This window comes from Perognathus longimembris, chromosome 3, assembly GCF_023159225.1.
Source record: "Perognathus longimembris pacificus isolate PPM17 chromosome 3, ASM2315922v1, whole genome shotgun sequence".
Classification (NCBI taxonomy): domain Eukaryota; kingdom Metazoa; phylum Chordata; class Mammalia; order Rodentia; family Heteromyidae; genus Perognathus; species Perognathus longimembris.
In genome coordinates, this window is record NC_063163.1 from 116,599,066 (window position 1) to 116,851,545 (window position 252,480).

Below are 252,480 nucleotides of genomic sequence, written 5' to 3' on the forward strand. Positions count from 1 at the left end.
GTTCTCCACCTCCGTCCACGCCCCCCCATCCCGTCCCGTCCATGTCTAACCAGCGCCCATTCCCCAAAGCCTCTGGGAATGCAGATAAAGACCACTCCCCTGCCCCTAAAATCTTCCCTGGGCAAAGTTAGGTTGTTACTTTATTTTTCTACTCCAGTGATGCAAGCAGTTATAGAATCTTGGATTTGTAAAAACAAAATTACTAGGACCAACCGAGCTGAGCATGCGTCGTGGATTTACATATGAAAGTCAATTTTACTAAAGACTGCTTGGGGGGCTGATGAGGCCTTGGCCTGGTCTGGGGCCGGCCCAGGCGCACACATGAAGGCGGGGGGGGGGGGGGGCCCGTGGGGCGGGAATACTAGTTTCATGGGAGGCTCTCGTTCTGGGCCTGACTTCCCTGGTCCGAGTCTGAGTGCACTTCCAGGGGAAGCAGCGAGGTTGCTCCGTCACGTCTGCCGTGGGGAGGCCCGGCCAGGTGCGGCTGGGTGCTGGGGCTCGAGGTTGAAGACGGTGTCCTCACGTGGAGCGCCGCGGGGTGGGGGCCCTGCCCATCCGGCCCACCACACAGACCGCGGACCCAGCGGGGGACACGACCCTGCAGAGGCAGCCAGGCCTGCCGGACACGCGGCCTCGAGGAAGACGGGCCCACCCTTCAGGTGCCAGGGGGGCGGAGCTGCCCCGGACAGGCAGGACCTGGCGTGCTGCGGATCTGCCCTCCAGGGCGGGGGCGGGGTGGGTATGGCATGGCGTCCGGCCAGTCTCCATCCCCGCAGCTATGCCACGCTTTCCGCTCCCAGTGCGTCGGGGGGGCAGCTAGGAACGACGTTCCCAGGTCCTGCGGGGCTGCCGTGGGGAGCAGGGGGTTTGGGGCTCTTGGAGGAGCTGCAGTAGCAGCCTTGGGGCCCAGGCTTGGTGAAGGGAGACGTGGCCAGCAGAGCTGTCAAAGGTGCGCCGCCTCAGCCGGCCTCCCAGCCTGCGTCCTGAGGTAGCGACACCTGAGACTGTCACTTGCAAACGAGAAATGCTTCGTCGCTCGTGACCGGGGGAGCCCAGATGCGCGCAGCGCCAGGCTCCGCCGGGCATCGGGCGTGGGTCTTCTCGAGTCTCCTGACGTGGAGTCGGCAGGCGGGCCAGCTCAGGTCTCCTCTCCAAGGCCACGGCTGCCGTCGGGGCTGCTCGCCTCAGGGCCGCTCATTGCATCCAAAGGCCCGCTTCCAAATACTGCTCAACGGCGTCTAGGGCCAACGTGGCAGTGGGGGGCACATTGGAACCCCAGGAGGAGGTGAAAGCCAGACAACGCCGCGGATGACAGAGGCATCCAGGATCGGGCTGGAAGCTGCCGGGGTGAGCTGGTCTCCGCCTGAGCTGGTCGTTTAGAGCTGTGGAAACCCAGCAGGCCGCAGGACGAGGCTCTTCCTCAGCTTCTCCTGGGCTGGAATGCCGCATGGAGGGGGGAAGGCTGGACCTGGCTCCCAAGGGAGGGTTTCCCTGGACAGCCGAGGTCCATTCATCTGCGGGAGCTAAGTCGGGGTGCTAGCCGACGTCCACATAACCCCCCCCCCCACTGCAGTGGCTTCCTGCATTCACAGTTCATTCTTGTTCCCCGCGCAGCCCCGTTAGCCTTGGTGAGGGTCCCACCGCCCAACAGGTGTGCGGGAGCCCAGGCTGAAGGAAGCGCCGCCGCTTTAGGTACCTTCCGCACCCAGCGGGGCCGGGCCCAGGGCGGCCAGGGAGGTCCTCACGCACTGGCCCGCAGCCCCTGGGCCGCAGCCCGCACCCGCAGCCTAGGCGGCCCATCCGGAAGTCAGGGGCCTGGAGCCGCTTGCCAGCCATGCTTTGTCCACGCCCACCCTGGCTTCCGCCCACCCCAGGGAGGGCGAGGAGAGAGCCACCGCCTTGGCATCTCCAATGCCGAGCTCAGTGCCTTGCAAGGACGCTGGGGTATTTGGCAAAGGGACAAATGCTTGGCTATCGTCACACGCGTTAGAAGTACAGATGATTGGAGGAAATGGTTTGGCAGCTCCTCAAAAGGTTAAACGGGCTGGGAAGATGGCCTAGTGGCAAGAGCGCTTGCCTCGTATACATGAAGCCCAATACCACATATATAGAAAAGGCCAGAAGTGGCCACTGTGGCTCAAGTGGCAGAGCGCTAGCCTTGAGCAAAAAAGAAGCCAGGGACAGTGCTCAGGCCCTGAGTCCAAGCCCCAAGACTGGCAAAAAAAAAAAAAAAAACCCCACAAAAAAATGGTTAAACAGATATGCCATAATGTAGCAACTCAACAACCAAAAGCAGGAACTCAAACATACTTAAACCACTCTGCTCAGAGCTGTCAGAAGGTAGAAACATATGTATATATACACACATATATACATATATACGTATATAATAAGACATTACATATATAACAATATATTACATATGAAATATATATTACGTATTTATATTTAAAATATATAAGGATATTTATTCTTAAATAGGAAATTCTGGCAATCAGCTGCAACACGGATGAAGCTTGAAGACATTCTGCTAGGTGAAATAAGCTAGAGGCAGAAGGACTGTACTGTACACTCTCTCTTCATGGGGTCCCTACAGCAGGAAACACTAGAGGGACAGAAAGGAGTGATTGCCAGGAGCTGGGGGAGAGACAGGAGTTGTTGGTGGCACAAGTTGCAGGATGGTGGCATCATGGGGCACAGAATTTCTGTTTGGGATGATGCAGGTGTTCTGGAAATGGGTAATGATCATGGTTTTTCTGTAAGGGGAGTGTACTTACTGCTTCCAAATTATGCATTTTAAAATGGTTGTAATGTTAACTCTAATGGTATCTTCTCACCGTCATAAAAATACTAATACATATGGCCTGGGCTACATGCCAACAAATTCGGATTCAGTTAGGATTGGTGACATCTAGGCTTTTGTAGTTTTAAACAAGCTGTCCCTGGGAGTGTGGTGGGCAGCTAGGTTTGAGGTCCATTAATCTAGTGGAGGGTTTTGATAGGGGAGTAGGAGGGGTCATCTCTCTGATGGTGTTCAAGCCGGGGATGCCCAGGCCTTAGCATTCGTGTGCGTTCCTTGGGGATGCTGATAAAATGCAGCTTCTGAGTCAGTGGTCTGGGAGGACCTGAGACTTTTACATTTTCACAACACCTTGTGATGCAGACACTCAGTTTGTAGATCACGTGTTGAGGATCAAGACTCTCAAGGCGGCCTTGTCTGTGACAGACAAGGGAGAGATCTGGAATGGAGATGTCCAACATTTGGTCATGTTGCACCTCTGAGAATGGATGCCAAGAGCAGGGTTTCATTGCTTTGGTAACTAGCTTCCGGGTATAGTTCAAGCAGGCAGGCTTCTGGGCTAGCTAAGAGAACATAGCAAGATTAGATTATTTACAAGTAAGACCACCTGGACTTTGAACAACGTGATCTCGATTTCCAGACGTCGAGTTTTATATAAGGGGCCCAGTTGAATGGAAGTTCCAACCGGCTCATAGTTTGCTTTTCTGATGCCTCTTTCAAAATACTTCTTGACCCCCACAACCTTCTGCAGGCCCCAGGCGTTCTCAGAACTCCCTGGGGTTCGTCTTCCTTTCTATGGCTGCCAGGGAAAAGTACATCAGTTCTCCCTGTCCCTCTCCGCCTTTGAAGTCGGGGGTTCGCCTCCCTGAACTGTTTGCTAACAGCGCTAGATCAAATGCTTACCTGCCTGCGAGCCTGGCTTGCTCGCCTGGGCCTGGCGGACCCTCAGCTGGTAGCATCTTTGGGCAGAACTGAAACGCAAGCGTTGAGCAGCCAAGTTTGGCGATCTGGCTCACTTTCAGAGAACGCGACTCACAGGAGTTCAAGGCCGGATTCCATCTTTTCCTGCTCCTCTAATGTGGACCAGCTGCCCAACCCCCTTAAATCCCCAGCTTTCTCACCCGGCCATGGAAATTGTGACGCCTTTTACCCCAATCTGCACCTCGACTGTAAGACCGTGTGAGCACCTGGTACAAGTACAGGGCTGCACGATGGAGTTTTCATGACATTGTCCCGGTTGCAGCCCCTTAGTGGGCGGCGCCATCTTGCATCCACTTTGGCCTCTGGTGAGTTGCTCATCCCCTGTGCTGGCTGGCGTTGAGTCTGATTCCTGTTTGTGTCTCAGAGTGTGGGGGAGACGGTCAGAGCTGGGGCCCCTTTCACTCAAGTTCTAGGCAGAGCTCCGACGATCGGGCACTCTGCCTGCAGTTCCGAGAGTGACCTGCAGATGGCGCGCGTAGCCCTGGGAGGAGCCCCATTCGTTCTCCCGGAGGCTGGAGTGGCGCTCGCACCCGTGTCTGGAATGCGGGGCCTTGGGTATGCGGGTGCGGTTAGCTGGGTCTCAGGGACGGCCCTAGGTCTGTGAGTCCGGGTGGAAGTGGGGCATTTCATGGTGGAGCCCCCCGCCCCGTCTCTGCTCCTCCCGCCCTTACCTGCCCATGTGGGGGCTCAGGGAACGTCGTGGGTTGCCCCGTGAGGGAGGAGGTGCCTCTGCTACAGGTCCTGCATTCCGGCTAGGGTCTCTGGTCCAGGCTGGTGAGCACGATGGCCTGCTTGCCACCCCCCACCCCGCCCACGGGCCCCTTTCCCAGTTGCTTTCATAGCAAACCCCAGACTCACCTTCCTCCCAGATTCCAGACCTAGAACCCAGCCTGGACTTGGGGTGCTCCGTTTGCATTTTTCCGCGCGCTTCCTTTTTAGTTAGGATCCTGGTCCCGTGCAGGGCAGGCAGCTGGGCGGGGGACTTGGTGCCCTGGGCCTTTGCTGGCCCCTTTGCCCCGCTTCTGTCTCTCCAGGCCTTCACGAGCGTGGAGGCCCGGCCCCAGCGCTGCCTTCCTGTGATGCCCTGGGGCTTCTGTCTCCAGAAATGGCGCTGCTGCGTCCCAGCCCTACCCGGTCCTTCCGGAACACCTCTCCGTCTCGCAACCTAGTTGCTGTCTCCTCCCAAACACGGTGCGGTGCCTGGTGCCCTTCGAGGCTGACTCTTGGGGCTGAGCTCCATTTCCCCTCCTCTTGAGCCCCTTGTACCTGCTGACCTCCAATGACCTTTTTTTTTTCTTGCCCAGTCCTGGGGCTTGAACTCAGGGCCTGAACACTGTCCCTGAGCCTTTGTGCTCAAGGCCAGTGCTCTACCACGTGAGCCACAGCGCCACTTGGGACCTTTTAGTGATGAAGAATCTCGGGGACTCTCCTGCCCAGGCTGGCTTCGAACTGTGATCCTCAGATCTCAGCCTCCTGAGGAGCTAGGATGATAGGCACGACCACAACTGTGGGCCCTGGTTGATTGTCACGATTGGTCGCCCCCTCTCTCGGGCCACTGCTTGCTAGTGGTTTTGCTCTGTGCCTTCTGGACGAGAGAAGGCAGGAGCGCCTCCCCCCGCCCCCCCAGGCTCCTCCTCGCTCTCATGGGGAACCACGCGGGTCTCCAGTCGACAGATAAGGAAACTTGGACTAGGAAGGGTTTAGGCACGTGTTCAAAGCCACAGAGCGAGTCCCCGCTGAGAACCCAGCACCAGATCTGAGGAGAAAAGGCAGACGTCCTCCACGACGTAACGCCAGCTCACTGCCAAGCTTTAGCGAAGCTTCGGGGGCCGAGCCCCTCAGCCCGCCGCCCTCCCTCCTGGCCCTCGCCAGATGGGAAAAAAGCCACCACGTAGAAACATAACCTTTATTGCCCACGGCGCTGGGTCTTTTTTCATAGAAAAAGGTATTAACACATAAGCATCTGCAAATTGAAGCAACTCCTGGTTTTCTTGGAACAGTAAAATCGCATGCAGTGTCTCTGAGTTGGGATTTTGGTCTTTGTCAAAACCACCTCGTCGGAAGTGGGGGTGAGGACGGGGGGGGGGGGGAGAATTGCTGTCGTTGTGCCTCTGTCTCAAAAGAAGGTGAGAGAAATAAATAGATATATAGTTTGTTGCTGCGTCCCCACTTCTCTATATATGTATCTATCTCTCCACGCGGATTGTGAGGGGCGGGGGGGGGGGTTGATTTGTGCCCTGGCTTCATGGAGAAGAAGAAAATAGTTTGATTTGTACAAAGAGTTCTATGTACAGGCGTTCATGACTTGGGGAGTTTCTTCTTGCCGTTGGTGGTCGTTTTGTCTGTTAAATCGAAAGAAAGCAGGAAACAGCCCGGCTGGTGGAGGAGGCCGGAGGTGAGGAGGTCCAATCTTGGGGGGGGGGGGCCGGGGGGCCCGCGGGAGGCTGCTCGGCGCGCTGCACCCCTACACCAGAGTGTAGGATTTGGAGTAGGCCCCGGCCCCCTGCTTCTGAGCCCCGCCCGACCCCCGATGTGCTCATCTCGAGGAGTGAGTCCCTGGAGCCCCCCATTTTGGTGTGTGGGCCCCCAGCCCGCGGAGGCTCGGTGCTGGGGGCCGGAGGGGCGGGCGCTGGGGGCCGTGGGGGGCTCCGCGGGGGCGGGCCGGGCGCGGGGGGCGCCGTGCCCGCCGGGGGGCCGGCATGACCATGGTCCTCTGAGGTAAGGTGGCCGTGGCGGCGGCGGCGGCGGCGGCGGGGGGCGCGCCGGGGTGGGGGGCGCCCAGGGGCTTGCCGGCGGGGTCCAGAGTCAGGTGGCGAGCCTGGGGGTGGTAGGTCCGAGCCAGGTTCCTGATGGACGCCTCTCGGGGGGGCACCACGGGGCAGGGCTCCCTGCCGTCCGCCTTTCTGAAGAAGGCCTCCGACTTGGCGTACAGGGGCAGGTTACAGTAATCACCTGCGGGCGCGGAGGGGCGCGGGTCAGAGGCGGAGGAGGCCTGGGGACCCCCCCCACCCCGACCCCCGCCAGGCCCTAGGCCGCCCTGAGCCTCGGTGGGGTGAGACCGCGTTCCTCCGCGGCTGCCTCTCGAGGGAAGGGCTCGCTCCCTGGGGTGTCACCCCCCCCACACCCATGGGTCCTCATTCCTCCCCTTGCTCCCACCTCCGCCTCCCTGGTAGCCGGGATTACAGGCGTGCGCTACTGCACCCAAGGGTGCTGGCCTTGCTCCGCTGGGGTAAGTTCAAACGGAGCTGAGGCCAGGGGGCGGTGTTCCCCGCCCGTCCCGTCCCCCCCCGGCCTCTTTCCGTCCCTCACAGCTCGGGACTAGGGCTCTGCCCCCGCTCCGTGACTCTTCCTACGCGTGTCACGACAGCCACTCGTGTTGCTAGTGCAGAGAGGGCAGCGCCATCTCAACGTTGCGAGGGACGCAGTGAACACCAGAGAGGCTCCGCTGGCTCGCCCAAGGCCACGCAGGTTGAGTGAGGATGTGGGGTCTGGGGGGGCGGGATCGGGGCACTCACTCTTGTTGGCCCGGTGAGGGATGGGCACGGCCACGTTCTTGCCGCGGTCGGCGTCCTGGGGCTTGGGCGGCGAGGCGGTGAAGCGGCAGATGCCGGGCTCGGAGGGCGTGCTCATGGAGGTCATGCTGTCGGCGTTCTCGTTGGTGCCCGTGGTCATCTGGTCGGAGGAGCTGTCGGAGATGAAGCACTCGGTGATCTCGAACTTGGCGTGCTGCAGCTGCTCCTCCATCTTGGCGTGCTCGTAGGCCCGGGCCAGCTCCTCGTAGGTGGAGGAGGCGCTCTCCGTGGACACCATGCTGTTCCGCCCCTTGTCTGGGGGGGACACGGAGGGCTGGGGTGAGCCGGGAGCCCCGGGGGGGGGGTGGGGGGCCGCGTCCCGGGGATCTGGAGGGGGCGGCGCCGTGCACCTGTGTCCTGGGACAGGCTGGCACTGTAGCTGTCGCTCTCGGTGACCGTCACGCCGTGCTGGGAGCCCACGGTGCGCCAGTCGGAGGTGAGGGTGCGGGCGGGCGTGGACGCCTGGCACTTGGTGAGGGTCCACTGGCTGGAGTACCGGTTCCGCGTGCTGTGGGCCGACTTCACGTTCTTCCTGGACACGGGGTCTGTGCCGAGGGAAGCCAGAGAGGCGCTTGGGACCTCATGCGAAGGCAGGGGCACAAGCAGCCCCCGCGGGCCCCGGAGGACAGGCCTGGGTGACGGGGAGGGCCTGTGCTGGGCCACGCGCTGTCCGCCCCGCCTGCCCTGTCTTTCCCCGTCCTCCCGACCGTCCCTTCCCCGCTGTCCTTGCCGGACGCCAGCTCTGGGTGCTGAAGTCAGCCAGAGAGCAAGCAGACCCCACCCGCGCTCAGAATTCCGGGGTGAGCCACAGGCCCAGAGCCACAGCTAGTGAGCTGCCGGCAGGGCCTTCGGGGTCTCATTCCAGTGGGGTCTCCCCCCCAAGCAAGGCCTTCGGGGTCTCATTCCAGTGGGTTTCCCCCCTGCCGGCAAGGCTTCGGGGGTCCTCATTCCAGTGGGGTTCCCCCCAAGCAAGGCCTTCGGGGTCTCATTCCAGTGGAGTTCCCCCTCCCCGCCGGCAAGGCCATTGGGGGGGGGTCTCGTTCTAGTGGGGTTTCCCTCCTGCCGGCAAGGCCATTGGGGGGGGGTCTCGTTCTAGTGGGGTTTCCCTCCTGCCGGCAAGGCCTTGTGGGGGGGGGGGTCTCGTTCCAGTGGGGTTGGTTTCCCTCCTGCCGGCAAGGCCATTGGGGGGGTCTTGTTCTAGTGGGGTTTCCCTCCTGCTGGCAAGGCCATTGCGGGGGGGTCTCGTTCCAGTGGGGTTGGTTTCCCTCCTGCCGGCAAGGCCATTGGGGGATCTCGTTCTAGTGGGGTTTCCCTCCTGCCGGCAAGGCCTGTGGGGGGGTCTCGTCAGTGGGGTTTCTCGCTTCTTCTCTCTTCCAATGCAGTCCACTGCGATTCCTCATTGGATCTTTCGTCACCCCGGCCCACGCTGTCCGGGGGTGGGGGTGGGGGGCGGGGGGGTGCGTACTGGTGCCCGGCCGGATGTCGGACATGTCGATGAGCGGCCCCGTGCTCTGGATGAGCGCCGGGTGGTGCAGCGCCACGCCGGTGCAGAAGCTCTGCGGGTTCACCGCCTGGCTGAACTCCGCATCCGTCACGGGGATGGTGGCTTTGTCATCGCCTGGAGGGGGCAGGAGCGTCACGGGGGGGGGCTCCCCACACTTCTCCACCCCCACCCCCCAAATTCCCACCAGGGGACGGGAACAAAGACAAACAGCCCGGGAGAGACGCTGGGCGCCGGCCCCCCCCCCACAGGGTGGGGGCGGGGGAGCCCGCCTGGGGGGGGCGCAGAACCCGTGGCCCCCGCCACTCACCCAGCTGCTTGATGCCCTCCTTGTCCTCGATGAGCAGCTGCACCCTGGGGATGTCGATGTGCAGCCGGGGCCCCTGGGGGGGCCCTTCACCGGGGTGTCGAAGCTTCTGTTGTTCTTGCTGTGGAGGGGAGGGAAGCGGGGGCGGGGCGGGCTCAGCAGGAGGAGAGTGGGCGGGTGGGGGGCGGGGGGGGGGAGAGGCTCAGCTGTAGGGGCTCCCGGGCACTGCAGGGGCCACGGGCAGGGTGAAAGAGGAAGGAAGCAGCCAGGTCTCCTCACCTTATCAACATCTCTGCCAAGCTCTTCGCATCTGCAAGACAGTGGGGGGGGCAGGGGGGCTGGGTGAGAACGGCGGCGTTGGAGCGGAGGAGGATGAGAACAGGTGTGGTGGGGGCCCCCAGAAACGGGAGGAGAAAGCCCAGGGCCTACCCAGCGGCCTAAAGTGGGGTGAGGTTTTTGTGGCTCCCATCGGGGTTCGGCTCAGGCCGGTGTGCCTTTCCCTCAGGTGTTTATCCACTCGATCGTTCTCAAGAGAGAAGGGGCCCGGAAAGGCCCCACCCGCTTCCCGAGGGGCAGGTTGGACCCGAGCGTGGGGGGGGGGGTTGGCCTCAGTTATCTTTTGGGAAGAGGAGGGTGGAGGGGGAGGGCCAGGTGGACGGTGGGACGCCCTTGGTGGCTAAATCCATCAAGAGGCTTCACCCCCTCCTCTGGGATAGGGGCCCCGAGTATCCATGGAGAGATCTGAGAATCCCTGGCTCACCCCAAGGGGTCTTGAGTGTGGTCAGGACTCCAGGGTTGGGGGAGAGGAGGCTGGAAGGGCTCCATGAATCTGTTAGACCTCCGGGTCTTATCAACATGGTTCTGAGACCTGCCCTCACGCACCTGACCATCCGACGATCCAACCATCTATTTATCCAACCCTACACGCCGACCCCCCCTCCAGGCATCCATCCAACCAGCCTTCCACGTAACCAACCATATAAATATCCATATTGTCACACCTAGCCTTCAAATTGTCCATCCATCCATCCATCCATCCATCCATCCATCCATCCATCCAATGGGTTCCATTAAACCAACCCATTCAGCCATTCAAGCATCCAACCAACCACCCTAACCGCTCATCCATCCGTCCATCGAATCGTCCAGTCATTTCCCCCACTCGGTTCTAGAACGCCCCACGGAATTTTGGCTATTGCCTCTTCTGTGCTGCTATTGGCCCTTGACTTCTTAAATTAGGCTGCGAACTTGATGCGGACATGTCCTTTTCTGTTCCTGTATTTCTAAAGTCTGGCCACATCTTCGCAGCAGACTCAAGGTTCTCTAGCGAGCAAATGTTTATGAAGCAACTGGCAACTAGCAGGAGGCAGATACTGTTTTAGGACCTGGCAAATGGAGTCCCACGAAGCCCATTTATACCACACTTGTAGGTTTAGGTGTGGTTTTCCAAGGGGGATGAGTTTTCAAACTATTTTAACGTGGGACACGACACGGAAACTTCCCGGTCGGAACTGAACAGGGGCCTAACGCGAAGCATCGGCAACACAAGACGCTTTCCCTGTGTTCACAACCAACGTGGCGCACGCAGACACTGCGCAGCCAACAGCCGCGGATGCTTCGGAAGGTTCCGGGTGGGAGCCCGGGCACTGGCTCCTTCCCAGGGGGGTACCGTGGCCCCCCCCGGAGGGTGGCCAGCGTGGCCGGGAGTCAACCCCCTCCCCCGGACACGTGCGCGCTCACCTCGGAGCCGCTTCAGCCGCTTCTCCTTCCTCTTCTTGCGCACGATGAAGAGCAGGGCCACCCCCAGGGTGGCGAGGATCACCGGGCAGCCGATGGTGAACAGCTTCTTCACGTCGTCCCCTTCTCCTTGAGCAGACTTGATGGGTGGGATGGTGCCTGGGGGGGGGGGGTGAGGCAGAGGATGAAGGGGTCCTCCGGAGCCGGGGGGAGGCCCAGAGCTCTGCCCGGTCCCCGCCCCGAGAAGACGCCTGCCTCCCGTGACTCAGGCGTCCTGTCCTGGAGTCTCTCAGGGTTGGTTCCTGCTGCCGGGGTCCCGGGGTTTTAAATCTCAGAGGACGGATAAATGGGCTTAGATCCTGCTGGGGATTTAGGGAGCAGAGGGGAAGAACCGTAGGAAGGCACTGGGGTTCTGGGACTAAAACCCTGGCGTCGGCTCCCGGCTGCTCCTCCATGGACAATAACCTTTGACACTGGCTGCTCGCAGGAAGGAGACCCCGAGACACGATTTTCCCGACACAACCTTCGGCAAGACCTGGTCCTTGTCTGTTTCCCAGGTTCTTTCTTAAAGCCTTCCTTCTTGTGTCTTAGGTTACTTCAATTTTATGTTTATTTTTTTGCCAGTCCTGGGCTTGGACTCAGGGCCTCAGCACTGTCCCTGGCTTCTTTTTGCTCAAGGCTAGCACTCTGCCACTTGAGCCACAGCGTCACGTCTGGCCGTTTTCTATATATGTGGTGCTGGGAATCGAACCCAGGGCTTCATGTATACGAGGCAAGCACTCTTGCCCCTAGGCCATGTTCCCAGCCCGATACTTCAACTTTATTTCCTTATCACATAGGTAGACTTCATGTAGCTTCTGACAGCGGGCTTCTGAGAATTCAGCCTCCTAGCTGCCTTCGGGGTGTGTCTGTGCACGCGCGCGTGCGCACACGTGGAGGCGGTGGGCGTCAGCTCGAGGCTCACGGAGGCGTGTTCTGCATTCCCAGGCCTCCTTGCGGCTGGATGGGAGCCGGGCTTGGGCCACCGTGAGAAGAAGCTGGGAGCATGACCCCCCTGGCCAAGGCAGTTAAGAACTCGTGGGTCCCCCTCTTTCTCTAGGGAGTGGGGGGGGGGCTTGGAGGCTCCATGTGGAAGACAGCAGAGCTAAAAAGTGGCTGCCGCCAACTGTTCCTCAGAGTTTATGAGAACAAGATGAAAATCTCCCCTAGGTTAAGACCCCCCCCGCCTCCCACAGGCATTTGTTCGTCATGGCGGCATGGACTGTCTTACCCTGGCTAACACAGGTCTCTACCTCCCCCTCCCTCTCTCTCATGCAGCCAGGGAGAGAAAGAATTACTTGTGTGTGTGTGTGTGTGTGTGTGTGTGTGTGTGTGTGAGTTGTGGGGTTCGCACTTCCAACCTGGGCGCTGTCCCTGAGCACGTTTGCTCAAGGCTCGCCCTCCACCACTTGAGCCACAGCGCCATTTCCGATGTTCTTGCAGCTCATCGGAGATGGGAGTCTCATGGACTTCCCTGCTCAGGCTGGCTTTGAACCACCATCCTTCGATCTCCGCCTCTCTAAAGGCCTCTCCATCCTTAGTGCTCCGGCCGTGGTCAGCCTACCTGCACCGTCACCGGCGCGCCTGTCTGCCGCCCTGCCTGCCTGCGGCCCTGCTGCCTCCGTGCCTCCGTTTCTCCTTGTATCTCGGTCGTCCCCGCCCCGCCTATGCCCCGCCATGCCCCGCCCTTCCCCACGCACTGCCGTCGTAGTCCAGCGTGGCGAACTGGGCGGTCTCGTTGCTGCAGCCGGCGCTGTTGCAGGCCCTCATGCGGAGCTCGTACCACGTGGCCTCCCGCAGCTCCGTGAGAAACACCTCCGCGGAGCTGTGGGCCTGGAGGCCCTGCCAGGCCCAGGCGCCCTTGGGCCGGTACTCCAGCAGCAGGGCGGTGATGGGGCAGCCGCCGTTGTGCCAGCCCTGCAGGTTGAGCCGAGCGTGTGTGGAGTTGATGTGGGTGAACAGGTGTTGGTCTTTGCTGAAGGAGGGCTCTGGGGGGGGGGGCAGAGTGGGGGAGAGGGGGGTTAGAGGGCTCATGGGCAGCAGGGGTGGCCCAGGTGGGGAGGGGGAGGGGGAGGGGGAGGAGGGGGCTCAGCTGTGTCCTCTGGCGGGGGAGCAAGCGCAGTTTGCCTTGGTCATCTGGGATGGGAAGGAGGCTGAGCCCCTCCCCCTCCCCCAGCCCCCCCACGCCTGGGCTGCCACCCTCTACCCGGTCCCCACGGGGACACGAGCGGTGGCTTCCGGGAGCCGGGCTCACCCCGCCCGTGGGTCTTGGCCTCGATGATCTCGCTGATGCGTCCGGAGCCCACGCTGTTCTTGGCGGCCAGCTTCACCTTGTACCACGTGCCGCACTTGAGGCTGTCCAGCTTGAAGGCGCGCTCGCCCGAGCTGATGAGCACGTCCTTCCACTCCTCGCTGTTGTCCTCCGAGTACTGCAGCACGAAGCCTGCGGGGGGCTCGGCTCAGGGGGGCGGGCGGGGCCGGACGCCCCGGCTACCTACCGAGGGCGGGGCACGGGCCGGGGGCCAGCCCTTTGGTCTTTGGGGGGTGGAGGAGATGCAGGTGGACGTCAGATGCACCCGGGTCAGTGGCATTTCCTGGGGGTTCCGGGGGGGGAGAGACCCTGTCACGCGGGACCCAGGACTTCCCTCCTCACCTCGGATGGAGCTGCCCCCGTTGTCCCCTGGGATCCAGGTCAGGGTGATGGACGAGGCTGAGGTTTTGGAGACAGTGAGGCGGGGCTGATCCGGGGGAACTGCGGTGGGAGAGCCCATCCCCCCAGCACAAAGGGTTAGGTTAAGTCACCCTGGCAGCGGGGGACCCCTCATCCCCCCCTCCTCCATTCCCACCACGCTCCTCCGTCTCACTACCGACCCCGCGGGCCTCACCTTGCACCAGGAGGTTGACGATGATGGTGTCGAAGCCGCCGGTGTTGGTGGCCGTGCAGGTGTAGTAGCCCGAGTCCTCGGCCTTCACGGCGCGCAGCAGCAAGGTGCCGTGGAGTGGAGGAGCCGGTGGCCGTCCAGGGACATGGGGATGGCCGAGTCCTCACTGCCAGGCCGGGGGTGGGCGGGGCGTGTTATGCTCAGCACCTCTAGTCCTGGCTCCCTCCCTCCGTGTGGGAGCAAATAGAGTTTGGGGGGTGGGGAAGAAGGTGGCTTGTGGGCTACCCCAAGATACCACCCCTGGGGCCCCGGGAAGAGCGACCCTTGGCTCCTGAAGGGTGGGGGGCAGGCGTAGCCGGGTCCCCCCCCATCTCCCCGACCCGCACACACCTGTCCTTTGTCCACTTCACAGCAGGGGCCGGGTCTCCCACGGAGTTGCAGGGGAGCCGGACGTCTCTCATCCAGGGTGTGGTCACGGTGCCTCCGAAGGAGATGATCTTTGCTGGGGCTGCAGGGAGAGGGGATGGGGGCCGCCCCACAGGCACCCTTTAACACCCTGGCTTCCTTCCCCTGGGGTCACCCAAAAGCAGGACGGAGGAGGCCAGGAATCCCCCCGGGCTGAAGAGGGCGGGCGCTGCGGGTAAAGCAGTGGCCACAGTGACGCCCGACTGGGAGGCGCTGAACCTCAGGGCCGTGTGCGTCCCGCCTGCCCACCCCCCCGCCCCACCGCCTGCCCCCCCCCCGCCCCCGGCCTGCCTCCCCCCGGCCCCCCCCCCCCCCGCCTGCCCCCCTGGGGTGCAAGGCAAGTGTGGGGGCTGGTGTCCGGTGGGGGCGGGGACCAGGACGGGGGCGGGGCCAGGGCTGGGGGCGGGGCCGGGGCGGGGCCAGGGCTGGGGGCGGAGCCGGGCCAGGACCGGGGCGGGGCCAGGTCATGGGGGCGGGGCCAGGGCTGGGGGCGGGGCCAGGGCTGGGGGCGGGGCCAGGCCGGGGCGGGGCCAGGTCCGGGGGCGGGGCCCGGCCCGGGGGCGGGGCCAGGGCCCAGGGCCCTTGTTCAGGGCAGGGAAGGCCCGAGGCGGGGTTCCAGGCACTTGGGGCTGCCCGATGGCCTGAGGGGGGGGTGGGGCAGAGGGGCCCCGAGGGAAGATGGCTTGGGAGGAAGGGCCGGGTGCAGCCTGGGTGTGTCTTAGCCTCAGTGCGTGTGATGTGTGTGCAGAAGTGTGTGTGTGTCTGTGGGGTGCTTGCACAGTTGCTGCCAGTGTGAGAATGTGCGTGTGTGCACACGCGCGCGTGCAGGACAGCCTCGCACACGCGTTTCCCGGGGGGACGGTGCCCTGCAGGAATGTGTTGGAGTTAGTGCCCGCGGGGCTCCCCTGGGGTGCCCGCCCGCGGGCCAGGTGGCCGCCATCGGGAGAGGACTGTGGGCTCTGCGCCCCCTTCTTCCCGGAGAGGGTGGACGAAGGCACCGAGGCTGGTGGGGGGAGGCCCTGGCGGGGAGGCAGGCGAGCTGGCCCATGGCTGCTTGGGGGCCCGGACAAGTGGGGTGCACCTGCAGGCTGCCCCGGAGGAGCGCAGGTCAGGGAGCGAGGGGGGCTGCCTCCAGAGGCCGCGTTCACCCCAGCCAGCCCAGGGGAGACGAGCAGCGCCCGGAACGCTTCCCGGGGGGGGGGGGACACCCCCCTCTGTAGCCGATGGGAGCGGGGTGCGGGAGCCGCCTGGGCTGGCTGCGAGCGTTCCCGAGTCAGAGGGCAGGAGAGGCCCCGTGCTGACAGCCAGGGCACAGGCGCTTCGAGGGGGCACAGAACCCCGACTCTGGAAGCGCGGCCCCCCTCGGGCTCCTCACCTTTGCCGGCCGGCTCGATGGTGACCCTCTCGCTGCCGTTGCCCCTGCCGGCGGAGTGACGGCGGCCACCCACAGCAGTACTGCTGCCCGCGGTTCAGGTGGGCGATCCGGTAGAAGAGCTGCTCCGGACTTGTCTCGTACTCGCTGGGAGCCTGCAGGACGGCACACAGCCGGGCTGAGAGGACCGGCCAGGCCCCGGGGGGGCGGGGGGGGGGGGACAGGCCGGGAGGAGGGGATGGCCGGGGCGGGGGGGGGGGACAGGCCGGGAGGAGGGGATGGCCGGGGCAGGGGGGGGGGACAGGCCGGGAGGAGGGGATGGCCGGGGCCGGGGCAAGTTTTTTTTTTTTTTTTTTTTTTTGGCCAGTCCTGGGCCTTGGACTCAGGGCCTGAGCACTGTCCCTGGCTTCCTTTTTGCTCAAGGCTAGCACTCTGCCACTTGAGCCACAGCGCCGCTTCTGGCCGTTTTCTGTATATGTGGTGCTGGGGAATCGAACCTAGGGCCTCGTGTATCCGAGGCAGGCACTCTTGCCACTAGGCTATATCCCCGCCCCCGGGGCAAGTTTTGAAGCATAGTGGACAGAGTTTGTGCTGGGCTTGGCCTCTGGGAGTGGACAGAACTGTCCGGCCTGTGGCGTGTGTGGCAGGGCTTAGCCTCAGTTACCTCTCGGAGGGACCCAGACTCTGGCAGCTGTGGCTTCAAGCCAGGGAGTGTGGTGTCTTGAGGGATCAATGAGGGGACCCAGAATGGAGAATGGGGGACAAAGGGTCCCACCAAAAACCCAGAGAAAAGCCGAGGAGCTCCATTATTGCCTTTGCCTTATGAGGGTTGTAGACGGTTCCCCTGGCCGGTCCCCTTTCTCAGTCACCTCTCAGTCCTGCGGTCTAATTACAGTCTGTCCCTCCCTCCCGCCCTCCCTCCTCCTTCCTTCCTTCCCTCCCTCCCTCCCTCCCTCCCTCCCTCCCTCCCTCCCTCCCCTCCCTCCCTCCCTTTTTCTTTCCCTCCCTCCCTCCTCCTTCCTCCCTCCCTTCCTCTTTCTCTCCCTTCCTCCCTCCTTCTTCCCTCCCTTCCTCTTTCTCTCCCTTCCTCCCTCCCTCCCTCCCTCCCTCCCTCCCTCCCTCCCTCCTCCCTCCCTCCCTCTCTTTCCCTCCTTCCCTCCCTCCCCTCTTTCCCTCCCTCCCTCTTTCCCTCCTTCCCTCCCTCCCTCTTTCCCTTCCTCCCTCCCTTCCTCTTCTCTCCTCCCTCCCTCTTTCCCTCCCTCCTCCTTTCCCTCCCTCCCTCTTTCCCTCCTTCCCTCCCTCCCTCCCTTCCTCTTCCCCTCCCCTCCCTCCCTCCCCTCCCTCTTTCTTTCCTTCTCTCCCTCTTTCCCTCCTTCCCTTTCCTCCCTCCCACCCTCTTTCCTCCCTCTTTCTTTCCCCTCTCTCCCTCTTTCCCCTCCTTCCCTCTCTCCCTCCCTCCCTCCCTCCCTCCTTCCCTCCCTCCCTCCCTCCTTCCTTCCCTCCCTCCCCCCCTCCTCCCTCCTCTTCTTCCTGTGGAAGCAGGGGCAGGCAAGGGAACCGCATAAGCTTTGCTGGGCAGCACTTTATTAATGATTATTAGCGGTATAGATCGCCATCTATATTTGTGGGTTTCATAAATCTATAAATTTTTTTTAACCAAATGACAGTTTTGATAAGTTGCCAACAAAACAATATCAGATCCCAGTGGGTTTTTTTTTTTTTTTACCAGTTGCTTTGATGAAAAGATTATGTTGCCTTGGAAACCAGAGGCTCAGATATTGAAATGAATTTGAGAAGGAGCTTTTGATAAGCGCTCGTTTGTAGCCTTCCTGTCAGCCTCTTCCCCGGCACGGCTGGATGGGGCCGACTCTCATTTTATTTTATTTTATTTTTTTGGCAAGCTGTGGGGAGGGAGGGGAGGAGAGCTCCGGGGTCTCTTTGAAATCAGGGCAGCCAAGTCCAAGGAGAGGGGGAGACAGCCCCTAGAACAGATGGGGGGCCCGAGGCCAGAGGGAGCTAGTAATTAGTTCCCTCCGTAGCAACAGGATCCCGCACGCCCGTCCGCGTGCGGCGGACCCGGGCGCGTGCGCGTGCGGAGGGGCAGGCCCCGGGGCAGACACGGGGCGGGAGAGGGGCGTTCTTGGCGCCCTGCGTGCGGGTGCGGGGTGGGGGTGGGGGGGATGGAGAAGTCTGCTCATTTGGAACCAGAGGGGGAAACAACAACAACAAAAAAGCATGGCTTTTGGCCCTGGGCCATCTGCGGGGAAATATTAGGGGGCAGGCACCGCCCCCCTCCCCTGCCTGCAGCCGGACCCCCTCGGGCCGACTCTGCCTCCTGCCTCGCCCCGGGGGGGGGAGGGGGGAAGGGGGGTGGGTAGGCGCACAGCCCTGCGGAGTCCTGCGAGTCGGATAGAGGTGTGTGTGTGTGTGTGGTGGTGCGCGCGCGCGTGCACACGCAGGCAGCAGGTTCCTGCACCTGTGAGAAAGCTTGTGTGCCCGTGTGTACCGGAGCGAGTGAACCCTGGCACCGACACACACACACACACACACACACACTTGCGATCCCCGTGACAACGTCGGCATCTGACCCGCATCCCCGGGCCTCCCTTTCATCTAGACTTCCTAGACATCTCTTGAAATCACTTCCAACTAATTAAGTCCCAGCAGATCAAAGGCATAAAAGGAAAAGGCAAATTATGAAAGGAGACGCGGTAGGTAAATATTTCTATGCCTTTCTAATCATAAAAATAAAGGCGAGAAATCGGGAGTGGAAATGATCAGTTCGGATCCTTTGAGGAGAAATACTGTGTAGTGTTGGGAGCAGAAAGGCAAGAAACGAGCTGGCAAATGCTTTCGGCTCGCATGTTAGAAAAAGGCTATTCTTCATATGTAAAAAGCACTTACAAACCACTAAGAAAAAGCATAAGCAATCAAAATAACAACAAAAAAAATTGGACTACGGTCATGATCTCACAATTCTCCAAAGGAGATAAATATAGTGAATCAGTATATGAAACAACCGACTTAATAATTAGAGAAAGGAAACTTAGAATCAGACCCTTAAAAAAAAAAAAAGCCAAATGGCAAAAAGAAACCCAAACAAAAGCACACTTAGGATTAGCACAGATGGAAAGGACAATGGGGGTGCCCCACGTCAGACCACAGGGATCCACGCTGTGAACACAGACATTCTTGTGGAACCTAAGTCGCAGTAAGCCTGCGGAAACCCGTGAATGAGTCTACGCAGAACCTTTCAAACATTTCCTGTGGGATCCGGGCATTCCTAGAAAACACCTGTGGAAACGCTACCGTCATTCATGCTCGCTTTGGTGAAGACTGTTCGGTGAAGCAGCATTGGTGGGGGCGAAAATATACCTAAGTATAGACTATTACGGTATTTGCTAAATAGACGGCGTAGCGATGACTGTTTGAGACCCTGTCCCAGCTGCGGTGCAGAGGCTCACGCCTGTAAGATCGCAGTTTAGGAGCAGCCTAGGGAAGCCGGCGAGACTCCGGCTCGACAGGTCATCTGGGCATGGTGGTATGTACCCATAATCTCAGCTACGTGGAAGACATGCATCGAAGGATCCCCGGTCCCCCCGCCGGCCTGGGCAAAAGCCCCAAGACATCATCTTAAAAACCAAAGGAGAGGGGACAGAGGTGCGGCCCAGGTGGAAGAGTGCCCGCGAAGCAAGCACGGGTCCCGAGTTCATAGCCCTGTACTGCCCACAGAAAGTGGGCTTTAGCAGAACCCTGGCTGACCCGCCTGCCTGAATCATGTGAAGAAGGCAGATTATATCAAACCTTACGTTTTATACAATATCAACCACGACCCCCTCCTAAAACCACCCCAAGCCTGTGAATATGTTGATCAAGCACTAGAAGACTACCATGGACTGGACAAGCCCTTTTTATTTTCTTCCCCATTGTGTGTGTGTGTGTGTGTGTGTGTGATAGAATTTGTCCCTGAGCTGCTTCTCCTTTTTTTTTCCCCCTCAAGCTAGTGCTCTGCCGCAGTTCCACTCCAGCTTTTTGGTGGTTAACTGGAGATAAGAATCTTCTAGGCTTTCTGGCTATGAACCGAGAGCCTCCGATCTCAGCCTCCCGAGTGGTTAGGATTACAGGCGTGAGCCACCAGCCCTGTCCCCGCTCTGCTCTTTGAGACGAGGTCTTTACGTCGCCCAGGCTGGCCCTCTCTCCTCTGGTCTCCCAGCCTCCACCATGAGGAGGGAGAGCATCTCGCTTCCGCCCGGAGGTGCTCGAAGCCAAGTCATCATGGACTGCGAGTGTGAGCCAAAATAAACCCATCCTCGTTTGTGCCAGTGCTGGGCTTGAACTCAGGACTTGAGGCTCTTGTTTGGCCTTATTCACCCATCAAACTTGTATCAGTGACCACGATGTTCCCGGCACTTGGCTCCCTGGCTGGGATCCGAAGATGAAAGGGTGAGGGGTGAAAGGCACGGTGGGCACCTGGGTGCTGTCGTGAGAATCCGGACCCTGCGTGCACGCGCGGCCGAGGACACGGACCGGAAGGTCCGGGGGCCTGCGGATGTGCGACAGCGGGACCCTCATCCCCGGTGGCGGGCATCCAGCCGTGGCGAGGGGCTTCCCAACGGACGCCCGAGGGCTCTGTGACCCCGCAAGTCCTCCCCTGGGGGGGCACTGCGGGAAAGACGCACGGGAGGACCGACAGGAGCGCTAGGAAGGTTCCGGGGAGGCCCGGGCAGCTCCCCAGACAGGAAGCCAGCACGCGGAACCCCTAGCTTCCCGACAGGGTCTTTTTTCCTGTCCCCCCCCCCCCCCCCCGCTTGGCCCTGAGTCCCACTCACCGGCTGGCCAGACCCCGGGCTGGAGCAGAAGATGGTGTACTTGCGGATCACGCCGTTGGGCTTGGCGGGAGGAAGCCAAGACACCACCACGCTGCTGGCTGAGGAAGGGACGGCCTTGATGCCGGCCGGGGGGCCTGGAACTGAGCAGGGGGAAAGCGGGTCAGCGCGGGGAAGGGAGGAAGGAAGCGAAACGAGCCCGATCTGGAGGGGGCGCCCTCGCGCCGCGGGTCCCATGCTGGAGGGCCCGCTCGGCAGGCTGGGGGGACAGGTGGTGGTTTGGGGCCTGAAAGGAAGCGTGACTGGAGGTCCTTGGGGTCTCCCGGCCAGAGGCCAAGGACCCCGGGCGGGCGGGCTAGAGAGAAACCACACGAGAACCCCTGCATGCCAATGCCCCCGCTCACCACAGGCCTGAGTTTGGGGGACCCCTCCCCGCCCCCCACCTCACTGGGCAACCCGCCACTTGGCTCTCTGTGGCCTGCGAAGTCCCCACCCCGTCCAGGGCCGTGTCCTCGGGGTGCTGGTAGGCCCTTTCTGCGGTCTGTTCTAGAGCCTCCTGGGGCTCCTGGGCTCCTCTGTGCGCAGCAACCGTACCCCCATTCCGGGCGTTTGCCTCTCCCAGCCTCAGCGACCCCATCCACACGGGGACGTCGCGGCCACGCTAACGGGTTCTGGCGAGAATCCGTGGCGATTAAAAGGAAGCACCCGGCCTATCGCCGGGCACCCAGAGGACGCTGGAGAGCGGGGGCAGGTGACCCCCTCTGCCTTTCCTCTGCCGCCTCTCAGCGGCGGCCCTGCCTCGGTAGAATAACTAAGCCCGGCCTCGCCATCTACCAGGGCCTGAGCCCCAAGCCGGAGGCCGTTGCCCCCTCCCTCCCTCCCCCCTCCCTCCCTCCCTCCCTCCCTCCCTCCCTCCCTCCCTCCCTCCCTCCCGGCTGCGGCTTCCCCAGCATTCGTGTCTGTCTTTGCACACTTCCTCCCACCGGTTACTGAGAGGGGCATCCATTCTTCTTATAATCCATCCTGTTTATTTATGAATAAATATTAGACATGTTTTATATATATATATTATATGTTTGCCTTTGAGAAAGGGTCTAGTTATCACAGGCTAGTCTTGAACTCACAATCCTCTTGCCTTAGTATCCCTAGAGCTGGGCTTACAGGTGTGCACCCCTATGCCTGGCTGATTTTTACCTAGTTTGAAGCTGTGCATACATACGGATGTAGAATTATTTGCTCAGCAAGCAGAGGATTATGATTTCTTTGCACGCGCGCGCCGCGCGCACAGAACTGGGATTTTGAACTCAGGGCTTTGTACTTGCTAGGCAGGGACGTTACCACCGAGCTATGCCTGCAGCCTTATATTGGATAGTAACATTCCACTTTTAGACAGTTTGCATGGTATGCTTATTTTTCTACCCTCTCTCAATCTTGTCAGGCATAATTATCCTAAAGGTGCTCTCTCTCTCTCTCTCTCTCTAGCATAATGCACCTATGGTGGACTCACCGCCTAGAGGATTAGAATTTCTTACACTTGGGGCTTGATATCGTTGATGGGCTTTTCACTTTTTCAGGAACTTGATCCCGTGCCCTGTTCTCTTTCTGCTCTTTGGGACGCCCCCTCCCGGTGCCCTCCGCGTCTCCACGCTGGGATTTGTTGATTTGATCACTTGCGAGCATCACTTGCGAGCATGACAGAAATGCAGCCCACGCAACCGCAGTCTGAATTTTAACACCACTCTCAAGTGATTTGCGAACACATTAAAGCTTAATGATCTCTTCTCTATGTCTCTTACCTGCTCCTTTTTATTTTCTGTTCATCGTTTTGTGCTTCATTTGGATATTTTCTCCTGACTTATCTTCCACATCACAATTACCTCCTCAGTTACATCTAATGTCTAATTTTTTTTTAATTTTTTTTTTTTTTGGCCAGTCCTGGGCCTTGGACTCAGGGCCTGAGCACTGTCCCTGGCTTCTCTTTGCTCAAGGCTAGCACTCTGCCACGTGAGCCGCAGCGCCACTTCTGGCTGTTTCTATGTATGTGGTGCTGGGGAATCGAACTCAGTCAGGGCTTCATGTATGTGAGGCGAGCACTCTTGCCACTAGGCCATATCCCAGCCCGTCAAGCTGTTCTTGAACTCATGATCCTCTTGTCTCAGCTTCCCGAGTGCTGGGATTATAAATGTGTAGCACTGTGCGTGGCCCATCCACTGAATTCTTAATTTAGACTATTAGTTTTTATTTTTTTTTATATTTTCCCATGCGATGGCTTCTCTGAACTTTTCAATCTTGTCAAGCATAATTATTGTAAAGGGCATGCTTTATCTTTTTAAATGGGGAACTCTTGTGGGCCCGTTCTCTTGCATTTTCCTTTTTCCCCTGGATGGCTTTTGCTCCTGTCTCCATTTTTCGTGTGCTAGACACAGCGTTTGCCAAATTGCTTATAGAATAATCCGAGGCTTCGGATGACATCATCTTCCTAAAGATGAAATTCCTCTGTGCGCGTGACGGGCCGCGGCCGCCCGGGCGGTGGGCAGCGCGCTCCGGGCCTGCGGTGAGCCGGGGCTGGGCCGTGGACTCGGCTCCACTCTTCTTCTCTCTTGTAGGGAAAGGGCTGCAACGTCGCTTGTGGCCCCTGCCCCGAGGGCGCTTTCCGCCGGTCACGCCGCCCACCCCCGGCGGGGCCCTGACCTCCACTTGGCAACTCGGGACCACGGAGCCTCTCAGCCACCCTGGGGAGCCTCCCGCCCTGGGGAGAGGCCGCCCCTCAGCTCGGCTGGCCTCCGGGGCCTCGACTCCTCCTCGACCCGCCTCCAGTGACTCACGCCCCTAGTGGGGCTTCCATCGAATGCCTTCCTCCTCAACCGCCTCCTGCCTGAACACGATCTTAAGTAAGTCTTCCTAAATGTAAGTCCAATCAGATGAGTCTAGGCAAGCCTACTTATCAATTAATTCCCTTTTTTGTTTAAGGTAGTATACCACGTAGCCCAGTCTGGCCTGGGATTGTAGCTATGCGTCACCACACCTGACGGGAGACCTCCCAAGGGGTCTCCATTGCAGCTCCGCTTTCTACCGGGAGGCCACGTTGTTGTTCCGTTGGGTTTCACAGGGGATGTGAGAAGTGGGCAAAAGGTTTTTTTTTTTTTTTGCCAGTCCTGGGGCTTGAACTCAGGCCTGAGCACTGTCCCTGGCTTCTTCTTGCTCAAGGCTAGCACTCTACCACTTGAGCCACTGCGCCACTTCTGGCTTTTTCTGTTTATGTGGTGCTGGGGAATGGAACCCAGGGCTTCATGTATACGAGGCGAGCCCTTTACCACTAGGCCATATTCCCCAGCCCGGGCAAAAGGTTTTGTAGCTCAAGAACGGAGTCCAACCAAACCAGCTAAGTATGGGCTAAGACATCTTCCCTCAGTAAATGAACGTGAACTTCCATGTTGGCACTTTATCTTTTTTTGTTTGTTTGTTTCAAAGTTTCCCGAGGTCCCTCACTCTGGAGAGATGCACAACTGTGACCGTGGGAATCAGGGGAGTGGGGTGGAGAGGGACCACAGGCCTGCGCGCTTCCCGTACCGCTGGATGCTGACCGCCATGACTCCAGCCACCAGCGGCAGAGCCCGAGCCCCAACAGAGCCAACTGTCCACCTGCTGCCATTCCTCCCGTTTTGCAAATGGAACCTCTCTTTTTGCTCTGGTTCCGGAGCTCTTCCCCAGCCCCCTACTCCCACCCCACCTTCAGACCCAAGGTGAGATTCCCCTGTCTCTGTCCACCTGCACTGGAGGACGGGTGTAAGTTGGTCACAGGTCCGTTTTGACCATCATCATTGTGTCCTCCTGAGTCCGTGTCCTTGTGATGCTTGGCTAGCACAAGGGAGCCAGGAGAAGGACGTGTGAACCTGTCCATGACGGGGAAGGCTTCCTTCCACTCCCCAGAAAGGCATGCTGACAGGAAGAGACCGCCGGCCCCGTCCCTTCTCTCTGAACTCTGCCTTAGCCTGTGGGAGGCTGGGAGTGGCCGCCATCTTGAAACTGCCGCCATGTTGAGGAAGGCAGAAAGATGGAGCCGCTGGCTGAGCCCATCCCGGAGCTGCCTGTCTTAGGGCTTCGTGTTCCCTGGGACACGAAATGCTTCCATCTTCTTTGCAGTTAGGCTTTCTGTGACATCTTAGAAAGAACTTTCCAGGCAGGTGGCTTCTTCCGGTTTCACGAGGCAGCGCTGTCTCCATTTTATCCTGGGAAAACTGGGGTGTGGGGGTGGAGTGACTGGCCGGGCAACGACGGGGCTGCACAAGTTCTTCTGTGGAATGAGCCGGAGCTCCCTGTACACCGGGGCTCCTGGCTCCGGGTGGAGGGGCGAGAGCTGCTTGGTAGGGTGGGATGAAATCCATAGACCCCCGGGCCTCCCTCTGGGCTTCCCGGTCAGTTAAACCAGTGGCCTTGGCCCAAGTCGGAGGCAAGAAGCCCGAGGACCGCGGGAGTTCATTCCTAGAGGCCAGGGAGGTGCCTGTGTTGTGCGGCCCCCAGACTCGGGGGGGACCATCTCGGCTTAGCGTCTCAGGCAGAGCAGGTGGCTCTGCCTGGGGTTGCCCTAGAAAGCCTGGATGGGGGATTAATGACAGGAAAAGTAGGGCAGGCAGGTTGGTAAACACTGGAGAGCTCAGGGTTTAAGGGGTGGGGGTAAACGGGGGGGCAGATTAGCGCAGGCTGGGAGGCGGTCTAGTCACCGAACGCGGGGTGCACGTGCGTTTTTATCCCCATCAGCAACTCCCAGACCAGTTGCTCTTTTTCAATGCCCCCGATCCTTCCAGCACTTTCTGCCGACTTGTGTGGGTAGAGCACAGACTGGAAGTTTCCATAGTCCTTGAAGAAACTGAGGCTCAGAGAGAAGCCATAATGCTCACGATGGCCACCCTTTCAACACGCACCTAGATCCTTCTTCCAATTCTGCTCCCCTCCCCCCCCCCACCACTGAGGAAGGGCTTGGGTGCACAGCTTCAGGGGGAGCAAATCCCCTTCCCCTTCTTGCTGGTTGAAGGTGTGGCCGCCCTCGTGGGCAAGGGCCGGGGGAGGGGCCTGGTCGGCGGATGACTGTCTCGTCTGTGTATTTCTTTTATTTTTGGTTGGTCATGGGGCTTGAACCCTGGGCCCGGGCACTGCCCCCGAGCTCTGCAGCTCGAGGCTAGCGCTTTACCACTCGAGCCACAGCGCCCCTTCCCCCGGGTGAGTGTTTTAAGGATGGACGGCGGTGGATGTTGGTGGTTTATGCATTGTCCCAGAGCACCGGGCCACGTCTCGTGGCCAGCCATGACCTCTGAAGGGGGACCCCAGTCCCCGGGAGCCATCCTAGGGGGGCTCCCAGGGACGGGGGGGGAGGGGAGGGCACTCACCGTCCTCCTTGGTCTGGATGTAGAGCACGCTGCTGCGCACGCCGTCGCCGGCCTGCGTGTAGGCCAGCACCTGGACGCTGTAGTTGGTGAACTTCTCCATGCCCCGCAGCTCCACCCGCTCCCGCGTGGTGGTGATGTTCTGCATCTCACCCCACTCTGCAGGGAGGAGAGGCCGCTGTGGGGGGCGGGGGGGGCGGCTCGGCCGGGCCACGGTCCCCCCCGCCCCCCCCGCCCCGCCCCTCCGCCAGCCTGAGCTCCGTGACTGGACGCCACCTCCGGACCGCCTCTGACCCCCCCAAAGGCTGGCGATGGAACTGGGCCCTCTCGACCGGCCGCTCCCCCTTCTTCTTCTGCCTGGCCCTTTGCAGGGTCTGGGCTGTCCAGCCGCCCAGGCTACGCCTTGCTGCCTGCGGTTCTCCAGTGGGGTGTCGGGGGGTGGGGGGGGGGGCTGGCTTCCTGTCTCCCTTCTTGCAGGCAGTGCTGGCTTCCTACAGGTGCCGGTCCCGCTGCCCGCCCTGCGTGCCGGCCCTGGCGACTCTCTCTCTGTGGCTTTATTTGGCCGTGCCAGCCGCTCCCGGCTCTGGGGGCTTCGCCTGAGAGTCTCCCCACGCGCGCGTGCTAAATGAGAACAGTACCCGTGCCCCAAACGACTCCCGTGCGGAGTGACCTTCACTCTCCGTGTGGTCTCCACCCCCCCCCCCCGCCCCGCGTGGCCTCCACGGGTGTGAACCGGGAGCCGCTCAGTTCTAACCAGGCCCCCGGGACACTCACCCCCATCCACGTAGAGCGACCAGAAGATGACCCGATAGCCTTTGAGGACGCCGTTGAGGGTGCTCCGGGGAGGCTCCGACCAGGAGATGACGGCCACGTCGGAGGTGATGGACAGGGCCCGGACGTTCTCAGGGGGCTGGCTGGGCACTGCATGGTGGGGGGGGGAGGGGGAGAGCCAAGCATCCTCTGGTTAGCGGGGGACGGGAGCACAGCCAGGCAGACACGTCGAAGGACCTCGTGACTCAGCGGCCCACGCCACGTCTCCAGGCAGCAGGTTTCCGGCTCTTTTCTGGAAGGAGGTAAACTCTGGCACAGGCCTGGGGCTATCTCGTCGCTGCCCCGGCCCAGGCCTGGAAGACCAAGCCGGCCCCATTGTCCACTGACCCCGGCTCTCCGCCCCAAGTCTGACCCCAGGGACGCCTGGATCCTCGTGCTAAGCACACGGAGATGATCTCGATGAACCCTGACGCGGAGGGGGAAGGTCCCCGAGCCCGCTGGCATTTCTAGGACTCCTAGAACTTCATTGTCCCGTCTCTGCACACGGCTGTCACTAATGCCGGGCGGGAGAGCTGCTCCGTGAGGGCCCGCCTGCCCTCCACCCTCTCTCTTCCAGAGAGTTCTGTTCAACTTAAGGCCCTGTCCCCGGCTGGCCAGGGGGCAGATGGCCTTCCCGGTCACAGGAGCACCCGGCCCCCGGGACCTCCGTTGAGAAGGAGGCCTGGGGCGGGGCCCTTCTTGCTGGCTTCCACGAAGCCAGGGACAGAAGGACAGGAGGCGTCTGCTTCGCCGCGGTTGGGAGAAAAGAGGCAGAGGCTTGGAGGGAAGGTAATTAGATCCGGTTGCCCCACAAGAGGCAAGTCTAATTTTTATGAGCATTTAAATGATAATACATCATCCTAACGATCCTCTTTGAGAAGGATTATTGTTTCATATTACTTAGGTGTAAAAATATAAGCACCATGTAATTAGGGACCCAGTGTAATAAACTAATACAGATCGCCCGTTCGAACAAAATGAAGGTAATATAATTATGGAAAAGACACTCTTGCTAAGGCAGGGGCCCTTGAATACCCCAGGAGGAGCGCTAATATTGCCAGGAAACGATCAGGACCTGACAGGCTAACGAGGGCCTTAATTAAGTATGAAAAACTGCTGAGCAAATGCTGTTGGGGAACTTTCTTCCCCCTTTTCTCCTTTGTTTGCAAAAGGCCTGCACGGTGCCCGCGGCATGGCATCCCCCCCCGCCCCCCCCCCCCCCCCCGTCAGAAATCCTGGGGCCACACTGGCTCCAGGCAGAGGCCGAGCCCCAGCCGCCCGCCGGGGCTTAGGGTGAGGCTGGTGGGGGGGGGGCCGGGCTGGGCGGGAGCAGCGCCATCTTGCTCCCACGCACAGCGGATGGAGCAGAAAGCGCCTGGCAGCCATCCCAGGGCAGGCCCAGGTTTCGATCAGGGCTCTGTGATTCACTAGGCAAGTGACTCCGGGCCCGTCTTTTCACCTCCGAGAGCCTTGGCTACCCCTCGTGGACACCCTCACGGCCGCGATTCTCCCAGCTTGCTTGTTTGTTCGTTTATTTACGGCGTCACTCTCGGGGCTTGAACTCAAGGCCTGCGCACCGTCTCTTAGCTTTTCTGCTCAAGGCGAGTACTCTGTCGCTTACGCCACAGCTCCACTCGTGGCTTTCTTTCTTTCTTTCTTTCTATTTTTGCTGGTTCATTGAAGATAGGAATCTCATGGACTTTTTCTAGCCGGGGGCTGGCTTGGAACTGCGATCTTTAGATCTCAGCCTCCTGAGCAGCTGGGGTGGCAGGCGGGAGGCCACCCCGGCCTGGCCAGAGTCTGTGGTTCTCAAAGGTGCAGCGGCTTCCTGGGAACGCACGCGGGGAGGAACGGACATGCCTGGCCCGATGGGCACGGCACGGGCTGGGCCCATCCATCCGGGCCTAGCGGAGAGGTGGAACACGGGGACCGCTGTTGGGACTACAGTCAGCACTTCCGGTGGAGGGGTGCCGGCTACCGTGTGGGCCCCCCACTTCCCCGGGGCGCGCGGCACCTCTCTGCTGTGTGCGTGCCTTTCCTCTCGCCTCTCCCCCTTGGCCGCAGCTGGCCAGCGTTCTGGGAGCACTGAGCCCGCCCAGCCCCGAGGCCCTGCTTAATCCGCGAGGCAGGATGGAGTTGGGACACGGGGACTTCCGGAGACTTTCTGGATGACTGCAAGCGGCAGCCCGAGTTCGAGAGTGGGGTGCGGGCTTGACTAAGGGGCGGCGTCTCTAGAGAGGAGGAGGAAGGCCAAGGCTGCGGCTCAAGCCCGGGAACGGCCTCTGCCGCGCTGGGCATGACTGAGCACGCTCCCACCGCGGCCGGAGCCGCTCACTCTCAGACGCTGGTTTCCAGCTGGGGCATCGGGAACAAAGCTCTGAAGGATGTTTTGCTTCTTTATTCTGCTCTTTCGGGGTGTGTGTGTGGGGGGGGGGAGCTGTGGCCAGTGTGGCCTCATCTCTGGGGGCACGAAGGCCATGTCTCCTGTCCTGATCTCGTGTAGTAGGCTTGGGGAGCAGCTGGGTTTTCTTCTGGGGGTGTGTGTGTGGGGGGGGGGCAGCAGGTGCGTTCCTGCTTCCTCCCAGCCCGCCCCCTCCCCAGAGAAGCCCGGGCCCCTTCGTTCACTCAGCCCGGCTGTGAAATCCTCTTTTGTCATCCCAGAACTAAGTGTTAAAATTAGGGCTCTTGATCCCCTGCCCCACGGGTGTTGGGGCTTAATTCTATAGTCTCAGGTCTCTAAAACAGATTGGGGTGTGTATGTGGGGGGGGGTAGAGCGGACTTAGAGATAGGAGGATAGCTTGGCTCCCACTCATTCCCCAAGAAGCTATGCAGGGAGAGAAACGGGGCACAGGAGGCAGAGGGAAGAGCTTGGTCAGAGAGATGGCGCAGGCTCTGAGGGCAAGGATGGGGTACAGGGATGCAGAGGCAGAACCCCAGAAACTGAGGACAGGCTGGGGGTGCTGAATGGACCAAGCCTGCCCTGAGGGTCAGGGGAGGGTGCTGTCCACAGGCCCAGGGCACGCGCCAGGCCGGGAGGAGCCCGGGAGTGAGTGGGAAGCCCATCCCCCCCCATGGCCCGCCCCAGCTCTGCCTGGCCTGGCCCCCCCCTGCCCATCTCCCCCCCCCCCCCCGCTGGCTCTCACCGTCCTCCAGGGTGGTGGCATTGATCTCGCTGGATGAGGGCCCTGTGCCAGCCCGGTTGAAGGCCTGGACCACCACCCCGTACTGGGCGAACTTCTTGAGGTTGTCCAGCGTGTAGACCTCGCTGTCGCCCGTGGCCTTCATCTCCACGATGCTGTACTGCCCGTTGCTGCCGGGGCTGTTCTCCCGGTAGCCGATCTGGTAACCCCGGATGACTCCGTTCTGCAGCTCCTTCTTGGGGGCCTGCGGGTGGCGGGGGGGGTGGGGGACACAGGGATGTTCTGAGATGACGTCCAGGAAACCGAGGTCGGCCACACCCCACCTCCGTGCCCGGTGCTCCAATGACTCTGGTCTCACGTGGCAGGGGCTCCGTGGCCATCACGACCCACCACCTCCTTTCTCCCTGGTACCCCAAGCTGCAGCCCCCCCCCCCAGCCTCTTTTCTGTATCTCCCAGGCTCGCTCCCACTCTGACGTTCCTTCCTGTCATAGCTGAAGGGGGAGCTTAGCTCCGGGGACCAAGAACAGATCAAAGCAATGGGGCATGTCCATGCTGAGGAATATTAGTCACTCAGGAAAGGGATGAAACGGTGAACTGGCTCGTGGGGACGGTTGCGCGTCACTGCGACTGCTCTGCTTACTTCCGTTTAACACTACCGGTGTTTGCGCTCAGGGACTCATGCTTGGTAGAAAATAACTCTACCACTTGAGCCATGCCCCCATTCCTGCTTGCTTTTGAGCTCCCTGTTCAGATGGGGTCTCCTACCTTCCCTTTGCCAGGCTGGTCTGGGACCTTCATTCTCCCAACCCATCCCTCATAGGCAGCTGACAGCGCGGAGCCAACACAGCCGGCTTGCTTATCTAGAAGACGGTGCTAACTCTTCGCTTGTTTGTTTTTGCCCAGGGCTGGGCTTGAACTTCCGCCCCCCTATTTCCTATCCTGCACAGCTGGGATTATAAATCACCATGCCTGGGCCCTCCAGTGCCTCTGGAGATGGGAAGGGATTGGTGGGAAGGAAGGGCGACACCAGCGGGCTGGATACACAGAGGACAGTGCACCCGTCTCAACGTGACGTGGGGAAATGCAAGTGCACCGCAGGCTTGAGTTGTCGCACGAATCCAGCCCCCCACCATCCACACACACACACACACACACATGTCCTGAGAGAAAACGGCAGCGCGATTGCTCACGGAGGCGTGACCGCCACCACGACGTAGCTTCCCATGTCTAGACAAACATGTTCAGACACGTGAACACTTCCTACCCGCCCTACAAATAGAGAATGGCTCCTTTAACCACTGGACCTGTGCGTCTGGAAATTGAGACAGAACAGCCACCCCGCCTCCCCCTGGCTACAAAACCAGCTAGAATGGGATTGTAAAGACAATGAAGTTAATTTAAAAGCCCACTTTCTATTGTACTAAAAAAAAAAAAAAGTGAGCTCAAAAACAATTAAGTTAGTAAAACGGCCCCACTGTTTTTTTTCCCCCCTTTAATTCAATGAACGTTTTAAATGAGCTGCAGTTTGAAGCTCGCTGTTAACTCAATAAAATGAAGTTTTTAATTTAACATAATAGTTTTGAACCCACTAAATAGGTGTGTGTGCAGTGTGTTTAATTGCGTTGGCTCTTGGTTATTGCTTGACTAATGTGCCTCTCTGCACGTGGGCAGTCCAGCGCGCTGGCTGGAAGTGAGGGACTTCTTCTGCATTGGGCCTTTTGTCTTCTCACGCCTGCCTCCACGCTCCGGCACACTCAAGTATCTATTAGGGACACAAACACACCTTCCAAACGCAGTGCCAGCAGCCACGCCTATAACCCTAGCTGCCCAGGAGGCCGAGAGCTGAGGATCACAGTTCGAAGCCAGTTTGTGAGACTCTTCTCTCCTAGTGACCACCGGAAAGCCAGAAGTGGAGGTGTGGCTCAAGGGGTAGAGCACCAGCAGGAAAGCCAAGCAAAAGCACGAGGCCTCAAGTTCAAGCCTCAGTATTAGCGCATGCATCCACGTGCACGCGCATACACATAGACACCCCATTTTTTCAGAGCCTGATCTCCTGTAATACATGCTGCATGTCCACATAGCCACGCAGATAGGCATTTGTTTATAATGTCTCAAACACCATTTTATGGTATCAGCACACACCAACCCAGGCCTAGGAGAGGATCCCCGCCCCCCCCTCCCCCCCCCCGCCCGGCCCCACTCACTGTTATACACACACACACACACACATACACATATACATATATGTATGTATGTACATGGTCATATATATACATGTTCACATATTTAAATCGTGACAGGTCTTCCCTCCCTCTTCTCTCTCTCTCCATCCCTCTCTCTTTCTTTCATCTTCTTCTCTTTCTCCTCCCCAATCTTTCCCCCCCCAACACATACATTCAGTCTTTTAAATCAATCTTAACAATATTTCTCTGAAGCATTAAGAAATCAATACGACGGATTGCAAATTTATGTCATAAAGCAGGCGGTATCCATCTTGCGGAGTCTTAAAACGAAGTGACTTATCTTTCAAGTGAATCTTTATTTTTCATTAATCTGTTTCTCAGTGTTAAAAAAAAAAATTCCCTGGAGAAGTCAGTCCCAAAATTTATTGACCAGCTGGTTCATTCTGAAGTTCTAACTTTCTAATCAATTTTCTTTTTCATTATAAGACTTTGGAGAAATAAATTTGACTCTAAATTTGTATCGACCTCTGGGTCAGAGCTTTGTGGCAAATGTCTCTGTTTGATGCGGTTACTGGCTCCCTGTTCCCCCAACCCTGCCCACCTCTCCACCACCAAACCCTCTCAGCCTAAGGCCTAGGAAATGGGAATGTTATAGAGGGCTAAAAAGACCCAGCTGTCCAGGCCTTCACTCCACCTGGTCATTTCTCTAGGGATGGAAGGAAGCAGGCTCTGACTCTGACTCTGTGTGTGTGTGTGTGTGTGTGTGTGTGTGTGTGTGTGTGTGTGTGTGCCTGAGCACATAGCCATAGTCAACTTCACCTTGAAGAGTCTAGAAGGAAGGCTAATGCCCTTTGGCTTTTCCACTGAGGAGTTTGTCTTGACAATGACCCTGGATGGTTTGCTCCTTGTGAAGACAAGGCCCACAGTGGAGATAACCTTGCTCCAGGGAGAACAAGCCATGAGCCCTAAGAGCTGGATGCCCGTGACTCACACCTGGAGTCCTAGCTGCTCAGGAGGCTGAGATCTGAGGATCAGAAGCCAGCCCAAGCAGAAAAGTCTGTGAGACACTCATCTCCAACAAACGACTCAAAAAAGTCAGAAGTGGTGCTGTGGCTCAAGTGGTAGAGTGCCTACCCTTGAGCAGAGAAAGCTCAGGGACAGCACCCAGGCCCCGAGTTCGGTCTGGGAAGTGGGTTGTGGTGGAGACAGAACTGGGACTCTGGGCTGTGTAGGTTTAAATCCCACGCCTGTCTCGACCTTAACAACAGTAGACAAGTCACCTTGTGTCCGCACCCACGGCCTTCTCTGGCTACCCCCGAGGAGCAGAAGAGCAGACAAGTCCACTGGAAGCCAGAGGAGGGCATGGCTGTACCCATTCATCTCCATTTGAGGGGGGAGCACACATAACAGGGTCAGGACAGCCTAGGAAGGCAGCTCTAGGTGCTCCTCTTCTCTTTGTCCCTGTAGAAGCCTCTGCCTACAGGGATTACTTGAGTGACAGATACATCAGCCAATCCTGAGATCACACAGCTCTCAGCCCTTGGGAATGAGAGCGGCGGCACGCACAGACTACTCTCTCTTTTCTCTGTAGCTCCCACCATCCCCGAGTGGATGGGTATTGAATACGTCTACGTATTAGAAAAAGAAAGTCCTGATTCCATCTGGATCATCGTAGAGTCGAATCCAAGCCCCACCCCGTACAGCACCTGGTTTAAGGATGGGCCAGGGTGGCGGGAAGGTCCCTGCCCCTCTCAGCACGGCCAGCTCCTCCCACCCCAGGCTCAGCCCTCCGCCAGGCAGCAGGTGCGGGGGTGGGGGGAGAGCGAGCTGGGGGGGGGATCTGCCCTTTGGCCTCCTTTTCCTTCCACACCTCACACCTCACTGTGTTTCGTGGCACGCAGGCCTGCGTGCTATAGGAAGCTATAGACCTCTGAGCCCGTCAGGACTTCAACCCCGGAGGGCTGACGGACGGGGCAAGATGGCATCTCGCTTACCTTCCAGGTCACCTGGATGCTCTGGGAGGTGACTGGCTGCAGGGTGACATCCATGGGGGGCCCGTCGGGAGCTGGGGGGACGAAAGAAGCAGGGGTGAGTCAGGTACGGGCAGAGGACGGCGTGCCCATCCCCACGAGCGGCTGGGCCCGCAGAGGAGCTCGCGGAGGACAGGGGAGAGCCAGGGTGGGTTCGAGGCCCCAGCCGGCTCCGCAGCCATCCGCACGGGGGGGGGGGGGGGGCTCTAGTTCTTAACGTGCTGCTTGTTCAAAAATATCGCAATATGTGTTGCTACCAATTCTGGCACGGCTTTGTTTCACGATGCCAAATAAGAGAAAAGCAAGAGGAAAAACCTGTCTTTGAATTTTTAAAATTCAAAACCTGGGATCGTTGGGCACCGTGGGGCTGACGCCCGTCATCCTAGCTGCTCAGGAGGCTGAGATCTGAGGATCCCGGTTCAAAGCCAGCCCCGGGCGTGAAAAGTCCATGAGACTCTTACCTCCAATGAACCAGCAAGAAGCTGGGAAAGTAGAACCGTGGCTCACATGGCAGAGTGCCAGCCTTGAGTGAAAAACCTGAGGGAGGGTGCCTGGGCCCTAAGTTCAAACCCCAGGTGTGGCACCAACAAAGCCAAACAAAACGAAAGCATCTGTGATAGAGGCCAGAGAGAGAGCGAGAGAGCGAGAGAGAGCAAGAGAGCGAGAGAGAGCGCGCGCGCGAGAGAGCTCTACCTGGAAAAGCATTGAAAAAGAATAAAGTAACCAAAAAACCAATCCTCTGCCCCACCCCACCCCAAACCCAAGCAGCTTCCAACCGGCCAGACTGACAAACAATCTGTGAGATTGCTCAGAAATCCTCTCTTCTCGTCACCCCAAGTCCACTGCGGATGCACAGGGCTGGGGGGGGGGCAGGGGGCCGCTGGGTCCGGGGGGGGGCTCCCCCAGGGCCAGGCACTCACCGGCTTCTTCCGTGCTGATGGTGAGCTCCTTGCTGGACTCGCTGCGGCCGATCTTGTTGAAGGAGTACATGCGGATGCTGTACACAGAGGCCGGGTGCAGGTCCACGATATTGGCCTGGTTGATGGTGGGGGAGATGTTGCGTGTGGACTGCTTGAAGTCCCAGGAATCTGGAGAGAAGATCCCCCGCCCCCGTTTCATTGGCCCGAGAGCGGAACTTGAACTCGGCATCCGATGCTTTCGCGTATGGGCCGGTGCTCTACTCCCCGAGCCACGGCTCCAACGCCACATTCCCCATTTCAGAACACCAGCCAACGCGTTCCAGGATCTCTCTCTCCCCGGCCTCTAGCGCGAACAGATCCCAATTTCCACGTGGATGCCCGAGGTGGCAGGGTCCGCCTCACCCAGCCCGCAAAGACCCAGCCCTGGGCGCGAGCAGTCGCTCAGGACTGGCCGGGCTTAGCCACGGGGTTGGCCGGGGCCTCTCCCTGCCCCTCTGGGCACCGCGCTCCACTGTGAGAAACGCCATCCCGGTGGGGACAGAGCCAGCCTCTCTCCGCATCTCTCTCCTGCATGGCCCGGGCAGGGGCGGACACGGGGCCCCGGGTGCCCAGCCTCAGCCCCCCCCCCTTTCCCCACACACCAGCAGGAAAAGGAACACGTCTTGGAGACTTTCAGATCAGGAACCCAGGAAAGAATGAACGTGTTCGGCGTGCCTCCGAGGGGACGGGCAGTCCATTCCGGGGCTCGTGTTCAACCAAATGTAGAACATGGAAAAATGCTAGATAAATGCCACTCGGGGATCCTGGGATTACAAACACTCGCAGCATCTCCGGGGAGCCAGGCATTCTTTCAATACAATGAACCTCGGGCGCCCAGGGGCGGGGCTCGGGAGCGCGTGGGAAGCGGGGGGGGCGGGGGGGAGGGGGGCGGGGGGGGGGGAGGGACAGTGCCGCATGAGCCAGGACCTCCTAGCGCAGAACCATGAGGCAGGTGGCTCTTTTCCTTTTTCTTTTAACACTTCAAGTTGCTAGCGGTGCTTATAAACCTTCCCTGGGTATGGATGGGCGTCACTAGTCAATCTCATTTTTTATGCCTTTTATCCAATAAAAGAGTGTCCTGAAGAATATCCTCTAGTTTAATTCCTCAGGCAGGGAAGAAAGCCGAGCAACTCAAGGCCAGTCTGGAAGAAGATGTGTCTTCTTAAAGCTAATGCCTGATAAGATTTAAAAAAAAAAAAATCCCATTTCCCCAAGTTCGGGTGATCTCTCTGTGTGTGTGTGTGTGTGTGTGTGTGTGTGTGTGTGTGTGTGTGTGTGTGTGCCAGTCCTGGGGCTTCAATTCAGGAACTAAGCGCTGTCCCTTAGCTTGTTTGCTCAAGGCTAGTGCTCTACCACTTGAGCCACAAGATGCACTTCTGGCTGCTTGGCGACCCATTGGAGATCAGAGTCGCAGGCTGGCTTCGAACTGTGATCCTCGGGTCTCAGCCTCTTGACTTACTAGGACTGGAGGCACGGGCCACCGGCTCCTCGCTTCTCTGAGGCTTCGGTGCTTTTGAAAGCTCCCCTCTCCCCTGAGCGTCTGTGAAGAACGCCTGCCCAGCTCCCGCTCCCGGCAGGAGTTCCGCGTTCAAATCCCTAGCGTGGGAGCCAAAGGGACAAGATGGCGGGCCGCTGGGGCCCAGAAACGCACGATTTTCTTCTTGTCTATCCACACTCCCTCAGCCACCCAGAGAGGCGCTCTGCGATTGCCAGGGAAAACCCGAAATGGTCAGTACACAGGCGGTGGGCATCCCTCGGCTGTGGACATGCCTTTGGTGTGGGGTGGGACGGGCTAGCAATGCGGAGCAGGTGCTCGCTGCCCTCCGTGGCATCCCGGAAGCCGGTGCCAGCTCACAAATCACATCTGATTGGCCTGCGTGTATGGGAGAGGGGGAGAGAGACAGGGGGCGGAGCACGTTCATTTTTGATGAGCACAGGCAGAGGGAGGAGCCTCCTGGGATGTCTGAAATCAAAGGGGCCAAGGAGTGGAGGCGCTGACATTTACCAGGCACCGGTGAGGCCAGGTATCCTGATGGATGATTTAAATATTCACCATTTACCGCTCACGCTTCCTTACGACCCATTTCACAGGGGGTTCAATGCCTGCCCTTCTCCTGGTCTCTTAAAATACTTTTTTTTCCCTCTTGGCTCCTTAAGGCAATGCTCTGAGCTGGGTGCCGGTGGCTCATGCCTGTTGTCCTAGCTATTCCGGAGGCTGAGACTTGAGGATGGAGATCGGAAGCCAGGCCAGGCAGGAAAGAGACTCTCACCTTCGATTAACCACCAGAAAGCGACACGTGGAGCTGTACGGCTCCCACGACAGAGCTCCAGCCTCGAGGGGAAAAAGCTAAGGGACAGCACCCAGTCCCTGAGTTCAAGCCCCAGTATCAGCACATCCGTGTGTGCGTATGCATGCGTGAGCCCGTGTGTGTGCACGCGTGCGCGTGTGCGCACATACACACACACACACACAGAGCACATTCCTCTACATGTGGTCATCAAGAAATCCCCTTTGCCTGCCCTCCCTTGCCTTGCTCAGCTGCCGATCACAGAACAGAGCGGGAAGGGCATCCCGGGCCGCAGCTCCTTCCTTTCTGCTTCTGCCGGAAGTTCGCAAGTGGGTTTGGGTTCCTAACCATTTTGTTCCTGTTCACTGCCCCCTCCCTCCCCCTGCCTTGGAGGCCCGCATCCCCCCCCCCCCCTCCAGGCAAGTAGCTGGCCCACCGGACACCCGTCTGGGCTTTGAGGGCTGTCCTCAGGGAAGCCATCCCCGCGCCGTGCTTGGAGAACAGGAATGATGTTGGTATAAAACAGCTCTCCCCCGCCCCCCAACCCTCTGACACTAATGCACCAGAGACAAATCTGGAGGGCTTTTGCCGGTTCCCCAAACTTGATCATTGCCATCTCCTGACCCAGAACAGCTACACTCGGGAGCGCCGTGTCCTTCCCTTCCCTTCCCAGCTCCCAGCGCGCCGAGCCGGCTTTGGTGAATATTGTCTCTTTTAATATTCCCTTTCATAGGAGCCTGGCTTGCTCAGATTAACATATTTCATTAAGGGCTCTCTCTCCCTTTCTTCATCAAAGGGCTTATGATGCAGAATATTCTTCTTAAAACACTAAGGAAGCGGCTGGGGAGATGTCCGCTCCCCGCCCCCCCCCCCGCCCCCCGCGAGCTGCGGCTGCTTGCTGAGATGGCCCGCCGGCCGGGGAGGGTGCGTTTTTTTTAAGGAGCTGCGTTCACAGTAGCAGTGCGGGCCCCCGAGGAAAGCCACATCTGGAACACGAGCTCCGGTGCTCGGGAAACAGACCCGTGGTGCGGCTCTGATTTCCTCTGAGACCCCCGTGGTGCAGGGAAGAGGGTCTCCAGGTCACAACAACAGCCCACGGCACCCACATCCCAGCTGACACAGAACGGCAGGCCCCACTGCACCCCCCACCCCTCCCCCAGGCAAGGAGCTGGCCCGCCGGACACCCGTCTGGGCTTTGAGGGCTGTCCTCAGGGAGGCCGTCCCCGCGCCGCGCTTGGAGAACAGAGGCACAACGCGGCGTGTGCATTTTTTAAGAAAATGTGCGCAGCGTCATCTGATAGATTTGTGTGGACGGCGCCATTTATCATTCAGCATTCGTGTATTATTACTCCGCAGCCTGGGGCCGGGAGGGAGAAGACGGCGTGAGGGGGAGGGCTTAGAAAGGGCAGACTTGCTCATTTCCCCTCGGAAGATTCCAGAGAGGCTGGCAGAGGCCCAGGCGGGGTGGAGGACGGGGTGGGGGGGGTGATGGTTGGGGACCCCGAGCGCGGGCGTGGCCAGGGGCAGGAGGCCCAGGGGAGGGGATTGCGGGCACAGGACAGGCACCCGTGGAACGTTCCGGGGTGTGAGGCTCAGAGGCAGGCATTACTGCGTACACCCCCCCCCCCCATCCACGAGAATGAAGTGTCTCGGTGTCCATTTTATACATGAAGAGACGCCAGCGGTGTAAAGGACCGGCTGAAGGCCTCAGAGTTCTGGCACCTGCGTGGCTCCAATGTCTGGCGTGGGGAACGAGCCTCAGCCGCCGTTGCGTGGGTTCCGGATGGACTTAGACGCGGCCCCAGGCCTGCCCGCACCCCTTCTCCCTTTGGGTCACCCCTCTGTTCCCTCGGATGCCCTCCCCCCTTCTCACTTCACACAGGAGGGGCGCGTTACACTCCACGGCGCGGTGTCAGGGTTCTGGGCGTGGGAGCGTGTGCGTGCGTGCACGTGCGTGTGCCCCGCGCGTTCTTTTCAACGGCACTGCGCACGCCCGGGGCAGCGTCCTGTCTTCTGCCCGTGTCCTTTCCTTTCCCGGCCGCGTGGCTGCCGCAATGCTGCGGAAATCACGCGGCGTGGTGGGCGGGGGGGGCTGACGGACAGGCCCACTCGCGCCAGCCTGCCGGGCTCCGGGGCTCTGGATGGCCGCGGGAGGCGTCGTGTGGCTTGTTCCTCTTTTATTTGGGGGGGGGGGGGTGGGAGAGGGACTGGAGCCTGCACTTGCGCAGTTGGCTTGTTCAGCTGATCCTCGACCGCTTGGCCCACACCTTCACACCTGCTTTTTGCTGGTTATATATTTGGGATGTTCTCTTTTCTGCCGGGGTGGTTTGGGATGTGAGCCGCGGGTACCCAGTGGGGCCTAACGTTTCTTGGCGGGGGCTCCGCCTTTCCGAATCCTCCCAGCCCCGCGAGGCCCGCACCCCGTCCTCGCTTGGCACCCGGGGAGGCCGTGCCAGGCTCGGAGCCCCCGGCCGGTCTGCGGCTCTCGGGGACACGTACTCGGGAGTGCCAGTGACGTCAGGGGCCTGTCGGGGTGGGTGGCTCTGGAGCAGTCCCGCCACCCCCCCCCCCGCCCCTTCAGCGCCCTCAGTACCACTGACCGGGCACCCCACGCGGCTGGCCCGGTGCAGGATGCCGGACTTCCACCAGGGAAGAGGATACGGCCATTCAAGGGGTGGGTGGGGGGACAGCCAGCCACGGGCTACGTGCTGTCCTGAGCGGGAGAGGAAGGATCTACAAAGAGTCAGGAGGAAACACAAGGCGAGCGCTCTACCACCGGAGCCACAGCTCCACTCCTGGCTTTCTGGCGGTTGGTTGGAGGTAAGAGTCTCACAGACTCTCCTGACCAGGCTGGCTTGGAACCGCGATCCTCAGGCCTCGGCCTCCTGACTAACTGGGACGCTAGGCCCGAGTCATCCACACCCAGCTCCTATGCTTCATTTTCAAGGTATTCTCCAGAAGCCAACGCAGGCGCCCACACGCTGTGCAATTCCAAAGGTACACAAGGATCCCGGTTCTCTGCTCACGCGTGCCTCCAGGCCCTGCGCGGCCGTCCTGTTCCTCTGCCCACCCCTTTCATCCTACGCTCTCCTGCCCCACGTGGTGGGACTCAGCGTGCTCCACAGCGCCCCACAGTGGCGGGGCAGCGGCATCGTCTAACAGCAGGGCTTTGGGGGGGATGGGGTGTGTGTCTAAGCCCGAGCTTTCTCAGGACTCCCATGCCCAGAGACTGGTTCTTGGGAAAGCCAGCTCACTGACCACCGACCTGTCATCTCCCCAGTCAAGGAGCGTGACAGAGGACCCCGAAAACCCCCAACGTCCCCATAGAGACGCCCCCCCCACCCCCCGCCTGCCCGGGACTCCTTTTCTTCTCACGAGACACCTTGAGAGCCTAGGAAATCCTGGACCGAAGGGCTGACAGCCTTCTCCCCCAGCGGAACCTCCTGAGCTCAGCCCGCTGTCTTTCTAGCCTGGCTGCAGCCTCTCTTTGGAAGCCACAGGTCCTTGTGCCCTGCAGGACATTCTCGTGCCTGCCTTCGGCGGGCGTGGCTTAGGGCTGCCCCACCAGAGTGGCACGGGCCGGGTTCAGGGCACCGGGGGCCGCCGCAGGCCAAGCCCGCCCCACCCCAACTCTGCACCTACCTGATTTGTTCTTGTACTCGATGTCGAAGCCTGTGATGATGCTGTTCCCGTCGAATCTCTGGGTCCAGCGCAGGTTCATGCTCCGGGCCTTCACCTCCCGGATCTCCAGCTCCGGAGGGTCAGGGGGCTCTGCAGCACGCCGGGGGAGGGACAGAGGCGAGGTTAGCGGCGGGGCCGTGGCCTCTCCCTTGCCCCTGGGAGTTGACGCGGCCTGTAGTCAGGAGCCGGAGCCGGGTGGGTCTGGTGGCCTGCTTCCCCTTGGGCGGCTTCCCTGGTGACCTTTCCTTTCCCTTCTACACCTCCAGGGGCAGGGGAGGGGGCAGGACCCCGAGCCCACCCACTCCCGGACGTGCGGGGTCTGCAGCTCTTCCTGACGCCTGCTCGTCTGAAGCCTGGCTGCAAGGGTCTTTAGCTCCGATTTGGAGCAGGAGATGGTGGGAGGAGGCTCTCCTGTCATTTCCCACTGGGGTGAGCTGCTCTTAGGGGGGACCCGGATGTGGGCAGCGGTCAGGTGGGGGCGGGGCAGCCTCACCTTGCACAGTGAGCTGGATCAAGCCCCGGTCTTCCCCGTACGAGTTGATGGCGTGGCAGCTGAAGAACACAGAGTCCCCGCGGTCAGCTGGCTTGAGCTGGGCGGTGGCCAGCGGGGCAGGAGAGGGAGGAAATGGGGAGAGTCTTTTAGAGCTGGTCAGCCGAAGGGGGGGGCATTTCCGGGGGGATCAAGCAAAGCCATCTCTTCCTGGAGGGGACCCATACGGGGCTTCGTCAAGGGCTTCTCCTAGAGGGACCCGAGGGTGGGAGGGGGGAGCTGTCCCTGTAGAGAGGGAGGGGTTGAGGGGTGCAGGAGGGCAGGAGGGAGGTGACTGGGGTCTCGGGAGGGCTCCAGAAAGGAAGGAGAGGTCGGGGAGTCCGTCGATGGACCACGGTGGCCGTCAGAAAGGAGCTAAGGTGACATTCACTCTCCTGCTGGAGAGAGATGGATGGGAAAGGGGCGGGACTTTTGGGGGTGGGGAAGGGGCTCCCGGTCTTCCCACGTTTGACCTGCCCCGGAATGCCAGTGTAAGGTGGCTGGCTCCCCCGTCCCCGACAGTTCAGGGTCCCCGGGGGCCGGGCCCTCACCTTCAGCGTGGAGACCACCTCGTCGCCATTGTCCTTGGTGGCGATGGCGTACCGCATGACCCTGTCGGGGTCGATGACCGTGTCACCCTTCTCCCAGCGGATGATGATGGGCCGCTCCCCCCGGGCGGTGCAGTTCAGCTCCTTGGCGTGGCCCTTGATGGCGATGGTGGTGTTGGGGTGGGAGGTGATCATGGCTGGTACTGGAGAGGGGGGAGGAGGGGCCCGTGAGGGTCTCAGGAGAGGGGGGAGGGGGGGAGGGGCCGTGAGGGTCTCAGGAGGGGGGGAGGGGTCCGTGAGGGTCTCAGGAGAGGGGGGAGGGGTCCGTGAGGGTCTCAGGAGGGGGGGAGGGGTCTGTGAGGGTCTCAGGAGAGGGGGGAGGGGTACGGATACAGAACCCCCACACACAGAGCACATCAAACCTCGGAGAGGGTCTGATAAGGGTGGGTGAGAGCCAGGAACGGGGGACCTGTCTGTCTGTCCTGCTCCACTTCTGCATCCAGTCTCTCCGCTCCCCACCCCATCATCAGTCTTTGTTTGGGCCCTTTGTATCACGAGGCATCGGATTTCCTTCCTTCCTTCCTTCCTCCCTCCCTCCCTCCCTCCCTTCCTTCCTCTTTTCTCTATTTCTTTCTGTAACAGTACTGGGACTTGAACTCAAGGCCTGAGTGCTCCCTCTTAGCTTTTGTTCACTCAAAGCTGGCACTCTACTACTGGAGCCACAGCTCTACTTCTGGCTTTTGGGAGGTTAATTGGGGGTAAGAGACGCACAGACGTTCCTGTCCAGGCCTGGCTTTGAACTGTAATCCTTAGACCTCATCCTCTGAAGGACCTAGGATTACAAGTGTAAACCACTAACACCCAGTCAGATTATTTATTTTTAAACACTGACAATATATATAAAGTTACAAAGGAAACGGATACTGTTAAGACATGTTTATGCCAAGCATTAAGCACATAAAAAAAGCAAACTGGATAGGGATATATATATATTTTTTATCACATATCAATACGTGTTCCATTACTCGTTATGAAATAAGATCTAGCAGAGCCTTGTAATTACTGTCTTCCGTTACCAGGCTTTTGTGCCAGTGATGCTCTACCTAGGATATTTTGAGCTATCTGCAGCCGGTGTGCTATGACACGAACTATCTGGGGCTTTTCTATTGGTGACAGTCACTCACACAGACTCTTCCTGCTGTGGTGTGTGGCTTCCATTCACAGGGGGGTGGGGTGGGGAGGGAACACTGCGTTTCAGTTAGAGCTTAGTGAGACGTGATTCGTGCAAGTTCAAGGGCCCTGCTGAATAGGATCTGCAGAATTCTGGGGTGGCCTCTGGACCCGGGTTCAGAGTCTGCCCAGAAGCTAGAACCTCAGCTTGCTGGGAAGCCTGGTTTATCTGTGTCCTAGTCTTACCGAAAAAATAACCACAGGCAGCCCTACTGGGTGTCATGGCGACCCAGGGTCCCCTTTACTCTGACCACGACCCCAGGAAATCACCAAGAGACAGCCAAGGAGACCCCCTCCCACTATCCATCGCTCTCCTCCGGACCCGGCCACCCCCATCATCAGGAAAGGCAAGGGGCCTAAGCCAGGTGGAGGACTGGCCTTGACGGGGTCACACGGGTGTCCAGTGACCTTGTCCCTGGAGGGACCGCCCAAGGGGCCAGTGATGCAGGGCTTTGATTGGCTGCAAGGACCACGCCCCTCCTAGGGGCGGAGCCCTCTTCATCCTGGGTCTGTAGAGCCCAGCAGCTCTTCAAGGCCCTAACCCCGGCTCCCTGGAGCCACAGAGCCAGAGGGGTTCTGCCTTCTCTCTCCTCCACACAGGGTCCCCGCCCCTCCCCCCGCACCCAAGCCCACCCCCTCCAGAGGCGCAGGAAACCCTTTCTCCTCCTCCCTTCCAGTGACTTTGGGCTCCCCTCTCCTCTCGCCTTAAAGGTCTTGCGCAGACTGCGCGCTGGCCGCTCGGAAATGGTTAGACGAGAGCGTCATGGGCTCTCCTCCCTGGCTGTCTTCAGACTGTGGCCCTCAGATCTCAGCCTCCCGAGTCGTTAGGACTACAGGTGCGAGCCAACGCTCGGCAGGGTCATCTGGCTTTTTTTGGGGGTGGGGGTGGGGGGTGGGAGGAAGGAAGCTGAGCTGTGGATGTGCAGTGGGGGTGAGGGGAGACGCCAGCCAGTGCGTGAGTGGCACACGTGTGTGTGTGTGTGTGTGTGTGTGAAGGCAGCTCGTACCAGGGGTTTGGTGCTGGGCTGGCCCTGGCCCCAGGGCCTTGCACAACTCCTCAGCACCCGGCTCATCAAATAATGAAGCAGATAAATTTTATAATGCACGGCATTACACCGGGATATACAATAAAACGCGAAAAACAAATAACGAGGTGCAAGCCGTAATGAAGAAAAAGCCCGCAGTCAGAGACATCGGCGTATGAATTATTGACTAAGGTTTTACACTCTCAAGGATGTGTGCAGGGATATTTTTTTTTTCCCCCCATCAAAGATTTGCATAATTCACTCGTGGAGACCTGGCTGGAATATAGAGTAGGATTTCCACATCAACCAGTCGAGTCTTGCATGGCGGCCGCCTTTGGGCTGGGCGGGGCTGCTCTTGGTACAAGGAGTGACCAGGCCACTGTCTCAGGGCCCTGGGTGGGCAGGAGGGATTCTGACCGTGTGTGTGTGTGTGTGTGTGTGTGTGTGTGTGTGTGTCTGAGGGTTGGCCTCATGGATCAGAGCCCGAGGAATGGAGGTAAAGCACACGAGGCTTTCTCTGGTGCTTTCCAATCACAGTTGTTCAGGGACAGCAGCGTCCTCAGAGCCCCTGGGGCTGGCTCCCGGGGCCCCCCCGCCGGGGTTGTGCAACCAGTGCTGACAGAGCCACAGCTGGGGCTGGCTCCCGGGGCCACCTGGGGGCGGGGGGAGCAGGGGGCCTGAAGGCTGGCGGGGGTGGGGGGGTGGGGTGAGGACTGGGGGGGGTTCTGCTACCAGGTATTTGGCCTTTATCAGATTGACTTCCTGCCCCCCACCCCACCCCCCTGCCATGACACAGCTGCGGAGAGAATAAAATGAACACCTGTATTAAAACAACAACAACAACAACACGTAAAAAGAGTGTGAGGTACCTCGTTCGCATTTTTACACCGATCGCCCGCCGGCGTGTCAGACCTACTGAGTTGACTGTGTGACTTCGTCCTACAAGGAGCCTTCCTTTTACAAATGGAGAAACCGAGGCTTCGAAGGGAAGTGAGCGCCTTGCCCGTGGCGCCCCGCAGGTGAGCAGTAGTCGTCTACCCCGGGAGACGGCGGGCCGGGCGCGGGGGCGCGCGCCTGCGGTCCCAGCTACTTGGGAAGCTGGGAGGGGAGCATCCGTAGAGGCCGGCCTGGGGGACGTCGTTTGAGACGAAATCTCAAACCGACACAAGAAAGAGAAGATGCGGGGGGCTACTCTGCCGCTGGGGGGTGGTGGTGGTGGTGGTGGTGGGGTGTCGGGACCGCAGGGGGAGGCCTGCCCCCCCCCCCCAGTTCTGCCTGACTGAACGTTGGGCTTTGGCCAGCGAGGGGAGCAGACATCACTGACACCACTGCAGGCCAGGGCCGGGAAGGCAAGAGCCGTGGGGGGCAGGGCCGGAGGGGCGCAAAGGACCAAGGGCAGAACTCCCATCCGGCTAAGGAGGAACTTTCTAGCACCTTCCCTGGGTGCGGCGGCCTGTCTGTGTCCACCATGCTTGGGATGGAAGTAACCGGAGCTTACCTGTGCGACCCCATTCATCTTCCAGGCCTCTGGCCGCCACCCGACCACGAGCAGCCTTCGCATCCCCGTTTTGGTTTTCTCCTTTTCCTCCTTCCCTTCCTCCTGTCTCCCCCGCCCCCCCCCCTTCCTTTCTGCAGGTCTGAGGTGTGAACTCAGCTCTCCCGTGCTAGGTAGGCTTGCCACTGCCCCAGCCCCCCCTCCAGCTCTTTCCGGCTTCCGTTAGACCTTTGCCCAAGCCGGGCTGTACTGTTCTTTCTCCCCCTGGTTACACTTCCCTCAGACCTGAGGGGGAGGGGGAGGGGGGCAGGAAGGAGCCCCTGGCCGTCCAGGTAGCATGGGGTGCTGGTCTGAGCAGGGGCAGCTCTGGCCCAGCACCTCAAGGAACAGCCTCAAGGGCACTGAGGAAGGATGGCGAATCCCGAGGCCTGCCCCAGGCCCGGGCCCGGGGGGGGGGGCGGGGGTGCCTCGAGGGGCGGACGCAGGGCTGGCCACAGGCTCTCCCATCAGGCTTCTGGCTCCTGCTCCCCTGGGGCCATCTTGGCAGGCCTGGCGAGCGGCACCCACCCCATGCTCCGGGGGCCGGAGGGGGGCACAGGCCAAGGGGAGAGGAAATCAATTTCAGAAACAAGACAGTTGTTCCTGTCGGGGAAATTACTGGCCGGCCGTCTCCTGTCACCCCTCGGCCCTGCCCGGACCGGCTGCTATTTACATTTTAATTTGATGTGAGAGGCTGATAGATTCTTGAAACACCAGGAGACATGAGACAGCTCTGTGCCCCCCCCCCCCCCGCCCCGCACACACACTCAGTGACCTGGGAGGCGGGGAGCTCGCGGGTCCCCAGACACTGCCCAGCACCTGCTTGGCCTCTCCCGTGTTCCTCAGTTTCCCTCTTCCTCTGGGGCCGCCTTCCTTTGCAAAGCGCCGACGATGAATCCTTTGCAGGGAAGCCTGGTTCTTGCTAAGGAGGCGGCCTTGGGCCTCTGCGCCCCGCCATCACCCAGGAGGAAACGGGGGAGCGCCGAGAGGTTAAGTGGTTTGTCTGACCTCACACAGTGGATGAGCGGCGGCGCGCGGCCTTCCCGCCCCCCCCAACCCCCCCCCCCGGCCCCTGACAGTTCACAGCGCCCTCTCCTCCTTCAGTGTTGGCCTAGCCTGCTCCTGCCGCCGTCCGGTCCGGGTGACTTTCCCTCTCCGCTCCGTGCAGGGTCTAGGAGGAGGCGGGAAAGTGGAGTAGGGCTGGGTGGGTGGGGCTGAGATGCCAGCCTGGCCTGGGAGCAGAAGAGGAGGCAAAGAGCCAGGTCTCCTCCCCTCCCCCTCCCCCTCCCCCTCCCCCTTGGTGATCAGCTCTCCTCCCCCCTCCCCCTCCCCCTTGGTGATCAGCTCCCCTCCCTCCCACTCCCTCCCCCTTGGTGATCAGCTCCCCCTTCCCCTCCCCCTTGGTGATCAGCGCCCCTCCCCCACCCCTCCCCCTTGGGGATCAGCTCCCCCTCCCTCCCCCCCCCCCTTGGTGATCAGCTCCCCTCCCCACCTCCCCTTGGTGATGGGAGCTCAGCTGGTGTTTGTGACAGTCCCCAATCCACCCGGGACGGGGGGGGGGAGGGGGGCGTCAGCCCTGCGATACCCAGAGGAGAGGGCGTAGGAGGGGGAAGTAATTGGAGGAGCGCTGTCATGAAAGAGCAAGGCGGGAGAGAGGGGGCCGACGTGACCCGCGCACAGTAGGCCTCACTGAGGGCTGATGTGCTGATCTCTCCCCAGCCGCAGCTCATGGAATCCTCTCGGCTGGGCAAGTCCTTCAGGAAACCCATCAGAGGCTCGCGTTTCGTGGGCTCAAGGCTGGTCTAGGCATCTGCAGTCCTTCGGAGCCACCCCCAACACGGCGGTCCCCTCTCCAGGTTCAGGGCTGACCCTTCTCCCATCCTCCTGGGTACTGGCCGGTCTTTCCGCCGCCTTCAGCCACCAGGATTGCTGAGTACTAAAGTCGCTGAGTGCTTTCTATGAGGGCCTGTGCTTTTCCAGGAAGTCCTTCTGATAGTCTCACTGAAATCTCCCTAGGAGTCTCACGGAGCTCTCTCGGTAAAAGGGGAAACGGGCCCCCCTTCCTTGTCCTCGGGAAGAGAGGGGACAGGTGTTCTGGGTCCCAGAGCTGGCCAAGCCCACCTTGTCAGGAGAAGGCAGCTTTCTCTCAGGGGCTCCTTTTGTTTCTGTCTCTGCTCCTTGTTAACAAGCGTCTGACAAGAGCCCAGGCCCTGTTTGGCAGCGTGAGATAAGCCGCCACAAAGGGGCATTGTTGGCCCGCGGGTGGGGCGCCGGGCCCGAGGGAGTGGGTACCAGCAGCTTTGCTCGGCTCGGCTGGGTGGCAGCCGCTGCAGGCTGCCCCTGGGGAAAGGCTTGGGGAGCGGGGTGTCTTCTGGCGCCTGCTCTGCTCCCCTTCTTGAAGAGCCAGGCCTCTGGGCTGGACACTGGATTCCCACCCACTTGGGCTTGCTGTCCGTTAATCAACGGTGGTGTCATTCTTCACGTTGCATGGCAGCGCCGGCCTGCATGCGGTGCTTCTGAGGAGGTGCCGGGGAGCCGGGTCCCCTAGGATCCTAGCAGCCCTCTGCCCCACGACAGAATCCACGGGAAGACGGCGTGTGGAAGTTGGATCCAGGGTCATGGAGAAGGGCAGGGCCTTGGAGACTTGAACTGCAGGCCTTCGTCCTGCAGGGTGGACTTGCCTGACCTTAACGTGTCCGGCTGTAAAATGGGGCCCATCATCCCCCTCCCCCCCCCCCCCCCCGCCCAGGTGAGGAGCGCCAGGGTGGGGGGGGACGTGTTCTCAAAGGAAGCAGGCACCACGCTTCCGCCTGCCTCTGGCCTGCCGCTTGCCTGTGAACGCTGGAAAAACGACAGTAATAATACAGGCTAACGCTCACTGAATGCGTCTTACGCGCCTGCGCCGTGGTTAACGTTCATGAAGCCGCCCTCCCTCACGGCCCTGGGGCGTGGGGTAGGAGGCCGAGCTGGGAGGAAGGGCTGGCCCTGGGCAAAAGTGTGAGGCCCTAGCTGAAAACAAACAAACAAACAAACAACCCCACACAAACAGAAAACCAAACCGACTGAAAGCCAAAGAAATCGTGGTTGCCTATGCAACACAAAGCTCTGAGTTCGAATCCAAGTAACTTCAACTGACCAAGGAGTTTAGAGATGAGACTTTGGGGGAGGAAGGGGGCCCTAGATAAGATGCCCCTTGATTCAGTACTGAAGCCTTGGGAGAGGAGACGAGACGCACGTACCTCTTCATGCCCCCCTCCACCCCTGTAACATCTTGTCTTGGAACCATGAGCTGAAATAAGCCCCCTTTCCTTGAGATGCCCCCGGCCTGCAGTATTCTGTTACGATCCATAGGAAATGGACCGGAACAGGGACCTGGACGCATAGCGGACACACGGGCCACCCCCGAAGAACATACGTGCTGCTGGGCTGGTGCAACCAGTTATTCCGCCCTCATTTTAGCTGGGGGAGCAGCTCCGGGCTTCCCTGACTTGGGGCATGGCTTGGGGGCGGGGGGCGCCACTCAGCTCTCTGCCCACCTGTAACTCCTTACCTACTGCTTGGAGCCCCTCAGCGTAACCCTGGCTCTCTGCGGTGGGTGGGAGTCCTGGCAGCTGCCTTTACCTTGTGACCACGTCAAGGCTCTGAGGAGAGAAGGGGCTGACGAGGCCCCTGGGGCCCACACTGGAACTGGGAATGGAAACAGCACCATGCATCCCGTGCACGGTGGGCTTGAGTTGCTATGGTGACGAGAGGACGTGGGGCTGGCTTGTGGGCACTGGTCCACAGGGAGACCTCTGGAGTCTGCACGGGCCCGAGGATCTCTCCAGCGATCAGAGACCCTTCTCCCAACCCACAGAAACAACAGGAAGACAGCGTTTGAGGGCATCCAGCCCTCGGGTCTGCGTTGGTTCTACAGAATGGGGCCCGCTGCTGAGCTCGGCCTAGATGTGCGGGTGAGGGAAAGTGACCCAAGTAAACCGAGTCCCAGGGAACGGGTGTGCAGGCTCCGTTCCTCTAGAGGGGGCGCTGGGGAACCCTTGTCTGAGAGCTGTCACTCCCCGCCCTGGGGTCGGGCCCTGCCAGCCGGCCTCCTAAGCGAACGGCTTGTTTTGCCCTCCCCCACCCCCAAGGGTGCCTGGGGCGCGGGGGAAATTTGCTAGCTCTTTGCTCCTCTGAGGAGGCTGCCTGCGGAGCCGGGCCGCCGGGTAAGAGGCTGTGTCCGCCCCTCTCCTTGCCTCTGTTTGATGAAGCAGGGGACAAGTGTTGCTCCTTACTCTATGAAGTCGAGAAATCAATAAGGCCAGTGGAGCCAGCTGGACGATGATCGCCGTGGAAATCATTACGGCGGCTCTCCCTCGTCCCTCCCACCCTCCTCCCTGAGCTGCAGAAAAGAACCCCTGGCCCGCCCTGTGCGACCCACTCCCCCCCGCCCCCCGCCCCCTCCCTCCCCCACCCCGCTGGAGTGGGGGCCTTGTAGGCACCTTCGGGGCAACAGGTGAGCTGGAAAGTGGTTATAACCTCAGGGGAGAAAGCAGACCCCATCCCTGACCCTCATCATTTATAGATCCGGGGAGGGGGGGGGGCGGAAATCCATGCCCTACCTTGATCGCATTAGGGGATCCCAGGGCCAAGGGAAGAGTGGAGGGTGGTTTGTGATGGCTGTTGTGGTTAGAGCAGACCTGCAGGCTGGGGTGTGTGGTGGGGGTGGGGAGGGGGACAGCTGGTCACTCCCAGGACCCCATTGCCAAGCGGGGGAAGGCCTGGGCCGAGCTGGGTGCCAGGGGCAAGAACGGCCACTCTGGGAGAGGCCGATGGGCCCAGCCCCCGGGGAGGAGACAGGGCCCAGCGCTACCACACAGGGAAACCTTGGGCCTGTTGCTTGACCTTCCTGTGCCTCAGTTGGCGTGCTCCTGGGGGCCGGCATGGGGGATTCGGGCAGGGGATTCCCTGGGTATCGAGAGGGTAGTTAGGAAAGGGGTTTGTGGGTCCTGGGTGGCCATTTCCCTGGGGAGGGGCAGGAGGGGTCCCCCTCCACCTCTCACAGGGCTAAGCTCACTCCACCTTATCCCCACCCGCCCCCCTACAAATTCTGTCCCCTCTCCCCCTCTTCCTGGAGCTGAAGGAGGATGCCCGCTGGCTGAGGACTCAGAATCTCCATTTAATCAGTCTGACATTTTGCTAAACAAACAGATCAAAACTCACACCAAACAAAGGGCCCTCGTGGGTTTAACTGGCCAGGGGGCTTTTATCTGTGGCTCAATCATTGGGCCTTTGGGGTGGTAGAGGAGAGACTAGAGGTGGTAGGTAATGAACTTGTCTAATGAGACAATGAGCAGGACAAGGGGCCAGCTCAGTCCTAGGAGACACTGCGGCCGGCGGGGCTCTCAAAACCCAGCCAGCCTCCGAGTGAGGTGCCTGGCCTTGCCCTTGACTCTTGCCGAAGACTTCTCTTTGAAGATGCTTTGCTTTCTCCTCATGTTACATGTGTCAGTTGGAGGAGGAATTGTCCCCTCCCCCCTTTGGTCTTCATCATCACCCTCATCTCTCTCTTTTAACTTTAGAAGGTAGATAAAAGGTGGTTTTGTGGACAGGCCTTTTTTCCTTCCGCGAGTTGCATTTATTTCCCACTAAGTTACGCCTCTGGTGGGAAGCCTGGCTTCTTTTTAGAGCTGGAAGGGACCTTGGGTAAGTGCACGAGTGGATTCTCGTTCAGATGAAGTCTTACGGTACAGATGAGGAAACTGAGACCCAGAGAAGGGAAGGGGTACCCAGCCAGTGGCTCCCAGGGCGGGACTGGCCCCCATTCTATAGATTCCCCTTCTGGACGCTTTTCCTCGCAGGCAGCAGGTGGGCAGAGCCGCACCAATGGTCAAGTTTGCCTGAGGAGGAGGCAGCGCTAGGTCTGCTTGGGTGCTTAGGAGCTCAGCCACATGGTGACTCTGGGGTCAGTGGGGCCTGAGGGACTGAGGGGCCGTCATCAAGGATAGCCAAGGACTTGGCCAATCACTCGCCAGCTCTAGTAAACCCGTAACTCCCTGGGCTTGGGATGGTTGAGCATCCACAGGCCTAGATAAGGCCTGTGGGGTAGGAAAAATCAGCCTATCGGTGGGGGTACCTTATTCCGTCGTCTGGGGACCCAGACAGGAAAGGAGGCAGCGCCAAGTGATTCCTTCCCTCTCGGGGAATGACACACGCGTCTCCTGCCCTTGGACACGGAGCGCCAGACTCCCTGGACTCCACCACGCACGCCAGCGGCGCCCCGGCTTCGGAAGACACACTAGTTATGTGGTTCTCTGGCAGAGAAGACTTGTGATATGATTCCCAGCCTTCGTAGTAACGTGAGCCAAGGTGCCTAGTAAATCATCTGCCATCTCTATCCATTCATCTATCCACCCAACTCTGTCTGTCTGTCTGTCTTCATCTATCTATCAATCTATCATCTATCTGTCTATCTATCATCTATCTACCTACCTACCTATCATCTCCTATCAATTCTACCTACTTATACATCTCCTATTGGTTCCACTCCTCTTGAGCACTCTAATCCAGGTCCCGAGTCGAGTTCTGCACCTCGGTCCCCCGCCAGTGCCCGGGGTTCCTGATCTGGAGCCTGGTGTCCAGAATCAGTTCCACCCGGGGCCCACACATGTCGCTCCCCAAGCCCGCGCCATCTCGTGTTCGGCCTCCCTGCCCGCCCCGCCCCCACTCCTTCCCCCACCACACCGGCCTTCGCCTGGGACCTCGCGCGCGCTCCTTCTGCATCCCGGGGTTGGCCGGATGGCACCCCCGCTATCTCGGGGTCCCCCGTCCCTCTCATCTGTCAAGCTCTACTTAGAGGCCCTGGCTTTGGTGGGGCTTTTCTTGATCGCCTTTGCTCACTCTCGGAGAAAGACCGATGACTTCATCCCCGACCCTTGGCTTGCAGCTCGTCAGGCATGCATCATTTCACGCCCGAGAGCTGGGTGTGTGTGTCTATTTCTTCTTCGTGATCTTCCAATTCCCTGAGAACAACAACTCTTGTCTTGCTCATCACCGGATTCTAGCCCCTTAAATGAACGATTACTAACACGTATCGGACGGCTGTGTCATGCCAACCGGCGGGTTGAAGGCTGTAGGTGTGCAGTCTCCTTTGCACCTTACCACGCCGCTCCTAGGCGTGCAGTGTGGGGAAGAGCACGATGAGCCTGTCCTGAGCCGGAAGCACCTTGCGTGTTGAACGCGCCGAGAGGCCAGCGTGGCCCGTGGCGTGGGAGGGGCGGACGGAAGGTGACACTGTGGCCGTGTCTAGGAAGGAACTCCCGATGACCGTGTTGGAGCTAAGCCACCCAGAACCCTTCCACGTGGGTTGTCCACGTTCGTTACCCTGTGACATGCTGGGGGCTGAGCTATTGGCCCGAGAAAGGATCGACCTTTGAAGTGAGAAGGGTCGTCTCCATGAATGGGCGTTGCTTGGCTGCGCCACTGTAAAGTTGAAAAGCCTGCGAGTTGGAGGCTGTATTAGAATCCCAAACTTGCGGAGGGGCATGGAGGGACTCCCAGCGCCTGTGGCCTCACGTTTTGAAGCCGTCTCAAGTGGCACGACTGGGGTTTGAACGCGGACCTGTGACCTGCCCCCAGTTATCTCTGGACGCCATTAGGTTCAGAGGAATAGACCCTCCTTGGCTGGACTCGGGAAGGTTCTCTGTAACGTCTGGCTGCCTCGGGCGTGGCTCCTTTCTTTCTTCTGCTTGGGGACAGTGGCAGGAAGGTTCGTGTGGCACGTGACCAGGTGGAGCTGTATCGGAGCCCCGTATTTCCTTGTGTGCGGGAGGTGCGTCGGGGCTGGGCATGGGTGACAGGCTGATGGGCCTGCCAGGCGAGCGGGGAAACGTGAGCCAAAGGTGCTTGGGAGAGAGCAGGTGTCACAGGGCCGTGCATGGTGGGGGGCCTTGTTGGGGAGAGAAGCAAAGGGAAATGAGAGACGCAGCTGAAATTAGGACAGGAGGGGAAGGAAGGAAGGGGAAGAGGGAGGGACTAGAGGAGAAGGGGGGAAAGGAGAAGAGAGCGGGAGGAGGAAGGAGCAGGAAAGGAGGGAGGGAGGGAGAGGAGAGAATGGGGCGGGGAGGGAGTCTGCTCTGACCCAGAAGGGCTGTAAGGGGACTCCCGGCATTCTGCAGGGCGGGGGTGTGTGTGTGCCGGGGTCCACACCCGTGTGTGTCCACGCGTGTGAGATCTCTGTACGCTCAAGCCCCGGGTTTATGACATGCCGTCTGTGGTCACACCCAGTACCTCCTCCGAGCTGCCTGGGTTTGAAGGAAAGAAAGCCACAGCACCCGGAACGGAGGTGACCTGTCTGGGCCCCGGGCCGTCATGGAGCAACTTGAGGACAGCCGGGCGCCTCCCGCAATCCCACTCCCAAATCGTGCTGTCCTCCGCCCCCCCTCCTCATCTCCATGGCGAAGGCCACGGGCACGAGGCGGGAGCCACGGTCGCGTGGCACACCTGTAACTTAAAAGTGGCAGAAGGAAGGAATCCCCGAGGGGACGGACGGGGCCACGGCTGGCAGGGGCCGCCCCTCCCTGCCTCTCGCCGGCAGGGCCCGCGGAGGGGTGTGCATCGATTGCCTGGTCTTGTTAAGGCCACGGCGCTGTGTGCTCCCTGGGGTGGGGATTCCGGCCGGGAGCTCCCCGAGCTTTTGGCTGGTTAGCTACACGGAGACTGCAGGGAGGCAAAGCGACTCATCCACATCGGCACCGATCTGGACTCGGAATCCAGTTTTCCTGCCCACCCCCCCCCCACCCCCGCCCCAGGTTTGATCTCCTATGTCGCGTACGGAATCTTCCTGTCTAAGCCACCGGCAGATTATACACAAGCAAGAGTAAATCACTTCAGGCACAGAAACAAGTCGATAGGAGCGTTCAGATCGAACCGCCAGCCCCACGGATCGAAGCGCGACGGATGCCACGTGACGTTTCTCAGCCCAGCAACCTGTGAGCATTGCAGCCCCAGCGGGGCGGGGGGCTGGAAGTCCTCTCCCAGGGGGACCACGGCCACCTCTGAGCAGCCGTCCTGCCCCCTTCCCTTCCTGGGTGGAAGAGCGGCATCCAGGAGGGCGGGCGGGGCGGCCGGGAGGTGTGTGGTGGTATGGGGGGGGTGGGACTCACTCTTGACGGTGAGGAACATGGCCTTGCTGATGTCGGTGCCCACGCCGTTGCTGGCCTGGCAGAGGTAGTAGCCGATGTCCTCTTCTAGGACGTGGCGGATCAGCAGGGAGCTGTTGGGCAGGATCTGGATGCGGCCGGTGAGGGGCACCGGGTGGTACTGCTGGGGGTTCCCGCTCCCTGGAAGGAGGCAGCGGTGAGAGGGGCCGGGGGGGGGAGGGGAGGACTGAGCACCGTGGGGGGTGGCCTCGCGCTGATCCCCCGCGTGTAGGGGGCTGGGCCCGGGAGCGAGGGGCAAGTGCCCTTGGTGGGGGGGGGCTGCTACGCCCCTTCCCCTCTCCGTCCCAAGTGTCGGGCCTGTAGTTCTAGGACGCGGGGCCTGGAGGATGTTGAGTAGTGCACCCCTGGGGATGAGGCGAGGCTCTGAGCCGCACCAGGACCCCGGAGGAGATGAGTATTGAGGGGCCTGGGTCCCCCGGGGCGGGCTGGGAACCGTGGCTGGATGCTCAGCTTTCGGGTGGAAGGGGGAGACCAGGTCTGTGAGGAAGGAGCCACGGGGAAACTTCTGAGTCAGGATGCTGAGGGTGACTCCGGGTGACTTACAGCCAGGGGTCCTCGAAGGTCAGAAGCCAGGGTTCCCCCAGGGCCTGGCATCGCACACAGAGAGCCCCCCTCCTCCCGCGCCCTCCCCCTCCCCCCGCTTCTCAGAGCCACCCCTTGGCCTGGGCTCACCCTTGGCGTGCTTCCACATGACCTTGGGAGGGGGGTAGCCATCCACCGAGCAGTTGAGCACCCCGGCTTTGCCGTAGATGCCGTCCTGGTTGTTGGGTTGCACCACGAATCGAGGAGGCACTGTCGAGAGAGGGGAGGGAGGGAGACACGGTGTCATCTGTGTCCCCCGGGCCTCCCTGGGTCGGGGGTCAGCTTCTGTCTAATGTCCTTCCACGGGGACCATCGCCACACCGGGAGCAGGCGGCTCTGACACCCAGAGGCCAGGAGTCCCGAGTCCCAACCCTGGCCGCACCCATCACTGACTGAGCAACCGACTCCTCCATTCTGGGACTCAGTTTCCCGCCTGGAAGACAAGAGGCTTAGACGGCTCCTTGTCATCGCCGTCGTCGTCTCTTTGCTCTTTTGGTGGCACTGGGGTTTGAACTCAAGGCCTCATACGTGCGAGGCTGACGTTTTAGCACTGAGCCCTACCTCCAGGTCTATGTCTTTGCTGGTTACTTGGGAGACACGGTCTTGCTTCCCGCCTGGTCTACACACGCCTGAGCTAGGATCCACTTACGTGGAGGCTGCTTGTCGTTGCTGAGAGCTCAGGCATGCGCCGCCATGCCCCGCTCTCCTCCGTGGAGATGGAGCGCCCTGGACTTGTCCGCCCGGGCTGGCCGGGAACCCTGCTCCTCCCAAGCTCAGCCTCCCGCGGAGCCTGGCGCGCCCGGTCCACGCTGCTGTGCCCACCTACGGGCTGTGAACCTCCTGACCTAGAGCTACAGGCACAAGCCGTCCGCATCCAACTGGACCTCCCCACCCTTAGGCGCCCACCTCCTGGGAGCCTGAGGTTCAAAGTGGAACTCCAGGTCCCGTTGGGGCGGTGTCCCCCCATTCCCCCCCACCCCCCCCCCCCCCGCCTCACCTCGCACGATGAGCTGGCGCTCCCTGCTCACGGTGGCTGCCGCGTTGCTGGCGATGCACGTGTAGTTGCCGTTGTGCTTGAGGGAGACGCTGGAGATCTGCAGGGAGCTCATGAACTCCTTACTCTCGATGGTCACGCCCGAGCCGGAGATGATCACCTGCCCGTCCTTCCTCCACGTGATGCGGATGGGCATGTCCCCCGAGGACACCACGCAGGGGATGTAGAGCAGCTGGCCGATGGAGGCGGGCGGGAACTCGAAGGGCTGGATCAGAGGGGGCACTGGGACGGCACAGGGAGGAGGACGCCGTCAGGCCCGGTCAGCTAGCCGCCTTACCCGGGGGGGGGCTCTGGGGCGGGCGTGGATGGAGCCCTCCCCCCCCCCCCCCCCCCCGTCGCCGGGCGCTGGGGCTTCGTGCTCCCAGCCACGCAGAATCTCTCGGGAGTGCCTGGCCGTCCTGTCTGGACCCCTTCTTCTTCTCTCTCGTTCATGGTCTTGACCTTCCAATGTGTCCTCGAACGCGGCCCCCTTGTCTCCCGACCCTCTGCTCAGCGGATGCCTACACGCCCCTCGTGAGGGTCTCCCAGCCTTCCGTGGCCCAGGACGGCTAGAGATGAGGTGTCCCGGTGGCAGCTGCCGGGCTTCCTCCCACTGGGCTCCCCTCCCCCGGGGTCCCCTCCCCCCCACCCCCGTCCCCTCCCTGGCTGTGTGGCCCGAGGGCAGGCTAGCAGCTCCACGCGCTGACGCGGGCCCCTGGCTCACAGGTGAGAAGCTGGGGGCTGGGCGCTGACCCTGTGCACAAGAGGGACCTGAAACCGTGCCTGTCGCCTCTCCAAGTGCAAGCTGCACGGAAAGCCCCCGCTGCCCGGATCACCCACCCCTGCTGTCTCCTAAGGGGGACCCCGTCCTCTTCGAGACAGCCGCTGGGTGGGTTAGCCCTCCCGGGCGGGCGGGCGTATGCGGCCTCGGCCCCCACGGCCCGCCTCTCCGTCCCTGCAGGGCCTGTCCGGAGCCAAGTGGCTGGGAGAGGAAACCTCCTTTCTCGGCGCTGGCTAGAGCATCAGCCATTATCTTTATGATAACTCAATTAGGCTGCAGCGACTCCCCCCAGCAAGTGGGGGGAGAAGAGAGTGAAGGAGACAGACAATTAGCTTAGCAAGGATGAGCACCCGGTAGATGAGATCTCCTTTCTACAGCCAAATAATTAAATTACAAGGCTGACCACAGTCCTCTGGCCTCTCCGGGCTTGCAGCCCACGCTTCCTTGGGAGCCTGGATTCTCTCCTCTAGGACTTCCACCCCCCCCCCCCCGCTCCCCATCAGGGCCTGTGGGGAGGGGGTGCTCCCTGCACCCACAGACTTCCAGAGCCCAGCGTGGGGGGTGCTGCCCCTGGGAGAGAGGCCAGGTGTAGACATAGAAAGCCCCTCCGGAGGGCGTGGCTTCAGTGGGAGAGCACCCGCCTAACCCGTGCCAGGCCTCGAGTTCTAACCAGTATTTCCCCAAACAGAAGGCGCCTGCTGGGTGTGGGCAGGAGCGAGGACCCGGAGAGCTGGACCCGGGGTGAGGCGGGGCGTGGACGGTGGGCCCGGGGGACGTGGGTGGGCGTGGACGGTGAGCCCGGGGGACGTGGGTGGGTGGGCGTGGACGGTGGGCCCGGGGGACGTGGGTGGGTGGGCGTGGATGGTGACCCCGGGGGACGTGGGTGGGCGGTGGACGGTGATCCCGGGGGACGTGGGTGGGTGGGTGTGCACGGTGACCCCGGGGGACGTGGGTGGGCGTGGACGGTGACCCCGGGGGACGTGGGTGGGTGGGCATGGACCGTGATCCCGGGGGACGTGGGTGGGTGGGTGTGCACGGTGACCCCGGGGGACGTGGGTGGGTGGGTGTGCACGGTGACCCCGGGGGACGTGGGTGGGGTGGGCGTGGACGGTGACCCCGGGGGACGTGGGTGGATGGGCGTGGACGGTGATCCCGGGGGACGTGGGTGGGTGGGCGTGGACGGTGACCCCGGGGGGACGTGGGTGGGCGTGGACAGTGACCCCGGGGGACGTGGGTGGGGTGGGCGTGGACGGTGACCCCGGGGGACGTGGGTGGGTGGGCGTGGACGGTGACCCCGGGGGGACGTGGGTGGGGTGGGTGTGGACGGTGACCCCGGGGGACGTGGGTGGGGTGGGCGTGGACGGTGACCCCGGGGCGGTGGGGGTGGAGGGAAGAACACCAGGCAGGGCGGGCGAGGCAGTTCCGGCAGGGGCAGACTCGCTTGCCGTGAGATGGGATTTGGTAACGGAACAAGTGACGAAAGCAGGTTAATTCGACCATTTATGAGGCGCGGGCTCTGCGAAGGCATGGCGCTCCACGTGGGTCGTGGGCCGGGAAAGCAGAAGCCTGCTGGGGTGACGGACGGAGCGGGGGGTGAGGGGGGGGAGGGGGGAGAGGGGGGACGGGGAGGGGGGGAGGAGGGGATCCCGGCCGGGGGGGTGTGAGGTGCTGCGGCGTGACCGGCCTGGAGGGCTGCTCCTCGGGTCTCAGGGACCACGGGGACTTGAACATGAACGCTCGAGGGAGGAGGCCGAGGCCGCGGCAGGGAGCCCGGCCACCCAGCGCTCTCCTTCCCTGCAGCGATGAGCAGAGGGCAGCACCCACCCCAGGCGTGAGACGCTCGGCGGGGGGAGGGGGACTGGCCTGGGGTCCCTAGGGTGCGGTGGTGGCGGGGGGGGGGGGGGGGGGGCGCGAGGGCACGGACGCTCTCCCTGCCCCCACAGCTGAGGCGGGGCTCTCAATGAAGAGCTGGGGTTGCAGAGGGGTGGGAAGGGGGAGGGAGGGGGAGAGTCGCAGGGAGCGGGAGCCTGTGCAGCCCGAGGCGGCGATGGAGGAGAAGACGCGGCACCCGCCACCGTAACGCTTTTATAGTCACTTGCTCGGGAGTGTCACGCAGTGCTGACCACCAAGCCCGGCCCGTAAACGCTTTATGGGGTTTCTCATCGCCTGTCTTTGAGGCCGAGCCGTTTTATTTACTGCCCCGGTGAGCAGGGCGTGCACGGTCGGGAGTCAGGACCTCACTGCGGCCTGCTTTCCTACTGGGGGGGGGGCGCCCGGGGCAAAGGGCCTTCTCCCTACCACCCCGCCTCTGCGGCCGGGCCTCCGTCTTCTCCTCTGCCGCGCGGAGAGGTGAGACTAGCCCCTCTCTGCGTGGGCTCTCCAACTCCCAGAACGCTCCTCTTCCAGGAACGCTCACAACTGCAGACTTTTTTTTTTTTTACCAGCATCCTCTCTTCTGGGGAAGAAGGCCTTTCCGACCACCATATTGAAATCTCCCTCGGAGGGCAGGGGGGCCCAGCTGTATCGGCAGAACCTACGTCGTGCCCGGGATGGAGTGGGGGTACAGGGTCACCGAACGGCTGAGCGGAGGCTCCCGGACGCCTTCACACCACCACCACCACCGTCAGCCACCGGGGCCCGTCTGTCTGTCTGTCCTCCCGCGTTTCTAAAGCAGGGACGGTGGCTGGCGTCAGCAGCTGGTGCCAGCCTTCCGTGGACAGCGCCCCCTGCCTCTGGATGCCAGTACCGCACCTTCCAAACGAGCAGGTATTTGGTTAGGCAGCTGGCTCTGGTTTAGGTTGATGGTCACCGGGAGCCCCGATCCACCGATTGGAGGTAGGACCCCCAGGCTCCTAGGACTATGGCAGGATCGAATAGGGCCCTCACTGAAGTTGTGTGTTGAATAAGTAGGGAGAAGTGTGTGTGTGTGTGTGTGTGTGTGTGTGTGTGTGTGTGTGTGTGTGTGTATGGGGGAGATGGGTGGGAGGGGTTAAGGATGTCTCTGTAGGGTGAGGTGTCCTCTCCTGCCTGCTCTCCATGGGGACCTGCCACTACCTCCCAAGTCAGCCCTCGCTGAGCACAGGCAGGAGGTGCCCCATGCCTTCATTTTGTCCGTCTCTTCACGGAACCAATGCCAATGGCCCCCGCCCCGGCCCCAGCCTCCCCTCCCTGGTGAAAACATTTAGCCCAGGTGCCCCGTTGTTTCCAGGCCACGTGGTTTTCATCTGCAGAGGCCCCTAAGTCTAGGTTGGGTCTGGATGCCCTCCTCTTAGCATCCTGCCAAGGATCTTTCTGGAAGTCTGGAGACAAGCTCTGCCGCCCGTCTAGTCTGGCTGAGCTGGGGAACCAGCGACGCCATGCCAAGCCCGGGCGGTGCTCGGAGCGTCCTTCGCCCGCTTTCCCCGCTGTTCCTTCCAGCCACAGCTGGCCTTTTGTGACTCGGGAATGTTACCTTGCAAGAGGGGGGAGTCACAGACGAAGCGGTTGTGCACGCGTGAGTGCTCACACACGTGTGTGAGTGTGTGTGTGCTTGAGGGTGAAGGGACTTGTGTGTTCCTCTGAGCACGAATTTGTGCGCCGTGTGTAGGTGCCCTGTGCCTGTGCGTGCACACGGGTCTGCACACGTGCGTGCACACACGGGCAGGTGTGTTCTGATCTTCCTCATGGTTTGGGAGATCCCCTGGAAGGAATGGAGCCCGCGGTCGCTTTCCAGATCACAGAGCCGCATAGATTTCCCCCTCCCCGCCCCCGCCGGGCCCACCCACCAGCCCTCGGCCTTCCCGACGACGTCCTGTCCCACCCCGGCCTCTACACGGGGGCAGCTCGTGCACAATGCCCAGCCCCTTCCTTCCTCCCTGGAGTCAGGGCCCCTTGCCATGCCCAGAGGGCGTCTCCTCCCCCCACCCCCGCCCCGCGCCCCGCGCAGTTCTTGGAAGAGCGCTGCCGCTAATCAAGCTGCGTGATCATAATCAGCTTTGATGGGTTCTTCTGCAAAAGTGCATTCTAATGAGGTGAGGGAGCGGGAGTCGACAGGAAGGCGGAAGGCGGGGACCAGGGGCCCTGACTTTTGAAGGGGTGGGGGCGGGGGGACGCCGGGCCTCTGGCCTTCCCGTGAAGGCGGGGGGCACAAGAGGAGGCAGGTGGCCTCTTCCCTTCTGGGGCTGGATTTCTAGGAGTTCGCAGGCAGGTCCTGATGGAGAAGGCAGGGCGGGGGAGGGGGGCGTGCATCTCTCTCTGTCTCTCACTCACTCTCCCCCCCCCCGCCCCCACCTCTGCCGGGAGACTTGTCCCCGCTCAGCGCTACCACGACAGGGCCCAGCGCGTCGTCCTCACGGAGACGATTCAATTCTTGAGGACGGGCTCGGCCCCTGAATGGGGCTGAATAATTGATGAGCAGAGCGGCTCTCGGGATGTTCCGAGTACTTTAAGGCCCGCTGGAGCCCCGCTATTATTTATTTATATTTCGACCGCCGGAGCGGCCAAATGCTCGCTGGAGCGTGGGGCGTAGGGAGTGGAGCAAAGGTTAGATGTTTTAATATGTGCTGTTTACACGGTTAGCTCGCGGTCCAGCTGCTTGTAACAGAAATGGATACAGGCGGCCGAGATGGATGCTGCGGGGGAGGGGCGGGGGGGTGGGACGTGGCGGTGAGGGCGGGGGGGGGGGGGAGGGAGGGAGAGGCTGCTCTGTATTCCTCCACCACCAAGTGGATTGGCCCGGCATATGGACTAGGGGTTGTGGGGTTCTCTCTGGGCTGGGCAGAGAGTTAGGCCATGGCGGGGGGTGAGTGGGGGAGGCTTGGTACCCCTCAGCCTGCCTGCAGTGTCACTTGGAGAAGCAGAGAGTGCGCCATGTCAGGGTGTCCTGTTTCTTCCCTAGGCCTAAGGGGTCCTGGAGCCCCTCAGCGCTCGGGGGGCTTTGTGGCGAGGATTCTTGTGACTCACCCCACCCCAGTTCAATGGCTCAGATTTAGTTCAACAAGCACACCCTGTCTGGCACCGTGGCAGGTGGGAATCACAGGGAGAGGCATGTGACATGGCCCAGAGCACACACACACACACACACACACACACACACACACACACAGAGAGGGGGGGGGGGCGCCGGGTGACAAGGAGCCATTTTTGTTTGGCTTTGTGTTTTCTTGGTGGTAGTGGAGTTCTGAGCTGCCGGCCTTGCTTGCTTAGCTGGGGTCCTGCTATTTGAGCCATGCCTCCAGCCTGGCTTTCTTGGCTGGTTATTTGGGAGACGGAGTCTCCTAGGTGTCTCTGCCTGGCTGGGCTGGCTCGGAGCCGCCATCTTGCAGATCTCAGCCTCCCCAGTAGCTGGGATTACAGGCAGGAGCCACCGACGCCCGGCCCACCAGGAGCTGTTCGCGTCTGCCGTCAGTTTCCCGGCCGTCCCCGGCCCTTACCCCTCCCTGGGTGACCCATCCTCATCACCGGCTTCAAGGGCCCACGTCGAACACAGCCTCTGTACCCCCAACCATTTCCAACTTTCCTCTTCCAGCTACCATGTCTCCATCCCATCTCGCTTACTGTCTCAGAGAGAAGGCGGCACCAGGTCTGAGACCTGTGGGGTTTGGACCCCAAAGGACCCCTATCTTGTCTTCCTTCCCACGGGCGGCGTGCGGGCTCCTGCTCGCGCTCCTGTCCTGGGTAGCAGACCTTCCCTCTCCCCTCCCGGGGATGTGTGAGCTGAGGCCCCCGGCCCTGCCCATCTGGGCCTCAGAGTACCTGGGAGCCCTCCTCGAACGCACTGCCCAGATCAGCCCCCGTCCCATCTCGGTTTCAAAGAATGCATTTGGGGCTCACACGCACGCATAACCCCAGAATCGAGGGTGCCAGTCACGAGCTCACGCATCTCCTCCTTTGCTTATTTATATTCACGCGTTCCGTCCACAGGAAGGGTTGGGGGGCAGGGAGGAACGGCTTTCTGGATCTCGGGTGGCACTAGCAGATGGAAGGTCCTTCCTTACCCTGCCCTCAAGCCAGGGGTGGCTGCTCTGTGCCCAGGAGAGAGAGACAGGTAGCCCGCACGTACCCCTTCTACTCCGGCCCCCCAGTTGCTGCTCTCAGAGGGGGCCGGGCCGAGTCCCTTGTGGCTCCATCCTGACCCAGGGGCTGAACACACAGCATGCCGTCCCTAACCCAAGCCCCGGCGTCCCTGGGGCTTTCAGCCGCCTTGTCCTGAAGCCCGTGAGGGAAACTGAGGCAGAGCCGCTCCCGGCTTTCTCGTAGCCGCTCACAGTTTTCCATCCTGTCCCCTTTCTTCCGATCGTCGGGCTCTTTCCCTCTGCCTTCCACCCACTCGTGACGGCTGCCTGGCGAGTGTCCGGCTGGGGCAGGGGGCACCCGGGCGGGGGGCTCCGGCCGGGGCGGGACCCTACCTTTGACGGCCACGTGGACGGTCTGGCTGATGGAGAGCTGGGGCTGGATGAGGACGCTGCACAGGTACTCGCCCTCGTCCATGCCCTTCTGCACGTCCGTCAGCTTCAGGGTGCCGTTCTCGAACACCACCTGCCGGTGGTTGTCGGGCAGCAGCAGCGCGTCCTTGTACCACTTGATGGAGTAGTAGGGGTAGCCGATGACCCTGCAGTTGATGAGGGTGCCTCGTCCCGCCACGGCCGTGATGTTCTTCATCGCCCGGATGCTGGGGGGCCCTGAGGAGTCGGGAGGGAGGAGGCAGACAGGAGGGGGGCAAGCGGCGGCGTCAGCCAGGCCCGGACGGGTGCCACCGTGGCACCGTGCTCTTCTCAGTCGCTTGGCCTCGGAGGCTTCCGGGGGGGGGGATGGGGAGGGGGAAGGGGTGGTGCAGTGGGCATTGGGTGGGGGTCACTCTGGTCTCCCCAGAACTTGATGTGGATAGACTCTAAAAGACCCGGATCATGCACGCCTACAGCAATAGTCCCTGTGCTACCAGGGAGGGCGCGTGGCCAGTTCTACGCCCGGGAGGGGGGGTGGTGGTGGGGGGGGGGCGGGAGGAAGTGGCCGGGATCGGGGAGGGGGAGTCTTTGCTTAGGGGCAGGTCAGGAGTGGGGATTAAGATGGAAACGTGGACCTCGTGTGTTTCTTCTCCCTGCTCGCACTTGCGCTTACACCACCCCTAAAGGGCCTTACACTGGTGATGCAGGGGGGCTGTGGTCACACTGTCTGGGGGAGGCGGTGCAATGTGTGTGTGTGCGTGTGTGTGTGTGTGTGTGTGTGTGTGTGTGTGTGTGTGTGTGTGTGTGTAGCTCAGAGGCCCTGGCCCGGGGCTCCCCCATGCAGGGAGGACCTCCAGAAACTCTCCAAGCTCCAGTGCCCAGGATGAGGAAGATGAGGGGCAGGGCTAGGACATCTCCAGGGACCCTGTGGCTCTGTCCCCTCTCCAATTCCGAGGTGGGCGGGCAGGGCACAGGCAGAGGAGGCCGGGCACCGGGCACAGGGGAACGGAACACCAATCTCCTCCCCGGCTCGAGGGCAGGGTAGGGAAAGGCCCTTCTCGGCCCCTGGACCAGAGCCCCTTCCCTCCGACTCCCCGGTCCCCTCTCTGCCAGGGGTCACTGGCAGGGTCACACGAAGACCCGTGAGAGCCACAGGGTCTGCGGCGCCTCCGAGGAGATAGACAACGGAGGTGGCCGGCCACCGTCCTGAAGAGCCTCCGGCTTCAGCCTCCTGCTCTTCGTGGCTGGGGCTGTGTGTGTGGGGGTGGGGGGACATGACACCCTGACTCCTAGCTGCCTTCACTTCCGGGGGCACTTGGGGGCTCAGTGCGGTCACAGCTGCCTCTGAGGCTCAACTTGCCCCGGGCCCCTGCCCTGCATCTGTCCTAGCAAGGTCTTGGCGGGGCTGGCAGATGCTAGCAGGTGCGTAGCATAGTGGGGGTGGGGGTGGGGATGGAGGTGGGCAGGTCAGGCTGCAGGGGGGAGGTGGGAGTAAGAATGGGATGCATTCTACCAGACACACACTCACACATAAGAATGGATGACGGGGCTGTGGAGGGGAGGGGGGGAGAGAGAGAGAGAGAGGGAGGGAGGGAGGGAGGGGGAAGGGGGGAAGGGGGAGACTGCTAAAATCAAAATGATGCTTAATTAAAAAAAAAAACCCACAAAAAAACGAAGTACTAATCACCACAAGAATAATGGTCGTCACAGAGATGGAAAGGAACTCAAAAGCCTATTCTGATATTTAAATGTAGACAGGCACCTCTTACGTTTATTCGTGCCTGATATTCAGCACTGCCCACCGAGTTCCGCGCGGTGCATCGGTAGACGCCCCCGTCTCGGATCTGGGGGCCCGTGACGTTCATGTGGCTGACGGTGGTGCCGTCGGACATGGTGTACTGGTTGGTGCGGTGGCTCCCGTCCCGCACGATGGACTCGTCGTCCAGGGCCCAGGTGACCGTGGGGGGCGGGGCGCCCTTGGCCGCGCACATCAGGGAGAACTGCTCCCCCGGGTTGACCACCTTCTCGCTGAAGGACGAGATGATGCGCGGCGTGCCGTCTGCGGGGAGCGAGGAGCCCCCTTCAGGGTCAGGGGGCCGCGGAGACCCCGTGCCCTCCCTCCCCCTCCGCCCCGGGCTGCCCCCCACCCACCCAGTGTGGGAAGGAGGAGGCCAAGCAGTACAAGGAGCTCACGTGTCACCTGAGATAGAACAGCCCTGAGCGAGGCAACTGCTACTGCGCGTGGCATGTGGATCAAGACTCCTGGGCCTTTGCTTCTTGGCCTTCTGTGTGTGTGTGTGTGTGTGTGTGTGTGTGTGTGTGTGTGTGTGTGTGTGTGCGCGCGCACGCGCCAGCACTGAGGCTTGAAGTCAGGGCATGGGTACTATCCCTTAGCTTTTAGTTGTTGTTGTGATTGTCGGGCTTGAACTCAAGGCCTGCGCTCTTTTGCTCAAGGCTAGCGCTTTACCCCCTTTGAGCCACAGCGCCACTTCAGATTTTCTGGTGCTTCGTTGGAGATAAGAGTCTCATAGACTTTCTTGCCCGGGCTGGCTTTGAACCTCAATCCTCAAGTCTCAGCCTCCTGAGCAGCTAGGATGACAGATGTGAGCCTCCAGCTGCCCGGAGTCTTCTCCACCCTCAGTCAGAGGCTAGCATTGTTTTGGGAGGGATGGTTTTACCTCTCAGAGCCTCCTGCCTCTTAGTGGTGGCCGTTGCTGGTGACAATGACTACCCTACCTTCTTGGGACATGGCGGGGATTAAATGAACGCGTGCTTCTGGTGGGTAAACGCTCTGATCACGAGTATTCTGAAGCTCGCAAGGCAGCTGCGTGGACGGTGCTGTGGATTCTACCCTAGGTCTCCGTGAACTTGACCGTGCCAGTGGGTGTAGCAACCCTATTAACACAAGGCCTTACGCTGGAAGATTAAAATCCAAGGCACCCAGAGGCAGTGCAGGGGAGAGTCTGGCCTGGTCTTCAGCCTTGGCTTCACGGAGTAACCTTGGACGAGACAATTAACCTTCCATACCCTATCCACGGTCCAGCGGACTGGGGTGGGGCAGGGGATGTAATTAATTATTAACCCAGGTCGTCCCTTCACATCCGATTATTGCAAATGATTAAAGAGGCATTAAGCGCAAGTATGTACCACGATGAGGTGTCAATTAAAAATAAAAAAAAGAATACAAGCCGGGCATAGTGGTGCCTACCTATAATCCTAGCACCTAGGAGGCTGAGGCAGGAGGACTGAGAGCTGGAGACCAGCCGGGCTACGTAGCGAGACCCCGGTCTCAAAATAAGTAAATCAATGAACACACGGCTAAAGAATTGAACGACGCAATAAAACAGGTGTTAGGTACTTTCAAAGTAAAAAAAAAAAAAAATTACAAAAAGAAAGAAAGGCGAGAGCCACACCACGGCATCCTTTGCGTCCGTCCGGTCAGGGGTGCAGACCCGGACGGCCGTGGGAATGTGTGCTCCGGCCGGCAGCCCTGCCCCTGCTTCTGAGGGTGCGGGGGGGGGGGGGGAGGGGTTGCCATGTGGCCTCTGGCCCCTTCTCTCCTCGCTTTCCACTTGCCCACCTTCCTGCGCTGCCCTCCCCACCGGCCCATGTCACATGTACCCCCCCCCCCCCGTCCCCTAGAGTCCCAGTGATTTCACCCCTAGCTGGGAGGGGGGGAATGGGGAATGGGGAACGGGTAGAGGGAAAGCGAGCGAGCTGGGGTGATGCGCTCCCCAGCGAGAGGGGGGGTTCTGATGAGGTTCCTCAGGAATGGAAGGCCTGTGCTGAGCTGCTGCTCTGGCTTGTTGGGAAGAAGACCCTGGAGAGGGGCTGGGGGAGGGGCAGGGGTGAGGATGAAGGGCGGAGACCCTGGAGGGTGGGGCGGGGGGTGGGGGAGGATTGGGGGGATGGGGGCAGGCAGGAATGAAGGGAGAGAGCGGGACGGGGGCCAGAGGGGATGAGGAGAAGAGGCAGAGACCCGGGATGGGGCTGGGGGGAGGAGGATGAAGGGCAGAGTTGGGGTTCACTGGATGCCCCGGCGGCGGGGGCTGTAGCCATGGCCTTGCTTGCATTTGGCACCTTTGGGCGCCTTTTTGGCAGCAGTGAAGAGCCCTTGGAAGGCCCCGGTCCGTGGGGTGGTTTGTGTATTTTCAAGCAGACAGGTAAACTTGTGGGTAAGTGGCCGCTTGGTGCCAGTGGGCAGGAGGTGCCGTCCCTGCGGGCACAGTGTCCTGGGGCCGGGACCCTCCGCGGCCTGGTGGATGGAGTGACGGCGGGATTTGAATTCCCACCCGCCTCCTCGGCTAGGCATCGTGTGCGGTAAACAGCACACGGAGCTGCCAGCCAGAAGCCCTGGGCGGTGGCAGCTTTAAAGGGAGAAGAGACAAGGTGGGAACCAAGACCCCCCGTTAAGAGCCAGGGGAAGGAGCTCCAGCCTGGAAGATGGAAACCCTTCGAGACCCCTAGGAAGAGGCCCCGGGGCGCAGAGCTCTAGTCATTTCGGAGGGCACAGCCAATTCAGTCTGATAGCTAAGAGGCCCGACTTCAAATCCCAGCCTGTCCCTTGGGCCACTGGCTAAACCCTCAGTTTCCCGAATTGCCAAAGAGGCGATAGTAAGAAGGACCCGTGGTCAGGATCCTGGGGGCGGGGGGGGGGGGCTGAGAGGAGACGGGCTGCTGGCTTAGGTTAGGGTGCGGGGGAGGGGGCACCGGGTGCTGGCTTACCCTCCAGCACAATGATGGCGAAGTCCTGGGCCGTCTGGCTCTTGCGGGTGGCGAAGCACTGGTAGGCCCCGGAGTGGCTCTTCTGGGCCGAGGTGATGAGCAGGGTCTCGTTGCTGAGGCCGCGGATGGAGATGGCCTCGTCGGGCAGCACCAGCTCGGTGTTGCGGTACCAGCGGATGCTGAACTCGGGGGAGCCCGTGAGCGCGCAGGACAGGATGACCGTGCTGCCGATGCCCGTCTTCAGCTTCTTTGGTGTCAGGCTCACGTGAAGGGGGTCTGAGCGGGGCCAGGCGGGGGGGGGGGGGAGTGACATCAGGGAGACGGGGGTGGGGGGAGAAGAGGAGGAAAGACAAAGGGTTTCGTATGGGGGGAGGGAGGTTGCGGCTGGACCTCTGGGTGGCTGGGGACAGGGGAACTCTCTGCTCTAGGCCTCAGTTTACACATCTGCCCGGTGGCAGTCCGGCCAGGAGGTCCTTCCCTGGTCGCCTGTGCTTCTCTGGTTTGTGTCTCCGTGCTAGGGTGGGGATGTCAAAGCTCACCTTGGGGGGTGGGGACCTGGCTTGCTCACCGTGTTCCCTGACACCCCAAATCAGGGAGGCCCTCACGGCCCCACGTGCCGACCCCTAGACCCAGCCAGGCAACCCGACACGGCTTTTCGCTGGTCTGATCGACCTGTCATTCTCCCTCCTCCAGCCTTGTCTCTGCTTGGAAAGTTGCATGGTTCTCTGGCTCAGGGGGATAGAGCGTCGGCCTAGCCATCATGAGGTCCCTGGTTCAACCCCCACCACCCCAGTACAATCAGTCAATGAAAGGTTTAATTAAAGAAGAACTCCCATGGCTCGCAACAGCTCAGCCCGGCCTTCGAGGCCCTCGTGACCCTCAGGAACTTTGCCCTTCTGCTGGGCGAAGGGGCTCACTCTCGAGAGCATTCCGCGGGATCCTCCTCCCCTGGCTAGCTCCTGGCCACACAGCCTACACCCAGAGAACTCTGCTAATTCCCAGGCAGCCTTGACACTGACCTCTGGGCCCCTCTTCCTTTCTGGCTGGGCTCAGCATCCTTTTCCTGGGTCCCTGGGCACAACTAACCACCGAACACCCAGTGTTTCCTTTGTTCTTTTTCTCACTCTTTGGATTGTGAGCCACTCGGGAAGCTTTATGTCCCCCAGAGACCTTGGGATAGTGACAAAAGCCATGGTGAAAGACGGGTGGCACCCGGGGATGGGCAGCTCGCAGAAAGGCTGGCTTGGTGCTTCTACCCAGAGTTTGGTCTGGTGATCAAGGCCCCTATCAATTACCTGGATGTCTCCATAGTTTGGGGACATGTACGCTGCCTGGGGGACCCATATCAACTGTGCTTTCCAGAGACGCAGGACGGCAGGGGTCACAATCTCTTGTGAGGGAGGCCACGGAGCTCGCCGTCACAGTTGTGCAACCCACCCAAAGCCATGGCTACTTTGGTTTGTTTTTGGTCAGTCGTGGGGCTTGAACTCAGATCCTGGGCGCTGTCCCTTAGCTTTTCCACTCAGGGATAGCACTCTACCACGCTGAGCCACAGCGCCACTTCCGGTTTTCTGGTGGTTCGTTGGAGATAAGATTCTCATGGGCTTTCCTGCCCAGGCTGGCTTTGAACTGTGACCCTCAGACCTCAGCCTCCTGAGCAGCTGGGATGACAGGCGTGAGCCACCAGTGCCAGGATGGGAAGCTGTAGTTTTAGAGAGACTGTATCCTCCCCTCCTTCCAGGATCATTCCCCAGGGCAGCTGCGAGGGGGAGGGTTGGGGGAGTCTTCCCCTCTCACTGAGCGCACCCCCCCACCTACCGATGACCGTGAGGGTGCCCGTGGCCTCTGCCGACCCGAAGGTGTTGGTGACTTCACAGATGTAGCTGCCACTGTCCTCCGTCCGCAGGTCGCTGATGGTCAGCCCTGTAATGCGCTTGGTCCAGCGGCTGTCTGCGGGGAGGGGCCGTCCGTCCTTGAGCCAGCGGACAGCAGGGATGGGGTAGCCGGAGGCCGTGCAGGGCAGCTCCACCGTGCGGCCGGTCCACACCTCCTGGGAGTGGAAGCCATCCAGGATGGTGGGGATGGACTCGGCAGGGTCTGGAGGGAGAGAGGGCCAGCAGGGGGGGTCAGCTGTGCGTGGGAAAGGGGGGCTGGGGAGGAAGGTGGACACCTGGGGACAGAGCCCACTGTCCGCTGTTCTCATTGTGAGCGGGGCCCAGCCAGCTCTGGAGAGCATTTTGGGGAAGGCACCCGGGTCGTCGTGGGATCTCACACGGAGCCACCAGAGCCGCGGCTGGGAGCCGGGCTTGAGGCACAGAGAGCACACGGTGAAGTTCTGGCCAGAACAACAGAGGGGCAGATGCAGGGGGCGCAGAGCCGTGAGCTGCGTTCTGCCCAGGGCCTGGCGGGCGGTGACCTTGGGACCCGAGACTCAGTTCCCCAGTTCTCCGTCTCCAGGTGAACTCGGGGTGCCTCTCATGGACGGAGAACAGCCTCCCTGCCCCGCCCTGCTGTCTCCGGCCTGCACTCCATAGACTCAGAGATAACCACATGCCTACCCAGACCCAGAAAGAGCTAGAAGGGAAGCCACGGCAGGACTCCTCTTCTCCCACCAGGGCTGCCCCGTGTTGCGTCTTCAAACCGAGAAGCAGCTGCTCATGTGAGACGTGCGGCCCCAGACGGCGGTGGGAGAGCCAGGGGCCTGGGGCCTGTGCCCGGTGGCTGCCGGGCATCACTGGGGGGGGGGAGGGGGCCAGCCGCCTGGCTCTCCCTGGGTCCCCCCTTTGCATCCCTCTTCCTCTCCTGAGTGCCGCGGGCTCTGGGGATGGAGTCTGGGAATCCACCAGCCAACTTCAACGCCCTCACCTTCGTGCCTACGACAGACACGCTACCCTCACCGGACTCTACCAGAACGGTCTCCTTTCTTTTATTGGCAAATTCCCCCCTCCTTTTTTTAAAAGAAAAAAAAAGGCATAAAAAGATAATATATGCATACAGCCAGACTTCAGGAAGCATGGTAGAAGGGGCAGCAGCAGCGTCTCCTGCGCCTCCGGACTCAGCCTGCCGTCCGCTCCCCCCCCCCACCATGCCCACCCTTCCTAGCTGCAGCAGTTACAGGCCACGTGGCCGGCTTCCTGGAGGACCCCGGGCTCCTTGAGGCCAAGGCGTTCAGTGAGGTCTCTCCCGTGCCTGGCACGGAGCGGAGCCCCGGGTGGTTGAACTATCAGGTCCGCCACCGAGGCACTGGGTGTGCCCGCGATCTGCAGGTTCCAGTCTAGAGACAGGAAGCATAACGGAGCTGCCTGGAGTCCACGGAGGGCACACGAGACAAGGTCGCTGAGACCGGAGAGGCACAAGGGTCGGCCCTGGATCACACAGCAGCATGGACCTCTGAAGTCAGGTCCCTGGTCCTTGCGGGGTAGCGGGTGCCTGGTGGACTCATGGGGCTCGCTGGCTCTTGTTCGAGGGGGGATGGTGAGCTGCCGACTCTCCCAGCCCCCAGCCCCTGAGGAGAGCTGTGCAGTGCCCTCCAGTGTGGATGCTCCCTGGGGACGGGTGGGGCGTTGCTGGGTCCTGGGAGGCTGCGCCGGGGCGAGAAGGCCCCCGAAGGTGGGCTCCACCTGGACCCTGATGTGCCCCATGCCTGGGGTCTTAGGGCCTCAGAGTCGAGGGTCCCACTCCGCCTCTCAGACAACCAAAGGCACGACACGCGCCCAGATGTCTCCCAGGTGACACTGAGGGCAGAGCCACAGTGGGGGGGGGCATTGGGGGTGAGCCCCACCATTCCTCCCTGCCAGGCTCAGTGGCCGCTTCTCCACCCCTACCCTACCCCTGTGGGGACATTTGGACTAAACAAACCCAGTGCCGGGGTGTGGGGGGGAATTACTCAACGTGACACTTAATTGATGCAAAATACACAAATTCCGCAGCACATGGCAGAATTTACAAGCGGAGGGGCCGCCCGGGCGGGGGGGGGGGGAGGGGGAGGGAATTAATCACCGAGGCTCAGGCGTGAAATTAAATTCCGAGGGAAAGAAACCTCTTTCATTACTCTGGAGCAGAAGTAAAACGCTGTGGCGTGTACACACGACAGCCTGGGGGGACTGGGTGCAGCCAATGGGGGGGGTAGCGGTTGGGGGGACAGATGGCTCTGCCTGAGAGATCGCGGGGGTCCGGGGCAGCCCTGGAGAGCCGCTGTGACCTCGGGCAGCCTTGGTGCCAGGGCCTGTCCTGTGGGGATCTGGAGTCTCCCTGTCTCTTCCTCTCTAGGTGGGGTTGTGAAGTTTGGCCACTGAGTTGTTGCAGTGGGGGGTGGGACTCAGTGAGCACCCTGTAGTGGGGGGCGGGTGGGACTCAGTGAGCACCCTGTAGTGGGGGGGGGACTCAGTGAGCACCCTGTAGTGGGGGGGGGGACTCAGTGAGCACCCTGTAGTGGGGGGGGGACTCAGTGAGCACCCTGTAGTGGGGGGATGGGACTCAGTGAGCACCCTGTAGTGGGGGGGAGGGATCAGTGAACCCCTGCTGGGCGCTGAGGGTGGCAGGTGGGTATGACAATAGACTCTCCTGGCAGCTGTCCTCTAACCCGGAAGGTGGGGCGAGGATGGGCATGGGGCGGGATGAGACGGGACGGGTCCTGGCTCCTGTCTGGGGAATCTGGCAGGACCTGTCACCCCCCTCCTCCCCAGGGACCACGTGGCCCGGCGAAGCCACCGGGCCTGTCTTTCTCAGAGCAGTCCGGCCGGGATGAGGGAGCGGAGGCTGGAGGCGGGAGGCACCGGACGCCAGCGCCTGCCCTCAGCTCCCCGTGGCAGGCAGCAGCCAGGCCCCATGCGCAGCCTCCCCTTGAGCAGCAACAAAGACAACCCGCCTCTGGACCCCCCTTCCCTTCCTCCTCCTTTCCCTACTTGGTGGGCAGGGAGGAGCGGCACAGCCATGGTCCACGTGTGGCCGTCTCCAGCCCACGTCCCTTGGTGCCCAGGAACACTGGAAACTGGATCGCACCCACCACACCCTTGTCCAACCTCCACGGAATAGAACCCCAACCGGAAGAGGTCAGGGCCAGCTCCCCGCACCGTCGCCCCTGCGTTGCCCATTCACAGAGGTGTCAGTTTTGCAGCTTCTAGACAAGTTGTACTGTCCGGTGCCATCCAGTCCCCTCCAGTCCCATTCAGTCCCATCCATCCCTGTCCCATCCCATACTGCCCAGCCCTGTCCTGTCCTATCCCATCAGGCCCCTTGTCACTGCGCAGCCCCCCCCCCTCCGGCCCCTCCATGCCCCTCCCTTCTGTGCACCATCCTTCCTTCCCCCTCCGCCACCTTCCTTTGTCTTTGCCCTCTCTCCGTTCTGCTTCCCGGCCCTGTGTTATTCCCTCATTGCCTGGGCCTCTCTCCCTTGGCCTTGGGGAATCCTTCCTATCTCTACTTCTCTTCTTCAGGCTAGGGTTTTTTTCTGTGGGTCCTGGGTAGTGTGGCCCCTTCTTCTCTCTCCTGCTGTCTGTGCTCCCCACCACCGATGTGTGTGGGGGCGTGGGGGGAGGGAGAATAAGGAGAAGAAAACGAGTTGGCATGTCCTCCACACGACTGGGGGGCCCCTTCCTCCCGCCCCCCCAAGCCCAGGCTCATCCAGCAGACTAGAGGATGAAGGGCTTGGCTGTTACAGAAGAGAACAGAGCCGGCCTGCAGAAAGGGGCTTCTGTGTGTTCCCACACGGTATGAGAAGCATGCAAATGAGATGCAAAGCACTGCACAAACAAGTCCCTATAATTTGGAGGCAAACCACTCTGACACAACGCTTTTGGGAATCGGGCTGCAGATTCAAAAGGGGAACCACAAAATCCACAGTGTAACGCGCCCCTTCTCTTCTCCGCCCCCCCCCCCCCCACCGCGCCAACCACAGCGGCACATTTCTGTTCCTGTTGGTTAACGCCATAAATATTTACTTGGCACCTACTATGTGCGGGCCCAGAGCCAGGCACCGCAGACACAGGACCAATCGGCGGGCCTGGCTAGCTATGATGTTCCCGGCTCCTGCCTCTCTGAGTCTTGCCCCCTCCGAGGTGGAGGGTAAATGTGAGGTTTGGGGAGCCCTGTGCGGAAGGGGCAGATCTCCCCAGCTGCAGAATGCAGAGGCAGGCAAAGCCAAATGCTCACCTAGTGTCTAGCCTGGCAGGATGTGTGACTTACTGGGTCTAATCTCCACAACCACCCCCCCCCCCCAAAAAAAACCCCCGGTATTCAGACCGTCAGTTTATTCTCTTTCCAAAAGCCACACCCATCTCACCTCCTCAGGGATGTTCAAATTGTAGGTCACACACCCGGAGGAGGTTGCAAATTCATCTGGTGAGTTGCAACCAGCACTTAGGGAAATCAAAGGAGGACAGAAGAGACCCGAGTCCATTGCAATGAGGGTGTGTGTGTGTGGGGGGTGTGCCGGCAGGTACTGCATCAGGCGATGTCAGCACACGCCCCTTTGCATCGCTGCCCAAACCCTTGGATCCTCTGCTCCAGAGAGCCAGCTTCCAAGATGCCACAGGCCTCCCTTCCTCTCTGCTGGAGGCTGGGGTGGGCACTTAGTGGCCTCCTTTCTGGGGGACATGCAACTGGAGCCTGGGCCATGGAATCAGAGTTTGACTCCCCTCCCTCCCTCCCTCCCTCCCTCCCTCCCTCCCTCCCTCCCTCCCTCCCTCCCTCCCTCCCTTCCTCCCTCCCTCCCTCCCTGTCTCTGTCTCTCTCTGGTGTTGAACTCAGGGCTTCACATTTGCTAGGCAGATACTCTACCACTCGAGCCACACCCCCAGCCCCTTTGGCTTTACTTATGTTTCAGGTTGGGTCTCCCTCCCTCTCTCTTTAACTCAGGGAGAGCCAGGTGTCCGATTCCAACTCCTGGAAAGAACTCCTCCCAGCATGCCACGGGACCCCAGCCCACAAGGGGTGGGGGGCCTTGCCCAGCTCATCCCGCCGAGGCTCCCAGGACGCGGAGGACCCCGGGTCTGTGGTTGGAGGCACGCGGGACGGCCTGTCACCTCTGACTCACCCGTCACGGAGAGGCGGGCCCCGTTGCTCTGCCTGGTCTCTCCGCTGTACTTGTGCTTGGTGATGCAGCGGTAGGTGGACAGGGCGTCCTCCTTCTGCACGTCGGCGATGTACAGCCCTCCGTGGGAAGTGATAAAAAACCTGTTTTCTGGAGACACAACCAGGACAGCGCCTGTTACTCCCAACCTGGGCAGCTCTGGCTGACAGGCGTTGCCTAGGCTGGAGTGGTCACCTGGGGGGAGAGGCCCTGGGGGTGAAGCAATGCACCCTAAAAGGTGGAGGGGCACCGGTGACAGACGAGGCCCTTCCCCACAACACAATGACAAACAGACACGATAGTAGTTGTTCTCTCTCTCTCTTTCTCTCTCTGCCAATACTAGGGCTTGAACTCAGGGTCTGGGCACCACCATCCCTGAGCTTTTTTGGTTCAAGGTTGGTGCTATACCACTTGAGCCACAGCTCCACTTCTGGCTTTTTGGTAGCTTATTAGAGGGAAGAGTCCCACAGAGTTTCCTGCCTGGGCTGGCTTTGAACTCTGGTCCTCAGAGCTCAGCCTCTTGAGTAGCTGGGATTATGGATGTGAGCGGCTGATGCCCAGCAATAATTGTTCTCTTAAGCGTAGCTGCTTCAGGCTTCGGTGGCAGGAAAGTGGGATTTAGATTCAAAGGACTGAGTCTGTCTGGTCTACCTATTAGCTGTGTGAACCTGGGAAAGTTGCTTCCTCTCTCCGAGACGTACCTGTACAGTGAGGTGCAAATAATACAAATATAGAAAAAGAATAAAATGTCCAGCACAGCCGGGCACTGGTGGCTCATGCCTGTAATCCTAGCTATTCAGGAAACTGAGATCGGAGAGCCAAAATTCAAAGCTGGCGGGGATGTCTGTAAGACTCTTATCTCCGATAAGCTACCAAAAAGCCAGACATGGAGCTGTGGTTCAAGTAGTAGAGCACTAGCTTTGAGCAAAAAAAAAAAAAATAAGAAATGCTCAGGGACAGCGCCTAGACTCTGAGTTCAAGTCCCGTGATGGTGCATGTCTGGACGTGTGTGCACGCGTGCACGCACACACACACACACATACAATTGAGCACAGACAAAGTGCCATTCAGTGAATACTAGCCCTATCTTTTCTTCTTGTCTTTTTTTTGCAGAAGCCTGTGTCATTCTTTCGCATCCAGTGCTTACTGGCTCCTGAGACGAGTTGAGGTCTCGTCTCCCTCTACAGAGGAGGAAATGGGAAGTCCGGGCGCAGCGACAGGCCCGCCCAGATCCTCATGCCAGCCAGTGGACTAGAACTGGGCTCTTCTGATCCCAGGCTCTGCCTCTGCATGAAACCCAGCACACTCTCCCGCCTGCGTGGAGACAGACGGGCTCCATTCAGAACACAGACGCGTCCCCGGGCCTTTCAATTCAGGCTGACCCTCGACTCAGTGGAGGGACCATGGAGAGGCAGACTCGCGATGTGATCCGACACGCGGGCCCCGCCCCCTCACTGTGCCAGGCCGGGAAGGGGGTAGGCTCTGCGTGCCACGACCAGGCCACGCCGGTGCCTGGCTGTCAGGACTCAGCGGGGAAGCGGGAAAGCCGGAAAGCCGGGCGGCGGGGGGGGGGGGGGGGGGGGACACCCATTTGCTGACAGCACTCAGGTGTGGTGGCTTTCCCTCTCCAAGGTCCTGAGGCAAAGTCTGGCCTGGAACTAATGAAGGCTGACTTCAAGGAGAGGCTGTGACCTTGGGCTGGGGCGGGAAGTCTGGGTTCCTCTGGGATGAGCAGATCCTCAGGCCCATTTCCACCAGGCTTCCAGAGGGAAACTTGGGTGGGGTGCTCTGTGTCCCCCCAAGCCACCTCCCCCCCCCCCACCCCGGCAAATCCCATCATGTGCAGATCTGCTTCCTCCCGCTGGGGGCAGGGAAGTCCCTCAGCCAGGGGAACACGCGGAGGCAGGACGCTGCTCTGTGCTCAGGTTCCCAGCATCCTTCACGCCTGGCCTCACTGCGTCTCAGCAGCCCGCTCCGAAGCAGTGGCCTTCCCCGATCCCCCCAGTCTCCCGGCTTCCCGCATGGCCTAGCTTCTACTCCCTCGATTCCCCTCACCCTCCGCCCCTGCGCCCCTGAACCTAAACTAGCCCCACCGAGCACTCTCAACCGTCCTTCACAAACTGCAAGGCAGCCGTCCTGTCCTGGACTCTTTTTTTTTTTCTGGTCCTGGGGCTTGAACTCCGCGTCTGAGTGCTGCCCCTCAGCAAGTTGTGCTCAGCCTAGTCCTTTACCAACTGAGCCACACGCGGCTCCCTTTCCAGCCTTTTCTGTGATGGACTGGATGAGAGGAAAGTCTCATGGACTTTTCTGCCTGGGCTGGCTTGGAGTCTCAGCCTTTGGATCTCAGCCTCCTGAGGAGCTAGGATTACAGGTGCCTGGCTCTTGACTCTTCAGAGGAAACAACCTGAAGGTTTCATTCTTCAGAGTTATTTTATTTTGTATGGTGTTCAGTAACTTCATCCATTGAAATGGACTTTGGTTCATCCGCAGTGTCCCTCCTTTCCTCCCTCCCTCCTTCCCTGCCACATCTCAGTGAACAACTGCACACTTGGCCAAGTGTGAGGATACAACCATCACCCTATTGGTATTCTTCAGTTGGGAAGGTGTGCGAATGTGTGTATGTGGGGGTGGGGGTGGGGAGCCCCATTTGATGACTCTCCTTGCAGTCTGCTAAGGCTGGTGTCTCAGGCCCCCCCACCCCCTTTCCTCAGACAAGTGGTCCTGTGGGCCCAGGTTTGGGATACCACTGGGCCTTGTCCAGCTGCCTCTTACTAGGTTCCTTTGGAACCTGGACTTTGTGGGGACCCCCCCTCCCGAGCGATCCTTCTGGCACCAAGACCATTCCTATGCAGACCCCTATTTGGTGCTGTGGGAAGGGGGTGGAAAGGAAGGGGGGCAAGGGAGCGATCTGCTGCTCTTGGCCAGCCAGCCAGCACCGGGGCGGGTGGAGGGCCCAGCCCGACCCCTCACTGGACTCTGGCGCACCTTTATTATTTGCCTCTGTGTTGTGACATACCAAAGTTAAACACGGAAGTGTCTCCATAATTGATTATGTAACTGGGACTGGAATGCAGAATTACTGCTGGTGGGGGGGGTGTGTTGCTGCCAATCAGAAGTAGTTGAGGGAAGGTATGTGTGTGTGTGTGGGGGGAACCAGAAAAGACACAAAATCCGTGCTAGGAACCCACAGGTACCCCGGCTCCTGGGGCAGCTAGAACCCTAGGAACTTGTACTTCCTAGGACCCCAGGACAAACAGAGCCTTCAGCCCCAGTGGGATTTCTAAGCCTGGAGTGGGGGCTGGGGTGGGGGGCGATGGTGCGGAGATGGGGTTTCTATAGCAACAAGCAGCTGCTGCATCTGACGTCTCACATCCCTCATTGTCCTCATTTCCCCCGCCCTCCCCCTTCCTGTGCATACTTAATTGCAGTAACGTTTTCAGACACAGTGTTTTGCCTCTCCTGAAACAAAGGCAGGCCGCAGCCAGGGGGATGCGCAGCCAGCTCGGAGGGGAAGGAGAAATCAGGGGTATTATGTTAATCCCCTCTGGGGGGAATGGAGCAACATGGGCTCTGCATGTTTGATGAGAATCAAGTGATGGGCCCTGCTGGGGCAGGGAGGAAGCCCAGAGAGGCTCAGCCAAGCTGGCCAGGGCTGGCGGGGGTGGGGGGGTGGGGGTGCGGATTGGCCCCGCAAGGCTGGCTCTGGTGGGTGTCCAGGCAATGTGGTGGCCCAAGAGCCCCCTCTCCTCCTCCAGGCAGAGGCTGGAGAGTGGCACCCAGTGGGCCTTGGCTAGTCCACAAGGGGGTGGGTGGGCAGGAGCAGGGCCGCTTTTGGCGATACCATTATTGGGGGGAGGGTGTTCATGTTTAAATGACACTGCTTGTCCGACGGTGTCACCTGGCACCATGCCCATCGCCAACCAAGGAAGGGCCTTGCCTGGCTGGCGAATCCATTCCTGATTTCCGTGAACGCTCTGGGCTTGGCCACCACTTTCCTGGTGACCTAGAGCAAGCTTCTACATTATTTTTCTTTTCCTTTTGGGTGGTCTTGGGGTTTGAACTCAGGGCTGTTCATACTTGCTAGGCAGTCTATCACTTGAACCCCACCTCTAGCCCTTTTCGTGTTTTAGTTACTTTTCAGATAAGATCTCCCTTCTGCCTAGGGCTGGCCACAAACGACCATTCTCTTGCTTGTGCCTCCTGTCTGGCTGGGTTTGTAGACATGTGCCATCATGCCCGGCATAGACGTACTTAGTGAACATTTATTACACGTGAGGCCACGGGTTGGGACGTGAATGGGGGTGTTCCTTGGGAAGTCTTGCTTTCTCTGTGGCCTTTGGTGTCCCATCCATCCGAAGACAGAGATATGTTAGTAAATGGTTTTTTACTGTGTTTATACAACAGAGTCATCTGAGGAGCTTTCTAGAATTTCTGAAGTATGCTGAGCTGGAAATTGATATATATATATATATTTTTTGGAGTCTTCAGGAGATTAGGTACAGAGCAGAGAGGCCCCAGCTACCCGGGGGGTTAAGTATGGAGTGGGCTGCCCTGAAGAGACTTTCCCTCCCAGCTGAGCGCCATTGCTGCAGGCCCCGGGCGCACAGGGGCTCCTTTCTATCCTGCCTTTGTGTTACGATTCCTTTGGGGCCTGAGAGACTCCCCTTGGAGCCACCATTTCAACGTTTGGGTCTCTGTCCACACCAACTCCTTGGAGAAGGCCTGTCCCACCAGCTCACCAGAGCCAGCCTGGGTCCGTGGCCTGCCCCACGCCTTGCCCTGCGCCATTGTCTTCAGAGCGGATGACGGTTGTCTTTGAGAGCAAAGGGTCCATTTAGTTCTCTCTGTACACCTGCCGGGGGACACGCCTGGCACCCAGTAGAAGCTTGGGGAGCAGGTGTTAAGGGGGGGGGGGGTATCCCGCACGTGGGTGAGACGGCGGGAATTCTAGCCTAGACTTGTCCCTAAGCAGGTCTGTTCTCGGCGACGCCTAGTACCACCGGTGCCACAGGGCATTGGTTTGGACTCCTGTTTAGGTCATTTTTGGTCTTTCCAAGTGACTCCAGATTGGGACAGTAAAGCTAGATCGGTGGTTTAGAGTCAACTAAAGAAAGAAAGAAATGCTGAAGACAAGTCAGGTCCGGACAGGGCATCCCTGGGCAGCGAGCGACCGGAGGCCCTGCTAACTGTGCTGAGGCGAACCCAGAGAATCCAGCTCGCTTACGTCTTTCTCTGCTGCTGCCATAGCATGCCAGGCTAGACGACTTATAACCCACAGAAACTCGTTTGACTCGTGGTTCTGGAAGCTCAGCCGTCCAAGGCCCTTGCATCTGGCCGGGGCCTCTTGCTGCATCACGCCATGGCGGAAGGCAGAGGCGCAAGGGAACACGAGAGCCAGGAGCAAAAAGGGCACAGACTTGCCCTTCCCGCAAAACCCACTCTCGAGAGAACTAACCTGCCCCTGAAGTCATCACGTTAACCCACCCGGGAGAGCGGAGCTCTCTGCGCTGACCATTTATCTCCCCGTGGGTCCCTCTTCCCAGCACGGTTGCACTGGGATCGAGTTCCCAACACGGGAACTTAGAGAGCTGCATTGAAGCCGGAGCTGCAGGCCCAGCCGAAGGGTCAGAAGCCATTCCACGCGCGCGCGCGCGGGGTGGGAGGACGGTCCCCTAGGAGGCTGGGGCAGAGGGATGTCTCCATGGACGTCTCCGCTGTCATGTTTTTGGAGGACTCAGTGTGGAGGCCAAGAGAACAAAGGAGCCTGAGGTGACCCTGAGGTGACCAGGGCCCTGGGTCCCCAGGAAGGTGATGACCGACAGTGGCCATTGAGCGGCCGTCTCCCTAGCACCTTCCACCTCCCTGGGCCGGTGTCCTCTCCCCTCCCCTCTGGCGTTCTGGGCTCACGGGCCCCCGCCGTGGTGTCCGTGACGATGTTCAGGAAAGGACATCGGTGATGCGCTGGTACTGGGTAAGGGAGGCCGCGTCTCCAAAGCACGCACGCGGCACGGGGCTGGGCAGGAACATTTCTCCTTTTGGAGGTAGATGCTTCCTGAAGCAGAAACCCCAAGCTGAGGGAGGGAGGGAGGGAGGGAAGGAGGGAGGGAGGACTCTACCCACCTCCTCACCCCTGAGAAGGTCCCAGGAAGCAATGGGGCAAGGGGAGGAGGAGGAGGAGGAGAGGAACGAGCTAGAGCTTTCTACGGAGGCCAAGTCCGCTTCCTGGGGTGACCTCTCCGTTGGTCCCTGGGGCAGCCCAATTCCCAAAGAGAAATCGCAGTCAATACAGGTTAGCAGCTGGTGCTCTGCCCAGTATAGATTTATGAAGACAACGGGGTCAGCCTGAAGCTGGAGCCCGTGGTGGTGGGGGGCACTGCTTCCTGCCTGGCGGGGGTGGGCCTTCGTTAGGGGTCCCCCACCAGGGCATCCGTGGGGAGCTACTTCGGGAACGCTCAGCGGTACCTTCCTTCCTTCCCATGCTGCTACTCTTGAGGATGCTGGGCTGGGCCCTGGGATTTTCATCTCTAGGACTGTGAGAACAAAGTTTGTCATCTCCCCCCTGGGGTTCCCCCCCCCGTCCCCCCCAGGTCTGAAGTATTAGCTCGCCGCAGCCCAAGCATCCCGGTCCTCACCCGGACATGCTGTTTCCCAGGACCCGGGGGGGGGGGTTCATCTCCATCCCCAAACACGCCCCTCTCACTGAGCGCCTTGGCTCCTGTCTGAAATCCCAGCTGTTCAGGAGGCCGAGATTGGGGGGGGGGCGCATGGATAGCGTGACACACACAGTTGGGGCTCCTCTCCGCCAGAAAGCTGGGAGGTGCAGAGTACCCAGTACTGACACAATGCCCTCGGGCCAGAGTCATCTTCCACACGTAGGTATCAGCCTCCCTACGGGGCTACATGGCATCCCCGCCCCCCCCAACACCCCAGACTTCTTTCTGCCCTGTTAGGCAAGCTGCTACCTCCTCATGGCTGCCTTTGGGCCATACAGCCGAGGCCCTGGTAGAGCCAAGAGAGGCCTCTGTGGAGTCCACCTGGCATTGGAGGCACCGACAGCCATCCCGTCCCATCCTCGCGGGTCGCCGACAGCCATCCCCATCCTGTCCCACCCTGGCGGGTGGCAGAGGGGTCTTTTAAGTATGTATGGCTTCTGGGAAGAGACTCGGGGGTCCTGGCTCACAGTTGATTTCCCAGAGGCCCCCGGGGCCTGGTCTCCCGAGCAGCCGGCGGGGAGCCGGAGGTAGAGAAGAGTGGGGAGCCCTCTAGGGCCTCAGGGTGGGGAATCAGGAAGGGGAATGGGGCGACTATCCCCATCCCGCCTCCCCGCCCCCCAAATCCTCGTCTCCCACTCCACAGCTCCATCTTCCTCCACCCCAGAATTAGCACACATCTCTCATTCCCCTATTGCAACAAGATTTTATTTCTAATTATGCTGTAATAAAACTGGAGCGCTCCCAGGCTTCCTTTCAAATGACTTGTACACACGCGGCGGATTGGACCCTCCTCGGCCCCATTGTAATAGCGTCTCCCTGACATTCATTAGGCATGCATGAGAGGGGCCGCTTTAAGAATAGAATTGCATTTAAATGGATTTGCTGAGAGAGGAAGATGAAAAAAAGAGAGAGAGAGAAAGAGGGGGGGAGAAGGAGAGGGAGAGAGGTTTGTTGAACAAACTATGAAAACAAGATGCTATAATAACAGGGTACTGAAATAAGCCTTTTATTCCCGGTCCTCGTCCGCTGCACATGGCAGAGCCCAGCCGGGGGGGTGACAGCTTCCGCCCCTCCGCAGCCCCTTCCCCCCCCCCGCCCCCCGACTTCAGTGCTCCTCACTCCGTGTGGCCCAATGGATCAGGAATCGTTGTGGCTGCAATTTGGGGATCATTAGCAGCGGGAGCCACCCAGCCGCCGCGGCGGGGGAGGGGGGTGGGGTGGCGGGGGGGGGTGGCGGGCAGGGACGGGAGTCTGCGCCCCTAGGCTCGGTGGTGGAGGAGGAAGGCGGGGGCTCGCCCGGTGCTCACCTCTCTACGGCCTGGCTGGCCCTTGGCCTCCCTCTCAGGAGGACCGGCTGCCTTCTGCGTCCTGCCTCCCGTCAGCCATAGAGGAGGGGGACGCTCCTGCTACCCAGGGAGGGAGGAAATCGTCCTGACCCAGGGCCTCGCACGGCTCTTGTCAGATCCTCTTAAAATGGACAGCTGGCTATGCTTAAAAAAAAAAACCAACAAAACAAAGCAAAACAAACAAACCCACCCTGAGCTTCCTGTGTTTCTGGAGAGCAAGACCTGAACCCTCCACTGAGCAGCCGCAGCCGGGCCTGCCTCCAGGTCCCCTCGGTGGCTCGTCCCGGCCCTGTGGACAGGCTCAGGACAAACCCCAGGGCTGCCAGTCCCGGCCCCAGGGCTCTCCCCGCCGTCCTTGGGTCCTTACTGCCGTTTACATCAGGAAGCTGAGAAGAAGAGAGTCAAAGCGACTTGCCCCCAACCTCAAAACCAGGGCCATCCAAACCACACACCGCCCTTGGGCCAAGTACTGGCGCGGGGGGGGGGGGGGGGGGTTCCCTACGTGGCCCTGGGAGTTCCCGCATGTGTGTCTTCCTGTAGGGGGCGCTCTCTCCCCTGTACCACGGCAACACCCCTAGATCTGCTTCCAGACAATCCCAGATACAAGGCAGGCTTCTCCAAGAGCCTCCACATCTCTCCCCCTGATCCCCTCCACACTGGGGCCTGGGCTGGGAATTCCTCCATCATTCCTTTACTACCTAAGCTCAGTTCTCAGCCTGCCTCCTTGGCCCCCGAGTTAGAGCTCGCCATTGTCCCCAGAGCCCCAAGAGATCCAGGAGAGGCAGACAGCTGCGACGGACGGCCTGGTGTCTTTCACCCACAGAGCCCAGTGGCCCAGTGGCTGTGGGGGACACCCTCGCCTATCCGCTGTCACGTGATCAAAGAGCAGGGAGGAATTAATATCCCCCGAGGTGGTCGGGATACCGGCAGAAAATTATAGGACGCGAGACGAGGGTATTACCGAGTAAATGGGAGGGGACAGGAGATTTCTGTGGCTAATCCTGTTAGTGAGACAATTTCTTATCAAACTCATTACGCTTTGGAAAGGAGGGAGAGGGGATGAGGGACTGGGGGTGGGGTAGGAGAGAGGTGGTGGGGGGGGGGGGCGCCGCAGCGGTGACACTAAGGTGAACCGGCAGCTGGCCGGTGTCTGTCTGCGTAGACCCGTCTGTCTGAGGCCTGTCGCCTCAGAGGGAAGCCAACAAGAAAACCTGCCTCCCTGCTGCTGGGGTCACCAGCCAGTGTGGGGTAGCCCTCTCTGTCTTGGTCTCTGTTTGAACCCAGAGTACAGTGCGAACATTGATCCCCACTTTTGGTCTTGACCCATCTCCTCTGCATCGAAGAAGATGCTGAGAAACCAAACACACCCATCTGCTTTGCAAAGCACTCTCCTCTCTGGCCTATTGAACACACACGGCATTCTCTCCCCTCATGAGCTGAGGAGGCCCGAGGACTGCAGACCTAGGAAGTCAAGCCTTTCCTGCTGCTTACTAGGTAGGTCACTGACCTTCTCTGGGAAAATGTGTCCTTGTCTTGAAAATGAAACCCTGAGCTATCTACTCACAGGCTCCTTGCTTCCTCTTTTATTTTGGGACCAGTCTTGGGGCTTGAACTCAGGGCCTGGGCACTGTCCCCAAGCTTTTTTTTTTTTTTTTGCTCAAGGCTAGTGCTCTATCACTTGAGCCACAGCTCCACCTCTGGCTTTCTGGTGGTTCATTGGAGATGAGTCTCATGGACTTTGCTGCCCGGGCTGGCTTTGAATCTCGATCCACAGATCTCAGCCTCCTGAGTAGCTGGGATTACAGGCGTGAGCCAAGGTGCCTGGTTCCTTTCTTCCTTTAAGGATGGGAAAGCTAAGTGTACACGAGGGTCTTATCATCTGTACAGCTTTTACAGAAAGGGAAGGGGTTGCCCTCAGCCTTTTGAAGTTAAGGCAACAGGTTAAGTGTGGTGAGCCTCTCAGGTCGAACCCAGGGCTGGTGGAAGAAAGTGAGCTGGTTGAGGGTGGGCCTTTGAAAGGGTACTGGGACTCCATTCCTTTTCTGCTTCTTCCTTGTTTCTTTTGGGTCCGTGTGAGGTGAGCACTTTGCTTTGTCGCGTGCCTCCACAGCGACACGCTACCGCAAAGGCCTTGGGGGTGCTGGGTACGGTACTGGGGAGGCAGAGGCTAGGAGGCTGGGGTTTGAAAGACTCCATCTCAAGTACCAGCTCGGTGCCGTGGTGCATGCCTGTTATTCCAGCGATGGGGAAAGCACCATGCCTGGGTTCAGGGGAGGGCACCTGTCACCCCCAGAAGCACACTGAAGCAGCAGCAGGAGGGCCGCAATCCAAGCCGGCAGGATGCTCTGCTCAAGCAGAGCGTGACACCCCGAGTCCCATCCCCGGTCTTCCCCCAGACACACCGACGGCTTTCAGTGCATTCAGTGGCCAGGGGACTCATGCCGGGGACAGGCACAGCAGACCTGAGCGTTGGAAGGGTTATTCTCCCTCAGGCTGCTGGGCCCGGCAGCATACCCACTGCCCCTTCCGCGCTCCTGCCCGGCGCCTGTCCCCTTTGAAGTTCTCTCATTCACCGGCAAGCTTGCTTTCTGTCTTTCCACATCAGAATGTAAGTTCCTAGGTTCTCTTGCTGCGCTTTGCGCATGCTCGGTCTCTGTGACGCCTCAGCTGAAGTCTAGGGTCCACTGGGGAGGGAGACGGGGTGGGTCCTGGGGGCTAGTGGTTAGGGCTCAGCCCTCAGGAGGGGGCTGCTCCCCCATCCATGCAACTAGTGAAGTCGCTGGGCATGGGGTGTGCTCTGAAATCCAGCATGCCACCCAGGGACTCTGCCGGCAAGAAAGCCATCACCAGATGAGGCCCCTTAACCTTAGACCAGAACGCTGGGTCAAAACAAACAGCTTTGCTTTTTTTTTTTTTTTTTTGCCAGTCCTGGGCTTGGACTCAGGGCCTGAGCCCTGTCCCTGGCTTCTTTTTGCTTAAGGCTGGTACTCTGCCACTTGAGCCATAGCTCCACTTCTGGCTGTTTTCTATATATGTGGTGCTGGGGAATCGAACCCAGGGCTTCATGTATACAAGTCAAGCACTCTACCACTAGGCCGTATTCCCATCCGTTTTCTTTTCTTTTCTTTGGCACAGGCTGGACTTAAACGTGAGATCCTCCTGCTTCTGTCTCCCAAGTGCTGGGATTACAGGTGTGAACTAGGATGCCTAGCCAGTAAACTCCCTTTCTTTATCATGTACCCAGCCTCTGGTGCTGTGTTATTGCAAATGACGCTATTCGAAAGTGAACTAAGACATTGTCTTGCTGACCTAGACGTGTTCCTAGTGCCTAGTACTTGCTAGGTACGCAATATAGTTTTTAGTGACTGAGCAGCTAAAGGCCCCCAGGGGTTGCAATAAAGAGAGTAGCCTCTGTGTGTGAGTGTGTGTGTGTGTGTGTGTGTGTGTGTGTGTGTGTGACTGCCCCAAGCTGTAGAAGTGGCCCTGGTGGCCAATGGCAGATGTGGGAGTCCTTTGCTGACTGTGCTGGATGACTCCAGGGTCACGCAGAGCCGTGACCTTCCTGAGGGCTGACTGGGCCCATCCTGTGTGACCCCAGGAGGCCCCTGGCCACAGAAGCCCCCGCTTCTGGCTGCTGTTGAGGCCGAAGCCCTTTTTTTCTCGCAGGCACTCGAGGAGCGAGGGCTCTGCTTCCCGCCAGCCTGGCTCCACGCCATGTGCGAGGCTGGCTAGCCACACATGGCAGCTGAGGGCTGACGCTAAGCTTTGGGGATTAATACCAGCCTCTTGCAGGACCCAGCTTCTGTGTCCAGTGATCTTTAGCTGGGCACCGGGCCAGACAAATGAGGTCCTAAAAGCCGAGCCTCACTGAAAGGGAAGGGGTGCAGTGGGGTACCATGAGCAGAGTCCTGGTAAGGAAGGTGTCAGGAGACCAGAATTCTTGGGAGTCTACAGCCTGCTCTGGCTCTCTGTGCCATTACACTCATGTCTTATAGGCAGGGATGCCAAAGCCACAAGAAAGAGAGGAATCTTTCCCAAGATGGTGAGCTCAATAGAAGCCAGCCTTAGGACTTTTCCTCTACTCTTTGGCCTCCTGCAGTGCCCGCCTCCATCATGGCGGAGGCTGAGATTGGGAGGACTATGGTTTGAGGCCCATGGAGGTAGAAAAGTTCACCACCATTCCTTCTCCACTCACACACACCACCCCCGGCACTCGCCATTTCCACCTGCTCCCTATTGAAGCCCTCGACCCTCCGGGGCTTCCACAAACGCCACCCCGTCTCACCCCTCCTTCTCCCTCACCCCCAGAGCTGCTCGTTCTCCTGCCAGCTGCCTCTCTTCTGTGCTGAGTCTGAATATGGGCGTGCTCCAAGGGCTTGCACTGGCCTGCTCGATCTGGGCTCTTTTTTGGGGGGTTTGCATTCACTGCCATGGCTTTAGTTCCCATCCACACAGTCCCAGGTTGGATCCTGGAGCCTTCATTTCTCCAGCACTGCCGCCTGTCCACCTCAACCTGATTTCTCATAGTCACTCCAAGGGAACGTGTCCCAAATGGAACCTCAGGGCCCATCTGAGCCCTCCAATCTGCCTTCCCCAAGCCTTCTCATTTTCCATAAGACAAACAAACCACCTGAGCCGCTCCGGTCCTTCATCTAGTGATCTCTAAACCTTGTTGGTTCCATCACTAGCTGTAGCTGAGCACTTCCTACTTTTCTTCAAGAATGTGACCAGGGCCTGACCACTCTCCTCTCCTACCAGACTCTGCAGCTCCCTGTTCTCTCTGCGTCCACGCTTCCCCTCTGCAAGCCATTCCCTACTTGACAGCCCACGTGCCCCTGATCCACTCACACAAACTCCTTCTCATGCCCCCACTTGCCTCTGGGGTCCCTCCCATCCTCGTTCATGCCACGCCGGCCCAACCCAGAGCCGCCCGTTGCCCGGGTTCAGTAGCCTGTGAGCCTTGGCAGGGGCCGTCCTTCCTGTGTGAGAACTCACGGTCACAAGTTCAGCGGCTTCGTTTGTTTTATCATTGTCCTCTTAGTGCCCAAGACATGGTTGGCCACACTCAAGCAGTATTTATTAAATGCATAGATAAAATCCAAGTTCCCATCCAGCATTAGAGGTATAGAAGACATTTATAATTTTAAATAACCGATCGTGCATATTCCATGGGAACGTGATGAGGCCCAGGGATGAGGTGTGGAATGCAGAGAGCACTTGACAGCTGTGGATGGCCGCTTCGTTGTCGGACGGTTTCCCGCGTCGGAGCTTTGCTTCCTAGAGACAGCAAATGATAACGGGGTGGGGGGGGGGAGGCAGAGTCGGTACCCCCCCCCATCCGCAGTATCCCCAGAGCTCAAAGTCAGCTGAGGTCTATAAATGTTAAGAGAAGGAATAACTTATGAGCCAAAGAAGGAAATGGGGGCGGAGAGAACGGGAGCGTGGCCCGAGGGCTTGTGACATCTCTGGGACTTGGTTGTGTGGCTTACAGCCTCTCCACCTCCAGTCCCCCGGTCCTCTTTCTCCCTTCCCAGCCCATGGGGAGGACCACGCATCATCACCAGATGCCTTCTCACCGCGGAGCTTGAGAACAACATGGAACCTTGCGTGCGACGGGAGACGAGAGGTTCTCCCTGCCCTGCGTGGCGGTGGGCAGGTTCTTAACCTCTCGTGGCCTCCCTTTCTTTATGGGTAAAGAAGCAGAGGTCCCAGCACCCATCAACCCCCTCCCCCAGCCCCTGCCGCAGGAATCCCATGACCGTGAAACGAGAAAATGCATGAGAAGCTCCATGTGTGGTGTTTGCACAAAACATGGGGCTCCATACATGTTGGTCATCTTAATGCTCATTAGCTGTTTTGATCTTGAACTGGGAAATGGGTACCAGAGTCCTCTGCCTAGGATTTGTTCTCTCTCTCTCTCTCTCTCTCTCTCATAGCCACAGGCGAGTCACCTGGAGCCTCCCTTCTTTCCTGATTTTCTGCAACCAAGATAATGATAGCTCCCCTTCCTTCTAGCACTGCTGTGTGGATTAATTAGTGTTAATTAATGGGCTTTGAAAACGAAAAGCACCTAGGTAAGTGCTGATCATGATTATTAATGGGATCCATGAGCTCGGAGAAGGTGCTGAACAGGGTCCTAAAATTATCCAGATTGAAGAACAATGAGGCGAGGTGAGAACGTGGCTATTACAGGGTGAGCCGAGCCAGCTCTGCCAGCCTGCCAAGTGCTCCAGCCTGAACAAAAACTTCGCAGTCACGCTCACCCAAAAGCAGCTCGGTGAGCCAAACCGGTGAGACACCGTCACCAAATGTCACTGACAGGCAGGGGTCACTGCCGGTCACTGAGCCAGAGCCGCCCTCTTTCCAGATTTTCCATGGGTTTTTGACTCTTTTCTTGGAGGGCTCAGATTTATGATGTATAATTTGCACAGATGAACGCTCTCCCATCTTCCCGTCCAGTTCTGGAAGGTTCTGACAGCCGCATAGAATCGAGTAACCACCACTATCATCAGGGGACAGGACGGTGTCATCACCTGACTGGTCCCGTCTCATATTTTCTTTCTCATTGGCCGCTCTGTCCGTCCCCAGCTCCTGCCAACCAGTCATCTATTTCCAATCGGTGTAATCTCGCCTTTCCGCCACCACCGTGGAATTACATAGCCTTTGAAGACCAGCTTTGTTCACCTAATGCAACACATGGAGATGAAAGCAGGCTAAAATCCATACATTAAAAACGTGATGGGTAGGCAGGAGCCAGTGGCTCACGCCTGCAATCCTAGCTACTCAGGAGGTTGAGATCTGGGGATGGCAGTTCAAAGCCAGCCCAGGCTAGGAAATCTGGGAGACTCTCATCTCCAATTAAAGCCAGAAGTCACACGCACACACACACACACACACACACACACACACACACACACGTTATGGGCATACACGATTATCTCTTCATCCTTGAGACAGGTCTGACGTAGGTTACTGCTGTTCTCTTCATTTGATAAACGAGCCAAAAGATGACTTAAAGGGCTAGTCAGGTGGCTTCGCTAGTTCCCTTCCCATAACCAGTGAGTCCTGGAGCCAGGATTTAAATGGAGAATTCTGAACCCCAAGGCTATTGGAGTCAGCCACCAGGGTTCCGCATCAGCACCCCCACTGTGGCTCCTCTGGAACACAGAGCCCAGAAACTTAGTGCACACTCCGCATAGGTTCTACCCTGGTTTCCCAGAAGCCTTTGGGCCTCCCAGCACATACTTGGTCCCCGATTAAACGCCCTCCAAGGGGCAAGCCACAGCCCTTCCACCACAGCAGCGGGCCAGAGGTTAGAAGGAAGGAGAAGGAAGTGATGGGGAGGAGGTACGGATGAGTTCCGGAGAGGAGGCCAGCAGGACAGAAACACTCCCCTTCCATTCCACTTCGTGTGAGAATCCCCGCCTTGGCTTCTCTCAGATTCAGTGTTTTAATTTCGTTTTGGCTGCTGTTTTGTAGATTTGAAGCTCCATATCCATTTACAGGTCTAGTGGGACCTTGGGGTTGGTGGGGAGTCGGGGGGGGGGGCGGTGTCGGTGTGCGATGTGGTTCCAAACCACAAAGCCATTCTCTACGCCTTGGGGGAAGTGCTGAGCCGGGACTGTGGGAGGCAGCGTCGGATGTGGACTCAGCAGTCAGTACTCCAACAAAGGCATTTTCCCTCCCACCGGGCCCCCTCATGGAGCTCCCGCTGGGGAGGAGGAAGAGCAGAGTTCCACGGACCCACTCCCCGCTCCCCCCCCCCGCCGCGCGCCTCTTCTCCTCCCACCCTATCAATAATGATCAAGACGTGCATGAAGGTACATTGACCTACTTGGAGGTTTCATAAATATAAATAGATTAAAGAGTCCCGCCGCCGAACGATGCCTGGGAAAATGTGCGGGGAGGAAGCCAGGGAGCTGCTCATGCTCCGGTGGGCAGTGAGGGGGGACCCTCAGGCCTGTGGGGGTGACGACAGAAAGAATCTGACTGTAAGGAGCAGTGCCTCCCCCTTCTCCCAGGACCCGGGCATGAAGCCAGGACACCCCGGTGCGGGCGGGGCTGGCCCTTCCTCCTGTGGCGTTGTCCTAGAGCCAGGCTGTGCCCTCGGCTGGTTGGGGAGCTGGGAGACGCTCGGGGTCGCCCTGCTGGACACGGAGGCCCAGGGAGGGCAAGAGCTACGCCAGGCGCCCCGTAGATCGCCGGGTTTTCTAGCTCCACAAGCCCCGGCTGCGCTCTGCCCACCACAAAGCTCTCCCAAGCCTGGCAGCCTGGGGGGGGGGGGGGGGCCCACACACTTCCTCTTTCCTCTCCACCCGCTTCCAGCGCTTCTCTGCGGGCCAGATCGCAACACCGGAGCCTCGCCGCCCCGCTCCTTCACCCGCCGCCAGTGCCTCTCAGAGCCCTCCCTCCAGGCGGGCGTGACACACGGCTTTACCCTCCCATCCCTGGGTTCCAGGTCCCTTTTCCTGTTCCCCATTTCCCGCAAGACACCATCCAATGTCCAAGCTCAAGTGGGGTCAGCACCCCGAGAACCCCTGCCCATCCAAATGCAACGGCCGCCAGCCTTCAAGGAGGGGGACAGCCAGCTTCTCTCCACTGCCACGCATGACGGCTCTCAAGTCAGCACGCTCGACCTTGCACTGCTAGCCACCTGACCGCGGGCGCGTCCGTGTCCAGTCACCCCTGCTCCCCACCCCCCCCCCCGCCCCCGTCGGTCCAGAGCCCTTAGGAGAGGATGGCGGAATCCCTGCTCTGGATCTGTGTCTTCCTTCCTTCCTTCCCCCACGTTCCCATTCCCTAGCACAAAACAACAGCGGAAACCAAACTCACTGCTGCAGTTCAACACGGCTCCTCTCCAGGAGTTTTGCATTTTAATAAGCACAACGGGTTTTTTGTTTGTTTTTTTTTTTTTTTTTTTTGCCCAAGGAAAGAAGCTTTGACATTTTGGAGGGGTGCTTCCTGGAACCCCTACTGTACCCCACGGGGGGGCCGTCTCCTCTTGACCACGGGCCACATCTGCCTGGTGGAGATCTCCCTGCCCCTGGCTCTTTCCACCCCCACCTCCCTGTGTGACACGAAGAGATCCTCAGGGAACTAAGAAAATAGAAACACATTTAGATTCTCTTCCGCTTCTGTCCCCTTCCATTCAGATGACGGACTCGCGCGCGCCTCCCCTCCCGACCGTGGGCACCAGGCCTGAGGGGCAGGGACCGCGCTCTGAAACCCCGAAGCTGGGGCTCCTGGTCTGATTCTCGGGCCTCGTAGCGGAGTTGGAGTCGAACCCTCTCTCCAGAAGCCGGATTCTCCCTACGATGGGGATGCTGGGCGGGACCTCCAGCCCCGAGCTGCAGCACGAGCCGTCTGTCTGCATGCACCCTGGCGCGGGACCAGCTCCCCCGCACTCCAGAGGACCTGGACGGACGGACAGTCGAGCTCAAGGCCACACGAGGTGGCCACGGCCGTGGCCCGCGGGCGCCCGTGGAGCAGCGTCCTCGGGGTCCGGGTAGCTCTGGGAGCCCTGCTCTCTGTTCTGTGTTCTGATCCGGAAAAGCGTCTTCTCAAGCTGGGTAAACGTAGCACGGTGGCCGAGCCTGAGGTCCGGGCGAGCCGCTCGGCCTCCTCGCCTGAACAATGGGGGAGCAGAGGCACGCACCGCCCCGAGGCGCGGAGGGGAGCGAGGACAGGACGCCCCCAACCCGTGACCACGAACTCGCCTCCTTCCACACCACTTGGACCTACCGACAGCCCCCCACCGCTCGTCAGCCACGGGCAGCCCGAGTACTTGCTGCAGTCTCGTGCTGCTGATCCCTGCCCGCGTTGCCCTGCGTGCGTGCTGACTTCTTCGCAGCCTTCCTTCCTGGCAGCTCTCCCTGCTGCGCCGTCTCTTCCCCTCTGATCTGGGGTGCTGTGGCCGTGTCTGGCTGATGCACAGAGACCCACGCACAGTCCCCTGCCTGCACCTTCTCGGGTACCCCGAATGCCAGGCTAACGGGAGCCTCGGCCACCAGGCAAGGTCTCCTAAGAGGCTCTGTGGGCCTTGGGATCCCGCCAAAACTCCCCAGAGAGGCTCTTGCTCCCCCACAAGCTTCCTCCTCCCTCCGTCGAGCTCATCGCGTGCCTCCCAGGTCCCCCCTTTACAAGGCTATGCGGAACCACTTACACTGATGGGTGGACTGACTGAGGTTGGATATAGTATACTGGCGCGAACACGGCCGTCTGGCCGAATGGAGCTCGCGTCCCAGCTCTGCTCTTTCTTGCTGTGCGACCTTGGCTAGGAGCTTGAATGTCTCTGGGCATCGGACATGTAAGACGGCCTGCGGTGGCGATGGGTTTCTATGAGCTGGGAGGGTTTTCAGGTTCCAGGCCTTCCCCAGTGAGTTTGGCCTTGGTGTGTGTGTGGGAGGGGGGATGAGGAAAGCTATGCCCCCAGCCTTCCCGAACGAATCCCAGCCCCCTTCCACTTCAGACCAGGGAGGGTTCCTGTCTGACGTCCTGGGATTTGGGGTACCATCCCTCTGAGCCTCAGAGCAACCCACTACCCATGGGAAAAAGAGGAGGTGGCACTTCTCGAACAAAGACTGGCATGGCAATTCCATGTCCCAGGCCTCACTCTAAGCACACTGCTGGAGTCAGTTCCTTTTGTCCTCATTTCAGGGCGGGGGGAACTAAAGTAACAGCTATGAGGTAGAAAAGCCAGGAAAGGCCCCAGCGGCCCTGTAGGAGCCAGGTTCTTTTCTGCTTGTTGTGGGTGTTGGTTTCTTTGTGAGGTCTTGGGCTTGAACTTGGGACCTGGGCTCTGTCCCTGAGAGCTCCTCAGCTCAAGGCTAGCACTCTACCACTCGAGCCACAGCGCCACTTTCCGGCGTCTTGGTGGTTAGTTGGAGACAGGAGTGTCATGGACTTTCCTGCCCACGTTGGCTTTGAACCGCGATCTTCAGATCTCGGCCACCTGAGTCGCTAGGGTTACAGACGTGAGCTCGTGACACCCAGTCGGGGTCCATGTTCTCTGTCAGCCCCTGGGGGGCTGGGAGGCTGCGCTGTCAGCCCCTCGGAGCGGGTCCTCTGCCAGGGTCACAGCCTTTTGGGACAGAGGGGTCTGCCTGCTCCCCGAGCGCCCAATCTGGTCACTTCCGGTTTCCCATCCGGTCCTGTGCAAACCCCAGGGGCAAATTAATCCGGGATGACACGGGCCAGGGCTCCCACACAAAGGCTCCCTCCCTGGCAGCGCTTCGTGGGTCATTACGCAGACACGCGCGGGCCCTGGGAGGCACGGCTGGAGCGTTCTGGGCCCACAGCCCCCCAGGTGGCCGGGGAACGCTTTCCCTCCCCGCTCCCCCACGCAGGGATAGGATGCACTCAGCACGCGGGGTGCAAGAACCATTCCACGGGCCCGGTGGGGGCGGGCCGGGCTCCAGACATGGAGACAACGGCCAGGGCGGGAGGCCGAGACGTGGCCCGAGCTTGAGGAAGAGGATGCGGAGTTGCACGTGCCGCGTGCCGGCTTGGCCCGTCCTCCCCCGGCTCATCCTCCCTCCCTCCCTCCCTCCCTCCCTCCTCGGCTCCCGCGTCCCCTTCCTCCTACTGACAAGCGGGAGCATCGGGCTGCTGTTTGAAGTGCCTGAGATCAGGAGGCCCTGCTGCCATCTGCAGAGAGGAAAACGAGCCTCGTCGACCCAAATAAATAAACTAAGCAGGCGCAGAGGGAGAGCATCTGCTACAAAGGAAAACAAGGCACGGCTTGGTTTGGGAGGTTGTCGCGGGCCTAGGTGGGGCCAGAGGCCTTTGGGGGGCCAACCCCGGCTCATCCAAGCCTTGGATGAGACCAGAGGAGGCTCTCCTGTTCCTGCCCTCCATCCTGATCAAAGAGAAGCCAGAGAGACAGGGAGAGCGAGCGAGCCTGCAAATAGAGAGAAGAGCCGCGGATGACAGACATCATTGAATATTAAAACGCCAGCCACCAGGGTGAGCTCCTGCCGTCCCAGCCCGCCTTGGAGATGGCTGCTAGACCAAGTTGGATCAGAGGCATGGGGGGGGGGGGTGGAAGGGGGAGGGCGGGGGTGCGGGGGTAGCCATCCTCCCACCACCACGCTATTTGTTTATGCAAAACAAACACGCGCTCCAAGTCTTTTTTTATTCCAGGTGAACAAAGCAAACACATTCTGCAGGCGGAACAACCCCCACCCTCTCCCCCAGTCCAATGTGTTTTCATTAATATAAATTGTTTGCAGTAGGCAAATTAATTCTAGAAATGGTTCTTAGACACGGCAAATGGTTCTTGTAAAGCAAGGAATGCACGGGAGCCCGCTGAATTTTAGCCGTGCTCTGGGGAGCTTGGGTAAATATAGTCATGTTGATCATGATAATCGACGCTTATCACAGTGGCCAGGCTTAATGACCGGTGGCGGGGAGGTGATGGGAGCGTTGGGACTGCACGTTGTGAGCCGCAACCCTCTGGGAATGAAAAATGACAGGAGGTACAAAGAGCTTTGAAGCTGGGGTGTTCTTAGCTTAGTGTATATTAAAACTTGTCTCTGTGGAGGGTTTCCCAGATTAAAGATATCCCCTTGGCTCTGAGATTGACACCAATGGAGTGTACAGTCAGGGTGGGCAGGCCTGGTCCCATCGCGGGCACAAACAAGTGGGACAAGTCCCTCCCCCCACCCCCCAAATCCAGGAGGTTCAACAAATAGGTCAAGGTTACCTCAGAAGGTCATGAGTACAGTTTAAACTGAAATTCAACGGTCCCATTCCTATTCTTAAACTTTAGTGGATTCTCAACACATGGTTTTCTGCCTTTGCTAAACACCCTCTGCATTATGATTTATTTAATGAAAAAATTATAAGGTCCCCAAATTGACCTCATGTTATCAAACTTCTTGGGTTGGCCTCCTCCACAGGTGCATTATCCTTGAGGTCAAGGGCTTGTGATATGTTGGTTCTATCTTTTAAAAACAACACAGGGATAAGCTTAGCACTGCTGGCTCACACCGGGAATCCTAGTTACTCAGAAGGCTGAGATCTGAGGATGGAGGTTCAAAACCAGCCCGGGAAAGAGAGTCCATGAGACTCTCATCTCTAATTAACCACCAGAATGTCAGAAGTGGAGCTGCGGCTCAAGTGGTGGCAAGCCAGCCTTGAGAGAGAGAGAAAAAAAAGCTAAAGGGCAGTATCTAGGCCCTGAGTTCAAGCCCTACTACTGGCATAAAAATATACATACTACACACACACACACACACACACACACACTCATACACTCACACTTCTGTCCACGGGCCATGTAGAATTGCTTGGAATATCGTACCTCCTTTGGGGAAGCACCAGCTACCATGGAAAAGAGGCACCAGACCTGCCTGAGTTCTTCTTGCCATTCCTGACTGCCCCGGCCTCCATGCCCACCAGCCTGGCCCTTGCTGCCCACACTGGCCAGTCAGTGGCCTGCGGTACTGTCCTCAGAGCTAGGTCTCTGCCATCCACTAGAGAACCAGGCTGAAGCCGGATTAAGGCTAGAACTCTGGCTGGAGTGTAGGAACTGAGATTGTAAGCTGCAGCAGAAGGAACTGCTGGTCAGATTCCACTGACCCTGTGAAACAGAGTGACCAGGACAGAGGCTAGGAGAGACCACAAAGCACAAAGAATCTCAGATGATGACAAGGGACTATGGTTCATTTCTTAAATGCTAATAATGGTCATGCGGTTGCATGGGAAAATAGATGTTGCACTTCCATTCACACTGAAGTATGTAGGTATGGCATCACTAGAGATACACTTTATTTATTTTTATTTTTATTTTTGCCAGTCCTGGGGCTTGGCCTCAGGGCCTGAGCACTGTCCCTGGCTTCTTTTTACTCAAGGGTAGCACTCTACCTCTTGAGCCACAGCACCATTTCCAGGTTTTTCTGTTTATGTGGTGATGAGGAATCAGACCCAGGGCTTCATGCATGCTAGACAAGCACTCTACCGCTAAGCTATACTCCCAGCTCTAGAGATACACTTTAAAACACATCATCCACCAAGCGCTGGTGGCTCACACCTGTAATCCTCGCCACGGAGGCTACAATCTAAGGATCGTTGTTCAAAGCCAGCCCGGGCAGTGTTAAAGCCGGAAGTGTTGGGGCTGGGAATGTGGCTTAGTGGTAGAGAGCTTGCCTAGCATGCACGAGGCCCTGGGTTTGATTCTTCAATACCACATAAGAGAAATCCAGAAGTGGAGCTGTGGCCCAAGTGATAGAGGAGCACAAACTCAGGGATAGTACCTAGGCCCTGAGTTCAGGCCCCAGGACCTGCAAAAACAAACAAGCGAATAAAATAAAATAAATAAAAAGAAACTAGAACTTTATCCCAAAGCAGGCTGGGGAGATGAAGCCAGAGCGTGCAAAGTATGACAGCTGTGAAATCAGAATGACGGGTGTGCGAGACACATACAGCGCAGGCTCCTTTATAATGATGATTTTAAAGCTAGTGTAGGAGAGGGCGTGCGCAAATCTACGGGGAGGGAGCCGAGTACGGGGTTGGCGCCGGCGTCTCCAGCCCCCGGTGGGTACCTGGCTCCCTGCAAGCGAGCACCTAGGTCTCGGGCTGGCCGGATTTCTCACTGAGCCGTGACATGCCCCCATGAGCACCGGCCTCCGTCATGAGGACGGATGCATAATTGATGGAAGCACAATATGATACAGTCGCGGGGACCCCGTCTGCTGGAAGACATCTGCTCAGCACACGGAATCCACTCAGCCCCTGTCGCAATGCATTTACTCCGTCGTAGCAGAGCCCGCGCTCGCTCGGCGATCTGTAATCGCCCGCGTCTTGGGACCTGGTGAGGGAGGAGCTGGCGCCTCTGCTGCGGATGTGTTCGCATCCGGCCCGCGTTCCCTGGGCCTTCCGCTCCCTGCCTGCATTCATTCCTCCACAGCCCTCCTCATAACCGATCCCTGGGCTTTCATGGGCTTTCAGGGGATTCGGGTGCCAGCATCCAGCTCCGGTCACAGACAGCTTGCGAGCCCCGTGTCCTGGAAAGAGGGGAGGAACGACTGTAAGAGAGGCAGCTCCCCGGTATTCCTGCTCTCTCCGGAAAACTCAGGGCCCTCCCTGGATGCAACTACGTACTGGGAGTTGGTCTCTTACATGTTCTCCGTCGGAGAGGGGTGCGAGGGGGAAGGAGGCATCTCGAAGGACCAGAAGGCAAAGGCTTCCACTAGCGATCCGGCCACAGCACCCGAACTGAGTCGGTCACCTCCATGGTGGGGGCAGGTGGAGAATCTTGGGGGGCTAGGGTGGGAAGCCTCCTTGGGAGGAGGAGCCCCGGGACACCACGGCTGGATCCCACCATCTTGTCTGTCCGGGTCCGAAGCCGTTTCCCCGGAAGCCCTCTGTGTGTGGTTCTCGTGGGATCTGGAACGGGCTCACAAAGCCCCTTCACTCGCTGATGTCCGTCCGGTGCGCGTCTTCTTGTCGCCGAGGCCCGGGTGGTGTCAGGCTGGCTGGTGGCTGCCCTGCTCGTGTTGTACGCGTGGCACATGCTGAGCCGTAGGGTACGTGCCTGGTACCACTTCAGTAAGAGATATGCCGTCCGTCCCTTAGCCTCGTGAGCCCACGGGGGGGGGGGGGCGGGCTGGGACCAGCCCCGCTCTTCAGATGAGAGACGCCGAGGACACAGTCGCTGTTTTCAAGCCTCAGGGAGTAAGGAGTAGGAGCAGGAGCTGGCTTTGAACCCGGGAAGTCTGCTTCCAGAATCACTTCCACCGGACTTATTATTTTTCTCCAGGAAGGGGGCTGATAAAACCCACCTCACAGGGCACCCCAAACGTCTAGCACGGTACCCTGGCACTTATGAGAAATTCACAGGAAGGACAGGGCCAGTGGGCAGTGCAGGTCCGGCATCTCCACCCGCCATGTTTCCTCCTCCACACAAGGAGGGGCGGTTGCTAGGCAATGGAGGCCTCCTTCCAAGGGGAAAATGAGACGCCTTCTGTCCCAAGGAAGAGTTTCCTCGTTCCTACCTCCTCCCACCTGCCCCAGTCTCTTGCACTGACACCCTAACATGTCACCAGGGCTGCCTCTGCCTGGGCTCTGCCCGGGACCATGACGCTATTCAGATTACCCCCCCCCCCCCCCCCGCCCCAGGGACTGGCCACCCCAGGGCTGCCGTATGGCCTCCCTGCTTGCATCTGACAAGTGAGATGCGGGAGCAAACACCGCTCCCAGGCCACCCGCAAAGAGCCCACGGCAGGCTGCCTGCCTGTCACCCTCGGCAGGTCCCCGAGGCGGGGAAGGCCGTGGGCCTTCTTGTTGGTGGGTGTCGATCATGGGAAAGGGGTTTCCCTTTCTTAAAACCACTGTATTCAGCCTGCTGCAAGTGCTGGAGTTCAGTAGCTTTTTAATTTAATATTAGATTCTTATTGTTTTTGGTCTGTGACTGGCATTTGAACTCAGGGACTCACTCTTGCCAGGCCAATATCCTGCCACTTGAGCAATGCCGCAGGCCGCCCCCAACCCCCACCTTTTTGCCTTAGTTATTTTTCAGATAGTGCTTTTATCCAAGGCCAGCCTTGGACCCTAATCCTCCTATCCACATTTCCCCTGTCGCTGGGGCCATAGTCATAGGCCACCACATCTCACTTATTTGTTGGGGTGAAGTCTTGAGAACTTTATTGCCCAGCATAGTCTTATATTCCAGTCCTCTTGATCTGTGACTCCCGAGTAGCTGAGATTACAGGGAGGAGTCGCCGTGCATGGCCGCACTGGGGGGCCATTTGCAAAGAAAGCCAGTTTCACCCAAACTGGCCGTTTGCAATCTTGCCGAAGGCTAGAAAGAGGGGAAAGAGGTGCGCACGCCCAGTGACCCTCAGTGGATTGAGACGGAAGCATAGATACGGGGCCCTGTTTGTGGCTCTACCTCTAGGAATCTGACCTAGAGTAAATCTCCGTCTGTTTCTTAAGGGAGGGTCAAGTGGCCATTTGGATCAGTCATGAGTCTTTTTTGGGGGGGTCTATCCAGGAAAAAAAAATGTAGACTATCCCCAAATTTTATCCACTAAGGACCAGTAGCTCTCTCAGTGATTTGTGACAGTGGAAGACATGCCCCTGTCTCAGGCAAGGGGACTGGCAGGCCTCTGGGAAGTCTCCAGACACTGCCATGCCTTCCCCTCTGCGTGCAGGATCCTCCTGCAGCCCCGGGAGCGGTGCCCCGGCAGATTCTGGGGTCCATGTTCCCCAGGGGTGGTGTTGGATCGCCTCTATCCAACTTTCCCTCCACCACCAGCAACGCCTGCGCCTCCTCTGCCCCCAACGCGCCCATCCTCTCTCCCTCACTGGATTTCCCAGGCCTCCCCTGGTTCATGGCACCCGCCGGGCCACTCCCTTCCTCCTTGCTGCCTGGCTTCCCGGCGGCAGCGGTGGTCCTCAGAGAAGAGGGAGGCGGGAAGAAGGGGCGAGGGGCGTGGTCAGAAGGGGTGAGGGGCGTGGTCTGGCCCTCCCCATGATTCCGCTCTCCTGTCACCTCCTGCCCTTTGACAGCTCTTCTGATGAGATTTTAATTCCTTATTGTTACTTTTGTGGGGGGGGGACCCCTCCATAGTCCCCCTTTGCTTTTCAACTCTTCTGTTTTGCATTTCTATGGTGGGTTTCCTCTTTTCTGATAGAATGATTAACTCTGTCTCTCACATAATCACGCACACAAACGTGCCCTTTGATATTTCCTTAAGACATTTCTTTGAAGCGATGTGGGTTGGGGGGCTGTGGGGTGTTTTAATGAGGATGGCACTCCTTCCAGGGGAGGGCGGGAGGGGGAGCCATTAGGGTAGTGATGGAGAGACTCAGGGGAAGCATTGTCTTGGGAGAGTTTTTTTTTAAAGCATCTTTTTTTTCTGATTAAAATATAATGCATATTCATTGTGAGAAATGGGGAAAGTTTAGAGAAGAAATAAATTTGAGGTGACCTGAAATCTTACAAAACAAGAGAGAAAATCAATATTCTGGTGCTTTTTGGTACATTTCTTTTATATTCTACTGTATTCAATCATTGCCCAAAACATGTGGCTTTTTTCTTTCCTTTCCTCTTCTCTTTTCCTTCCTTCCTTCCTTCCTTCCTTCCTTCCTTCCTTCCTTCCTTCCTTCTTTCCTTCCTTCCTTCCTTCCTTCCTTCCTTTCCTTTCCTTTCCTTTCTTCCTTCCTTCCTTCCTTCCTTTCTTTCTTTCTTTCTTTTTTTGTGCCAGTCCTGGGGCTTGAACTCAGGTCTGGGCACTGTTCCTGAGCTTTTTTTCCCTCCACTCTACCACTTAAGCCAAAGCTCTATGCTGGCTTTTGGCTAGTTAATTGGAGATAAGACTCTCACAGACTTTCTTGCCTGGGCTAGCTTTGAACTCTGATCCTCAGATCTCAGCCTTCTGAGTAGCTAGGATGACAGACACGAGCCACTAGCTCAAAAGCATAGTTTTAAAGGCCACATAACATTCCTTTCCATAAGCAGGCTGACGTAGATATCACGGGTGTCTCAAACTTAATGATGCCAGCTCTGGCTCTGCTTGGTATCGCCAACAGTGTCTCACAAGACAGAGGCGCCTATCCTTGGAAATACCTATGGCGCCTCACTGCGTGGTCAGGCAGTGCTCTTGCGTGTTGGCCCCCGCCCGATGTGGTATGCCCACCCCGAGATGGATTTTCTTTGGTTCAATGGACGGATACATAAGCAACCTTTCAGGCTCCAAATTCTTTACAGCCAACCAAAGACCACCTCCCTTCAAGAAACCTCCCATGTCGGACAGATGGAAGGAGGCCGTTACAGACATACACATGCAGCAGTGGCTCAGCCAGGAAACGCCAGGGCCTCGGCATCCAGATGGAACCATGTGGGAGTAGGAAACCGTAAGACATTCTTTGCTGCTGCTGTTCTGTATCATTCATGATGGACGACCACACTCGGCATCAATAACTGCAAACATCCCTGGCTAAGAGAGACACGACACAAACCAGCCCTCCCGCTGGAAGTCAGTGGGTTCGATTCAGTTTTGCATGTGAAGGCGGATTCCACAGGCCTAGACAACATTATCTTTGAGGGCCACCACCAGCACGCCTGTAATCAAAGTACAAGCATTGGGGCTAAACTGGGAGGATGTTTCCCCAGGGTTACAAGATGGTAGAGGATGGCTGCACTTAAGTCCAAGTCTTTTGAAACGACAAGGCCCCGATCTTAATGGTGCTGTTATTAAGAATCATGAGCTCCCTAGAAGTTCAGGGTATCTTCCAATCAATGAGGATGCGCCATTCTTTGTAGGGAAAATAAAATCCCAGTATGTTATGACAAAGATATAGAGGTCTGAATCAGGTGACGATGAGAGAAGGCATTGGAAAGCCCACGCTTAATGTGATTGGGTGGGATTCAACAGGTGAGGAACGTTTGGAAAGACACACAAGGTGAATGGCTAGCCAACATGTCTATCAATTTCAGCCCATAGAGCCTGACTACTATGCTTTCAGGAAGCAGTAGAACCACATATTCTAGAAAAATAATGATGAGGGATGGGAAGTAGAGACAGGGACACAGGCAAAGCAGTGAAAGGAGCGAATGCATAGTTTGTTCAAAGAGCAAATCCCTGTGAGCCAGTATCAGCCAAGACAAATGCATGTGAATTTAGTGCATCACCAGGAAACTCCAAGAAAAGAGCTCATTGATTTGAACACAGAGACAAATATGGACGCCCAGTAGGTTACTATAAAATGTTCATAAGAAAAGAAAGCATAAACCCAAGAGCTAGCATAGGGATCAACTAGTCTGGCATTTACAAGGATTCCATGTTTGTGAGTCTCACTGCTGTGGGCTCTCTTTTTCCCTTGGCATGGTTCCTCTGATGAGTAGTCACATAAAGCACAATATAAATTTTTATTGTTATTGGACGGTGCTACGGCTGGATCAGCGCTGTTCTGCACAGAGGTTTTCAGACATATTATAATTACATTCTGTAGGTTTGCAAATAATGACATAACCCAGTCACCTTACTGTGGGTATGATTTATTACAAATAACAAAATGTTATTATATGGAAATTACTTTCCACACAACAGTGAACGAGAGGGGAGCTCTCTAGAGCGGCTTTAATCTCTAAGATGAGAACCTGAGCTGTTTCAGGACCCGGGACAGCGCCAGGTCTGGGAGAAGGCAAGTGGAGGGGGGTGAGCGGGGGCAGGGCGATAAGCGTTAAGACAACCGCAGCATAAGGCCAAGGCCCACGGATTAATTTCATTTTTCATTTGAGTGTGGTCTTCTCCTGACCTCCCCCTTTTCTGCAGTTTAATTCTCCCGCTCTTGTTTAGGAAAAAAAAAAATTAGTCACATCCAGAATCATCCATGAAGTTTTCTCTTTTGGATCTTTGAGAATATTATCCTTATTTAAAAAGAAACAGACAAAAATATAGAAAGCCATATTGAGCCCGTGTACCATAAGCATATGGGTAGTTTGTACCCAGCCTCCATCCATAAACTCACGTCAGGCCTGATACAAAAAACACAGATGGTAAAGAAGTAAAACATTTATTGATCATTTAGTTGTGTAGCTTCCCTGCCCCCAACATGTAGGAGGTCATTATTTATAAAAGAAATCAGAATGTGGAACTTTCCAGTCTCCCTTTTCAGCTTATGTGATCCCAAAGGCCAGCCTAACAGATTTCCCTGTCCTAGTTACTTCCTGAGATCTTTCCATTATACCTTTTGGTATAAAGGCATTTTTACAAGATGATAATGAAAAATTATGCTAATTTTCACAGAACTTTGATGGTCCCTGATGTTGGATGGAGTAGAATTTATTACTCCACGTACAGGAGATTGGGAATTAGTTTAGTAACTTGTTGAATTACAAAGAAAGGATTAAATAGAAAGCAAGGGTTTCTTAATTCTTCATCCAAGGTACATCCATCCTGCAATTTCCTATTTCCTGGGCACCCAGGTGGCTAAGGAGATGGAACCCACCCAGCGGGAACCCTAAGAACTGGACAGGAACAGATGCGGGCCCCACTAGGCTTCTTTTCCTCATCTGGGGAGTTCTTGCTTATTTGGAGAAATCCTGTCCTTTCCATCTTCACCTCTATTCAGAGACTGATACAAATTGATCCCATCTTGTGTCCTCCAAATATCATGTCTAAACACTTCCTTGCCTTCATTGATATCATCCCAAGGCATGGAATCACTGCGGGGGTGGGGGTGGGGGGTGGGGTGGGGTGGGGGCGGGGAGCAGCACTGGAGAGGGAGGGCAGGGAGGCGTTCTGGGTGACGAGGCGGGGCCATGGATACCAGCTGCCATCAAAGCGTCCCAGGGATGCAGCGAGGCAGATCCCAAAGTCAGTGTGTCATCATCTCAAAAAGAGCCAGGTTGAATTGCTTTCCCTTAAACTGATTAAGAGCTCTGAGAGTCTTTGTGCAAACCTTCCCAACATCCCATTTTGGAGCAGGGTATTCAGTGATGTCTCTTTGACGTTGCTGCCCAAAGTTTTGAAAGGATAAGTGCATTAAGATTTAAACACTGGGAAAGCAATCACTCAGTGACATTTAATAACATTAATGCAGTGGAATTACAGAATTATCACAGTAATACGGATCTTAACCCCACTTTCCTTTCAGTGATTAGCGAATTCCTGACCAATTAATATGAAGTATTCTGCTGTGACTTGGAGTATTTTGGGGGGAGGAAGTTCTTAGGACACCAGAAACCTTTCCTTAATACTCACAGGCCTTTCCTTAGTACTCTGACTGCTCTGTTTCCCAAGAAGACTCGGAGCAAGTGGCACTCGAGCCAGCTGTGCAGAGTGGTTGCTACTAGGAATTTACGTCTGTCTATCTCCTCTTCACAAGCCAGCAATTGGAACTGGATGGCCATGGCCAGTTCTAGTCCATTCTATGCTCCTTTCTCTCTTTCTTTTATTTATGCTGGTACTGAGCCTTAAATTTAGGACCTGGGTGCTGTTCCTTAGCTTTGTTGCTCAAGGCCAGCATTCAACCACTTGAACCACAGCTCCACGTCTGTCTTTTTGGTGGTTAATTAGAGATAAGAGTCTAACCAGGATGGCTTTGAACTGTGATCCTCAGGTCTCAACCCCCTGAACAGCTAGGAGTACGGGTGTGAACCACTGGCACCCAGCGATTGTTCTGGTCTATACTCTTCCTTATTCCTTGGGACCCGTGACTGGAGGTTTCCCAAATGGCTTCTTCTCATCAAGTCCTCAAGTCACCTTGGCTTCTAGAAGTGTCTCTTCAATGGATCTGTAGGGATCTTTCAGTGTTAGATACTTTTTGGGTGATTTTTCTTTAAATAAAACCTCACAGAAAACCCCAAAATGTAAAAGAGGAAAATTTCTAATGTTTTAGATGAGCCCAGGGACTTTCTCTGCTCATTGGCATACTAGGTAAACATAGTCACTGAACTCTTTGCTTTCATCTCCTCAACAGAAGACAGCTCCCACCATCTTGTGGGAGTGTGTGTGTGTGTGTGTGTGTGTGTGTGTGTGTGCGCGCGCGTGCACGTGCATGCCAGTACTGGGGCTTGAACTCAGGGTCTGGGCACTGTCCCTTAGCTTTTGATTGGAGATAGGAGTTTCACAGACTTCCCTGTCCAGGCTGGCTTCAAACTTGAAACCCCAATCCTCAGGTCTCAGATCCTCAGATCTCTGAGTAGCCGCCTTTAGAGGACTGAGCCTGCGTTCAGGGTGCTCACCTCGGTGTTTCCTTTATCAAAACAGATCCAGCTCCAAGATCCAACCTAGTAAGGACCTTGGTTTTGGCTGGGCCCGTGGGTTTGCAGGCATGAAACAGACAGATGGACAAACCTCAGATCCACAGCGATGGAGCCTCACTCCCCGCCCCCACGTCCAGCCTAGCATCTGGGTGTCCAGCAGAGCAGTGGACGTCCAGTCAGTACCTGGAGGTGGGGAGAGGTCCAAGGGCACGGGCCGGGGCCAGGCTCTGCGTTTGACCCAGCGGCGCTTCCTTTCTGTGCACTTGAGCTCTGCCGAAGCGACACCATTTCTCCACGCCTCGTTTTCCTTAATGCCAACATGGAGAAGGCGAGAGAGGTACGGTAAGGAGTGGACGTGTCTTTACGTGTGTCATGGAAACGCGTCTATGGAAATGCCTGCCTGACACGCAGGAAGCCTCCCACCAGGGTGGATGATCTCCATGTTCGCCTGCCCCCCCCCCCCCGCCGCCCGCCCCCCTATCATCCTTCCCCAGGTCTCTGCTGGGGACCCGGCTGGAGTTCCGCGGCCCCCGAGGGACAGGACGGCGTGCGTTACACAGACGGGGGGGGGGGTGCTTTCTGTCTCTTGCCAGGCTCTGTTGGCCAAGCGGGAACATGCTGCGGGCACGTGACAGCCTCTTCCGGCTGAGCCGCGACGCACGGGGGGATTTATCGTCGTCGAGCTGCATCTTAATCTGGATCGCGTCCCGGAGCGAATCTCCACTCTGGGCGCTCGGCTGTGCACGGGCAGCCTGGCACTGCAGAGGGAGCGCGCCAGCTTCCTTCTCTCCAGGGCTCTGGCTCCGGGGCCATGCGGAGCCCACCCCTCCTCATACCACAGGACCCCCCTTGCCTCCTTGCTCCATTTTCTACTCCCCCCCCCCCACCACCACCAGAGGAGGGTGGAGGAGGTGGTCTGAGCCACCACACCAGGCGGTGACAATTAAGCCCATTCAGAGCCGAGTCATTTGCATGCAAGTCCTCACTAAGCAGAGAACACTCAACCTGTCATTATCTCTTGGCATAGCTGGTAACCGTGCCACGTGGCTGCGGGGATGGCAGCTTCCTTTCCCTGGGCGCTGCCAGGCGGGACAGACAAGGGCTGGAACCTTTCCTCCTGGCTACCTGGCCTGTCTACTGGAGGCCAAGAGGCCAGGTCTGGAGGGGGAGGAGGAGGAGGAGGAGGAGGAGGGAGGAAGGGAGGGAGGGGCAGGGACCCAACTTCATGGAGCCAGCTGTGCTTTGGCCTGGGAGAAGATCTCCGGAGGACTCGGGGCGGGGGGTGGGGGGAGAGCAGGAGGGAGGGCAGAAACCATCAGAGGCTAGTTCCCACCTCCCCGGCTGGAATTTATTGAACAAGATTATCTCTTGAAAAGTACTGAAAGCCCCCATTTTGCTGCACACCCACAGAGCAGGCTCCGTAGCAGCTGTTCCCTCAAAGGCACTCCAGCTGTTCCCTGCCTCCCGCCCGCCCGCCCCCCCTATTCCCCCAGCCATCACCCACTCCTTCTCCTCCCCCAGCCCCACTCGGAATAAATCACACTGAGATCCAAATGCTGTGAGTCCTTGCTGGGTGAGTCCAGTCTTTCTGCTCTCAGAGACAGAGACAAAGGAAAGGATCCGGAGATTCAAATCCCACTCATGGTTCTTCCACCGTGAGTCCTAAGCTCTTTGCAGAGCTTCGGGGAACCCGGGTTCGAGGCTGAGAGGCCCGGTGTGGGGAGGGGAGGGGAGCCTCCCGCAGGAAGACCTACTTCACCCTTCTGAGAGCGCTCATAGCGCCCAGCCCAGAAGCTTTCTCCCTCGGGGCTGGGTCACGAGGCGTTAGAAGAGGTGGCACTCCCACGGGAGCCCAAGAAGGGCTACGCACCCCCAAATGCTGTCAGCCTCCACCCAGCATCTGGAATTCGACACCCAGGTTTGGTCCCTTTCACATAAACCTTTGACCTGGGCTTAAACACACATCTCCCCGAGAGAGGCAAACAGCTGTAAAATGGGTCCAGTCATTTTCTCCTGAACAGGAATGCATTCCTGGGGCCCTTTTCTGAGAATGAGCATTGTTTTTAAAGGAATAGAAAGAGAGAGATGAGAACATGGCGCTCTCGAACAAGTGAGGAGAGCCAGTTCATCTCGCGGGAGGAAAGATGCAGAGTAAAAAAATCTGAGATGTGGATTGGTTGCTTCAGAGACGCAATGACCTGGGCACGCTATGGTCTGGGCCAACCGGACAAGTTTCACCCATCCTGGGCTTAGGTCTTAGTTCTCTTGGTCAGCAAAGCCTTTGTCCAGTCCCTGAGGGAAAGCTGGAGGAGTTACCTTAAGCCTTACCAACTCACTCGCTACCGTGATAGGTCACCCACACCAGAGCTGGAGCTGGCTCCTCTTTGAAATGCTCAGTCTGGCCAGGTTTGGTAGCTGACACCTGCAATCCTAGATACTTGGGAGGCTGAGACCTGGAGGCTAACCCGGGCAAAAGAAGTTTGTAAGCCCCTATCCCAGCCAACAAAAAGCTAGGCATGGTACAGAGCAGCTGTCATCCCAGCTGTTTGGGAAGCATAAATAGGGGGAACATTTTCCAGTCCTATTTGAGACATAAAACAGTCAGACCTTATTTGAAACAAAAGCGAAAGGCCTGAAGCGTGGCTCAAATGGTAGAGCACCCGCTACCAAGTACAAAGCCCTGCGTCCAAACCCCAGTACTATGTGTATGATAAAGCATAGCTTTATCAAAAGGACAATTGACAATTGTACTTCCTGCCCCTTTCCACTTCAGAATCAGCAACTCCGGTTGAGCCTGGCCCAGTGGTGCTGGTGTTACCTTTCTGTGATTTCTAAAAACAGAAGTCGGGTTTCCCAGGGAGATATGAACTCCAAGTATGCATTTCCAGATATGAAAGCTGTTAGCGGGTGCCAGCTACGGGGTCTGCACTGTATCAGGCCCTGGAAACAGATGGCCTGGTGGCCCGGAGGGGCCCCATTGTCTCAACATTTGCATATGTCCTCAAGCCACCTGACTTGGAGGCAGGGAGTCCCTCTGTCTCTCTGTCTCGCTCTGTCTCCATTTCTCTCATTTACTCTTTCTCTCTCAGCTCTGCAGTACCCAGTGCAAGTCTAGGGATACAGCCGGTACTCAATGAGCAGCTGTCAAGGGATGTTTACTCCCAGCCCTGGGATCACTGACAAGCTAGCCAGGGAGCTGTGACGCCCAGGTACCCCACAGATACCTCCGCTAGGTCCCCTATGAGCGGGAGCTGGCAGAGGACCCCTGGCCTGGTGTGGTGGAGAAGTCTCAGAACTTCCCAGCTCTTGGTCTGGACATTCTCAATGGCTGCCTCTTCAGGCTAAACTCAGACACATCTAGGCCTAGTTTTGCCCATCGATGGCCCTGTTCTCCTGCACCAAATGGCACTAAACAAAGCTACCAGGCAGAAGGAGGCCCAGGTGCAAACCTCATGAGAGTTAAGAGCTTTGGTCAGGAATATTTGAACCTTCTCTCTGTCATTTACTCATGGGATACGGGCAAGTCAACTTGCCTAGGTCTCAGTTTCCCCATCCGTCAGATGGAGGTAGTGAGCTACCCAGGGCAAAGTCTGCTGTGAAGATGAATTGAGACTGCAGATCTAAGGCTATTTCATATGATTATTTCCTGTAGCAGAAGGCTAATGCAGCAGGATTTAGTCTGAAGTTCAAAGAGAGGAGGTCAACTCCTGTCTCCCAGGGTATACGATAGAAGAATCATTCAGGGTGAGAAAGCTACTCTAAGAAATGCCAGCCCTTTGGATTAAAAACAGGAAAACAACAGGTAATTTTCGGAATGATTTTCAAGATTAAGATGTTTATATGAAGGGGAAAACACTGTCGAAATGACCGAGTTTCTGCCATGGGTCAAATACCTTACTTGTAGTGCTTAAAATGAACTTTGAGGAAGGCATGAGGTATCTTAGCCAGTTCCACGGGGGTGCTAGAGGAGCCCGCATGAGCTGGTCAGCCAGCTGACCTAACGCCCCAGGTCCTCGTAGCCACCCCGCCTCCGGCACCCCGAGCCCCGAGCCAGGGTGGGGAACCTTTATCTGCCAAGGGCCACTCGGATACTTAGAATATGAGCCCCCGCCCCGCCCCCCACCTAAATTGATCAATACGGGCAAGACAGGCCGCGGACCGCCATTGAGAAGCCCACGTATCGGTTCCATCACGAGTCACATGATTTCCAGGGATTTCCATGGCCTTTGGGTTGGGTGCTTCCCAACCCCAAGCATCTCACTCATCTTCACGAGCCCCGGTACACCTGCCCGGGGCCTCGCGTGTTCCGCACATGCTCGCTGGAGCGAACGTTTCACGGCACACGGTGCGGGTGGAAGTGGCCCCGGGAAGCGGCCTCGCACGGCTGCGGAGCCCCGGCCTCGGTCACCAGAAGAGGAGGACACACCGTGCCAGAGCCATTTTCTCCGAGGACGGCTGTGAACCTGACCTCTTACAGCGCGCATTCTCCAGCAGCCCCCGCCCCCTGCGTTCCCTTTGCTGCCGGCTCCTCCCCACAGGCCCGGGGCAGACCACCTGGGAGGGCAAGTGACTCCATTGTCCCAGGAGTCAGCGCCTGGAAACGGAGAAGGAGCTCTCCGCGCTGGTCCGACTGCCCAGGCCTCCCTGGCAACGGGGCCTGTCTGGGATCCTGGGCTCTGGGGGACAGGGCTGCCTGCTCTGTGGCACGGGCTGTGCGTGGTGTGGGGTTGGGGAAGGGGCCTGGGTCGGAGCAGCTTTCCTGCAGCTATGCCAAGGGTTTAGGTTCACCCAGGCCCTCCTCCTTTCTCCTGCCGCACGACAGAGTTGGCTGGAAAGATGGGGCTGGCTATGGGCTTGTTCTGCGGAGGAGTGGGTCTCTCCAAGCCCCCATCCTCCATGACCATGCGTAGGAAGGAGTTTCCACCCCGCAGCACGCGCTGAGCCTTTGAACCGCGCACAGAGCCGCACGCAAACCCAGCCCGGCCCCGACGGCAGTGACAAGGCAGGATGGAGCGCTTATGTTGAGGCCCTCAGCCAACTTGCATTTGCTCCGCCACCTGGCTTCTTTTAGTCCCGGGCTCACGGAGTCTGTCCTCGTTGGACAAGATTCATCCCTGGAGTCCAGGAGTGTGGGAGGAGACGGTAACTGGGGCAGACGCCGGGGAGGCCAGAGGGGGGGGGGGCGGGGGAGAGATTCGAGGGTCACAGACGGGGCTCTAACTGGGCCAGTGACCTGGGGGAAGGTGGTGGCCCATTGTAGTGAGAGCCCTGGCGTCAGGGGACGACCTCTGAACCCCGGCTTGGCTCTTGCCGTGTTGTCAGTAGGCAGCCACCGAGTCCCTGCGAGCCTCCACGTCCTCGTCCAACACAAACTCAACCTCCTTGGGGGCTGCTGCTAAGGAACAGAGGCCGTAGGCTCACCATTGCCGGCCCAGGCCCTGCCCGTGCTTGGCACTCAGCAACGATTATTATTATCTTTCTCCTCTCAGTTTTTCCTCTGTGACATGAGAGCTGAGCGTGCGGGTTAGGCCTGCTGGGAAATTATCCTTGCAGTGGTCACAGCAGAATCTGGGTAGCTGTGGGCTGGGGACTCTCCCTTTCCCCCTGAGGAAACGGACCCAGGGCTCAAGGGCATCCCTCACCCCCACGGTGTAACTCCTTGGAACGGCGTAGACTCCAGCAGAATGAATACCAGGAAACAGAACCGTGTCTTGTCGGGGAGGGGGGGGTCCCATGGAAGGCCGACCGAGGGGCAGAGGAAGGGCGGTCACCGTGACCAACGCGCACGCAGGAGAGAATGGAATCGGGCCCCCCGGGATGAGGGTGACACGGATGACACGCACCGCCCCCGCGAGCCGACGTGTGGACCCGGAGCCCCTCGGTGCAATCCCTTAACGACTGATGTTGAAAAACCGCGTTTGTTTAAGGAAAAAGGAGCTGTGCGGTCTGCGTTCCGCACAGTGTCTCTCCGAGGACGGGAGATGGCTAGGCAGCTCCAGAGTGTCCCCTCTCCCTTGGATCCGCACTCTTGAAGAGTCAACGCGCATCCGGACGTGGAGCCACAAGCCAGAGTCCTCCTTTCTTGGCCGGGCCACGGAGAGCTAAGAATTCCCGCGATGGCCGTTACATTTCGTCTTGCAAAAGCGACGCCCCACAGTGGCTGCCCGGGGAGGGAACTCAGGATTGGATCTGTGTTTCTGACGATGTTCTTGGCATCAGTTCGCACAGATGAAGTTTATTGTGACGACCGGAAGTCCCATTTTAAGGCCGATACGCACCGCCCTGACATCTAGCACTGCAACACGGTACCAGTTTCTCCACGCCAACCGTCTCCCCTTTGCCCAGACTGAAAATACGTGCCCAAACTGGTAGCTTCCAGCCAGGCTCTGGTGGCTCATGGCTGTCATCTGAGCTACGCAGGAGGCTGAGATCTGAGGATCATGGTTTCAAGGTAGAAACTAGGGTAGAGAAATCCATGAGACTCTTATCTCCAATAAATTACCAAGCAAGCTGCAAGTGGGGCTATTGCTCAGGTTGTAGAGTTTAGAAGAACATTGTATTTTCAGGATTGATTTTTTTTTTTTAACCATTGCCTCATTTGTTGCAAGTGACTTTGTCTTCGTTGGTGGTTTGCCTTTTACGCTTTAGACACAGCATTTGTTGGATGGGGTGGGGTGGTGGGTCCGCATGGAGCAGCCTGGAAGGTGGGGGACAGGCTCTACCCTGCACCCTGCTTTGTGGTCATGGGGGTGCAGCTGACCAGTACCCCCGAGCTCCTGAGAACCTACGCTGAAGTTTGGCAAGGATGGACCGGGATCTCCCGACAACCCCCTTCTGAGAACTTTCCCTCCCTTCCTCTTGTACATCCTCAAGGCGGGAGAGCACAGGAAACGGCTCTACCTTCACCTGCTGAACTCAGGGCCACACTTCCACCGCTTTGTGCTCTGAATAGGTCAGGCATGCACAAACCCCGGATAGATGAATCAAATAAAGCATAAGCATAAAGAGCACCCTTGGCTTGCTGTGTCTGGGAGACGATGTGGGCTCAGTCCCATGGGGCAGGGGAGGCCCAAAGGGACCCTCGCCCCTTCTATCTACCTCTCTGGCTTGCAGACTTTCAGATGCATCAAACCTGATACTCTCATCCTAGAGCTTAGGCACTCTCGGCAGGCAAATCCGCTATTTCCCTGCCGTCTGCAAGGTTCTACTTTCGTTTTCCACACCAGCGTCATGCCATCCATCTCCTTTCCAGCCTGCTCTGTCTCCTGCCTCTCTTCCCTACCTCTCCCGGCTCCTCTATCTCCGGCCGTCGATCAAGTCTGTTCAGGAGAGGCAAAGGTGGCCTGAGCTTGACAAAGAAGCCGCCTTTCCAGCCTTGCCAGGAGGGGGTACAGAGATCGTGGCTGGTGTGTGTGTGTGTGTGTGTGTGTGTGTGTGTGTGTGTGTGTTCATATTTTTCTTCCCAGGGCCAATCTTACACACCCCTCCTCCTGTGTTTGGCCTCTTACGTAGCAGGGATCGTGCACACACGCTACAACTTTCAGCTTGTTGATTGAGATGAAATCTTGCTGACTTCTTGCCTGGTCTGGCTTTAAACCTCTATTCTCCCAATCCCCGCTTCCCAAGCAGCTGGGGTGACAGGCATGAGCCAAGACACAAAGCCCGACGTTGGCTTTTTAAAGGAGTCTTTGACCCGCACACGGTTCACCTCAACCATCTAGAGAGACGGGGGCTACCGATGCTCAGTCAGAAAGGGCGCTCTGGGCCTCCAACGATCTAGGGGAAGACGCTTACTTCCCCCCCCCCCCCCGACTTATTCTGCAGGCCCCAGCCGTGACTGCTGATGTTGCTGGGACCCATGACCGGTCCCCTAGGGAAAAAAGATGTGGAAGTAAAGGGCGAGTCCGCAGGCAGGCGGGTCGATCTGGGAGGACTTCCTAGAAGAGGCCACGTTCAACCCGAAGATCCTATTCCCGGTCAGGCAGAAGCTTAAAGGGGAGAGGAGAAGGGGCACTGGGGGAGAGCGAGGGAGACTGGCCTCCCCTCCGCGCGGACCTGGAACCGGAGGAGGAGGAGGCACTAGGAGGAGCGATTCCCAATTAGCGGCGGCAGCTCCCAGTCCTCCACCAAGAACAAGAAATCAAAAAGTCAACACCAGCTCATTAAACACTCGGGGCTGGCTAGCTATTAAAAGAATTTCCATTTCTGAACAGGATGCCTACCAGGGAATGCCAGACCTAAATATAAGCCACCCCCACCCCCCGCCCCCCCTCCCTGCCAGGAGCCTTTCCCGGGCGGGCGAGGCGGGCAGGAGGAAGGACTTGTACAGATGTGTCATTACTTTTAACATCCAAATATAACCCACCCCAGGGGGTCAGAGACTAAGGCTGCTCTTCCCAGCCGCCTCCTGCCAGAGCCAGGGAACAGCGTGGGGAGACGGGGAACAGACCCCCCCCAGGGAGGGCCGGAGGGGGGGGGCCTTTAGGCAGCCCCCACCCCGACCCCAGCGATCCCTTCCCTTCAATGCTGGGGTCTCACGGGGACCCCTGAGCCAGAGCGGCGGCATTTCGGATCTGGTTATCGGGGCGGGACGTGGGGAGGTCTCCGGGAGGAGTTGATGTGGGATATTGAGGCGACTTCCATTCCAGGGTGCGTGCTTCCTGAAGTGTGCGGGGGGCGGGAGGGGGAGGAGCGGGGGGGGGGGGGGGCCGTCCCGCGGCGGGTGGACGCACGCGCGTCTGTGTGGAGCTAGAGTTGGGCATCACGGACCGACGTTGCAATCCGGAAGCGGCTGCGTGGGAGGCCGCGGGTCCCCGGGGGTGCGGCCATCCCCGCTTGTGAAGGGCACACTCCAGGCTGCTCACCTGGCACAATCGCCTCCCCACACGTGGATCCCGACGCGCTTCCTCCCTCCCTCTCCTCCCTCCCTCTAAAGCTCCTTCCTTGCCAGTGCGCTCTGGGTCCCGTCCCCCCCACCCCCCTCCACTCCAGAGGCTCCTTGAGAACACGAGCTTGCGCCCACCCGTGTTTCTACCCGCGTGTGGGGGGGTCTGCCCACCGTCCTCAGGCCCTGAGGGAGCCACGGAAGGTGTCATTCTTCACGCTGCCGCTGCTCCTCCGCCCGTGGCCCAGGGGAACCCCCAGGGCCTGGGTTTGGGTTTCATTGGTCCCCCCGAGTGCCTGGTGGCCATGCTGGTGCTTATAAAATCCCTCCCCCTACCCCATGCTTCTAACGTACAGAGCGGATTCTCATTTCTCCTCCTCCCTCTCCTTAAGTCCCCCCCCACCCCGCCACCCTGCTTGATTCTGAGGGAGGCAGGAGGGGCCATTATCCCCGAGGGGCTTGGATGCAGGGGCTGGGCATGCGCAAGGTCACGCTGCTAGTGAACAAAGGAGCAGAGACACGGGGCTGGGCCCTTACTACACGCGTCCAGTAGAACCTCCCTGTCTTCCAACAGGACCCCGACCCCCGAGGAGGGGCTTGACATTCAGAGGGGCCAACCTGGGTCAGAACACGGTTCACCTCTTACAGTGGAGGGTGGAGAAGCCAAGGTCACCAGAGAGGACCCGGAGCCTGCCTCCCGGTGGTGAAGCCAATGACACTGCTGGGACCCAGAGCCTGCCTCCCTGGGGTGTAGCCAATGACACGGCTTCTTTAGAGAACCTGGCGGGGGCTGAGTGAGGCTGGAGGTAAGCCCAGAAGGGCGGGCTCCGGGACTCCCAGACAGAGACAACAGCAGGCACTGGTAGCTGCCCTCGGTGACTATGCACCCAGAAGGGCAAGTGAAGTATGCCCAGGGTGTCAGTGCCCTCCTCCCAGACCTGCTAGATTGGGGGGTCACTGGTGTGGCAGGTGGCTTGCTTGCACCGTTTGGGGAATAGGAACAAGACATTTGACTCTGACTGCTCTGACAGTGCAGCAAGGGAACAGGTGACAATGAAGTGGGCGTGTAGACAAGGAATCTGTGTGTGTGTGTGTGTGTGTGTGTGTGAGTCACACACTCAGAGACAGAGAGACACAGAGGGAGACAGGAATGCAGAAGAAGAGATGGAGACACATGGAGAGCCAGACAAAGAGAGCCAGAGAGGTGCGGGTAACTTCTAGGGCAGTGTTAAGGAGAGGCTCTAACATGGCTCTGCTGTTAGAGCAACAGCCTGTGGCCTATTGAGTCAGAGCAGTTGGGTTCTTCCTGGGGACGAAGTGCTCACAAGCCCAGTTCCAGGCACCTGCCCGGGCCAGGCTGGCACAAAGCTGTTGCCTGACGCGTCCTCGCCAGTGGCTCTTGGATTAAAGTGCTTGGTGCGGGTCACCCCGCAGGCTGGTGATGGATGGGAGTTGGGGGGTGGGTGAGGGGGAAGCTCTGGCTCACGGGGCAGAGCCAGAACCGGCAGCCGGCTCCTAGTCCCCCTCTTCATCTCGTGCAGGTTGCCAACGTGGTTGACAAGCGTTCATCGTAGGTCCCCACGCGGAGGTGATGAGCGCGTGGACTGAGGGGAATCACCCTTCACCCCATCCCATCACTGCCCGTTGTAGGCGGGGACCGAAACGTCGTGCTGGCTCCCCTAAACAGGTGAAATGCCGACGTGCCCTAAACCAAACCTGCAAGCGCCGGCCACCTGGGGTTCACGTCCTGGCACAGATGGGCCACGCCGCTGCTTCCTTCTGGGCTTTCCATTCCGTCACCCAGGCCGTGGCATCGGCTCCGCGGCTGAGGGAAGGGGTCTCGCGTGGGGGAACCTCACAGGACAAGCCAGACTCCACAGGAACCCGCTTTGCCTCAGTGGGGTGGGGGCAGGGGTGGGGCGGAAGTGACCGGAAGGGGAATGGGGCGGGGGGGGGGGGGGACAAGTCAGGGCTCTGGGGCATCGCAGTGACGCTCCTTTTCTTGAGCTAAGCAACAAGTACAGCGATGTCGACTTCCCGGCGGGTCATGAAGCTGCACACCTGTACTCTGCGTCCTTGGGTGCCTACGTCACGGAAACACTTACTTGGAAACCACGATGGCCCGGCCGTGATGGACTTTGAAATAATCGTAAGATGATAATGACGATAATGCTTCCGGACCTCACAATTCCCTGTGGATGCCCGAAAGCTGAGAGGACACCTCGCGGGCAGGCCCGACGCATTCGGAAGTCTAGCTGTTCATAACGGCATCAGATCGTCCAAAACTGGCTACCAGATGGGTGTCAACGATTCCCTGCGTATTAATTTATCGAATCCTCCCAGCCCTACAGGTCAGCATTCTGGCTTCGCAGGAGACCCAGGGAGGTTAGGTAGGCAGTGAAAGGTGACACGGCTCGGTGGGAGTGGAACACGGTTTCTACACTGCAGAACTGGGGCCATCTTCTGAGCTCCCGGGTTACCTGCACGAAAGGCCCCACCTGATCAGAGCGGGGGGGGGGGGGGGGCGCTGCGCTGGGTCAGACAGGGAACATTCCAGGCTTGTCCATGGTCTAAAGCGGGTTTCTGGCCAACTGAGAGGATCCTCCGCCCCCCCCCCCCCCGCGTGAATGTTATGATATTTTGAAAAAAGAAGTAAATAAGTCTCACCATTTGCATGGTATTTCACGCTGACTCTGCCTCTCCAACAGTTACTCCGTCTACCCACCGTGTCACTGTGGGATGCCTGCGATATTTTATAAAGTTAATAACTTTCTCGTAATTGGATGAGTTTATAGAATAGTCTGTGCAATTAACAATAATTACGCCAAAGACACTTGGATTCCAAGGATGCTCCACAAACACGGGCGTATTAAGCCGTTTAGGAAAAATCATCATCAACAACAACAACAACAGTACCACCACTGCTCTGCTAGGCTGCACAGGCGCACAGGCCTCATGCTTATAGAATAACCCTCCAACCCTATGGCCGGCTTGGAACCAGGTCCCTGTTTCCAGACCACAGGCGGGGGTGGGGGGTGGGGGCGGGGGGTTGTTGGGACCTCTGGGATCCCTTTTTCCCCCTATCTCCCGGGGAAAATGCCTGAACCCAGAACTATGAAAAAGCACTCGGCTTTGACTCCCGCCAGCAGAAGGCAAAGCATGCTCTTGTGGATTGCGTTTAGCCAAGAAGAGACTTGCCGGAAACCTCCCCCCCACCCCCGCCCCCTCTCACGTGTCAGAGACCGGCGCAGAAAGAAAGACTCCAGGGAGACAGGCTGAGGTTTGAACTGAACTCCTCGCCCAGGGGGTGGGCAGAAGGATTTATTACGGTGAGGAAGGCGGGAAGGGGAAGGACTTGGGGTGATTGGCTAATTGGCTGAGCCGGGCTGTTTCAGCGAGAGTGGTACCCTGGGACTCCCCCCACAGGCTGACGTCATGCCCCAATAGAACCGCCCCTGGGCTCCGGTGGCGCCATCTTGAAGGCATCCACATGGTCCCGAGATCGGGGGTGAGCCAGAACTACTCCTTCCGGTTCCGGACCCGGGAGGCGTAGGAGTGGCTTCCGGCCATATGGCCCCAGGGTGGGAGGAGGGGAGGGTCGATTGGGGACCGCCCCTCTACGTATACAGCCAGCATCCCTACTGGGGGGTTCTCCAAAGTGCTAGGAAAGCCAGGGCCCTTTGGTGTCACTGTGGTGCACCTCTCCCCAGGGAGAAGGGGTTGCTGGCACAGGCAAGTCGAGCGGCCACTTGTTGAAGGACACGGTCTGTCAATGCCCAGGTGACCACTCAGAACAACAATGTCCCTGCCGTTGGCAAAGACATCATACACTCGGTTGTGACCGTTTCTCTCTCGCTCTACCCGCTTCGCTTTCCTAACACCCCCTCTCTATTTCCCTCTCTGTCTGCCTCTCTCTGTCTCTCTCTGCCTCTTTCTCATCTCTCTCATCCGTCTCTTTGCTTTTTTCTTTCTGCTTCTCTCTTTTCCTGTCTCTTTCTCTATGGGGTTGTGTCTCGCTCTGCGTCTGTCCCTCTATTTCTGTCTCTCTCACTTCTCTCTCTCTGCCAGTCTTTTTGCCTCTCTCTGTTTCTCCCTCCCTTCCTCTCTCCCTCCCCTCCCCCCTTCTCCACTGCTACCTTTGATCCCAACAATACCCTATTCACCATGACTTCTCATTCAGAGCTGACAATTGCCTGGGGACCTGGATTCAGTTACCTGAATCCGAGTTTTTGAGCTACTCAATGCAGCTCCTTTCATAATGTCAAAGACAGGCAGGGTTGGGAAGGCCTTGATTTCATTCAGTGGTTGGAGGGCTTCTCCAACCTTCTACCAGGTGGATGTTCTGTTTCTCCTGGTCAGGGAGCTCTCGCTCCATCTGGTGTTTAGGTAGCTTTAATGGTAAGCAATGTCCTCTCCATAGCAGAGCTCCCCTTGCTCTCCCCGGAACTTCCACCTGCTGGACCTGCTCTTCGGAGAACAAGCGGCATGTCTCCCCACGTTTCCTGTGCCGTTGACTGCCCGCACCCACTTCCGAGAAACTTTCTACTCTTCCACACCAGCCTTCACACCCGTCCATCTAAACAACACCGCGGGCAAATTGCAGCCTTACAACAAAAGCTAGCGTGTGCATGTGACCCCCACCAGCTCTGGGTGGGGCCTTTGGATTTGGTTGGGGGCAGATGTTGGCATTGTAGCGGAGGGAGAAGCCAGGCTCGTGGATGCACAGGCTGAGCTCCCGCTCAGGAGGCTGCGGGAAGCAGCCGCGGTCAGCACTTGTGGGCTCATCCCTTAGCACCGTCCCCCCGCCCCCCAAGGAAGCCTCCTTGCTCACCGCAGGGAGGGGGGGGTCGGGAGAGAGACTTCGCAGCCAGGCTGGAATCATGCCGCGTGCACTCCTGTGTCTGCCTCAATCCTCTATCGAGTGAATCCCAAACTTCTCATTGAGCCTAGCCTAGCTCCATCTCTGAGCCCATTCCTGACCTGTCTCTCCCTTCCCTCTCCGGCTCTGCTCTTGCCTTAATGGTTCCTGCTTGGGGCGCCTGTGCCTGGCCCATCTGTTCAGGCCCATATGTTTCCTGCAAGGACTGCCAAGTCAGGGCCTGGTGCTCACTGACTGTCCCTCAGTCCCAGGCTGCTGGTCTCAGGGTTTCTCTGTCCAATCTGGTCGCTAGGAAACAGCCCCACTGAGCCAGTGGCTGTGGTCTTGGTGTGGCAGGGATGGGCTGCTCGGAGCTGGCTTTCCTTAGAGCTCATCTTGGGAAGATGTCTGTGGTCCTAGGAGACCTGCCTTCAGGGCCCGCATCTCTTGGAAGGTATGGATGAACAAGACCTGCCCAGGATGCAAAGACACACAGCACACGCAGAGTACCGGCAGGGAATCCCAATGGTGCGACCCCTCTGAACAACTAACTTATACTCCAACACAGGTCAATACCAGGAGGCGGGAACTTGGGGTGTTGGTGGGGGAGAAGCCAAGGGCAGGGGTTGATAAATGAAGACAATATTCAATGTACAGATGCGAAGATGAAACTGGGGAAACCGAGCGGGTGAGTGGAGTTGGGAGAGATGGGGGAGAATGATGCAAGGCGTGGGTGACATTGATCGAGATGCGTTGTGCGTGTCATAACCAGACACGTTGAATTGAAACCCCATTTGTGCAACGACTTAAAGATTAAAAAGCATCATAAGAAAGACGCTCAGGCTGGAGAGTTGACTCACACCAAATCTGCAAATCTACCCTGAGGTAGAGAAATATATCTGAAAAAATAAACACTTGGAGGAAAAGGCAAACTATGGTCTGTCTCTCTTTTCGTGCCTAACCTGTGTATAAGTCCATGGTTCCTTTTAAACTAAAGACTTTAAAAACTGGATTCTGGGCAACACATGTTGATTTGGAAAATGTTCCTGGTGGTAGAGTGAAAGGGGCATAAATGAAGAATGGCTGTGTTTGGGGACAGGATGCTTCTCTGCTTTTGCTGATCTTTTTCTGCTGATAGAATAGTAGATTCTAGACCCATCTATGGGCTCTCGGTCCACAGCAGGTGTGGGCATGCTTCCTCAGCAATTCCTTAGGCAGGTCAGCAAGAGCCTGAGGCAGGGGGGTAAAGAGGACGCAGGTAAACATCTGAGCTTCAGGTCTGACTTGGTGATTTCCTAGCTTTGTAGCCACACATAACTATATAGAGTCTTAGCTCTCTTCTTTTCTTTCTCTTCTCTTCTTTTCTCTCATTCTTCTCCCCCCCTCTTTCATTTTTACTTCCTTGTTTTTCCTTCCCTTCCCTTTCCCTCCCTTCTTTCTTTCTCTTTTGTGCTAGTACTAAGGCTTGAACTCAGGGCCTTGTACTCTCACTTGGCTTTTTTTGTTCAAGGTCCTCTACCATTTGAGCCACACCTCCAACTCCAGCTTTTTGCTGCTAAATTCATAAGACTCTTGAGGACTTTTCTGCCCCATTCATTGGCTTTGAACCATGGTCCTAAGACCTCTACCTCCTGAGTAGCTAGGATTACCAGTGTGGGCCACCAGTGCCTTCAAGAATACTTGAAGATGAGTTTGGTGGAGCACTTTGTACAGGGTCCTGTCACACGGGAGACAATGAACCATTGCTGAGGAAAGATGGGTCTGGTAACGCACAGCCTTGTGCGCGGCCTGTGCAGTGGCCCAGCTTCCTCAGAGCGACAGACAAAGCACCTGGGAGAGCTCTTAAAGGAAGGCAGAGGCTGGGAGTGTGGCTTAGCGGTAGAGTGCTTGCCTAGCATGCACGAAGCCCTGGGTTCGATTCCTTAGCACCACATACACAGAAAAAGCTGCAAGTGGCGCTGTGGCTCAAGTGGCAGAGTGCTAGCCTTGAGCAAAAAGAAGCCAGGGACAGTGCTCAGGCACTGAGTCCAAGGCCCAGGACTGGCAAAAAAAAAAAAAAAAAAAAAAAAGGAAGGCAGAAGCAGCTGGGAGCAGCAGCCACCGTACCTGCTCCAGCTTCTCTGTACCAGGCAGAACTAGGTCTGAATTTCATCAGCCACCAACGGCGCAGAGCTAAGAAATTGCTCTCTTTACCCTACCAGCACCTGTAAACGCTGCCAGCCCCCACCTTTCCCCCTCCCCCGGATTAGATTGGATTCCAGTTTTATAAGGACATTCTGACACCTACAGCCAACCAACTGCTCCACTTAATAGGAAAGTCGCTGTGGCTGACATTAACGCCGGAGGGAGGTTTCCAAGCCATTGCTCAGGCAGGCTCCTCCGCTCTCGCTACCCGCCGGGGCTCAGCCCCCACCACACCTTCCCTTCCCCTTAGACTTCCTTTTTGTCTCACACCTAGACAGAAGCACCCTTGCTCCTATATCCTTGCTCCCATGTTAGGCCTGGAGAGGCTAGTGCCCATCATTCAGGGATCAATGGAGACCGAACGCACAGCATGGAGAGTTTGTGTGGGAAGCGAGAGAGAGAGGACCTGGTGTCAGATGAGTTGCAATTTCATTCCCCCTAGTTACTAGCTGTGTCACTGTAGGCATGTCTCTAAACCGCTCTGGGTTTCAGTTTCCTCAACTGTAAAATGAGTACAACAGAGTCAGGTACCAATGGCTCAGGCCTGTAATCCCAGCTATTCAGGAGGCTGAGATTTGAGGATCACAGGTCAAAACCAGCCTGGGCAGGAGAGTCCATGAGACGCTTATCTCCAATTAGCCAGGAGAAAACCAGAAGTGGGGCTATGGCTCAAAGTAGTAGAGCACCAGCATTGAATGAAAAAGCTAAGGGACAGGCCCCGAATTTAAGTCCTAGTACCAGAATGAACACACACACACACACACACACACACACACACACACACACACACACACGTGGGTACAATAATAACTTCTGGGTAGAATGAAGGAAGATAAGGCAATTCATTGTGCTTTCTGAAGTACATAGCAGGTGTTGAACTCCGAATTTCAGCTTTCAGGTAGAGAGAGAGAGATTCCCTCAGATGCTGAAAATCCCAGCATTTAAGGCAAATAGTTAAAAATGTTTGCAGCCATGGCACCTGGGATATTTAAGCTGAAAGCGGGAAAGACTTGTGTTCCACTCAAAGCCTGGCTCAAAAATCTCCCTCCATGAGGAAGCCTTCTTTGATTAAACTACTTAAACTTTATTACTCTTTTTATTGGCTGCCCTTTAGCTCTTATGAGCACATTTGAGACCACAGAGAAAACTCAATTATGAGTAAACATGGCAGGTGGATCCTTAACTTACACACTCTTAAGAACAAATTCACTGGAGAGCCTGCGAAACCATAGCAAAGGCGTTGTCAGGTGGCTCAGTGCTGACACCTATCTGTGGGGCCCGGCATAGCAGACCAGCTCTATTAGGACTCAGAAATGCCTTTGCCAAAAGCCCCAGAGAAAATATAGGTGTACTTCCCGAGTCGAGTCAGGAGATTCTGTGTCTCGGGAAAAGAATCTTTCTGTATGTGAGCAGTCCACTGCATCTTGTTCAGCTCAACTCCACCATTCTAAGAATTCTGCCATATCCCTTTCTTTATGGAAAAGAACTCAACTATGGCATCAGAACATGGGCTCTATCACTTGTTAGCCATGTGAGGTGGAGCAAGATATACAACATCACTAAACCTCATTTCCCGATCAGTGCAAGGGAGATGAAATTTGCCCCACTGGTCCATTTCTTTATGTACTTCTTCTTGTGGTGCTCAGGATCAAATCCCAGTCTTTGTGGAGGCCAGGAGGATACTCTGATACACTGAGCCGTACTGTGGTCCTGTCCCACAGAATTAGTTTAAAAGACATGTGTTAGCTAGGTATCCACAGGCAAGAGAGGGTGTCTTCCTGAACCTCACTTTTCTAGTTGAAAAGTAGAGTCATTGCAAGGTGGCCATGAAGTTTGAATGAAAAGATACAATTTGTAAAAAATGTCCTATAAATGGAGGTGTTATCATTTAGGTATTTAGTTATTCCCATAGCAAGCATATGACTGCAAAGCCTAAAGCTCAGATGCCTTCGCTCAGTGGCCACTTTCTGACAGTGAGAGGCTGCCCAGTGAAGGCTTAGAACACCCTCCTTTAGAGGATGAAGAGGAAAAAAAATTAAAAAGTAAAGGCTAGGAATGTGGCTTAGCGGTAGAGTGCTTGCCTAGCATGCATGAAGCCCTGGGTTTGATTTCTCAGCACCGCATAAACAGAAAAAGCCAGAAAGGGTGCTGTGGCTCAAATGGTAGAGTGCTAGCCTTGAGCAAAAAGAAGCCAGGGACAGTGCTCAGGCCCCGAGTCGAAACCCTAGGACTGGCAAGAAAGAAAAAAGGGCCTGTTGAGATTATTACTAGACAGGTCTTGTTCTACCACAACCATGTTTAGCTTTGCCATCTTTTTTTTTTTTTAAAAAATGTGGTTTTATTTATTGTTTTCCATTTACGTGGTATACTGAGGAATTGAACCCACGGCCTCATGTGTGCCAGGCAAGCACTCTACCACGGAGTCACCTTCCCAGGCCCTCCTCTGCCATCCTGAGCCACCATGGCTCCTGTTTTGTGTCTTGTTTTTAACCTCGTTCAGGATGATGAGAGCCCTCGTCCATCTGGGGATGAGGCCACCAAGACCCAGCCCTTTTAGCAGAACTCTGAAGCAAGTCAGGTGCGTCTCAACTTCCTGCATGGTGGTGCTCCTTGTCCTCGCACCCGAGGTGTCCAGCCTGCAGGGAGCTTCTACAGCATCCCACGGTGATGGTAAGGAACACACACCGCATAGACTTGACATCCCCGGAGTCCATATCACATCCTTACCGCTTCCAGAGGTTCTGTGTCCACTACCTACTGGGCAGACTTGCCTCGTCACTGTCGATGCTGGGCCTCCCATGAGGCCCAGTGAAGCTGGGTGGACTCAGGTGTGCCAATGAATACCTTGGAGCCCTCTTCCTGTCATTCCTTGCGCCCACAGACCATGGTATTTCATCCACGATCCTCAACTGTATCCCCTACACCGTCTTCAATGCCGAAGGCCTCTTAGTGTGGGGTCTGGGCCCCGCCTGAGCCTGCCGTAAGGATAACAGTAACACGCATCTCACTCTATTGCTGCAAGGTTGAGTTAGACAGCGCCTCTAACACACGTCTAGCGAGTTATCATGAACACCCGAAAGATAATGGAGAAGAGGTTCTACAAGCTACCATGAGAGATCTGAACCCGGGCCTTCCACCATGGCGGCCTGGGAGCCATTTCCATCGTGGGATGCTGGCCAATTTGAATAAAGTATGCTAAGACACCACCGGGGGAGGATGGCTTGCTGCCTTCCCTGCCTGGAAGTATAGTGACAACTCCCACAGGAGCTGTCAAGATCCGGTCTACAGCAAACGAGGCTGGACAATCGGGCCCCTCAAAAGACAGGTGGGAGAGAGCTGTGTGCGCAGGACGCCCCGCGGAGAAACAGAACCGTTTGGCTTCGTCCAATGATTCACTTTCTCTTCCACCATTTGTTGGTTTCGAATTAAAATAAGTCTAGCCACCTCACTGAGCCGCCCACCAGCTTCCACGCGATTGAAACCAGCCGAATCCGAGTGATAGCGCTGAGACGTGTTCCCGGAGGAGGGTGAAGGGGGTGGGGGTGGGGGGCTGCCTCAGCCAGGCCTGTCCCCAAAGGACCATCAGAGCTGTTCTTGACCTTGCAGCTCTTCAAAGAGTCGTGAATGGCAGGGTCATGTTCACACAGAAGGGGGTTCTGGCCATTTAAAGACATCTAGTAAGTGCATTTGGGAGGGAGGGAGGGAGAGTAAGAAGGCGGGAGGGAGGGAGGGAGGGAGGCAGGAAGAGAAAGTCAAGTCCATCACCAAGGTAAAAGAAAGCCTCTGGTGCACTTGGGTTTGCCCCTGCTCATGATATCTATTTTGGCGGTTCCCTTTATGGCTTTCACCTAGGGGAGACAGTCTTTTACGCTTTCCGGTACCCCAGCTCTGAGCCCCAAAGTCATCACGGGACCCCATTACTTGCGGCCTCCTAAGCTTGGACCCTGCAGCCATGCTCCTTCCACCCCCCCCCACCATGGAGTTGCTCCCTGGGTTTGAAGGCAACTCCAGACTGAATCACAGCCTGGAGGGGCAGCCAGCCATGGGTGGGGGTCAGGAGGTTCGGGGTCCACCCAGCTCCAGCCTTGGGTCAGGAGGTTCGGGGTCCACCCAGCTCCAGCCTTCCTTGTTTTGAGATCTCAGGAAAGGCTCTAGGAGTCAGTTTCCCCCACCTGACCCCCCCAAACAAGGAAGCTAAATAAACCACTCTCATGCGTTGTCGACAGGTTAGACAGCAAGCACCTCTCACGCACTAGCCAAGCAGGACTGGATTTGGGGTCTCCGTCCACGGAGCCCAAACTTGTCTACACATTGGAGTCATCTGAGGAGTCTCAAAAAACCAAGTCATGGGAGGGGGGGCGGTTCCTGTGGTAGACAGCTTGCCTAGAAAGGACGAAGCCCCGAGTTCAAACCCCAGGATCACCCAACTAGGAAGAGTCTGCCCTGCCCGCCTCACCCCTCCACGGTGCAAGGTCATTGTCTGGCCTGGGCTTTGGTAACTTAGGAAGACGGCTTGGTGATCCCCGTGCGTGGTCAAGGCTGGCGATCGCCGGCCCTGGCTCGCGGGGGAGAGGAGCCCTGCTACAAAAGCGGGTGCAAGCCTGGTCTCCACGTCTGTCTGCCCCCCTCCACGTGTCCTCTGGGGCTCACCGGGTGCTGAGGCGGGGGTCCCTCTGGCACAAAGGGGTTTTAGGTCCCTGGGGAGGTCCCCTCTGTGTTTCCAAAATGCCTCTCCCACCTCCCTAACCGGGACAAAGCTCTGTATTTCATGGTGAGAGAGAAGGCTTAAAACAGCCATGCCCTTGGGAGAGAAAGGAGAGCGACTCAGATTCCTGCTAAGCTATAAATGACGGATGAGGAGGGAGAGAGGAGGCTGAGCTCCCCTGACAGCCTGCTGTAGGGAGGTCAGCGGGGGGGGGGGAGGGTGGAGAGCGTGAAATAGGAAAGCTAGAGAGGACCCTCATTTTAGAAAGAAGGAAAGCCGGTCCCGGAGGGGTAACCCAACCTGCTCAGGACCATCTGCGGGGCAGGGCAGCGTGCACGAGTCCCAGGGGCAGAGGAAGAACTGCCCCCCTTGACTCCGTGTGGCCCAGGGCTGCCCTTGACTGGCGGTTGGCTGCAGCGTCCTGTAGCGATGGGGCCCTGAGTCCAGACAGTTTACAGCCCCCCAAGTGACAGCCGCGGGGCAAGCAGCCGGGCACCGTGGCTCACGCCTGTAATCCTAGCTACTCAGGAGGCCGAGATCTGGGGACTGCAGGTTGAAGCCAGCCCGGGCAGAAAAGTCTTATCCTCAAGTAACCGGGAGAAAGCCAAGAATAGAGGTGTGGTAGAGGTGTGGTCGTAAGTGACAAGGGGAAAAGAGAGAGTGCCCAGGCCTCGAGTTCAAGGTCCTGTTGACCTACCGTGTCCTGTCACGTGGGGGACGATCCTGCCCCCAAAGCCCCACCCACAGGGGGAGGAGACGGAGAAAGGACGAGGGAAGGAGAGGGAGGGAGGGGAAAGGAAGGAGAGGGACAGAGAGAGCGAGAGGAAAAATCCACCGAGGAATCCAGTCAGGCCTCTCGATTGACATTTACGGTGGCAAGCTTTATCTCAGTGGTAAATAACCCCTAATAGTGTAGGTCATTACACTAATTACAGCAGATAATTAATTTTCTCATTCTTTCTGTAGGTGGCTACCTAGCACTAGAGAAGCTTAATTTATTCCTTCGCTTCCCGGGACGGGATGCCGGCCGCCTCCTGCTCTGCCGGCACCCCGGGGACTGCGCGCCCGGCTCCGTCCCCAACCAAGCTGCCATCAGGGCTGACAGACAATGCCCACCCAGAGCCTTCCTGGCTACCCTGGGGGAGGGTGGTGTTTAGATCTCGCTCTCTCTCTCTCTCTCTTTCCCTCTCTCTCTCTGGCGTGGACACGTGGGCTGGCTGCCTCCGCCGTGGTTTGACTCCGTGTGAAAGGCACGGTGGCCCACGTGGCCTTATGGGTGCAGTGGACCTTTGGGACGCAGGGCCTTCCTGGGTTGTGAGGAGCACGGTTTGCTCCCCCGTGCACCCCGGGTGCTCTGTGCTACCCTCGCCGGAGGCCCCACGCCGGCGGCGGGGCCCTCGACGGCCATCTGAGAAACGACGAGCCCCCCGTCGACGTTCTCTTTAAAAATGAGCGCCCTCGGGTATTTCGCGACGGCTCCTGTGACCCGGAGCTTCACGTCGGTGACTTAACGTCCGTGGCCCCTCGCCCACCTCAGTTCACCTCTACCGCCCGCAGGAGAGAGGACGGGGGAGCGGCCACGTCGAGCACTCCGTGTCTCTCACCTCACTTAACTTGGGAAGGCGATTTCACCGCCCTTTTATGTTGGAGTTGAAGAAAGCGAGGCCCAAAGATGTCAGGTGCCTTTTCCTGGGTGAGCCCTTCCGGGATCACCGCCAGGCCGGGCTGGGCATCTACTTGGAGCCAGATGCCTCTTGGTAGGGTTGAAAGTACCACGTGGTGGTACTTGCAAGATCCTTTACTGAACCCCCCAAATCGGTAACCTCAAAAGTGTCTCCCCGCTCAGTGCTCTCCGACTTCCTGTCCCTCCAACAGAACTCCTCTTCCTCCCATCTCCACACAGCTCCTCTTGCTCTCTGAGGGTGTGGGGGTGGGGAAGCTCTGTGGGAGGGTTCTCTCACACTCCCTTCTAGAACCATCTATCCAGAGCTAGGATGTGTTTCTCTTGGAAACCAACTGGCTCGACCTGCCCATTTTACAGGAGGAGGGAGTAAAGCCCAGAGACTGTGCTTCTGGTTTCTGTGACCTTCAGGTCACTTGCTGATAGTCTAAGGCCAGTTCTACTCCAGCCCTGCTGCCGGAGCCCCCTGTGGGAAGCCAGGGACGCCCCGGAAGGGGGCACGGCTAACCCGAGTAGAACACAAGGTTTCCAAACGGGGATATAAATTAGCAATAGCAGATTGATCAATGCTCATAAGGATTACAAAAAAAGAAAGGAAGAAAACCCTAGAAACAAACCCAGGGATTAAAATAAAAGACGGCAATGAAGAATTAGTTTCACTTTAAGCAAAATGCAAAACAAAACAAAACAAACACACACACACAACAAAACTGCTCAACCAAGAGCAGATTGGGTTATTAGTGTCACTCTGTGGAGCACAAGGGTGTGTGTGTGTGTGTGTGTGTGTGTGTGTGTGTGTGTAAGGCTATAGGGAGTGAAGTTTGCTTTCTGGGGCTCAGCTGCAGGGCGGCTTCCTTGGTCCCGAGCCCCGAGTGTCCCAGGGCCCCACGAGCCCCCTCTGAGCCCCGAGCATCCCAGGGCCCCCGGGCCTCTCTGGGAGCCATGCACTGCCGCTGGCTCACTGGGAGGACAGGCCAGCCGCTGCCGCTCCCAGGCCAGGAGGGCTCGGACGCTGACGTCTGCCTGTGCCGAGCTCTGTACGCAGGCGCCAGGAGAAACTATGGTGGAAACGGTCAGGCCAGAAGCCACGCGTGATAGAAAATGGGAGAGAGACAGCAAGATGCAGAGAAGCCTTGAACATGGGTAAGGGAAGGGAGGGAGTGACCCTGACCAAGGAGAGGAGCCTGACAACCCGGGACCAAGGGGTGGAGAGCACTTGGCCCTGGGGTCCCTCCCCCCCCCCCCCCAGTGCTGTCACCCAGTCCCATTAAGAGAAGGAGGTGGCAGGAGGGGAGGAGAAAGTAACGTGGGTCAAGCCTGGCCCAGCCACAAACATGCAAACCCCTGCCGCCAAGTCTGCGATGCCAGGGCAAGGCTCCCAGAATGCCCAGGGCTTGGTCTGGGGGTCTCTGGGGCAGAGGGAGAGGCGGGGGTGGGGGTGGGGACAGCTGGCCCTGGTGAGTACGGCCCGCAGTGCGGACCGGGAGGTCCCGGTGGCAGGTCAGGTCTGGGGAACTCCGGGGCCCCGCTGCCTCCCTGCATGGAGGCTCACCGTCACTGTTTGAGCAGTCCCCACCTTACAGAGGCGGAAACCGAGGCGCAGAGGAGCCCCCCCCACCCCCGCACTCCCCCAAGGCACGGAGCGGCAAGAGACAGGGCTGAAGTCCGACTTCCGAAGGTAGGGGGAAGCCGGAGGCTTGTCTAAACGGTGTTCTTCTGGGACCGTTTTGGCCTGCGACGAGGCGCATGGCTACCGGGTGAGGAGCCCCGTCCAGACTCCGGTTCTGACTCGCCGTGGCCTCCGGCGCCGAGGCTCTCGAGCCGCCTTGCCCACCCCGGGGCCCGAGAAGCTCAGCGCCGCTTCAGAGCAGACACAGGCCCGGCTGGCCGCCCTCACCCCACCCCCCCCGCACCCCCCCGACGCCTCCAGGTATCCCAAGACCCGGACGTGGCCTTCTCGGGTCTGCAGCCCTCACATCCGGCCTCTTCATCCCAGACGGAGCAGCCTCCCGAACGATGGCTTCTGGGAGCTGAACCCTCCTGCGCGTGTGGGGAGCTCAAGGGGAGCCCAGCACGTCCTCTGTGGCAAACATCGGGGTTTGTGTCCTGCATGCTCCCTGGAAGAGCGCGGATCTTCCCCACACCCAGCGGCTGGCACTGACTCATTCGCGGTCGCAGTCACCACCGCGAGCGAAGCACCGACCACCTGCCGGGCAGCCCTGGCGCCATCTCAGGTCCTTTCTAAATGGAACCGGGGGGTGGACACTACGAAAGGCAAGGAAGAAGGCCGGCGGGAGTTAACCTAGGCCCGAACGGGCACAGAGCGATCACTTCGAAGCCGGGGGGCCGTGAACCGTGGGGCACCAGGCGGCATCTCCGTCATTCCAACCCCAGGACTCCCCTGCCTGAACTTCAGCCCTATGGTCAGGAACAACACGAAACACGGATCCAGTCACCTGGAATTGCGGGGGGCCGGGGGGGGGGGGAGAGGAGAAGGTAGAGGCTGACTGCTCAGCTGTGACAACGGTGTGGGGATCCCACAGTCCCTCCCTGGGGAGGTCCTGCCCCCACCCCCCTCCTCCCCCCTCCCCCCCTCCCCCCGGCCGCTCTTCCGTGGGAGTGTCCTTCCCTCCAGATTGAGCGAGCCGGAGGGGCAGGGAGGCGACAGATAGGACTAAATCCCGTCCTTGTCCCCTGTCAAGGCAGAAAGGAGGCCTCTGCATGCTCTAAAAACTGGGTTAAAAATGGCTCGGCTGTACCTATCTTATCTGCTCCGCGCTGAAAGCCGCCGGCGCGTGGCAGGTTTTCACGCAGAATCCTCCCGGCTAATCCCCCTTTGTTAGCTTGATGCCAACATCGCAATCCCAGCCTCGTCCGGCCGATTTGAGAGGGATTACAGGCCCTCAATCCTTCAGCATGCGGGAGAAGAATGTTTCCTCAAATCACATTTTTCACAAATCTGTTTTCAAAAATAATCAAAGTGCAAATCCCCCCCCTGGGATGGTGGGGGGCCGGGCGGGGGTGTGTGTGTGTGTGTGTGGGGACAGACACTGGGTTCTTCCTTCCACGGCAGGGGGAACACGGACTCTGAGGAGGGGCGGGAAAGGCAGACAGACGCCTGGCCAATTAGGCGCCGACCTCCCTGCCCTTGGGGCTCTTTGTGGGCTCAGTGGGGCTCCGCCAGGGGCTGGCGCCATGGGGCGGATGCCCTGGCACAGGTTGGTGTTGATTCTGAGTGGTCCTATGCGTGCGCGGACGAGGCTGAGTGACGAGGGGGCCCGGTTCAAGTTCAGTGCCAACAAAGGGGTCGTAATACAGCTAGCGTGGGCCATGGCCGGGGCTGCGTGGCGGGGGGGGGGGGGGCTGGCAAGGAAGCCCAGCTGGGACGGAGGGCACTCAGCCGTCGTGGGCAGCTTCCTGGGCACGAAGAGGACAGGGGACACGGATGGGCCTGTGCTTCCTGTGGGCTAGAAGCTTCCGCGTGTGGCCTGTACCGAGCAGACGGAAGGCTAACGGGAACCAAGGAGGCCCGCGTTCTGGGCTGGTCATCCCTGGCCGAGTCTCGCCCACACGCATCCCCAGCTCCGTGTCCCACAGCCACGGCCCTCCTGCCGCCTGGCCTGGCCTTCCTCAGGGCCCTTCCAGGGTAAGGTCTCCAAAGTCCCACCAGGTCACTCAAGGTGCACGACGGCACGGCCTGTGGATTTCATTCAGGCGGCCTGTGCCGTCTGTCTGGGCTTTGCATTTGTAAGTTCTCCTTCGTGTGTGGGCAGCGGGGGTGGGGGGTGGGGTGGGGTGGCTGCCCAGGATGGCCACATCCATCTCGGCTACCCACCTGTGAAGCTGTCATCCAGCATCAGGGCAGCCCCCGCCCCCCCTCCCCCCTCCCCCTCAAGGCTTCCGTCCTGGTGGCGGCTGAGCTTGGAGCCGAGCAATCCTGATCCCCGTTGGGTCTCAGGACCCGGGCTTTTCTTTTGCTGGTCCGGCTGAAGTCTGGTGCCCTCCAAGAACCCAGGCCCGTGACGGCGAACGGGTCACGGCGCCCGATCTTGTCTCGGGCCGATCCTGCTGGTCTGTGTGGCTCGTCACGGGGAACGCGTGAGTCCGCGGCATCGACGCTCCCAGCTCGCACCACGATGTGGCTGCCCGCCGGGCCCACGGGGTGGGGGTGGGGGGGGACGGGACGCTCATGAGAGCAAATCACCCTCTGGGGGTTGATTAAAGATGGATGCCGCCCGGGGGGGGGGGTTACTTCGAGCCCAGCTTGCTCTCAAAGGCGCAACCCCAACACTGTCTTCCTAAGCAATTCTGTGCTTTGATGTTCAGCGCCCCGCTCACAATCACGCTCACAATCACATTCGGTCTGATGCACAGAACGGGGAGGAGGTGCTGAGGCAGGGTGGCGGGGGGTGGGGGGTGGGAGGGGGAGGGGGAGGGGGCCGAAGGGGGAGCGAGAAGTCCCGGCACTGCCCGCCCCTGCTTTCTAGGCGGATTCCCATTTCCCATGTCGTCATTTCCTGGATGGTCGGGAGCTGAGCAAGCTGCGGTTGTCCACTTGCAGCGCCAGAGTCCTGGAGGGCCAGGGAGGCGGCGCCCGTGGCTGGGTTCCATGACTTTACAGGAAGAACTTTATAGTGTGCGCGCGTGTGCGTGTGTGCGTGTGCGCGCACGTGTGTGTGTTTTAAAATTCTGTGACTTGCTGGTGAATTCTACTTTTGCTAGCGTGCTCAGGACACAGGAGGAAGGGGAGGAGGAGGAGGGGGAGGGGGGGAGGGGGAGGGGGAGGGGGAGGGCAGATGGGCCTCAGAACGATTCTTGTTGGGGAAGAGGAGAGGGAAGGGAAGGAAAGGGGAGACAAGAGAGGACAAAGAGATGAGAGGAAAGAGGGAGAGCAAAGCCCGATAGGATGACCAGCAAGCGGTCCAAAAGTCAAGAACACCACAGGGAGGAAATGGGCGGGCAGAAGAGCCGCGGACCCTTCGTGACGCGGGAAAGACGGGCGAGCATGCGCAGGGCTCGCTGGGAGACGCTGCTTTAGCGAAACCTGGGCTACCGTCTTGGGACTCTGTGGCTAGGACACCCGAGAAGCCACCAAGCCCCAGGACTTCTTCACTGGGTGGATCTCATTTCTCCGACTCTGGTCTTCCATTCCTCTGTCCCTACCCCTTCCAAAGAGACCCAGCAGAGCCACCATCAGACCCAAAGCTTTTAGAAATCTCTCCTCTCCTCACAGTTCCGCAACCTGAAGTCAAGACATTCCCCCACCCCCACCTCCACCCCCACCCCATCGCCACTACACCCCCTGACCCCCAGGAAGGGGCCTGAAGTGGGGACAGTTTAATGTGATAAATATATTCAAACGAGGACCCGATAAAATTTCATCCAGGTTTCCCCTGGCCAGGACATTTGGGGAATGGGTGAGAAAATTCAAATATTCCTTTCTAAGAGTGAGGCTAAGTTTCATTATCATATTTTAATTAAAAGGAAAAAAATCCTATTAAACAGTTTCCAACGCATTGGGATTAGCAAAAACCCAGCACCTGGGACCCAGGAACTCAGCATGTACGAGCACATGAGCGAGACTTATCTTCTTTAGGAATGATCCTTGCACCTGCCTCCTCGCGCAGGGACACAGCAATAGCTGTCCCCGGCAGGTCCCCGTGGGAGGCCCGGGCAGAAGGAGGGGAGGGAAGGAAAGAACCTGCTTGCCCCCTCCCTGTTGGAACTTGCAGCCCCCATCCCCTGCCAACAGCATTGCCAGCAAGAAACCTGGCTTTAGGATCAGGTTATCTGGGCTTAAAAACCCAGCCTCACTACTTGCTAGCTGGGTGGGCTGGGAATGTGGCCCAGTGGTAAAGTGCTCGTATATATGAAGCCCTGGGTTCGATTCCCCAGCACTACATATACAGAAAAAAAGCCGGAAGTGGAGCTGTGGCACAAGAGGTAGAGTACTAGCCTTGAGCAAGAAGAAGCCAGGGATGGTGCTCAGGCCCTGAGTTCAAGCCCCAGGACTGGCAAAACAAACTAACTAACAAACAAAACTACTTGCTAACTGGTAATGGTTAGCCTTGTTTTGATTCCTCTGAGCTTCCATTTTCCAACGTGCGAACCGTGAATTGTACGTCACACCTCATCTGTGAAAAGAACCGAGCACAGAGCCCAGGTAAACGATCGTCTCCCCCAATAGGGCTCTTATTTGCAGAGAGGGTGGAGACACCCCTGGTCCGCGGTGTTACCGCTGAGGGCGTTATGCTTCTCTCTCATCTCCTGGCCTTTGCACATGCCCTGCCCGGACGCCTTTCCCACTGTAGGTATGGGGGGGGGGGAACCAGAGGATGTGAGTTCAGCACGGGGGGGGGGGGCGGTGTTGGGCCTCACCCACCATTCTTGCCTAGCCGGTCCACATCGGGCAAGGGGGTGCAGCCTGAATGTGTTCCCATGGGTCAACATGCTAGAGAGGGAGATTTAGGTTCCACGTGGCGTGAGCAGCTATCCCAGTTTTCCCAGGACTGCCTGTGTTCCGGGCACTGAAGGACTCAGGTCCTGGGCAGCTGGCCTAGTGTCATGCAAGACCGCTAGTGTACGTGCATGTGTGTGTGCGCGCGCGCGTGTTTGACGGCTCCGCTGAGGTGCAGTTCGAGTGCCAGGCCACTCACCACTGGACACCTTGCAGGATGGGGGTGTGGGGATATTCTCAGGGTTGTGTGTTGCCACCACGATGGGGAATTTTTAGGATATATTTTTTTTCATCACGCCCCATCAAAAACGACATTCCTTTCAGCAACCACTTCAACCCCACGCTTCCCCCAACACAAAGCTGCTGTCTGTCTCTATGGATTTGTCTATCCGGGACAGTTTAGGAAAGGTGAAATCATACAATAATGCAGTTATCTTTTTTTTTTTTGGACTGGTCTCTTTCACTTAGCACACTATCTTTATCATTCATTCATGCTGTAATATGAATCAATAGTTGTTCTTTTTTTGCAGCCAAATAATATTACATCGTATAGATCGACAGTGCCATATTACGATTACTTATCTGTTCACTTGGTTTGCGAATAGATATTTGGTTATTTTCCATGTTGGGTTGTTACAAATAATGTTGTTGTGGACATTCATGCATGGCCATCCATAGGTATCTAGTGTGTGTGGGGGGTGGGGCATTTCCAGAAATCCCTGGACATATCCAATTCTGTCTATGCACGAGTCCTCGATGTAAGATATAGTAGTTGTCTCCAATGCGCACATTTCCTCCCATACACTTGAAATGGTGCTCAGTTCACTTATAATACCCATACAATAAATACACGCCACGTGAATAGCAGTACTCTATTATTTAAGGAATAATGTCAAGAAAAAGAAGTTTGGTACATAAAAAAAAAAAAAATTTCCCTTTGCTCTTGCCGCCCCTGACAGGTGAAATGTGTGTGTCTCTGTGTTTGCGCGGCTCCGCGCCTCCCTTTCTCCTGGGTAGGAAGAGCCCAGCGAGGCACTGCCGGGGCGCGAGGCAGCTCGCTCCGCGGTGAACCTTTCAGACCAGCCGTCCGAGTGTGGCGCCCGCACCGTTTTCTGGGCCCACCAGCGGTGTTCCGGGGTGCTCTCTCTCCGCGTCCTCAACGGCACTTGTCAGGATCTGTCTTTTTGATTGCGCTCTTCCCCGTGAGCGTGACGCGGTGTTTCAGCAATCAGAGCCTCGGGGGAGACGAGAAGGGGCTGCCTGCGAAGTGGCGAGGCCCTGGCCGTCTCCGACCCTCGCTCCTCGGCTTATCCCCAGGGAGCCCCGAGGCTGGGTGAGGACGGATCGTTCTTGTCCCCCTCCCCCTGCCCACTCCCCTGGGGCTTGAGTGGGAATGGATGGAGAGGAGGAAAAGGGGGTACAGGGAGCCAGGCTGGCTTCCCCCCGACAACCATGGCTGGAGGGGACAGCAGAAACGGCTCGGGCACCGTCGGCCACAGAGGCGGGTCGCCCCCAAACCATAGCCTCCGCTCTCTGTGTCCTCTGTCCCTCACTCTCTGATCTCCGGGGGGGAGGGGGGGCTGGGCTGCTCGCCCCTCTGCCCCCCCTCTGACCCGTGACCTTTCCCCTCTGTCTTGTCAGCCAAGCACCAGATGGCCAGGAAGGTGTCTCCATGTGCGTGAGCGGGGCGTGGAACGGTCCTTGAAGGCCTGGGGGCTGCCCAGGAGGCCACGGAGGCCGCGGTGGCAGCTGAATGAGCGGCACAGCAAATCCACAGCTCAGTCCTGCGCCGGGGCTGCCTGGCGGCCCGCCCCCTCCCCGCCCCCCCACTCTTCCGGTTCTCCTTGCCCTCACACGCACAACTCAGGATGGACGGGGGGGGGGGGGCTTCGACCCCGCCACCCAGCCCAGCCAATTGTCCTCAGAGCACGAGGGATCTGCGTAGCCCTAGGGAACGAAATCTGTGGAAGATGGCGGGAGGAGGGGGTGGGGGATATGAGTTGGTGGGGGAGGTGCTAGGATGGGGCGCTAGTGGACCCAAGAGTCGTGGGCAGGGATGGCTTGAGACACAGATAGCCACGGCCACCCCCCCCCCCCGCCCCAATCCTCACCAGGAACAGTACAGCGGACCCCTCAGGAGGCTGCAAGGCTGTTTGGGGGTGTCCAGCCCGGGTCTCATCTCTACCTCTCCGGTCTGATCTCAGCACCCTCTGTGATCGCATCGACGGGAGGAAAACCCTGATGCGGAGTGGTCCGCATCCAAGACCGGGATGCGATGACTTCGCTAGCGCCCTGTGCGCATGTGCACAGCCAGCCCCACCCCAGCAGACACCTGCTCCGCTTCCACGGAGCTGCAGCGGCTGTCCCCCGCCCCGCAGGGCTGCAGAGCGCCGTTCCCCCCCCCTCCCGTCCCCCCCTCCCGTCCCTCCCTCCTCCTCGCGGGGCCCCCAAGCTCTGCCTCTGCTCTGCCGAGCGGAGCTGAGCTCCCCGAGTTCCCTTCATACCCCTTATTTCCAGCTTCCTCTCTCTGAAGCTTTTACGGGGCTAGTTTAAGATCCAAGGCAAGACGCACAACTTCAGCCAGGCGCTTGTAAACGTGCAGCCCGGCGAACCCCGAGAGCTGCAGATAAAGACGGCTTCTGAAGGGGTTTAGCGCCCTCAGGACCACAGTGGGTAATGGAGGAGCACCAAAGTGAAAGTTTGTGTGTGTGTGTGTGTGTGTGTGTTGCACACAATCCCCCTCAGTAGATGCTACGAAGAAAAACTCAACTCTTCCCCATGCAGCTGAGCCCTGGCGGAATCTGCATTTGCACTGCCGGGAAGGTGGGCCTCTCCCCCAGCATGCCTTTCGTTCACCCCCCCCCAGTTCATCCAAGACATCCTACCCAAGTTAGACCCAGGAGGTCCAGCCAAGCCTTGGGCACCAGCCCAGACCCCTCCCTGTCTGCTGTGGCGCTGAACATGGCAGAGATGGGGAGCTTCCTATGGGCCTCCCAGGGTGGGGCACGGAGAAGCCCCCCCCCACCCCGGTTACAAGCCAAGGTCAAGACTGCTGGACACCTGCTTGGTCCCCCAATTCCTACCCCAAGCGTTCCCTCCTGGGTGGGGTGCAGCCCCCTCACAGGAAGCCTCTAGAGCTGTCCCTGGAAGGGACCACAGGGAGGTCTCGGGCTGTCTGTACCCCTCTGCCATCTTGAAAGAAACACACGTCATGGCAACCCCTAAGTTCCGCCAGGTTCCGGCGTGAAGGCCCCAAGGGTCCTCTGAGCAGTCCTGTTTCAGAGTCCTAGCGTCCAGAGGCCGGCCCGCGCTGCCCCGCATGGGCCGGGCCAGGCCGGCTTTCCCAGGCCCTGCCCACTGTGCCTGAGAACCCAGACAGGGCCCAGGCCTGCCCTGCTCCTGGGCCTTGACAGCCCAGAACCAGGCCCAGGAAGCCGCCCGGGAGGCCGGGCGCACGGGCGCGTGACTGCGGGCGTGAGGCGCCCTTCCAGAGCTTTCTTTCCTCCAGCAGGCCCACTTAGGAAGTTTCCTTTCCTCTCTCCCACTGAAGACATCCATCACTTTGCCTGGCAGAGGCGAGGCAGCCGCAACTCCTTCCTGGGGTTTATTAAATACGTTCAAGAGCCTATTTGTAGCTGTCAGGGAGACGCGAGGGTGAGCCTGGGAGTTCTCTCAGCCACGCGCCTCCCCCCCCCCCCCAACCTCCCGAGAAGGGCTTCCCTCCTCCCTCCTACAAGTGCTTCTCCTCCAGCCCTAGTGAGACACCCACCGAAACCACCACTGGGGGAGGGGGGGGGAGGGAGGGAACCAGGGGATGTGGCCAGTGGCAGCTGGACTGCCAAGAACAGAGCCTTCCCGTATCCCTCGTGCCGCCGGACCCCATCTCAGAGGGGAGCCAGGAAGACTAAGCACCCCGTCCCAGATGCCCTGGGTTACCTCAAAGCTCACCGATGGGGCCTGGGGCATCTCTAGCCTGGGCAGGGGGCGGGGCGGGGGGGGGGGAGGCGACCTCAGAGGCCCTGGAAATGGTCTCTCTGTGGGGTGGACAAGAGCAGTAAGTCCCAAAGTATGTGTGTGTCGTGGCGGGGGGGGGGGGGTTACTTGAGGTCCTCGAGGTTCTCCCCACCCCCACGCCCGCTCCTCTTCCCAGAACGAGCCCGTTCACCCGAGTGATTCCAATGTTCACACTGGGTGTCAGCTGCCATGTGGTTAGCTACGTGTGCGTGGCTTTTTCTTTTTGCGAGTGTCAGATACTCGTATTCTTTTCGATAAAGGCAGTTCATTCAATGTCTAACCAGGACTGAATTTTTAGGCCGTGAGAAGCGTCGTTTAAATACAAAGTGAAAAAACAAAACCCTTTGGTGGACCATGGGTTCAAAGATATCCGTTGTCACCAAAGTATAGTTCCTGTGGCTACGGCTCAGCCGGACCGAGTGGGGCCCACAGAGGCCTGAGATTTCCAGGGGAAATTATTTTTTCTGTGGCGTCTTCAAGATGGGCGTCACCCAAATTTCCCCTCAGAAGGGGAAAGAAGAACCAGGCTGAAGGGAGATGGTGGTGGGAAGGCTGACCTTGAATGACCTCTCCCGCTCTGCGGGCTCTTGATCTCCTGCTGCTCCTCATGTCAGCAATTTCTTACCTACTGGCTTTTTATTTAGCATCTACTATGTGCTGACAATTCACACATCTCCCTTGGCTGGCACTGCGTGTGCGTGTGTGTGTGTGTGCGTGCGTGCGCGCAGTATGGACATAATTGATACTGCAGCCATGCTCCACCATGCCTGGTCCCTCCACGGGCCCTTTCCACATTATCCGTTGCCGATTCCCGAGGCCGCTCGCTGGCAGCTGATGGTGGACAGGGGTTGCTTGAGGCCAAAGCCAAGTGGCTTCCGTCAAAGGGCCGAGTTGGGAAGAAATGGCTTTGAAATTTCCTGTCTCTTTTGCCCTTACGCTGCTTTCCCAGAAATATACCCGGCGTGTCGTTTCATAGGGGCTCAGCAAACACTTGACTCGAGTCAGACTGAGGAGCCAAGGGGGCAGGGGCAGGACGACCTTGCTCCTGGTGGACGAGGGGCGGTGACTCACTGGGCCAGCAGGTCCCTTGGCAACCAGAGCTCAGGGGGCGGGGCAACAGGGACGGGGGCAACAGGGACAGGGTACAGGGGCAGGCCACTCGAGGCTCCCCTGGCCCTCCTAGGAGTAAGATTCTTCCAGGAGGGTCAGAAAATGGCCAACGTCTCCAGAGGTTTGGAAGAAGCAGGATGCCCTTCAATGGATGGAGGAAACGTGACCTCTCTGTATCTACATCGACATCTAAATCTACATCGACATCCAAACCCATCTCTATCTAATGGAATGTTACTCATCCATCAGGAAGAGTGATATTCCATCACTTGCAGGGAAATAGATGGACCCGGAAACAAAAATTAGGTTAAGTGAAGCAAGTCAGGTCCCGAGAGACAAAGGACACGTTTGTTGTTGTTTTTTTTCCCTCTCCCAATTGGACGTTACATGTAATGTATCAATACGTATGTAAGCAATACAGGTGATGTGCCCATACACACAAATGCAATACCTAAAGTCTGGTCCACGCAGGGAAGTTTTGCATGGCGTGATTCCTTTGCACAACTCACTTACAGTCTAACAAAATGAATACCGGGAAGCAGGAACTTGAGGTGTTGGGGCTTGGGACAGGGGGAGAGGGAAGGGAGGGGGGGGGGGGTAGATGAATGAAGAGGAGGCAGGTGGGAGGAGGCAGTCATAATATTCAATATACATATGGCAAATTGGGACCACAAAAATCGAGGGGGATGGGTGGGGTCGGAAGAGATGGGGGGAGCAAAGAAAGGGGAGACATTAGTCATGGGCGTTGCATTCGCAGCTTCACACGTGGAGTTGTACAGCTACTTAAAGTAATAACAGAATAAACAATAACGAAAAACGAAACAAGCCCCCAGGACCCACGTCCCCAGAGAGCTAAGTGCGGGTCCCAGGCTGAGGGCCCGAAGAAGCCACCCAAGGCTTTTGAAAAAGGTCCTGGGGCACGGCGCAGAGAAATGAGATCAAGGATACTTAGGTAGGACGTAGGGGGACGAAGAGGGGAGATTGGGGGGAGCAGGGGAGAAGAAGGACGAACGGGGGCCGGGGAGACGGGAAGGAGAGGCTCTGTCTGATGAGCAGGAAGCAAACCTGGGGGCAGGACAGGCAGAGAACAGACCGAAGAGAATGGGAAATGGCTGGCGGCCGGGGTCTTTGGGAAGACTGAGGGTGAGTCCCGAGAGAGAAAGGGGGAGGACAAGACAGACTTGTTCCGCAGGAGCCTCCTCCTCCCGGCAGCCCCTTCCCTGCAGCAGCCCAGGTGGCCCCAGGACCCGTGCTCGGCACCTGTCACCTTCTGCTTACGCGCACGCCGGAACTTTGGGTCCAAAATCCCACGTGTCCCACCACAGGCTCTGGGAGCCGGAGGCGGGGGCGGGGGGACTGGCGGAGCCACCTGGTGCTGTCACGTGCGCACGTGGCCCCCCTCGCTCCCCCGGCACCCCCTGGGGTCCCCCTGCATGGAGGCACGCACCCATCCCCCCTGTCACGGGGCTGCAGTGACCTGGAAAGTAGACCTGGCTTTTCTGCCCAGCTGTGTGTCCCTGGGGTGAATTACTTCCACTCTGGAAACGCAGGGGAAGGGGTGGGCACAGCCCCCCTGGGGGTGCTCCTAGGTGTCTGGGGGGGTGGGGGGGAGGGGGCAGGCTCCAGCTGGGGTTGGCAACCCCATCCTAGTCCCAAAGCCCTTGCCACGGGGACAGGGCGCAAAGCTGGACGGGTTTGGTGCAATCCACCGCCATCTGCCTCCCGTCACTCAGGCTCTGCCCGTCACTCGGGTCCCTGCCCGTCAGAAAGAGGGAAAGTACCGGCTAGGGCAAGAGGAGAGGCAGCCGGGCTCAGGCAGCGCGGGGTGCGGGGTTGGCTCGGTGTGATGCCTTTCCCCTTGCTTGTGTGGTACGAGGAGGAAGCAAGTCCTCTTCGCTTTGACTCCCTTCCTCTCCTGCGCCGACCACCAGACTTCTGGCCACCAAGGGCGCTCAGATCTGCCCAGATGTAGGGAAAGCTCCAGAACCCACGGGAGATGGGCTCGTCACAGAGCCAGATACTGAGTGGCTTTGGGTGGACGAGTGTCTGGCCTTGGAGAAACAGACCCAGCATCCAGGCACTGACTAACGGCTCCCTTCCAGCCCCCCCCCCCCAGTCACCCCACTGTACAAGGACACGTGTGGAGCTCCTCTTGACTGGCTGGCCTCCCCCATCTTCTGGCTCTGGGCTGCCCCTTTGAGCTAACTGCTCTCTTCACTTTGAGAGCAATTGTCTCAAAATACCACTGGCTTGGAAAAAAAAAAAAAAAGCCTTCCCTAGTGTCCACTGAATAATGGATGAAATCCTTGGTCTTAGATTTGTTCTCAGCCTGCCTTTCTGGACTGATCTCCAATTTCTAACAAGCCCAGGAAACGCTCACTCGAGACCTGTGCTCCACTTCCTCCCACCCCCCTGTCTGTGAAGTCTTCCCCTGTGCTGGCGGGGGGGTGGTGTCTGAAACAGACCCCTCCCCAGGAACTGCCTCTGAGAAGCCTTACCGGATGACTCCTGGTCAGAAAACACTAGCTTGCCTCTACCGGTGACCTCTTTGGTTGGCAGGGTGATCTAGAAATAGTGCTGGGCAGGGGCAGGGGTTCACTCGACTCATTTGTGGAATCAGGGAACAAATCAGAACTGTGGTCCTCAGATAAGGAGTCTTCCTTCCTTCCTTCCTTCCTTCCTTCCTTCCTTCCTTCCTTCCTTCCTTCCTTCCTTCCTTCCTTCCTTCCTTCCTTCCTCCTTCCCTCCTCCTTCCTTCCTTCCTCTCTTTCTCCCTCCCTCCCTCCTTCCTTCCTCCTTCCCTCCTCCTTCCTTCCTTCCTCTCTTTCTCCCTCCCTCCCTCCCTTCCCTCTCTCCCTCCCTCTCCCCCCTCCCTCCCTCCCTCCCTTCCCTCTCTCCCTCCCTCTCCCCCCTCCCCTCCCTCCCTCCCTCCCTCCCTCCCTCCCTCCCTCCCTTCCTTCCTTCCTCTCTTCCCTTTCTTTTTGTTCCTTCTCTCTTCGGCAGTTCTGACATTCCCAGTGTCTCCCGTTCTCTACCATTTGAGCCATTCCTTCTCCTTTTTCAGACAGGACCTCACACTTTTTGCCCAGGGCTGCCTAGGGCGACGACCTTTCCACCTCCACCCTCTGCTTAGCTGGCTCCGTCGCGATGTGCCACCATGTCTAGCGTGTTTGTTGAGATGGAATCTTGCTAATTTTTTTTTTTTTTAGTGTGGAATTGGTCTTAAACTGTGAACTTTCAAATCCTTACTTCCCAAGCAGCTGGGATTGTCGGCATGAGCCATCCAGGTACTTTGAAAGAGAAGATTCTAGGACGACCCTGGGCCTTTGGAGTCTGGATGTCCAGGCTGGGGTGTATCCCATTGGTATAGATGTCCCAAATAGGCAGCCATGGTTTATTCTGTAAGGTTGTGAGAATGTTCTGACTCGGGCGGTGGTTACACGGCTCTGTGAATTCACTAAAAACTACCCAAATGGGCATAGGATACAGTGTATCTCAATAAAGCTGTTTGAAGACAACTAAAAAAAGAGGGGGAACGCCCAGCTGGACTCGGGAGGTGTGGGGTCACACGGCTTGCCCCGTGGCCCTGGGAATGTCACTTTCTTCCATCAGGCCACGACGGGGGCCGGGGGGCGATCACTTCCCGGCTCTGAGGAGTGTTGGGGGCAGGGGAGAGGGAAGGTGCGGTAGCCAGTGTGCTGGGAGCAGAGGCATTACGTAAAAGGACAAGACTGACCGTGGAGACAGTGCCATTCTAGTCGCCGTGGCTTCCCCTGAGCCATGGGCTCAGCGTCCCTCCGAATGTGAAGCTGGAAGGGACTTTGGAGATCAGCAGAGAACACAGCTAGGGCGGCCCCGTCCCCCGCAGGTGCAGGGCCGTCCCCTGGCCCCGTCATGCAGCATGGAAGGCCCCACGCACACGGAGGAAACAGCGGGGACAAACCACGACGCGTGGCCTTAGGTGCCCTTCTGGGAACCCCCCCCCGGATGCTCTTTCTTCTCGTCTCTCCCCGGGATGTAAAATATAGACTCAGATACAACACTCTTCCCCGCCCATGCTCGCCTCCCAGCCCCGGTGCCAGGGGTCCGGCTGGTTCAGCTGCTGCCGGCGCTTCCCTCTTCCTAAGCTCTAAGTGCACACAGCCCAAGGCGGGGCCATGACTTGGAGCTTTGCAGCCACGGCTGGGCGTGGCCACCGCTGACGGGACTGTGGCCCTCGCTCGCTGCCCTCTGGCAGCCCAACATCCTGGGGTCCAGCGGCAAGGAGGCATGGGGGTCTAGACATGCTCGCGTTTAGATTGGAGGGGGGCGGGCAGTGTTCAGTGTGCAGCCAGAAGAGGGCTGGTTGTTGGGGGACTTTAAATTCTGAGGCGGTAACGATCTCATCATTCACAAACAGCGCCTCCTTTCACATTGACTAGGCGTGGACTTGACAGGTTTTGTTCTCAGCCGGTCAACGCTTACGTGAACTCTGTGGGCGCGTGTGTACCACATCCCCATTTTATTGATGAAGAAACGGAGGCTCAGGGAAGTCTCTGAACTTCTTTATTCTTTTTTTGGGGGGGGGGGCAAGCTTATACTCTACCCTGGAGCCACAGCTCCACTTCTAGCCTGCTCTCTCTCTCCTCTCTCTCTCTCTCTCTCTCTCTCTCTCTCTCTCTCTCTCTCTCTCTCTCTCTCTCTCTCTCTCTGTGTGTGTGTGTGTGTGACATTAATTTCACAGACTTTCCTGTCCAGGCTTGCTCTGAACCACAATCCTCAGATCTCAGCCTCCTGAGTAGTTCGAATTACGACTGCGCAGCCACCAGCACCCAGCTCCTTTTTTGATTCTTAAAAGCCCTTGGATTTTCCAAAAAGACCCGGCTCCCTAGAATGTCCACATGCCCCCCCCACCCCCACTCCCACCCCAGACTCAATAAGCTCCTGAAAAAAAGTAAGAGCAAAATGACTGGCCAGAGAAAGCTTTGAGAGATCTATGGAACCGAAGAAATCAGGATATGGACGAGGAAACAGAAATCAACTGTCACTTCCAGGGTCACCTTTCCTGGCTGGTGAATGACTGTGGTTTGCTTTAAAAGTCAGTACCAGGGAAAAGCGGGTCTCTCCTGCCATGAGCCCTTTTGTCAGACACCCATATAACAATCATATTTCCATTTTTGCCTTTGCTGCCAAAACGCTCAGCGTTGAAGTTAATGCTCTGTGTCAGAGACCAACGAATCCTAGGTCGCTAGCCAAACAATCTCGTCCTCTTCCACGTAAGGGGAACCTACTTCTCAGACTTTATTTGCAACTGTCAGCGTCCCCGCTCTCCGTTTCAAAAGCTGGCAGGACCCATCGAGACAGACACCGGATCACGGAGGGAGAGAGAGAGCAGCACCGCGAGCCCCGGGGACCTGTGATCTCTCAAGAGCTGGTTTCAACTGTGGGAGCGAGAACAGTCAACAGCGGCTGGGCTATTGTTCTGCAGAAAAGCATCCTCTCCATTGCCTGCGGAGAGGGCTGTGAGTCAGGAATGTCAAGGAGCGATGGACCGTGTGTGCTGGCATGGGACGAGCAGTGCGGACGGTCACGTCTGTTTGCTAGTGTCACCTTACAGCAGCGCTGGTGCTAAGCTTGGTCCTCGGATGCCAGCTGGCACCGAGGCACCACGAGCTGACGGCCTTTCTGCCATGCCACTGTCTGCTGCCTGACAACAAAGCCGTGCCCGGCCTGCGGAGTCACGAGGCTGGCTCTACAACAGGCAAGCGCAGGCTGGAGCAGAGGCCTCTTTGCGCGCGCACACACACACACACACACACACACACACACACACACGTGCCGTCATGCTCTTCTCCAGTCTTTGGAGCAGCTGATGTCATGTGTTCATCAGAGCACAGCATCGGGGAGTCTTGACTTCTATGAGCCATCCGTACCATGCTTGGGTTCCAGGGTGCCCCCATTTCTCTTGCCCTGACCCTTCCGTTGGTCCAGGGGAGCTGTTCATGCGAGCCCCTAGATGGAACCTGCCGGAAAAGGGTGACATGAGCTGGGGTGTCAGGGACAATGAGGAAGAGCCCATCCACAGCTCAGGATTCACCTAGACACGTTTCCAAGTGGCCAAGACTCTCTCCTTAAGTACACCGGGGTGCTTCAAAAGTGGTAGCAAAACACACCGCACCTCCATTCCCACCACCCCACATCCAGGCACTTCTTACTCGGGCTCCTGAAGCAAAGACTGGTTTCGTGGATGCCCCCAGGTGGCTGAGCGAAGACCCCGCCTTCGCTTCTGTTCCATCCACCTCCATCCATCCCTCCCTTCGGCCTTTCTGACTTGGAGACTGCACCAGCCTGCAGTCAGAGGGACGAAGAGAGCCGCTGCCCGCCCTCTCCTGACCAGGACACTTCCTGCCTCTCACACGGCCTGGCCACCGGCTCTGGAAAGCATGGCCGCCATCCCAGAGCTCCTGGATGGAAGGAGGGCCAAGTTCAATGTCGTTCTGCAGTCACGTGGGCTAGTTTCTGGAGGACTGTGCTTCTCGTGTGTCTAGTCCCTGCCCCCTTGCATCCTGAACTAAATGGGATAGGAGAGGCGCTCTGGCTGTGATCACCACCACCCAAGTTTGGCGATTACCACGGGGCTTTTTGTTCGGTGGGATGCTTTCACGTGGATCGAATACACATCTGACCACAGACACGCAGCCACCCACCATGCTCTCGATGAACTCTTGTCGGAAGCTGAGTTCAGAAGAGGTTAGGTTCCTCCAACAAGACCACGGAGTTAAATGGCGAGGTCCGGCCCAGTCGTCTGATTTCCTGTCTCTCTAGGGAACAGAGGCCATCTTCCAGAACCGCTGGCCGCAGCTGGACCCTTGCTGAGACGTTGCTATTGATGAAGTGGTTGGAAGGGGCCCTGGGCACCACTCTGTAGCTTCTCCGAGCTCCCCTGGGGGCGGCAGAGGCAGTGTGTGGGCTTGGGTGATGGGGGCCCACAGCTCGGGGCTGCTGCGACTCGGCATCGGAGCTCCCCAGCCGGACTGACCCACGTCTTCTGCTCCCCACTCCTGTCCCAAACCCACTTAGAACCGCGCCGGCTTCCTTTCCTGCTTCTCCCTCCCCGCAGACACAGGCTGGAGGAAGTGGTCCTAGGCCATGAGTGCGGCCTCCTACTTCAGAGCACCGGTCACCCAGGGCCCAGAATGCCAAGCTCCGGCAGGCAAGGTGGAAGCCCCCCGTGGCCTGCCCTCCCCAGAAGGCAAGGTGGAAGCCCCCCCCCCCCCCCCCCCGCGGCCTGCCCTCCCCAGGTCCTGTGGAGGAGGCGTTAAAGGTGCCACTGAAGAGACAGACATGGGCCCAAAGCCCAGTTACGCCTTGGTCTCGGGCAGGGAAGCTTCCCTTCCCCATCCAGGCTTTCGTTTCTTATCTGAAGGAGCTTTACTGTCATGAGGGAGGCTGTAAGGGGCGGGGGGGGGGTGTTACTAATAGATTCTCTCAAGCTCTGGAGGGTCCACGAGGGATTTTAATTAAAATGTAAATGTAAACATTCAAACTTGCTGCACTCTGGGAGTCAGGGCCCAGCGGCCACGATGGCCAGGGCACCAATCTCCATCATTAGCGTTAGCAGGTGCCCTGTGCACCCCGTCAGTACAGAATCCGATGGGGGGCTCTCACTCCCATGGAACACCCAGGCTCAAGCTTAGTGGACAGGTGAGTCTCCTGACTGCAAGGTAGACCGCTTGTCCCTGACTAGCTTCCCATCCCGTCACACATACTGCTGAGGCCCCGAACCTCATCCTCAGGGCTCCTTTGTGGGAGTGACAGCGCTCCTTTGATTAGGAAAACAGGGCCGGAGAGGTAATATGTTTAATTATCCGTTACTTCCTAGCTATGCAACTTGGGTGCTTTCTTAGAAATGGTGATCAAAAGCTAGGCGTAGTGGCTCATGCCTGTAATCCTAGCTACTCAGGAGGCAAAGACTAGCAGGACTGTGGTTCAAGGCCAGCCCGGGTAAAAAGTTCCTGAAGCCCCTTATCTCAACCGAGAAAAGCTAGGCGAGGGGGTATACCTGTCATTCTAGCTGTGTGGCCAGCACAGAAAGGAGGATTATAGTTTGGCCATCCTGGGCATACATGAAAGACCCTATTCAAGAAAAAAAACCAATGCAGCAATGACCAGGGGTGTGGATCAGGTGCAAGGTGGAGTTTAGAACTCCACCTCCACCAAAACAAAAGAAACGGGGCGGGGGAGGGGGATAAGCCTAGGCTACCGTCCAAGAGACAAAATGTGTTGTCGTGGCCTGGTCCTGGAACCTTTACTTCTTGGCACCCCAAGTTGTGATCAGTCCTCTGGGGCCTGGGAACCACGGAGAGGCATCTCAAAGGCTGGGCCCTGGACCAATGACCGCCCAGCCACGGAGGAGGCGGCCGTGGCAACAGAAGGCCTTCCGTGCTGCTTCCGAGGGGACGACGCGTGCGCCCTAAGTGTCTACACGGGGCTACGGTGGCTGGTTGGCTTTCGCATTTGCTCTACTCATTGCAACTTTTGGTGATTGTCTAATTACGGCTCATTACAAACACCGAGTTACAGTTGCAAGGTCGTAACTACAGGGGAAGGATACAATTATTATAATGAAGCCGCACCGGCCCCAGACATTCTCCCTTGCAATCAATCCCAAATGCCACCGCGAGAGTCATCTTCCTTGCCTGCCACCTGGGCCCCTAGGTCTCCGCCACTCACCCCGAGGAAGGCAGCAAAGGACGCCGTTCCTCCGTGGTCTTTCCTGGCTAGCACTCAGCTCTGCCTGGGGCTGCCTTGAGAGAGGGCAGAGCCGGGGACGTCAGAGTGAAGTGCGCGTGTGGAGACTCGGCCCGCGGAGAAGAGTGCCCGGATGTGACACTGAGCGCCCGCACCTCCTGGTGTGGTCTAGGGCTGAGCCGCCGCCGGGCTCAAGCCTGGCAGAGTGCCCTTCAAAAGCCAGGTACGAGGAGCCTCAGCAACTACCTGCAGTGGCCTCATCGCAACTTGCTTTCTGCCTCTATTGGAAAGTGCTTCCTCCTCTTCCTCCTCCTCTTCCTCCTTCCTCTTCCTCTTCTTTCTCCTTCTCCTTCTTCTTTGTGCCTGTCTTGCTCTTTGGACTCAGGGCCTGGGTGCCATCCCTGAGCTCCTTTTGCTCAAGGCTAGTGCTCTACCACTTGAGCTACAACTCTTCTGGCCTTTTTGGGGAGTAGTTTACTAGAATAAGAGTCTCATGGACTTTCCATTCCTGGGCTGGCTTTGAACCCTGATCCTCAGGTCTCAATCCCTTGAGTAGCTAGGATTCCCGACGTGAGCCACCAGCACCGGGCAGACATTGCTTCTTTTCTCAGAGGGGTATCCCTCTGTCTTTACCGACCACTGTACAGGATAAAGACTGACTATCTCCAGGAAAGGGTTTGTCTTGCCCCTTCACTTTTTTCCTGGCACGCTGCTCTAGGGGCAAAGCACCGTTTAAGGAGGAGGGTCACCAGCAGGTAAGAAGCAAGAAGCCTAGCAAACTCTTTCCTGGAGCTGTAGTTTTCCGTCGGGAAGTGCGACTTCAGCAAACATGACAGGCGGCTTTGGAAAGGTGAGGGGTTGTTTGAAAGCAGGAACGGACACGGCCTGGGTGCCTAGAGACAAAAGGGGGACCCGTGAGCCCCCCAGCCCTGGGTGCGGCTGCCTCCGGAAGGCGGCGTGCACATGGCAGCCGCCACTCATCCCGGACGCCATGGACACGGTTCTCTCCCTGGGGGGGCGGGCGGGGGGGCACACACTCTTTGGTATCCTAGGCTGACCCCCCCACCTCCGGGAGGCCATTCCCATCCATAGTCACTGAAGAGCACCCCAATCTTCTCTTCCCAGACAGCGCTCCCCCAGCCCAGGCTGCCTCCCACTCCTCCCCCACCCCCCCCCCACACCAGACAGGATGCGAAGATAAAGGACAGGGGGTGAAGGGGGTGAGGGACCAAGGCTCCAGAGACCAGCGGTGGTTCTAGAAGCAGACAATTAAGGGGTTCAGAGGAACAGGGACCAGGGCCGGCCAGGGGCTGTGGAAGTCACCAGACCTATGGCAATGACATTTGAAGAACGACTGCCTGGTGGTAGGCTCTCTGAGCGGGTATATTAATGTATTCTCTTCAATTTGCATAAAAGGTACCCGGATGGACTGCTGTTGGAGAGGATGCCGGCTCCCGCAGAGCTGCCCATACGACAATGTCACTCTGAAGATTCTAGCGCCCAAGGTCTGGGAGCAGGTACGTTGCCCACTCTGAGAACAATACAACAATGTAAATGCCACCGGCACCTGCCACGCGCGAAGGGGGGTTGCACCCACAATCTCATCTTACGGTCACCCTGGGGCAGGGATAGGATTATGACTCTCTCCGTCTTTTCTGCTTGTGTTTTTCGCTTAAAAACCACTTGCCCGTGACTGCCGCATGCCAGGTAAGGCTGTAGGGGGGCAGTCAGGGGAGGAAACTGAGGCTCAGAGGGTTGGGGTTCGGGCCGCCCTCCCTGCGGCCCGCAGCTGGGTCTCTCAGGAGCCTGGTGCCAGCTGCGAGCCGCCCCGCTGGCTTAGGCCTGAGGCTATGGAAAGGCGCCTTGGACCACAGGTTGGTCTCTCTTTCTCTCTCTCTCTTCTGCCTCATTATACCGTAGCTCAGTGGGTACCTGGGAGGGCTGGCCAGGGCCTCTCCTAATTGTAGTGCACCAGCAGGAGAGCCAGAGAGGCCCCGGGCAGAGCTGAGCCCCGGGCACGCAGCATTTGCACTCAGCACCTCCGCTTTAAGTCCCTCGAAACCTGGGCTCGCTGCGTGCACTTCTGTGGCTCAGCGCCCCTCTCCCCTGGCTGTCCCCGTTCCTGCCACTTCAACGTGGAGAGGAGAGAGAGGCGAGTCTCCAGCAATGACCAGCTTCCTAAGACCCCAGGGCTGGAGTTAACATAAAGAAACAAACCCATTCAAGCTAGCACCAAAATTACAGTCTCCATTTCACTGGAGTGAAAGGAGGCCGGTCCCCTGCCTGGCAGGAGCTTGGGTGAGCCTGGCACAGGACCTCTCTCTCCTCTCTCTCTCTCTCTCTCCTCTCCTCTCCTCTCCTCTCCTCTCCTCTCCTCTCCTCTCCTCTCCTCTCCTCTCCTCTCCTCTCCTCTCCTCTCCTCTCCTCTCCTTCAGACCCCCTCCTCTGGAAGTATTTGTGTGTTTTTTTCCTATTGATTTCCAAAGGCTTTGGGGCTCCTGGGGCCTCTTGCTGCAGGTGTACTAAATGCAAATTCGACAATTACAGTCAATCCCAAAGCAAAACCTCTCCACAAAAGAGGCAAGCCAAAGGGTTCCCTCCCGCTCCCCTGCCCCCCCCCCGCCCCCCGGGAAGGCAGCCTTCAAAGACAAGTCCTCCATTGAAGGGCGGCTTCAATGGGTCTGGCGGCCCTGGCACAGCCAAGCGGCAGGACGGGCAGATGGTCTGGGGAGAGGCCCTCCGGCGGCGGGCTCAGAGAACGGAGGTCTGCCACGCTGCTGGCGGTGGCATCTTGCTCTGGGGGGACCTCCAAGGTCCCCATCTGTCCGGATTTGGGAGGGCCGCGCCACTTCCTCCAGCCCACGCTCCCCACGGGGCGTCATTTCTTCATGCAACAGTTCCGTGGTGCCAAGCGTCATTCTAAACCGTCAGGGTAGAGAACCATTCAGACCTGGTCCTAGGGCTCCGGAGCCCAGAGCCGAGCCATGGATCTGATTAGAAACAGCCACCATGAGACTGGAAACTGGGAAGAGAGCGAGAGGGCCCGGGATGGATAAGGCCTCCCTTCCGTGCAGGTTGGGAAAGAGATACTTAGTGAACAAAAAATGGACATTTGCCCTGGGCCCTAAAGGGCAAGATGGAGCGGCCCGGGAGGCGGGAGGAGGGGGCTTTCCGGGATGAGTGAGCGCAGCGGAGGCCCCGAGGCAGTGCCGGGGCCTGAATGAAAGGCGCAGGCTTGTTTGGGATCTGGGCAGTGATGGCCCCACGGCCCCACAGGGACCGTGACAAGAGGTGGCCTTTGAACGCGTCCCGGCTGCACCTGTGATGCTAAGCCTTCCTGAAAGGAATCGTCCTCGCTGGGTCCCAGGTCTTCAAGGACGTTTGCCTCGCAGGAACAAAAGGAAACAAATCAACAGAGCAGTTTAGACATCTGCTGCTCCCTCAGCTTCTCTTTTCTTTTTTTTGTGTATGCTAGTATTGGGACTTGAACTCAGGGCCCCGGTGCTATCCTTTTGCTCAGTGCGATTGCTCCTACCACTTGAGCCACAGCTCCTCTTCTGGCTTTTTGGTGGTTAATTGAATAAGAGCCTTACAGAATTTCCTGCTCTGGCTGGCTCCCACTCGCAATCCTCAGATCCCAGCTAGGATTACAAGCGTGAGCCACCAGTGCCTGGCTTCTTCCTCATCATTGTAAGTAAGCTGGAGGTACCTCAGTTTCCCTCTGTCATCCAGCACCAACCCTACTCACTCACTGACTTGCTCCTCCCAGTCAGTGCTGACTGTGCCACAGAGAGACAGGTGGGAGGTGGGGGTGGCTGGAGCCGGAGGGGCCTGCCGTGACAGGGGAGTTGGATTTGCTTCTGGAGAAAGCAAATGGGGAAGCCTGGGAAGGTTTTGAAACAAGAGAGTGGCAGACGTACACTCGAGGTTCTGGTGGCTGAGCGGGGAGGACAGGAAAGGTCCGTGGAGCCTGCAGCCAGGGCCTGCTGTGGTTGTCCAGAGAGAAAGATGCGACACTAGGTGGGGGGGGGTGGGGGGTGGGGGGGTACCGGCCATTACCCTGGACCCAGGGCAAGATCTGGGGCTCCGCTTGGTAAATCCTACATCTGCGTATCCTAATTACACACGTGCCCACCCCTGATGCTCCAGGCGGACGGCTGGCCTGCTGGGCTTCGTCTTCCCATCTCAGGAAGGGTTGGTTGGGGCAGAGACACGAGGAAGCTCCAGTGGCCCAGGCCTACAGCGTGATTTTTTGCCAGTATTGACGGCGAGATGAATTCTTCCCCGGCTCGTGGAACTGACAGAAGGAGGGTGTGCGCGGACGCACGCACGCACGCACGCACACGCGCACACGCCTGAGTGGTGGAGGAAATGGGTCAGAACTCCTTTCTCTGGTTTCCTGTCTAAAGTGATACCTAACGGCTGGCTGCCCCAGGAAAGGGGCGCACACTTGGAAAGTGGGGGGCCAGTTCCCTCTGGCCTGTGCCTGACATAAGGAAGGCACTTAATGTGAACACTTCAAAGCACCAACCAAGGCCTGCAGCTTCCCAAGAGCCACACAGCCCCGGCAACCTGTGTGGGAAGCCGTGTTTGATATGCAAATGCCCGGTCTCTTTAAGCAAGGCTGTTTGTGGGAAAGAGAATTAAAATCAGAGCTAAGGAATTTGAGCCCTTCGAGATCACCAAGCCCTAAACCTTCGTTTAACAGAGCAGCTACGTAGCACACTGGGGTGGAATGACTTCTGCACGCCCAATAAAGGCCTGAATCTGTGCTGTGTGTGTGTGTGTGTGTGTGTGTGTGTGTGTGTGTGTGTGTGTACCGGGGCTTGAACTCGGGACCTAGGCAGCACTGCTCTTGGCTTTTTCACTCAAGGATGGCGCTTTCCCCCTTGGACTACAGCTCCACCTCCAGCTTTTTGGTGGTTACTTGGAGATAAGGGTCCTGCCCAGGCTGGCTGTGAACTGTAATCATCAGATCTCAGCTTCCTTGAGGAGCTAGGATTACAGGTGTGAGCCACCAGTGCCTGCCGCTTGGTTTGGTGCTTGCATTGGGTTCCAATGGCCCCCAAAGACCCCGCAGCCACCTCTTGGGGCTTTTCTGCTAAACTCAGCACATACATAAAACAAAGCCAGCTACCATGACCCAGATGCCATTTAACAGAGGCTGTTTGCCCACAGGATAAGCCAATTACCAAAGGATTAGGTCCCAAACACAGTCTAAGTGTCTCAGAGCCACGTCAAGGGGGAATCAATGAGTAGTTCATCAATGGATTGACTGATTGTTTATGCTCGCAATTACATTTTGAGAAAGTGCAAATTCTATTACATCTACAGTGAGCCATAAGCCATGCTCAGGTTCTGGAACATGGAAGGAAATAAAAATAGAAAGTCTGTGGCCTCAGCATTAGGGAGGGAAAGACAGAGAACGGGAGAGAAGAGGAGGAGGAAGAAGAAGGAGAAGGGAGGAAGGGGGGGGGGAAGAGGGAAGACTTCATTTCACTATCACAGGTGTGTGTGTGTGTGTGTGTGTGTGTGTGTGTGTGTGTGTGTGTGTGTGTACTGGAGGTTAAACTCAGGGCCGAGACACTGTTTCTTAGCTTTTTCACTCAAGGCTGGAGCTCTACCACTTGAGCCACAGCTCTACTTCCGTTTCGCAGTGGTTAATTGTGGATAGAGTCTCACGGACTTTCCTACCCTGGCTAGCATCAAACCTCGACCCTCCGATTTCAGCCTCCTGAGAAGCTAGGGTTACAACTGTGAGCCATCGGACACTGGTTACACCCGGGTACTCGTTTCGTTTTGCTTTTGACATTTGGCCATATTTGCTCCACCCATGTGGGGACTGCTTTTTCTGCTCCGGCTCAAATTCTTATTTTCTCTCTTATTATCCTCGCATCGCCTTCTCCCCCAACCCTCGGCCTGCAGGTTTGTCGGGGTGAGACGTGGGGATGTCTCCGTCCTGGCGGGCGCGCGCGACCCGCGTGGCAATGTGACCGCTATCCTACTCTGGAAGCAACGGACATAGACCACGGGTCAGCTTCTGAGAGCGAACTAACTTTATTGAGAGAGGGGCAAGGGTAGATGATCAGGGGAAGGGGGTTGGCCAGGATTCCCATAGGCCACGAGCTGTCACGTGACCTCCAAGGGGCTGGTCACTTGACCTCCAAGGGGCTACGTCACTCTGAGCGCGCCAAACCAGGGCGGGGCTGGTAGGCGCCAGGCTGGCTGCCAGCTAAGTCGGGGGTCTCTTATCGGACCGGTTTCTCCAGATTCCAATGTAGAGAGGATGGAAGGGCTGCATTCCCCAGCTGGGGGAGGTGCCTCAGGCCCCTTCCATCTAGGGGGGAAGATGGACCCCAACACACCCACCCCTTAGTTCTCATCCAGGCTGACCCCCCCCCACACACACACTTTGGAAATGAAGAAACCAGGGCTCAGAGAGGCTAGACTCGCCGAAGGGAGACAGCCAGGCCTTGTGCCCTGGAACCCAGCACCCCTCGGGAGGAGAGACAGGCGAGCCCTGACCTATGGAACTTCGGAACAAACCCACAGCGTCCAGGCGGTCTGCGTGACAAAGGCCCCCGGCTGGCTCTCACACTACACTTTGTCTCTCTCGTTCCCAAGTTCTGTCTGGTTCCCGGGACCTTAAACAAGGTGTGAAGTTACCCTGGGCCTGACATGCTCCAGACTTCCCAAGCGTCCAGGCAGGAAGCCGGGCAAGGGGACAAACGATGCCCGGTGAGTCACCTCCATCTGCAGGTAGGAAGGGGAGGGGGATGCCTTTTTTGGGGGGGGAGGGGCAAACTTGTGTCCTTGCTGTGGATGTCAAATCAAATGGCTCTCCTTGTTCCTCCCTGCCTGGATTGAGACTTTCTAGAATGGCCGTGCCTCCCCACGCTTGCCTGTCTCCCCGGGGCAGTCAGTTTTCATGGCCCTCTGAGGACACATTGTAAACATCGAGTATCTTCCTCCAGCCAGCCTGCAGGCATTGTCCCCCCTCCCCTTCCTACAGCCCCCCACCCCCCTGCCCCTTGTTGCCAGTCTACATGTGATCAAACAAAGCTAGCGTGTTTTTATCACTTACTTAAGCCAAGCGGCATTAGGCAGGTGCAACTTCTGGGAGCGAAATCAATACATTCGGAGGCCAGATCACAATGATTTGCGAGTCATCCTCCACCTTCCCTAAGATCCAGGCTGCTTTCGCCGTTTCCCATAAGCTCTCTCCTGGGCCAGCTTGTGGGTGGACTTCCCCAGCCAGAAGAAGGTCCACAGGCAGGAATTCCGCCTCCTGCCCTTCCTTCCGCTCCTATTGGAGGGAGTGCTCCCTACCTCGATGGGTCTCAGGTGCTCAGGGCCTGGGGCTCCGGTCCCTCCTCCCCGGGTCTGTCCTCTACCTCCTGCTGCTGCTGCTCCCCCAAACACGGAAAGATTCGGGATTCCTAGACGTGTCCCGGGCAGCCCCCCTGTAGCATCATCCGAGTCTCTCTCGCCCCCCCCCCCTTGAATCAGATCCGCTGCCCGCCCGGAAGTCTGATTTAATCAGCGTGTAATCACCTCTGGGGGAAGGGGCCTGTGAGAGCGGGGGACCCCCCCCCCCCACAGGCTTGCTCAGTTTGCTGGCCTCAGCTGTGCTCGCGTGCACACAGCCTTTATTAACTATTACACTTCATCCAGGACAGCTGCCTGGGGAGAAGCACATCGATTCTCTCCTCAACCTTTCCAGGCGGCCCCGGGACTCGGTGTTTCCATTTGTTTAACTCCGTTCACACGTGCGAGTGAGAGCAAGAAGACGGTGCCCAGATGGGGACTCCGTTAGAAACACGCATTTGCTTGCCTTCCTCCCCTCGGGTCTCTCCACGCAGGGGGTTTCCCTCCCTCCGTCCTCCCCAGCCCCCCCCTCCCGGGTCTCTCTGTCCACCCCTGACTCAGACCCAGGGGTGGGGTGGGCAGGAGCCACGACGGGGCAGCCAGCTCAGTCCCCACACTGGGGTGGCGAGGTTCCTCTTCTTCCTCCACGGCAAGGAGGAGGAAGGGCTGAGGGACCACGTGGGACCTCCGTGGTGACTTCCTGGGAAGATGGGGGCCCCTCAAATGGCACACGTGTCTCCTCCGGATGAACCCCAGGTACCCTGCAAGCCCGTCGATGCCCTGGCTCTCCACAAGGCATCCGGCCAGGCACCGAGACAAGTGATGATATCACGGAGGACTGAGCCGTGAGAAAGAGCACCCACAGGAAATCTCCGAAGGAACAGCACTTCCAATCTCCCCCGCCTGAGTGTCCGAGGCAGTGTGCCGCTCCCCGCTGCGTGACTTTGGACAAGGGAGGTGGCGTCTCTGAGCCTGCATTTCTGTGTGTACAATGGGGCGGGTCTGCCCTGGCTGTTTATCCCTTGGAGGTACCACGGGGCCCGGGGCCCGTGATGGGGCGATGGACTTGCGGATGGAGAGCATCTCGCCAGACCGACGGCGGCGGTGGAAGGAGCAGGTGCCAGAGGCAGCCAGCCGCCTGGGCTCCAGTCCTGACCGTGTGGCCCATCACCCACTCTGGGTCCTGTCGGTGAAGTGAACACAGTGGCGGCCGCTCTCGCGCCCCGCTATCAGGGAGATGGGATGAGCGGGTACACACGAAGGACGTCTGAGTGTCTGTACCACCTGGGCGGTGCAAGGAAGAGCTGGGGGAGCCTGGGCAGCACTTCCGGTTTTGTCTGAAGGCCAGCCGGTGACGTCTGCTCCTATCTGTCACCAGCAGCAGCCCGAGGTGCCCCGGACGCCCAGGCGGCCCCTTCAGCCTGGGCCTTATCAATACTTCCTGCTAGTAAAATGCAAACTACATCGACCGGTTCCCACCCTGGCCTGTGGTTCCCTCTCCAAACCGAGCGAGGCTGCTCTGGGGACGGCCGGTTGGTTATGAGCTGAGGGTGGGGTGGGGGAGGCGGGAAGGAAGGAGGGAAATAGAGCTTCGGGGCTGTCCTTCCGCTAGTGGGGTCCAAACCCACCAGATTCCCTCATCACAAGTTCATTGTGAGGGAAGGGATCAAATAGAACAAAGGGGCCATTAAAGGTCTGGCAATATTATCACACTGCTGGAAAGAACCATCTCAGTTGAGAGAGAAAGAGGGCGCACAATCACAGGAGAGAGGCAAACACAAGCAACAGCACAGGAGAGCAGAGTTCTCACACATGGAAGGCAGAAAGGGAGGCGGAAGGTTACAGATGTTAGCTATGGTTCCCAAGAGTTCAGAGTGATTCTTATTCTCTACAAAAGGGGCCAGGAAAGGTCTCAGACCAAGCTCAGGAAAATTCTTCCGCCATTCATCATCTCTAGTCACCTGCTGGTCTTCCAGTGCGGTGTGGGAGGTCCTACGTCGCTCCTTCCTGTCCTTCCGGCGCCTGTCACCAGAGCAGGCTTCGAGAGCTTTCCATAGCCTGTGATCTCCTTTCCCCTCAAGGCTCCGAGGCGTTCCCTGTCCACAGTGACACCTGCGGGCAGCGCTCCTCGTGCCAGCCCCTCCTTCCGACCCTGGGAGAGCGGCTGGGCTTCCATCCCAGCAGTCAGCCTTGGTCCCAGACGGCCCAAGCACTGCCTGAAGATGTCTCCCCCGCCCCCCACCCCCACCCAGGAGCATGGCATGGAGAAGGCACAATGGCCACAGGTCCTTTTTGCATCTCCTGGGGGGCCAGACTCTGCTTTAAGAGAACCTTACTCATGTCCTCTCCTTTAAATACCACGTCTCTAATTTACAGAGGAGATAACTGAGCACAAAGAGGTGAAGGGCCTCACCCTAGGTCGCTGATCTCCACAGCATCCTTGCTCCAGAACCTGTTCTTGTCCTTGTCCTTCATGGCCACTTGGACAAAGCTGCTGCAAAGGAAAGGAAGGCCAGGAAAGGATCTGGAGGGCGTGTCCTGGATATGGAGGGTGTGTCCTGGATATGAAGGGCGTGTCCTGGATATGGAGGGCGTGTCCTGGATATGGAGGGCGTGTCCTGGATATGGAGGGCGTGTCCTGGATCTGGGGGTGTGTCCTGGATCTGGGGGCGTGTCCTGGATATGGAGGGCATGTCCTGGACCTGGAGGGCGTGTCCTGGATATGGGGGGCGTGTCCTGAATATGGAGGGCGTGTCCTGGATATGGAGGGTGTGTCCTGGATCTGGGGGCGTGTCCTGGATCTGGGGGCGTGTCCTGGGTCTGGAGGGCGTGTCCTGGATCTGGGGGGGGGGGTGTCCTGGATCAGGGGCATGTCCTGGATCTGGAGGGCGTGTCCTGGATCTGGAGGGCGTGTCCTGGATCTGGGGTGGTGTCCTGGATCAGGGGTGTGTCCTGGATCTGGGGGCATGTCCTGGATCTGGGGGCGTGTCCTGGATCTGGGGGCATGTCCTGGATCTGGAGGGCGTGTCCTGGATCTGGAGGGCGTGTCCTAGATGGGGGGGGATCAGGGGCGTGTCCTGGATCTGGAGGGCGTGTCCTGGATCTGGAGGGCGTGTCCTGGATCTGGGCTACTAGCCAACATGGAGGGGGATTAGGGTTGCTCTAGAAGCTCCAGGCTTGAACTCAGGGTCTGCGCTGGGTACTGCCCTGTAGCATTTTTGCTCAGGGCTGATGCTCTGCCATTTGAGCCACAGCTCTGCTTCTGGCTTTTCATTGATTCAGCGGGGATTAGAGTCTCCCAGACTTTCCTATCCAGGCTGGCGTTGAGCCATGATCCTTGGATCTCAGTCTTCTAGTAGCTGGGATTACAGGGGTGAGCCAATAGAACTCGTCTTCCTCTGTCCTCCTAACCCCAGTTTCTTACCTTGTACTTTCCAGACTGAATACTGTCCGGGGTCCCAGTGACAAATGCCTGTGTACACAGACCCCCCTGGGCTCCGTGCCAGCCCTGCACCAGCCCTGCATTGGGGGGGGGGGCTGGAAGAATGTAGCCAGGCCTCCCCAGGCCGCTTCACCCTTCGGGTGTGGCTGCACCTTTGGATCTCTGCAGACTTAGGGGTTCCGACTGCGTTTTAACAAACACCCTGGGTGTTTCCTGTTTGCACGAAGGCTCGGAAAGCATTGCTTTGGAGACAGAGGCTGCCGGTTCCTTGAAGTCTTCCTCGCTTGACCCCAGGGAAGCAAAGTCCTACACAACCCAGGAAAGCAAGCCATTTTTCCTTTAAAAAAATATAAATATATATTTTTTTCTGTAATTCTAAGACAGGCCTCTGTGGACACACCTCAGATATCAAGTTGGAAAGAACGTCTCTTGACATGTCAGGCCTTTATTGAGTTCCCGTTTTTAATTTGCAGAGTCGTGATGGCTGTTTGGAGACCGCCTTTCTCCTCCATCGTCGTGCACCCCCCCCCCGTGCCCCCTTTCATAGTCCCAGCATCCTGCCCCTCTGTTCACTAAAAAAGAAACCGGAAAAGCCCATGCCAGGGTGCTGTTGGCGGGTACTGCCCCTTCAATTAACTTAGTAAGTGAATCTTGGACTTCCTCTTTTGCTACGTCCTTGGAAGTTCCTTCAGAAATACCCGTGCAAGAGCCTCCAGACCCAGCGGCCTCGGCCCCTAATATCACCACAAATGAATGCCGTTACTATGATCATTATGATGATTGTAGTGCTGGTCCTGGGGCTTGAGCTCAGGGTCTGGGCGCTGTCCCTGAGCTTCTTTTTGACCAAGGCTTGCGATTTACCACTTTGAGCCACAGCTCAGTTCATGGGAGATAAGAGTCTCATGGATTTTCCTTCCCCCCGGCCGGCTGCGAATCGTGATCCTCGGATCTCAGCCTCCAGAGTGGCGAGGGTTACGGGCGTGAGCCACGGGCGCCCCGCCACACATGCCATTACTTAAGTCCTGCCCCGCTGCCCGTCCATCCCCGCTCAGCACCAGTGCAAACTCCCCGAGGTGTGCTTGCGCTTCTCACTCGTGCTTTGTCCTCTGACCAAGTGGCTCTCCATGAGAGCGGGCCCTCCTCCCCTTTAAGTAGCACTGGGGAAGAGGAGGGGAGGGAGGGGCGGATGAGCGTAAGGTTGAGGCGCCTGGGTCTCAGGGATCCTCAGTAGTCGGTCCTGCACGGGACAGCCCGGCAGCACAAAGGCTGGTCCTCCTCCAAACGCTCGCAGTGTCCCGTCGTGTAATGGCAGGACACGGGCGACCCCCCCTTGGCCTGGCGCGTGAGGCTGCCTGCTCTCCCTGACTTCCCTCCTCGGGTCTCCCCCACACCCCCGATCTCCCCCTCCCACCTCCGCCGCCTCCCCTCTTTCCCACTTGCTTCGGCCGTGAGCCTGAACCCCACAGTTTCCTGAAGGGAGCCCCTCGCTCCTGGGTCGCTTCAGAACAGCCCGTGCGTGCACGGCCTCTGCCGCCTGCCAGCCACGATGGATTCCTGCTCTTCCTTTCGCAAGATGGAGTGCAGGGCTGCCCCGTCCATGGTGGGGAATCCAGGACATTTCCACGTGGCTTTGAATGTCAAGTGGAGCCCATCTCTCAAGAGCAATGCGTGGGAAGAACTCTCTCACGGTCTGTTGAGAAGCACTGGGTCCTTTCCTGCAGGACCGTGTCAGAGGTCAGCAACGCCATCCCTGTGAGTCAGGTCTCATCCCTGAGGCTAACAGCTGGCAGGGGTCCTTAGTGCCTGCTTCCTCGTGAAGATCAACAGGCTGAACACAAGTCTCACCCTGAGCCAGCATCGGGGACCGCAAGCCACCCTGGAGCTTAGACAGAGCATGACCCATGTCCCCAACGCCCAGCCGGGTTAAGATGGGTGCATGACACTTAGGGACAGGCCGGCAGGAGCAGCCATGGAGGGAGAAGGAAGGAGGAGAGAGCTGCCCTCCATGCCACGATCCAACTTCCCATTTGACTCATAGGGAAACTGAGGCCAGAAGAGAGTCATGGCGGCTACTGCATGATTGTGACATGGCGATGACACAGCGGACACAGAAACCAGGCCCAGGCCTTTTCCGCAAGCACAGGGTCATTGTGTGACTGACACAGGAATGAGGTCCAGCGCTACCTCGCTTCCCGCCGCACCAGGAGGTCCCTGTCCTGGTCACCTGCTTTGTTTACACTGGGCCCTCCGTCCCCTCGGTCCCGGAAGTACTGGACACACACCGGGTTTATATTGTTTGGCTAGTTTGCATGCAATCTGCAGAGCCGAACTTCCCGGGTTCATAACCCAGGCTCCACCGCTTCAGAGCTGTGTGACTGTGGGGTCAAGTTGCTCGATGCCTCAGGTTTTGGTTTGCTGGGAGTGAACAGGGAGACGAAACACACATCTTTAGTACTTACAACTCCTGCCTCGTAGAAGGTTTCAAATAAATGTTCACCTGTCATTATTTTATCACAGCCCTGGCTGTCCTCATTCATCCCAGCCAAGGTCTTGGCTCGGCTTTAAAGAACACGGCAGGGCCGGCGTCAGCGGCTCAGGCCCGCCACCTCAGCTACTCAGGAGCTGGGATCGGAGGGTGGCGGTTCAAAGCAGGAAGGTCCGCGAGACTCTTCTCTCCAGCGAACCACCAGAAAAAGTGGAAGCGGCGCTGTGGCTCAATGTGGTAGACCGTTCGCTTTGAGGAGGAGAGCTTAGGGGGGACAGGTTGTTGCCCAGGCCCAGAGGTTCAAGCCCCACAACCAGCCAGAAAGCAAAAACAAAAACGCAGCAGGGTGCGGGGCGAGGCCCACACTCGTGTATATGCGCTATCCTCAGGCTGGACAACAGCCATTTTCTCCTCCACGCCACGCCACGCCACGCCGCGCCTCGTCTCCCTCCCTGGGGATGGGTAACGAGAAGACATTCTGCGGCGGATTTTACCTCCACGAAGGCCATCGCAAGTGTCCACTCCCTTCTCCCGACCTACGCTTGTGCCAGAGTCGCTTCCAAAAGGGCAGGGGCCTCCCCAAGTCCCCGTGCCCGTGCTGTGATCAAAGACCCTCCCTCCGTGGGGCTAGCCGGCTCTCGGGGAGCATGAAAGAGCGGCAGATCACAGGGGGGTCGTGTCAGCCTCCTCCTGTCTCCCACATCGCTCCCCTCTCCCCCTCCCCCCAAGCACAGGGCTCCCCTCTCCCTCTCCCTCAGAAAGCCATGGGACCTGTCGGCCTTGGTCCTTTTTTTAGCTGGGAACACACTGTGCACACATTTCTTAATGGCGAAAAAGAAAGGAAGGAAGGAACGAAGGAAGGAAGCAGGGTGAGGGTACGAGGTCTATCAGAACCGTTGAACTCCCGCTACGTACAGGGACGCGGAGGTAACCAGGAGAGCGAGGGCAGTGCGGGATTTCATTAAGAAAACAGTGCGGGTCGGAGCGAGGGCGGCTCCTCTTGCTCTGTGCTGGTTTTTTCTAGGGATGATAAGCCGCGTCTGTATCCCACACCATGTTTCTGCTGAATGTTCGATGCTTTTAAGTCAATAATGTAATCATGAAGGGTTGCTGCACGCAGCTAGAGAACAAATAGGAAATGAAGAAGGAAGTGGAGTCGTACCCGCCTCTCCCCCCATCACTGGGAGGCCACGCGCTCGGAACTTGAGTGGAAGGACAGCGCTAGAGTCGGCCGCTAGGCTGCTCAAGGAGAAGGAGGCCCCGCTGAGAGGCCGGGCCTGAGGTTGGCGCTTGGGGGACCCACGGGCGGGGGGGTTGGGGGGGGAACCAGGCAGTAGAGGCGGATACCTGTGGAGGCCCCTGGCCCAGCAGGCTTGAAGCACCCAGGAAGAGGGGCTGAAGCGTGTCCAGGCCCTGGCATGGGGGGATGGCACCTAGCAAGGGAGGTGAGGTTTCAGGCTCCAGCTTCCTGACGTCCCCACCTTCCACCCCTGGAGCTGCTCCCTGCTCCCGGGAGACTCAGGCGCGCGCTCCGGCTGGCTCCCGGTGACAGCTCCATCTATCTGAGCCTTTCCGTACTGCCCGGTCTCCTCCCAGGGGCCCGGCTCGGTAAGTACAGGTGAAAAGCCTCTGGAAAAGTTGTACCAGCGCGCTGCTTGTAAGGGAGACGGTGATTTATGGCCGAGGTCTGCTCACTGGCCCCGCAGGCAGGAAGAGAGCGAGCCTCTACGTATCTCACTCGTTGTGAGCTTGATTGGGGAAGCGGAGGAAGCGGAGCGGGGGGAGAGCCTGGGCCCGTGAAGATGTGTTCGAGGCCGGAGCCAGGTTTCCGCGTGCACGTGAGCCGGGAGGGGCCAGCTTGCTGGGACAGTGTTCCAGAAGCAGCTGACACCCAGAGCCAAGGCCAAGCTCCTTGCCCCCAGCAGGCTGCCAACGCCCGGCCAGAGCTCTCCCAGGGCCGGTGGTTCTGAGCCTCACCAGAACCGGGGTCTGGAGAAGGCCCTGGGTAAGTCTGGGGGCCTAGGTGCCCCTTCCCCTTAGCTTAGATCAGCGACTAGAGGAAGGAACCTGGGAGACTGAACCCAGGACCTCATACCACCAGGGAAACGTTCTAGTACTGGGCTATAACTCAGCTCAATCACTTACTGAGCATCTATTATATGCCCAGGGGCATATCATACATTGAACACTCCTGAACACCTTGGGAGGTTAACCTAAGTGAGGAGGAGGCGGGAGAGGAGAGGAGGAGGAAGAGCTGGTCAGAAACACAGCCTCCAGCCCTTCCCCAGACTCCCCCCAAATCGTGCATTTGGGCATAGGATGCGTGCAGGTGCTCTGGAATTGGAAAAGCACGGGTCTAAAAGAGAACAGTCCATAACAAGAGGCACTGGGTTCTCTATAGAGGCAACCTTCCAGCTGCAGCTCACGAAGGGTGAGATGGAGACTTCCCCTGGTGGAAGGGAAACCAGGGCCGAGGTCTCCGCTTGGGGGGTGTGCGGGGGCGTACCCACGAGACAAGAGGGATCAAGGAGTGATTGCTCAAGGCTCCTCTTCCGTTTTGGAGTTGAGCAGCCTGCTGAAGGAGGGACATGCGGAGAGGCGGGGGCAGATACCTCCCTCCCCCCGTCCCCCCCCCCCCCCGCCTTTTCCTGGAGGTTTCCCCAGTTCCCAACGACCTGGCTGCTGCCAATGGCCAGGCTCGAAGCAGCAGGTGTATTCTCAGTCTCCTGGAGGACAGGTATTTGCATCAGAAATTACCCGGGAACTTAATTCTGCATAATGTTTTCTCAGACAAACGACACCCCTGAAACTCTTTGCCAAGGCCAATAATAACATAACTGGGAGAGACATGATGAATAGGAGCAGAGGGAGAGGGGGAATGGAGGAGGCCGGGGGAGGGGGAGGGCCGAGGCGGGGGCCTGCCGCCAGCGCGGTTCTCATTGCTCTATAAAGGGCCTACTGTGGGGCTGGCACCTAGTAGGCGCTGCTAAATAGCTTTTCCGGGGGGGGGGGGGGGAGGGGGGAATAAAGCCAAAGAGAGCTGCTTCCGTTCACTGACTACCAAAACGATGGAGTAATTTAGTCACTCGACGGCTCATTTGTTCCACAGATCCTCCCAAACGCCATCCACGAGTGGGTATCGTGCCTGGTGCTGTGGTCCGGGCCCTCGTGGCTAGTTCCAGTCCTGAGCTCCGAGTCCACACCTGTAGACCGTGCCGGGGGGTGGGTCCTGGGCCTCGGAAGTTCAAAGCCAAGGCCGGAACCCAGGCCAGACTGGCATAAGGCAGCGCCTGGAATCGGGAGGGGGACCCTCTAATAGCTCTTGCCCGGTTACTCTTCGGGGGACTCTGGGAGAGGAGAAAGTCATAGAGAAGAGGGCGCGGCGCACCCCGGCTTCCGGTAGGGCAGTTCTTTTGTTCATCGGGCTTCCGCACTATAATCGAAGCAACCCCCCTCTCCTGGGGGCTCCAGGGCAGGTGTGTGGTGCGCTTAGGCTGTGTACCACGGGGCGGGAAGATGGGCTGTGCACCTGCCAGATGTACACACTGTACTTCAAGAGGGAGGGGCTCCCCCCTCCCCCCAAGTGGGCCTGAGCGTCCCCCTGAGAGCAGCATTTAGGCCACGAATGGTCTCCGAAGCTCAAGTGACAGAGCACGGGGGACTATCTATGGGGTAGGGATGCACACAGACCCGGTCACAGGGTCCCTGGGGGGCTGGGGCCCCCAGATGCCTTGGGAGGGGGGCAGGATGTGAGTGAGGGTGGTAGGAGTTTTCCCAGAACTGCAGACTTTTGGCCTCTGAGGACGCACTTGGGCCCTCGAGGGCCACCCCAGCCGCTGCCCCCCTCCCCGCCCCGGCTCCCCCCAATTATGCGCGTTTCCGCGACGCTGACGTAGAATCCTGCCATTCGCATTCAGTTGCGGGCTTCTCTGCGTGTTCATAAATATTAACATCGGAGGGGCGCTTGTTGCAGAAATGTTTGTAATTTCTCTTCCCCATTATGGGCTTATTAATGATAATAATGCCGTTCCCCTGCTTAGGAGCCGGGGCTACCGAAACGCAATCACTCACCAGAGCTGAAATATGACAGTGGGAAGTCTGCTCCGTTCCCCGCTCGGCATTTAATCTTAATAACATTTTATCTTGGACGACAAGTGTGCGCAATGTTGTTTAAAAGCCATGACTGCATCGGACACCCCCCCCCCGATGCGGGGAAAGGCAGGGAGGAAGCGTGGGGGACGTGGGCAGGGCCGTGTGTCCCCCCCCCCTTCTCCGCCGCCATCTCCAGCGACCACCTTCGGCCTCACCTCCGTTCGGATGCTCTACTCTGAAAGGACTTTTGTGTTTTTTTTAAAACCTGTAAGAATGAAAAGAACTGGAGAGTACCTCCAGCCTTTGAAAGCACGACTACCTCCAGCGGGTTCCATGGGAAATAAATAAGTCCATTTCGGCTAGAAAGCCGGGCCTGGGGGAGTGGGAAGGCTTTTCCCTCGGGGTGTAGGGAGCCCTGCGCAGCCTGTGCCCCCCACCCCCGCTGGGCTCCGGCCCCTGTGCACCTGCTGCCTTTGCCACGCCGGTCTCGTTGGTCTGGGGCTCCCTTACACTGACTGCGCACACCCTAGCGTGGTGCCTGGTGCCCACCGCGGCGGGTGGGTGTTGTCTGAGATCCGGGAGGGGAGCAGCCCACCTCTGTGCTAAGGCCGGTGCCCCGGGACGACCCTCGAGCTGGCGTTTGCAATTCCCACTCGGCTTGAATAGCGTCTCAGGGCTGAGAAAGAGGAGCAGGGTCAGGTGTTTTTGGTGTTGTTTTTTTTTTTAATCCACATGCAGGCCCATCAGAGCCACGGGTGCTGGGATTTTATCATCAGAGAGCATCTACACCTAGCCAGGCACCAGCGGCTCACGCCTGGCATCCCAGCTGCTCGGGAGGCTGCTGTCTGAGGATCATCGCAGTTTGAGGCAGGAAGGTCTGTGAGACTCCCGTCTCCGAGGGAACCCCAAAAAGCTAGAAGTGGAGCTAGTGGAGCTCAAGTGGTAAAGCATTAATTAGCCTTGAGTGACAAGTGCTCAGGAACAGAGTCCAAGTCCTGAGTTTAAGCCCCAGGACTGGACCAAGAAAGAGACAGAGAGAGTGAGGGGGGGGAGGGAGGGAAGAAGGGAGGAAGGGGAGAGAGAGAGGGGAGGAAGGGGAGGGAGGGAGAGGGAGAGAAAGAGGGAGAGGGAGGGGGAGATGGAGAGGAAGAGGGAGGGGAGATGGAGATGGAGAGGGAGAGGGAGAGGGAGAGACACAACCAGAAGCTGATAAGAGGGAACCTTGAAGATGGCCTTGATCCCCCTCCCTTCCCAGGGAAGACTTCTGCTGGCCTATAGCATCCCTGGAATGGTAGGGTGCTCACAACTTGTACAGACAGACAGACAGACTGCTGGATGGAAAGAACCCACGGACATGTCTCCCTTGCACAGAACGCAGGTCTGCTGTCCTGCGGCCCCCAGGTTCTGCCCCAGAGCCCACGGAACCCATTCATCGGTGCGCCACATCTTCTACAGACTAAGAGCTGCCATCTTCCCAAGCGCTCCTCATTGAAGAGAATCCCCGGGCCCCTCTCCATCCGGGGTGCCCGCCTCCAGAGCCCTCGGTGTGTCCCTCCAGATCCGTGGCTCAGGCCCAGAGCTGCGCCCCAACACTGCCTGGCAGAACCAGGAAGCTCTGGATCCTCTGTTTTGGAATCATCCCTCCCTCCCTCCCTCCCTCCCTCCCTCCCTCCCCTCCCTCCCTCCCTCCCTCCCTCCCTCTCTGGAGTGATTGTTCATGCCTTACTGGACTCATGTGAGCAGCCTGAAACATCCTGAGACCCTCTTCATCCTCACCTCAGACCTTTCCTGTCTGAGCCTACGTCTAGCCGGCTTTCCTATACGTAGGGAACTGAGTTTCCTGAATGTTCCTTGTCTTCACTTGCATTACGCCTCATCTCCTTCCTTTCAGTCCCTTGCACCAGATAGGTATTGAAGCTCTCCGTTCTGAATTCCACCCTCCGGGGTTGGGGGCCCCGCCTCTTCTGCACTGGGGCCCTGGGCCTCTTTGAACGGTGTGCCTTCTGGCTCCACGAATGGCGGAAGGGGACAGGATCAAGGCCCACAGCGCAGCTGCCCACCTCGCCCTCCACGGCCCGCCAGCCTGTCCGACATGCTTGGGGCGTGTCTGCTTAGCAAGCTACAGACCAACAGACCCTGGGACCGGACAAACGGATCCCCAGTCCTGCTGTGCGTGGAATAAGCTGCCTTTCTTGGGGAAGATGCAGCTTTGGGGCCTCCGTCCCCACACCTGTCGTCGAGATTAAATGACCCCCAGCCTCCCTTCCCCCAGAACGCTGCCACGGGCCCAGCAAGGACACAGTGGGACCCTCCGTGAAAACATCCCGGCCACCGCGCTCTTCTCCTTCAACCCAGCCTCCTCATGCAGACAAGAGATGCATTTTCTTTTTTTTTTGACACGAGTTCTTTTTTGAATTCTTGTCTAAATGCCATGTGCCACGTGGCTCCTCCCTCGCCATTTTTAGGCTCTTTAAAAAAAAAAATTAGGAAACATGTCCATCTCCAGCCTCCTGACACCTGTTGTGTTTGTGTGTCTGAGTGAGGGAAACCCGCGAGCAGGGGCACCGTCCAGTCCTCTCACGTGACTGCCCGATCTGGAGATGGACAGCTGAGGACAGCAAGGCGAAGAGGCAAACGCTCGACCATCCAGCGGTGGTCTGCGGCGTGCCTGCGGTGGCCGGGACCATGTCTGATGGGGGAGCAGAGGGGAGAGGCACGCATTCATCCATTCTGGTTTGGGGTTTGAGGAAAGCAGCATGGGGCAGATCCATCTTGAGCCGCCCGCTCGCTGAGGCTGCGGTGACAGGGGACTGACTTTCAGGGGCTCTGGAATCGCTTACAGCTAATGGAGCTGAGGGGTCGCAGGGGGAAGTGTGGAATCAAAGATGAGGCCCGAGGTAGGAGGGGCCAGCTTGGGATGACCTTGGACGCCTGCCAAGGGACGTGGGCATCGGCCTCTCGATGGCTGAAGACAGGGAAGAGTCAGGAGACAGTGACGGAGTAGGAACCTGGCAGTCGTGTGATGTATGGATTAGAGAGGAGACACACGCAGCAAGACAATCAAACTAACGGGGAAATATTACAAGGTCATAAACAAGAGCAGCCACGGCAGGGACAAATGGCGATTGGAAGGCAGACTCGTTCATCAGCTCAGCCTGCCCAATGGGAATGAGAGAAAGGTACCACAGAAATGACCAGGCAGTGTAAATCTACCTGTAAACCCAATGGATAATGAAAGACAAAAAAAAAATCACACTTGGACATGAACTCAACAGCAGTCTACACGTTCTCAGGTGAGACCAAAGGAGGTTATTCTCATGAGAGCATCACAGGGCTCGATAGCTCTATGTACATGGTCATAGAAAATGATGCTTATAGAAATGAACTCCAAGAAATGGAACAAGAGGGTTTTTTTTTTTATTGTACTGATTGCAGTCCCGTCCTCCCCCCCCCCCCCCCCCCCGCTTTGGCTTATTCCCTTTTATTCCCGCTGATTTTGATTTCTGTACCCTTTGTCTTATATATAAGTTTGTTTGTTTTTTTGCCAGTCCTGGGGCTTGAACTCAGGGTCTGAGCACTGTCCCTGGCTTCTTTTTGCTCAAGGCTAGCCCTCTGCCACTTGAGCCACAGCGCCACTTCTGGCTGTTTTCTATATATGTGGTGCTGGGGAATCGAACCTAGGGCTTCATGTATGCAAGTCAAGCACTCTTGCCACTAGGCCATATTCCCAGCCCTGTCTTGTATATAAGTTTACTTGATTTGAGGAGGGGAAGGGGAAGCACAGAAACTGTGGGACAAAGGATAAACCAAGTCCGCAGTGGAACCCACTAGACACTATGTTGGAAATGAACTATACAACTGGGGCAGGGGGAGGGAAGTCAGGAGGGGAAAACTTGGATGGGCGAGGGGGTGAGATTTTTCAAAAGGAAATGTACTCGTTACCCTGGCTCGTGTGACTGTAACCCCTCTGTACATCACCTCTACAATAAAATTTAAAAATAGATAAATTTTTTTTTTTTAAAAGACTGGGCAGAAGGTAGGTTTGCTGGTCTGTGTAAGGAAGATTTGCAATGAGGGAGGTTGTGAGCTCGTCTGGAGACATGGCGGGCAGTCTCAGGACTGTACGTGTTTGTCCTGGGATTGGCTGGGAACTGCTTGCTTCTACCTCCCGGCCATCTAACACCAACGCTCTCGAAGCTTTCCTTCCTTACCTTCTTCCTCTTTTCTTTCACTGTCTCCCATGTTTAAACTCTCCTTATAATTAAAACACCTTCCCCAAGTTTTTTTTTAAATTTTTTTTTTTGCAATGACATCTCGCACTAAACAGCCAAGCTTTGGGGATTTGCTAATATTTCTCAGGCATCTATTGTTATGTTCTGAGTGCTTTGCTTGTAATGTCGTGCGATTCCCACAGCGACCGTGGGACAGGGTCTGCTTGTAATCCTCACATGATGCTTGAAGAACTGAGTTGCCACACACTAAGTACCGCCCCGGCTAGGATTACAACCACCCAGTCCTCCCCCCCAGTGGAGAAGCCTCTGGGTTGTCCCGACAGCTCTTCCAGCGCCCCCTGGCTCAGCCCCCATCCCCCGATCGCTCCATGCAGAGAGCACTGGACATTGCCCTGCTTTGACTGCTTTGATTTTTCAAACACCCTCCAAGTCTGCTCAGGAGGGGGCAGACGGGAAAGTGGGGATACTCCACCCTCTCCTCTCCTTCAAGGCCTGCTGTCAGGGGCAGCCTTCTGCGGAGCACCCCCCGCCCCCCCATCCCAAGCTGGCTTGGGGTGTATCGAGAAGAAAAGTCTGTTGGGAATTCAGGAGGGCATGGCAGATCCGGAGCTCAGGATGGAATGCACGCACGCACGCACGCACGCACACACACACCCATACACACTCAGACACGCATGCACGCACACCTCCTGCGTTCTTGGGAATTATTTTATCAAAGAAGCAGCAGTCTTGCCTGCTTTAGTTGCCGTGGACAACAGATCCGCTTTAGGACACCCCCACCCCCCCCACCCCACCCCCCACCCCGGGGGAGTTCACGCTGTCTTTCTGCAACCAGGGCAGGGCAGGAGCCCGTGGACCCTGCTCGGATGGCCTAGCCCGTCTCTGCCGGCCCGTGCTTCCCCGCCCTTCCCGGTCTGGAGTGGAGGTGCTGAGCTCCTGTTCCGTTCCTCACCCCGGGTCCAAGTGATCTGCGTTCTCCGCGAGGCGTGCTTCTCTGCCACCCCGCACACCCAGAGCTGGACGCTTGCAGCTCGGCGCGCTTCCTGCGTGTTCAATCCCTGCCCGGCGCCTCGGAGAAGGACCTGGCACGCGCTGGCCCATTAATAGCACGGCTGCCCTTGTCATGGGAGGTGGCCGCTGGCATTTACACAGCCTGCACACCCCCCATAGCGCCCACACTCTCTCCAGGGAGCAGCAGGGGAGCTAGCCCTTAGCCAGGAGCTCTGGCATCCTGGGAGCTACCTGAAGCCCAGGGCCTGGAGTTCCCCGTCCGCTCCAGCGTGGTTCGTATCATTGCTTCACCGTATCAAGAAGGAAACAACGGCTCAGGGAGGTCAGATCTCTCGCCAAAGCCACACAGCACGGACGCAGGAGCATCGACGTCAAACACAAACGTGGCCGCCTTCTGCTCCTAAACTCAGCTCCCTTCGGGGCCCCAGCTGCCGCCTATGACCCCTGCCCTGCCAGTCCCGCCCCCAGCACCCCGCCCCGGCCCCCCCCTCCCCTCACACCTTCCCCCCACCCTCCACCCCCAGTCCTTCCTGGTTCCCAGCTATGGTTGGGATTTCGGTCTCACCAGTGCGTGCCCTGATTGGGAGATGGTACAAACCGAATACTCAAGGCAGTCAGGTCAATTTGTTTCTCTTTCTTATGGTAAACCATGACTTTTATTTTATTTTTTTCAAAAATAATTTGAGGTGATCTAAGGATGGTGGTTCAAAACCAGACTGGGCAGGAGAGTCCAAGGACTCTTATCTCCCATGAACTGCCAGAAAACAGGAAGTGGCGCTGCGGCTCAAGTGGCAGAGCGCTAGCCTTGAGCTGAAGAGCTCAGGACAGTGCCCAGGCCGCGAGTTCAAGCCCCACCACCGACAAACATAAGAACTGATTGTGTTAAACACAACATATTTACCCTCGTAAGTCTACAGCTCAGTGCTGTGAAGTTGACGCGCCAACGAGAACCCGAGCCCTCTGGACAGCCGTGCTTGGCTCAAGCTGCCCAGAACGTTTCAGACCACGAGGGCATCCTCTCCGGGGCCAGTCCCCCCCCGCCCCCCCCCCCCGCCACCGGCTCAGAGACGCAGTGGCTCCAAGCACGCCACGGAGGTCAGGCCAGAAATAGGACACGGGAGGCCACCGAGCTATCGACTGGCTGACCTCCTTTGCTCCGTGGAGAACCCACGCCTCACCCGTGGCCAGCCAGGCTCCTAGGCTGACGGGCCAGAGCACTCCTGTGGGGTGTGGGTGAGCCGAGGGGGGGGGGCGGGGGGGGGGGTTGTGCCAGCCCAGAGCACCACACTGGGGTTACAGCTTCCAGTCCTGCTTCCACAACACAAGGCTGTGCCTGCTTCTCTCTTAGTTTTAAACGAGGCAAACCTGAAAAGGCGGGGTGGGGGGTGGGGGGAGGGGCGGCAACGGGAGGGAGGCCTGCTGAGCCTGGACACCATTTGGGGTGGGATCTCCCCCAGAGACTAAACAATTGCTAGAGACAAACAAGCTTTGATAACCCGTTTATGGTCCATTCAAGAAAAAAAAAATCCCAATTAACACTTCTGAGAAATAGTTCAGTGTTTGTCAGGGAGCATAGGAGGAGCCGCCGCTGGAAACAGGTGGGGTGGGGGGGCGGGGAGGGGGTAGGATGGTGTGCCAGGCGCCAGCCTCAGTGGATGAGGGGACCCCCCCGCCCCCCGCCCCACCCCACCCCACCCCCGTGCCGATTCCTGCATCTGCAAGCCAGGGAGCCCGGCCTGCCCCAGCCACGTGGGGCACGGTACCCCCCTCTCCTCCGACCCTCCTGTCACCCTCAGCCCTGGGCCCCCAAAGTCCTGGGGTGCCGCCAAGCAGATCCCCATCATGTCGGGCACGCCAGGGCCCAGGCGGCCATCCGCGACCTCTCCTCCCCCCCCCCCCCCCCCCGGGCCTCCTTGTGAGGACCGGGGTCCTGAGCACCGGGCAGGCCAGGCTCCTCCGCCCCTGCACAACACAGTCCGAGGGTCCACGCGGCTGACAGGCCGTGTCCACACCCTCCGTGACCCCGGCTGAACGCCGGCCCCCTTCACCCGATCTTGCCACACGCCCGCACCTCCCCCGCATCCTCCCACTAGAAACCCATGGCGCCTTCCTGTGGGATGCCCCCTCCGCTAGGATGGCTCTCTCCCCCATTCCTAGGCTAACAAAGACTTTCCTGACAACAAATGCTTCCTCCTCCAGGAAGCCTTCCCTCGATGCCCCTCCTCCGGCGAGATTTAGACCCTCCTCGGGGAGTCCAGCCTGCTTGCTGCTTCCATTCCCCACTGTGTTCCTTCATCCTTCTGGAAAGCTCCTTGTCTTAGATCGCATCTCAGGACACATAGTAGGCTTTGTTGCGGGTACACATAAAAAAATATTTAATACAGCTCTTAAAAGAACTGTGTGATTAGCTGGGTGTTGCGGCTCGTGGCTAAACAGAAGGCAGAGCTCAAGAGAAGCACCGTTCAAGGCCAGCCTCAGCAAAAATGCAAGACGTTACATAGCTAATGCAAAACAAAAGGGGGGGGGAGGCTGGAGGAATGGCTCGAGTGGTAGAGTCCCTTCCTAGCAAGTGCTAGGCCCTGAGTTCAACCCCCAGGGCTGCCAAAAACAAAAGGAGGAAAATGTGTTATCAAGTCTACTTATCAAGCCGTTGGTGAGTCAAGTGGTATTTCTCACCCGGATTCCTAATTCTCCGTGCCTGTCCCCCCAAAGCCTCTGCTGGGCTTAAATCCGCCTCAGAATGATCTAGAAGGATGGTTAAAGGATTCGTGTGGCTTAGCCCTCTCGGAACACGGAAGACTTTCTAGAACGCAAGCCACACCCTCCTCGTCTGTCTACGAGGTGACTTTGAATCTGGAGGTTTCTTCAGTGAGCCGCAGCGCACGCTTGCAGTTCCTCTGAAAACGGGGCTGCGGTTGTGGTTCCAAGTGCACAGAAAGCTACCGGGGACCTGGCTTCCCCCAAGGGCCCTGTGACCTGGGGCCTGAGGCCCTGTGACCTGGGGCCTGGAGCCCAGCCTTTCTCCCTGCCACAGCCCCCCCCCCCCCCCCGAAGCTGGGCCTGCTGGGAACCCCGGGTGTTTGAAGGCCTGGTGCTCAGAGCTCAGCCACCCCAGAGAGATCTCATCCCGGGCTCATCCCATGAGAGCCTTCTTCCCTGCAGAATTCCCGTGTCCGCGGCTCAGAGAGCCACCCTGCCCTCGCTGTCTGGTTCTGGCCTGGGTGGTGTTGTTTATTCGCCAGGTGGCACACACTGACGCCACCGCTAACCGGGCTTCCGCCGTCGCTAGTTTTCGGGTCCCAGGAAGCCTCCAGTTCCCAAGTGACACACGGGTTTTAGGCCCATCAACCCATCTCACCCTCAAAATTCAAAACCCGGACTCTCTGCCCGCTCCTGACCTTTCCCAACACCTGGGAAGCAGGGGCTCCCGCCCCGTCCGTCGGATGTCCTGAGAGGAGCCGAGCCGCAGGGGAAGGCAGACCTGTGCCGCTAGGACTGCCGCGCTGGAATGTGCTCTGGCCTGGATGAACGCCGGCAGGAAGGCGGGAACCAGATGACGACGATCAGAGGAACAGCTGGGGCCGGCTCTGCCCTGTCCCACCCAGCCCCACACCGGCCTCGTCCACTTCCGCCCTGTGCCAGGCCCAGCCCGGACCCCCTCACCACACCAGCCTCGCCCACTTCCGCCCTCGCAAGGAATAGCTCCCCATCTTGACGATGTGGAGACTGAGGATTAGAAGATTAAGGAAGTTGACGAAGGTGACAGGAGAGACTCCAGAGTTCATGCTTCTAAATAATACGAAGAAGGGATGGGTGGGTGGGGGAGGGGCTGGGAATATGGCCTAGTGGTAGAGAGCTTGCCTCGTATACATAAAGCCCTGGGTTCAATTCCCCAGCACCACATATATAGAAAATGGCCAGACGTGGCACTGTGGCTCAAGTGGCAGGGTGCTAGCTTTGAGCAAAAAGAAGCCAGGGACAGTGCTCGGGTCCTGAGTTCAAGCCCCAGGACTGGCAAACAAACAAAGAAAAAAACAAAGAAGAGAGGGGTGAAAAAGAAGAAGGAAGAAATATAAGAGGAGGGAGGGAGGGAGGGAGGGAGGGAGGGAGGGAGGGAGGAAAGGACGAAAAGAGAGAAGGGAGGGAGGGATAAAGGGGGAGGGAAGGAGGTCACAACGGCCTGAAACAAACCAGTCAAGATACTGATGATGAAATACACAGAGGAAAAGAGACTTCAACTTCATTATCATTCCTCAGACTTCTCCCCCTTAACACTCCTTGTACCCTCACATCTGTTCCTCTTGCTTTCTACAACCCAACCCAGTGGTGCAGAGAATCTGCTGGTCCCAGTGCCTCCCGCCCTCCTCTCCCCCCTCCCCTCCCCTTCCCCTTCTCTCCCCCCCCCCCCCCCGCCCCTTTACCCTCGCCTTAGCACAAGCTCACTTGAAACAACAACAATGCTGTCGGAGTCGCGATGGCAACATGGGAGTTTTGTGCTCACAACTGGAACCTCCAGCTCCGCAGCCCAGACCCACGCGACCCAGCCAGGAAGACCAGCCCCAGCGGGCCACGAGAACATATGTTCTCCTGTTTCCACTCCAGCCAAAAGGGAAAAGGTGGATGTCACGCACCCCCACGCACCCCCAGAACAATCCAAGTCTTCATAACGGCTTTCATTGTATGCAAGCCGCAGCCCATTTCCCCCCACGATGCCTCGCCTCCAAAGCCGTTTCTTTGGGGACTACCCGCAGGGGCCCAGCCCAGCTTGCGGGTGACTCAGAGAGGGGTCGCCATGCGGAGGAACTGGCGGGCGGCGGCGGTGCGGGGCTCCATTTCCTCCGAGCGGCCCGCGGTGGGTGGAGGAGGCACTGAGCTAAACGGAGCGCCGTCAGGACGCGGCGCAGGCGGGATGTGTGCGAGGTGCTTTGACTCAGTACCCACGCCTGAGCCAGGGAAGTCTGAGGGCTGCGGCGGGCGGGGGGTGGGGGGGTGGGGTGGGGGGGGCGCGGGAGGGGGGAGAGGGAACGGTGGGACGCAGATCACCCCCTGCAAGGCAGAATCTAAAAATAGGGCTCGTTTGCCTTAGACTTGCAATCTATGATTTTCTCCCCAGCAGACTCACCTTTTCTAATTTTATTTTGCTTAGGCTGTTATTAAAGGGAGTTTTGCATACGCAGAGGCTGCTCGGATGGCTAGGAAAGACAGAGGAGGTTAGGGGGGGCGGGGAGGGGGGAGGGGGGGCAGGAGTCAGGAAGCCCAGCCCTGGCCAAGCCTAATCGAAGCCCCGTTCACGCTATATGAATGCTATTTCAATGATGGCATTGCAGGGTTCGCTCCTTTTATTAGACGTAAGACGCCTTCTGCTCCCCGGCCGAACAGAGGAGATTCCGTTCTGCGCGAGTTCCTCTTCCGCTCTCCACCGTGGACCTCGACTGCCACAGGTTCTGGACGAGATCACCGCCGTTCTGGCGGCTTGAATGGCGGCTCGGAGCCTGCGCAGGCGGGGCTTTGGGTGATCACTAGGGGTGGGTGGAGAGACTGAGGCTCAGGAAGGCACCCCGAATGGCTGCCCTAAATCTCCTCGCCTCCGTGACTGGCCCTTTCTCCTCTCCTGGAGGCGGAACGGGCTCTACATCATCTCCAACAAAGGAACGTCTGCCCACAGCCCCTCCCCGGCTCCCAGGGCCTCCCCCGTCACAGGGTTTGAGGTGCTAGATCGGCGCGTGTTCAGTCGCGGGGCCGGCAGGCAGCCCGGTGGATGGGAACTGTGACAATGGCCACCACTTAACCTCCCCGAGCTTCCATGGACGCGTGTGACAAGCAGATAACGCCACACCTTACGGGGTGAAGCGACTCCTACCTCATCCTGCCAACAACGATTGTGCTTCAAAGTGCCACTTGTCCCTGATGGCTGCCAATGAGCTGGCGAGGCCAAGCGGCTTTTCCCACCTGTGTGTTTACCCCGAGTTAGGTGGGGCCCGACGGGCTGGCTCTATTTGGGGGACGGCACAGGGGGTAACTCACCGCTGGTCAGCTCGTCTCCCATCGACCCATACGTCTGCCTGATATCCAGGCCTCCCCTTTGTGGAGACCCCTTTCCTGGGTCGCCCTCCCGTCCATTTGACCCCCCCCCCCCACAGCCGTGGGCCCGTGTCCCTGGTTGGCTTTGTCTTACGTTTCCTTATCTTCTTGTTAGTGGGTTCCATTATGTCCAATCGGCCTCCCTGGCTGTACCTGAGGGGCCACCGAAGCCCCCTCCCTCCGTGTGCAGACGGAGGCTCTGTTGTAGATGATTCCTCACCTTCTCTGGGCTGGCCTATTCCCAGGGAAGAAGGCGATCAGATGCAGTGTTTAGTTTAGATAATCCGGCAGGATTAAGGGCTGAGAGGGAAGAGGTGTAAATGGAAAAGCCCTCTGTACCGTGAATCCCTTTACCACACGCGTCCTGGGCCACACTGGCTTTCCCTGGTAGACTGGAGGCCAGGCACGCGGAAGGCAGGCAGCCTCGGGGGGGGGGGGGGGGCAGACCCATCTGTGCGCATCTCTGTGTGGCTAAGTGTGTGCCGTACCCAGGTACGACCTGTCTAGCGCTACTCTGTCCATCCACCGCTTGGGCCAGCTTCCTTGATTTGTATTTCCTTGGATGCATCCAAATGATGAAGACCGCGTAGGGTCTTTATTTTAAAGTACAGATGCTGAGAGGCCTTTAAAGAATGACTGGTCTGGCTGGGCACCCGTGGCTCACACACCTGAAACCCTCGCTACTCAGGAGGTTGAGATCTGAGGAATCCAGTCCAGGAGATGCCTACCTCCAATTAGCTATCAAAAGTTAGTGGTAAAGTGCTACCCTCGAGCAAAAACGCGAAGTGATCACACCCAGGCCCTGAGTTCAAGTCCAAGTACCGGCAAAACAAACTAAGTAACAGTACGGTGTATTATACTGATCTGGATAGTCCAATTGGATGTAATCTCAGAGAAATCAAAATGAAGCAGGGAAACCAAATATCATCTAAGTCCCTATCACCTGGCCAGAGTTGTCGTAGGACGATCGCCGTCAGTCTCAGGAGAAAGATGGGACTCTAGGGAGCTGGTGCAGCCCCAGCTCCTTGAGGAAACCTCTGGAGGTCATTCTGGCAGGGGACAGAGTCAGACAGAAGGAACAGCCTCTGCCCAAGATGGGCCTCCTGGGTACCACGGAGAGAATAAATCCCCAGGCTTGCCTCCGCCTTAGCACAACCCTGCCCTCGGTGCAAGAACGGCTGCCCTTCCGAGAGATACGGTCCGGGCCCGCCCAGCCCTACCAAGATGGATTACTGTGCGGACGGCCTGGAATTTTTATTCTGCCCTGCTCCCTCCAACCCCGCCTTGTTTACGGCACGGATATTTCATCTCCCAGATTCATCTCTGGATCACCGTTCCGCGTTTCTTCCCTGCTCACTGAGCTGTCACTGCTCATCATAAAAACTATGTTGTAATTTCAGATTAATTAAAGCTGTAAATTGGGAACGCTAATGCCTATAACTCATATTCTGTATTTCTCTGAGCTTCTCGAAAAAATCTTATTATTTTACGATACTGTCTTCTCCAGAATTTTATCCCTGCACCCCCCTGCCCCCCCCCACCGCTCCCCCACCCCAAACCTTCCTTTGGACAACATGCAGCTTTCCCTAGGCTTCTGGTCCTTTCCTTGGCATCCTGGTGCTGTTACACATGGCCTGGGGCAGACCCTGCGCCCTTGAACAAGCCACCTGGGTATCGGCACGATCATCTGGGACTCGAACCCAGAGGCAGACACCTGGGTTCAAGCCCAGTTCTGCCGCTTGCAACCTACTTGTGCTTGCTGGAAACCTCTCTGTGACTCGGTTTCTCCACTTGCCGTACTGGGATGATGACAAGGTTGACAGGATAGATTTTTTTTTGTTCTTTAATATACGTGTGAGACAAAACGAACTGCGTAGAGTACTTGGAAAAGGGAGTGCCTGCCCACGGCCAGAGCTAGGTAAATGAATGGTGCACGGGAGGCGTTGTCTGTGGAGCCTGGTACCTGGACAGGCCCCAGTGGACAACATCAGAGATGCAGACACACCCCTGCCCTCTGCCAGCTGACCCTCTGAGGGGGGTGGGTGGGGGGAGGGAGCCTGCTCAGAGAGGAAGACTGTGCCGAGCCCCAAGCCATACATAGGGTAGCTGTCATCAATGCGGCTGGAGTTGTCCCGCCGCAGCGCCCCACAACTGGACCGGAGGAGGCTGGTTCCCTTCTCCGCCCATCCCTGCTCCCAGGGTAAGGGTTTCCTCTAGGTCAAGCTTCGTTGCTCCTGTCTTTGCCAGAGATGACCAAGACAACTGAAGAAACTCATGAGTGACCCCCAAAAGTCTTGGAGGTTAGCATTCTGAAACCAGCCATTTCCTCTGGATTTTAGAAATCAAGGTTCTGGCTCCTGCGTTGGTAGGGTGGGCTGAGCTCAGCCAAGGGCAATCAGAAAATTGGATTGACAGAATTTGTGACTGCTCACCTGTGTGTCCACCTTCTCCTTCCTCCTTCCTCCTCCTCCTTCCTCTTCCCTCCTCCTCTCCTTTTTGTTGGCTGTGGGGCTTGAACTCAGGGCCTAGGCACTGACCCTGAGCTCTTTTGCTCAAAGCTAGCACTCTACCACTTTGAGCCCCAGCTCCAATTCTGGTTTTGCAGTAGTTAAGGAGATAAGAGACTTTCTTGCCCTGGCTGGCTTTGAACCTTAATCCTTAGATCTCAGCCTCTGAGTAACTAGGATTATAGGCATAAACCACAGTCACCTGGCCCATTTTTTTATTCTTTTATGGAGTTGAAACATGACCTCTCCACCTCTAAAGTGTTTAAAAAAAAAAAAAAAAGGTATGTCAGGCACCAGTGGCTCGTGCCTGTAATCCTAGCTGTCTTCTGTAATCGCAGAAGGCTGAGAACTGAGGATGGAGGTTCAAAGCCAGCTTGAATGGGGAAGTCTGTGAGATTCTTATCTCCAAGTAACAACCAGAAAGCAGGGAGTGGAGCTGTGGCTCAAGTGGTAGAAGGATAGCCTTGAGCCAAAAGAAAAAAGCTAAGGGACAGTACCCAGGGCCCTGAGCTCAAGCCCCAATACTAGCAAGACTATAACAATAATCTTAAGCAGAAAGGGTTGTCTGTGTGGATCAAGCGGGAGAGCGCCTGTTTAGCCAGCACAAGTTCAAAACTCCAGTCACTCAAACAAACCATAAACAGAAACTGCTCATCCATGCTTGTATCTTAAAGAAGAGCAAGCGAAGAGGAAGCGTAGCTGGCTGAAGTCCCTGCAAGGAGCTGGTTTGTGGGGCTTGGTGTGATAACTCGGGGTCCCCTAGAGGAGCCTGGCTTCTTTCTGCCCAGGAAGGCTCAGAGCTCGTCCTTCCCATACCACACCATTCACCGTCTCCCAGCTGCTCCTAGAATCCAATCTGGCGTCTGTGCCCACTTTACCTGCCAATCTCTGGCATCGCTACGTAATTGCAGTGACAATGCCACGGCCCATGGAAGGTTCTCAGCTCAAACACCTGTAATCCCAGGCTCAAGGTGGAAGATTTAATTCAGCAGCTCCCCCTTCCTCCCCTGCTTTTCCCTTCGATTTGGTCCCTATCACCTTAATAATTGCCCCCTTGCATTGTATAATTCTGCAATCAAGCCACTGGGACTCACAACTGGCCTGGCACCAGCTAGGATTAAGATTCATTTCAAATAAGACGGATTCACCCCCCCACCCCTCCCTCTTTTTCTTCCCAAACTGAATTTGCATTACAAAAAAAATTAAACAAAAGCAGCCTTTTGAATCTCCACTCATTACACCCATGACATTTGTTAACTTCATTATCCTCGGTTGGAGATGGCAACTATTAGCAAATGTTTCTGTGCTTTTGTGGACCTCTTGCTATATTAGTTTAGAAAATTGCTTTAATGCATATGCTTTTAGAGGTTTAAAATCTACTATGGCATTAGGCGCTATATAATGCTGTACATTTTTTTTAATCTAATGGTGCATTTATTTTATTTTTTTTAAAACCACATTGCACTGAAATAAAAATGCATGCCCCTGGTAAGGAAGAATACAAATGCAATTGGAAAAATACAGAGCTCGGTTCCTGACTGGCAGATCCTCTCTGCTTCTTTCTTCCCCGCCGGAAAGAGAAGGAAAAAATGACTCTTCCTCAAACCCAGAGGCTTTAAATGGGCCTAGCAGGTCTTGACATCACAAAGGTGGACAGGGGGAGGGGGGAGGGGGAAGAGATGGAGACGAGATTCGTACCACAGGGGGCAGGGTGGGGTGGGGTAAACAAAGGCACCTCTAGTTATTAACACAGAACGAGTGGAGTTTCGGGAGCAATTAGCAAATTTCTATATTCATAGAAACCTGTTTCCCTGGAGAGAAAGGCTGAGGTTGGAAATGGATGAAGTGCTGGTTTCTTATGGAAATATGAATTCTGGGTTAATTACACAGGAGCTGCTCTTTATCTGCTTCAGCATTTTAATGATGGGAACTGGTATTTTGTGACTTTCTTTTATTATTATCAGGAGTAGTGGTGGTAGTGGTGGTGGTGGTGGTGGTAGTCGTGGTAGTACGTAGTAGTAGTAAAGCAGGCAGCAGCTTCCCAGTTGTAGCCACTGAGGAAGAGACCTTGGACCATCATCACCCTCAAACACCCCGTTCACCAAACCAGGACAGGCAGAACCAGGGAAAAAACAAACAAACACAGAAAACCAGCCACCTCGCCTGACTCCTCTCCTCTCCCCCTCCCTCTTCCTTCCACAACCGCTCCCTCTGGGAACACCTACGCGAATGCCTTCATTTGCAGGAAGTCATTTTTAGGGTGAAGAGGGTAAGGTATGGGTGAATCTGTCGTTTTCTCATTCCTCACTCCCCAGACATGAATAATCGCCGCTCAGAGTGGGACTTATAGATAAAGCTCTCTGCCTCAGTTTCCCCCAGGGTGCTCCCCCCTCCCCCCCCCCCACCTACTCCTTTCTCAATGCCTGCCTGCCTTCCTTCCTTCTTTCTTGTTGCCAGTCCTTTGAACTCAGGGCCTGGGTACTGTCCCTGAGTCTTTTCTTCTCTCTCTTTTTTTTGGGGGGGGGGCGGGGTGCCCAAGTCTAGCAGTCTACCACTTGAGCCACCGTTCCCCTTGTAGCTTTTCTGTGATTAATTGGAGAGGAGAGTCCCACAGACTTTCCTGTCCCAACTGGCTTAGAATCGGCGTCCTCAGATCTCTGCCTCCTGAGTAGCTAGGGTTATAGGCGTGAATCATGGGTAGGGCCCGGCTGTTGGTAGCTTTTGATCCCTAATCTATCTCCGGGGACTCGGGCTCTGACACCCACGTCCCGTCTCCAAGGCGTGACCTCGCAGGAGTCCGGCAGGATACTAGCCGTCTCCCTCCCACAGCTATTTGAGCTGATTTATAATGGCTGCAACAGAGGTCAGAGCTTGATTGAGCTTAATAGATCTATTAATTATAACAAACAAAACAAGCATAATGGACCTAAAGATTTACGACCTTCCATCACAGGTTCGGATGTGACCCCCTTGTTGGGCTTTCCGGGTTCTGCGGAGCCCATCCATCTTGACATTCTGGCGGAGGGATGGCCTGGCTGCCTTGAAGGAAGCAGTGGGGGTCGCGTGACCCCAGCTCCCAGGCGTTGCAGCGGAGGGGTACCTGGACGGCCTGCCCGCGGGCAAGTCCTCTTCCCGGAGCCCCCGTTCTGCCTCTGGGACCCCGAGATGGCAGTTTTCTTGAGGGGAAGCTTCTAGGGTGCTTGGACTGCCCCCCGCCCCCACCCCGGGCAACTGCGAATGCCACGGTGGCTGTGTTTACGTGGCCCCGTTGTGACCAGAGTTTGCGGGAAGCCTGGAGACACCGCCCTTCTGCGATGCACGCGGGGGGTGGGGGGGCGCTCGCCCAGGCTCAGCATCTCAGCGTCCAGACTGCCGGCCGTTCAGCCTGTCCAGACACGACCGAGAGCACGGGCACCACGGAGCGCCCCTCTGGAGGGCTCCCACGCGCCCAGAGGGAGCCCAACGGAAGGAATGGGGGGGCCACCTCAGGAATGAGAAGAGTCAGTGAGGTTGAAAGCATGGAGGCCGCGGGGCCTCTCGGCTCGCTGCCTTGCGTGACTCCGCTCCTATCTCATGACTCAGCTGGGTGGCTCTCCTCAGTCCTCCTGAGGTGTCCCAGAGAATCCAGCGCCTTTGCGTGCCTGCTTCTTCAGGCCCCGACCCTAGCTTTGTATAGACATGGATGCTCTTCATGGTGACTCTGTTGTCTGGACCTTGTCTTCTTCAAGTACAACAAAAATGCATTGAGCCCTTCCTTCTAGGCGCTAGGCACCTTGCTAGACCTTGGGGCTGTGTGTGGCCCCGCTGGGGGAGGGGAGGCTAGACCAGGAGCTGCCATCTGTGGCATTAATTTTGTCCTGTGCATTTCTACACATGCCATGCTCCAGCACAGCGCCCCAGAGAAAGCATTGCTTCACAAGGCTGACTGAGCAGGTGGCTGGAAGTCAGGGAGAGGGGCCGGAGCCGCATGGGGGGTGGGGTGGGCTGGTACGGAAGGAAGGAGGCCATCGAGGGAGCGTTTCCTGGAGCAGGGAAGGAGCTGGGGTTCTACCCAGAGCCTGGGGGAATCGGGGTGGGGGGGCACCACACACAGTGGTCGTGTAGCATCTCCATAGGTCACCCTCCCTAATCCATTATTCCATCCTCAGATCACAATTCCTGCTCGGTCACTCGGCCCACAAGACCCTGAAAATAGATTTAAATTATTGCTTTATTTCCCATCCAGCTCAGGGCGTTGATTTATGCTGCCCAAACAATCAAGCCTTTATCTCAGTCACCCAGCAGCATCAGCGGCAATTTATCACGTTTTACTTCTCCCGCCGCCACGCTGGTGCCCAGGCCCTGGTGGATCTATCTGTCCTTCTCAGAAAGCGGAAGCCGCCAGTGGGCATCAATAGTATTGGTGGCAAAGGCCAGGCGCTTCCTGGAGGTCTGGAACCAAGAAGAGGCGCTTAACCCAGAAAGGCTTCCATCCTTTGGTGGCTAGAGGAAGGGATCTGTCACTGGGCTGGCGAGTTCTGGTTCTGGTTGGTTCTGGTTTGGCAGCGCTGGGAAACCCACTGGCCCTCGCTGAGAGCCAGTGTCTTAGGTCTGCGAGGGTGGCAAAGGCAGCTTGCCCACGCGTCCTCCCCGTAAGGGTTGGGTCTCCAACTGCGTAAGGCTGAGCGTTCGGGAAGGAGGGAGAAGGAAGATCACAGCCGGAGGCCGGCGTGGCTACAGAGTTATGAGACACTCATCTCAACGAGTAAGCTGAGCATGGCAGTCCGGGCCTACGATCTCAGTGTGCAAGAAAGGACTGTGTGGGAGAGGCTATCTGAGAAATAACGTAGAACAGAAAGGACTGGAGGTGTGACTCGAGTGCTAAGAGTGCCTGGCTAGGAAGCAAAAGGCTCTGAGTTCAAACCCCAATACTGCCAAGGAAGTCACTAAATAGAATAAAGGCTTGGCCTAACCACTTCTGCCCCCTCTACTCTGGAGGAGACAAGCTCTGGCCAGAGCCATGAGTTCAGGGCAGCCCTTGGCCAGGCACGTCTGAATCGTGGTGGCCCATCCGGTTAGGAGTCAAGCTCTGACCCATTGCTGGTTTGGTTCCACCTGCAAGCTAGAACTCGCATTGACATGGCTGAGGTGGCTGGAGTCAGAACAAAATATAAGTGAAAGAAGAAGCTGGCATGGAGGCTAATGCCTGGTACCCCAGCTACTCAGGAGCCTGAGAACTAAGGTTCGCGGTTCAAAGCCCGTCCGGGAGTGTTTGCGAGACTCTTACCTCCAACTAACCATCCAAAAGCTGGAAGTGAAACTGGCTCACGTGCTAGAGCGCTAAACATAAAAGTTCAGGGACAGCACTCAGATTCTAAATTCATGCCCAGGACCAACGCGCACGCTTGCGCACGTACACACACACACACACACACACACACACACACACGCACATAGAATCTTTGTGGCACATTAAAATGATGCCCAAATTCAGATTTTAGGGTTCACACACAAAGGTGTTTGTTTTTCCTTTCACACAGATGCCGCCATTCATTCCCACATTACCGACAGCTGTCGGGGCAGCAGTGACCAGAGTCTGTGACAGAGAAATTACAAACCATCATCGGATGCCAGGTGTCCCCACCTTAGCCCAGGGTGTCATGGCTTTCCATTTGTTCTAGAGACTTCCAAAGGGGAGAAAAGATCTCCTCAGGTTCAGATCAAGAAAGCACTGTGGGTGGCAGAGGCCTGAGACCTGGATCAGCCTTGAACCATCACACCCAAGATTTCCCCCTGGCTCCTGGCACCTGCCTGGTGTCGGTCACCTAGCTTTCCCCTGCCCCCTGCCCCCGCTCCTATGCCCCCTCCTGCCCCATTCTGCACCCGCCCCCCATCCCACTGAGCAACATCTCCTCCAGGAAGCTTTGTCTCCTGCATCTGGAAGGGCTTGCCAATGCCCCCCCCCAACACACACGGGGCCCCCCTTGCCCTTCACCAACACTCCCCTCATATCACCCATCCTCTCCTGGCAGGGACCACAAATTGGCTTCCTCTTGGGCTGGTTCCAATTGACTGGCAGTGCCTTCCTGTGTGGATAAGGATCGTGAAGCCATGGCAGGGGGGCAGGGGGGCAGGAGGGCAGGGGGGGGCGGAGTCCGGGAGCCACCCATGGAAATCAACCAGGAATGGCTACTGTGTTCCAGGCACGGGGGCCCAGTCCTAAGTCCCTCCCCCCCCCACGCCCCCCAACACTATGAGCCTGACACACAGCGGGCCTCCAGCCTTCGGTGAGGGACACCCCGCGATCGGGCTCTCTCTTAAATGCCCGTCCTGGCAACTGGTACCCAGACGCAACCCTGTGGCGCAGGCAGGCCTGGGGATAAGGACCCCGCTGGCCTCCCCCATGGAATCCTCCGGAGCCCAGAAGGAGAGAAGAGCCGGGCTGTCCCCGCTCGGGGAGGACGGCTTGGCATTTACACAGCAAACAACACCCAGGTGAGGCCGCGTGTCAACAAGGCCAGAACGGCTCCCACGTCTCCGCAGACTTCAAATGTTTGCCGCACGGCAGACATTAATATTTTAACGGCTGCACATCCCTGGCAGGCAGAGAGGCATCGGGGAGCACTGGGTAGAAACTGAGCTCTAATAGCCCGGCTCTAGGCAAGGTCAGCAGGGTACAGCCACCCCTTCCCCACCCAGGCTGCGGGGGGCTCCCCGCTGGAAGTCAGCAGGGCTCGCTTGGTCTGGACGCCCCCGTGGCTCCCAGGGTCTCTCTGAGCCCCAAGGTGTGGGAGAGGACAGTCTGTACACTCAAGGGGCGGCGGATCGGCCCCCGCAGCGCTGAGTGCTGTTGGAACGCCAGCCCGGGCAGTCCCGGGACCGGTGAGAGGCATGCTGGGATCCCGGGGAGGAAGTTTCCTCATCGTGGAATCGCGTGGACCCAGAGAGGAGCCGCGTCCAGAGTCCCGAGGTCCCTGGGACGGGAAGGACGCGTGGGGAGGGCGTATGACTGTATTAAGTATCAGTCCTCCTTTGCCTTTCACCTGAATTTCTCCAGTTTTTCACAAAGAAGATCAAGGTTGATCAACCTTCATGTATATCATTTAAGACCCTGTGTGTGTGTGTGTGTGTGTATGCACACACATGTATAGGTGTGTGCCAGTACCAGAGCTTGGAACCATAAGCTCCAGGCCTTGTGCCTTTGCTTGGCTTCTTTGCTCATGGCTAGTGATTTACTACTTGAGCCATGCCTCCAGTCTTGGCATTTCGCCGACTAACGCAGATGGATTCTCACAGGCTTTCCTGCCTGAGCTGGCTTCACACTGTGATCCTTCAAGTCTCAGCCTCCTGAGCAGCTAGGATTATAGGCGTGAGTCACCAGCACCTTGCTATCATTTAAGACCTTCGAAAATTCTCTGGTTAGTTGGGCTGGGAATATGGCCTAGTGGCAAGAGAGCTTGCCTTGCATACATGAAGTCCTGGGTTCGATTCCCCAGTGCCACATATACAGAAATGGTGCTGTCGCTCAAGTGGTAGAGTGCTAGCCTTGAGCAAAAAGAAGCCAGAAACAGTGCTCAGACCCTGAGTCCCAGGACTGGCAAAAAAAAAAAAAAAAGAATATTGAAAATTCTCTGGTTAGGAAGTCTGAGAAAGGTGTTTGTTCTTCTAAACTTGGCCTCAGACTCATCACTGAAGGAGCATGGGGCCTGAATTACAATTACTTGTTAATAACAACTAGTGTTTAATGAGCACTTACTATGTTCTAAGGCTGGGGTTGGCGTGCTTTTTCGGTTGAGAAGCAGATAGACGTGAGTTGCTGTGTTTCAGTGAAACTATGGATCAAAACAGGTTGCAGCGGGCGTGGTGGCCAAGGCCTATAATCCTAGCTACTTGGGAGGCAGAGATCAGAGGATCACAGTTCCAGGCCAGCCACCTGGGTAAAAATAAGTTCAACCAGTGACTGGATAGTGGCACATGCCGGTCATATGAAAGTAACCAATGCACGCCTGTAGTCTTAGTTACTCAGGAGCCTGAGATCTAAGGACCATGGTTCAAAGCCAGCCTGGGCAGGAAAGTCGAGGAAACTCTTATCTCCCATTAATATCACCAGGGCCCGGAGTTCAAGTCGCAGGATTGGTAAATAAATAATAAAAGGGGCTGGAGATACGGCTGAAGCAGTAGAGTGCCTGCCTAGCAAGCGTAAGGCCCCGAGTTGAATCCCCAGTACAACCAAAACAACACAAACCTGAAAAAACACAAACAAAAAACCAGGTTGCTATAGTAGAGCGTCGACTAGGTGTCAGGAACTATTCTGGAGGGTTTACTACGGGCAGTGTTAAGCTCATTTTGAAGATGGCAAAACCAAGTCCAAAGAGATGAAATTAACTTGTCCAAGGGGCAGAGGGCAGAGGCCGGGCAGTCTTGCTCTGCAGTCTTGTGTCTTATCTGTGAAATGCCCAAGTCCTTGGAGGTAGGTCTGTGGGCTCAGGCTTTGCTACGTCAACCTCTACGTCAGTACAAGATCCTCACCTGAGCAAAAGAGCCCATTGCACGGTGCGGCCTTCGGCTTCTCAGTATGTGCAAGTTCCAAGGCCGAGCGGCCTTGAAATGTGGTCTGAAAGTCCCAGCAGAAGGCATTCCCATAGTCACAGCTGACTACCCAGATCTAGGCTTAGTCAACCCGCCCCCCCATGGCTCCCTGCCTGCCCTTGCCCGGTGAGCACAGCCCGCCACCAGCCTGCGTCCTGTCTGTCACTGCTTGGTCCCAGGTACGGAGCAGATAGCAATTTTCCTTTTTACTTATTGGTGCAAGGCAAGTCAGAGAGCCTGACAGGGCCCCAAACAAGCTGTCAGGAACTTCTAATTAGGGCTGAACGGCTTAGAGAGCGCACACGCCCTCCCGGCCTCGGAATTAGCAGGACAACATACCCAGATGGAGTCAGACAGGCTGAAAGAGAAAAGCCAGCCCCGAGACCGCAAGGGGAGGAGCTGGGGGCTCGGAAGGGAGCCCTGTCCCCCACCCCCGTCCCCCAGGCCTTAGAAGCAGGCCCTGTGCGGCCTGTGGAAGGAGGAAGATGGAATTACATCTCTCCTCCCCCCAGGACATCCCTAGAGGGAGCAGGAAGGAGCTGACATCTTGGGCTTGGGGAACGACAGGTAGAGCATCGGCGGCACCTCCTAGGAATGGGTACAGGGTGAGTCCAGAGCCCGACACACACCAGGGGCCTTGGGGGGTAAGTGCTGGCCGTTATCAGTGAGCTACGCGGAGCCCTGCATTAGGACCTTCCAGAGGACACGCCTGTGCGGCACACATGGACAGGCTGGTGAAATCCGCGTCTGGGACACCTGTCCAAAGTAAGCATTGCCCCTCGAATTACATCCCGCCACTGCATCCGCATTGCACAGATGAGGACACCGAGACTTGGGGAGAGGTGGTCCGACCCGCTCAGAATCAGATTGAACAAGCGGTGGGTTCTGGATTCAAATGCCAGAGAGGAAATAATCCCGAGCGCATTGACAGCTACAGTGCTTTGCACAAGTAGAAGGCAGCATCAGGCTTTGTGTAAAGCAAGCCATGTGACATCCTCTCCCACAATGCTCTAGTCCCTGCTTTGCATAAAGCAAGCCATGTGACAGCCCCTCCCATAATGCCCCTGGCCCAATTTTCAGCAGCCTAACGAGCTAGCTCCCTAGCTCCTTGGTACTGGGACAAAGGGTCTTCCCTTTGGGGACCCACAGCCCCGTTCTTAGCCCACTAGGTCACCCGTAGCCTGTCCCAGTGGGTTCAGTTGCCCTGTTATTTGGTTAGTTAGTTGCTTAGTTGTTTCAGTGAGGAATTCCTGACCCTTTTCTGGTACCTGGTCCATTTCATCTGTTCCATTTTGCCAACGTCTGTCAACCTGGCCTCCACCGCTACAGACTGGCCTGTCACTCACTGTCTAGAGCTCTTTGGAAACCTTGTCAAAGTGTTGATTCAGGCACATCCTGTCTCAACACCCTCTGACTCTAGAAATAGCAGCTCCCAGTAGACTCCCGTTCTACTGTACCTCATAGGCTGCTGTAATTCTAGGCCTTCAAATTTGCTTTGCTTTGTGTTTCTTCCATGATAAGGGATTAAGAACCTAGGATCTGGGGCCAGATGGCTTGCTTCTGTACCTGGTTACTTTAACCTCTTAGTCCTCAGTTTCCTCATCTGTCAAGTGGGGAATGCTCCAAAGATAACATGCGGACACACGAGATAGATTACATGCATTGCCCGGCATGCAGTAAGTACTGGAGACTGTGAGCGATTAGCTGTTATGTTTCTAATTGTTATTGTACATGGCATTTATTGCCCTTTGTAGCTTTAGGTCATTCGCAGATTTCATTAGTATGCCTCCTGCATCTGTGCCAAAGACATGGATAACATCTCAGAAAAATGAGGACTCTATCCTGAGAAATTTTCCTCCAATGTAACCACATTTAGGCCTTTTCTCCCCTGGGCCTGCTCTAAAGACGCCTGGTTACAAGTCTTCCGCTTGTCCGCCAGGATCGCCGTGAAATATATGACAAATGTCACACAGAAAGCCTCATCGCGCGCCCAGGAAGATTTTTTTCTGACCTACTGTAATCGCGCGTTTATGCCGGTGCTTAGGCTTGAGCTCAGGCCCTTGTGGTCTCAGCTGGCTCTTTAGCTCAGGGCTGGTGCTCTACCACTTGAGCCATAGGTCCATTCCCAGCTGTTTGGCGAATTCACTGGAGACCGGAGTCTCATGGGCTTTTCTGCCTGGTCTGGCTGGGAGCCATGATTCTCAGATCTCAGCCTCCTGAGTAGCTAGGATTACAGGCGTGAGCTCTCAGCGCTCAGCTAACCCACCAGTGTTTTACAAAGAAAGAGAGGTCTGTTTTCCCGCCATGCCTAGTCTTCGGTGAACCCGTCCTGATTTCTGGTGATCACCCCGGACTTCACTCTGCAGCTCAGCCTCTCCACTCTATGGTTGACCTAGACGCCTGCTGGGGGCTGGGGGCTGGCAGTGACCCATCTGTCCATCACGGTGGTGGCATTCACCACCGAGAGGCCGGTGGGAATTCAGCATCCTCATCTCACAGCTCTGGGAGGGAGGGTGGGAGGGAAGGGGCCTGAAGATACCTATTGAGCCCCATCACAACCCCTCCTTCACTCTTTGTGCCCTCTTGAGCTCACGTCCCTCTGTCCACATTGGTTCTGCCCTTCTCCATCCAACCCTTCCTCTTTTTCAGACAGAGGGGAGAGGAGCCAGACAGCCTTCCTTTACCTCGCATTGACGCCACGCCAGCCACGCCCATCAGCAAAGCCTTCTGGTTCCTGGGCCATAGGCAACTTGGGAAGTCCTTCACACCCCCATTCTCCCCCCTCCCCCGCCCTGCCCCACCCGCCATGCCTCATCTCAACTCATCTGCAGTTCAGCTTTCCTGAGCTTCGCCCGGCAGGGAGCCGTCAGGTGAGTCTGAAGACTGCTTCCAGTCAGCTGAGAGTGTGCAGCCCTTGGGAGCTGGACAAGCTGGGGAGGGTGTGTGTGTGTGAGACAGGACGAGTCATGTGATCCTGGTTTGACTGGGACCTCCTTTAGTATCTGCACTGCCACACACTGCGGAAGATGGAGCCCGCCCCCCCCCCCCGCCCCCCGCCTCAGCCCCCATCCCTGCAACCACGGGCCGGGAGCCGTGGAGGGAGATGATGGAGGCGGACGCTGACATGCTGTCTCTCCTCCAGGACCAGCAGCGGCTCCCCGCTCCCCGGGCCCTCCCTCATGCTACTCTTTATTCATTAAAATGCTCAGGTGCTGACTAACTTTATTTGCTCAATATTTATTTCGCCAACCTTGAAGCAGGAACAAGAGGCAGCTTGATTGAAAGGTTGTCTGCTTTCATTGTGGCTCCTGTAAGTAATTCTACAGGCTCGGTGGAAACGGTGTTTTATAACTTGCCAGAGCAGATATCCCTTAGTGAATTGGAATGGATGGTCCCATGTCACCTCTGCCGTCCTCTCCCTAACACCAGGCCGTGGGGACACTGCCTTTCTCCCACCCACTGTGGCACTCCGCACCGGGGACCAGAAGCCTGTCCTCCTGGAATGCCAGCCAGCATCTGCTCCCCACACAGGCTCTGGGATGGCCGAGAGTCCAGTTGATGGCCCCCTGATGAGACTGCCCAGCCCACAAGGGGAAGACCTTGGGGCAGAAGGAAGCAAAAAGGATGTGGCTTATTCTCTGAGCATCCCCCAAAGTCCAGGCTGCTACATTTGGGCCCAGTCCTTCCTTCCTTCCTGGCACAAAGGAAACACTGAGAAGCCTTCTGGATAGTATTCAGTGTCCCAAATCCATCAGCATGGCTGACCCACCTCCCGCGGATGCATGCAGTAGACGGAGCCCCCGTGAGTTACACTGGACACACAACTGTGTTCCTTCCCCCCATCCCTTCCCTCGCCCCAGGAGGCCTTGTGGGCCGCACAGGCCTGTGGCAGGCTCCGAGTGGGCTCTTACCCCACAGGGCCCCTGCTAAAGGCCTGGGGAAGTTCCCTCTCCTCCCCCTGCTGCTGATTACGGCTCTGATCACAGCTCGGCTCCCTTCTCCTTACTATTATGACTAAATCAAGTTGGGTGATTTATTTTCCACTTATCTTTCCTGTTTCCGCTCCCTGTCCGATCTGCACTGTTGAACACAGGAGAGTGAAAACATATCATCCGTTCCAATCAGCGGTGGCGAGCCCTAAGCATGTCCCGCTCCCTGTGCCTTGTGGGTAATGGGGTCTGCAGAAGGAGGGAGACACCCCACATCCTTGGGGGTCCAGGGGCCCCAAACCCCAACCTCAGAGTCCTGTGAAGTGTGTGGTGACCCTTGCTGAAGGAATGAGACACAGGCCCCAGCCTCCACCGGCACAGGCCACAGTGGCTGGCTTCACCTCTGCGCTTTGGAAAAGCTGCCCCTGGCCCAGGGCACTGGAGGACCCTGTGAGGAAGAGGGGCGGTGTAGGGCCAGAGCTCACAGGTCATCTGGATGGGACAAGACCAAAACCTCCATCTTCCTCCACAAGGACATGTCTCGAATCAGTCAGGTGACCCTTCTGAAAATTGGATGCTGGGAAAAGACCTCAAGGGCACGGAAGTGAGGGATATGGCGGTGGAGCTGGTTAACCTATATGGAGATGGGCTTTGTAACTGGGAGCCCCAGGTGTGGAACTCTGGAGCCTGAAAAGGGTCTAGACCCGCAAGGGCAGCCCTAAAAGACAGGAGGCCTTGGTAGCAGCCAGAGCAAACTCAGGACACACTGTACCCCATGTGGTATCAGATCCACATCACCCAGCAAGTGCTGGCTCTTGTATGGAATGTTAAGAGCTGACATTCTTTGGGGATGTACTACAGCTAGCCTGTGTGTCTGACATGTCTATGCCTTTTACATCCACTGACTCATAAAATTAATTCTAGCAAAACCCTGTTTGGTAGGTACTATGCATACCTCAGTCTTACAAAGGAAGGAGAGAGGCACAGAAAAATGAAATCATTTTCGCAGCATTACACAGCTAGAGGCAGAAGAGCTAGGATTGGAATCACTGTTACCATCATTGATGGTAAAAAGTCTTCCATCTCTCTTGGTTTCAACCAGGGAGACCATGTTAACCCTTTAAAACCTTACAGGATTGTACATGAGCCTCAGGTAAACTAAACAGAAGGCACTGCCCACAGGCCAACAATGACACTAGGACTTCTCCTTCTCAGTAACCAAACCTCCACTTTCCCTAAGCTTCTCAGCACCAATTTTTCTCCAGAAAAGAAGAATTCACTCACACATGTCAAGTGTGACTGCTGAGCTGGGCCCCTGCTTTCTGATGTTTTTGTCTTCTAACTTCAGGCAACTTCTAAGGACCATCTTGTGGTTTCTAAACTCTGTCCTGTGAAATCCCATGCTCTATAAAGATTTGCCAGGGAGCAGGAAACAGAAGGAAGACCAAGGCCCAGTGGGCCAGGCAGGGATCTGCCTCTGCCTCGACTTAGCATCCCCCTTTTATGTGTTCAAATGTCAAGTAAGATCCCATTGAAACAAGGAATAGCACTTCTTTGGAAAAAAAAAGTTTCAAAACCATTTATACTACTTCAAGATACTGAATCATCTCTGAAGATTTCCCCAATCTCCTGTCTTTCTAGAAAGCCTGTTGGGAAGGTAGATACAAGTCGTCAGGAAAACACACTGAGAATGCTGCCAGGCAAATGTGATAATGACCTCAGGCTTTGAGGAGCTGGCATTCCAGCAGGGAAGGGAAACAGTTCAATAGTCAACCACAGGAGAGCAGCTAGCATTACACCAAAGTCTATGCCAAGAATGAGGAGGAGCAAACAGAGGAGGGGACTGTTATTGCTGCTCTGTGGGCAGAGACCTCCCTACCCAAGATAAGATATGAGCCAAACCTTAAAGATAGGTGGCTAGGGGGTTTCCATTCCTATTGCCATCAGTTAATAGTCCTTGCGCTAATTTAGGCCAGATGGAGCCATGGCAAGTAAAAGGAATGCATGCAGAAGAATTTGCAGGATGGTTTATGCAAAGGGAGCAAGTGATTTGTTACCCACCAGAGAAGTCTGATATCAGAATGGTTGCCCAATTCTAGCAAGCATATAAAAAAGATTCTATGCTACCACCAAGTGGGCTTTATCTCAGGAATGCAAGGTTGGTTTAATAGCAAAAGAAATCAATTAACATAAGAGAATAACATCAAAAGAATAAGGAAGAAAACATGATCATCTTGACAGACATACAGAAAAGGGATTGATAAAAGTTAACACTCCTTCATGATACATGCACTCAACAGGTTAGGAATAGAAGGAAATTTTCTTAACCTGATAAAGGGAATCTATAAAAAAACTTATGGCTGGGGCTGGGGATATGGCCTAGTGGCAAGAGTGCTTGCCTCATATACATGAGGCCCTGGGTTCAATTCCCCAGCACCAGATATACAGAAAATGGCCAGAAGTGGCACTGTGGCTCAAGTGGCAGAGTGCTAGCCTTGAGCAAAAAGAAGCCAGGGACAGTGCTCAGGCCTTGAGTCCAAGCCCAGGACTGGCAAAAACAAACAAACAAACAAAAAACCTTATGGCTAATGTCATATTTTATGGTGAGTGAGTGAATTCATTCCCTGTAACTCCAGGAACAAAACAAGGACATCCCTTTATACCACTTTTTGGAGGGTGGTACTGGGATTAGAACCCAGGGCCTTTCACTTACTAGGCACACATTCTATATATCCTAGCACCCTTCTTACCTGGAAATTAGGCAAGATAATGAAGTTAAAGGCATCCGGATTGGAAAGGAAGAAGTAAAACTAATTTCTCTCTATTTACAGATGACATGATTATATGTGTGTATCATATATGCATATATGGTATATATTATATATATATACATCTATAACATAAGGAATGCACTAAGATTATCATAATAAACGAATTCACTAAGGTCGCAAGGTACAACATCAAAATAAGAAGAAACATTATATATCTACATACTAGCAACAAAAAAAATCCAGAAGCAAAAATAAAAAATAACTTCATTTCTAATGACATGAAAGAGGTTAAAATATTAGGAATAATTCCAACTTAGGAAGTCAAAACCATTAAAAAACATCAAAGAGGAGGTGAATAACTGGAAAGACATCCTGTGTACATAGACTGAAAGACTCACTATTGTTAGAATGGAAATGCTTCACAAACGGACCTATAGATTGTACAGCAGGAGTCTTTACCAGAATTTCAGTCAACGTCCTGGGTCTTGGCTCCCCCATTCACCTTCCTCTGTTCCTGTCACTGGCGATGTGACCGAGAAGAAGGTCCCTCCTTGGGCTCTGGTGGCCTTCTCTATACAAAGGGAAGCTTGGAATCAATCATGGAAAGCCCCACCCAGCTCTCACTCTGGTTGGGGCTGGAGGGTGACATTTCACAAGGGGCAGGAGGTCCCCAGGGAGGCCGTAGAACCTGCTCAGTCTTCCCAGACCACAGACTAAGGGTCCTCCCTGGGCCCACCGAGACAGGATGTCCTGAAAGGCGGTCGTGGAGGCGGCACGGCACTGCGCTGGCTTCTGGGAGCCATGCATGACCCCCAGAAGAAAAGCCAGGAATCGTCATTATTATTACCATCATTGTTACCGTGACTGCATGTATGCCCTGCACCACTAACTTGGGAGGAAGGGACGTGCTTTCTTTTTCCAGATCTTACAAAAACACCGCTATGATAATAATAATAAAAAAAAATGATATGCTTGAAAACATGTACCCAACACTGCCCTATGTTTTCTTTTAATTGTTCCCAGAGCCTCCAAGAGCCACATTTAAATAAAATGGAGCAATTATTTAGTCTGCAATTAAAGATTGCTGCGATTTATTTTTAAAGAGGAATGTCGTCACTGGGGGGTAAAGTGGCAGGAGGGGAGAAGAGGAGCCCATGACGGGGTAGAGGGAAGATGGCAGATCCGCACCGATTCCGGGGCCTCTTATTCTGTCGTCGTGAAGCCCCTGGGGAAACATGGAACTCAAAACGTTGGGAGAAGAAGTGAACAGAAGAGGTCACCTCCTACTCGACACGTCTCTGTGTGGCTGTGAGCTCCTCAGCGAACTTTACACACACACACACACACACACACACACACACACACACACACACACACACACACACGCGCACACACACACACGCGCGCACACACACCCTCCCTCCACCCCTTCGTCCCCTTCTTTCTCCATGATCTCCTCTCCCTGGCAATCACCTGCCCGGTGTCATTCCTGCCCTCTCCCGAGGGCTCCACGGGTCAGGGACACGGCTGCACACGGTCCCCGTGGTGTCCCCAGCCCCCACCCCATCCTGGGCACCCCATCGGGGCTTCTGGAGTACACTTGGTGAGTAGATAGATAAGGGAAGGCAGTAGGGCGGGGCCGGAGCGAACGCGGGCGGTGCGGGAGACGGAGACAGAGGCGTGACTCCGGGAGACTGTCGGGACCACAGGCGGCCGCGCCGGCCTCTCTGGGGAGAGAGCCTGGAGCGCGGGGCTCAGGAGCAGGCTGCGCAGTGATGGGGCTGCCTCTGTCCTCCCCGGGGACCAGACTGGATCACTTGTCCCCGCAGCTTCCGGTGGACAGGGAAGTGTGGGTCCCCACTCCCTTTTCCCCTGCTGCAAGGTCACAGGGGCGTCTTCTTGTCAGGAGGAAGCAGGAAGAGGGACAGGAAAAGCGTCCAGGGAAAAGCAGGACTGGGATGTGCCTCAAGGGGTAGGGGGCTTGTCTAGCGAACACAAGGTCCTGAGTTCAATCCCCGATACTGCCAAACCCAGCAAGCAAGCGAAAGAGGAAGCGCTTGAATCACAAGAGCCCACGGGGGCCAGATGCACGCCACACGTTTGGCGAGGACGTTGGTGTGCGTGACCTCCTCCTGAATCCTACGGGCCGCGCGTCACCAGGCCCGTTGTGTAGACGTTAGCCCTGACCCTCAGAGAAACAGCACTGGCTCTAGGTCACACGGGCTAGAAGCGGCAGACCCCGGACACCTGCCCTTGCAGGCAGCCAGCGGCCGTGGGGGCAGAGGAGGGGCATCCACAGAGGACAATCAACCCTTCAGAAAGCACATTAAAAAAAAATAACCTCTAGGAAGGCCGGCCCCGCCACCGAGAGGGAGAGAACACAGAACGTCTTTCTCTTTTCCCGGAACGGCAGCCTGTGGGAGCAGGCGAAGCCTCACATCTGTGCAGTCATACAAAATGAAAGAGGTTTTGCAAAACAAGGGGGCCGTGGTAAAGCGCGGGCAGTGTCGGGCCTGGAGCTGGGCCCAGCAGGTCCTGTCCCTGTCAGCCAATCGTTCCCCCGACCCCAGGCTCCCAGACAGGCGCAGACAGATGGACACAGACTCCAGGGAGGACACCAAGAGGCCCAAGCTCAGCTTCGACACGGGCAGGCAGGACCTCACCCTCCCTCCATCCTGTTTGTACCGCCTCAGGACCCACCTACCGCACACAGGGCTCCCAGACTCCTCCAGAGACAACAGTGACGCCCCTCCAATGGCTGCCTTAGTTATCCGGTGCTGCGTAACAAATGAGCTCACGACGGAGCAGCTTACAGCGACCCTCATGTCTAACCCCACCTGGTTCCTTGGGGTCAGGACTCCCAGGCTGAGCTGGGGGATTCTAGCTCAGGATGCTTCATGAGAGGATATAGCTGTGCAGTCTCCAGAGCCAGAATGGGATTTAAGATCTACCATCTTTCACCTAGTAGTAAACACCACCTTCAAAGTATAAATCAGGGGGCTGGGGATATGGCCTAGTGGCAAGAGTGCCTGCCTCATATACATGAGGCCCTGGGTTCGATTCCCCAGCACCACATATATAGAAAATGGCCAGAAGTGGCACTGTGGCTCAAGTGGCAGAGTGCTAGCCTTGAGCGGGAAGAAGCCAGGGACAGTGCTCAGGCCCTGAGTTCCAAGCCCCAGGACTGGCCAAAAAAAAAAAAAAAGTATAAATCAGGGGTCCGGCATGTTCCAAATTCACACAGCTGCTGTCTCCTCAGTGGGCTGGAGAGTGTGGATTGGATCTCAGTTTCTTCGGGCTTTTGGCTGGAGTCTTCCATTCCTCAATTTCCATAGAGCTGCTCACACCCTGCTGGTAGGCTTGCCCCCGAGTCATCAGTGTATCAGTGTGTGCGCGTGCGTGCGTGTGTGTGTGTGTGTGTGTGTGTGTGTGTGTACTCAGGGCTTCATACTGACTAAGCAAATGTTTCTACTACTTGAGCCAAACCCCCAATCACTCAGCCCTGGGCCTTGACTACCAGGGTCCCTGCAACGGCCCCATTCCAGTCGCTGGAACCGGATTGATTGAGACCTTGACCACGGATTTAATGCCTCTATCTTTTGCATCGCCTCGGAGGTATAAATCCGTGCTCCAGTGTGTGGCAGAGTCAGGACTTTGAATATGAGGACACGCGGACTTGTAGTCATAAGTCAGAGTGATCACTTTCAGCTACTTTATCCTTTCCAGGCATTCTGTGATGGTGAGAAGAAAGAATCAGACATAAAAGGCCTTTCAGGGTTCAAAGTTTGGGTGCCGTGAATGAGGACAAGTCCCGTGTCCAGTTCACTTTAGATCACAGGACTTCAGTCGGTCAGTTACTTGGTCAGCGAGTACGGCCAGAGTCTCGCCGCGGGGGGTGGGGGTGCTTGCCTTCTCCCAGGGGCACAGGTCAGAGCTTGACAGCAAGCCATCTCCCCCACTGACGCAAGTCTAATACTGTGAGCTGCGGCCCACAGAGCCACGGCCTGCTGTTCACGCGCCTGAGTTCCTGAGCTTGGAGTACACCGGGCCACTGATGCGCACCGAAGGGGGTGTTCACAGGTATACATGGGCAGTCCGGCTCAGGAGCGGTGACATCCTACAACTGAGTAACTGCGGTGAGTGCGCGGACGGAAACAAGAGAAGGCGTACGGATGGACGACACACATCTGAAGAGGAGTTCAGGAAAGATGACATGGGGACCAGAAAGGGGCTTCTGGGGAATGCGACCAACTAAAGGAAAACCAGGGGCATGAGACAGCAGAGAAGTCCGTGCGCCTTCAAGCGTGAGTGCGGACCTTTGCTATGCACACCCAGGGTAAGGAGTCCTGACAGGTTTCAAGGCGGGTGGTGATGGGATCCTATCCAAACTGCAGACAGAGGCAGAAAGAGATGGGAGGCAGGGGCAGGTTGCACAGGGGAGAGACGATGGCTGTCTGAAGCTGGAAGGCAGGTTACTCAATAGATGCTGATTGCTGGATGAAGGATTGTTTGTGACCTGGTCCCCATGAGGCTGCCATTGAGATCAAACCACACCTGCTCCGGACGTACGGCTAGGGGCTGCAGTGCAGACACGCAACTCACTTTTCCCAACACACCACCCAACTTCCCGCCAAAGACACGCTGCCTCTCAACAGAGCTCAGACTTTCACTTTATCACTTCCATTTAAGCACATATACTTTTACCTTGCTGTGGAGGGGGAAATGGCGGGGTGGGGGGGGGGGATCATTTGCTTTTGGGGGAAGGGTAGATCTCACCAAATTAAAGGACAGGGGAAATCGCAGTTCTCGCTTCTCTGCATCAGCCGAGCGGCACAATACATGAGGGAAGGTAAAGTTTTTCTTCTGGAAAGCTCTTTAGACTTTTGAAATGTATTATTAATTTTTGACCGCACTGGGTCCCAACCTCACGTAATACATCTTCAAATGAGGTGGGCTGGCTATATCCAGATATCTGCTGCACGTTGTTCTAGAATGGGACTCTCTGAAAAGGCATCGCTTTGTTTCTCCACCACCTCACCACGCACACTGAACTCCGTCCTTACCTTCTGCCAGTTCGCACCCCAGCCGTTCTTACCTTCATGGTAATAGCCTTGCTAGATTTCTCCCACTTTTCCACACAAAAGGAAACCTATTTTGCATTCTAGGTCATTGCCTCCATAGAAAGACTTTCGTGGGCCTAGCGGTAATTAGCTCAGTTTCTCCAGTCTTCCTGCAGATGCTGACACCAGCCACACCCTTCTGGCTGACATCAGCAATAGTCAAACAACAGCCGCGTCAACCACGCCTCTTCCTCACCTGTGCCCCCCTCCCCCGCCTCAGGGTTCCACACACATTTCCCTGGAGACTCTCAGGTCCTCATATGAAATATATCTATGCATGTGTTCATAAAAATATGGGCAACAAGCCAGGCATCAGAAGCTCACACCTGTAATCCTAACTACCCAGAAGGATAAGATCTAGGGATCCTGGTTCAAAGCCAGCCCAGCAGGAAAGTCCATGAAACTCTTGTCGCTGATTAACCACCCAAAAGCTAGAAGTGGACTGTGACTCAAGTGGTAGAGCACTAGCTTTGAACAAAAAAGCTCAGGGGTAGTACCTGAGTCCTGAGTTCAAGCCCCAGGACCAACACATGCATGGACACACACACACACACACGCACACACACACACCTATCCATCTATCCATCCATCCATCCATCCATCCATGTAGATATAGATAGATGTATGGGCAACTGGCCTCTTGCTTACTCCATCTAGTTTCCAGTCAACACATTGAGTTACCTGGGCATCTCTTCCCTGCTTTGAAAGGCTTTCTGTGGTACCCGGGCTTCTCCTAGAGGAGAGAAAACCAACCATCTACCGACACACATTGCAGCTATCATAACTCCTCACACTCAAGCCCAGACTTTCCAATCTGATTTTCCCAGATGCTGCAAGAAGCATTGACATTCCCAGTGGATGGAGGAAGGAAGCTAAGGCTCAGAGATGTGAGGTGATGAGGTGACATTTCTATGCCAATATCGTTAGCAAGAGACCTACCTGTGCTCCGGGCCCCTGACTCCATTGCACAGGCTACCGTATTCAGGACAATGGTTTCAGGGGCTCATGGACCAGGAGCCTCCCCTGAGACAGTATTCCAAATGCCACATCTTGCATCCTACCCCAAACATAAGGGATCAGCACTCTGAGCTTGGAGCCCAGCTAACTGTTTCAACAAACCTGGCAGTTCCTTGACCTTCAAAGGCACTCAATGACCGTTCACAGGGGAGCCAGACACAGAAATGAGCAGTCACTACATAGCCTAACTTGGCACAGATGAGGAGCACAGGCTATAGGACCAGCAAGAGGCAGCCTGGCACCATGAGAGAGGGCAGAGGTGAAGAAATGGGGCACGCCAGTCTCCTAGGTCAGGGCCAGCCCACGGAGGCCTGCGGTGACGAGGCCACTGTGCACACATCAGCGAGGGGGGGACACAGAGTTTCATTGTCACTGATCCAAGTCCTGGGCTGATGTAACATCCCTCAGTCCTGGACACTGCCGTCCACGCCCGTGTCCAGCTGGGCCCTCGTCCTCCCAGGCTCCCTGGGGAGCCAGCAGTGCGTGGCCCCACCCCCCACCCCCATCCTGCCTCCCCTGAGATGAAGGGGTGCTGAGCAGAGTCTGAAATCTCCAGCCACCTAGAGACACACGCCTGCTCCACTCCCAGCCTGGCTGGCAGAATACAAGGCCTTGCCTGGTCTCAGCTCCTTCTGAGCTCTCTCTCTCTCTCTCTCTCTGGGTCTCAGCCTCCCTGGCCTCAAACCTCCTTTCTCATTTAATTAGAGCTTGCTGGGAGCCAAACAAATACCTTGTGTTTATCCTTAACAATTAATCCTTAGCGATTAACAGGCAGAATTCAATATCACAAACACACAGCAGCCTATGGATGTACTGCAGGTATCTGTGGGAGGAGGTGGTCCCTTTACCTCACACTGAGCGGGAGGCTGCTTCCCAGCCTTAGTTTCCCTGGCTGATAAACGAGTTCTTTACTCTGGAAACCAGGCCCGATGGTACTTCTTACCTTGAGGGTACCCATGGGATGAGATGATGTGGGAACGCCACCTCGCTCAGTGCCTGGCACTGACGAACAGTTTGCTTTGTGCTGTGGTGATGAGCCAGAGTCTCACTACGTAGCCAAGGCCGGTTTCAAACTCTCAGTCCTCCTACCTCTGCCTCCCAAGTGCTTGGAATGACAGGTGTATGCTACCCTGCTTCCATGCTTGGCTTTTTTTCTTCCTTCTCTCTCCCTGAGTCACAGTCTTGCTATGGGGCGCCAGTTGACCTCTCGCTGGCCAGGGACCACTCCAGGCACGCCGAGGATTATGGGAAAGACACGGACAGCTCCACGCCGGTGTGGCGTTTCCTAACAATTCACGCTCTGTGGTGACTTGGGGGTCCCTCTTCATCAGCCAGATGCCAGGAGGGAAAGATCAGGCCCCCAAACCTGGCCCCAGTGCCCTGGTCACTGAGTCTCCACTGGGCCACGAGTCTGGAAACCTTCTGGAAGCCAGACGCTGCAAATGGACGGTGCCTCCCCAGGTAAACACACGCAGGCCGTCTGGCACCTGTCCCTGCCACAGGAGAGGAACTTTATCTGCACTTGTATGGGGAGAGGACATGCAGCAGACCTGAGTCTTCGGAACCGGCCCATGTGCCGTGGAGGAGGCAGCAGGGGAGGCCTGGATCCCTGTCAGGATGCTGAGGACACAGAGATGAGCCCAGTCAGCCAGCAGGGATTCCTGATGGGCTGGAACCTGGCACCACGTGGGGGGTGGGGGGGGAGAGGGAACAGGTGGGCTTGGAGCCCTGCCTGGCATCCCACACATAATAGAACCCAAAGCACAGGGCAGAGAAAGCTCCGGGGACAGCAACTAGAGTGAGAGCTAGATCCCAGGGAGCATGAACACCCGGGAAGGCATTGGAGTAGACAGCCTCAGGGGTCCTCTGGCACTCAGGAACACAGATTCCCCACCCAGGCAGAACATGGGTGGAGATGGTGGAGGTCCCGGGGGACAGGTCTCTGTCCAGGCACAGACAGGCACCCCTGGATCCGGTCTGGGCTACAAAGTGCACGGAAGGAGGGCAGCCTGGGGAACCGGGGGACCTGTGTGGCTCTTGCTCTGTCCTCACGAGCCCTGCGCCATGCCTGGGCTGGGATTTCTGTAGTGAACACGTGGGTGTTGTCTGTGGCTGAAGTAGAACGAACGTCCAGCAAGGACGTCGGGAAGACCCCAAGTTTGGGGATGGTGTCTCTCCCCTACTCGGCTGCATGCTCTGGCTTGGGCCCTAGCGCTTGCTGTGGGCAGCACACCCCCCTCCCTGCTGGGCTGAGTGAGGGGCCATCGGAGGGACCCCGTGCAGTATGGGAAGGCGTGTGTGTGTGTGTGTGTGTGTGTGTGTGTGTGTCTGTGTGTGTGTGTGTGTGTGTGTGTGTGTGTGTGTGTAGCCAGTCAAGATGCATGAGATACCTGCGGGAGGTATCTCCTCTTTACCAAGCACGGGCAAAGTGGGCGGCTGCGTCCATGCTCGTTTTCCTCGAGTGGACAAGAGGGGCTCGGGATCCATTCTCATTCTCAAGCCAAGCCTCCAATGGGGGGCGGGGGTTCCCCTCTCCTCGCCCTGGGAAGACAGGGGGCTGGTTTTAGGGACAGCCTATGTGACCTTGAGGCCTGGGCAGCATCCTGCCATTGGTGCAGACATCGGAATTAACCCCGCAGTCTGGGTCTCCCAGGGGCCTCCGCCAGTCCTCTGCGGGCTGGTGTGGAGGGGTAGCCCTGGCTTTCTTCCTGTAGGATGCTGAGGGAGGAGGCCGCACCACCCACTTGACACCTGAGCCGTCCAGCTTTGCCCCGCAGGGCAGTGACAGCCATTCATCCAGGCCCCGTGCTTTGGGGAGGGAGGCTTTCTGAAGTTCCCCATCTGGGGACAGCCAGAGGCAGGGGAGAGAGACCCGGGGCTGCCTAGGCATGTGTGTTTGTGTGTGTTTGTGTGTGCGCAGGCGTGTTGTTGGCACAGGCGTGACTCTGCATTCTCCAGGCCTCGTAATGAGTCCTCGTTGCAATGGGTTTGATGGAATAATTATATTCTGGAAGGAAAAAAAAAAAAACCCACCCTACAGGAAACTGCGTTCCACTTCTTAAAGGGCAGGATCATCAAACATTTGTGCTACATTATTTGCAGTCACACCTTCTGCTGCATCTGCTCCCTTAAAAAAAAAAAAAAAACTCCAACTCCAATCTGATCTGAATATATAAATCTGAATTATCACAGCAAAGGCGATACGCTCACACCTTTTTTTTTCTTTTTTTTTTATCTGTTGCCATGGTGATTAGATAAAATTCACGCCAAGTCTCCAGGGAAGGATGGAATTATTTCAGACAGTTTCTCACCCCTCTCCAGCTACTTCTCCCTGTAACAAGCCTGGGCACCATCTCTGAGCTTGGGCAGAGAGACAGGCAGGAGGAGAAGACAGATACCAGTGAGGGCCAAGCAGAAGGAAGCGCTCATCTTCCCAAGTTGTTCCAGGTGCCCAGAGAGGCCCCCAACCTCAGAGCGGGCCACAGTGTCCCCGGACAAAAAGCTTCCTTCGTGTCCCCAAAAGCCACCTAAAGGGAAAAGCAGAGAGGCTCAGGGCAGTGAAAGACGGTGACCTTGTTCAAGGTCAAGGCCATGGGAATGGCAGGAAGTGACCTAGGACCTGGGTCCACTCTCTCCTGGGTAAAGTTGAGCAAGGAAAGAGGTTTTTGTCCTAAAACTCCAAGACTTGCCAAGATGCTGGCGGTGCACTCCCATAAACCTAGCTACCAGGAGGCTGAGATCTGAGGATCACAATTCGAAGCCAGACCAGGGAAGAAAAGTCTATAGACGCTTATCTCTAAGTAAGCACCAAAAAGTCAGAAGTGGGCTTGTGGCTCAAGTGGTAGAGCGCCAGTCTTGGGCAAAAAAAAAGTCAGGGACAGTTGCCCAGAGGCTGGGTTCAAGCCCCAGTACCTGCACAGTGAATAAGTAAATAAAGCAAAATCTTGACAGTAAACACTGGACTAGCTCTCCACTTAAGCCTCTTCAAAGGGGCCAATTATCAGTAGGTGTAATTTGTCCACAGTTTTTTTTTTTTTTTGGTAAAGGACATTATTGACCTAATTGTTATTTAACACGACTAATTTATGAGCATCTGATCTGTGCCCCTGAGTTTCAGCAAAATTATACAGAGCAGGTCACACAAAGGCATCTCTCTCCCTGCAAAAGCTTCCCACTCCTCCTCAAGTCCCCGTCCCAAAGTACAGGGTGCTCCCCCAAGCCCCTGGCCCCCAAGCCTCAGGGCTAAGCGTGATGTCTGTAACAAGCTGAGGCCAGATGGCTGAAACCATGGCGGAGCGAGGTATGAAAGCCTCGCCAGCCAAGAGCACAGGGTAGGACAATCGTCCGTGTGGATTTATTTCCGTGGCTCACATTGGGGTCTCATGAATCATCAGACCCCTGCAAAGGGAGGGTGTGGACGAGTCATTTTGAGTCTCACAGCACTTTTCTGGATGTAGACCAGAGAGAGAGAGAGAGCTGGAGGACTGAGGAAGATGTCACTGGACACCAGAGCACCTTGAAGATAAGCCCATGGGCAGGTCCTCGCCTCGGGGCAAAGATGGTTCTTCCAAAGGCATACCAGCCCGTGTCTCATTCAGGTTCTCCACTGAGGCCTGAGCCTACTCAGCAGGATGGCCTGGTGGTGGTGGTGGGGGAGGGTGACAGGGGGCTGGGGACCAGGAAGGTGTGGTTTGCTGGGGCTCTGTGTGTACGACCTGGAAACCATTTCCCCTCTGGACCTGAGGCTGGGAGTCGGCAGTCAGCAGAAGGCTCCTGTGGTAAGTCCAGAGCTCCCAGCATGATGGAGTAGCCTCTCCTAGGCCCAGCTCAGAACCAGGACAAGACATCCCAGGACAGGGCTGTCCAGTGCCCTGCTGACAGTGCATCTCTAAGCCTTTCCCGGGACTTGGGGCCTACAGCGATCCCCGGGTTGCTGTGGCCCAGGATGGTGGCCCAGAGCGAGGGCACAGGACTGGGAACGCCGAGAGTCGCTGCGTGAACTTGGAGCCTAGCAGTCCTGGCTAATCCTGCTAAGCCACTTACAGGCTCTTGACCTTGGGCAGCTAACCTCTTTAAGCCTCTGCCATGTCCTGTGAGAATAAATTTAAAAACTATCTCACGGGGTGTAGTCAGGATTAAAGGGCACAACGTCTCTAAAGTGCTTGACACAGTGTAAAGGCACAAAGAAAAGGCTCGATAAGGGGTACCTAGGAGGAGGGGGGGAGGAGGAGGAGGAGGTGGAGGAGGTGGAGGAGGAGGAGGAGGAAGAGGGGGAGGAGGAGGAAGAGGAGGAGGAGGAGGAAGAGGGGGAGGAGGAGGAAGAGGGGGAGGAGGAGGAGGAGGAAGAGAGAGGAGGAGGAGGGGAAAGAAGAGGAGGAACAAGAATGGAGTAAGGGCAGTGTCATTGTAGCGTGGAGGCAAAACACAAACAGAACACGCCTTGGAGGGAGAAGGCCACACGGGATCTTTCTGGCCATCCCTGGTCACCCCTGATTTTAGGCCTGTCACTTCGTCTCAGAAGCTCAGCCCTCGTTTATCTGACGAGCGTCTACTCTGTTATTAACTTGTGCGGCGAGTGACTGCTCCGGGTGTTCAGATGAGGAGAGGCGGCTTTGGGCTGTGAAGCGCGGAGCGTCGCACAAGGCGGTGTCTCGTGTGCTGGAGCAGCGAGTGTTCAAACTTGAGGGCAGTGCCGTGCCCTGGCCAGCCACAGGCAGACACAACATGTCCTAGGGATCCTCTCAAGGGCCAGCGGGGGTGACACGTGGCTGAGTGGACCCCCTTCCGCCATGGTGACGAGTCACCGCTGACTCCTGCGGCCCGGGGAGCGGCCCCTGGCGTGCGGGTGTCCCTCATCTGAATGCTGTGGCCGGAAGCCAGAGAGATGGTTCCGGAGACCCTGGCTCTAGTCACTAAATGTGCGACTCTGGAACCTGTGATCCCCGAGGTGCCCTCTCTGTTCTCAGCCTCTGTGATTCTGACATGGAGTCTCCGGGGACAAGAGGGACTGGCCATCCTGGGCAAAGAGGGCGGTAAGGTGTGTCTGAGGTGGGCTAAGCAAAGCCCCCGGGGCGTCCTTTCCCCTTTAAGAGGAGCAGATCTCCTGACATCTGGATTGGGGCTGTTGCAGCCTAGAGGTGGGGGAGGGGCAGACAAGTCCCCCCCCACCCCCCCACCCCCACCCCACCCCCCCACCCTCGTCTGGAGACTCAAAGACACCCCGCCCCCGTGAGGTGCAGAAACTCCTAATTGGAGCTGTGCACCGAGCCCAGCTCCGCGATGGCTGGGAGCGCCAAGGAGGCAGGCCTTCATTAAATCCGACACCAGGGAATTAATTCAAGTCACTGCCGTCACTCTGTCTCCATCAGCCTCTCCCCTCGACAGCCACTGCTCCTTGATCTCCCGCACCTTCATGTCGAGAGAGTTCTCTCCAGGAGAAAGGAAGCTCTCCTGACTGTCACCTGAGCTACGACTTCATTGTGGGACAGGGTCGGGGCTCAGACCAGTGGGCATAGGGGGGTGGGCAGGAGGGGGTGGGGCGGGTGGAAGGAAGGAGTCTCACACACGCACACGCACGCACGCACACACGCGCGCACGCACACGCGAGCACCACAGTCATGAAGGAAGGCAAAGGAAGGCCTCCTGCCACGAAGAACCCCTTTGTGCCACCACAGAAAGGAGGAAGGGCCTGAGAGTGGATGGTGACAGCTAACTGGCTCCCTCTGGTCTTGAAACCATGGCTTTATAATTCAAGCCCCTCTGGGGGGAACTCATGAGTGGCCAGAGACGAAAAGAGAAGGGCTGCGAGCCAGGTGTCAGTGGCTCCCGCCTGAAATCCTAGCTACTCAGGCGGCTGAGATCTGAGGATCTCGGTTCCAAGCCAGCCTGGGCAGGAAAGTCCATGGGACTCTTACCGCCGGTGAACCACCAGAAAGCCAGAAGTGGAGCTGTGGCCCAAAGTGGTAGAGCACCAGCTTTGAGTGAAAAAAAGCTCAGGGACAGTGCCCAGACCCTGAGTTCAAGCCCCAGGATGAGCGCGCGCACACACACACACACACACACACACACACACACACACACACACACACACACACGAGAAGGGGCTGCCAGATAAGAGAAATGACACCGTGCCTCCTTGTCCCGTGAAAGTCATATGTATTCAACGGAGCCCTCACCTGCACGCCGGTACCTAAATGCCCGCCCTCCTGTGTATGCCCGGCCTCCTAACCCCAGCCGTAGGCCAAGATCATACCCGTGAGACCGGGGAACACGAACAGTGTGACTAATTTAGGATAGAACGGAGGGGCTCACATGAAAAAAGTAGACCCCCTGGGAAAGAGTATAAGCTGATCTGGGCTGCCGGTCAAGATACCGGGGACGGAATAACACACAGGAAGTAAGAACTTTCTGTCAGCCTCTCTCTCTCTCTCTCTCTCTCTCTCTCTCTCTCTCTCTCTCTCTCTCTCTCTCTGTTCTGGAGCTTGCAATCAGGGTGTAGGTTCTGTCCCTGAGCGTTTTCACTCAAGGCTGTTTGCTCTACCGCTGAGCCGGGGCAGAGCACCTCCGCTTCCCGCTCTTTGCTTGTTAATGACAAGTCAGAATCTCACAGACTTGCCTGCCTAGGCTGGCTTTGAACCGTGATCTTCAGATATCAGCCGGCTGTGCCGCTAGGATGGTGGGCGCGAGCCCCCAGCGCCCCGCTGGCTTCTTGTTTTACAGCTGAGATGACTGGGACCTGCCGCCGCTTCCTCTGGTATCTGTGCTTTTCCTGCCCACACGGCAGCCCCCTTTCTTTCGGGGTCCGCTCCCCATGTATACTCCCGTGCAGAGGTCTCTTCCTGAGCACAAATTGCACAGTCCAGTCAGAAATGCAAAACAAGTGGTGGTGAAAGGGTTCTCTATTTTGTGCTTTACCTTTCCTTGGAGTTGAGTCAAAAGCAGATGATCAGTTCTCCCCCCAACACACACACACACACGCACGCACGCACGCACGCACACACACACAGTGGGTGGGGGGAGCTCCAAGGAGAAGCACCTGTCCTTAACAGGAGACCTGGCACCTGCTCCCCTCCCGCCAAGGCCCCTGCCACGTCCTCTTCCATCCAGAGGAAAGTGGCTGGTTCCTGGAGAAGGAAGGCCCTGCTCTGAGGTTGGGCCAAATGGGGAGAGCTGGAGGGGAAATGACGTGTTAGTATACACGTACACTCTCCCTGAAATGGGGCAAAAGACCCCAATTCTCCCTGGTAGGAAAACAGAAAAGTGGTCTTGGGCCCTTTTCTGGGGCAGGGTCACGGGGCTGGCAGCCCCCAATCGGTGCTGGGGACCGGAAGGAAGGCCGAGCCGTGGAACAGGCGCCCAGCGGACTCTACAGGACAGAACGTGTTTCTGAGACCCGGGTCTTTCTGTTTCCCAAAATGTCCTCCAGGAAGGTTCAGGAAGGTCTCCAAGGGGCACAAGAAAATCAACAAGGACCCTGAAGCCACCACCTCCACTCAGAGTCAGGGCAGAGCCAGAGGAGGGAACAGCGCTGGGACTAGGAACAAGCCGGCCCGAAGGCCAGGTGAGCCACGGCTCAGACCCGCTGCCGTCCCGAGGGCTCGCCGGGAGACTGAGAAGGACACGGGACATTTCCAAGGATGCCGGGCTAGGATGGATGAGGGCCAGATTCTGTGCTCTGAGGAAACACAGTCCATCCTGTTGCTATCTAACTATATTATTCTCCTTTGGAAATGTAGGGAAGGGGCCCGGAGTTACTAAGAGCCAGTGCTCCAAAGCTGCTGACACCCCCACAATGCTTCACAAAACCCCCGACCCTGGGGAGGGCACCTCACTCTGGGCCTGGCTGTCGGGAAAAGGCCAGGACAAACTGGCGCAGGCACCCGGAAGACGTACAATCCTACAGCATCCTGGGAGTGGTCGCTGCAGAACGGCGGTTGCTGTCACCAGGCGGATGGGAGGCTGGGCCGGGGCCGGGGGAGGTGGAGGGTCCTCAGGGAACTGCAGCAGGTCAAGAGAAGGAAGGCAACCGTGGAGGCTCGGGATTGGAAAGCAACAGGGAGGCCTAAGATAGAATTTCGCCCCAGCAGAGTCGAGCTCTAGGCAAAGACAAGCTTCTTGAGGAAGCTTTAGGGGTTTCCTGAAAAGACAGAAGTAGCCACTTCCCCGCCAAGAAACAGGTGTTCGGTCCACCTTCTAGTTTTCAAACACTGGGCCCTGACTCGTCTTGACATATTGTTGAAAGTTGTAGAAGACCAAGAAGAGTAACCCAAAGTCATTCCCAAATCCACTCTAGAAAGAACCTCCGCCATCATTAATTATCTTCTAATACCTCCATCCAGAAATCCACCTGACCAAACGTTACATTAGCTCATCCATGGGAGTCCTATCCAGAAAGTGTATTTTTACCCTTGGCATCAGGTCGTGACCTTTTATGTCAACGTTAATGACGAATCGAAAAGATTTAGTGATATTATCACATGGGAAGTTATTCAACCACTTAGGATATTTCCTTTCCTATTCTCTGTTTTTGCTCTTGTGAACAGTATTACAGTTCACAGAAGTCTTTATTGCCATTTTGGGTTATTTCTTGAGGGTAGAACCCTAAGAACGGAGACCATTTCATCTCCAGAAGCATCTAGCCCCGTGGCTTTCCAGAAAGGTCGACCCAGCGCCTGCCCACATCAGCTCGGCACATGCCCAACTATCCACAGGCTGGCCAACATTCGAATCTCCTCCATTCAAGGGGAGACTGGAGACAATGGTGTTCAGGAACACGGGGTGCATAACATACAGAGAGAGAGAGAGAGAGAGAGATACTAACTATCTCCGTCCACTTTGTAGAACCTCGTGACTCCTTCAGATCTCTTGAGGGTCTCAACGGGAATCCACCCTGATGAGAACAAGATCCCCCCTCTCCTGGAAGCAAGGTGCCTCCTGAGAACTGAGTGTCAGGTCCATGGAGGCCACAGTTGGCATCTCTAGGGAGAAACAGGGGCTTGGGCTCCACCCTTTCCAAGGCCTCTCCCATCCCTGGCAAACCACTTCTGCCATCTGCTTGCACCACCTGGGAACTCGGGCATGTAGTGGGGGGAACTGGAACGGGGGGGGGGGCACAGAGGGAAATCACTGTTTCAGAGTGAAGCGGAACCGACCAAGGCGCGTCTAAGAACCAAAGCAGAAAGGCCGCGGCCGGAGATCCCGGCCGGTCTCTGCCCCGGAGACCCTCAGTTCTGCGGGCCCCAGGGACCAGGTGGGGCTGGAGATCCCCTTTCTCTCTCAGGTTTCCTGGTTCTTGTGACCTTAGCTTCCAGCTCTTGTAATCCGAGCTGGAGCTGGGAGCAGGCCTCTCTGTGGGGATAATTAAGGGAGCCTCTGTTAGCTACCTGTCGCCGAATCACCTGTCCCTAACTAGCTGTTCATCGCCTAATCTGTGAGCCGCTCACACCGACCAGTTCCCCCCTCCAGGCCCTCCCAGGCTCCCAGCTTTGCCAGAGCAGCCGAACACAAGGCCACAGAGCCCCATCCATCCTCCCGGTGTTCTTAATTTTCAGTGGCCTCACGCTGGGTCTCCAGGCTCTCATTAAACCCAGAAACAGATTACAGTGGGGTCCCGAGGCAGATACATTTCTTGTCTCATATTTATGCCACTTTTAATTGTTGTTATTTAACAACTATTGAGCACCAATCTTGCCCAAGGTGGCCTTGCAGAAGTCCCCTGGGAGGGTGCAGCTGTATGCCCGCCAGTCTGCATGGGGTGGGGGTGGGGGGCAAGGGACGGAGGGGGGGCCTCCCCACCCCCATACGCCCCAGGATCAGCACCCCCATTTCCCCTTTGCCAACAGCCTTTCTGTCTGCACGCCCGTCCCCAACCCTGCGATATCACAGGGAACCCCCCCCCTCAAATCCACCTCGCCACCTTTGCTCCTTGGATCGATTCTTGTTCTTATAAAAACAAGCATGCATATAAAAAAAACATATGGCTAATATATAAAGGCCTATGGGGGGAATGGATGTATTTTTTCTTGATCATTTTTTGAAGAAATGGGTTTTTTGGGGGGGAAGTGGGGGGGGGGAGACAACATTGTGCAGTTGTATTTCCCTCCCTGAGTCCATCGCCTCCTCCTCCGAGGTAAGCATTGCCCTGAGTATGGTGTTTATCATTCCCGTGAACGCCGTGATACTTTTGCTGCATATGTATGTACCCAGAAACAATACAGAGGACTGCTTTGCATGTTTGCAAACTTTACACAAATGGTACCGTAATGTATGCATCCTTCTGCAACTTGGTGGGGGTTTGGTGGCGTCCTTGTTGTTTTTTTATTTTTAATTTCACTTTTTGTTTTCTTTTCTAAATAATGTACCCCGGCTGGTCATAAAGTTCTGGTTCACGCCTTTGCCTGCAGCATTGTTATCGTAGTGTGAACACAGAAGGTTGCATTTGGGGAGGGATGGGATGAGACTTGAATTCAGAACCTTGGCCCTGCCTCCTCCGGGGCACAGCCCTGTCACCGTGCCCCGGGGTCCCCCGGTGCCCAGCCTGCTTCAGTGGCACGGAGCAGGAAGGGAACTCGGAGCACCGTGCTGGTGGCCCAGAGAGTCTGGAACGGTGGAGCTGTTCGGGTTAAGGAATCCTAACCTGTAGTCTGGAAGGCCGGAGACGCGTTTGCCCTGCAGCCTCCCGTTGCTTGAACTGTGGTGGGGAGCCGGCGCAAGGAGACGGGAGTGCAGATATGGGACAGGAGGTGGCTTTGTCCCCCTCCTTCCCAGAGGACACCCGGCGATACATCAAGGGCACACACGGACCCCAGCGGGCTGAGGCCGAGACGATCTCACACCCTTGATCGTCGAGAAGCAAGCCCTACAACTCTCTGCAGACTGTTCTTGGCTCCCGATCTTCACGCTCCCGTTCCCTGTCCATGGCGCTCCGCCCCGACCGCCTGGTTTACCTGCCTCCCTGGGCGCCGCTGCGCGCCAGCCGAACCCGGCTGTCTTCCTTGAGAGCAAACCGCCGCCCTCCCGGCGACTCCCCCAGACGCGGGCTTTCCCGGCCTCCTTCCCGCGGACCCCAGCTGGGGGGGCGTCCTGGACCCACCGGGGGACCCTCGTCTGAGAGTTCGGGGGCGGACGTGGTGCTTGCGAGAGCCCGCTGCGCAACGCTGAGGTTGCCGGCATTCTAGAACTCCCTGGGCGGAAGCGCGGCCCGGCCCGTGGATCCCAGGGCGGCCCGGACCCGCCCCCCAGCTCCCAGCCACCCGGACGGCGCCGGCCGCTCCTGTACCCTGGTCTCTCCCGTGACACAGCAAGCCCGGTGCCCCCAGGTGCCATTCAATAAGGACGGGCCCGAGGCTGACGACAAACTACAATGCCTCAAAGGTAAACAGGGAGTTGGGGGACTTAGGGCAGAAGCGCCCCCTCTCCCTGCCTCTCTCCGCTGTCTGTGGGGGATTTGCGCAGGTGATGGACACGGGTGGACCCCTGGCTCGTCACTACGAGACCGTGTGAACACGCGCGCCCGCGGTGTCGACGCACGTATGCTATTTATACGCACGCAGCATGCATCTGTGTTTTGATCGCCGGGCGTTTCGTGGGTGTGTGGGAAGAGGAAGCTCACCGCGTCCCTTGGGGTCCTCCCCACCCCAAGCGAACCCCCCTGGGAGGCAGTGTCTACATAACACCACGTACGTGGCACCTCGCACACGGGAAGCGCTCCAACACATTTGCTGAACTCAATAACGAACGCAAAGTTCAGCCCTCTGCCGGCTGCCCGCGCCACGGTAGCCAGCGACACGGATGCCGGGGGCCCGGGCTCTGCGTCAGGCGTGCCGGCGTGGCCCGACCCAGCCCCACCCAGGGGGACAACCCCATCCCTCCCCCCCACCCCCCCCAGCCTGGGGAAGCCTCTGCAAAATAGCTCCACTAGGCCCACATCGGTGATGGGGGCTCTGGAACGTTCCAGACACAAGCGCTTTCCCTTTCGGTGTCCTACCCTAAGGCAAGGAAGGACCTTCTGTGAAAACACTGCTATACAAAGTCTCAGAAAACCCAACAGACTGAAGCTCACCCCGTGGGGCGCGGGGAGGGGGGCGGGGGGGTGGAGCTGAATTGAGAGCTGGGACTCCGCCCCTGCCCCACCCCACCCCACCCCATCACTACTCTCTCCCACTGGCCTCTTTCTCCTCATTCGTCTTCTCCTTGCTCTCTCTGGGAATCTGGAAGATTCTATATCCCTAAAGACATGCATACGCGGGCCTGCTCTGAGCGGGACACGCCCAAGCTGTGGAGGGAGGAGCCTCGGATACCAAAGGGAGACGCTTCCTGCTGGGTGGCTTGGCTCCAAGCCCTGGGGCCTCTCCCCTGCCCTTGCTATATTTCCAAGCAAGCAGCCTTGGAGGCCAGGGCCCTGGTGGTCTTTACGCAGAGACAAATGCTGGGTAGACCCCCAAAGCAGGAGCCACGCACGAGGGCTTCGGCCCTGAGCTCGGGGCAGTACCGCCACCGGCTCCCTGCCTCTACCTGCCCCTGACGGTGGGTCTCACCATCATCGCCCTTTGGCCGCTGTCCTAAAGGCCTAGCGACTTGAGAGGTCGAGAGCTGGAGGACCATGGCTTGAGGCCAGCTGAGACATAACGCTTGAGATTCTTTCTCAGCTAATAGCGATACGGTGACTCCTGTCTGATACCCCAGCTATGTGGAAGACTGAAAACATGAGGATCACAGTTCCAAGTCAACCAAAGGAAGGAAGCTGGATGTACCAGCGTGTGCCTAGCACCCGAGCTCTGATGGGAAGCACAAAATAGGCAGATGGACCAAAAGAGAGATTCCCATCTCAAAATAGCCAGTGCACAAAAAAGGGATGGAGGCATGGCTCGAAAGCAGAGTACTCGCCATCAATTCAAAACACTTGCCTAGCCCTGAATTCAAAACCCCAGTACCGCCAAAAATAAATGAGAGAGAGTGGGGAGGGTACCCAATATCTAATCCTCAGGACTGAGGACAGCAAGACCCTGAAAGAGTAAAGGATTTGTTCCAGACCCTCCGACTAGTGAGAAGCAGGGTCAAGATTCGAACCCAAGTCTTCCCTGCCACACAGCGTCTCCCCACGATAAAAGAGTCTCCATGCCCCGCCAGCCCCGCCGACGTGTGGCATAGCAAGATCAAAGGTGGCCTTCTTCCAGCAGCCATTGAACCAGGCCGAAGTCACACCTCCCTTCCTTGGGCTCATCACCTTCACCACCACATTGAAAGGGTTCGTCGCTGTCCAGCTTCAGTCTTCCTCAGAGCCCTGCACAGACACGATCGGAGCACCTACTGTGTGCCGGTGCCCACAAGGCTTACCGATGCGAGCGCCCGCTTGCTGCAGGCAGCCTCCGACCCCCTCCCCTCCCCCACCCCACCCCCCGCCCCCCGGCTCTGAGCCTCAGGGCTGTGTTTCCAAGGCCCTGGCTCTGCCGTGCCGCAGTATTCCGAATCACAGGCGTGGCAGGAAACGTCACCCGGACGTAGCTCTGCCGTGCAACGAGCCCCGCCCCCCGCGCGATGCGAGGCTTGGGCGAGCGGTGCCCGTGTTTGCAGTGAGATCGGGAACCCGAGGCCACGCCGACTCTGGCGTGAGCACCAGAAAAGCAAATGCGTTTGTGAAAACCCTGTAATTTCCCCGCAACCCTTGACTTCACTAAACACACATTTTTCGACGACGGCACAGTTAGGTAGGCATTAAACAAAAACGAGGGAGTCTAATGATGATGTCTGTGTAGGAGAACCTTCGAGAGAGCATTCCGTGCTGATTTCAGGGTAACTTACAGAGGGGCCGGCTTCACGGAACAATGCCGCCCGTCTCCCGTCTGCCGCCGCGGCGTGAGCCGGGGCTGAGCTCCATCCAGCCCAGCCCTCGTCTGAAATCTGCTGAAAGTCACCCAGTGGGTGCTCGGGGAAACGGAACGCGCCCGCCACGCGCTCGATGGAAACGCAAAACACGACCCACGCAGGCCCAGCCGGGATCACGCGTGGACGCGGGACATTTCTGCTCCGCTGGGAGCACAGCGGATGGAATGGAGTAACCCGTCCGTCCTGCCCCGCACTGGAGAGGTCCTGGAGAGGGCGCCCACACAGGAGCCCCGCAGGGCGGCAGGACCTTGGACAGCACCTCTCGGCCCTCCCAGCTCTCTAAGCCTTGGTCTCTGCCAGGTCCATGGCTGTGGGAAGCCCGGGTGGGATGGGGCTCGTGGATGGCACAGGCGGCCAGGAGCTGACCCCGCCCCGCCCTGGCCTCAGACCCCACCCTGCCACCTCCTGGCTCAGTGACCCCGAGCCCCCCGCCCCCCCCCCCGCTTCAACTTCTAAATAGGACAAAGGACAGGCATGAAGATAGGTGAAAGGACACAGGAATGGCACTTGTCACTCACAGGCACTGGAGAACGGATCGCTTACTTCTTCCTGGAATGACGCGCAGGCCCTCTGACTAGCAAGAGGATTCTTTTGCTGCCTTGGAGTCTCTCACCCACAGGGTGTTTAGAGGCTTGCGAAGGCAGGATTTTTCTCTGTGCACTTGGAGGAAGAACATGAGACTGTTTGTACCTGATAGTCTCTTCCCACCAAAGCCAACTGTAAGTAAGAGCCAGCTGTCTCTCTGGAACCATTCACCTCCTCGAGAGAAGGAGTGCTTGCTGGGGCTCCTGTATCAGCAAACAAGGTGGCTACAGTGGTCATATCTGTAATCCCAGCTATGTGGGAAGTGTAGGTAAGAGGATCACTGTCTAAGGCTAGCCGGGCAAAATGCACAAAACCTTAACTGCAAAATAACCTAAAACAAAAGGGCTTAATGTATGGATAAAATCACAGAGAAAGCAACTGCCTAGCAAGTGCAAAGCCCTGAGTTCAAACACCAATACCATCAGAAAAACAACAACCCATAGATGGGTGCTGGTGGCTCACTCCTATAATCCTAGCTCCTCAGGAGGCTGAGATCTGAGGATTGTGGTTAAAGCCAGCCTAGGCTGGAAAGTCCGTGAGACTCTGTTTATTTGTTTGGTTTTGTTGCCAATCCTGGGGTGCAGACTCAGGGCCTGAGCACGGTCCCTGGCTTCTTTTTGCTCAAGGCTAGCACTCTACCTCTTGAGCCACTGCACCACTTCTGGCTTTTTTCTATATATATGTGGTGCTGAGGAATCGAACCCAGGGCTTCATGTATACGAGGCAAGCATTCTACCACTAGGCCATATTCTCAGCCCCCGTGAGATCTCCAATAAACCACCAGAAAACTGGAAGTGGATCAAAGTGGGAGAGCACTAGCCTTGAGTAAAAGAGCTCAGGGACAACGCCCAGGCCCTGCGTGCAAGCCCCATGACCAACAATAAGTAAATAACTAAATACCCACAGATGCTAGCAGATGGAGATGACTACAATATGCCCCCATCCCGTGCTTCTGTTACGGTGCCCAGTTATCACCATGAAATATTGGAGCCCGGGCAGTGGTCATCTGTCCCGGCTCAAGATCATATTTAGGGGATCCAGACTCCACTCACAATTCTGGTAACTATGGCAACGCCCACTTCCCATGTGACTTTGGGGGGGTCCCTTCCCTTTCCCACAGATCGGGGTGGAAGGGGAGAAGGAACCGTCACCCTGTCCCTAAGGTTGATTGTCCCCTCTGAGCAGGGGAGGAGGGGGCAGGGAAGGAGTGGGGAGCGGAGGGGGCTGGGGGGCAGGAGAGGGCCAGGGAGAGGCTGAGTACAAGAAGGACTGGCTCTGGAGGATGCCACACCCCTGTAGTGTTTAACTCTCATCGCAGGACAAAGCCGGTTAATGACTTGGCTGGCTGGCAGCGCTGGGCGGGAGGGAGGGAGTTCAGCAAAGGCTTCCCCAGGAGGAGGTTAATCTGGGTGATGCTTAAATCCATTCTTAGTGGAAATCAGGAAAGACATCCTGGAAAGACATCGAGCTATTTGAACATGACTTTGAAGGATGGGTAGGGTTTAGACAAAGAAGGCAAAAGAACTGATAGTTAAAGGAGGGGCGGGGGGAACCCTCTCCGAACCAAGTGCCAGCCAGGCACACACAGGAGAGGCCGGCAGGACAGTGCGGGGCTGCCGCCCTCCCCGTGATGACCGTGTCAAAGATAGCCACTCCCCGCCCATCTGTGCCCCAAACCCACCTCCCACCCCAGCTGCTGGAGACCCACGAGACCCCGAAGTGAGCTTCGGATCCGCCTGAGCAAAGCGTCCCCAGGAAGTGGGCTCAGCACACCAAGGCCAAAGCAGGCGGGGTCGCCTTTGCTCCCCAGGTTGGGGTTGTCGGTGGGGCTGGTCAGAGCTTCCCAGCAGAAGCGCTGTACCTCCTGCCGGGCCTGAGCTGAGCCCTGCTCCGCTGGGCCTTTGTGTAGGGTGGCTGTTTATCCACTGATCGATCTTTAGCCAAAGCCTCTAGTCCTGGTACGCACAACCAGAGGTGACCCTAAGGGCTGACACGACACAGTTTTGTCCTTCCCCCCACCCCCAGCAAGTCCAAGGTCAAGGATGGGCCCTCCGCCTGGGTTGAGAGCCAAGGACAACCGATTCCATAGGAAGGATCTTCTCTGACAAGTCAGGCCGTGGGAAGCAGAGGAAGCTGAGAACCCCAGCTCAAAGCCCAGGCTTAATCCCTGTTAGCTGTGTGGCCTCAGGTAAGATGCTTAACTTTCCTGGGCCTCCACAGCCTCATTTGTAAAATTGGAAAACAGAACAACCAAACCCCACATTATCTCCCTTAAAGGGTGATCGTGAGGATTAGAGATAATATATGTAAAACGCCTAACCCGAAAGAGGGCTCCATACACGAGAGGTATTATCATTAATCTTATTACTATTTCTCTGTGGCAGAGCTATGCTGGTCATGGGGATCAAATGCTGACAAAGAGATCGCCATCTACCCGCCCTGTCTGTGCAGGCAGACAGACAGACAAGACAGAAGGAAGGAACAGCAGGGGAGGGTGTAGTGGATCTGCCAGCCTAAAGGACACAGGCACCAAGTCCAAGCACAAGGGGCAGGAGGGCATCAGAGACTCCCAGGCTGGTTGCAGGCCGCAGGGAGGCGGGAAAGGATGCCTGGGAGCTCATGGAGAGCATCACGTCCCTGATACTTGGGGACAGTCACGGAGGAAGACTCGTGAAATCACTGGGCTCCCCCTCACCCCTGCCAGGCAGGTCCACACTGTCCCTGCTGCTCTCTTCCCACAACAACAACAACAACAAGGGCAGACGTACACCTGGCCTGGCCCAGCAGGACAACAGCCCAGCATCCGGGGTGGCCAGGGGCCTCATGCAGGAAGTCTTCCAGAGCAGCAGAGAACACATCTGGCCCGTATTTGAGTGGTGTCCAAAACTCCCCACTGAGGCGAAGACAGCCAGGCAGGATGCTGGGGAAGAGCATGCTGGGAAACTCCCATAAGGAGCCCGCTTCGATATAATCAGGTCTGGTGGAAATTAAAAGCTATTAGGAACAGGGCCGGATTTATCTTTATATCCAATAACATGCATTGTAATGGTGATCATGCAGATGGGAAATTAAACCACATCTCAGCTCGCTGGAGGCCTTAATTTTAATTTATGTTGGTGCACAGTCCTTAGTCCTCCCGTGATCGCCCTAGCGGCTCCAGGATCAAGTCCCCCCGGGAGAGAAGTAAGGGGCAGAGTCTGGCAGGTCAGAGGAGGGCGGATCTGGGCTGCACCGCTACCTTGATGCAGCCAGATTGAAGGACAAAGACCCGCTGGAAGGAGGGGAAGTTGAGGCAAGCAAGCAGAGTCATGCGCAGTCAGTAGCCTCAAGAAAGACCACACTTGGGGCTGTCTCTCCTCCCAGCCTTTGGAAAGCACAGCAAAGGAGCAGGAGAGGCCTCCATGGCTGCCTCCAAGATAGTCAGGGGTGGTCCAAAAGCAACTGCTCAACTCCCGGAACATCAGCTATGGGGGCTGGCAGCAGCCAGGGGGTCATAAGCTCCTCCCTCCCCAAAGAGATGCTTCCTGGGTCCTTCCTCCCTCCTCCTCCTCCTGTTCCTCCTCCTCCTCCTGTTCCTCCTCCTCCTCAATCACTAAGCCTTCCCATCCACACACACACACACACACACACACACACACACACCCCACAGAGTATAGTAGGAATGTGAATAGCAGGAAGTCCTAATTGTATATATATATAAAAAAAAAAACAAATCAAACCATTTGCCTTTTCCAAATTTACAGCACGTGGTACGTGTGCCCAAGCAGAGTCCCCGGCCTACAGGGGCTGCAGGACACAACTCCGCTCTCTCTGTCTCTTCCCTTCCTCCAGGACCATTATAGTTAGAGTCGTGTTCGTAAGGAAAGACTGCCCTTGGATCTAACACACAGCTGTAGAAAGATCTAGAATGATTATGGATGGGATTGGAGGGCTGGGCTGGGGAGGAAAATTCTCCAAGACCAAAGCGAAGGCGAGGGTTCTATCACGCCAAAGTTGAACACAGCCCTGCGGATTAACATCAAGGCCACTTCCCTGATAATTACCCCCTCTGGGGCCTCCAGCCCAGTCCTGACATCAAAACAGCCCTGAAGCACCAACTACAAGGGCCGCCTGGGGGAGGTTCCCGCCTCCATCTCCCCAGCACGGAGCTAGCAGGTTAAGTCATCTTCCCTCATCTGCTCGGGTCTGCCCAGCTCCCCCTCATTTCCATGCCTTGGTCTAAGCGGCCTCCCAGAATCCATCGCTCCCTGGTCACCACCGAGTGAGCGTTGACCCTGAACACAAGGCAGAGGTGCATGGATGGACCCCACCCAGCTCCCACCCTAGGAGACGCCCCTCTCCCCGTCCCCCACCCCCACCCCGGGGAGATGCAATGGCACCACGACAGAAACCATCGAGGATAGAAAGATGCACAGTGGCTATGAGCCAGTATGCCCCAGTGCATGCTGGGCAGCGCGGTTTCATTCTTAATCCTGTGAGCCCAATTTACAGCTGGGGGCACTGAGGCCCTGTGGGGGGAGACGACCGGAGTGAGTCCTCTAGTCCCAGATGCTGGGCTCTTCCGTCATGACCCTGGACTTGGTCCCCCTGGGCCTTTCCTTAAACATTCAGCCTTGGCGTGTGCTCTTTCCGTTCACAAAGCCTCCACCACACCACACCGAGGGGGTGCTTCCTCGGTTAGGTCTGCGGGCGTGGCCGAATGCACCTGGCGGATTAAAACCCCACGGAGGTGGGTTCACGCCCCGCCCTCTGCTTAATCAACGTAACGGCCTGGACGAAGCTACTTTCTTTCTTGGAGCCTCCGTTTCCTCTTCTACAAAGTGGAAGGGCAGGGATACACTTCAGGACTTTTGGGAGACTAACACGGTATCATGCTTGAAAGTTTCTTAGCCCACAGCCTGGAAAATAGTAAGCGCTCACGATATTCCACTATCATTATTATTTTAAGGGTATATAATGAATATAATGCTGAGTCCGTAAATCCAATTGCCTAAGAAATACCATGTCACCACATTTTAAATACCTGCAGTCTGACTCCATTAGAAAGGCGGGACTTTGCCAGGCAACATTCCCGGGGCTTCTCCCAGAGCTGTGCTGAGAGCTGGGGTGCCCTTACACCACCGGCTTTCACAACACCGACCCAACTCCCTGCCCGCAGGACCCTTTGGGTCTTTGGTGGCTATGTACCGCTTACCTCACTTGGACACAGTTCACCCCACCCTCAGCCTCAGGCCCAGGGGACCCTGCACAGCCACCCAGAGGTTCCCAGGCCTTGCCGAGGCGAAACAGGAAACTCACAACCACAGTGGGCGCAGCAAGATGGGCGCCCAACACAGCACGAACCCCATCTCCGACGCTGGCCACCGAATCAGGATGGCGAGGATTCGAGAAGAGCCCCACCAGTCAAGAAGAGAACAGCACCACTCCTCTGGGGCTGTATCTTCTGGAACCTTCACATGCCCAGGGGAGGTCCAGGCCCCTAGGACAAGGCCACCACCTTCCCCAGAGATGACCATAGGAAGACCAAAGATGCTCCTTGCCGGAGCCTCGCAGTCGCTCCTCAGAACCAATGTCAACGCGCGAGCACCACGCCCGCCGCCGCCAGTTCTTCCTACCTGGGCTGATGGAGACCGTGTCTTTCTCCCAGGACACGACGCTAACGTATTCCTGCACGGTCGAGGGGATGAGGCACTTGAAGACCGCCACGTTTCCACGCATTGACCTTTGATCCTCCACCCGGACGGTGTAGGGTTCCCTGAAAACTGCAGCGAGATGCAGACGGGCGTGTCACAAGGTTCGCGGGGGGCACGGGCGCGCCCTTCGCTCTCCGCCCCCAGCAGCCTCTTCTTTCTCCCACCCCGCTCACTGGCTCTCCATTTTAGTTTTCTGAGGCGTCCACACTCATCTCCACCGTGGCTGCGCTGGTTTACACGCCCAGCCGCCGTGCACGAGCCCTCCTTCCTCCGGTGTCCCTGTCAGCACTTGTTGTTGCTTCTCTCGTTTTCCCCCTTTCGTCGAGGTTTATTTTTCTTTATTGTGGTGCTGAGGGTTGAACTCGGGGCCTTGCACACTTGCTAGGCAGGCGTGCTACCCTGCAGCCCTGCCCCTAAGCCCTTTTGCCTTTATACCTAAACGGATATGCATCTCCTTTCTCTAACCTTCTCCCGACCCCACAGGTCAGCTGGGGATCCCCCCCCCGCCACAAAAGTGCACCTCCTCTGCGGGACGGGACACCCCAGTCCCACGCTTTCCTTTCAGTACTAATGACTCCCATGTGGAGGTCTGGGCCTCAAAGACAACACGCCGTGGTGGCACCGTGTTCGCCCAGGGGCAAGGAAGGAAGCGAGAGCTCCTTGGGAAACCGACGTCGATTCCCTGCGCCGATTCCTGTCCCCGAGTGACATCATTTGAGGACACGGGGTGGGGGGGGGCTCGTCGTTTGAAGAAACAGAACTTGTGGCACCTGGTGTAACCCGTCGGGGCCACTCCAATGCACCCTGGGAAATGTAGTTCAAATACTGGACTTCATACTAGGGCTGGGGGGGGGGCGGGGGAAAAGTAGGGGGCAATGGATGAGGAAAGGATATTTGAAACAGGTCGCCTCCAAACGTAGAATGTGCAGAGACGTAGACACAGCCCCACAATCCCTGCTGCTTTTCCTGTCTCCCACCACGACCTGCACCCCCAGCCTTGACCCCCTCAGCCTCAGAACCCCCCTTCCTCCCCTTCCTCCCAGGACTCACTCCTGCCTCCCAACAGCTGCTCGCTCAGGGGTCGGGTCCGGCAGGTGGGCTGGCCTGGCCTTGGGCCACCTCCGCCCTGTCCCCGTCTCCCAGAGGCTGGAGCAGAACTGGGACGCCCAGAGCCCGCCTGCTGCCTGCCCACCGTGTCCCGCAGCAGGGACCTGGGCAGCGCGCCCTTCTTCTCCTCCCCCGGCCAGGGTTGCCAGGGTGACCTGGGAGACCCTGGCAGCCCCCCAAGCTGTGCACCTGCAGCCTTGCTAGCACCACCGGGAGCCGTCTCAGTGGTCCGCAGTGGGCCTGGCCCTCCCTGGCCTTCGTCCTTCCCCTTGGTGGGGGCCGGGGTAGGGAGGCAGCGGACGTGGAGGAGCCAGAGGGGAGGAGGGGAGAGGGGAGGCACTGGCAGCCGCCTGGGGCTGTGGTACAGCGCTCGTGGCCGGCAGGGAGGATCCTGAGGGAGGGCTGTGTCTTTGGAGGGGGGCAGGGTGCGGGACACTGGCTGTGAGGGTCCACATCTACCCTCAGACACGCCCATGGCAGAAGGCGGAGCTCTTGCCTCGGTTTACCCTGCCCTGATACTGGAACATTTTATCTCAGAGAGGTGAGGGAGCTCATCTTGCAAGACCGGCCAGATAGTCAGGAGGCCCCTCCAAGGCCCCCCACCCTCCCCAGCCCCAGCCCCTCACCTGCTTTGACGCGGATGTTGGGGCTGCGGATCTTGCCCGCAGCATTCTCCGCGGTGCAGAAGTAGTCATTGTCGTGGATGAAGCTGTTGAAGGCGGAGGGGGAGAAGGGGTAGAGCTGCAGCGTCCCGTTGGCGTGCACGTGCCGGATGTGGGGCACGTCGTAGATGTCGTCCCCCGTGGCCAGGTACCATCGGAGGGCCGCGCTGGGGGAGCCGGCGGCCGGGCAGGGCACCACCACCCCCACGGAGCTGGAGAAAGTCACCTGCTGCAGGGAGTCATTCACAAAGTAGAGGCTGGTGCCGGCATCCTCAGGGCGGGCTGCGGGGCGGGGCGGGGGGCAAGGGGAAAAGGGCAATTAGACGGACACCACTCGCCGCGCATTGAGCACCAACTCCATCCCAGGCACTGGAAAAGAAGAAGAGATACTTCCCGTCCTAAAGAAACCCCCAGACGGGCATGCACAGGGCAGGCGTCAACGGGCTCAGCCCCCAGGCAGAGCCAAGCTCACGGGGAGAGGCAGGCACAAACCCTGTGCAGGGGAGGTGCCCGTGTCTATGGATTAGGAAAGACAACGCCTGGATGCAGAGGTTCTTACTGAGCACCTACCACAGCTGGTTCCCATCCATGCCCGGCTCATCAGCACAGCCAGGAAGGGCAGGGTCAGCCCTCTTTGAAGAGCTTGAGAGATGAGCAGCTCCCCTTCTACACAGAACCAAGACCCTTCGGTGCCCATCTAGGATCGAGTGACAGAACTGAAACTCGAACTCGTGGCTCTACTCCCTTGCTCTTGCTTCCCTCCCACAGACGAGTGGCAAAACGTCTCCAAACCGTGGCCGTGAAGAATGGCTGGAGGAAGCCGACACCCAGCTGGGAGAAGGAAGGTGGTCAGGGGGCCTGAGAGCCATCCTGGGCCCCCGAAGATCATGAGGAGATGCCCTAAAAGATCACATAAGGGCTAGCAGTGTGATAGGGTTGACAACAAAAGACCCAGCTCAGCTGGGTGCCACCCTAGCTACTCGGGAGGCTGAGACCTAAGGATCACAGTTCTCAACGCTAGCCCTGGTAGGAAAGTCCATGCAACTATTATCTCCAATTAACCCCCCCCCCAAAGCTGGAAGTGGAGCGGTGGATCAAGCGGTATCACACCAGCCTTGGGTGAAAAAGGTCCGGGACAGCACCCAGGCCCTCGATGTGGGCACCAAAGCCCCAGCTCCGGTGCCAGCTCCGTGGGGCGTTCGCGTCCCCCCTTCCACTGGCGAAACGGGCAGTGTGGAGGAATGGAGGGGCCCACAGACCCGTCCCATCTCCGGGGAGCTGAGACTTTGCCTGTGACCTTCCCTGCCCACCCCACCCCACCCCAGCGCCCTATGTTGGAATCGGAGAGCCCCCCACTTCCCACCCCTGAGTCTGCCCCTTCAAGAGAGCCACCGCCAGGCAAGTGAGAACAAACCCAGGGGAAGCGCGGGCCTGGCCCCTGGGCTCCAGCTAGAAGCGCCCCTCTCCCCCAGGAAGGTCGAGGAGCACACAAACCACTGCTGTTGGCTCTGAGTAGGTTGCAAGGGACCCAGCTTGACCTCCATTTCCACAACTTCTCCAGGGGGGGGGGGGGGGGCGGTGGGGAAGGCCCACATCCGGGCTGTATTAATATTCTTAGCTTAACTCTGCGCTGAGCCTCCAGGGAGACGCCAGGCAGGTCGTTGGAGAAGGCCATTAAGCCTCATTGGCCGGAGCAATTCACATCTTCTCATAAAAAGCCATGATGAAGCCATTAGCAGCCGTGCCGGAGTAAAAACCCATCCACGGGCTCTTGGCTGCTAGGGCAGGGGTATCTGGGTAGCGGTAAATGCATTTGCCGTCCCCTTCGCCGCTGGGGAGAGGGCAGCACCGCTTGCCAACCTCCCCCCCCCACCCCGCCTTCCTGCGACAGTCATGGGGTTGGTGGCCACGGGCCTGCTTGCGGAAACTGCGGGATTCCTCACAACGACGGGCGCGTATACGGTAGCCTTGCACAGGTGGGGCCCCCCCCGGGGCCGGGTGAGGCCTCTCAGCACCCCCAGGTCCCAGGCCCCCTCCCGGGAATCCACCCGCCTCTCGAGAGGCGGCCCTAGCCAGCAAGAAGCGCTCGGCCAAGCCCCTGGTGAGTCCCGTGGCGGTGCCAGGCCCGCGCTAGGATTTTGCTGCATCCTCCCCACGGCCCGCCAAGCGGGTACCGGGTTACAGGTGAGGAAACCAAGGTGCCGACGCACGGAGGCGGCCTGCGGAAGCCTCGCTCCACCAGGGCGTGAGCGGCGCGGTGCGGCCCGCGGGCCTCCGAGCCACGGGGGGCTACGCCACGGCGAGGCGACCTGTGGCTCTAGGTGATCCCCGCGGTGAAAGAGCAGGAGAGGCTCGCCATGCACAACAGCCAGGTCACCAACGTCTACGCTCAGTGGGCCAAGCACGAGATGAGCACACACACACACACACACACACACACACACACACACACACACACACTCCTGCTGGGGTGGCCTCTGTCGGATGCTTCAGATAGCGCTTGGGGGCCAAGGACATCCTTCCGGGGTTCAAGGTGACTCCTGAGACAACAGTCTATCACAAACCCGCACCATACAGAATGGCTGTACACCGTCCCTGACAACGGGACCAGGACAGCTGAGGCCAAAGAAGGAAGCACTCAGGAACTGTCCAGTTCATGAGAGGAGGTAAGTACGTTTCCCAAGTATGGCAGTGTACACGTGTAGTCCCAATAACGTGGGGAAGAGCAAGTAGGAGGGAGGGAGGGAGGGAGGGAGGGAGGGAGGGAGGGAGGGAGGAAGGAAGGAAGGAAGGAAGGAGGGAGGGAGGGAGGGAGGGAAAAAAGAGCAAACAAGCTAGCAAATAAAAGGGCTGGAAGCATGGCTCAAATGATGCACTTGTTTAAGCACGTGCAAGGCTCTGAATTCAAATCCCAGAGTACAGAACAAGCACGGGGCGGGGGGGGGGGAAGGAGTTTGAGCTAGCCCTCTGTAATGACAACCCCTCGGGCAACAGTCATGGCCACCACCAACTACACTGCCTGCTATAGGGCAGGCCCCGTGCCAGGCCCATTCAGATGACTCTATTTCCATTAGATAATTATTATAGCTCCCATCGATAACTTCCGAGGGGCTGGTATTCTTCTTCTTCTCTCCGTTCTACTCAGAGAAGTTGTTAAACTGACTTACCTAACTTGATACCCCATGTCCAAGCAAGGACGACGAGGGCCCAACCCTATTTTATGTCACAGCCACCAAATAACCAAGCTAAAGACCAACCAAAACCTCCGCACCTGGCTGTCCAGGTTGGGCACCGCCCTCGCCCTTTCCTCCCTCCCCGGGTGGCTCTCGGCTCCCCCCAAGGCCCTCGGACACCACGGTGGCCACCATCCCGCGCTTCTGGGGCTCGAGTCTTCACAAAGCCAAGGACGCCTGTTCTCGGCAACTACAAATGGCTGGATTTAATTGATGAATTGACTGGAATTGTCCAGCCACCTGTCAGGGCTAATGTTACAGCAGATTTATAGCGCAAGGCGAGTGGCGTCGTATTTCTCCCAGCCCCGGGACGCGAGCCGCTGCCTTCCGAGGCTGCAGACGCTGGGGAGAGCCAGACACCACCATTCATTTCTGCTCACGGCTGACAGTGCGCTGCCTCGGTGAAACATCACCTGCGGGTGTAAAACAATGGCAGCTTGGCACTTACATCGGGCTCATATTTCACCATCCCAGGGCCCCTGTCAGCTCAGAATACAGAAGCCCTTAAATAAACATTAATCCAGCACCCCCCCCCCACCCACACACACCTGCCAGGAGGAAGGAGTGAGCAGATCCAGAAAGGGGAAACTGAGGCACGGGCCACCGAGCAGCTGACCGGGCTGCTGTGTGCCGAGTTGAAGGCTGGGCTTGAGGGCAGCTCTGAAGGGAACAGCTGCCGAAGCGGGGTGCACATCGGGACCCTCGGGCCAGAAGGAAAGTAACCAGGAGGTCTGGCACGGCCTCTGGGGGGGGGGGCTTCCCCCTCCTCCTCCTTTGGTTGGACTCCGGGGAAGCACAAAATAGAGCCTCCTTGTTTGGAAAGGCGCTGGGAGACGGATGGGGTCTGACGGAGCCGCCCTTCCTCTCGGGCTCCCCCCTCACCTGCTGGGTGACCTCAGGTAAGTCACCTCTCCTTTCTGCATCTCCATCTGCTCATGGATGGAAGGAGCGGGGGTGCACAGGGCGCCTTCCCGGCCGCGCAGGGCGGTGGAGCAGGCGACACGGGGTCCGCCCGCGCGCAAGTGAGGGCCCAGCACCAGGGAGCATCGTGGACTTCAGAATGGGCCAGGCACCGAGGGGAAGGCTCTGGCTTCCAGAAAAGGGGGGAAGGCCTTGACTGGGGCTTCACCCAGGGGGGAGGGAGAGGTGGGGCTGTGCCCAGCTGGAAGGCACGGGAGGTGGGCACGGGGCGTTGCTGAGAACAGAGTGCCAATGAGGCGGGGTGGCGAGCAGCGGGGAAGTTTGGGGCACTGGCTGGGCTGGAGGAGACGGGCCAGCGCCACCCCACCGGCCTGGGCGGCCTGCCCTCGGTGAGAGAGGCCAGGGGCCGTGGGAGGGAAGGAAGACAGCAGGAGGAGGGCAGGGCCCCGTGGACGCGGGGACTGCAGCCCTGCAGGTCAGCCCGTATAGCTCTGACCTTTCGCTTCATTTTGGCCAGACATCCGTTTCCCTGAAGGCCGGCTGGCCCGGCTGTGGCACTGAGTCCTCGTGGGGAGTAATGGAAATGGACGTTCCAGCACCACGGTGTCCCAGCCCCGGGCGTGAACGCTCCACGGGAGTCTCTTATTCAATCCTCACGCAGGTGTGTGAACTGGAGATCTTCATGGTCTCGTTTGTTAGAGAAGACAAGGCCCAGAGGAGTTAGCAACTTCTCCACAGTCACACGGTCAGGGGAGAAGAAGTCAGCACGTGGCATACACCACGACGCCTGGCCAACCAGGAGGCTGGAGAAGGGGGATCACGTGAGCCTAGGAGTTCAGCCCTCGCTTTAAAAATAAATAGAAAGGCTGGATGCCAATGCTTAGGCCTGTAATCATAGCTACTCAGGAGGTTACGCTCTGAAGACTGTGGTTCAAAGCCAGACGAGGCAGGAAAGTCCTTGAGACTCTTAGTTCTAATTAACCACCAAAAAGCCAGAAGTGGAGCTATAGCTCAAGTGGTAGAACACTGATCTTAAACAAAAAGGCTCAGGGACAGCACTCAGGTCCTGAGTTCCAGTACTGCCACACACCGATATGTGACTATAAATACACACACACACACACACTTATTATATACATGAGGGAGAGGGGAAGGAGGGAGGCAGGGAGGAAAAGAAAGAAGAGAGGAGGGGAAGTAGGGGAAGGAAGGAAGAAGGAAGGGAAAGAAAGAAAGGAAAGAGGGAAGGAGGGAGCGAGGGAGGGAGAGAGGGAGGGAGGAAAGGAAGGGGAAAGGAGGCAGAATTCATCAGAAGTCTGATCCCAGAGCTAGGGTATTTCCCTCACAGAGGTGTGTTCTAATCCTGGGGCCTCATGAGGTTTCTCCTTTGCCTTTCTCTCCAAGCAAGCCCCAATTTTTAAAGGAAATCCTCTGACAAGAGACCCCAGCCTTCCCCTTAAAATCCTGTCACTCTGTCCATCCATTTCTTCTCTCTGCCGACAGACACGGGCAAATTCACAGGGAACGCAGAGGGAAGGAGAGTACTTCATAAATAAAGAGACCGGCGCTCAGATCCACAGCAACGCTTCCTCCAGTCAAGGGGTGGGGGTGGGGTGGGGGGGACGCTTTTCAGTAGAAAATGGAAGTTCTGGGTTTGGCGGTCGTGTGAGAGACGTCCAGACTTAACCCCCTTCATCCGCCGCGCCGTTTGACGTGGCGTTTGACCCCCCGGTGCTGCATCCCCCCCGCCCCCCGGCCCCGAAGGGCTAGGAGATTAGACGCGTAGAAATAGCACAGCCATATTTTTAAACCAGAAGTCGCCCATGGGCATCTGGGCTTCCCCCGGGGTCACCGCGGGGACGTAAATATCCCTCGCCATCGGGGGCGAAGGACACCTGAAGCTGACGGAGGTGACACCATGGTGGGGATGCCTGGTGCCATCCGAGGCTTCCCCTGGGGGTGCACCCTGAACCCCCCCCCTTGTCAACATCTCCAGTCGTCACAGATGCCGACCCCAGGGGACGGGGGTCTGACCGCGCGGAAGCTGAGCCCCTAGCTTCGCGCCTGCCCCTCGCCGTGGGCGCTGTCCTCACTAATGAGGCGTTTGCACGGGGGGGGGGGGTCTCTGCTGCCGCGGACCCCGCAGCACCCCCTCAGACACGGACCAGAACGGCCTGGGCGGCCTCGCCCAGGCATCCCGAGCACAAATGAGGGGGGGAGGGGGGTCGGCAAGGGCACCCAGGCAGCATGGCGGGCAGGACCAAGGGGAGCCAAAGACCCCTTCACCCCTGCGGGGGGCCAGGAGCTCCCCGAGAACAGCAGCCGTCCAGGCCAGTCCCCACTCCACTCAGCACAGGGACCCCGACTCCAGCTCACACCGTCCGATCCCCACTCCGTCACTCAAGCTGTCCGCGGGCCCCGCGCCAGCGGCTCACGCCTGAAATCCTAGCTACTCAGGGGCTGAGATCTAAGGAGCTCAGTTCAAAGCCAGCCGGGGCAGGAAAGTCCACGGGGTTCTCATCTCCAGTGAACCGCCAGGAAACTGGAAGTGGCGCTGTGGCTCAAGGTGGTAGAGCGCTAGCCTGGAGCGACAGAACTCAGGGAGAGAGCAAGGCCCCGAGTTCAAGCCCCATGACTGACAGGAAAGAAAGAAGGAGGAGGAGGAGGAAGAGGACGAGGAGGAGGAGGACGAGGAGGAGGAAGCTTGTGAAGCTCCAAGCTGAGATGCCCTTACTTTGCAGTGCCTTCATTTCCCTACCCACAAAACAAATGCCGAGCCTTAGACCAGGGATTTCTCCAAGGCTGTCGTGATAGGGCCAGAAATGCTCTGGGGCGTAGGTCGTCTGTCCCCACCAGTCAGTGGGAAAAGCACAGGTGCCAAAGCGGACCCCGCGCCCCCTCTCCTGACAGCCAGCCCTTCTCAGCAGTGGCGCTGACAGAGACCTCACCGTCTCCTTAATGAACTGAATTTGGCGATGGAGTTAATAAAGGCGTCGCCAGGTGATCGATACGGAAGGGGGATTACCATAGCCGCCCGGCTCTTGCCTCAGGCCTCTCTCGTGGAGCTCTTCTTTGCGCAGGTGTGGGCTGGTGATGAGGTGTCTCAGATTGATTCGCAAGGTTGATTATTTCACTGCATTTGCACACAAAGGTTTCCCGTCAAGACATAGCATGTGCCTTCCCTCTGATGAATCCCCCGGGTTGGAGAAACGAGGTCCAGAGAGGAGCCTCTCAGCTCAACCACCGAGTCCACACAGAACCCAGGTGAGCACCAACTAGACGCCAGAAACACCCTGGGGAGGAGGGGGGGGCCGGGACCCTGGGGAGGAGCTGGGTGAGCTTCCCAGAAGGCCCTGCAGCATTTCCCAGGCAACCTGGGTTGGTGTTGTTCTTGGACAAGATGGAGCAGCCAGGACCCAGGCCCGCCTTCCTCCCAGGGATTGACTGCTCCCAAACGGGGCACCCCTGCGTCACAGCCGTGTTTCCCGCCGTCAATGCCACCATTTCTTTGGAGTATGTATTTCATGAAAAGCCCCTTTTCTTGCATTCCTGCTCACTTCACTATTCTGGTAACGCCCTAATGTCACCACTACTTGAGCTCATTATTGCGTGTGTGTGTGTGTACCAGTACTGGGGCTTGAACTCGGGGCCCGGGCATTATCCCTTCCTTTTTTATTTTTCGCTCCAATATGGCACTCTCTCACTTGCGCCGCACCTCTGTTTCAGGCTTTTGGGCGGTGAATTGGACATAAGAATCTGATGGACTTTCCTGCTTGGGCTGGCTTCAAACCTCGATGCCCAGCTCTTAGGCTTCTGCAGAGCTAGGGTTGCATGTGTGAGGGGAGTACCAGGGCCTGGCGGAAGTTAGGTTTTGATTTTGTTGTGTTTGCTTTTCAGATTCTTAGTAACTACGAACATCGTTTCCACAGCTGGCAAACAGAAATCTCTGAGATCTGTGGAGATTCTGCTCTCTTTCAACCTCCAAGGTCCTGTACCTCAAGAAGTTATGAGCAACAGCTGACAGTTGGGCAGACTCTTTAATCTTCCAGACCTTTCTTGACAGGGCCTGTCAGAAGAAGGCCCCTTATGGCCAGAGACTTCTTTCTAGGGAGCCAGCTCAGACAGCGCAGTTGTCCCTAGAGAGTCCTAGATTTAGATTGTTAACGCTTCGGGGACTTAAGAGATTATTGTGTCCAATCTCCTCCATTCACGAGGCCTAGAGAGGTGGAATTACCCACCCCCAGGGACTCAGCCGGGCAGGGCTCGGGCTGGGCTAGCCTGGTCTCCCCCGTTCTTTCTATTCCGCTTACCTCACAGCCAGAAAACTAGTGACCCAGGAACAGAGGAGCATCGTGAAGCAAAGAGACCATGTCACGTGACACCGCATGGCCAGGGAAGTGGGCAGGGAGGCTGTTGGGAAAATCTTCTCCCCTCCCACCCCCGTGAGTGGCTACAGGGTGGCAAATGGAAAAGGGCTTTGCTGTGATCTGTGTGGAGATGGAGGCAGGACCGACCATATCGTGGAAGGTACTGGGTCAGGTCCGCGCTGAGCTCAGCCTTAAGGATGGGCTCCGAATTGTACAGAGCTGCAGGACCAGGAAGGAGATGCTTTGCGAGGAAGGCGTTTCCGGAAGTGCAGGGGCAGAGGGAGGGAATCTGCAGGGGATCAGATGTCTGAGGGGGGGTACCCCCAACCCCAGGAGACTGAGCCCTTTCGCTCAAGTCTAGTGCTCTACCACAGCACCATTTGGGAGTGTTCTGGAGGTTCCTTGGAGATAAGAGTCTCATGGATTTTCCTGCCCTGTCTGGCTTCGAACTGCCATCCTCAGATCTCAGCCTCCTGAGTAGCTGGGCTTACAGGCAGGAGCTACCAGCACCCGGCTTTCCATGAGACTCTTAGCTATGGATTTCCCTCCCATCCTCAGAGGAAACCCTCCCCCTCCCCCCAACCTCACGGCAGTGGGGTGCCCATGAATGCTGTGGCCTTAGATGAGGTCACCCCTCATGGGCCTCTGTGCCCCAAGTCTGGCTTCTCCACAGAGGCTCCATCTCTGGTGATGAGTCCACAGCACTGCAGATCAGATGGGCACGTACCTCAGGCCCTGGGGGAGACGGGCAGGGCGCTGGGGTGGCCTACTGCCCCCCTCTCCCAGCCCTGGGGCTACGGGGGGGAGGGGGGCCACTGGGCAGCTGCAAGAGGAGCGGGCCAGCCTGACGGAGATCACTGAGGATGGAAAGCAAAGCTAGCGCGCTCGCACAACACGCACAGCTGCGGGCCCTCCGCCATCGTCGCGTGAGGAGACGGCGGTAATTAGACCTCGCATTTTAGCAGAGCGTTTCTGAGGCGGAAAACTGGTTTTGCTGCAGTTTGTTGTTTTTTTTTGTTTCTTTTACATGCCTGTGTTTCTAGGTTGCCTCCTGCTCCCTGTGCCAAGTGTTGCCACACGGTGTAATTGTTATTGCCCACCCCACCCCCCCGCCTTTCCTCTTACACTCACGCCACGACCCATCGCCCTGCGGGAGAGTGGCGGCTCTGCCCACCCGACAGCTTAGGAGATGGAGGCGCATGGATTACGCAGAGGCCTGTGGGCAAAGCCTGTGGCTGCTGCTGCACAGATGCATGGGTGATGCTCTTACACACATACACACACACACACACGCACGCATGCACGCACGCACACCTCCGTAGAATCCGTTTAATGAATATGCAGCTAGCATTTGAATAACTGCTCTTAATGGCCACGGCGACCTTGGGATCTGCCAGTGCACGCGGCTCGGCTCGGGGAGCCGGGGCGCGGGGAGGGGGCGCGGCGCGGGGGAGGGGGGCGGCAGCTGGATGGCGCGGGTGGCCCCCACGGCCAACGCCGCCCGCGTCGCCGCGGCCCTAGACGAACATCTGTTCCTAGCATACGCCCGCAGGCCACGGCCCGCTCCGGGACCTCTGGATGGGATGCCGCTGCCCCGGGTGTGGGGACACGCGGCCCAGGGCTCCCCAAGGGCACGGGCGGCCGGGGGGGGGGGGGGAGAACTCTCTACCTGCCAGACGCCCCGCGGGGACAGGCACGCCCTGTGACCCTGAAGCCTCACCCGGTGAGGACCGCTCCACACACAGGCTTGGCATGCCACCGCATTCTGGGTTGTTCCGGGTTGTGCTTACTTTGTCCAGCCACCACAGAGATGCACCAACCCGCCCCAGCCTCCACCGGCGAGACGGCCTTTGCCTCATTATCGAACCCAAGACTGGCGTCGACCTCAGCCCTGCTTCATCCAGCCAGCCACGGCCGGGGGAAGACACATACCCAGGTGCCCGGGCAGGCCTGCAGGCACGCTTGCTAGGAGATGGAGGAAAGGGCTGACCCCCACCCACCACCCCCCCCCCCCGACCCCGGCCACCACCGGGTCTTCCTTATCGTTACAAAGACGAAGACAGCCAGCCCGGCCAAGATGTGTCCAGTGAAGATGGGCACAGTGGCTCACACCGATCACCCCAGCTACTTAGGAGGCTGACATCTGAGAATCAAGGTTCGAAGCCAGCTGGGAAACAACAGTCCGTGAGACTCTCATATCTAATTAACCAGGCAAATCCCAGAAGAAGAGGCGGCGAGGCTCAAGTGCTAGAGTGAAAAGGCCAAGAGACGGCACCTCGACCCCGAGTTCAAGCCCCACCGTGTAATTCAAGTGCCCAGGGGTGGGGGGCAGACACAATGCAGAAGACGGAAGAAGCTTCGTGTTTATTGAGCACCAACTCTGTGCTGGCTACATGAGGTGCATTCGCTCCTTTAATCTCACGTCATAAGGAGAGAAAGAGGGAGCTCAGAGAGTCCCAACGTCACATGACAGCAAATGCAGAGCCAGGATGTGACTGAGTGGCTTGCTTTGACTCCAGTCCCACCACACCAGCAGATTTCACTGTTGTTTTTTCTCCCCCCTCACACTCCACTCTGGTTCAAAGGATCGGTGCCCACCGGGCCTTCCCCTCTGCCTCCCCCCTCCCCCTTTCCCTCTGCCTCCCCACTCCCCCTCCCCTCCCCCTCCCCCTCCCCAGGCCCTGCCGCGCCCTCCAATCTCTCACAGCCTTGGGAACACATACTCTGTGGGTCAGCAGAAGTACAGAAAAATATTCTGGAAGGCCTGGGCGCTGCTCCCACAGGACAGGGCTTTCCTGGGGTCCCAACCCGGCTCCCCAGGAGCGAGCACCCAGCTCCCCCGCAGAGCTGCCCACCTCTGCAAGAGCGCCACCCCTCCCCCTCCCAAGCCGAGGTCAGAGGACTCAGCCCTCAGCACCAGGCCTCCTCTGTTCCGGGCTCCCATCACCAGAAGGCTAATGCCAGTCCTGGGCGGCTGCAGCTGGAATCCCATAGCACAAGAACAACCCCCACCCCCCCCCGAGTTTGCTCTGTCCAGTGGCCCCCATCCGACGGCCCCAAGGGCACCCTGTCCCTGGGTTCAGGAGCCGAGGACTGCTGGCTTCCCTGCAGAAGGTGAACTACCAGAGGGCACTTCTCCCGCTCCAGCCCGCCCCCACCCCAGGCAAGGAGAAAGAAAAGCCCCGCCTGCCGCCCCCTGCCGCCGAGAGCCAGTTACCCCTGCTAGGCTAAGCGCTTCATGCAAATCATATGCAAATCGCATGCAAAGGCAGGGCCTGCCCTTGGGTTCCGGGCATGCTGCCAACTCTGGCTGCCTATAGGTCAGCCTATTCAGACACATGGGTACCAGTGAGAACTACTGTAGTGGGTAGGGGTTTGAGGGCAGCCAGGCGCTCCTCCTTGTGACCATCTCAAAGGTCCCCTAGGAACACTGCCGTCAAGAGCTGGGACCCGTCCCCTGCCTCCCCCCAGGAAGCTCCAGGACTGCTCCCTTTCCTTACCACGAATCAAGCCACCTGTCCCCCTGCAGATCAGGGGGCCAAGTGCTTCACATGGCTAGGATTCCTAGAGAGACGAGGGGTGAACTCAGGGGGCCGGGGGTGTGGCCCCCCGTCTCGCAGCTCCCAGCCCCTCAAGCGCTCCGAGCCCACCTTCGCCAGGCCTCTGAGGGCCGTGGGGCGGCCCACTTCCGGAGCAAGCCGCCCCGGGGCCTAGCTCGCCGTCCACTCCTGCTTCTCTCCCTGTGCCTAGCATCTGCTCAACTTCAGCACGGCCTTTGGGTCAACTGCTTCCTTGCTTTTGTCTCTAATTGAGCTCCTCGTTCTGCTGCAGAAATATATGAAAGGCAGCTGCTTTGCTGCCCAGAAAAATGAAGCATCAGGAAGGTTTGATAGGCATCACGGAAAACTGCATCCTCCACATATTATTTTAGCAGCCAAGCCCTCTCTCTCTCTCTCTCTCTCTGCCCACCCCCCCCCATCCCACTCATTCGCTGGTCCTTCACCTGCCTCCCCTAAGTTGGGTTTGCCACTTAAGAGATTTTTTAAAACACAGCTTCCCCCAGCATGCCCCCCCCCTTTAATTAGACACTGAGCAGAATGTAGAGATTTTCTTAATGGCCTGACAAAGGCTTTTAATTTGGTCTTCTCCAGAGAGAGGAACCATGCGTCCCCCATCCGATAGGCTGGGGTGGAAAATGGAAAGAAGAAAAAAAAAAATCAATGCAACCCATTATTTTGGCTTTTAGAAAACAGGAATTTTAGTGCCGGGGAAGCTTGTTCTTTTACATAGTAAAAATGCAAATGCGGGCGACACAGATGCTAGCCCGCTGCATGAAACAGGGCGGCCAGGGGCTCGGCCGGGGTCCATCTGGCTGTCCAAACCTAGATGTGTTCTGGCAGTAAGACGGCAGTTTATTGGAGACTCGGTAACCGATTATTAAAACACCTTCCCGGTTTCATTCTTGGGAATCGGGGCCGGGCGCAAGCTTCATCAAAAATAAATAAATAAAAAGAGGTGTTTTTGCGAGCAATGGAAATAACAGAAGCTTAAAACGCATTCAATAACTGCTTAATTCCATCCAGAGCTCTCTCCATCTCCTCCTGTTTTGTGTTTTCCCCCCCCTCCCTGCCTCCTCCCACTCCTCACAGATGGACGTACAAATTATTGCAAGAGGATATTGTTTTCTCTAACAGACTCGAACATTCACATTTACATTTTCCTTGGTGCCGCGGGGGGTGACTGGCAACGAGAGAGGAAAATACACCAAACTCCATCTTTCTTGTTCCCTCCACGTCGCATCTTCTCCAAACCACCTCCGTCCCCACCTACCATGCCACCCCAAGCGGAACAGGCCTCCGAGGACCAGCCTCGGCACCTAAGACCCAATGAAGGTATCAAGGAATTGAAAGCCCTGTCTGGCCTGGTGCCCAGCACAGACACCGGAGCCTCAGACCCAAAGAGGCACCAAAGGTCTGCAGACCCAAAGCCACCCAAAGCCACCGCACCTGGCACCTCGGGCCTGTCCATACCCACCCCTCCCTAGCCAGGGGCAACTTCCTCGCAGAGTTAGGGCTCTGCGCTCCGGCTGCTGTCCGGAGGCCTTCTGGGCCTTTCTCTGCCCCTACCCCCATCTGCTCTTTTCCTATCAAATAACTTGGGTTTCATTTATTAATGCCGGTGTCGCGGTGGGGGAGGTTGGTGACCTGCAGGTGTCAGCTATGGAGCTGCCACTGCTGGGGAAGGGGCTTCTCGGGAAGAACCTTCCAGAAGGGGGACTGCGGGGTGGAGGACAAAGCAACAGAATATGGTAACAGCTCTGGCCTATGCTTTCTTGCCTGGGGGGAAAAAATGGGAAAGGGGATGGGGGGGGGGGTGGAGAGAGAGAGCTAGGGAGAGAGAAATCCGCTCCTCACCTTATGTATTTTTAATATTAACGTAATTAAAGCTGTGAGCCAAACCAGCCTATGGGGGCGGAGGGAGGCAGGAAGGGTGGGGGAGAACACTGGGGTGTTGGGGGGAGGGCTGGGGTTGAGCAGGAGGCCGACTTCTCGCTCTGCCAAGGTGGGGTGAGGGGGTTACCCAGGCTGGACCCGACTCGCAGGTGTCCAGTGGCCGCCACTGACTCTGAGAAACTCCACGACTTCACCCCATTCCCGGCCCCCCCTCTGCCCCTCGCCGGATCTCTTGGCGAACCCCAGAGTCCTACACGGTCTGCCTTTGACCCCCGCTTTATCTACAAATAGGGGTTACCCCCCCTCCCCCAAACCTCTGGGTATGGCAGTTGGCTCCAGCAGGTTGCAAATTCCAAAGCTGGGCTTGGGCAGAGGAATGGACCCCTCTGCGTGCTAGCCCCCCTCCCCCCGCGCCCCCCGAGTTCCCTTCCCCATCACCTCGGGGTCAAGGGGTGCCCTGGACCAGGGCAAGGGCCCGGGCAAAGGCGGCTGCAGAAAGAGAACCGCCCCTGGGGCGCGAAGGAGAAAAGTTGGAGGAGGGCTGAGCAGGCACGGCCGATCGGATGCGACCGGAGCGAGCCGGAGCTCCGCGGCGCCGGGGCGCGGACCGGGGCCGCCTGCCCTCCGGCCACGCCACCCGCGAGCCGCCGGCGAGTCCCACCGCAGGCGCTAGCCGGGTCCCCGCTCAGGGCCCGGGGGGCTTGGGCTGGGAGCGCCCGGCTCGTGCCAAGCCCTCGGTCCTCTCGGGTCAGGTGCGCGGCGCGGGGCACAGGTCCGGACCTGCCGAGCGCCGCGAGGCCGGGACCCACCCCGGCCACCCTCCCTCCCCCCTCTCTCCCTCCCTCCCTCCCTCCGGGCGGCGGCCACGCCCCCAGCCCGGCCACCCGGGTCCCGTCCTGCAGGCCCAGCGCCCCAGCACCTTGGACCTTGGAGCGCACGGCGAGGCTAGAGGTGACCACCGTGGGGCCACGAAGCCGGGGCTGGCGCCGAGGGCAGGGGGGTGGGCCAGGCCCGGGGGGGACCGCGGACCCAGGGATCGGAGAACAAACTTGCTGTCCGAGGGCCACCCCGGCCATCCCCGTCCCGCGTCCGGCCCAGCGCCATGCGGTGCACCCGCGTCTGCGCCAGGGCGGGGAGGGGTTCCAGGGTAGCCAGCGGGGCGCCCCGAGGGGCCCAAGGAGTGACCCGCCCGGGTCCGTGTCTCCTGGATGGAGAGTCCGGTCCTGAGCACCCCTGGGCTGCCGGGCACCGCGGGGTCCCGGCGCCGGGCAGCCGCTGGAAGCGGGCGCGGGGCTGGGGGAGGGCTCCCGGGCAGAGCGGCCGCGGAGCCAGGATTGGGGAAGGCGGGCGGGGGGGGGGGGCTCCATCAGCACCCACCCACCCACACATCCACACACGGGCGCGCCCCAAAACAGCAGGCGCGGGTGCCCGGCGGCGCCGAGGTCCCAGGCGGACTCTCCAGGCGCGTGTCCCGCCCCGCTGCGCCCACCCAGGCCCGTGCCCAGGGGTCGGTGCCCCGGGCACCCGGCGGCGGCGCCCGCCGGAGGGGAGGCCCCCCCCCCACCCCCGGAGCCCGCCGCCCGCCGCCGCGCACCCCCGACCTCCCGCCCACCGGGGTCTCACCTTTGTGTAAAGAGTCCAGGAGCAGGAGGAAAGTTACCAGCCACATGCCATAAAGAGGCCCTATTCTCCGGGGAGGTGGTCCTGTGGCCGGCCGTGCGGCTCCGCGCTCCCAGCCGCCCGCGCTCGGCGCCCCGCTCTCTCTGCGCCTCAGCCCGGCGCTCGGCTCCTCCCTCCGCGGCTCCCCGGCTCCTGTCATCCGCGGGGCTGGGCCAGGCGGCCGCTCTCCCCGCCCCCCCACCCCACCCCCGCGCACCCCGGGGCGCCGAGCGCCGCCCGAGCTGCGCGCGCGACCCCCACGGGGACACGGCCCCCGCCAGCTCGGGGAGGGGGGCGGGGAGGAGGGCAGGGGCGGGGACGGCGACCCCCCAGCCCCCCACCCGGCCACTGTCTGGAGAGCAAGGGGGGTCCCCGTCACCCACCGGCCCCCCATCGCCCAGAAGCGAGTGTCAGAAATGTGCCTAGAGTCGGCCATGCGCGGGACAAGGATGCCCTGCGCACGCACTGCCTCTTCTGGACTCAGTTTACCCCCTGGGCTGAGGGAGCACGGATGTTCTAGACGCATGCCCTTTCCAGCCCTCAATGACTTCTGCACGCTGCCCCCCCACCCCCACCCCCACCCCGCCGCCCGGTCCTACCCACCCGCCAGCACTGCCCACCCTCACCCCAACGTGTGCCATATTGTCACGGAGCACTCATCCGCAATAAACCGCTCAGCGACGGCTCGACCTATGGGTCCTCTCATCTCGCCCACCCACTCCGGAGACTGGCTTATTCCGCATCTCCATAAAGTTGCCATTACATGAGACTTGAGCGAGGGCACCCTGGCAGTTCAGATGGCAAATGAACACGGAGCCCCTGCTGAGCCCCGCAAGAGACCCCCGAGAGGAGCTACTGGGGCCTCGGGCCTGGGAGGGGAAGCCCAAAGAGGGGGTCCATGCAGGGCCCAGGTGGCGGGGAGAATGGACCTCCTGAGGGCAGGGTCCCCCCAAGCCCCCACGCCGGGGCAGCCAGCGGCATTGTTTGGGGCTTGGTTCTGTGATGAAAAGTGAGGCGATGGGTGGAGGTAGAGGCTGCAGGGTGTTCGGTTCCATTCCCCGCAGGTGGAGAATTTACGCACACACAGGAGCATGCGTACACACGGAGCTCAGGTTCCTCATTCCCGAGTGTCGCCAAAAATCTCTCTAGCGTTTCTACCTAAATCTTGAACCGTGAGCATTTGGTAACACACGAAGCCATTCACAATATACATTGAACCGATTCTAAACACGTTTAGGTCTCCGACTCGGTGGCACTCTTTGTCTATCTACAATGCCATTTCTGGAACTTTTCCATCATACCGTGACTCAATTAATCCACCACTCCCCACTCCCACCTCCCGTTCAGCTTGGAGATCACCAGCTACTTTGTCTCTGTGAATGCGCCTGTCCTCACGCAGCTCGTGAGACCGTGGGAGTCTACAGCATCACCAGCCTTTGTGTCTGCCTTGTTTTACCCAGCGTAATGGTCTCAAGGTTATCCCGTGTCACTCTGGGTGTGTGTGTGAATCACATTCCTTTTTATGGTCAAATAATATCCGAATGTATGTATCTACCACATCTGTTGATCCATCCATCCATCAAATGGATACTTGGATCGCTTCCATCTTTGGGCTGCTGTGAACAACACTGCTATACATGTTGAGTGTACAAATTTCTCTGCTTTTCATTCTTTTGGGTCTATACGTACAAGTGGAATCGCTAACCCATAGGGTAGTTCTCTTTGAGTAACTGTGGGTGCATTAACTTTATGAACACAGCATTGTAAGAGTTTAAAGGAAGACAGGTAAGGTGGCTCAAACGTAGTGTGCTAGCTTCTTGGGAAATTGAGATGAGAAGAACATGGTTCCAGACCAGCCCAGGCATGGAAGCTCATGAGACTCTATCTACCCACCTGTTGTCCCCAGAAACAAAGGCAAGCACAAGTAGGTGGATTAAATTCCAGGCCTGCCTGGGCATCAAATAAGACCCTACCCCCCCCCCCAAACAGTCAATGCAAAAAGGGGTGACAGAGCACCAGCTAGCAACAGTGAGGGCCTGAACTCAACCCCCAATATTGCCCCCAAACAACCATTTTTTCTCTTTAAAAAAAAAAGGAGTTTAAAGGGCTCTCCCTTGCAATTACTGTGTGTTGCTTCTATAATATCTTCCAAGGGTGTTCAGTCCCTTTGTAAACAGGTGAGAAAACAGAGGTTTCCGCATACCCAAGGTTATTAAGTTGATATCAAAAGCAAGACTTGAACCCAGGTCCTCCTGCCCTGGAGTAGTTGCTGTGTGTACTACACTGTGCTGACCCCCCCCCCCGGCAGCGGAGCCGAATCACTTCTGGAAATCGGATGCTTCCTCGCCAGGTGGCTTGTCATCTGAAACCCAGGGACAGACTGCAAGGGGTATTAGAGATGAGCCAGCCAGCCGGTGCTTCCGCGGAGACACTGCACCTGGGACCCGCTGAGGTCACCTGGGGCGTGACTGCCCCGCCCACCCGACTCCACGCTGCTGCCTCCGCCCTGTAGTCTGCGGGGCTCATCCTCCCGCCAGGCTCCTTCTCAGTCCTAGAGAGGAATCCAGTTATTTAAAACTAAGCCCGTTGAACCCCAAGCACCTGGTCAGGCCATGCCTAAAATAAACCGCTAAGTCAGACGGGATGAACGGGCCGGGGACTGCGGGCAGGGGTGGGCCTGTGAGGGACCAGGGTTTGGGGGGTATCGGCTCAGCTGCTCTGCCTCCAGGCCCCCACAGTGGGGACAGAAAGGGGTACCCTCCTGCCTCCACTCACCTTAAACGCCTCCAAGAACCCCAGGGTTCCTTTATGCTGGGTCACTGTGAACCCGGAAGGTAGAGGCCATTCTCCCCATCTAGGGCTGACAGTCCGGCCGTCCCCAGACAGGGGAAACAGAGAGAAAGACAAAGCCAGGCGCCGGTGGCCCGGGCCTATGGTCCTAGCTACCCAGGAGGCTGAGATCTGAGGCTCGCAGTCAAAGCCAGCCCAAACAAGAAAGTCCGTGAGATCTGTACCTCTTAACAACCAGAGAACCAGACGCACAGCTGTGGCTCAAAGTGGTGGAGCACGAGCCTGGAACTCAGAAGAGCTCAGGGACAGCGCCCAGGCACCAAGTGCAAGCAAGCTCCAGGACTGACCAAAGAAAAAGGAGAAGACCAGCAGAGAGGGCAGACTCACGAAGAGAGGCATTCTCACGCTGCAAGCAAAAACACACAGAGTCCCAGGCTCACGCCCGTAATCCCAGCTACTCAGGAAACTAGGATCTGAGGAGCAAGGTTCAAAGCCAGCCTAGGTAGGAAAAGTGCATGAGCCCTCTTATCTCCCAAAAGGCGGGAAGTGGAGCTGCAGCTCAAGTGGTAGAGTGTTAGCCTAGCGCAAATAAAGCTAAGGGACAGTTCCCAGGTCCAGAGTTCAAGTGCCAGTACTGAAGAGTGTGCATGTGTGCATACGTGCGTGCACACGCGCACATGCGCACACACAGAGGTACATACAGAGCATCAGGATAAATGCTCTGCCCAGCTCTGCCGCTGTCAGTATGCCAAGCTCAGGTCCTCCCACCTGCAAAGCCAGGCCAGCAAGTCACAAGGGCTAGCCTGGGACTGCCACCCCACCCCATCAGATCACAACAAGGGCTAGCCTGGGACTGCCACCCCCACCCCATCAGATCACAACAAGGGCTAGCCTGGGACTGCCACCCCACCCCACCAGATCACAACAAGGGCTAGCCTGGGACTGCCACCCCACCCCATCAGATCACAACAAGGGCTAGCCTGGGACTGCCACCCCATCCCATCAGGTCACAACAAGGGCTAGCCTGGGACTGCCACCCCATCCCATCAGGTCACAACAAGGGCTAGCCTGGGACTGCCACCCCACCCCATCAGATCACAACAAGGGCTAGCCTGGGACTGCCACCCCACCCCATCAGGTCACAACAAGGGCTAGCCTGGGACTGCCACACCACCCCATCAGATCACAACAAGGGCTAGCCTGGGACTGCCACACCACCCTATCAGGTCACAACAAGGGCTAGCCTGGGACTGCCACACCACCCTATCAGGTCACAACAAGGGCTAGCCTGGGACTGCCATGCCTGCTAGGTGGGAGGGGGGATGTTGGGACGGCATCCTGCCGGGAGGGGGTTCTGGGGGGGGTGACTATAATAAAGCCAGAGGCAAAGGGTTGGGGGATCCAGGCAAGGGGCTCCAGAGACACCAGGGCTCCCCCGCCCTTAGCCTGGGGGACGGCTTGCAAGGGAAGGACCTGGAGACAGATGGTCCTGAGGCTTTTTGATTTTCCACTTCCTAGATTCTGTGTCTCCTTAGTGTCTAGGAAAGTATCCTTGGAAATGACAGCTTGGCTCAGACACGCTCTGCAGCCCCCCTCCCTAGGAGGGGGGGGGGAGGCAGGTGCTATCCCATTGTGGGAACCCCAAGAGGGGAAATGAGAGGTTGGGCCCCCCCCTCCGTGGGTTGTTCTACCTTAAATCCTGGCCCTCTCCCCCCGACACACCTGCAGGTGGCTGACACTGCAGGACTGTGGTCGTTTGAGAACAGGGTCGGTTTCTTCACAGCCCTAAATCTGAGGGGCAGCCCTCGCTCACCCCCCCCCCCCCCGCGACACACACCACATACAGGAATCCCAGAGTGATGGCAAACACAGTTGTCCGGGGAAACACATTTGTGTGTACAGGTAAACACAAATACTTAACGACAGGCACACCTGTGCTTCGTTTCCGTTTGAATGCCATCCAAGGAGCCTGTGTGGGCACCTCATTTCCCCCCCCCCCAAGCCTCAAATGTGTGGGGTTTGTTTCTAGAAAGGATGCACCCCACATTTAAAAGCAGCGGTGAGTTCTCAATTGTATCTTTGTATCAGAATTCTGAGCATTCATCTGGCTTTTTAAAAAAATAATCTCTTTTATTTTTTAATTTCTTTTTCTTTCTTTCTTTCTTTCTTTCTTTCTTTCTTTCTTTCTTTCTTTCTTTCCTTCTTTCTTTTTTTTTAAACCAAAGCCAGTTTAAAGCAGCTACAGAAAGTCAGGAGAGGCGAGCCCGTCCAATTCAGGTTAATCGTGGATATTTAGGGGTATTATTTTGCCATGTTCTATTAAGACGTGAGCCATCATGAGAAATGACAGATGTTTTTATTGTTTAACTCAAACAATGGGCTTAGGTCGCCTTGTATGGTTTTCTACAAAAAGGAAGAAAGGAAAAAAAACCCAAAGGCTTATAATTATTTTAACGAAACCATCAAATGTGTTTCCAAAATTCCTTGATAATCTCAGTTAGAAATATAGTTTTCACAAGAGGAATCAATAGTGACCCGGGGTGTCTTCCAAATGGAAGACCTGGGGTTACGTAGCTAATCTGAGATTGGCCTTCTTGATATTTATTGATCGATCGGGGGAAGAAACTAAAACAAGGGTTCCCCTGTTTCCCCCCCTTTCGTAGTTGATTTTTAATGTTATCGGAAGAACCATGGACTAGGAAACCGAAATCCCCCGGGGGGGCCGCAGCCCCCCTTCTCCACCCCCACCCCCCCCTTCAGCAAGGCCAGGTCCTCCCCGCCCTCTCCACAGCCACCCCGTGACCAGTCAGGATTCCTCGCACAGGCCTCGTGGCTTCCTGAGGCTCTTTCCACACGCCTGGGCTGTGAGCTTCTCCCTCCCGCCTCCACGCGTGTGGGCCGCGGGCCCCAGAGCCGCCCAGGCCCGCCCCGCGGAGGACCAGCGTCCTGGGGGGCTTCACAGCGCGGGGGGGGGGGGGGCTGCCCCATCCCACGGGGACAGCAGGCCTGGAGCCGGGCCGGGTCCCGGCGCGGCGTGACACGGAGGAGCTGCCCCGTCGCCGTCTATCCCTGTGTGTGTGTGTGCACGTGTGTGTGTGCAGGCGTGTCCGTGTGTGTGTGTGTGTGTGTGTGGCTGGGCTGATTACACCAACGTGCGAAATCCATGGAGCTAGAAGGTAGACTGTGTAAAACTGTCAGCACCGGTCCCGTAGGAACAACGAGAACTGTGGCTGGCGGAGAGGCTCGAGTGGCAGAGCATCCGACTAGCAAGCACAATGAAGGCCCCAAGTTGAAACCCTAGTGCCACCAAACAATCTCCAAACAGCAGGAGGAGGAGGAGGGGGAGGGGGAGGAGGAGGAGGAGAGGGGGGGAAGGAGGAGGAGGGGGGAAGGAGGAGGAGGAGGAGGGGGAGGAGGAGGAGGGGGGAGGAGGAGGAGGAGGGGGGAGGAGGAGGAGGAGGGGGGAGGAGAAGGAGGAGGAGGAGGAGGAGGAGGAGGAGGGGAGGAGGAGGAGGAGGAGGAGGAGGGGAGGAAGAGGAGGAGGAGGAGGGGGAGGAGGAGGAGGAGGAGGGGGGGAGGAGGAGGAGGAGGGGGGAGGAGGAGGGGGAGGAGGAGGAGGGGGGAGGAGGAGGAGGAGGAGGGGGGAGGAGGAGAAGGAGGAGAAGGAGGAGGAGGAGGAGGAGAAGGAGGAGGAGGGGGAGGAGGAGGAGGAAGAGGAGGAGGAGGGGTGAGGAGGAGGAGGAGGGGGAAGGAGAGGAGGAGGAGGAGGAAGAGGAGGAGGAGGGGGAAGGAGGAGGAGGGGGGAAGGAGGGGAGGGAGGAGGAGGAGGAGGGAGGGAGGAAGGGGAGGAAGGGGAGGAAGGGGGAGGAAGGGGAGGGAGGGGAGGAGGGGAGGGAGGGGAGGGAGGGGGAGGGAGGGAGAGGGAGGGGAGGGAGGGAGATGAAGGGGGAGGGACGGAGGGAGGGATAGAAGGAACAGCTAGGTTGGACATGATAGTGCATGCCTATAATCCCAGCTATGTGAGAAGCAGGGTTACAGTCAGGCCAGCCCTCGGTACCTGCCCAGCAAGTACAAGATCTTACTGCAAGAAAAAAAGAAAAAATAAACAAAAAACACCTGTGGAGGTATGTCAGGAACCTAATTAACGCAAACGCCATGCCCTGGGTCTAGATTTTGTGAAACTTGGGGTCTTTCAGATAATTTTCATAGCTTCTCATGTGTTGAAAATTTTACTATTCTAAAGTAATAATTCAGGGAAAGGGTGACATTATCCCCCCCCCCACAAAAAAGAAAAAGGAATGTGCTCGTCGGCTAACTTATGTACCTGTGACCTCTGTGCACATCGTGTTTATAATAACAATAACAAATTGTAGCCAGGCAGGCGCTGGCGGCTCACACCTGCAATCCTAGCAACTCAGGAGGCCGAGACCTGAAGATCTCAGTTCAAAGCCACTCTGTGCGGGAAAATCCCTGAGACTCTTATGTCTGATTAACCACCAGAAAACTGGAAGTGGCGCTGTGGCTCAAAAGGGTAGAGTGCTAGCCTTGAGCAGAAGAGCTCAGGGACAGTGCTCCAGCCCTGAGTTCAAGCCCCAGGACTGATCAAAAGAAAAAGAAAGTTTCCTTTTACCAATATGAAATTTTTGTTTTTTTGTTTTTTTTTGGCCAGTCCTGGGCTTTGGACTCAGGGCCTGAGCACTGTCCCTGGCTTCTTTTTGCTCAAGGCTAGCAGCCTGCCACTTGAGCCACAGCGCCGCTTCTGGCCGTTTTCTGTATATGTGGTGCTGGGGAATCGAACCCAGGGCCTCATGTATATGAGGCAGGCACTCGCGTGCCACTAGGCCATATCCCCAGCCCCACCAGTATGAAATCTTAAAATAACCTAATCATCACCTCCGTACCTGGTTTTGCACCAACTTTGCGACGTTCTCTTAGGAGAAAATACATGTGTTTCCCCTCTCTCAACTCTCAACGCTGCTGCCCCGCCGGCCTGCAAGGCGCCATCTTCCCATCCTCTTGCCTCCTCCCCCTGAGCGCTGGGATTACAGGAGTGCACCACCAGCCCCAGCGAATCTCTCTCGAAACAGAACTCGTGCTGCTGGTGGGTCCCAGAAACTGGGGTCCAGGAGCCATGACCACCGAAGCAGCCGCGGCTTACTGTCACCCAACATGCTATTTGCCTTGGGGGGGCAGATGGACCTCGACCTGCCTGAGACCCCGCTCCACAGTCACCCCGTCCTCGGGCGGTTATTTGGGGGGGGGCAATGCCACAGAGCAGACCTTTCACTGACTGCTAGGGGGTGGGGTGCTGCCCGGTCACCCTGGGGTGAGGACAATGGCAACCTGGGTCTGTCCAGTGGGGGGAGGGGGGGGTCGAGCCAGTGGACATGGCCAGGGAGGAGCAAGGGGGCCCAGGGTGGCGACATCTTTAGCAAACCGCGCCCCATCTCTCAACAACTCAGCTGGGTACGCGGAAGCTCTAACCGCGTCAGGTGCGGTTCACGCGCGTGGTCGCTGACGGGAAGAATGGAATCCGTGCTCCAGGTGGCTTGGAAAATTCCAGAATGACCAGCTAGGACTGGGTTTCTTTGACCAAGAGACTGGCAGTCCCACTGACGCTCCAAGTAGGGACACAGTGGGGTTTTTCGGGGCGGGTGGCGGCGGGGCGACCCACTTCCTACGGCCAGGCCCTCTGTGGTCTGGCCGCTCGTCACCGTAGGAACCGCCCGTTCTCTTAGCTAGTTCGTGCCCAGCCCTACGGGAGGCCTTGAGACCGGGGGGCCCAGGCTTGTGCCGCCCTGCTCGGCCCCTCCACGCGCAGCGGGGGCCAGGTGCCACCCCCATCAATGAAGTCACGAAGGTGGAGTTAGGCCAGATGACTCTAAAGATCTTATTGGAGGCCCGCCGCCAGTAGCTCCCGCCTGTAATCCTAGCTACTCAAGAGCGGAGCTCTGGGGACTGAGGTTCAAAGCCAGCTGGGGCAGGAAAGTCTAGGAGGCTCTTCTGTTCACTTTTTTTTTTTTTTTTGCCAGTCCTGGGGCTTGAACTCAGGGCCTGGGCACAGTCTCTGAGCTTCTTCTGCTCAAGGCCAGCGCTCTACCACTTGGGCCACAGCGCCACTTTCGGCTTTTTCTGTGTATGTGGTGCTGAGGGATCGAACCCAGGGCTTCATGCATGCTAGGTGAGCACTCTACCGCTAAGCCACATTCCCAGCCCTAGGCGACTCTTCTCTCCAGTAAGCTACCACAAAAACCAGAGTGGAGCCGTGGCTCAAATGGTAGAGTGCTAGCCTTCAGCTCAGGGACAGTGCCCAAGCCCCAAGTTCAAGCCCCAGTACTGGCGTGCATGCACACAGACACACACACGCGCGCACACGCACGCGCGCGTGCATACACCCACGTGCCACGTACAGTTGAAATGCATAAAAAGAGCTGCTTCGGCTCCGAGCTGGGCCTGCGGGAAGGGAAGGCCGAGTGCCCGAGGAGCAGGAGGGGGGCCGGCGCCCAGGCTCGTTGGAGCTTTGCCGCGCGGTAGACGGCGGTGGTCCGGCGGCTGTGGCCGTGTGTGCACCGTCGCATTTCGAGTAAACGAGTCACGGCCGCGAATATGGCGGCGCCGTGGTAGCGCGCTCGCCTCGTGCACGAAGCCCTGGGTTCGATTCCTCCGTACCACGGAAACAGAAAAAGGCCAGAAGTGGTGCCGTGACTTGGGCCTGGAGCATAGAGAAGCCCGGGGACAGTGCCCAGACCCCGAGCTCAGGCCCGGGACTGGCAAATCAGTAAATCAACCGTAAAATAAGAGTGGGGGGGGGCGCCTTTGGCTCCCGTCTAACTGAAGGCACTCCGGAGGCTAAGACCGGACGGAGTGTGTGCAGTACCGACCACGGCCAGGAGGTGTCGCCCAGAGACGGCGTCCAGAAAACCCTTGGGCTGGGTGGGGGCCGCCCCCAGGAGAGTCCTTCCTTCTGAAACCCCCTTGGGCGACGGAGGAAGCAGAAGAAGGTTCCGGCTGCGGGATTCCCTTTGGAGCCGTCCATCCGGGTCAGGAAGTGGAGTTCTTTCCGCAGGGCCTGGCGGCAAGGCCGGCACGGAGCCCCGTTTGACAGCTGAGAAGGCTGCAGCCCCTGGGGGGGCCCGTGGGGGGCCCCAAGCCCAGCCCTCCGCCTCTGCGTTCCCGACGCCGGGCCGAGACGCAGCCCCGAGGCAGACCGAGCCTTCCGGAGGGGGCTGGCGCCTGCAGCCTGGGGTGCTCTGGGAAAGCGGGAGGCCACCGGTGCTCCCCAAAGCCCCGCGCTCCTCTCCGGGCCTCAGGTGCTGCGCTTCAGCGAGGGGGGTGCGACTCCGTCGACGCCTTCGCCAACACGTCGGGCACGTGCAAACACTCAGAGGATCCGCCACCGCTGCAGGGCAGCCCCCGAATCTGCCCAGACGCCAGGACCCGGGAGACTGCTACCCAGCTCAGGGGGGACAGTCTGTCCAGGGTGCCGTCACCCCTATCCTCCTGGCAGGAGCTGAGCATGCCTGGCCCCTGGGGAGGAGCGAGGGCCTCCGCTCTCTGGGGAGAGCAGCCCAGCCCTTGATGCCTCCAAGCCTGGGCCGGGCCTCTCCCACCTCTGTGCAGCCAAGCTGGTGTGTGGCTCCCCCTAGTGCCGCAGGGCGGGATGGCAGGGCCAAAGGCGCTGGGCCAGAGCTGAGGCTGCCGGCCGGCTGGGTTCTTAACCACCCAGGCCCTGCCCTACACCCCAAGTCACAGATCACCCCAAGTGTGCACGAGTACCCATAATGATCCGGTGCCCCCAGAGCCGGAGAGACCACCTCCTGGGGTCCAGACGTAGACAGTGACGCTGACTTCCTGGCGACACGTCTTAGCCCTTAAAAGAAGTGGGGGTCCCGGCTGAGCTGGCAGACCCCCGCTAGCGTTTGAGGCGGCGTGGCGTGGGGTGAGGAGCCTGTGCGCAGGGGGGGGGGGGAGGCGGGGCACGAGGGCTTGTCTGTCACCGTGGTTCCACGTCAGCGGGGGGGCCCCCAGCCTGCTACCTTGACTGTGACATCAGGGCTTCGAAGATTCCCCACCTCCGGTGAGCACCCCGACACCCAGCCGCTCCACCCCAGCACTGCTGCCCGCGGTGGGCTCGGTGTGTTCACCCCGAAAGCGCTTCCTGAGCGCCCAGCCCACCCCCGGGCCGGGCTTGGCTCCAGGGCTGGCTGGGTGACCCAGGCAGCCCCGCCCCCGTGGCTTGTTGACTGGGGAGGCGGGGGGGGGGGGGGGTCACACTGGGGTGGGTGCCTGGGACGCAGGGTGCCGGGTGAGGGAGCTGGGAGCCTCCCCCAGACCACCGGAGGCTCGCCTGCCCCCCCTCCTGTCCTGTCCTGGGACGATGTCTTGGGGCTCAGGCCCCGCCTGAGCGGCTTCACGAACTCCCCAGAGGGCATCTGGCGGGCACTGGGGCTGACAGGGCTTTGCTGGAGGGCAGAGGACAAGGGTTCCAGGCCTCGGCGCCAGCATGCGCCCTGTCACTGATTGACAGGGGCTTCCGGAGCCAACACCCAAGGGAGCACGGAGGAGGAGGGGGGGGGCCTGGAATGCCCCTCCCCATGCTCCCACTTCTCTGGGACCCGCCATCTGCCAGGAGCCCCCCTTTCCACTCCCAGGGCTCTTTCTTGGGGCTCCCCCTTCCTTGCAGGGAAAGCGGGGACTGGTGGGGGAGGCACAGGAATCTGCACAACGTCCTCAAGCATTTTTTTTTTTTAATGGAAGGCCTACACCGGGACCGATCCTCCTCCCCCTCTGCCCCCCACAAGATCAGCCCACTTCCACTACCAGGGACCAGGTCCAGGCAGGGGAGGCCCTGCCTGCCCCCCCCCCCCCCGCCAGCAACGCCAGCCAGGCCTGGTGCACCGTGCTCCCGCCCCGGTCCCTCATCCCTGGGGGGTGGCAGGGGCGGGTGGAGGGTGAGCCTGGGGCTCCTGAGCCCCAGGACCGGGCCACGCCGGGAATCGTCCCCCCACCCCGGGCCCTGGGCCCGCTCGGCCTGTCCCAGGAGGTTGTGAGGAACCGCCGAGCCCGGGCAGGTTCAGCAAAGGCCCCGAGCCAGCCAACTCCGGTGGACCCGACCCCGGGGTCCAGTCCTCCCTGCCCAGCTCCCCTCCCCCGCCTCCGGCCCACCTGGGACTCCTGCTGTCCCCATCCTGAAGTCCCCGGGGAGCTTGGACCCCAAGATGCCCCACTGATTCCACCCAACCTCTGCCCTCCCCCACGAGGTCGGAGGCTGAGGGTCCCCCGGGACATGAAGGGGCCATGGGGGCAGGGGAGGTGTGGAGGGGTGGAACGTGGGGGAAAAGCAGAAAAGGAAAGTTGGGGGGTGGGGGGGATCTGAAGTGGTCACCGGCTCCCTCTTGTGGTCATGAGAGGGATCGCACCCCAGGACAGGGACGGTCCAGACCCTCCTCCTCCTGGGTCCCCAAGTGAAGCGGAAGC

At 57.8% G+C, this 252,480-nt stretch overlaps 1 protein-coding gene across 1 annotated transcript; it reads right to left on the reverse strand.

Moving 5' to 3' along the window:
• Positions 1–5,673: 5,673 nt before the first annotated feature.
• Dscaml1 (DS cell adhesion molecule like 1) lies at positions 5,674–224,865 on the reverse strand. Its single transcript, XM_048343911.1, is given in 38 exon segments — positions 5,674–6,296; positions 6,298–6,476; positions 6,479–6,733; positions 7,297–7,608; positions 7,704–7,898; positions 8,819–8,971; positions 9,165–9,251; positions 9,254–9,282; positions 9,441–9,471; positions 10,902–11,057; positions 12,638–12,925; positions 13,192–13,380; positions 13,591–13,689; positions 13,823–13,936; positions 13,939–13,985; positions 14,210–14,327; positions 15,660–15,713; positions 15,716–15,736; positions 15,739–15,811; positions 20,486–20,625; positions 25,867–26,022; positions 26,638–26,784; positions 29,818–30,058; positions 33,993–34,063; positions 34,949–35,116; positions 40,918–41,046; positions 41,450–41,546; positions 42,037–42,236; positions 54,966–55,142; positions 55,695–55,814; positions 56,602–56,880; positions 63,805–64,077; positions 65,603–65,899; positions 68,566–68,841; positions 70,384–70,662; positions 75,599–75,745; positions 222,737–222,883; positions 224,548–224,865. Coding segments are annotated over 37 exon segments (5,751 nt in total). The 5' UTR covers positions 222,840–222,883; positions 224,548–224,865; the 3' UTR covers positions 5,674–6,245.
• Between the last annotated feature and the right edge of the window lie 27,615 nt (positions 224,866–252,480).